At 38.2% G+C, this 216,650-nt stretch overlaps 1 protein-coding gene across 1 annotated transcript; it reads left to right on the top strand.

The window, feature by feature from the left end:
* Nucleotides 1–10,944: 10,944 nt before the first annotated feature.
* On the top strand, nucleotides 10,945–125,118 carry LOC150090920 (uncharacterized). Its single transcript, XM_090380672.1, has 2 exons — nucleotides 10,945–11,321; nucleotides 124,221–125,118. Exon 2 carries the CDS (start codon nucleotides 124,291–124,293, stop codon nucleotides 125,041–125,043), a length of 753 nt encoding a protein of 250 aa, XP_090236798.1. The 5' UTR covers nucleotides 10,945–11,321; nucleotides 124,221–124,290; the 3' UTR covers nucleotides 125,044–125,118.
* The last annotated feature ends 91,532 nt before the right edge of the window (nucleotides 125,119–216,650 follow it).

The raw sequence follows: 216,650 nt of genomic DNA, 5'->3' as shown, positions 1-216,650 counted from the left end.
TATAACAGCACTACTATGAATTTTTTCATCGCCTACTATTTATAAGAAAAAAAAAAAAAGAAAAACGAATGAATTCCAAATCTACGCTTCGAATACTTCAGAGTAATTACGAGCGTGTGGCAATTACGGAAACCTTCCCTTTCGAACGAGGTGGGGATGATCTGACGAACCGTGCCTCAACATGTTAACTTCGCTCTGCTGACGTTGCGTATTCGCGGAAACCACGTGCATGTTTCCACCTGGCGCTTTGCCACAACCGATTTAGAGGTGGCAGCACCACCCGGTGACGAATCTTTCACGGAATGCCGCACACGTAAACCGGAAGCAAGAAACAGAAAAACGACAAATGCGAGATCGTTGGAGAAACTCGATCATCAGTAGTCGCTGGATGCCAAACGGAAGGATGCACTGCAGGAAGTTCGACTTACCGATAACCAACGTCCTGACCGAGTCCATCACTTTGAAATCGACTGGTGTGAGAGTTGCAGAAACTCTTTTCATTCACCGATATCATTATTATAAATATATATAGAGTCCAAGAAGGAGTCAAAAACTTGGTAATTGCTACAGATTGCTATGGAGATCGGATGGATGAAAATATCTTCAATTCGCCCTCCCTCGACTATAGAAAAAGAGTTAAAAAAAAATCAGTTTCGATAAACAGTCAACTTTCATCAATAATAAAGATTCATCTCCACCATGAATTCTTCTAAAGTTGTATTGTGAAGGTGGAGTACTAACTACCCCAAGATTTTTTTTTGTTTGTTTGTTTTATTTGTATCGTTTAGTATTATGGTCAATACGGTTAAGTAAAATATTACTTATATTTATAAAGTCTAAATTGTACCAACAGCAATAATCAGATCTTAAGTGAATGAATTACATTGTTGTCAGCTATCAGAGAGAAATATTGGAGACTTTTCACGATTTTCTAACATTTTAATTTAGTTTCCAATATCTGAGTAAGAAATGAACACAGGGGTTTGTCATTTTCACTTCCAAAATGGCTCTTTTAGATAGGGCGTTCCCAAAAATATGCAAGAGCATTCAATCATCCACTACAATACAATTTCGAGAGCCTTTTCCCGAAGAAGAAGAATATTGATGTTTGTGGATGCGCCTATTTAGCTCTGAAAACACTAATATATTTTAAGAGCATCCACCGACTTTGAGTAAGAAATACTTTCTAGTAGACTAACCTTGCGTCTTCGCTATAGCAAGGAGAAAAACAACTCAAGGTCACTTAATATGTTCTCTCTCCACGTGTGAGTACGAAGTTGGTAAAGTCAAAGAATGACCTTGGGCCGCCTATTGAAAACCTCAATACTATAGTATTAGCTGAACATTAAAATGGAATACGATTACGTAAAAATATTTAAGATAACTTGCAAAGAGCTACTGCACGTTATCTGTCTATGTAATTTAGATGCAAATATTAAAACGGTTGTTGCTGTAGGAATTTAGGTGTCAGCGACTTAGTTCATATTGCACTGTGTGTATTATGTCTGTACAAGTGTGTGTTGGTGCGCCGATGAACTCAAAATAACTCACTCCGCCAGTTCTGACTGAAGTAACCTTTAGAAACTCTTTGGTCTACGACGGGATTCGAATTCAGACCTTTCCAAACGGGTGGATAAGTGGCGAAACCACTACTGTCATGGAAGACATTAAAAATGGTTAAGGACAGAATAACTAACTAAAAATCTTGTGCAAAGAATAAATTACGACAACGTACGTGAGAGAAATGCGCTGTTTATGTAAGTATCATATTATTAATAAAACAAAACAATTGAAAAAGGATGAAAGTTAACCTGTTAATTTACACCGAGTGGCCACTTTATTAGGTATACCTATCTAACAGAGTAGGTCCCCTTTAACCCCCAGAACAGCCTGAATTCAGCTACGCACTTAACGAGATGTCGAAAGCGTGCTGGTGGAACTGACTCATATTTCCCATTGTCTTTGCAAATTGGATGGTTAAGGATCTCTACTCCAAAAGCTCGTTTCACCTCATCTCGCAGATGCTCATCATATCCACTGAAAACAATTTCCAAATAACCTGTGGTATTCAGCTGCTCCACTGGTATCAAAGGACCCAATGTTCAACACGGAAACACTTCCACACTGCCACAAGCCTACACTGCTGGCATTTGGCAGGATAGTTCATGGACGCATATCATTTTCGGCATATTCAGGTCCTCCTGTCAGCGCGAAACAGCAGGAAACGGGATTCGTCAGAGCAGGCAACATTTTTTAAATCCTCCACTGTCCAAGTATGTATTGGAATTTCTAATCCAACTGTAACAGTACCTTCTTGTTTTTTGCTGACAGGAGAGGAACCCAGTTCAGTCGTCAGCTGCGATACCCCATCCGTGACAAGGTACAACTTGGGCGTTTTGAATGTTCTTCGGTTATTGGAACAATCTCGATACATTCAAGACGAATGTCATACGTGAAAAACCCAGCAGGGTTGCAGTTTCCAAAATACTCATACCGATGCGAATGGCGCAACCACCATGCTACGTTTATTTAAATCTTTCGCTTACCCATCCTCGCACATACACATCCCCACATATCTTTTCACCTGTTTTTATATCGCATGGTATGAAAATGCGATGCTATTGCTATAGAAGAACTCCATTTCATGAAAAGGTTAGGTGTACCTAATAAAGTGGCCACTTAGTATTATTGTCAATACGGTTAAGTAAAATATTAAAAGAAGGAATAAATCACTATTAATTTACGTGAGATCTAAATGTCTTTTAATTTTTGGTTGGATATAAACAGATATTTAGATATCGCGTACGTTAAAAGTGTTTTACTCCTTCTTTTAATATATTTACATTACTTACACATCAGGTTGTTCAAACAACATCTGCAAATTGTTTATTATATTTTTTTCTTTGCCTTACTGATTATTAAAAGCAAAATACTGAAATTCTTCAATCGTCAAAAACACGCTTCCAGTAGGAATTGAGAGAAAGAGCGAGAAAGTTTATATTCACTTAACGCGTGTCATTCATTCCACGTTCGCGGATCCCCGCCTACTCAGGTCATCAGTTTGTTTTTAGTATGCCAGCCATCCTTGCATACCCGCAGCACATGCTTCGACACGAATGAAGTAATCACGTCTGAACAAGGAAATGGTTGAATAAACAGCACGTGATCAATGGGTTAAAAGCAATATAGCTTCGAAACAAGATCAGGGAAGCTATCAAAAAAAACTCGAAGCGCAAATGTGTTATGCCTTGTGAGATACACATGGATGTGTTGATCATATCGCATAGCATCGAGAATGTTAGATGAGGAGGTAGCATCACCCAAGGGAGATTCTATATATATATATATATGAGAGAGAGAGACGAACTGAGTACTTTTAAGATTCCGATTTAGTTGTAGTATTTTAAATAATAATCAAAAAGCAGCCAAAATAATTGATTATAGTTAAGAATCGTTCATTCAACTTATTATCTTTTAAGTATTAACTAATGGGAAATGTTCGTCTGAATTAGCAGTTACAGTTCCTCAAAATCGTTAAATTACTGCAGCAAATAATAACAGTTTAATTCTGAACTAACTACTCTATTTTGATTCATTGCCCCTCCCCCATACATATATTCCTTGAAACAACTAACTTTAATATACTGCACATTCCCGAAAATCACTATGATTAAACTATTAATTCAATTAACAGCTTTAATCTGACTCTTCCATTAACAGGTTCAATGATCTTCAGTGTTTGAGAGCACAAAATATAAATTGACCCCACAGCGCGGAAATATTCAAAAATAATTTATTTCGTGAGAAAATTTATTTTTTTTTTGGTGCAGTCACAAATTCCATATAAGCACAGCCAATAACCAGATTTTGATTTAGGACGAGTCACACTAGTAGAGTTCGTCATGTTTTTAATGTTACAAAAACAATGTTTAAGGGCAGAAATACACTATTACTCGCAAATTTCGATATAAGCAAAGGAACTGGCTGAACAAACGCACATGGGGGCTACATTTCCGGTAACTGAGAGAAATGGCACAATCATTTGAACCAGCCCGCAACTATTAATCAATTCACAAAGAGAAAAAAATAATTTTTGTGGACGAAATCGTCAAAACTTCCATTAAAATTGTGGTGTTCATGGAATCATTTGTGCGCAGCCTTAATTTATTTCAATAAACTCGATTACTGTTGTGCCCAAAATTTATGCAGTACAGTGTTTCTTAGTTTTTTTCTGAGTTTCTTAAACTCAGAATATTATGTTTCTACAAAATATTATAGTAATGATTAAAATTCACAGTGTATTTGCAAATTAAGTGGTTTGTCGATTGTTACCCAGAGATGGAGATCCTTCCCAAAACGTTTCGGTTCGCCTTGGTATTTCGTTTAAGAAAAGTTGCTATACAAGTATCCAGTCGCCTTTACAGCAAACTGTAGACGCGACTGGACACTTCTGAGACAGGTTGTCAACTGAGACAACAAGCAAAAATTTAATTATTAATTTACAGGTAATGAATTTCAAAGAACACATTATGGTAATGAACTCAAAGTTTGTTCAATTATATCAATACATGGATTAAGTTACCTGCTTGTGAAAGTGCTAAGAACTTATGCTCCCTTTAATTTGCCACTAGCGGACACGTTGACATGTTTCGATTAGTGCAAAGATAACGCGATGCCTTGTGTTATACCTACTACTGTACAGGGTCGGTCTTTAATTGGAGAACACTTAGGGCCGATTAAAAAAAAAAAAAAAAGTTCTTGTTTACACTCTGACACGACCACCAGGTCAGTGGAGCTCACAAAAAAAGTCATTAATACAAATGTTAATCGTATTTAGCAGTCACGGGCTTGAACCCCGGTCCACTCAAAGAGCGCGTGCTACTGCACTCACGCTTCTTGACCACTCGGCTACGTCAGGCCTAAGTACCGGATTTAAAAACGATCGGCAAAAAACTGATTTTCTTCAGTCATCGACTGGATTCGAATCAGTCTTAAGTAAATATTAAATATCGACTTAACCATGGAGGTCCACAGCAACTGGCATTTTTTTTTTTTTTAAACAGATTACCATTCAAAAAGTGGAAAGTGCTAAGTTTTTCTCTATATATCGGATGCATACCGAACAGACGTTTCCCGTGTAGATATTAATAAATTTACTTGTAAAGCGCCTTTTTTCCCCTCGTGTAAAACAGTTGTAACTTTAAATTTCCTGCATAGGCAAGTATGTGAATAACGATCCGCGATCCACCAGCGCACGTTTATGTTTGTAAAATGTTTAGTTTGTGTTTAAAAAAGACTTGCATCTGGTTTCTTTGACCATATGTGAAAGTCAAACACAAGACAGCCGTCATGCAGTGGCTGCAAGAAATAGTTAATACGAGGGTGACTTAACGCATCGTTATGTGGCAGCGGCTAAGTGACAACATTACCTGTTTTCCTTTAACGCTTCTTCCAGAAGTCTTCCGATCCGGCATGTCAGGAACATGTGACGTTGCCGAGAGACGGGTCGTCAGCCTTGAAGGCATGTAGGAGCTACATGCAGAAGAAATCCCATTACTAAGATGTCACGTACGTGGCACCTATCCGAGAAAATTGGTGCAGGACAAAGGGAGGAGAATTGGGTTACAGCTTGTAGAGCTATGTGATGTAGCTGACGAGAGAGAGAGAGAGAGAGAGAGAGAGAGAGAGAGAGAAACGTTGTTGCCCGTTTACTGAGCACTACTGAAAAATGGGGTTTCCATCTCCCAAATTTTCTATCAGCAGCTTTGCTATTTCTCACTTTTGAAACAATGTTTTTTATCTCAGAGGAAAGAAACATAAAAGAAAGCTGTTTCTGGCACGCGTGCCGCAAACAATTTTTTTATTATTATGTAATACTGAATTCAGTTATTCGCTGGGTTACTGTGAAAACCACTTGAATTGTGCGCTGTGCAGAGCACGAGGGCACTCACGCAATACACCTTCACTAACCTGCAAAGAGCTTGCGATTTATGCGTGATCTCATTTTCCGCCATTCAACTCATTCTTCTTGTAGTTTCAAGAAATAGCGAACTTCGGCTCTTAACACAGGAGAAGCCCCTTCGTGCCTTTGCTGACACCTTATTGGACTTTGCACCCAGCGTTATGTAAAGGAGACAAAACAATTAACTTACTAGTTTTGCTCCGAAAGGAAACAGCTGTTTGCAGAAAAACACTCCAGCCACCACGCGGAGCAATTGTTCTACACTATTATATCAGGTACAAATCAATACGAAGCAGATGGGCCTTGTCAGAGAAAAGCAGATCATTGCCGCTGTGTAACCAGCAAATCAGTGAGCGATGAACCTCGAGTGAATGTGACGTGCCAGGTATCGTTGTTTTGCAAAAGCTACAGTTGTCCAATGCTCCTATTAGCGATGGTTGGAAAGCGATGTCTATAGGCTTTTTGACTCAGACAATGACGAAGGCTCCGTTCCGAAGCATATCCATAACAGCATCTAATTCACAGTTATCCCTTCATGCTAACACCCGAAGGCTCAAATGGTTCCATGTACTGCGTGTGTGAAGACGCTTGACTGGTGCATCGGAATATACTGGAGCCTATTACTTTCCCTCCGCTATTATATATAAAGGATATAAACCAGGAGTGAAAAGAGAGAAAAATTCACTAACATTTTAGTTCGCTATTCTTTCTGCGAGTGAATCTTTCAATATTGTTTTCAGTTTCTTCTTCGCAACACCCACTTTCTAGCATAGCGCTGAGGTTAATTCTTTAAGAGAATCAGATGACGTCATCGCAATTTACTTGGTCGAATCATCAAGATCTCGAGTCGAATTTCATTTTAGTGTGTCATTGCATAGGTAACGTGTAAAAATATAACAAACAGCTAAAAAAGTGTAATTTCGTTGGATATACGAGATCTTGTATTATAGTTTCCTAGCTTTAAAAACTTTGCTTCTCGTATGTCGATAAAATAAGATATTCGCATGTACTTTGCAGTCTGCAGTGTATGCAAACAAAATGACCAAAGATCGCGTTCCAAAGCAAGCTATTGTGACATACAAACATTTTATAACGCAGCCATAGCTGGGTTCCAAAGCAAGCTTTTGAACTCAGCTTTGGCTGCGTTATAAAATGTTTGTATGTCACAATAGGTAATTTATATATTTTAAAATAACTATTACCAAAACTGGTGTAGTGAGGCATCATTAGAAAATTCAGAATGAAAAAGGCCATGGAGAAAAAAAAAACTTCGGGACAAATAAGTCTGTTCTGCTAAAAGCAGAATACCGGTCACACATCGTGAAAAATAAAAATCATGCGCGTTTTTATTCACTTCGCCATATAATAAAAATATTAACTGTCCATATTGTGCCAGTGTATTATATCTGTACAAATGTGTTTACGGCCGAACTTTTCCGTCCACTGAGAAATAAGAGATTAAATCCTATGTTCCAGTATCCAGATCAATTATTCATAATAAAACGAAATTCGTCGTCCTGGACGTTGACATTTTAAATAGAAATTTGTAATTTTGTAACTGTGTTGATATTTACTATTTGAAATTACATGCACATCTATAAAATGCTTATTTTTTGCTGTCTAAAATTATAAACTAGGAGAAATAATCTTAGGAACCACTTAATATACCGAAAGGAACAGGCAATATTATTTCCATCCCACCAGTTGTTATCTGTGCTTCTCAATAACACCAAACCTAATTTTTTTTCTTGGCCTTTACCTCATCCCGGAGAGTATTTTTCCTGGAATGATTGGTCGATATAGAGTTTTTGCACTGATTTCCCACTGGAGTACTCGTACATTAATTCTCACCTTCCTTACCAATGCATTAATACATGGAATCACTTCAAGGAGTGTTCCATTCCCTTGCTTTCTTTGTCTACATAGTTTTATTTTCTACTGCAATCCTTGTATTATTTTCTTGAAACCACAAACTGAAAGATGAAAGTACTTTTGAGAGTCATCTCAACACAAACATTAATATTATTACATTCGCTGGCTCTCTTTCAACAGTCATCCCTTCTAAGTCGCTTTTTTATTTTTAATTAATCGCTTTTCGAGTAATAGACCTTATCCCAGAGAATAACAGTACAGTCCACCAGTTTATTTTCCGTTACAGTTAACTGAACTCTCAAAGTGACGTCTCGGTCACTTTCCACGATCAATGAAGTTCCACTCCACGGAGTCTTGCTGGTCTCTGAAGAACCATCTTGACATAAGTAACGGACGACTGTCATCCTCCCGCAACTCTTGTCTGCAGTATAGATGTCTAATCTACACCGATCGGAAGAGGAGCAGTATGATTTAGAGGATCATATGTGTACATTCCCTAACCACTGTGTTTCAGAAAAAAAAAAAATCGTGACAAAAAAGCAAAAGTAAAGCTTTAAATATCAATAAAACGCACTTTTTATATTGAGGATACAGATATACGAGACAGAGACAATGACATGGGAAGGGTGATTTCACGGGCATGATAATAACGAGAAGGTTAATACTATTTCTGTGGCTCAAAACTTGAAGTGCTTTACGTAAAATATAATTAAATTAGGATTCTGACGCGTAATATAAAATGACGTAAATGAAATGAAGTGTAATGTAAATGACGCACTTTGTATATGGGTAATTACTGGTAAAGTGCTAAAGATAGAATAACGCGGGCAACAAACATTTCAAGCAGGAGCCAGAACACCAATTTAAAAAGCGAAGCGATAGTTTCTGAATTATGCTGACAGACAGAGAAGTCCAAGAACAAACAAAGTATATATGGCAAAAAAAAACTTAGTTTATTACTTAACAAAAAGAATGTTTGAACAAGATAATTTTGGCAACCATCGCATGTCGTAGTACACTAAGTGGTAAACAATCTCTATTTAGAAAGAAGCAAGGTTGGATTATTTGAGGTAAGCTCTGAGGTAGCTTAGGTCATGAGACGTCAATATAATGTATTTGAATTGCGTGTCTTGGCCTTGTACGTATGTGGGAGGAAAAACTTAATGCCTTCACTTCAGACCCTAGTGAAAAAGCCTTTCTCAAGAATTCGTCCGGTCTGAGAAATAACGCGAACCAGACCTTTTCCAAACAGCCGACGAGTGACTGTCACGGAATGCCCTGAAGAGCATGCCAAGCCTTTTAACAAATACTCTAACCACTATAATTGGGTTAATAAGAAATCCTATTGACAAAATATGTATTAACTTGCATGTCCTTTGCCCTTGTATAAATTAGCAGAAAATAAATACTGGATTTATTATCCCAGTTATGCAAATGACAAAGTGTACTTCTAAAATGCTCCCCCCACTGATTTCATGCAAGTTAAAATCTGGAAGTTGGTCAACGCTTCTATTCCATTAAAGCTTTAAGGTAACTTTCTAACAATGCACTTCAATTTCGCAGATTCCATCCAACTCTGACTTTCAAGCAGCATTCAGAGTTTTGCTAGAAGGAAGTAATCTTTCTAGCCAAGGATACTATATATATCCTCTTCTGGGTACTCAGCTCGTCCTAAGTGAAATTAAAATTCGAAGTTTGTGGTTGCAGCGTGAGTGGGTACAAACCTACGATGGCAAATGTATTGAATATGAAAACAAGTAAATGTCATTACCTGCAAGACTATCGACTGTTTTTGCGGATATGCAGACCAAAACGAAGGATATAAGTCTAAAGCATTAATTTCTATCCTCAATGTAATTACATTTCTCAATGTAATTTCATTCGCTTATGCTCACGACTAGCGCATAGCACTCACTCTTCTCGAATAAAGTGGGTTAATTATGGTGCAAATGTTTTCCATTACGTTCTCAAAAACGCGAGTAATAAAACTATATTTTTCAACGTATTTAATATAGTTTAACACGAAGACATTTTTATTCTTATGATAAAGACCAAAAAGTCAGCAGAAAGCCCGAAGGAATTGTGATAAAAAAGTTCGAATTCTGATCCTGAAGGTCTCGCTTCTAAAATATGAATAACTCTCCAAAGAGTAATATATTGAAAAGTAAGGTGACGAAATCATAGTCATCTGACTAAAGTTGTCTTTTTATATGCATTTGTGTGAAGTACGTCAAAGTAGAAAAATGAGTACGTACGCGTTGACATAAAATATCTGTGAAAGATGAATCCTCTCCCCCCCCCTCCCTCCCAGGAGATCGTGTCATCGTGTAATAGACATTAAGGTATCTATTATATATAATTAAAAAACTGCTTCAGTCAGTACACCACAAGAGCTGCAATGTTTTGAGTGACCGTGGTACGAGCTCGTGTGATTACTAAATACAGTGCTGTTTTTTGTATTCTCTTTAACTTGTGAATTTCTCTGACCACCATGTTGTCGTCCCAGAGCATAAATAGAAGTTTTATTTATTTATGTTCTAAAGAGTACCTTCCATGAGCCTTCTGTTGCCTCATCAAAAACACGAAATTCAACATATATTGAATATTGAATATTCATCTTTTTTACCAAATTTCTCTCTCCCCCCAGTGTGTTCCCCAGACTGAAGAAATGCCTTTCGAATAGAAGCTTCAAAGCAACCAAGGAAGCGATGTTTACTGTAAATGCCTGGTTGGAGGATGAAAAGATCTCCCGCCCTGCTTTCAACTGTAATGCGAACCATAAAGCACCGCCAGACTAAGTAATTTCAGTATAAGAAAGAAAAAAAAAAAAAAATCTGCTACGAATAGTCTTTCACTTAAACATACAAACTTTTTAATCAACCCCATCGAGACAAACGTGCGTTCGGCTGGCTCTATTCCCAAGTGCAGTTTGAAAAAATAAAGAGGAGGAATATCGGAGATCCGCAACTTCTCGAGTTTTGTAATTCTCAGCGAACGGTTGTTTGTAAAAGCGATTCATTCTGAGCACAATGCGCGGGCGCACCATCTTCGCTCTATCGACATACTCGGAACGCGCGGATCTTTGCGTTCTTTCCTGCCAGTGTGTGGTTGGCCGTAGCCAGGTGAGGATACCATGCCATAGCTAACAGTAAGTCTGGATCACTCCTCCCGGCGGATCTCTCTGGCTACTGCTTGAAGGTCAAAGTTCGAGACGAGCTCCGGAATGAAGTGAAACTGCTGCAGTGTGCTGCCGCGAAGTATTTTTAGAGGACGTGAGTCTGTGGGCTGCAAGAAATCGGGGGAACTACAGGCGAAGAGAAACAAAACAAAAATCAAAACTGTTCGTTCGGCATCTGTTGCCATGGTGAGCAGTGACGAACTGCCTGTTGTCGCTCGGAGATTGAGCCTAGACGGCACCTGACAACAGGTGTGGTAGCTGATGGTGGCGAGATCGAAAGCGGCTGGGGTTACTCTGATTGGCGAACAGGTAAGGAAACGTCTTTCGGTGTGCGATCTAAACTCAATTAAGATTTCTGCTGGTTCATCCGGGGAAGAAGCGGCCATGTAATGCTGCAACAAGGTGGCAATCGTTAGAAAACGGGTCAGTCACCTTTACTCTTGTTCCAGTAGGTTAAAATTTAGAACCAGAATTCGAGTGATTAGTAATTACTGTAATCACTCCGTAATCTACACATCCACTCTTAAACGAAAAAAAACATCTCACTGTTTTTGTTATTCCTTAAGTATAGCACTTTTTTGAACATTTTACTGCTATGCATACATTAAATATTGATATAAATCGTTTATTCCTTGGGTATTCGGAAAATTATATATAACTTTCTACTAAGAAGAGGGTCCAGCTTCACTTAAATACTAAACAACAAGAAGCTGCTTTCTAGAGTAGATGTTAACATTATAAATGAAATAAGCTACCAAAGTTATGAAATTATAAAGTGTGTTAAGACGTTTATCTGCTTAAGTTATCATTGCGTTGTTGTGTCATTCTTGTACTTCCACCGCGCTTTTAAAGAGAAAAATACCATCTCGGATGATTTTTCTCTTTAAAAAGACCATATTTAGTACAACGATATAAAACTAAGAAAAGAAAACGCTGGAATTTCTTAGGAAGTTTATAGTCACCTGCAATGCATTGCGAACATGAAATATCGCAAGTATCGTGGAGTTTAAACTTTCCAGGAACAGAGGAATTCAGGTGTGAACGGAGACACTGACAGCTGTCAGACTCCACCGGTTTGAAACAAGTCTTCATACATAAAAAAGTCGATAACTTCGAAAATATCCACTGATACCTCAATTCCTCCGGTCAAGGAAGCCGTAAAACTCTCCCACCTCACAAACAAACAAAAAAAAAAAAGCCTCATTCAAGAAGGTGAGACTAAGTAACTAGGACTAAAACGGTAGTATTAATTAATTATCGATGTAAAATAGAAATGTCACTTTTTTACTTTAAGGCACAACACTTCACCCCACTTGTAGTTAACTTATTTTTGGAAATGGCGAACTTTTGCATAACTAATGCATTTTGGACCCAGAATTAGTGCACGAATTTAGAATATTGCGTGAATCCGCGCGCAATACAGGTAACCCTAGTATAACACACTAGTTAGGTTCCTGTAAAATGACGTGTTGTGCGAAACCGTGTTATACGGGACTAAGAAAAAGTACAAAAAAGGCGGGGAGGGTTTACGTTCCAAAAGCTAACAATGTTAAAAAAACTTACAAAAATACACCATTCTAGATTTTGTGTATCTTTTGCTCTCTTTAAAAAATCAGTAATCTGGTTTTGTTTTTACTTTTGCTTGATAAATCTTTGTGAATTTCATCGTATGGAAATGCTTAGTTCCATACGATGTTTTGAAGCTCCCTTTTGAACTTTGGGCTCCTTTCATTCAAGAATCTGCATTTAAAAAATAAGATTCTAATTTTCTCGGTAACTTTATGCCTTCCCGTATGCTTTTTAGTAACATTTGGAAGTTTAGAATTTTCATCTGCGCTATCATCCTTTGAATTGATTTGGTTTATCTATGATGCCATTTCCACCAAATCTGCTTCGCCAGCCAGCCTCTTTTTCTACCATTAATTTTTGAACGTCTTCAGTAATCATATCTTTTTTTTTATTTTTTTAGGAGCATAGGCGACTAAGGCCATGTTACTCTGTGTATATTGTCTATAAATTGCGTGTGTCCTGAGGTCGATTTTCTGTTTTGTTGGACGCGAGTTTCCGGGAGAAAAAAACATGCTACCCTCGCCTGAGCCCGACTAACTCATCCACGTTGTGAAAAAGACCAATAAAAATTCCTCCCGTCACTGACGGGATTCGAACTCAGGTCTTTCCACTCGGTGTGGGGAGAAGGACAATTATATCAACTGTGCTACCCACGAGGGGTTCAGCAGTCATATCATCAAAACCTTCCCCTCCTACCGACGTAGCAAGTTCTACTATTGCATAGATTCCGTTTTCTGCCGGCTCGACCATATTTCCTGAATGAACTGACTCTGGCCATACATTTTACCAGACGCATTTAACGTTGAAGGTTTTACTTCTTTCAGCGATAAAACTATGATTCTGATATAGTCCACAATTGAGAAATGTTTCCATGCCTCCATTACTTCAATAGATTTGGAATCAATTTTTTCCAAACTCCATGTAATGAGTTTTAAAGGTGGATATAATGCCTTGATCTAATGGCTGAACGAAATAAGTTGTATTAACCTAGTACAACTGTGGTAGTAGGAACATAACTTCAACGTTTGGATGGCCTGGTGTGCTATCCAATAGTAATAAAACTTTGAAATCTAGATTTTCCCACAAGTTCAATAGCACAGAACGTAACACGGAGATTTCCCAACAAAATAAAATACACAGGGATTTTTCCATATTTTTTTTTTTTTTTTTTTTTTTTTTTGTGACTAGAGAGTCAACAGTGGAGATTCAAAACGAGTGGAAAATGTTGAAAAATTACATCCAACATAATAGCAGGGTATTCCCTGTACAAAAGCTCAAAAATACCCTGTTATGCAAGGTTTACCGAAATTCTCTAACCGTGTTATATAAGTACCGTGTTGTGCTAGGATTGTCGCAATTAATCAATCCTGTTACATTAGAAGTACCGTGTTATACGGGGGTTGCCTGTATTCTAAAGCGAATTTTGTTGCTTCAAAACCTAGATAAGTTTCATCAGAACAACACACTAACTTTTACACGAGATTACTTTCTTGCTTAATTATGCAACATCTTTAATTAGACAAGTTCCCCTAATTAAAGTGAACAATATTGCCAGTAATAACTAATAACGAGAAACAGGTTGTATTCAAGAACAGATTTCGGAAATGAAGTATTGTACTTATAATCTGCGAGCTAGAACGGATATGTTCGACATCAACGTACTAACGTTGATGTCAACATTTACGCCATTATCGATTTATTAATGAAGCGACTCTTCATGCTAGATTTAAAACGTCTCAGAGCATCTCAATTTCGGGGAAGGGAGGGGGGGGATTTCAAACTCCCTGAACTCTTTTGTTTGATAGACGCTTGGAGCCCAAAGGCCTAATTAATACAACAAAAGCTATATTTAAGAAAGCTTTCCAAATTAATAAAGTGAAATATTGCTAGTAATGATGGGAAATTTGTTCCGTGTGAGAGATGCAACAGCAGCTGAGGGAAAGAGAAACGAAATTTGATGTTTATGTTGAAAAAATTAAAATAACACACAGACAAAGAAAAGCATATTAGTTAAATTGGTTGCAATGTCTTAGTTTATTAAGAAAACTTTACTGAAGGTTTTTATAAGAATGAAAAGGCACTCCAAACTTTTCTTAAAGAATGCCATATTCATTAATAGTTCATAGTGCTAGCAATCTGTGTCAAATCGATTCAAACGGGGAACACGTACCGAGTAAGTTTACTAAAACCTAAGAACGAAAATGCCATTTGGCCATGAAAAGAACACGCAGAGTTTGAAGAAATAACAAAGATGGGATTGGATGAATGCACACGATCACCTCGTATTCATTACTGATATGGCGTTTTCTTTTCAACGATAGTGAGGCTAATCAACAGATAATAAAAGCCTTTTAATAATCAGTACATAACCGCATGTATAACGATTAATTTCTGATGTCTGTTAGACGATTACGCCAATGGCGGATATTTCCTATTGCAGCCGTAGCTGAGGGCTGCGAGAAAACATGACAAGAGCGGACATATGTTTATGAGCGCGAGATTTATGTAGTGGAAGTCGCCGTCCCCAGCCAAACCCAAAGGAAAAGAAAAGAAAAGGCGCATTAGCAGAGATCGAACGTCAAGGTGACCTTGATCGTATTTCCCCGACAAGCAAGCGTTCAAGAATACAGCGTTTCTTCTTTTCCTCCTTCCCTTTTATGACAATTTTCTAATGCGAAGGAAAAATCAAGCGAAGTCTCGAGCATCACAAGATTTTCTTATACAACAAAAATGCCAACACATCGTAATGCTAACATGTAGAAATGTCGTTAAACAAAAACATTCAATCCTTACCAGAGAATGCTATCTTTTATCCCAACACGTTATTCGCCACTTGATGTTCTTAAACTTTATCCTGAGTGATTTTTCGCAAGTCGTTTCAGAGGCCAAAAATTCCGCTGGAAGTAACAAAGTATGAACTACTTGACAGGTGTTTCCCGAAGATGAATGACGGCAGAGTTTCGTGTTTCGAGCAGCCGACTGTCTATAAGTAATGTCACGTCAGTAGGGAATAACACCGTAGCAGCTGTTTAGTTTACAATGAATCTCAGTAATGAACAGGGTAATTCCGAGGTATTGGATTTTTTTCTCACCAAAGCAGTCATACACTTCGCCCAAACCAATTTTTCTTCCATGCTTATTTGTTATGTTAACCTCTCCACCTCCTCCTAATGGATATCTCTATTTTCATCTACTGTGATTAATATGCTTGACTTCTTGAAATTAGGAATCTTTACAAATCCTCGAGATGGTTCGTCCAAGATTCTTTCGCAGGCTCTTTATTAAAAGTATTTGCACAACTCACAAGTAGTATTTGTGATCATTAAATATTATAATCCTTCCTGTAGTACAGGAAGGATTGTAATATTTAATAATTATTCAACAATGATAAATAATATTGATATATATGATAAAATAATATTGCTTGCCTTCAAGTAAATTCATCTGAAAGAGGTTGCGAAAATTTATGGACCACGACATTAGGTCCATGGCTCGAAGTGACATACAGTACAAAGATCTGCAGGTCATGTATTCGAGTGTGCGAACTATTTCAGTCGCTGAAACACATTTCAGACCGAGTCATAAACCACGAGGGTTCAGCTCCACTTCTTTAATGCGGAAGCTAACCAAGAGGACAGTCGGACAAAGGCCTACCACTAACTGATACAGTCCCTTGAAGAGCATAAATTGGTATTTAGTGAAAGGTCCATTCTACTAATCACAGCAAGGACAAGAGCCATTCAGGGGATTCAAAATTTAATCAAAATTAATAATTCAGTTTTGCAACAATTATTTTCTTAAGGAGCATCTAGACTGCCTGAACACACTTTTTTAGTGTGGACAGAATCGCACACGAATCCATTCTCCAGTACGTTAAAGTAAAATCGTGATAAATTTGATGACAGTGGTTCTTTAATTGCAGTGATCATTAGTGAAAGGTAGCAAAACAACAACCGAAATACAGTCCGGGAGTAGCAACGAACGAACATGAACAAAAGTGTTTATGTTCGTTTCGGCAGGCTGAAATTTTACCTCTAGAATTTTAAATATCACTGGAATTTGGGTATAAATAATACTGTAAACATGGAGTTGTTATTTTCCATATTAGGTACTCATAGCTTTAGCGATTTCAGATTTCTTCTGTTCACAAAGCAATCTGTTGAATCCAGTTACATTTCCTTCCCAGCAGGAGGAGATTACGATTGTCAGTCCAAGACTAAAAGGATAAGTAACATGTTAATAAGTCAGTTTTATCTTTGGATAAAGATAGAGCAGAAGCACTACAATGTAAACCAGGTGGAAGTATGGATGAAACAGTCGCGGACAATGGCTTTGGCAAGAAACTAGCAGGCTCGATTATCATATGGACAAGAGGAAAGTTTCTTACATTTCAAAATAGAGTTTGGATTTATGAAAAACTTCTCGGAAACTGTAGCGAGCTTTGCTATAAACAGAAAATAAAGTTGGATAATTTTACAGATGTCAATAGTAATATGTTTTGTGGTTACTACAAAGGGCATTGGCACATTTTTTTGGACACTACAGTTTAGATAAGACGGCAGCTTAGAGCTTTTCTGAGAAAATACCAGGACAAGGAAATAGATCCCCACTGGATCTGTTTATATGTTTCACATGGAACTAAGGCTGTGAGGCATCAGTATATTCAATTTGTAATTTGCAGGTATTCATTTTCTGGTCGGTTTGCCTATTTTGCTGGATTAAAAAAACAAAACGTTAGCCTCTGGGAAAAGGGGTACACAGCCTCCTCTACCAAACACAACTCTGCCAATGTGTAAAAAATAATAAAATACAATCTCTCTAGCATAATAAAGATCATTCATTAAAGCTTCAATCTAAGGATATCATTCTAGAGTCTAATAACAACGTGGAGTTTCTCTGATATTATCCGAGGCGATAATTTTTTTTTTTTATACGCCGTACACATATAAAGTATACACAAATTCTTAGCATAGTGTGGCCTAGGCAGTGCTCCCTGCATACATACTATTAGGTATGGTAGTGAGAGAGAGAGAGAGAGAGAGAGAGAGAGAGAGAGAGAGAGAGAGATTAGAATTTCGTTCTGGAAGCCAAGTGTGGCTTTAGCCATGTTCAATCAGCTTCTAAAGCAAAATGGTGGTAAGCCACTGTGTAATGAGCAATGGTTTCCCTTAAAAACTAACAACGCGTGGCTAGTTTTATTTTTCTCCAAGAACAGGTGCTATTTTTTCCGTTCATAAGTAAGAAATATCGCAATAGTCCCAATAGCAATCATACTCGGGACCTTGAGTATGGTTAGCTATTTCTAAACCAACTTCAGTCTCTCTCCCCTACCGTCCTCTCGAACCTTTTTTGGCATAACCTACACTGCAGATTATATTCACCTTCAAAATATTATTGTATTAGTACTCTTTGTGCTCAGTATGTTTTAATTTCTTATATAACCGATTATCACTTTGTTCGCGGAATTTGGCGCAGGGCATTAAAATTAGAGAAAATATTGGCGAGGCATTTACCACCAGACCGTTGCCATGTAGAAGCGAAAGGGCCTATAGCCCGGCCCCTTATTATCAAAATAATGTTTTTTTTTTTTTTTTTCCACTACTGTATGATGATTAAAACTTAATGATTTCCCGGAATACTGCGTTAGCCTCTCCCTTTAGAAAACCCTAGGTGGGATTACCCTGTTTATCACCTAGCGTCATTATATATAATGTATAGGCGTAAATGAGAATAAAAGATGTTCGGCCACTGTTTTGTGGGGTGGGGATACCAACATCAAGTCGTATTTTTAGCCCTTGGAAATAAGGAATGCTCAGGGTTACTAACAGTTCCAACAGCATAAAGATGCAGGTAGAGGATTTGGCTATCACTGAATGATCGAATTTTACAGAAATTCGACACATTCTACACTCAAGTAAAACCTGCTCCACCAACATTTCACACTTCCAAGTAACGGCCTTAGCTGTGATTACCAGAATAACACTATTTGTCCACGACACACCTCAGGGATCAGGTACTACTGATATACATAGCATATACAATAATTACCTGCATATTAAAATCTACACAACAATTTTCTTACTATTACTGGCATTTCATGCGAATTATACTTAATTCGTCAAGTTTAATTTCCAAATGAAGTTCATTTAAGTTTAATGGGATTTTGAAATAAGACAGACTCGGTTCGTTTCTAACTAAATTGGTCAATGGAAGGCATATCAGTTACTTTGTGACTTTGACAGTCTTGATGATTCTTGGTCAACCGGGGTATGTATTAACTAGCATGTCTATGGTCCACGGAAGTCAGTTTAAGTCAAAAAACAAAAAGAAATACGTGGAATCCTTTCTAGGTGTTGTTTGTTTACATTTTGTAATGTAAATTTCTTGCTTTACGGTTAGTTTTAATATTCTTTTCCGGTTTTTTTTTTTTTTAATTTTCATTGTGTAAATCCATCATGATGAAACCGAAATGGATTGTTCTTTCTGTTGAACTACAACTTCGGTTCATTAGGAAAAATGTAGAAAAAAAAAAATGGAGCTAAGGTATAAACTTAAACGCCTCTCGACTACATGGAACAACAACAAGAAGACGCCGCTCTCGCCGACAACATGATGCTTTTAAAATTACGTAATACCACTGGCGGGAAGACAAATGAAGAGAAAATACAAACTTCATGTTTTATAATTCTTGCGCATGCAGCTTCTTAAAAGTAAAAATATGAGAAGACATTAATGCTATCAAGGAGAACAGACTGAATTGTGGAGTAGAAATAATTTAGAAGGCCTACTCACCAGTGTTCCATCTGGGAGACGAATGTAGACTGAACAAGTAGGGTAAACCTCCACTTCTTACTGTGATCACTAAGCAATATGTACCAATTTAATCAGTTTTCTGTAACATATGTTAGTAGCAAGTTGATGGGACATTAAGCGCACAAATTAAATAATCCTAAACGTCTCGTTTTGTATGTAGCAATTAGCAGGCTACTTTTAAATATACGTGTGTAGCAATTTAATACATATATTTTGTATATAAACGAAGTAAAGGAATATAAAGAAGAAAAAGATTATGGAAAGATGTTCTATCCTAAATCCAACAAGCAATGTGTTTAATGGGAAAAGAAGATTTTGTATGTAGCAATTTACTGGGGGTTGCTATTTAAAATGCATCGATCTCATATTGTGGAGCCAGTTTACCACGAGTTGCCTCATAATGCACTACTCCAAATAATAAAAATATTGCTCCGAGAGAAATACGTGGCTATTTATTTGAAGTGTATATACTTCAAATAAACAGCAGAGCCTCCACAATATGAGATCGATGCATTAAGTAGCAAACCTAGTAAGGCTATACCCTAATAGGCATAGCCTTAATGGAGTCTGGGTTTAATACGGGAAAGGCTACTTGGCTAAATTGCGCTAGACAATGCCCTACATGTACAATAATATTTTATTATTATCGTAGCATTCTGACAGTTTCTTAGACGATACGTTAGCGGTTGTGGACTTCTATCGAAAATCTGTTACAATATGGAAGCCAAAGCGATCTTTGAAACGTATATGCTCAACTCAACTAAATTTCCAGAACTAGATTTTAGAGGGTTTTACTAGCTATGTAAGAATAACAGCGAGCAGCAGAGTTAAAAATGTCAAATAAATTCGAGAAATGTGTGGAAGATTTTTCGAATTTATTTGACAGCGTAGTGCTTTTGACATTTGAAAATTTCAGGACTTTTCATATTAATCTAAATTTTTTCTTCTAATATAACATGAAACGTTTTGATTTTAACAGAATAATTATTTACTTTGTTTTTGATTTCTTTTCGAGCACGTTGTAGTGTCATCACACGTTTGGCGACTGATCTACATATAATAACGCATGCACTACCCTTTTATTTGTAATCAGTCTGAATTAGCGTGCGTTGAATAAAAGGTGTTTTGTGTGTTTCCTGGCATTTTCAAATGATTGATTTTACCGTGAATCGAATTTGCATCAAATTTTGTTTCGGGTTATTAGAGAAAGGTGCACAGACACCCATGAAATATTAAAAACAACATTTGGAAAAGATGCCGTGTCATTCGAAAACGTTTCAGTAGTTCGCAAAATTTAAAGAGGGCCTGCTCGCCAGTCGAAGGTAATTATTTTCGTTCTGACCATCCTTCGGCTTCGAAAACCAATGATTCAATCAGGATTGATCAAAGTTCAATTATCCATGAAGTTCTTAGTGAAATTCATATTTCTTATGGAACATATCTATGAATTATAACATAAGATTTAGTTATGATTTGTGTCTCCCTCGCATTCTCAGTGGTGAGTCAAAAAGCTGCGAGTTGTGGAATATCACAATTTTTGTCAACATGCTGACCCACACTGTGTTTCTTCCATCATTACTGGTGACGAACATGGGTTTATGGCTATGATCTAGAACAAGAGCCTCATCCTCTCAGTGGAAGAGAGGGTCTTTTTCGAGGACTAAAAACATACGATTGAGATTATCTTGCTTTTTTTAAAAAAAAAATCATAATTATCATATTTTTTTTATTCACATGGCATTGTTCATTATGAATTTGTCCTTCATTGCGAAACATAGTGGCATAGTGTAACAATGAACCAGCAAGACGAAACAACAATTCTACGATAATTATGCGATGCCATTCGGAAGGCGGAAAAGTGAGCTTCAGGGAATTGACGCATAATCAACAACGCAATTGAACACTCGGTCCTTTCAATTGGAGAAAGTCTTGTGAAGCATTGTGAAGATGAACTGTCATCACTGTGGTTTCCCATCCATCATATTCAGCTCCCTGTAATTTTTTTTCTTCTTCCCAAGCTTAAGTCCCCCTTGAAAGGTCACTGATTTGTAACGACTGAGGAAATTATTATTCGGAGCGCGACATAGAAACTATTAGCCATTTCAAAAGAAAACTATCAGAAATGCTCTAATAATGGAGAACTGGAATCGGTGTAAACAGAATCTAAGAGACTACTTCGGAGGATATCCATCGAATAGCGTGGGTTTCATTATTTCCCAAATTCGTTCAGTCCGAGAATTTTTGGATCACACTTCGTATATGTTGTTTCTAAAGACTGAAGTATTATGCTGTTTAATAACCGTTTCATGAAGTGAAGTCATCCACAGTATATCACTGTATGTGGCATATTGTAGATGATTTCGCTTTATATGTGCACATTATAAAAAAAAAAAATGGCGGGCGTCTCTCAGACGGCATGTTAGCATTTACGTTCCTGAAACTGAACTGTATTAGTCAAGAATTAAATATATTGCCTCAGAACTTTCAAGTTAGCGATCTTTACGAATAAGATCGTTTTTCGCAATTGGGAAATGGCTTCAGCATATAAAAAGCTAAGAGGGCGTATAATATAATGAGTGGCAACTTTATAAAGGTACACCTACCACCCTTTTCATGAAATAGAGAATTTTTTCAGTTACAGCATCACATACCATTCGATAAAAATAAGATGGGAAGATAGGTAGGGATACTGTATGTATGCAATTCATTGCGAGAATGAGCAAGATGAAAGATTTCCGTGAATTCGAAGTGGCATGGCAGTCTGAGACAGAAGCGTCGGTATCCAGTATCTCGGAAACTGCAAACTTGCTGGGGTTTTTACGTACGATGAAACTGGGTCCAGTAACTAAATAACATTCAGCCAACAGCGATCCTGTGGCTGTCCATGCGAGAGAGCAACGCAGGCTGATAATACTGGTGCAGGGTAACAGAAAGGCTACAGTTAATCAAATCATAACCCAGTGCAACTGTAGTAACCAAAGAGTTATTTCAGAATGCACAACTCGTCTACCCCGTGACGGATGGGGGTATCGCAGCCGACGACCGAAACGGGTTGTAGTCCTGTCTGAAAAAAAAAACAAAGTACAGTTGCAGTCGACTCAGAAATGCTAACGCTGGAGTGTGGAAGACTGAAAAAAAAAATTGCCTGGTCTGACGAACCTCAATTCTTGCTGTTTCATGCTGATGGAAGGACTGGAATATGGCGAAAACGCACAAGTCCATGGTTCCATTCTGCCAGGTATCAACAATGCGGGGTAGCCGTGGTAGTGTAATGGTGTGGGAAGTACTTTCGTGGTGCACAGTGGCCCTTCATACCAATGAAACAACGTTTGGATGCCACAAGTTACTGGAAATTGTTTGTTTCCGACCAGACACATCTCTTCATGGCTGCAATATTGTTTTCTGCCAATGCATTCTTCCAACAGAATGATGCACCATGCCGCAAGGCCAAAATTGTATATAACTAGTTCCAGGAACATGAGAGAATTCAGCCCATTGCTGTGGCCTACCCAGTCACCAGGTCTTAAAATTGAATTGTGAATCTGTGAGATGAGGTGGCACGAACTCTTCGGAGTAGAGATCGACAATCATCCAATTTGCAAGAGTTGTGGGAAGCAATTGAGTCAACGTGGACCAGTATTTCCCTGTGACACGCTTTTCATACCTCGTTCAGTCCACGCCACGAAAAATCTAGGCAATTCTGAGGGCTAAAGGGGGAGGGGAGTTACTCGAATGGCCAACTTGGGTTGCGTTGAGTCAACTTTAGTTTTAAATAAAAAAAGTAAACTTCAGTGGTTGTTTGTCTTTCTCCCCCCTCCCCCCCAATTTCCACTCTGCAACAGCAGAATGATCCAAAACAAATGTAAATTGCAATTTGTTATTGTGAAACACAAAAAATATAAAAGTATTGTTAAGAAATACTGATTCCTTTGTTTAATTAAATATACGAACCGAGTCCTCTAAACAGTAAAAAATCAAAAGGAAACTGAGCTCGAATCTATTTCACTTACATGCAGCGACTTGACTAGAGCATATTCACCATGCTTAATAAGCAATAACTGCAAGCAGCTGCAAGAGAAGGAACTTCAAAAGAAACACTTATTAAATTAACAGGATTTCGTCATGTAATGCCCAAGTTGCCTAACTGCCTCAAATTTAATTTGGTTATATTTTTAAAGGAATTCTCGTTAAAGTGCTCCTTTCTTATCAATTATGCAATTCTTTTACACAAACAGTGGAAATGCAGAACACCACCTTTATTTTTCACTTCATTTTCTTATTATTGCATTGTCTCAGTTTCCACTGCTTTATCTGCTAAGCATATACTTTTCTAAATCTTTAACTCTTATTCGCTCTCATGCGCCTTAACACTGAAGGTAATTGCCGTGTAGCTAAAATATCGTGTATTTGTCATATGATTTAGTCTTCATCTTTCGAATATAATCTGTCTTAACGAAAACTATAAATAACCCGATGGATGCTGTGGTAATAGCAAACGTGAAATATAACAGTCATATAAATGAGATATAAAAGGGCGTAGTTTGTGCAAAAGTGGCACTACTACGGAGTCAGTGGTATGCTATAAATACGAAGGCAATTGCTGTCTATTTTAGGGTAGCCATTTGAAGATGGCAAGCAAAGCCGATTATTTATTAGCGAATAAAATTCACTAATAAAAGTGAATGGAATGGTATTCCTTTTAAAGAAAAATCAATGTAGTGAAGTATTTCTCGTTCATTACTGCAAAGTACTTTTTGGAATATTAATACAAATTTCACAGCAGAAAAACCCTGAAAATAAAAACTTAACGTTATCTCAAGTTATATTTAATAGAAAGAAAATAAAAATGGACTGACACGAAGATATTTTACAGATATCAGTTTTTAATAGCGCATTTCTGCATCATCAAGAGATGACTGCTTTTTATGGCGAAACTTTATTTAAAATTTGTAATAAGCTTAAGTATAATACATTTTCGCATGTCAAATTGGAAGAGGAATACCTATTCAAGGGCCCTATCTCTCTGGCTGGTCATTCGTGATAGTATAGAGTGTTCACTACTCGTTGCTCGTTTTAAAGGATCTAGGCTGAAATCCTCTTGGAGACCAGAAAAAATTCAGAAAGGCTTCTTCAATCAAGGTTAGACTATTTCAAGTGAAAAAAAGCGCAGGCGTTTTCCCCCCGAGTTCTACTGGATATTTAAGTGAGCACAGTATGAGACTCAGCCTGCAAACACTTGTATAAACATGATACATAATAAAAATCATATCTAGTAACACGTGAATTGTCGCACTATGACCAACGTAGTGAATATGGTTATAAGTAAGGTGATGATGATTATTTGGTTTTTAATGGCGCATTGGTATCAATAAGGGATAGCAATAGACAACTTAAATGCATGAAATCATGGTGCCTTTTGATGCGATTAGCCTTTTTACACGTATATAGCAGAAACTTCAGTTGAAGGTACCCAAAACACTTCAGAGGAGAAGGACACTACTCTTTCAGGAAGAACGACCACTCTTTCTCCAGTGGATATCCAGTCGGCCGTGGAACTGTTGAATAGCACTTCGTTTAAGTATAAAAAACGATGTATGCAGACAAATATCTGAGAAGGCAATGGGGATCACTTGCCAGTGTCTCTGATAAATAACTTAGAAAGGAAGAACCCCAGTCCTTCCTCGGAACTCAATTACGATTTGTAGAGCTACTTGAAAGCTACTGAGAGTTCGAGATCAAAGCGTCGTCAAAAAAATACGAACCTTTGTATTAAGAAAGTCACAGACAAAAGAAATGAAAACAGAAGCAAAGAAAACTGTGACGCGGGGTGATGGCGTATTGTCTCGTTGAGTATAAGGAGTGCACAGTCTGTAGTAATCTTTTTTTTTTTTTTTTTTTTTAATGAAAACCCTAAACACGAAAGGTATTAAAACCTATAGTACTTAGTACATTGCATGGGTTGAAGGAGATGGGGAGGGAGAGAGTGGATGCCGGAAACTTTGCTCTGATGACTAAAATATGGGTGTCTCCAATAAGCAAAGTGGTGGTACTGCACCGGTTGATGAGAGTCATCTACCACCTAGTGTTAGTATTGGTACATATTAGTATTATATTATACTATTGTATTATTAGTGCTATTTTATAATAGTAATGGTACTAGCAGTACTGTGCATAAGTTGAAACTAAAACTAAACATAGGTTTCACCACTTCAAGCCTCCAATAAGCAGTGGTGGTATTACACCGGTTGATGAGAGTCATCTGAAACCTAGTGTTAGAATTACTACTATATTATATTATTGTATTATTAGTGTTATTTTATATTAGTAATAGTCACTGCCTATATATGTAGTTCTCGGAGTTGATGATGAAGCATCAACTGCTCCTTGCAGGAAAACTGGTAAAACTTACTAAAGTTTTCTCTTGGAATTATAAATATTTCATTTAATATTATTTATATCTTTCACTGTTTAAGTTTTAAGTTTCACGGTTAATTTTCATACAGGAATGTTATCTTGCTAGGCTGTTCTGAAATGTAGTCGAGAGCTTTCCTTTAATAATAATACTTGAATATCATCCAAATGGGCAACCAAACTTTATGGTTGGCCGGCGGCGATGGTATCATGGCTTGGGGGGGCTGTTTTAATGTACATCACTAGACCCCCATCATCTCCACTGAACACACCCTCATCTCCAGATCCTACCTCCGCATTGTTTCTGACCAAGTTTTTCCCTACGTGGTGACCGCGTATCAAGATGACACTGGACGCTTTAAACAGGACAACGTATCGCAAGGCCTACATTGTACAGAACGGTTCTAGGATTATGTCCAAGCATCTTGGCCACTAAATTCCCCCAACATCAATCCCCATCGAACATTTGCGGGATGCAGTGGAACGCAGCACTCGCCAGTGCCTTGCTCCGTTGCCGAACTTCGGACCGTCCTTCTGTCCAGCTGCTCCAGGATAGTCGAAACCTCTTCTTCTGCATTCTCGTGGAGTATGCCACGCCAGGTGCAAGCGGTTACCACGACGAAAGGTAGCCTAACGCTTTTAGGCAGGTAGTCATAATATTTTGGCTCATGAGTGTAAGCTTGCTTCCCTGCATCATTTGACACTACTAATACCACCCAGAATATAGGGGAACCCCTGGAGACCGCAATAAAAATAACCTAATACTACCCTGAAAAGGGAAGTAATAACACAAATATTTTTGTATTTTGGAAAATGTTTTGTATTAACGATTCATCTACTTTTTAAACAAGGACACATTGGCAATACATCCCCTACCCCAGAAAAGGTGTGATGATATTTTTTTCAGCGTGAAAAGTAACAATATTTTATTTTCAGTCTTCCCGCCCCCCCTCCCACAATTACTTATCATAATCAGTTTTAGGATTATTATCTTTCCACTAAATATGTAAGAAAATATTTCAGCTCTATCTGTATACGGTATTTGAAGTCCGGTGTGCAATCTTGCAGAAATCCGTGATAGTGCAACAATTTAACATAAAAGAAAGTACTAAGGACATTCATGAACAATCTGTTTCTCATTTTGATAATCATAGGCAATTCGTACAAAACCTTGGCAACACTGTATATCTCCGCATGCAGAGCAGTTGTTGCAAGGTTACACTTAGAAAACCTAATCCAAAATCGCATAAATAAAAATTCGAACATCAATGCAGAATTTCGAGCAAATATCAAGATTCACTAGAACCAAACAAATCAACAATTTCATGATTATTAACAAATTTTCGTGAAACAGATTAGAGTTCATAACACACACTAAAAAAAAAAAAAATACATATATCATCGAATATGATGAAAAGATTCCGTGTATGTATTCAAGAAGTTTGACATTTTCATTGTTTATTATAAATTTTTATAATTACATAATCTAAAAGTGGTGATTGATTTGGTAGTTGTTGGAGCATCGGCTTCTGTGGCCATATTGCACCTCCCAAGGTTTTTGCAGTACTTTGATCCAAGCCCGAGGCGGGAATCGAACCCGCGACCTTTGGGTTGCCGGGCAGGTACTTTACCCACTCGGCTAGCCCGGTCGGCTAATCTAAAAGTATAAGAAGTAACATTTTAATTAATGATATTTGAGTTTCGAAATTTTAAACTGCTTGTAGCATCGCAAAATGAATGATTCGCTTACCTACAACGATCCCATTAATACGGGGAAACTGTAAAGCATATAACTTCACTTGCGGTCGGTGTTCGTGCGGTCTACGGTAGCACGATTGTAGAGTGCTTGTTCGCCGCGTGGAAGGGACTGAGTTCGAATCCAGCAGAAGGTAGTCAGGAAGTTTTCCTGCTTTCTTCCACTCGGTGCTGAGTTAGTCGATCTCGGGCCGTGGAGTGAGGTTTTCTCCAGGTACTCCGGTTTCCCCTCACAGACCTAAAATCGACCGTAGAACACACACGAGGGTACAGACCACTACACTTCGCGTTTCTTGAAATTTCAATGCCCCGTTTTCGGGGTATTGAACTTTCAAGGTTCTCCTACGGGAACTACCCCCGTCCGGGAGAGGGTAGTCCCTTGCTACACCCAGAAAATGTTCAACTAGTTTATTCTTGATTCGAACATTTGTAAAACAAATGTTTGTTTGAATTTTTTTTTTTTTTTTTATTTGTTTTACAAATGTTCAAATCATCGAATATGATGAAAAGATGGATGTTTAAACATTTATTATTACAATCACTAGCATAGGTTGTTTTAATTATATAATCTGATGGTAACGCATTTTAATTACTGATATTTGGGTTGTGCGGATTTTTGAATCATCCAGTATAAGCGTTCAACCTTGATCAAATTTAAATTCATTAGTCTTGTTTTTTGCAGATTTAAATTCGTGACCTATTTTTTCTATATCTGATTGAGAGTCACCATAATTGTATTTGAATTATGTTACAACTAGAATTCTCGTGGAGAATATTTAGTCAAAACTGTTTCTGAGAAGTGAAGATTATCACTCGGCCTTTGCTAGCCTAACCATCTCTGCAGTACTTTTACTGATCAACTTATACTTGTTATAATCTTTAATACTTAACATTTCTCTGTAACTTTCCCCCATACCATCTTTTTCTGCTCTAATTAATTTGACCAGCTCTGCTTTCATCCAGCTTGGAATCCTCCTCGTGCTATACTTTTCTTAATGGTTTACATGCATTTATGGCTTCTGTGACTACTGCTTTAAAATTATTCCATAATTATAATAATCTGAAGCCAGAATGGAGAAAAGGCGTGATCAATCAGACTTTGAAAAAGGTCATATCGTGGGTGCATGTTTAGCAGGAGCCACAATTCAAGAAAGGAAAGACATAACTGGTTTCTCAGAAGATCTATCTCAAAGGTTTTTAATAACTGGAAAGTAAGGGGTTCTTCCACATATCAAAGGCAATGTGACAGAAAAACAATACTTCAAGAGCAAAGTCATCGTACTCTAAGAAGGATGGAAAAATAGAACATCCAGTGTAAAGAAAATAATATCTAAATTCAACCAAGCCAGAACTCCCCTATTTCAACCCATCTTAGCAGTCACCTGCCTATTCGGAAGCCACATGTTCCGGAGAGAAATAGAAAAATTCGCTTGCAGTGGTGCTGAGAACTTCCTGATTGGAAGTGGAACAATGAAAGAAAGTCATGTAGTCAGACGAACCACGATACACCGTGTTTGCACTGATTGATTCGATACTGTATCAAACCATAACCAAAATTTTTAACAATAACATTATTATTAGCCATATGGTGCAAAGAAGCCTGAGGCTTATGCTGCACCAGCCAAAAAAAAAAAAAAAAAATTCCGAGTTACTCAGAGAGAGAGAGAGAGAGAAGTAGAAAGGAATCGCCAAAAAAGAGAAGAATGATGATATCCAGCTCAGGATCCTGAGTTTTCGAAGCCCATACTCACCAAATGTGAGACCCCGGGGTTAAATGTGCATGATGCTCTACCAAAAGGCTAAAATCCTGAGAAATAAGCTTCAGACATTGGAAATCTTTCTCCTGTCATGTTTGTATGACTTGATATGCATTATTGAACTTGCCTGTCCCACAATGAAGAGGACTATCAATCTCTCAACCTGCTTGCTTGCTTCTTTGACAGTTTTGCATCCCGAGAGCGGAGAACAAGTGGTGGTAGTACAGGCATACTCTACAACACATAAATTTACACTGAGTAGCTCAGCCACTCTGAAAAAGTCCTGTTTTAAGCTGCAAGTATCTCACTCAGCGTACAAAGTAACACTGGAAGTATGCACAGTCTACATCCCTTCACCCTCAGTTAAATACAAGAGGTCTCCAACAGAATCATTAATTAATGCCACCCCAAGGCATCATTACTTGTGTGTGGAGATTCAGCATTAGCTCTGGCCAACGCAGTCTTCGCAGGTTTTTAGCCTCCAATCTGGCTACAGTAGGTCTGACTCTTCAGAATTATGCCCCTACCAGAGGCACTCTCCTGTTAGATGTAATCTAAACAACAGACACTCTCGCCTTTGACAGCAAGCCAGAAATAGCCTTCATGTCAGACCATTTATGAATAGCCCTCTTACTCCCAGTCACATCCAAGACATCATGGCAACATCAGGAACCAGTTAAGAAAACCGTGATAAGTTTTCATTTTTAATCCACAGAAATGCTGCTCTGCAGCATCCATTTTTCCTTGGGAATCCCTAAATCAATGTCACCCACAGCTCTAGAATGCATTTACTTACCTGCTGGCTGAATTCTATCGTTCGAACTGCAGCGTGAAAAACTGTTACAATCTTTGACTGGATAAAAGCTTGGTGGAACAAACAGCTCACCCTAAAATTTCAGAATAAGGCTACACGAAAACTGGAAAGCCACATCAGACCCATTAGACACGAAAACATACTCGATAACCCGTGCTCAGTTCAACTGAAGCAAATCTAAAGCCATAAAGGCATACATCAATAAAACAATCAAGATTGGAACGACACCGTTAAGGCAAGGCAGGATGATTTCCCACAACAACGTAACCTGATCGGCTTGACTACATCACAAGATTTAAGCCAAAGTTTGTATCAGATTTTAAGAACCTACACAACAGTTGTCAGTGAGATACTCTCGCATCCATCATCATATCAAAAAGAGAGCTAATCCATGCCATCAATGATATCGCACCAACATTATGTACAGTATCCGATGGGATCCCTGTTTACATCATAGATGTGCTCCTAGGAATCCTAAATGGTATCTTCACCACTCAAAGCTTCCCAACAGCCTGGGACCAATATACAGTATGATCAATTCCCAAAACACAAGTAGCCACCTCAGTTACACAGTTCAAATAATGAAAGCTTCATGCATCCTCAAAATTATGGAGAAATGCCTCCTACCCATCTTAACCAATCAGGTTCTGCCGATTCTCCATATAAAAATAAAAAAAAAATTTTTTTACAGTTCAAATAATGAAAGCTTCATGCATCCTCAAAATTATGGAGAAATGCCTCCTACCCATCTTAACCAATCAGGTTCTGCCGATTCTCCATATGTACATTATCAATTGAAACGTAGATCCGCCATTACCAACCTGCTGGCCATCACCAACATTCTGGAAGCTTTACAAGATAGAACTGAGATAACAATTCGCTTCTTTAGGGTCCTTCATCTGACCGTGAATAAAAAAATCTTTCACAAGGAAAATTAATGTTGGCGTTCCTCAAAGCGGAATTCTATTTGCACTCCTCTTTACGGCTGAAATCCACCCATTCCTGTGCCGGCAAACGGAATCTATTAGCTATGCAGATGATTTGAAGCTCCTCTATCGGATCCACAAGACCGACAGACCTAATAGTGCTTCCGAAACTATCATCAACAGCCTAAAAGAATTTAATTACATACCTAGCACAGTACTCTCTAAAGGTAAATCCAAATAAATCTGAACAATTGGTGTTCTAAATAAAATCACATCTAACTCAGCTAAACCTGGAAATCCACGGAACGCTCATCCCTCCAGTAACCAAGCATCTCGGGATCATCTTTGACTCTAAACGCAACTTTACACACCATGTTGCAGATATCCAACAACAAGGTCTGCAGATCTAGATGGCTTGCCAAAAAACACCTTCCTGTCACCGAATGCGAGAACACGCTTCAATACATATACCGGTTTCTTCAGCCAGTCATCACCTTTGGATCTGAAATCTGGGCGTCGGAAACGAAAACCACGCTAAAAGGCATCTCCTCTAATGAGTACTAGCTACTTCGTTGGAGGCGCATCCGTAGCCAGGTGGGAAGGAGCAGCAGTGCGTAGCACACGCTTCTTGATTAGACCGGAGTTCGAGCTCGTCACCACCAAATACGGAGTATGCGGAAAGGTCAGGGAATGACTTCTGCATATCCCGGAGCAATATGGCCTTAGTTGCTAATGCTCCTAAAAACCAAATAACAAACAAACTTCGTTGGATCCTCTTCAAACAAACTTCCACCTCTCTCACACATGGATGGATGCAGACTTTAAAAAGTTCATTGAGGAAAAATCCTACAGCAGACGCGTTATCATGGAGCAGTTCTCGTCTTCAACTGAGTGATTGCCAGTCATCAGACACATATACTATCTACTACCCCTCACACACACACACACACACACACACACACACACACACACACACACACACACACACACACACACACACACTCTTCAGAAATAAAACTACTCAACTTCAGAAAAGTTTCAGAACGGATCTTCGCTCTCCGCTTACTCGCAACAATAAAAATGATAGCGGACGAAATAAATATGACAAGTTTTTGGCAGATGTGTAATTGGAGAATTCACTGCTCGAAACCCTACGAGCTCTCCCTTCTCTTCAGTCTGTGGTTTGGAGGCTCAGGAAAGTAAACAGGTTCCTGCCCATGGAGATGCTCCAAAATGTTCAGGAGATGGATGCAGACTTCAAGAAGTTGATTGAGGACAAATTCTACAGAAGACGTGTCATCAGGGAACAGTTCTCGTTTTCAGCTATGATTGCCAATGCGATACTATGAGCTGTGTTTTCGCATAGGCCAGGATACCCTGCCGAAGCCTAGCCAGCATGGTAAATGTCATGCTCATCGGGGTTGCAAAAAAAAAAAAAAAAAAAACCTATAAATGCATATTCTCTGTAAATAACTTATGATTACTTATCATCTTAATGTTTTTATTATGTAAAACCCTTAGCATTGTTGCTGTTGTGGGTGTTGCATCAGTCCTCCATGTAAAAGCTTATTTCTATTTGCTAATTGCAATAAAGGTATTATATTTAAATAAAAATATCTTTTATCTTATATAAATAAATGTCGTATTATTTGGCCAGTGTGTGAATAAGGCCTTAAAGAGGAGGAGTAAAATTAAGAAAAGCTTCAGACATATACTATCTACTACCCCTCACACACATCAGAAATAAAACTACTAAACTTCAAAAAAGTTTCAGAACGGATTACATACTTTAGTACCCTTCTATTTAATTGGCTTTGCAATTCAGCGTTTAATTTTGTTCAATTCACTGTATCACATAGGATATTCATATTCTTTCTCTCGCCTATAATATCTCCAATTTCTGCTATCCTTCTCCTATTAGTTATGGCATTTTGTGTAATTTACGCGTGCATCCATCACACTTTTTAACATACTTATCAATTATACCTCATAAATATAATCTTTTATTTCTTCGTTGCTGCTTTGCGCACACAAGTGCATTTGCCATATTATTTTTATCTCTCCGTTACAATTGCTCTTTTCAACCCGTTATTTTACCTATTTTATATATATATATATATTTTTTTTTTTTTTTTTTTTTTTTATTATTTAAATCAATCTGAAGTATACGTTCTCTTAAGCTGCAGTATATGCCACTGCTGGGAGGTATGTCAGATGATAAGGAGAGAAGAACGAGAGCATGCATATACACCAATTGGCCTGGAATAAATTATTTCCCATAGTCATTGAGAGTTTGAGAAATTCAAGGGAAATTTAATGGGTATTTACTCCATCTTGTGCCTATATAGTGGGGTTTCGCCACTTGAAATTCGTTTGAAGAGGTTTGAATTCGAGTCCTGCACAATTTGAGAAATTCCTAAAGCTGCAGTATATATACTACTGCTGGGAGATATGTCAGATGATAAGGAGATTCGGCATAATCTACTCCCTTCTCATGTGAAGGGAGTAGATTATGCCGAAAATTTCAGTCGGTACATCGTGCAAATCCCCTTGTGTACACACCCAACCTACATACGTTGCACAACGCTGCGCGCGTGTCGTTAGAGTTCAAACATCGTTTCTGGTATCCTGATCAATACATCCCATTAACAATAAATAAATAAATGAGGACTGGTGTTGCGTAGAGCTTGACAAGAAAGGTTTGTATTTTTTATTTAATTTAATTTTTTTTTCGAGACGCAGTAAAATCCTAGCTTGATTGCATCATTCGGTCATTCTGATATTAATACAAATTTGTAGGAAAGGGTTTTATAACCTTTTGTATGCAATAAAGAGTTCTTCTTCTTATAACATCACCTTCTGATGAAGTGTGCCTGACAGGCAATATTTTTTAAATTTTTATACGACTTATCGTTTGTTTAAGTCACTTAAATGAGATTATTTCTTTGACTTGCGTTAAACAAAAAATATTACAACGAATTCCAGTTAATTGAGGGCTGTTTTCTGGATTGAAGTCTATCAGTAAAATTAAACTTGGTTTGTACTTCCACTAGGTAATAACTCATCCCTACAAGTTAATCAGATCTGAGCAGTAAGAGGGGGAGAACAACGAACTAATGTTAACTCAAAAAGTTTGAGTTGACATTGGTTCGATTCACGTGACTGCTAAATATTGTTAATGATTGTATTCTTTCAAAGCGATTGGCTGTAAACTCTTATGATCTGTGTGTGATCGCGCCGAAGTATAATTTTTTTTTATAATCTTCAAATGAATGTTTTGATAAATATTTAATTTATCAAATAATCTTCAAATTTTATTAAAACCTTCAAAGCATGCAGACAACGAATTCGCAAAACCATGCCATATTTATTGAAGGTTGGTTGATTGTTAGATGTTTTTTGGCGCAATGTATATCATAGGGTACCAGAAAGTTTGGTGTACTGTGTTCTCTGAATAGGAAGCAATACCTAGGTTAAATATTTGTACTATAATTAGTTGTATTATTATGTCATTGTTATTATTTACAGTACGTGGTAAAGGTTGATTGCCTTCATAAATCTGAAGATATAGGACACATGTTCATTGTCACTCTAGATATCTCTGAGTGTGTTTTGCTTTCCCTGTAAAATGGTGTAAAAATCCATCGTACGCGTATGTTTGATATCTTGGGGATTTTTCAACTGTGTAGAAAAGTGTGACGTGCGTTATATTCTATTCGTAGAATGGTCAAAACAACCTGTTCTTGTTGTGAAATCTGCTCGTCACCCAAGGGTATGAGCTCAATTCTAGCGCTTGCCCCTATATATTAGACTTACTTGTTTATAACCTATTCAAAATTTTGTAATTAAAAAGTTGATTTAATTTTATTCAGCTACGTATAAGTCAACTCATAATATAACAAAAGAATTTAATTCTTATTTACATGAATGTACAATAATTTTTTAATTTATTAAAATACTAAATGGGCAAAATGACTATCACAGTTTGAGACTACAAGTCCCCCTCCTATCCTTCCATATCAAGGTAAGGAGTTCTAGGAACTAGGATTAGTATGAGAACTTACTCTAGGGTTACAGGAGTTGGTAAGTAACATCGAAAAATTTGACAAGCGTGATGTGTGTCGACGACTCAAGAAAATCAACTCATAGTGACTCAAGAAAATGAAAGCAGACTTGCAGTGAAAAAATAATAAGAAACGTAATAAAAAAAACCCTGTGCAGGAGATCGTGAATGAACACGTTTCAATTAGCATCCAGTTTTTAGGTTAGTTGAAGAAGAGGTTGGACACGAACCGATCTGCGAGAAGTCATCCAGGGTGGAGATAAAAAGATAGTATGGCTCTTGAGTGATAGGACCAGGATTCTCCAACGTACAAACGTAACAGCAGTTTGGAAAATTTGGTTCAGAGACGGTTCGCGGTCGTAAAAAATCTTATGTAGTCGGATACGTTGGTTTAGGCGGGGGAGTGTTTATAGGTAACCCACCAATAACATCCAAGATTCCATTTGATACTGAAGATCCAACCCCCGAGAGGTTAGGCAGTGTGGAAGGATAGCAAAACAAATGCATCTAGAAGACACAGCTGATATAGCGTTGGCAATAATTTATGATAGATGATGATATGTAAAGACTTGGAAAGTTGGATTATGAGACAATGGCGAATAGACAACATAACTAACTTTTGGCTGACAGAATGGATGAATGACTACGACGTTACTGATCCTTAGTGACAAGCATTTGAAGTCATCTTCCCAGTACGGTAAGCCTACGGAATGAAGTGAATTGGGATGACATTTGCCGTAACGAGATGCAGTGGCAATAAGCTATTTCAAATTAATGATAAAAGTGCATTTCAATATAAGATTGTTCATGCTTTAAAGTTTTCATGAAGTTAAAAAGGTAAGCAGACCAGTTCAGCTATCCAGTTCTTCTAGTCTTGGGCAGCGTTCCAAGTTACATAATTAAACCATATGTATTAGGAATATGAATGCTTTTTTTGTAATGCGTTTCACTTGTAATAAAATTATAGGCAAGTTTACTTTTAAACAGCACGGGTTTAACGTGAATTGGCTATATTGACATCTAATGCTGAATTTCTGTTGACGTGGCAGTGTGGCAGGATAGTGACTCAATTGCACAAATGAGGGGGGGGAAACGATGGTTCCAATTAATAATCGCATTCGGGTTTCTCTGCATTCTCTCTTCATTTTTCTGAAACACTTATCTTAGTGATAGCGAGAAACTTAATCACAATCACACAAATACAGTGATACTTCATGGTTATGACAGGACGTCGGCATTTATCAGCTGAATTTTGCAGTGCTAGGACTTTTTATTTTCATGGAATTTCAGCACAGCTGAAAGTTCTTTGTGTTTTGGTTTTTATTGTGTTTTTGACACCTACTACAGAAAGATAGGACCCACCATGCTGCTTATCAAACGAACTCGTAATTCCTTTTGCATATGTTGATGAAATGGAATTGCCTGAACAGTTATTAATAGAGATCTCTTCATGACTATTTGCGTAAAACATAACAAGAAATAAAGGGAAAATTACACTGCATCGTTTTAAGTTTATTTGAAGGGGACAATTAGCTTGTATTGAATCAATGTATAGAAAAAAAGTGAAGAAATAAAAATACGAATGATCCCAATTTCATACTTTTTCAGATTTAATACCTCGCATAATCGCAAAACTAAATAGGAATCTGTTTTATTACATTTATGGGCAGATCCTTTAAATAAACAATAACAAATTTAGTTTATTTTCGGTAAATGTTCTTTTTATATGAATTCTTAGACTTTTTTTTTTTTGTTTTTTTAGGAGCATTAGCAACTAAGGCCATATTGCTCCGGGATATGCGGTGGTCATTCCCTGACCTTTCCGCATCCTCTGTATTTGGTGGTGACGGGCTCGAACTCCGGTCTAATCAAGAAGCGTGTGCTACGCACTGCTGCTCCTTCCCACCTGGCTACGGAGGCGCCTCTTACACTTTTAACATCGTGTGATGACAGACTTAACCTATAGAGCTTCTTGATGCAGGATGAATTATCTCTATACCGGCGTGTCTCCAGATGCACATACCGTCATCATTTCTCGAAGTCGTCTAATAATTGTGCTCCCAGCACAGGCGCAGACAGGAATGGCGTTATGACGTTGAAAATTGGCAGATTTTGAAGAATGTTTCCTGTTGTTAGTCGTCGGATTCGTCAATTCTCCCATTCTGACGTTCTTTTAATGCCACAGAGCCCTGGCAACGTTCACCTTCCTGCACTTGGCATCCATATCCAACCCATTCCGGCATCACGACCCCACACGAACGGCAATTTACCGTTTTGCCCATCCAGCTTCTGACAACCCAATAATCCGTCCTTTTTTAGAACCCTTAAACTGTAAATAACATCGCCCTACGTCCGTTACACGTATTGCACACTAGGTGGCCATTCCTTACCATTTTATTTGCCTACTAACATTTACAGGCGTTTTTATAGCACTTTCAGATCGCTACGTCTGGACGGTGACAGATGATTGTACGTTCTACAGCGCCAATCAGCTTGAAATGCTAATCGATTACGTCTAAATACTCAGTTATGCATGTAAATTTCCAGGGACAAGAAATGAATAATCACTTTGCTAGTCGCGAGGAAAGATTAAAAGCAAAAAAAATGTTGACATTTAACTTAGTGCTGAAAGAAATTATGCAGCATGTTTTATTTAAGTGGCTAGGTTAAATACCATTTTGATCCAAACGAAAAAGTACAGAATAAAAAATATTAGAATGCATATTAGTTTTGTTAATAACGAAAGCCTAGAGAATCTGCAATGTTTATCATCCCAAACGCAAGGTTTTTTCCATCTTCATTAGCAGAGGATTATAATTTAGAATTGCTGTTTTCATCGAGCCATTAGTTAAAAAAAAAAAAAAAAAAAAAAAAGGATTCGTAGTCTTTATACAACTTAGCAATGCGCAAGGGATATTTACTGAATGCTTACCTCTTTTCAACAGGAAAAGTATAGGAAAATCCCATTATTTTTATTATTATTTTTTACCTCCTTCTCACCACAAGGCGTTTTGGAAAAGTTGGTGAGAGAAAGTAGCCGAGCTCAACAGAACTTCGCCATACAGAAAATTAAGATAGTTTGTGAGATTGCAATATGGGTGTTGCAATTTCACAAGCTATATATCTCTTGCCTTAACCTGTTCTGAAACAACAGGTTGGGACAAGGGATATATAGCAGGTCCCTCATAGTTTTCTTATATAACTGTATAATATTTTATATTTGACAGTTTCATATTCACAAAACTGTAATAAAACGTTTTTCATTTATTTATTGTTTACCTTGCTGAATCCAAACCAAGTTTTTTTTCTTGGTTTACATTCAGCAAGAATTTTTTCTACAACGTCAGTAAATCATACAATAAAGAAGGCTACCGAGACTAATCTTGGTATAACAGTTACGCCAGCAAATCTGACTATATAGGCTGCAATTTTTGCGAAAAGTTTTCTTTATAAAAAGGAAGCTTCACTTTCCATACATGAGACTATAAAAATGTGTGTGCTTCATCATTTCCAGCACTGGAGGTGAGTGTAGCGTCACTGGCTACGTTAACAAGATGCAGATGCCTGGAATGTAATAGGCTTAACTATAATTTTTTGAAGTAGTAGTAGTGGCATGTGATGCAATAAAGCAAGCGTATGAGCTTATGCAGCATCAGCCAAAAAAAAAAAAAAAATACAAAAACAATCCCCTCTAAAATATTTATCCAGTTCCTCCTTAAATTTATTTAACCTATCAACTTCCACAACGACAGATGGAAGTCTGTTCCAGCAATTAACCACCCGCTGACTAAAGGCAAATTTCCGCACATCTATTCTACATCTGTCCTTCAATTTCAATTTATGCCCCCCCCCTTAGGTTCATAATCTGAACAAGTGGAAGAATCCCATCAGAATTCAGCGTGCTCAACCCATTCAAGGCCTTATACACCTCAATCAGATCGCCTCGCAGGTGCCTAGTCTCCAGCCATTGCAATTTGCAGAACTTAAGCCTCTCTTCGTAAGACGATCCCTTCATTCCCCTCACTAATCTTGTTGCCCTTTTCTGTACACGCTCAAGAAAATCTACATCCTTCCTAAAATGAGGCCTCCAGACCTGTACGCAGTACTCAAGGCGTGGCCTGACCATTGCCTTATACAGAGGGACAATCACCTCCTTTCCCCTGCTAACAAAATTCCTGTATATCATTGACAACACCCCATGACCTGCCCTGGCAGCACTGCTCAGAAAACTTCATATCTAACTGCACAATTACGCCGAGGTCGTTTTCACTTTCTACTTCCTTAAGTGTAGTACCACACAGTTGGTACGTTTCTTCTACCCATATGCAGTACTTTGCATTTTTCAATGTTAAACTTCAGTTGCCACTTCTCAGCCCATCTGCCCAAATTTCTAGATCCTGTTGCAGTAACACACTGCCATTACTGTCATTAACAACCCTGCCAACTTTGTATCATCTGCAAACTTCGATACCAAGCCTGATATACCTTCATCAATATCACTGATAAATATACAAAACAGTGGATCCAACACCGAACCCTGTGGGACGCCACTGATAACATTAGTCCACGAAGAACAGCACCCATTGATTACCACTCTGTCTTCTCCCACTCAACCATCCTTTTATCCATTGTAGCAACTTACCCTTAATACCATTCTGCTCCAATTTGTACAGTAGTCTTCCATGCGCAACAGTGTAAAAAGCTTTCCTGAAATCCAAGTATATGATATTAAAATTATTTTTTGCATCCAGTTCCTTTGTAACCACATCATAATAACCAATCAAATTTGTCAGACAAGACTTTCCCTTAACAAACCCATGCTGTGTCTGAATTATTGCTGCAGTCTTGTCTAGATGATCCTGCAATGCATCTTTAACCAGTGACTATTATTTTACTTGGAACAGAAGTTAAACTAACTGGTCTGTAATTACTCGTGTCACCCTTCGATCCCCCTTTGTGAATTGGGGAACATTTGCACATCTCCAGTCCGTGAGAACCTCCCCTGAGTCCAAGGATGCTCTCATAATTATGGCTAAGGGTTTGCTTAGTTGCTTTGCTGCCTCCTTTAATATAACTGGATAGATCCCATCCACCCCAGGTGCCTTTCTTATGTTTAACTTCAACAATTTCTCCCCCATTTTGTTCTCAGTTATTACAAAATCATTAAGCACCCTGTTACAATTTGATAACCTTGTGGTATTTTCAAACCTTAATAACTCATGTGTGAATGTAGATGCAAAATAATCATTCAGTTTGTTTGCTATCTGAGCAGGATCATCAACAGTCGAACCATCAATATGAAGTGGACCTATCAGATTCATCCCCTTCCTTTTAAAGTTTATATAAGTAAAGAAATCCTTGCTGTTTTTCTTAGCATTCTTTGCCAAAGATTTCTTGTAATCTGCCTTCGCCTGCTTAACCGCCTTTGTGACTTTATTACAGATTAGCTTATATATATCATAGGCTTCTGTGTCGCCTGATAATTTATATGCATCCCATGCATTTTTCTTCTCTGCCACGAGTCTCATTAGTTCATTTGATAACCATTTAGGCCTAAACCTTGAACAATATTTCTTAATAGGTATGAATCGTTTAGTAGCTCCCACTATTAATTGGCGCCTCCGTAGCCAGGTGGGAAGGAGCAGCAGTGCATAGCACACGCTTCTTGATTAGACCGGGGTTCGAGCCCGTCACCACCAAATACGGAGAATGCGGAAAGGTCAGGGAATGACCACCGCATATCCCGGAGCAATATGGCCTTAGTTGCTAATGCTCCTAAAAACCAAATAACAAACAAACAAAAACAAACCACTATTAATTCCTTGAATGCTTCCCACTTAGAATTTGCTGTTGGTAACATCATCAGCTGGTCCCACTGTACAGAATTTAAAAACTGTCTGAGACCACTATAGTCACCTTTAAGGAAGCAAAAACCCCTTCCTTTACCCCTGATGGTAATTATATCTTTAAGTAAATCCAACATCAGTACACTATAATCACTGCCACCTAATGATTCCTTTATCTGCAAATTTTTAATACACGAATGATCACTGCTGATAACCAGATCAAGAGTATTACCCTCTCTGGTTTCCTCTCGAACATGCTGCTGCAGAAAACAATCATCCAATAAATCCACAAAAGTCTTACTAGTGTGCGAGTGACCAACCCATAAGTTCCAGTCATCTGGGAAGTTAAAATCCCCCATAATAAGACATTCTGATTTACTAGCCCACTCTATTTCTGTGTACATTTGTTCATTGTACTCATTCGAGTTATTAGGCCTATAACACACTCCTACTCTTATTTTTGCTTTCACAGTGCTTATGTCACACCAAACTGACTCAACAGTGCACTGTTCATCTATATCAACTGGATGCACTTCTTTTGATTTTATGTTTTTCTTAATTAACAGCATAACACCTCCTCCCTTCCTATCCTTTCTGTACACATTGTACTCCCCAAATTCCAGTTCTGCATTCCTCATTTCTGTGTGACACCATGTCTCTGCTATCCCAACAATATCCGCCTTTGATGTCTTGACCAACACTTCAAATTCATCAAATTTATTTACTACTTCTAGCATTGGTATAAATGTACCTATTCTTATTATTAGTTACCCTAACACATCCCATATACCCACCTGTTTCACGATGACTGCCATCAGTCCCTGAAACCCCCAACACCCCTCGCTGCTGCTTATTCTAATAGAAGTAGTGCAAGGATCACCTTCACCTCTGCCTGCAGCTACTTTTAACCTTTTAGTCTGTGAATCCCCACAAGCTAGCAGTTTTCTGACCCACCTAACACTGCCTCGATAGCATCAGCAAATATTCTTGCACCCTTTCTATTTAAGTGTATCCCATCCCTGTAGAAACCGTCTCTCCTGTTAACAAGCACAGACTAGGGTGAAAAAATTTTTACCCCTTGAGCCTTGCACATTTCCTCTAGGGCCGAATTGATTGACAAGGCTCTCATCATGTACTCCCTCCTATCGTGTCTATGCAGAATTGTAGACACTTTCAAATTTAACCGAATATGTTTTTACCCAAATTCATTGACTGCTTTCTCTTGGAACAGTCTAGTTAAAAACTGGTGGAAACGGCATTTGTATTGCAGACCCTCCTCCATGTTACTGCCCACTAAAGGAGTATCTGCGGTGTTTTCATAGCTAAATATTTATACTTGCAGGACTGTATTCCTCTAGTTAAATTTATCGAATTTCTATAGCTGCAAGTTCCACAATTCCACGCTTACTGGAAATAGCACGTAGTTCTTGGAGTTAGCGTTGCATAGCAACTAATGACTCAAGGGGGAGGGGGGGGCTTGACCACTGCTCTGATAAGCGCCACACTGGCTGGGGCCCAGACCAGGGAGGTCGCGTAAGCGAGGTGTTGTTTGAAATAGAGCAGGATAGTGTCATCTAAAATCATATCTGACTCTTGCGCCTCCCCTAGAAGTTTAATTATGCTTTCGAACTAGACTGAACTCTTAATTTACGTATATGTTTAAAGCCTGCCGCATAAAAATTCTGGCAAAGTTATTGGTACCAACATGTGCACATTCTGAAATAGCTTGATTTAAGATAATTTTTGTTCCAACACCATTCGCTCTGTAGTGAAATTAGAATTGTAATCAACTAAAGAAAAACAACTTCCATCATTTTTCCATTACATTTGCAGTTACATAATCTGTGTTAGCTCGTTCAAGTTATTATGCAATACTTGTATTGCTCATGGATGAAAGCATTGAAAAATCTAAAGAAAAGCATATCCGTTACCAAACTTAGCTATGTGTATAAAATATTTTTTAATTATAATTAACATCTTACTTTGTCATTGTCACTAATAAAAGTTCGTTTATAATGAGAGGTAACGCTATCTCATTCGTAATTAACTTCTTTTATATCAGAAAAAAAAGCATGAATTCTTTAAGGTAGTCGTGCATAACGAAATACAAATTTACTTCCTCAATTTTAATAGTAATGAAAGCAAGTTTACTGCGGGGCTTATTACAGATAGTTTTGAGTACCATCTTTCATCTTAGGTTGTGCTTATAACTGTAAAATGCACATTACTTAACTTTATATTCAGTTTAATCGAAATGCTCGCTATATCTGTCTGCATGCACTCTTCTTTGCAGATAAAATTTTTCTGGTTTTCCTTTTCACCAGTCCATATCTAACAAAGTTCGTTATCTATAATCTGATAGTATAATGCAAGTTTACCTCTTTAATTTTAGGTCACCAAATGCGAATTTTTTCAGACACTTTTTTTTTTGGAAAAAAAAAAATCTCATTTGACTTATTATTAATTACACTGATCTATAAATACAATTATTTTGATGAGCTTTTTTACCTTAGATATGTAATATTACAAAAATATTGCTGTATTTATTTTCATTTCCTTAAATACAAGAGAGGAGAAGATTTACTTCCAACGGAGATTCATCTTATGGGTTACACTGATCGGTGAGATTCTAGTCAGGTCTTCAATGTTACTTTCAATTGTTTACAACTTTTGTTTGTTTACTGACGGATCGACATCTGAGATTATAGTGCTCCACCTCCAGCAACCTAAAATTCTGAAAGATCTGCATAATAGCACAAACTTATAGTGAGATTTAGCTAACACAGCATCTGTCAAATCCATATAATCCGCATCTACATGTTGTTTAGAGGTCGTCTAAAGATGATGGAGGCTCAACAGCTATATCATATGATACAAAATTTGCTTCCTCTTCTTCTTCTCCAAGAGAGCGAGATATATATATATATATATATATATATATATCTCGCTCTCTTGGAGAAGGGTAAATGGGGAATCTATCCCGGGTCAGACTTATGCATTAAGTAAACTAATTTTAAACTAAAATAAAAATGAATCTTATGAACAGAATAAAATACTTCACTCTTTAAACCCCCCCCCCCCCCCCATCGCCTTCAAGACATTTTTAGTAACGCCACTGTGTACATTTCATAACCATTTTAACTTACAAAACATCTGAAAAAGAGAGGGTGTATTGACTTCCATTTATCTCGTGTCTAGGATAAATTATTCTACTTAAGTCTCCAACTTGTCCAATAAGTTTATGGCTGAAGAAATATAGGGAATAGCTATACAGTGAAAGCGCATTGAGATTTGTTTCCCTTTCCCCTTTATGGAGCAGGAATGAGGAGGAGGTGTTCCGCGATTTCATTCGATGTTTACGCTCTAATTAGGAGATGCAGTCATAATTAGGACAATTAGGGTTCTAATCTGTTCTTCATGGCCAGCAGCTAAAAAAAAAAAAAAAAAAAAAAAAAAAAGTGATATCATTGCTGGTGTTGAGACGAAGATTAATATTCTTTACACTGAAGGTCAGTTTGCTATTAAGATTAATGACTGTTATTAATCAATTAGGACACCGGATGGTGACAGGCTATGTTTCAGGAATAAGGTAGGGTAACTGCTAGATTTTATACTATTAAGACACATGGTTTAAGGCATTCGGTAACTCGAAACTGTAATTAACCAATGCCAGAGCACAACTGGTTAATTTTCTAGTTTCTCTACACGAAGATTGCTATTTGACGAAAACAATTCATAAAACAAATTCTTTCCACAGAGAACAAATCTGACATATTAAACCACTTAGAAACACTTAAGGTGGTAAAAGAAAATCCTTAACAGTCAGGATAATTTTACTGCGCTCTCATTAAACCATAATAATTTCAGATTTGCATTAAGCCATTCAGAATATGATAATTTCAGATTTGCATTTTAGCTTTCATCGCATGTCGAAGAGATGGCCTCAAGTTCATCACCTCTACCGCCGATGTAAAATTCTTCTTTTAATTAAAATCTTGTAAAACTTAGTAGCGTCTTAGTTCAATTCATTGTTGTTATTTACCTTAGTACTCTTTGTATTTTTTTAATACTTGATCATATCTCTGGTATATGCCTCATAGATGAGTTTCTCCGTGGTCAGAAAAAATAATCACCGGGAGAAATACTTCTAGAAAACAAAAACACTCAGGAAACTCTTCCCAAAGAAATAACCAATGAAAATTTTAATTATAATAAATAAAAAGAGTTCTGAAATTCAATGTTTACGGTACTTTTCGATTTTTGCGTTACAATATTTTATACTTTTGTTCTCTACAATTATTAAAATTTGAAGAGGTTATAAAATTACGCACAAAAGTATTTAATTTGTGAAATAGTTATAGCCAAAGAACAGGGATACAGGAATATTTGGAAGTCGGCGGTGTCATAAAAAGTTATACATTTATTAGAGTATGTTGCATGCTTTTTTCATTCCTATCAAATTTTGTTTGTGTGATACAATTTTCATGACATGGAAAGTGAATATTTACAGTATTTTAATTGTTAATGTGCTCAGTAATAATGGTTACAGTTTATCCTTAACCATTAGTACACTATTACTGGATATATTAACACTTAACAAGCGTGTAATAATTACTTTCACCTCATGAAATCACACAAACATCATTTGATAGAAAAAGAAATTACTTTTTTAATTCTTATTAGAGTATGTTGCAATTGCGATGTTGCTATTACAATGGCAGTGTTTTTCTTTTCTAGTGGGGATATTTCTTCCGGAGGCAGTTTTTCAAGGATTCGTTTCTCAGTAAAGCACATTCCAAATAATAAATAACCACAGCTCATTCCGTTTTATCTCCATAGTAAATTAAGAATAAACAATATTTATCTATAAGACATATTTGTTCTTACAAATTATTTGTAAGAAATTAGTTAAGCTAGAAATAATACGAAATTAGTTGTAAATGGGCTCCAGTTAAACACTACGTATTAGGAGCACTGACTTTTGTCAAGTCGATCGCAAGATGCAAAAAACAGAGGATAATCTCAATGTATTGTGATTGACGCATCAAATTCATAAAATGGCGAAACATCTATAAAAAACAAAGATATAAAATAAAACACACTCGGCAAAACACAATAAACTACAAATATTCATTTTCAGAAAAAAATTAACGGATAATGGAAAATTAATAGTAGGATAATATCAATACTAATAAGCTTGCATACCAAATCAATGCCATGGTGAATAAACAATGTTTTCATAATGACATTGATCCCTCTATAATATCTTCACATTACTACAAGTAAATAATGCTAACCTGCCAATTCTGATTTTGTCTTCGAGTCTTTTCCAGTTGGTTATGCTTTCCACTGTGAAGTGTGCTGCAATATTCATTTGTTTTCTTTTGATATAATTTATAATTTCCATAAGAACAGGTATTCTCTGAAATGTAAGTAAAATACACTGAACTTTTAAAACTACACAGTTGTAACCATTTACAGATTTTTTAACCAATACAAGGAGAAATTGAAAAATAAAGAACAACTAGTTTACTCTCAGATTTTTGTGATATTTCATTTTAGCCATCATCCTTTATGGTTTTATATATTATACTATTTGACTTTTAGTGTTATAAAATTCGAACTATTTTTCATATGGTTTACAGGTTGTCCCGTTCTCATCCACCCCACTTCTACTGTTTAATTTATCATTTTCTAATTTATATTACATATATAAATATACTGTATATAAGAGAGAGAGATCTCTTTAATTTCTAGAATTAAAATTGTTTCTTAATATACAATGCGGTAAAGGGCAATGTATACAGTACTACTATTAAGTACATTACGTGAGAGCTTCCATCCTATTAGTTGCTTTTTTTCTTTCTATTGCGAGATTTTAAAAAAAATCTTTACTTTTTTCTGTGCAACAAATATAGCACGACAGTTAAACCAATAGAAGCCAAGAACATTAGGGTTTTCATAAATGGGGAAGTGTATTAATAAAAATAGGGCTCACAGATCTCTCCTATATGGGGCATTCATCATTATAACGAGTTAGCTCGATATTGTACAACAAGTAAACAAAGCAAGAATATAATAAGAGAAACAGTCCAAGTGAATTATGAAATATAGTATTTCATAGTGAATAAATGAAAGAATATTAGAATAAATGAAACACTCCGTGTTTCATTTATTCTAATATTCTTCGATTGTAATGTACTGTTGAAATATTTAAGATGTCGTCTAACTATAGCTTTATACAGGGTGTTTTAAAAATGAGGGTCAACAATTTAAAGGTGAAAAGTACAAATAAAATAAGCAAAAAAAAAGTCTCAGTGAACATCGGGCCGCAAGTAAATGAACCGTTTTCGAGATAATGCACATTTTCTGTTAAGATCCGCCATTGACTATGGGAGCACTAGTTTAGCAAAAAGCTGTGAATCCTTTGCTAAGGGTGGTTTTATTAAACACAAGATAATAAATTTTTAATTTTTGGTTTCAACATAACAGGATTTTACAGATGTTATATGATGTTCTTTCTAACACCCTTTCCTCAACATCAAGTGTTATGCTTCTGGGCCTACCTGCTCGTACACCACGTGCGAAGCGCCTATGTTCTCTAAGGCGTTGATGTACCCTGATGAATGTGCACCTGTTGGGCTGCCTTCGGCGGAGAAATGGTTCTTGGTACAAACTTGCAGTCTCGAATGCACTGCCGTTGGCTTTACCATACATGAGGTGCAGGTCCGCATACTCTTCGTTGCTGTAACCTCTTTCCATGTTGACTATCCTTTGACGAGTACTAGTATGTCTGCTACGTCTCAGAGCATTGAGAGAGGGGAAAGGGAGAGAATGAGCATAACCTACCCTAAACAAACAAGTGAGTGGGGATCCCAACTCTGTACAGTTCACCTTGACAGTGGAGGATCTCAACTAGAAATGTGAAATATCTCGAAAACGATTCACTTAAGGACCCATGTTTACTAGTCTTTTTTTGCATGTTGTAGCCTGTACAGTTCACCTTTAAATTATTGACCATCACTTTTGAAACACCCTGTATAATGGAATAATTACTTCACTGTCCCTCGTGAAGCAGCGCAATGTTTGTCTCTTTACTGCGTCACTTCAGATATACCAACTCTGTTACCCACGCGGAGCAGGTAAATCATGATTCGCTTAATTCAGAAGTTAAACTGAATTCGACAATCGTACATTATTATCTTAAGTAATTTTATCGGGGGAACTTTAATTAGGGATGCTGTATGTGTGCAATTCAGCGCAAGATGGAAGATTTAATTGACTTCGAATGTAGCACAGTAGTCGGCGCCAGACGTGCCGGTATGAGTAACTCTTCTGACCGTGTGGTCGTCCCGGAGTATAAACAGAAAATTTATTTATTACTTCGGAAAACGAAGACCTGCACGACTGTGTTTTGGGTGTATCGAGATTGGTGCACAACCAAAATACTATCAAACCAAAGGCGATCTTGTGGGCAGAAACAGCTCGATGTGAGAAGCCAAGAGAAGTTAACAAACCATATACAGGGTAACAGGAAGGTTACCCTGTATATGAACTGGGCCTTTGATACCAATGTAGCAAAGCTTGGGTGACAGGTTATTTCGAAATTGTTTCCGATCTAGAGAATCCGTTCATGGCTGTCGTGTGTCCATTGGAGAATGAATTCTTCTATTTGCATTAACACATAAGTTGACAGGGGATAAGAAAGTCATATAACGTAACTCGGATGACTTTCATCAACCGGTGAAATACCACCACTTTGCTTATTGGAGGCTTGAAGTGGTGAAACCCATGTTTAGTCTCTAGAGCAAAGTTTCCGGCATCCCCCTCCCCCCATACTTCTCCTTCAACCCATGCACGGTACTAGGTGCTTTAGGTTTTGATGCCTTTCGTGTTTGGGGTTTTCATAAAAAAAAAAAAAAAAAAAAAAACAGGATAATGCGCCGTGTCACATGACCAGGACTGCGCAGAACTGGTTTCAGGAACAAGAGAATGAAGTCAACCTACAGTGGTGGCCTCCCCACTTACTAGATCTCAACCCAATTGGTTACCTGTGGGACAAGGTAGAACGTGCTCATCGGAATAGACATCTGCAACCATGCAATTTGCAAGTACTGTGTGAAACAGATGAGTCAACATGGACCTGCCTTCCTGTGGTACACCTGACATTTCGATGAGTCCTTGCTATGATGAACCCAGACAACAAAAGTTCTTTGAATTTGTCATGTTCTAATAGCGAATAGCCCCCGCCCCCTTCAACGGACCCTACCACTATTAAATAGGAATATTACCTAATAAAGTGGGATTGTGGGTGCGAGAGTACATGCGAAAGGGCGGAGTTTTTACGGGCTCCAGCAAATAGAGAAGTTTTGCTTTTTTATAGACTTAAATTGGCATATTAATTTAGTTTTTAGAGTTGCTTTATATTCGTAGTAACAATACTTTAGTTTAATTTGAATTTAGATAGAGATTTTGTAGGTTATTACTTAGTATCGGTAAGGGTATCAAATCCAAGTGTTGAACAGGTTTTGCAGCTCCCGCGAACGGAAAAGTTTTTAATTATACTTAGCAACTTTGACTTAATTGTTAGATTTAATTATTTTCTATAAGTAGCTTATAGACCTCGTCAAGCTCCGTGGTTTATTTTGAATTTAGATAGCGCGATTTGGAAAGTAAATAATACCTCGTGTCCTAGATTAACTGTTCGTAACTTGCCGCCATTGTTATACGATACGTGTGCACCGAACTAGATAGCGTAAGGTCTAACGGAAAACTAGATAGCGAGCATAGTAGTATCAGTTAATCAGTAAAATTTATTAATCTTATTAAATTTCGTTGTCAATTGAATTGTACTTTAACTAAATAAATATAGCGACCTAGTTTTTACAAACGTAACATCATAAATTAACACATAAGTTGACAGGGGATAAGAAAGTCATATAACCTAACTCGGAGATAACATTCGATACCGAAATATATATATATATATATATATATATATATAGTGTTATAACTGCATTGGGATATAAGTTTAGGGTTATATTTTGTATTGAAATTTTATTGCACTTGAATAGAAATCAAGACTCAGACCAGAGCAGCAAAGCAAAAGGCTAAAACTAACGGAAATGCTGTGGCTCAGAGGAGAACTGAGGGGGGGGGGGCAGTTGTCCTCTGAATCACAGTCTATTGAAATGCACTGCATATTTGCTGTTTGTGGATCAATCAGGAACGGGACATGATATTGCCAAGGGGAATGTCTTTGTGTGTGCGCGATGTAAGGAGTGCGAGGAAATCGGGTGCTAACTCAGCACTGTTATGGGCTTATATGAGAGCTTGAAGGACAGGGTGGATGCCTCGAAGGGTTTAAATTGAGGGGGCCATAAACCTCTCAGCTGCCCACATCAATGCCAGAGCTTGCACTTTAATATCAAGCAACACAGCGGCAAACCCCAAGGCAGAAAGCGCTGGTCCCAAAGGAACTAGTTGTTGTAGGTGACTATTGTCAGGGAAACGGGGAACATATACTGTGCAAAAAGGATAGATGGAACAGGACCAGGGTATGTCTGCCAGGGACAAAGGTTGATGACGTTGTAGAGCAGATAAGGGTGATATTGTTGTACACGTTGGCACTAATGATATTAAGAGCAGGAGGCCGGCGGAATTACTTAACAAGTACAAGTCAATGCTGAAAAAAAGCCGTGAGTTAGGGTTGAATTTGAAAGTGTCTGAAATTCTGCCGAGACACGATAGGAGGGAGTATATGATGAGAGTCTTGTCGATCAATTCGGCCCTCGAGAGATTATGCAAGGCTCAAGGGGTAGAATTTTTCTCAGCCAGGTCTGTATTTGTTAACAGGAGAGACTGCTTATACAGGGATGGGATACACTTAAATAGAAAGGGTGCAAGAATATTTGCTGATGCTACGAGGCAGAGTTAGGTGGGTCGGAAAACTGCTAGCTTGGGGGATACACGGACTAATAGAATAACAGTAGCCACTGGCAGAGGTAAAAGTGATTCGTGCACTACTATTGAAATGCAATTGAGCAGCAGCCTGGAAAGCAAGGCAATGGGAATTTCCAAGACTGCTGGGAGTCATTGTGGAACAAGTAAATACATGGCTGTGTTAGGGTAACTAAGAGTAGAAACATGTATACTTGCATGTACACCAATGCTAGGAGTATAGTTAATAAAATCGATTAGCTTGAAGTGCTAGTCAAGACATCAAAGGTAGATATTGTTGAGATATCAGAGACATGGTGTCACACAGACATAAACAGTGCTGCAGAACTGTTTATGTCTGTGTGACACCCAAGGGAGGTACCCATGGACCATTTAGGGAGTAAAATGTGTGCATAAAGGGAGGAGGAGTTATGCTGTTAGTTAAGAAACACAAAATCCAAGGAAGTGTATCCAATTGATGTTGGTGGACAATGCAATGTTTAGTCTGTTTGGTGTGACATAAGCACTGGGAAAGGAAAAATGAGAGTAGGTGTGTGTTATAGGCCAAATGAATCCTGTGAGTATAATTAGCAATTGTGCAGAGAAATAGAGTGGGCCAGTAAATCAGAGTGTCTTATAACGGGGGATTTTAATTTCCCAGATATTGACTGGAATTTGTGGATTGGACACTCGCACACTAGCAAGGCTTTTGTGGATTTATTTGTTGATTGTTTTCTACAGCAGCATGTTCGGGAGGCAATTAGAGGGAATAATACTCTTGATCTGATTATCAGTAGTGATTCTTCATGCATCAAGAATCTGCAGATAAAGGAACCACTAGGTGGCAGTGATCACAGAGTGCGGAAATCGGATTTACTCAAAGAGGTAACTATCATCAAGGGTAAAGGGAACGGTTATTGCTTTCGTAAAGGTGATTACGGTGGTCTGAGACAGTATTTAAATTCTATATGGTGGGAACAACTGATGATGTTACCAACAGCTAATTCAAAATGGGATGCATTCAAAGAATTAATCTTGGCAGCTACTAGGCTTTTCATACCAACAAAGAAATATTGTTCAAGATTTAGGCCTAAATGGATGTCAGATGAACTAATTAGAGATGTGACAGAGAAGAAAAATGCATGGGATACATATAAATTAACATGTGACACAGAAGCCAATAATAGATATAAGCTGGTCTGTAACCAAGTTACAAAGGAGGTTAGGCAGGCGAAAGCAGATTACGAGAAATCTTTGGCAAAGGATGCAAAGAAAAACAGCAAAGAGTTCTTTACTTATGCAAACTATAGAAGGAAGGGGATGAACCAGATTGGTCCACTTGATATCGATGGTTCAATTGCTGATGATCCCGCTCAGGTAGCTAACAAACAAATGAATATTTTGCATTGTACATTCACACATGACGAGTTATTCAGGGAGGGGAATGCCAGAGGTGTTTCAACTCTGGCAGTAAGCTGGATAATCTTGTAATAACTGAGAGTAAAGTGGAGGAGAAATTGTTGAATATAAACATAAGAAAGGCACCTGGGGTGGACGAACTCTATCCAGTTATATTAAAGGAGGCGGCAAAGGAAATAAGCAAATCCTTAGCCATAATTATGAGAGCTTCCCTGGACTCAAGGGAGGTATCCATGGACTGGAGATGTGCAAATGTGACCCCAATCCACAAAGGAGGATCAAAGGAAGACACAGGTAATTACAGACCTGTTAGTTTAACTTCTGTTCCAGGGAAATTAATGGAGGCACTAGTTAAAGAAGCACTGTAGGATCATCTAGACAAGACTTCAGATATATAGCTCGGACATAGCATGGGTTTGTTAAGGGAAAGTCTTGTCTGACTAATCTGATTAGATACTATGATGTAGTCACAAAGGAACTGAATGCAAAGAATAACTTTGATATATCATATATTTGGATCTTAGAAAGGCCTTTCATACTGTTGCACATGGAGGACTGCTGCACAAATTGGAGCAGTGTGGCATTGTAGGCAAATTGCTGCTATGGATAAATGGATGGTTGAGTGGGAGAAGACAGAGAGTGGCAATCAATGGACACTACTCTTCATGGACTAATGTTATTAGTGGAGTCCCTCAGGGTTCAGTGTTGAGTCCATTGTTGTTTTCGGTATTTATAAATGATATTGATGGCTTAATGTCCACGTTTGCAGACGATACGAAGGTTGGCAGGGTTGGTAATGACACTAATGACAGTGCACTGCTGCAACAGGATCTAGAAAAGTTGAGCAGATGGGCTGAGAGGTGGCAAATGAAGTTTAACATTGACAAATGTAAAGTACTACATATGGGAAGAGGTAATCCCAGAGTAACGTATCAACTCTGTGGTACCACACTGACAGTGGTATAGAATGAAAAGGACCTCGGGGTAATTGTGCAGGCAGATATGAAGTTTTCTGAGCAGTGCAGATGGTCTGCGAGAGTAGCTCATGGTGTCTTGTCAATGATATACAGGAATTTTTCTAGCAGGGATAAGGAGGTGATTATTCCCTTTTATAAGGCAATGATTAGGCAACACCTTGAGTACTGTATACAGGGGTGTAGGCCTCATTTTAAGAAGGATGTAGAGCTGTTGGAACGAGTACAGTGAAGGGCAGCAAGATTAGTGAACAGAACAAAGGGTTGCTTTTACGAAGAAAGGAAGAAGTTTTACGAAGAACTTTTGCAAATTACAGTGTCTGGAGACTAGGCACCTGCGAGGTGATCTGATTGAGGTGTATAAAGCCTTGAATGGTTTGAGCATGCTAAATGCTGATGGGATTCATCATCTTGCTCAGAATAATCACCTGAGAGGGCATAAATTCAAATTGAGGAAAGATGGTTGTAGGATAGATGTGTGGAAGTTTACCTTTAGCCAGCGGGTAGTTGATGGCTGGAACAAACTTCCATCTGTCGTTGTAGAAGTTGATAGCTTAAACAGATTCAAGGCAGAACTTGACAAACATTTGGAGCGAAGGAACGGGTGAAATAAGGGTTTTTTTTTTTTTTTGGCTGATGCTATATAAGCTTGTTTTCTTGCATGATTTGCCCTTGCTAATGCTAAGTGGCCAGTCAATGCATATTGCTCTACAAGTCTCGACTTTTAATAGGACGGTCAAGCTCGTAAAAAACAAGCAAGACCCTGTTGTTGAGATTTTGTTTCTTACAATACTTCTTCACGAGGAGACAGACGCAGAAAGTTTTAAATTTAGAAAGTTAAAAACGAATTTATACCTAAAGGATGTAATTGTGGAGTGGCGTTGAACACTGCGGACGCTGATTTCAACGCCACCCCAAAATTAGGGTTATGATTATCAACGAACACTTAAAAGACATTAGCTTTAGTAGAGGCATATGATGCAAGAAAGCAAGCTTATATAGCATCAGCAAAAAAAAAACCCCTTCCCATTTCACCCATCCATTCACACTTCAAATGCTTGTCTAGTTCTGCCTTGAACTTATTTAAGTTGTTGACCTCCACTACAACAGATGGAAGTTTGTTCCAACTATCAACTACCCGCTGGCTAAAGGCAAATTTCCGCACATCTATTCTACAACTGTCTTCCCTCAATTTGAATTTATGTCCCCTGAGGTGAGTAATCTGAGCAAGAGAAAGAATCCCATCTGCCTTGAGCTTGCTCAAACCATTCAATGCCTTATACACCTCAATTAGATCACCTCGCCAGTGCCTAGTCTCCAGACGCTGCAATTTGCAGAACGTAAGCCTTTCTTCGTAACATCAACCCTTTTTTTCGCTCATCAATCTCGTTGCCCTTCTCTATACTCGTTCCAGCAGCTCTACATCCTTCCTAAAATGAAGCCTCCAGACCTATACGCTGTACTCAAGGTGTGGTCTGACCATTGCCTTATACAACGGGACAATCACCTGCTTATCCCCGCTACACGTAAATGCATAAAAACCATACTAACTTTATAACTAATGGAAATGTAAAGTGGTACTATGACCTTCAGAGCTAATCGCGCCTAAAATTTCAAAGAACAAGAACGATCATCAGATAATCGTAATTATCAAAAATTCCATACAGTTATTTTTGCTTCTAATCGACAGCGGCGGTCCCAGGTAGGGACTAAAGGGCCTATAGCCACCTCCTCCCACTCTTATAACCAAAATAAGGTGGATTTTTTTTTACTGCTGCTGCATGATCAAAACTTAATGATTCACAGAAATGCTTTATCCCCACTTTAGAAAATCCTCCATTTTACTTCGGCACAGCAATAAAAGGCGAGATTAGGCTACAATCATATATTTATTCTAATTTCGCGAAACCAGGATTCGAAAGCATACGAAGTGGATCAAGTTAGCCGTTTTTAATTAACTGATAGTCATGGTTCCTGTTGTTAGATTAATTACTTTTACCTTCAAGACAACGAAAAAGAAGCATACCTAATTTCACATTTGGAGTAGCAATATTGTCAATGTGGAAATTTTGGAAAACGCTTTACTGTTTTTCAATAGTTGGTTGCTCTAACAACTAACTAGCTTTAAATTACAGCTAATAATTACGAGAATATGCTTGATGTGTTCATAATTCGCAAGTCTCCGGAGCTTATCTAATTACTTTGCTTTGAGTGCCAGTAGGTCCAGTCTTCTCGGATGCATTAATCATCACAATTGTGCACCTGCAAGCTGAGAAGAGGAATTCCCATTAGGCATTGTGCGCGTGGTGAATAGCAAAGGTGTGCTAGAAGAGCGGCGGGTTCATTCATCCATTGATAAGACTTCGAAATGGATGTTTGAAGATGCTGTAAGCCACTAGTCCACTAGTCAAGTATCAGTTGAATAGCCAAAAGGAATGGACAGGAGCGTGGCTACAATAGGAGTGCAGAGGATCACCGGCCAACTGGTTTGGAAACATCATTCCGATTAAGTCGGTCATTAGCAAGAAATTCAAATACAGTAGAACCTCCTCGCTGTTTGCAGGGGTGTTTCTGAAGATGTCCGCGGAAAGCAAATCCTCAAACCGAGAAGTTAAGGAACTATGGAAAAGGAAGTTGTTTTGACTTGCAAGTTAATTTTGAATAAAATACTCGTATATTTAGTATTTTATTAATATATTGTACAGGCGTATTCTTCCTTACTCTGGCTGGACACTAATTACATCGGACTGAAAACCGGAAGCAGTCCCACGATGAACTACTTGATACTAATGATAATCATAACCGAATGATTGGTTTTCATTCGGTTATGATTATCACTGCTGGCATTGCACAGAAGATTTTCCCGTAAAGGATGCTTTCAGCAATTACAAATTTATGCAAAAGTAGTTTTTTTTAGTAGAAGATCTTTACTTAATGCTCTTTCTACTGCTAATGCAACATCTGGAACCGCGTGATTGTCTTTCCTTGTGTTGTAATTTATTGCACATAAAATCTTACTGTCCAAGGTTTGGATAAATGACTTACCAGTTACATATTCCGTCTTATTGAAATGCCTCTCACCTGATAATACAATTGTTATTTGAATACCTTTAGGAAGAATTAATCAATCTTTGAATGATTTGTGTTTGCATTCTGAGATACGACCCTTTGTCTCCCAGAATGATGACTTTAACAAACTTAAGTTAATCTTACCGATTAACACCATGCCGTTTATATGCTTTTCCCCAATTTTTTGGCATGCTGTTAATATACAACGATGTTAATATGAGGTGTCTGCGTTCACCTGTTGAACTTCCTTCTATGGTCGTTTACTTGAATGGGCTGTGGCGAATTGTGCAAAGTTCCTGCGGCCTATTTCTCACCGGTGAATTGCGCGCTAGGAAGGATTATGGCTCTTTCTTACTGGTGAATTGCGCATCAGATAGGAGTTGGGGTCTCTTTTCTGCTATCTCGATGTATTAAATAATTTGTAAGCAACCAATATATATTATAGATAAGATGTATTTTAGGTAAGATATATTGTTAAAGAAATGCCATGCATTATAGATTTTATGATTGTCCTGCTAGCCAAAAGGCGGCTGTCCAGGGGCAAATGTAAATGAAAAGGGCAAATGTAAAAAAAAATAAAAAACTTTGAAATTTAATTCTTACTTACTGAAATAATGGCCTAAACATTTAAAGCGCAGCGCAGTTACACATTCTTGATGATATTCTTGAATTTTCAGAAATTCGTGTCGGCGACGCATCGCCGGATCACGTATTCTCATTTTTTCATTTAAGCTATTTAAATCAACATATGTATTTGTTTGAAGATTATTTAAAATTTTAAGAAATACAAAAATCGAAGGATGCGATTTTAAAAAAATATAACTAAAGTTTGAATAGAATAACTTGCATGCTTATTATGTCTATGCACTTATCTCCTTAGTGCATTACCTGTGATCACTTAATGCACAATTCCTGAGTACACACACGTTAAGGATTAATTCATACGTCGCAATTCATACGTCTCTTTTCAGGTGGGAACTCTTATTAATAATTAACTTCACAGTCAGTGCGCAATTCGTACACGTCCGCTTAAATACAGGAAGCAGTAGCATCGTTATAGCGAAATGCACTGAGATATTTTTTATGGTGAGGCTACGTAGGCTCTCTAATTTCTTTGTTATATTCTTTGATTTTAGTAATTAAGAGCTTTATTATTTTTGGTTGCGCACAGGTAATAGTAGGTAATAAGCATAAAACTTACTGTAATTACGGCAATCTCTAGACGTGGTAAAACAGCGTTTGATTTTTAATTTGAAATTGTCTAATATTATCGATTAGTCGCAAATTCACTCCACTCTTTTGCATATTAGCAACGATAAAACTGCCCCTTAGAGAAACATGGATTTGTAATTTTCTTTACCGCAAAGTTTACTAGAAGACGATGCGAAAGAAAGCTTTTCTCCATTCCTTCTGCTCGCGATTATCCCTTATCGCAAACTCACAGAAATAACTCTCCAGATTATAGGGGCAATCTCACTATTGCATCCCAATGCTAGAAAATGATTCGTTGAACGGTCCCTGCTTAAGCTTCTGAAGGAATAAAGAATTATTTGGAGCAAACGAATCTTCCTTTTCAAGTCAACGTAATTACGAAGACAGTTTTGTAAAAAAAAAAAAAATTTTCGTCTCAAATATCAACGTACTTAGTTTCAAAAACTACCTTAATCAAAAATAGTTTCAGAATTTTAACAACTCAAACATTTCTAAATGATGCCTTTCCTCATAAAGAAGTTGTCTACAACATAAAAGACTAATTAGTGACTTCAATAACTGTCTCATTCTGCTTACTTCGGTCTTTAAAAAAGTTTCTTTTCCGGAGGGAATCATTTTACTATCGTTAAAAAAGACTAAGAGGAAAAATTTCACAGAGTGGATGAGAGAGAGAGAGAGAGAGAGAGAGAGAGAGAGAGAGAGAGAGAGTGTGAGTGAGTGAGTCTACTTGTATTTAAATCATATATTACTGTAAGATATAAAATCCAGGGAAAAATATTTTATTTGAAATCCATAACACATTTCTAAAACGATATTAATAATAACGAAAAGTTGAAAAGAGGAGGCTTTAAAAATTTCACCAAAAAATAAACTTGGAAAGTTAGTATGACTGAAAAATTAGTGATAAGAATAAATGCGTTCGATTAATTCAGCATGAAATTTTTTCTTGCGTCATTTATTAAATGATAGGATTCATTAAGAAAGGAAGGTGTTTCAGTAACAAAATGCATTTCGTGTGGCAATGAGCAAACACAAAAAATCAGCTGCCTGTTTGATAAATCGTATCTTCCTTAAAGTGTAAAAGGAGTTCGATATTATGATGTATTAAGCGTCGTAACTTGTCTTTAAACATAATCAATCTTAAGTCAGTGTGATATAATCGATACGTTCAGTAAGCCAGAAGCTGATGACTGCTTACATCTAAATGACAGCTGATGCTGTTCAAACAGCTAAACGAGATCAAAGATCGGGGATTACGGCAATAATTTGGAACTATTGCCTAGAAGGTTACCCAGTGAATAAAACTTCACCTATCACAAATAGCTTATCCTTTGTAAACTGAATGGCGAAGTGACCAGTGACTCATAAGAAGCCACTAGGAAAACGGTTGCATATCTGACATGTAGACAGACTGGAACCATAGACGTGTGGAACTTCATATCTGTGCGTTATCGGGTCATTGAAAACTCCTAAAACTGGAACTAATTGCAACCCTTATTTAATTAATGATTTATTTCGTTACTTGATGCAAAAGATTTGTATTCATCGATTTATTGATATCTTTTAATGCTACACCATCCTCCTGGACGACTATCTTAACATTAAGAGAAAAAGACAATTTTCTTATATAAAAGTTTAATTTATACAAAGATTCTATATATAATTACCGCAAAAATTAAGCTCTAAAATATTAGCGCATTCTTAATCTTACGAACTTTGTTGTTTATATCGACGTGCCCGTAACTGCACAAGAAAACATGCAGAAAATTACGGTTAATCTCCGGAGGATAATTCAACCGATGTAATACATAGCAAGGACTGGGTCATTTTAGAAAAAGTGCAGAGGTAATTTAGGCGTCAATATTGGAGTCGGTATTAATTTAGGAGTTTTGTAAACTGTATATTTTTATATTGTATAAACTGTATATTTGTAAACTGTACATTTTATGGTCGCTTGACCTGTTCTGTGGAATGGAAAACCATGTTTCTGAGGACAACGATGGCAGCCACTGTGCTCATCACGATAATTGCATAGATTAGTATTGCCTTCACAACATAAATTAAAAATAAGTTGCATTCAGTTCTGCTTTGTTTGTCAGACTAGCCCTTACTATTTCTGTAGAAAGATATAGATGCGCGTTGGATCTGGTCCAGTTCGGTTGCACAAACCAGTTACTTAAGTCATCTATGACAATCACATAAATGAGTTTCCGACAAAAAAAAAAAAAAAAAATATTGGATAGGTGTGTATAAACTGAAGTGCGTGCACTACTGTATTCCTGCATTGGCTACTCAGCTACACCAATAAAATAAATCGTCTGACCTTATGTATTAGTCCTGATATATAAAACAGGGAAGAAGTACATTATGGTTATCTAAATTATCTGTATATTAGACAGCAGTGTTGCCCAACTGTGGCAGGGACTGGGTTTTGTCGCAGCCTAATACAATAAATAAAAAGGTCCTGCTGTATGTATAGAAAATTTATTTTAGTCATTAGAAGAAAACAGTTTCAGTTAGTAATGTGAACATAGAATAATTTAATTTCCTCAAACCGACACGAACTGTGTTGCGCTACTACATGTTAAAATTATACCAATTATTGAGTTGATTAATCAGTGTGACACAATACACACGAGCCTGTTTTTAAACACGAAAGGTATTAGAACCTATGGTACTTGGTACCGTGCTTGCTTGAGTTGGCGGTTGAGAAGACGAAAGAAGATATTTGTTGATATTACACTTGAACTTCTGTAGACTAATTTTCAGGAAATACGCACGAAGGAAGGTTATTACAGAAAACCGCAGCTGAATGATTAAACGAGGAAGATGAAAAGTTGGTTCTGTGAGTTTGAAGTTGGACAGTAAATGGATGTTGGCGGCACGTGTTCGGACTGTTTTGAAAGAGAACGCGGGAATTATAGAAGCCAATTCAGAAGAACAGTGCCCATGGAAGTATCTGTAGAAGAGGCATGCAGCAGAAACAGTACGTCTATGAGACAGCGAGTGGAGAGACTCTGTTAGAGATGAATCATTAATTAACCTAACTGCCCTCTTCTGAATGGAATCAAGAAGCCTGAGAGAGGTTTTGGGGGCACTACACCAGATGTGGGAACAATATTCCATAGCAGGGCGGATTTGCGATTTATACAGAATGAGCAGCTGTTTAGAAGAAACGTAATGCCGAGAGCGAAAGAGAAAACCAAGTTTTTTAGATGCAGAGGAAGCAATATTTGTAATGCGCTTGTGCCAAGAGAGAGAGACTAGAAGTCAGGGTAATCCCCAAAAGAGATATATCATTTTGCCTAGAAATCGGAGTGTCAAAAGATAAGCATAGGAGCAGTAGAATACGTTTTGCGAGATATAAGACAAGACTGAGTTTTAGAAGGGTTGAAATCAACTAAGTTGTCTTTGCCCCACTGGAAAATTACATGAAGATCGGAATTTAAGGAATTGGTAGCAGATTTTCGAGAAGTTGAAGCTGATTGAGCAGGGCAAGGTTTCTCAAAATGGAAAGTAGAATACAATGTGCTATCATCGGCAAAACTATGGATAGGATTTCCAGTCAATGAAAGAAGGTCATTAATATACAAGAGGAAAAGAGTGGGGGAAAGAACTGAATCTTGGGGACCACCGGCATTAGTGAAGAAGTTAGAAGATAGAGAGCCATCTACCATCACCTTCAGTGAGCGATCAGAGAGAAAACTGGATAACCAATTACTAAAACAGTTGGCAAACCATAAGATGGAAGCTTGTTTAGAAGACCTTTATGCCAAACACGATCAAAAGCCTTTGAGATGTCAAGAGCAACTACTTGTGTTTCACCGAACCTTTCCATTGAATTAGTCCATAAATAGGTAACATAAGCCAGAATATCACCAGTAAATCGACATTGACGGAATCTATACTTGTGATCGTTGATCAGACGGAAGGTTTCTAGGTAGATTAAGAGTTGGCGGTTAATTGATTTCTCCATTACTTTAGAAAGAGTAGAAGTAATTGCAATGGGACGATAATTGGACGGGAGGGATTTGTCACCCTTTTTAGGAACCGGCTGAATATGAGCAAATTTCCAAGCAGAAGGAAAAACACCTTTGGTATAAGAAAGTGAAAAAAGGCGGCAAAGAATAGGAGTAAGTTCAGGAGCACAGGTTTTGAGAACAAGTGGAGAAATACCATCGGGACCTGGAGCTTTCTTAGCATCAAGATTCGTCAAAATCCTTCTGACATCCTTTTGACGGAAAACCACAGGAGGCATTGAATGGAGCGTGTTGGGAATGGTGGGAGGTGTTTTACCAAGATCATTAATACACGAGTTGGAAGAAAAATGGGATGCCAGCAGTTCAGCTTTATCCTTGGCTGAAGTGACAACAGAATCATCTGGGTTTGGACAGAGGTGGGAGCAGAGATGGGCAATAGTTGCGGCCAATAGCTTTGGCAAGAGAGCAGAATGCTCGGCTACCATTAGCGCAAGAAACAAGTTTTCTACTCCTAGCCTGTTCAAACTCTAGTTTGGACTGATTAATAACTGCTATACAATTGTTGAGAGCTTTGGTGTAGGCACAAAATGAAACTGAAGAATTAGAAACAAGCGAATTACGATATGCAACATTCTTCTCTTGAACAGCCTTAGTACATTTATTGGAAAACCAAGGTTTAGATAAAGGACGAGATTTTAAAGTGGAGTGTGGGATAAACGATTCCATTCCTGCAAGAATAATTTCACTGACACAATCTGAGCAAACGCTGACATCAGAAGTTTTGAAACAGTAATCCGACCAAGGAAAATAAATATCGCAGATCATCCCATTTTGCATTCTTGTAATGCCAAACAACGAGGTTGGGAATAGCCATGGGATAAAGGCTCCATTGGAGAAGAGACAATCACCAAGTTGTGATCTGAAGTGCCTAAAGGACCTCTCACTTCAACCGTGTACTTAAAAGGGTTGTTTGTGAGAAAAAGATCAAGCGTATTGGCTGTATAATTAGGATTGTCCGGTATTCTTGTAGGTAAATGAACAATCTGTTCTAGGTCATTAGGAATTGCAAAAGCCTCAGCATCTCGACCTGCTGGGTCGGTGTAACTAGAAAACGGAGGTCAGCTGGAGTTATGAACATTAAAATCACCAAGGAAAATTACCTCACTGTTAGGAAAGTTGGACTGGAGAAAGTCAAGTTGCAAAGAGAGGAAGTCAAAGAGCTCCAAGTGATTAGTGGAGTTGGGAGAACGGTAGAGACAACAGATGAATTTGACACAATGAGGTAGAGAGATTTTAAGCCAGAGAAGATCGAAAAGAGGAGATTTCAAATTACCAATTCTCTGACAGGGAATATCGGAAAGAACATATGCACAAGTACCACCTTTGAGGCGAAAGGAATCATACATCGAATAATTTGGGCAACTGAGATGAGCAGTAGTTGAATCAACCGATAACTGAGATTCTGTAAGAAGAGGTACATGGGTTGTGGCAGACTGCAAGTGGAAATGGAGATCGTTGAGATTAGAATTGAGACCATGTATATTTGTAAAATGAACTGGGAAGTGTTTGGGAGGTTTAGATCTTTTTGCAGATAAGCTTACTCTATTAGTTTGACAATTCATGGTGTATTCAATAGTAAGGAAAAGTGGGGGGGGAGAGGATATGCTGTATGAAATAATGAAATTTTTGGATATGGCCTACACATGGTAAGAATATACCCAGATCCTTGACGTAACGTGGCCTCGACAATGGCCCCCGCCGCATATACGCTACTCGGACTCCAGTCACTATCTGGCAGAGTAGAGGTAGCAAGATTATACACTAGCTGATTGCCCATAATAAGTAACATCATTGAACTTCTTAAGAAGTTTAGCCTCCTTTGTTGAATACTGCTATATTGTTAAACCTCACCGTTACTGCTATATTATTAAAACTAAAAAAAGGTGGAACACTCTTAGTAATCACTGAATTCTAATCTATCTGCTATAGAGGAAACTTTAAATTTTATAATTCTGTAAACTCACAAATTAAATGTCTTGTTAGAGAAACCTTTATTCAGAGTAGGAGAAAATTTAACGATTACTTAAATCATGAAATTCTCTTGATATACAGGGTGTTTCAAATTTAATGGAACACGTAGGAGCATATTCTATAGAGAAAAAAAGTTCTTATAAACTATGTCTCAAAAAGTCTTTATTTTCGATATATTTAACATTAATCATGAAGTAGAAAAACCGCGTAAAATGGCAATACATTTTTATGTATCAATTTATGTCATAAAAATATGGATTGCGTAAATCTGACTTTAAACAATACAAAACATGTACATCAACACCGACACGAGGAGTGTTATTTTACTACCATCATGCATTTTAATATCATACCAATTACTCAGTTGCGAATAATCATTGTGGCATATTACGAATAATCAGTGTGGCATATTACACACTAGCAATATCAGCGTGTCTGTTATTCGAGTTTCAGGTTCCATTAAGCTAAGTTAAAATTTTGAAGTGGAAATAAAACTTTATATCGGAAGATTTTTTCCCGAGTTCCAAATTCATCGAAATTTTTTTCCTGTAAGAAGTTCCTCAATATTTTAAATTATTACAAGTATTATTATACTTAATTCAGAAATATTTACGTTGATACGTATATTACGGCCATAGTTTATAACGGTATAATCTTTATTAGATTAAATACATAACAGATTATTCATAAATACAGTATTCCCACAGGTACTTCACAAGCGAGAAATATATACAATCGTTTACACACTACAAATTAATCTATTACAATATTTTGCATTGCGAATATAATTTTTCCTGTATTTTACATTAATGAACCAAACTTGCGGATATATATCAAAACAGTTGATTGATATTAGTAAGAAATGGGAAAAGAATGTGTGTGTTTTAATGAATCTAAAATTAGAAAACAGCTTCAGTTTCGAAATCAGCAATCAGCTATTATTATAGGCAGGTTAAACTTTTATTGTAATATTAATCCTTAATAGCATGAACCAGCGCTGAATTGCTGGAGAGTATCATACGGAAGTGTTCTACGTATTATATTCAGGTAAACTTATTTTATTATTTTACAAATATTAATCCTTAATGTATTCTGATTATGATGTTTGTTAAACTATTCAAGCAAAATGCTGAGCTTAAAGCATACAAATTACCTCTTGCATTCTAAGAGAATGTTAGTTACCTTATTACGTAGACGCTCTTGTAAACAGTGATGTTATTTACATTAGAGAGCATCTCTGAGTGAACAGCATCTCATAGCAGTTCTCTACCCGATTCTATGAGATTTTTAAATTCACCTTGGATTAGTTTGTTTGGATTAACAAAAGGACAGCTCAAACCATTATGCACCGTGTACTGTTCCTGTCAATTGGGTGGTGGTAGTAGAGGTTCTATAGATCGGTTTTCTGGGGAGGAGGGGAAGAGAGAGAGAGAAAGTTTCTGTGGATAAACTGAATTCCCTCTATTGTGATCGACTAACATCACTAGATGGCATAACTAATGCTAATAGGTGAAATTTTAAAGGAAACCTTCGAGAATGTTAAATGATAAACAAATTTTAAACTATGATAATAAAAGATCATTAATGATCTAGTGGCAAACGCATTGCCATCTAGCATTGAATAATTAAAATGTTCGTTATAAACTGCAAACGCTGAATTTTATATACACACGGACAAGCGGCAACTTCCCTTCTTGACGCAGAAGATGAAAATGCGGTAGTTCAACGAGACCAGTTATTTTGGAAGTCCAGACCAGAAGCACACGCAACGTGAGAATAGCCCGCTGTTTATTTTGCCCTACCTGGCTATCTACAAATACTCCTCTGCTCCTCCTGTCATTCCGGGCCTGTTATCAATCTTTATCCTATTCTAGGGCTGTTGTAAACGCACGTTTTGGCTTGATGAGATGTGCTGACGGCTAGAACGCGAGGATCGTTTTGCACAAAGTCACGTTCTAATGGCAGGAATTCTACTGGTGCACTGGACGCGCACTATCATCCCGAATACATTTCTGACAGCTGCAAATATTTCCGTCTTCGTGGCTCCTTCAGTTCTTTTAGTGAGCATATGTCGTGCTTCCAGGTGTTTCGCTACTGATCCATTATTGATTGGACGTCTAAATTTTTTTTGGACAGTATCATGCTTTTCAGTCTCTAACGTGCCTTTAATATATCTTGGATCAAATATTAAATTCAGTTCATCTTTATCCTGATAGAGCCACTTTTGGTGCACAGATACAGAAGTGCAGGCGCCATTTCAAGGAAAAATAGCAGTTCTGAATACTGATTTATTTCCTGCGCTAACTGCATATTAGGGCGTCATTCCGAATAAAGCAATCTAATCCGTTACAATAACTACTCCAATGTCTTGAAGAAAATATGGGTCGAGGTACTGGAGGATTCAATTTAACGTCTAAAGATGTGTGTGACGCAATTAAATTTAATATTTAGCTTATTAGTCACATTTTTGCCCCAAAAGAGAAATCCAATAATGGATACTACTGAATAAAGGTGGATGGGAGCACAAATATCATAAATTCCTTTAAAAATTTTATTTAATATTTTCTCTCTCTCTCTCTCTCTCTCTCAGAAACTGCATAATGTAGGTGACGTCTAACTAACTTCTGTACTTATAGTTGCAGAAGTTTTTTTTTAAATTTAAACTTTGATGTGAGTGATACTTGGAATCGATACTTTTTCCACATGCTGAAGTCACTAATTGACCTTTTATTTTCAATTCTTCCATGTTGTAGTATTTACGGAAAAAAAAAAAACTATAATTGTTCTATAGCAAATTTCATATAGGAATATTAAAACGAGTGTCATATTTCGTGGAATGAAGTAAATTGTTTGTAATAACCAGTCGAAATGCACCGTTCTCTTTCAATTTTTAAAACTTAAGTTGATAATTCGTCGCTATATTTTTAGTCCCTTGGGCAAGTTAAAATTGGGCAAGTTTTAGTCCCTTGGGCAAGTTAATTTACACAAAGCTATTCCACACATGGACAGTTCCGCATGGAAAGCTAGTAAAATTGTTCCAACAGTCGTAGTGAACGAGCCTTTAATTCACGCTAAGTTATTAACGACAGAAAAATAACTCATTTTGTTAATTATACACTGTGTTTCCATAAATATTATGACATGACATTAATACGTGTTTTTTTTAAAGAGTTATTAAAAAAAACACCAACAAAAAGCAATGACTTATGAGCGAACTGAGAACATTTTGCTTTTGCGAATCCGCCACATTTCTAATTCATTCCTTCAATTACTGCAGGGCAACAAAATTAATATCCAGTGGTGCCTTAGCTAACAATATACGGTATGTGGATAACTATGTGATATGCATGAAAAAAAGAAATAATTTCAAGATTTCTTCTATTTGTTCGATTTTAATTAAATTTGGGATGGTGCGATACGTTTCTCCAACAAAGCTAAATATAAAATTTCATGAAAATCCATCCACTGGGAGTCCAGTTATTACACGCGGAAGGATAAAAAATAAATAAATTCCAAATTTCTATTGGTCCAATTTTAATGAAATTTGCCATCGCAAATTTCATTATTTTTATATAGCTAAATATAAAACGTTACAGAAATCCATTCAATGGGTGTAGAGTTATTACATGGGGATGGGCATGGTGAAGACAACAGGCGCTTTACGCATATATTCTAACGCGTCTAATATATAGAGTTGCATAAGGTAGGGGATATAATTTACAACCGATATACAAAGTGGAAAACGACTTAACGAAAACAGTTAGTGGAATCGGTAGGGAAGAATTTAGCTTACGATAGAATTTCGAACTGCTCAACATTCCAAAGACCTCTGTCTGGAACATAACATGCAGGGTTGCCCCTGTAAAAGGTGAACATCGGCCAAGGAAACCTCGTGTTTTGATAGCAAGAGATCTGGTTGGTTATCGCAGGGTTTTAGGCGCATCAGCAACTTATATAATAAGTCTATAAATTGCGTGTGTTCCATTTGCCCTTTGCTGGACGAAAAACCAGAATTTCCGTGAGGAAAAAAAAAAAAAAAAAAAAAAACATACTACCCCTCGCCTGAGACCGACTAACTCTGTCACGTTCTGAAAGAGACCCATAATTCCTCGCGCCATAGACAAGATTCGAACTCAGGACTTCTCCACGCAGTGCGGTAGGACAGTGTTCAAGGCGCAAGAGATCTGCAAACAGTTGGTCGTGCTATACAGAAAAGGTGCAACAATATTGTCAAAGAATCATTCCTGAAATACAGAGTTGACTGCGCTTATAAAGAGTTTCCTAGAACAAGCTACCTCTCACATGCTGAAGGATCTGGCTTCTTGAATCATAAACGTTATTTTCATCAGATGGAAAGATCTGCGTATCAGCCAAAATAGGGAAAAAAAATAATAAAGCCGTTCGGAAATGGACTCCAAATGTAACACATTGCGGTAAGCCATGTCTTACCGCAATGGTTTGGACCAACTTTTTCGTGGTATGGCGTTGGAGCAATGGTTTTTGTGAATGCCACCTTGTAGGAGAAATATCGTTACATCCTCGATAACGTCCTTCGGCGAACTGATGCTGTGTTATCGAACGGTATGTTAGGGATCACTGTCCTGTTGAAAAAGCTATCACAGAGTATGACTTGTAACAGCTTACTTTGGGGAGTAATATGCGCCCCACTGAGTTCCGTAACCCAAAAAGAACCGCTGTGAAATAAACTCGAAACACGTGCGTAAGTTCGTTCACAGAAGCAATCATAATTTGCTCAATTAAAACTTCAGCTGGAAGAATGTTTCCGTTGACATAGGCATAAATGTGGACAGCGCTCTACGAAGACCTTAGGTCGTGTTACAGCCCAAAAAATATCCTGCAGTACACTGAAATATGATATGTAAACAGCTGCTGGTTTTTAATTAATTACCCAATGATTTTAGTAATACAGTGTAGTAGCATAGCGATATTTATGTCTGCATTCGATTCCAAAAGGTGGAATTCTAGCACTTCTTTCATAAAAGTACAATTCCGCCTAGTACTACCTAATGATTATGAAATACTACCACTTCAATTAATCCTGCGCACAAGCAAACATAGTAACGATAATTATTATGGAAAGGTTCAACCTTACGCTTCCCAAACTGAATGCGGAAATAACGCAGCTAACTTAGTACCCCTTATTAAAAAAAAAAAGACACTTTACTTATCAGAGGTAATCGAGCCTTACAGCTGGTATTCATCAACCTGCCAGCTCAAGAAAAAAGAAACCAGAAATATCATGTCACAGAAGGATATAACTTCAAGTTACACTTCCTAAAAATAACCCATCTCCCTCATCAGAAAAAACCAAACTGATTCCGAAGGAATTTAAGATAGTATCTTCAAAAGTATAAGGGAAAAAAAAGTTATTTGCGGCTCCTAGTAGGTCAACTCAACAAAATTCCCATTCAGGACCCCACTTCACTCTTTCTAAAATGACTTAGTTCAACTTAAACATCATTTTGAATTCAAGTAAATGCGATAGGGAATATAAAAGAAAACGCACCTTTTATTTTGCGAAAAGAAAGAGCATACAAATAACAAGAAAAGCAAATGGTTATTTCCAGTTCAGAAAATCTTGTGTATAACATTTTGCAACAACCAGCAGCCTCGATCACTCGCAAGTGATCGAGATTCCGGTAAAGTTGCTGTAACATATTGCCGAATAATTATTTATCGTGGAAATAGCAGAGTGTAAGGGATTTGAATTAATCTTAATCGATAACTTACACGAACGAAACCATTCGTTAAAAGCCATAACTGAGAAGGAAGCTTGCTCAGAAGACCTTTATGCCAAATACGATCAAAAGGCTTGGAAATGTCGAGAGAAAGTGCTTGAGTCTCCTCGAAATTTTCCATATAATTTGCTTAGAGTTGAACAATATAAGCCAAGCCATCGCCACCGAATCGATACTGACGGAATCCATGGTTGGTTGGGTTTTATTGGCGCATTAGCAACTAAGGCTATAATGCGCCAAAACCTAGTCATAAAAAAGTAAAACTTTCAGTGGCCTAATGAATTAGGTCACTAAGTCAAGGTATAAAAACAAGTATAAACTCTAAAAGACAAATATCAATAAACAAGTAACAATAACAAGGAAGATTTTTTAAATATGAGTAAAAAGGTTTACTGATTTTAGAAAGCTAAAAATAGCAGACACATGGTCATTGTCGGATAAAATCTGACTGAGTGTATACGGCTCAGTCAGATGGTTAAAAGCGGTAAATCATATATTGCTAAAAACTGGACAGTCAATAAAAATGTGACTGATTGATAAAATTGTGTCACAGGACTCACACATAGGAGGGTCATCGGCCCTCAGCAAATACGAATGAGTCAAATGACTATGTCCTATGCGGGTCCGGGCAAGAACAACTTCCGACGGAATCCATATGGCGATCGTTAATCATATGGACTATTTCAAGACAGAATAAGAGTTAGCAGTTGATGGATTTCTCCCTAACTTCAGAAATAATTGAGGAAGTGCAGCGGAACAGTAATTTGAAAGGAGGGATTTGCGAATTTTCAGAAGAACCTCTGGAAGCACTAGCCAAAGTAAGTAGCAAAGACAAGCAAAACCACTATCATAAGGAGAACGTATGACGTGGGAATCATAAAACTGCCCTCCATTTTTCAAACTCAGAAACGAAATACTTCCCTTCATGAAATATGTAACTAAAAAAAACAAAGAACTCTTCTAATTATTATCTGATAATTATGTATGCTGCTTTACTGTATTTCCATTTCTTACAAATCTCATATTGCTTAACTTTGGCCTTAGCGTTTAGGTCGTGACGAGCTTCCAAAAAATTGGAGGAAAAAATAAATAAATAAGTAGTTATGTTTATTTAATGCTTGCAACAAATAAAGCCTAAGATGGATTTCCTGGACTCGGTCCGCAGTCTATCCAGATGAAATGTTTTGTCTGTCAACAACACATTTCTGACGCCAGAAGCTAGCATCACGTGCTGAAATAAATTTTAGCAAGTAGACTATTATCTGCGGAGATATTGAGGCTGCACAGGAATGCAATATCTACGAACTCGTTCCGTTTTATTACTTTGTAAGTTCAGCAAACCACATACTAGCTCTCAGCCTGTTGTATAACAATCGATCCCCTTTCTAAAACCGTCTATGGAGATTTTTCAGTCTTATTTATTTCAGTTACTTAATGCTGGCTCCATGTTGCAAAGTGCACAGTAAATAGCGAATGCGGCCTTTTATACAGGCATATTTTTTAAGAAATTCAGAGGCCGTGGTAGTCCTAGTAATATTACTTCCATCAATTTGAAAGTTACATCTAGGTCTTACGTCATCGAGCCTTTGAAACTGATATTTCCCCCCATGAAGAATTCATATTTTATGGCAATTTTTGCTCTTAATCAAGAGAGATTAATAGGCTGAAAAAAATTTCTTATATTGAAATCGATTATCTTTACAGCAAAACTGAAAATTTGAGCAGTGATGAACATTGGCAAGTGAAGCATATATCTTAATATCAGCTTTGATACTAGAAAGCTATTACGTGCTCGATAATTCCTATATTCTATTATATTATGAATCAACAGGGCTTACCTTTATTTTTTGATATAGGAAGCTTCTTTTCCAACTCTCCTTGTCCAACTCGCTAATAATTCATGGGGAAGGCGATATCAATTTTGCAAAACATTGTCATAAAGATTTTGGGGGTCTAAACAGGCTAATAATTAAGGATCGATTTTTCTTTTTGGTCCTGTGGCTGGAATTTTGAGTTGAATTTAGGGGTCTAATAATTGGGTAAGGGGCGGCGGTGGGGGGTAGGGGTTGGGGTTATTCTCTACATTCCTTAAGTTGGACTAGAACTTTTCGGGGCATCATGTTCACAGGAAGAGAGTTACTCACAATTAATCCGAAACTCTTTTTCTTTCCTTATGTTGTAGTATTTGTTCTTCACGCATGCGTATAAGTGACCAATCGTCGGACAATAGGAATGGCCTACGGATATTGATTGAAGTTTCATGTAGTTTCATCTCTAAAGTTTCTGCAATGAGTAGTTTGTAGTAGTTGTGTTGAATATTTATAATTTTTGTTTCAGTAAAGCCGAATGTATGTCGTTCATTTATTGCATGGAACGAAAGTTCCGATGCATTTGAACGACCCGCCCGCACCGAAGCTTCGTGTTGTTTTGCTCGAAGCTGTGCCACTCCCATGGTGGATCCTACGTAGACAGCGTCACAATTTTTGCATGGTATACTGTATACGAGGTCATGCTGTGACTGGAATGTGGTGTTTGAAGGCCGATTTCTGAAGAATGTGTATAGTTTGTTCATGGGTTTTGCTATGATTTTCATGTCGGTTCCCTTGCATATTTGGTTAAGTTTATTGTACCAGTGCTCGATATATGGGATGGTGATGAAATATATTTCTTGGTCTTGTCGGATTTTTTTGCTATGTTTGTTGCGAGGTTGTTGTTATTTATTTTATCACGGGCTATTGTTTTGACTTTGTTTATATAGGTTAGAGGGTAACCCCTATTTGAGAATCTTCTGGTTAGTTCATTTATTTCAGTGGTTAGAGAAATCTGGGTGGAAGAATATTTATAGGCATTTTGAAATTGGTTCAGCATGACCGATTTTTTATATGGTTGGGGGTGGTAACTGTGGAAGTGCAGAAGCATCCCTTTATTAGTGGGTTTTCTATATATGCTGAAATTTAGTTTTTGGTCTAATCTGTGTATGGTAAAATTAAGGAAATTTATGGAGTGGGATTCTGCTTCAGTTTCTAATTCAAATTTTAGTCTCTGATGGATGTTATTAAAAACCTGTAGAATATTGTTTATGGTCAAATGGTCTGTGATGATTAGGATGTCGTCCAGGTATCTTCCGTAATATGTGATCTGTGGTATAAATGGATCAAGATGGATCTTTTCTAATTTGTCTAAGTATAGTTCGGCAATGAGTCCGCTAATGTTTAAGCCCATTGGGAGGCCAAAAATCTGTCTGTATATTTTTTCTTGGAATAGGATCTTGGATTGCTTAATATCAGCAAAGAAAAACTAGAGAGTTTCTCCAGAACAGAGTCCGGGTAAATCATTCACAAATATATTAAATAATTGGAGCCCGACGATGAATCCTATAGCACACAAGGTTCGATTTTCAGTTTTATATAAGCAAAGACATGAAATCAGTGAACCTAACCTTTCACTAGAGTGTCTTGGAACGTTTTCAGTGGAGAGCTTCTGATTATGCATTCTTGGACTACCCTCGCTTTGTTGCTGTTTAAACAAAGACTTTACAAAACAGATTTCTTCCTACCGGGTTGCTGCGACAAGGGTACAGAGGAGTCATTCCAATGATTCCTCTATAGCCTTGTCGTGAAAGTATAGTATCGACACTTGTCACGAGTTTGGAGAGACCCCGGGGTTCGAATCCAGTCAGAATGTTTAAGGCCCTGTTCAATCTGAGATGTAGTTAGCTGATCTCAGGCGGAGGGAGTAGGATTATTCCCACGAGAGTTATTTCGGGTTTTTTCAGCTGGCAAGGCACGCAATCATCCTATGAACACACTTATACAGAATAACAGGCGACAAAACCGCATGACCCATGAGGAGCCGTTGTGTCAAAAGTTCATTCAAAATAAATAAAAAAATTTATTTAAAATTTATTTACTACTACATATGAGTACACCGAGCTACTGTTGTTGACGGACTACGTATTTGTATCTTTCAATGAGAACTAGTTGTTGAAGAACTAGTAGTTGTTGGTGACTCTATTGTCAGGGAAACGCTTTGTAAAAAGGATAGATGGAACAGAACCAGGGTATGTCTGCCAGGGGCAAAGGTTGATGTACGTTGTAGAGGAATATCATCTTTTAAGGGCACAAAAGGTGATATAGTTGTACACGTTGGCACTAATGATATTAAGAGTAGGAGACCGGCAGAATTACTTAACAAGTACAGGTCACTGTTGAACAAAAGCCGAGAATTAGGGTTGAGGCCTCCGCAGCCAAGTGGGCAGGATCGGGAGTGCAGTAGCACACGCTCTTTGAGTAGACCGGGGTTCAAGCCCCTGACTGCTGAATACGGTCGATCTGCCAACCCGCACTGGACCAGCGTGGCCGATTACGGTCCATTTCCCTCGGCATGAATTGTTGAGGAGGCTTCCATCCTGCAGTGGGTTGATAATGGCTGCACTTCACTTTTTTTTTTTTTTTTGAAAGTGTCTGCAATTCTGCCCAGACACGATAGAAGGGAGTATATGATGAGAGCCTTGTCCATCAATTCGGCCCTGGAAAGATTGTGCAGGGCTCAACTCAAGGGGTAGAATTTTTTCAGCCTGGTCTGTAATTGTTAACAGGAGAGACTGCTTCTACAGGGTTGGCATACACTTAAATAGAAAGGGTGCAAGAATATTTGCTGATGCTATCGGGGCAATGTTAGGTGGGTCGGAAAACTGCTAGCTTGGGGGGATACAAGGACTAATAGATTAACAGTAGCCACTGGCAAAAGTGAAAGTGATTCTTGCACTGCTTCTATTGGAACGAGCAGCAGCCTGGAAAATAAGATGCAGGATATTTCAGAGACTGGTGGGAGTCATTGCGGTACAAGTGAACACATGGGTTGTGTTATGGTTGCTAAGAATAGGAACAGGTGCATGTATACTTGCGTGTGCACCAATGCTAGGAGTTTGGTAAATAAATTTGATGAATTTGAAGTATTGCTCAAAACATCAAAGGCAGATATTGTTGGGATATGAGAGACGTGGTGTCACACAGATATAAGGAATGCAGAACTGGAATTTGGGGTGTACAATGTGTACAGAAAGGATAGACAGGATAGGAAGGGAGGAGGGGTTATGCTATTAGTTAAGAAACACATAAAATCCAAGGAAGTGAAGCCAGTCGACATCGCTGGACAGTGCAGTGTCGAGTCAGTTTGGTGTGACATAAGCATTGGGAGATCAAAATTGAGAGTAGGAGTGTGCTATTGACCTAATGACTCTGATCAGTATAATAAGAAACTGTACAGGAAAATAGAGTGGGCCAGTAAATCAGAGAATCTTATAATGGGGGATTTTAATTTCCCAGATATTGACTGGAATTTGTGGGTTGGTCATTCACACACTAGCAAGGCTTTTCTGGATTTATTGGATGATTGTTTTCTACATCAGCATGTTCGGGAGGCAACTAGAGGCAGTAATACTCTTGATCTGATTATCAGTAGTGATTCTTCATGCATTAAGAATCTGCAGATAAAGGAACCACTGGGTGGCAGTGATCACAGTGTGCTGAAGTGGGATTTACTCAAAGAGGTAACTACCATTAGGGGTAAAGGGAAGGGTTTTGCTTCCGTAAAGGCGACTACGATGGACTGAGACAGTATTTAAATTCTATACAGTGGGACCAACTGATGATGTCACCAACAGCAAATTCAAAATGGGAAGCATTCAAAGAACTTATCTTGGAAGCTACTAGGCTTTACATACCAACTAAGAAATATTGTTCAAGGTTTAGGCCAAAATGGATGTCAGATGAATTAATGAGGCATATGGCAGAGAAGAAAAATGCATGGGATACATATAAATTAACGAGTGACATTGAAGCCTACAATATATATAAGCTGGTCTGTAACCAAGTCAAGATTAGACAGGCAAAAGCAGATTATGAGAAATCCTTGGCAAAGGATGCAAAGAAAAACAGAAAAGAGTTCTTTACCTATGTAAACTCTAGAAGGAAAGGGATGAATCAGATTCGTCCACTGGATACTGATGGTTCAACAGTTGAGGATCCTGCTCAGGTGGCTAACAAACTAAACCAGTATTTTGCATCTACATTCACACGTGATGAGTTATTCAGGAAGGGGAATGAAGCAAGTGAAGTAAGCAAACCCTTAGCCATAATTATGAGAGCTTCGTTGGACTCAGGGGAGGTACCCATATACAGGAGATGTGCAAATGTGTCTCCAATTCACAAAGGAGGATCAAAGGGCGAGAAAAGTAATTATAGATATGGGAGTTTATCCTCTGATCCAGGAAAATTAATGGATGCACTGGTTAAAGAAGAACTGCAGGATCATCTAGACAAGACTTCAGTTATAGCTCGGACACAGCATGGTTTTGTTAAGGGAAAGTCTTGCCAGACCAATTTGACTGGATACTATGATGCAGTCACAAAAGAACTGGGATATTATACATATTTGGATCTTAGAAAGGCTTTTGATACTGTTGCACATGGAAGACTGCTGCACAAATTGGAGTAGTGTGGCATTGGAGGCAAATTGCTGCTATGGATAAAGGGACGGTTGAGGGGGTGAGGACAGAGAGTGGTAATCAATGGACACTGCTCATCGTGGACTAATGTTATTAGTGGAGTCCTTCAGGGTTCAGTGTTGGGTCCATTATTGTTTTCTGTATTTATAAATGATATTGATGATGGAATATCAAGCTTAATGTCCAAGTTTGCAGACGATACGAAGGTTGGCAGGGTTGTTAAGGACACTAATGACAGTACGCTGTTGCATCAGGATCTAGAAAAGTTGAGCAGATGGGCTGAGAGGTGGCAAATGAAGTTTAACACTGACAAATGTAAAGTACTGCATATGGGAAGCAGCAAACCCAGTGACGTATCAACTCTGTGGTACTACACTGACAGTGGTAGAGAACGAACAGGACCTGGGAGTAATTGTGTAGGCAGCTATGAAGTTTTCTGAGCGGTGCAGACTGTCTGCAAGAGTAGCTCATAGTGTCTTGTCAATGATATACAGGAATTTTTCTAGCAGGGATAAGGAGGTGATTATTCCCTTGTATAAGGCAATGGTCAGGCCACCCCCTTGAGTACTGTATACAGGTCTGGAAGCCTCATTTCAAGAAGGATGTAGAGGTGCTGGAACGAGTACAGAGAAGGGCAGAGCTTATTGAATGGAACAAATGGTTGCTCTTACGAAGAAAGGCTTAAATTTTGCAAATTACAGTGTCTGGATACTAGGCACCGGCGAGGTGATCTGATAGAGGTGTATAAAGCCTTGAATGGTTTGCGCAGGCTCAATGCCCATGGGATTCTTCCTCTTGCTCAGAATAATCACCTGAGAGGGCTTAAATTCAGGTTGAGGAAAGACAGAAGTAGGATAGACGTGCGGAAATCTGCCTTTAGCCAGCGGGTGGTCTGTTGGTGAAACAGACTTCCATCCCTTGTCGTGGAAGTTGATAGCCTAAATAAATTTAAGGCTCAGCTGGACAGGTATTTCGAACGAACAGAGGGGTGAAATGGAAGTGGTTTTTTTTTTTTTTTTTTGGCTAATGCTACATAAGCTTGCATCATATGCCTCTACTAATGCTAATCTGAATAACAAAATCTTGACTGGTTATAATTGAGCTAATTCACATTAGTTGTTAGTTATTCATCTGTCATTTTCAATGAAATCATCTCATATTAAACCTTAGCCTTATAATATTAACTGCATAATGTTATTTTTGCAACCTTCCCATTTCTTCATTCACTTTTAAATTCTAGTGGTCGTGAATATCTATTTATTTTTTAAATTATTTATTTAGCAAAGGCACATTAGAGGCAGAAAATCCAGCTACAACTTGCATTATTTTAACAGTTCTCAAATACATTACAAAAATTAAAATGTAATAAGTTTTTTTTTTAAATTAAACACTCTTGAAGTTCGAATTTTTTAGAATTTTTAACTAGGGGGCTTCGCCTCCTATTCGGCGACCCCCGCACAAGCTTTTCTACGTAAAATGTAGAGGTATGACAGAGTAAGTCAAATCTTTTCTACATAAAGGACACGCCTGTCGAAACGCACTGATCGATATATAAACAGGAAATGACCTATGTAATTATTTACCTGTGCATTTGTAGTGACGTAATTGCCGTGCCCACTTGTACCACGTTACCCGCATCTCTCTTCTTCCATTGGCTACCCCACCACGCAGCATTCTGAAAGTGGAATAAATATCACTATGTAATTATTTATCTGCGTTTATATAGGTCACTTAGGAAAAGGCCTTAAAATATTTACAAACTATACAAATATTTACGAAATACTAAACTATTTACAAATATACAAACTCTATCGGGTCCCTTCATCAGCTAACATACAATGGAACATCAAATGATGCCGGGTGTGGTCATGTATCAGACAGTGAAGCACGTGCACGAGGTTGGTGAACGTTATGGAGGCTGTTGCCTTTCAATGAAAGACAACAATGTAATTATTTACCTGCGAATTTGTAGTGACGTTATTTCCCCGCCCTCTTCTCTCACTGGCTCGAATAAATATCACTAGGAGGAAAACTTTTTTAATGTATAGAGAGATTTTTTTAGCGTTTTTGTAATATAATTTAATTTTTTGTACAATTAATTTGTACCAAAGCAGTACATTACTGACTCAAATAAATCTCCTTTAATTGCTTATCGTAGCTCACATAAGATATGCTTCTTTACAAACATAAAAATGTATTATCGCCAACTAAATATAAAGCTTTAAAATAAATTAAGATAGACGCACCTGCAGTGCCTTCTTTCTGTCCTCTATCACAATGCTACAATCATTCCAAAGAATAACAAGATTGTAATGATTGATCCATCCTCTTTTACATGGTTGAGAAGTCTCGATGATTTTATTTATTTATAGCTATTTGTCATTCGTCTGCCTTTGTCACAGTTAATTAAAAAAAGGTAGGAGTGCGTGCGGGTATCAGGATTTTCAAAGAATCTCTTAAGCCTTACTTTAATTTCTTCAGAATTTCATCGATCGATAACACAGTGACGAGTCAGAATAAATTTCCTTGTTTCCAGGCGTCAAAGCAACAGGTTTGCTATTCATTTGTCTCTGCTGTTTTAACTGTGCATACTATTATTTATTAGTGAAACTATGAACATTAATTGATTCACTTTGAATTATTTATATCGTAAATGGAGATATTACGTTTCGTTCTGATAGATAGGGTAAGAAAGAACAGTCTCTATACTGTGGCACTGATCTCTCAAGGTTGTTCTGCTTTCGAATAGGAATCGACTTGACTCCACAGATGTGCTCTGCAAAGTTTACTTTGCAGAGCACATCTGTGGAGTCAAGTCGACTAGCAGAATGGGTATGACCGCACCTGTTCTTCCACATTGCGGGGAAGAGGCTTTTCAAATACCGGTATCTTCTAGACGAGAGGCACTATTATGGGCCTTTTTTCCCCCAGGGTCTTTTTATTTTTTTAAATTCCCAGACAACTGAATTTTGATAGATTAAAATGCACACTTTTCAGACAATGCTGACACCGTAAAGCCTTAGCTTGATGATAAATTTAAACAACATGAGAGAAGTTATGAATAACTATCATTTATAATGCTACCACAATGGTATATTTAAACATATTCAAAAGTGGTTCAACGCATTGTTGCTAGCAAGTTTTGTGTGCGGAAATTAAGAAATTGTATTATTTTATGTTAACAACAAGCAATTGTTTTGCGTCCTTAACATTCTTTTGGATGAACTAAATTTAGTATCAAAGTACAATCCGTTGCTACCTTTCTGAACATACGTAAACTTCTACTCAGGTGTACAAGTTATTGACCACCATCATTCTAATGGCAAGTGACAGATTGTTTGACGATTCGTTGTCAATTGGAATACCGTTCAATAGACTTGTTATTCACCCATGTCACTTCAAAATGCAGAGTTATAAATAAATAACTCAACAGTCATGCTGCCATTTTCTGAAAAGAAACATTGTAATGGAGCAGTTGCGAAAAGCGTCTGTAGCATCAGCACTCTGACATGCTCGTGTGTCACTTTTTGTCATTTTAATATTTCCATTTCACACAGAAAGTCCATAATGGCGAGGATAGGGGAAATTCGAAGCCCCATTCAGAACTCAGCGTGAAGCGAAGATCGATATACAATTCTAAAGAACCTCATGTGGTAAAGGAGTTGTCGAACATGTGGTTATCTCACGAGTGTGAGAATAAACGTATACAGAAATAACAGCGAGAGTTCCTCAAACTTAACACAGACCGCTTTGAAAGTGCTCCCAAGAAAGCTTGCAATACGTGTTGCGTTTAACATGATGTCAAAAAGGAACATGGTCAAAGACGTTCTGTACAACGTAATTATAAATTAAATCCAAGGATATACGCCATCTCACAATGGAGTACTTGATGAATGAGTAAAATAATCCTATAGGAAATAAATTTAAGCAGTTCAATACAGTACAGAGTTAACTACTTGGCTTTTTTATGCACCACTGGCAACCGAGTTAAAAATAAATTTAGCTGAGACAGTAAAGAAAAATTTTGTATCTTGTGCGTAAGAGGACACCCGAAAGTAATATAAAAGTGCATTTGATTCGAATGATAGTTGTTGGATAGTCTGTCCCAATCAGAGATAGACAGCAGCCATGGAGATCATATCTACGAAGCGAACACGCTCATATCAAATAAACTTTTGTTACTAGAAATTAGTTTTATTTAATCAATGCCCGAGAGAAAAAAAAAGTACGAATGGATGCATCCTGTTCGCAACAATAATCATGTAATCCACAGATAGATTACCTGAACACTGTTTAGTAGTGTATTAAAACCGGCACTATTTTCACACAATTGTACCTTCGAGTCCCAACAAAAAACGAACTACATCAACACAGCTATTACCGTCCTATTGTTTCAACTGTAGTGTTGAACATTCATCCATTCAATGAATAAATACTGAACGTTGCCGAATTGAGGGCATCGGCCTTTCATTGCGCCGGAATGTTCTTATTTAAAATGATGGATTTTTGTACGTAATTTTTCAACGTTTCCACTCTTTTTGAATTCCCGCTGTTGACTCGCTAGTTTAACAAAATTATTCAGAAATCCGTGTATTTTATTTTGTTGGGAAATTTCCGTGTTACGTTCTCTGCTATTGAACTTGTACTTGTTGAACTCGTGGAAAAATCTAGATTTCAAAGTTTTATTATTATTGGATAGCACACCAGGCCAACCAAAATATTTAAGTCAATCAAAAGTTGACGTTATATGTTCTGTGTGTGGGGAGGGGGACTGTTTTAAATTTTTTTGTTTGATTTGAATTTCAATCCTACTGAAGTGCCAAGCTCACCCCACAAACGCAAATCTGACGGCAATTCACAGAAACTTCTAGGAGACACATTTTTCAATAAAATTTACACCCTTTAATAAACATTATATACAGCATTTACTTTGTACATACATGCATACCAATTTCCATATATTTGGACCATACTACAGTACAATACAATACTTCTCTCCCATCAACTATTCTCAATTTACAAATTATTAACATCAAGATTGTATCAGTTGTATCTTACTTAATATGAATCCTCGATGATTACTCAATCATTCTCTTACATTACCAATTTATATCACTTACATCAGTAAACTCATTTCAGCTCGCATTACTCTTTTTATATATTTGTTTCTAGCCTTTAACACATGAAATGTATTACAACTGGTATCCTCTTACCTCAGTAATGTTCACTATAAATCCCTCATTCTACCTTAATTACTCTCTAGTTATCATCTTAGTCATCCCTCTTTACTTATGAGGTTTCTCTATTCATAAAATTTTTCTCTTTACACCTCACCTGGTATGTTACTTGTGTTGGCACCTGGCCTAATTTAATGATATAGGTTAACATTATCCTTACAGTACTACCCCTATAAATATAATTTCTTTACTCATTCCTTTATACTATTACTTTTTTTTTATTACCCCTGTACCACCCTTATGTTATTTCATAATAGTTAACATTCATAACAAATTGCCTCAACCTTAGTAACTAACTTGCTTAAGACAACAGGAATATTCCTCTTTATAAAAGGAACATCAGTCAACTGCTTACAGAGTTCAGATTATGAGTCCATAAGTTCGGAGTTAAAAAAAAAAAAAAAAAAACAGGAACAGACTTACATTCCGGGATGGCCGTTACTTCCAATTTCCTTGCGTTCAGGCTTCCTTCGCGTCAGACAGACTTTCTTCCATTCCTTGAGCACCCTGCTTTCCTTAGTAGCTTTCTTTCTTTTCTTGGCTCACATATCTGCATAACTGGCTATTTCTCAACAGGCCGGACCCTAGACACAAGTGTAGGCTCTTACACGACAAAACTTCGGAGGTACATCTTGCGATTTCGTTGCTAGGGATACCGATCACCCTATCACTGCCCTCCGATGCCGGACCAGGCTTTCTTTCTTGTACGTTTACATAACCTTAATCACCGCCTTCACATGCCAGATCAGGCTTTCTTTCTCTCACATTTTTTTTTTCTTTTTCATCTTGCTATCACGAGATGTGAACTCTGACCAATAAAAAAAAAAACTACTTCTTCCACTTCAACCCGCAAACTCACGACTTTCTCCTCTTAGACCACAAAGAAGTCAGATACAGAGTGATACTTTCTCAATTACTCCCCCGAATTTTTCTTTTTCCCTCGAGTTTGCAATGCCTCCCCCAAGGACTCGTAACCAATCATCATACTGTTTAATTTTCCTTCCTTACTATTTGCTAAAACAACACACCACAGCCGTCTCCCTAGAGCAACAAACCAACCCTTCTCTAGAAATTTTTTTTTTTTCACACGGCAGTATGACCTTTTCATGCTTCCCAGTCACCTCCAAAACACTCAGTTTCGTGTTCACACCTTCTCTGCTAAATATGGCCAAATGGCCAAAACATCAGCCACCCTGACGCCGTTTTCTTTTGACGTGAACACTGGAGTTTACTAATTTCCTGTTTACTTCCTAACGGTGGCTTAGATCAAAAGAGATGTTTCATAATCCAATTTCACAGTCCTATTGTTCTTGCCCTCAGCAACCCTTTTCTCGCCTGTTCACAAATGGTATCCCCTCGTGGCTGTGCACCGCTGTTCCTGTTTGCTCTGTATTATTCGAAATTACTTGTCTCCATTTAGTCGCTATGAGTATTCAGTATTCAGATCTTTAACCTAATACTTGGGCATTAATGCTGATTCTCATTTTCCATTGCCCTTCCTGGATTTTTTCTAGCTAAATAGACATTTCTATTAAATTTGTAAGATCTACTTTTTGCAGTTCCTACCGCCACAGTTGTACTAGATTAATACAACTTCTTTCATTCAGCCATTAGATCAAGGCATTATAACCACCTGTAAAACTCATTACATGGAGTTTGGAAAACATTTATTCCGAGTCTATTGAAGTAATGGAGGCATGCAGCCATTTCTCAATTGTGGACTGTATCAGAATCATAGCTTTATCGCTGAAAGAAGCAAACTGTCAACAGGTGCGTGTTGGAAAAATGTATAGCCAGAGTCAGTTCATTCAGGAAATATGATCGAACGGGCAGAAAATGGAATTGGTGCGATAGTAGAACTTGATACATCGGTAGGAGTGGAAGGTTTTGGTAATATGGCAACTAAAGTCCTCGTGGGTAGCACAGTTCATAGAATCGCCCTCCTTACCACACCGACTGGAAAAGAACCGAGTTCGAATCCATTCGATGAAAGGAGGAATTTTTATGGGTCATTTTCACAACGTGCTGAGTTAGTCGGGCGAGGGCAGCATGGTTTTTTCTCCCGGAAACTCCGGTTTTTCGTCCAGCAAAACAGAAAATAGACCTCGGGACACACGCAATTTATAGACAATATACACAGATTACATTACCTTAGTCGCCAATGCTTCTAAAAAAAAGATATGATTACTGAAGACGTTCAAGAATTACTGGTAGAAAGAGAAGTCGGCGTAGCAGATTTAGTGCAAATGGCATCGGAGGTAAAATCAATTCAGATGATGATATCGCAGATGGAAATTCTAAACTTCCAAATGTTACACTAAAAAGCATACGGAAAGGCATAAAGTTAGCCGAGCAATTTGAATCTTATTTTTGAATGCAGATTCTTGAATGAAAGGAGCCCAAAGTTCCAAAGGGAGGTTCAAAAATTCTGAGTTCCATACGATGAAATTCACAAAGATTTATCAAGCAAAAGCAAACAAACCCAATTACTGATTTTTTAAATAGAGAAGAAGATATACGAAATCTAGAATGGTGTATTTTTGTTAACGAAATAGTGTATTTTAGTTAGCATTTGGAACGTAATCCCCTTTTTGTACTTTTTCTTAGTCCCGTATAACAACGTTTTACAGGAACCTAATAACCGTGTTATACGAGGATTACCTGTAATCCAAACTATTACATTAGGCTCACCCGCAATGTTAATTCATATACCCACGTGTATTGTGTCTGTAAATTGCATGCGTATTTACAGAATGACGCACATTCTGTATCGCTGCAACCTGTACCACGATGACAGAAATACATTACAAGCTGCTGTCAGCAACTTCTCTGAAGGAAATGAAGTGGCGCTGACTGAAAATTCTCAATCGTTCTCAGCTCTACAACAGTTCTGCTCTGCTGTTTTCACTAAAAGAAAGCAACTCTTCTCAAGTTTATCAACAACAAGGAACCAACCCAACACCTGCAATGTCTATAGCCTCTTGAAACTGATATCGCCTGCCATCTATTCTCTTTTTTTTTTTTTTTTTTTTTTTATTAGCTGGTACCCCAGTTTGGGCAGCTGTGGATACAGGATTAGCTAACACCCATTGGTATATAGCACTACCTTCAGTGGGTGCGGTTTTCGTTCTTCCTAGGATAGGAAAAGACTGCTGTCTTGTGGTTCCTGGGACACAAGTAATACTTCTGATTAATTACGTGATGTGATTTGCTCTGTGAACATGATACATGTTCATCACACCTATAACATTGTAATTAACACGATTATATATATCATATATAATCACACCTATAACATTGTAATTAACACGATTATATATATCATATATATACAATCATATATATACAATGATATATATATATATATATGATTGTATATATATCTATGCATGTACATAGCGGATTTGCCCATTTCTGGCTAGGGGCCGCTTGCTGTTCTTTGTTAATAAAGGGACACCTTTATCAACCTCATACGTTGCGCACATGTTTTCGTTTGTCAGCGCAATTTGTCTGCGCCGAAGAGTGCTCTTTAATAAATGGAGGGCATTTCCTGTAATGTGAAAGTAGCCCCGCAGAATGACTATGAGAGCTGGGATGGATATGTTATCATACGCGGCTGCCACATCAAAAAAGACTACGTCCAATTGCTGCTTGCTGGATCCTTAGCAGTGTCCCCATGAGGTTGGTGATGGTCGATCTCTGTGGAAGTACTGAGTGCAGGTATTGTGGCCTGTGCTTAAAGAAATGCTCGATAATGGTGTGCAGGATTGTTTTTTTCAAAGATTTTTTTGCAAAGAGCATCCGATAGCGATTGGTCTGAAGTCTACAAATTTTGGGTTTTTTATTTTGGGGATAGGTTTTACAAAATAGCTTTTCCACAGTTTCGGGAAGTTCCCCTCCATCAAAATTCTCTGGAATATGTGTAGTAGTACATCGATGATGTAACAGCTACAGATTTTGATCATAAATAGTGGGAAATTATCTGGCCCAATCGTTGCTTTATTTGGGAGGCTGTTGATTGCACTTTAAGTTCTCTCTGCTGATACTGATTTCTTTTAGATGTTCATTTTTAGTGACAATCCGATTACTATTGTTAGATTCCTTAAACCCCTTGATTACATCTTGTATCCTGTTACTGTTTGCTTCGCTGTCAATTTGGTTTTCCTTGAGGGGTGTTCCGAAAGTGGCTTCGATCCATTCCTTAAAGGATGTCTCAGTCATTTTATGCGCGAGGCTTCTTTTGCCCTTTTTTAGTTTTGCTTTAGCCATATCTATGTGTGCCCCTTTCTTCCCCTTCATGAAACGTGCTCTTTCATGTTTGTACCGGGTGTGGTCCTCTGGATGCCCAGTTCTTTTCCATTTCCTGAACAATTTTTGCTTATTTTTGAAGATTACTTTCAACTGTGAGTTGAACCAGGGCTTTGCCCTGTCTATTTTGTTTTATAATGTAATATGCATAAACAAATCATAGTTCCAAATAAAATTAACAGAGTCCACTTTCGGCTTCGATGAAAATGGCGAGGAATGCAATTTGTCAATCTTGTTTCAAGATGTTCGAACCGAATATACACCCCTTCCGCCGTCAGATCTCCTGAGAACTTTTTGCATTGACTTTAAATTAAACGAAACGTTATAGGGGTGAGTGTTGGGAGATGCATACAGACGTGATATAAGCCCGCTTTCTGATTCTAGTAGGCAAAAAATTACGATGTTAATATTATAATCGAACTACAAGAATACGGTCTCGAAATGCCATTTAAACTGTGATGGCAGTACAAAGCTCAATCTGCTTCAAAGCATTTCATACTGGAAAAGCATAAAACAACGTGTGCAGAAATTTCACTTTTCGCATCGATTTCCCTTATATCGAGTTGATCAAATGACAGTTTCTGTCATTTGATCAACTCGATATAAGGGAACTGCTCTCTGAGCAACCTCAGTTTACAAAAGTATAAAATTTATGCAATAAACGTAGTATTAAAATCTTAATTTCAACGTTAAACAACTAAAAATAAAAGCCACAGAAATCGAGAGATTATTAGTTAATGAAAATTTCTTTCATTAGCATCTCTGTACTACAACGATCATAACTGAAACGATTTGCCTCCACAGTGTTTTCCGCACTTAAACCTTTCGGGTGAAAAGCTGGATTACTCATATTAAAAATCTGCTTACAATTAATAAGGCAGTTATTCAAATTGTGCAACTCAGTTTCAAATTTCATAACTGGAGATGTTACGAAAATCGGATTATAATATTAGAAAGGGTAAGATGGATGATGATTGGTTATGGTTTGACAAGATTTACTAGATTTCATTACAGCATCTCAGAGAAACCGGTTAAATGATTTAGTTGAGGGTAAATGACTTTTTACGAGAAGGGGAAGAAGAAAATGACTAGCTTCTAAATGAACAATACGGAGGGTTTGGAGGGATGGAATTTAAAAGTTGTTAAATTATCACAGCGTGAGACATGATCAGTAACCAAGTATGAACAGAGGCCGGGGGGGGGGGGGAACTGAACTATTTCAAGTATTCCACTGATTTTAGTTGCCTGAAGGAGTACGGATGGGTTTTAATATTCCGCGAGAAAAAAAAACAGAACTTAAGAGAACTGATAATAAGAAATTATGCGGAATGAATGATCTCCGCAACGTACGATACTTGTGTACTCACAAAGATAAATAAGTCCCTGTGGATTAACTGAATGGCAAAGTGCTGAGTTAGTTTTTCTCGGACAATGGGTTCCCCACCAGGAAATTCCTATTTTTCATCTTTAAAACACACAAACCAACATTAACACATGGAATTTACAGACAACACAAAACAGATCATGGATTAGCTGCTTTTTTTTCGCCACGTTTAAACAACTCGATCTAACACACCCAATTAATTCTATCATAAAACATAGGACTATTTTATATTAGCGCAAAAATAACTGTACATATCCTTCAATAAAATTGCCGTTTATTTATCTATTTATTATTACAGAGAAAGTGTATATTTGTATACACTAAACAGTGAAGAGAAACAAATCATGGTCACCATTTTATGCTTATTGAGGAGCAGGTGTTATTCGTATTACTACAAGTTTCAAGACAAGAGTTAGGGGAAACGTTCGTCTATAGCAGACTCGTTTCTCAAACAAGCTCTGCCAGAACTCAGTTCTTAACGTTCCACAATTTTCGAAGGTTTTCTTTTCTTTCAGTGTTGTTGAAATTAAGTTCACGTCTGTAGGCGTGGAGATATGACAGGGAATAATGTCTTGGCGAAACAGGCCAGTTTAGTTACCGTAGAATTTCATACGCAGTAATGTCGAAATACGGAAAGCCCCTGCATAACCGCCAACTAAAACGTGCTCCTACTGATGACTATGGGCCAGTCCCAAACTACCAAAGAACACGCAAACTCCACGCAACGGCAGAACCACAGTTTACATTTATAGTCGGTACGGCATAATCGATATCGTGGCATGGCTCCGACAGTCGCACATCTCAAGATACCCATCTTTTCAGCGAAGGCCGCATTCGCGATTCTTTGCTTCAAAGCACCACATCCTAAAGCGTATCGATTCGCAGGAAATTGAATTGAATGAGAATTGAACATGCGCCAAAACAACTCAGGCCACGAGAAATCGGTGTTATGCATTTATAAATTTCTGTGTTCTAAAGTCAGTTTGCCTTTAGAGATTGGAAAAATACTAGGAGAATCCTCTGAAACATCATACACCGCACTTTAAACAGATTCTACTCGTATTTCATTTTAGAAGTCACAAAACACTGAATTTTAGTAAAAATACATAATACGGATTCTTGTGCTATCGGCACTGTGTATCGTTGATTCTCCATCATCACCCTGATTTGTTTAACAGATGTTATTTTTTTTTCCCTGTGATGAATTTCAATCGGTAGCGCATTTAATTGTGTGTATCATACATCGCACAGCCAAGTTTTTCTAAGCATAGAGTAGCCCAACCACATTTCGCCTTACCTAATAAAAGGCTAGGTTATGTTACGTGAAAAAAAAAAAAAAAAAAAAAAAAAACAAGTGTTTCCTTTAGAGGGTTGTTTTCTAAATGTACAGTAACCTAAACAAATATGCATAGTATAGATACTAAACGATAAATTTACTTGGAAAAACTGCATTAATGCAAAGCGAAATAAAGTAGACGGGCCTTTTATGTTAACCAATGAAGATTCAGATTAGGTGAAACAAAAGAGAACATAACTATTAGAAAACAGTATTGTTTCTCTAATAACGGGAATTATACTGATGCTTCGTCTTCTCGGAACAATAAAAAAAGTATAAACTGCTAATCACGCCTTTTAACCAATGAATTTCGTGACGGCTGACAAAAGAATGGCAGCTCTTAACTCATTCTGCGACCAAAATTTCTTTCAGGCAGAATAAGTGTGTTGACAAAAGACTGGAACATGGACTTGTTTGTAACATTTTTAAATTTAGAACTAAATTCCTTTTCAATTACAGTTAATTTGAAAAGCATTTAAATAAAATCAGAGCAGAATTGACAGTAAGTCAGTGACATTGAGTGGGTTTTTTTTTTGTGTGAGTTTTCGTTAGCAGTAACTGGTAATTAGAAGATTAACACAATGTTAAAATTTAACATCACATTAATGCTGTAAAAATGCATACGGCTTAGTCATTTAGCATAACGATATTGGCATGTAGGTCGCTTTGCTACTTCTTCAGTGGCAATATTATGCATATACAAAACCAGCTTTCGGTATGTCGAGAATTTTGTTGTTGTTTTTTTTTTTTTTTTTTTTTTTACTTCCCCATTTCTTAAAGACGAAGTAGTTTTATTTTTTTTCCCCAAATCCCATGTTACTTGAGATCGCTGGCGGAATGCCCATAGCATAAGGCTTTCAGAAGTTTTCTTTTTTTCGCTACCTGCCTTGAGGCTATTCTCTCTAAGTATCTTCCTCTAGCAAAAAGTCTTGGTAGGAAAACTGCACCATGAAAAAACACGGTTTTCATCGACTTCTCGTTTAGATCGTCCGTCTGGATTTTTCTCCTGGGTCTACTGATTTTATTCAGGAAACCACACATTCTCAGAGAACTTTTGACGAGAAAACCTCTCTCTCTCTCTCGTTGCATTCACGTCTTAGCACAGTTACACTTCCATTACATGTCTCACCTGACCGGGACATTATTTGGGATGGTCTACTGCCGTTGCTTTTTATACTAGCAAGCTAAACACCTTGCTCACGTCACACAAATTAACATTTCCGTTTTCTCTCAGCCTTTAATTTAATGGAACAACTTTTCCCCAAACTTCTAATTTTTTTTTATACTTTCGTGAGTCTCTTCACCTGCTTTCACTTCACATCATTGTACTTTCGTCCTCCTGATGCGCATCTGTTTCGTATTTGATGAGTCAGTGTGGAATATGTACAGAGATTCTTTAAGATTTCTGAAGACATTTTTAATATTTTATATATTAGCAGCGGTGGAAAGTCAGCAAAAATAACATATAACAAAAAATAATTTTATAGTTAAAAAATGTTGGAAGCAGTGAAAGTCAAAGGCGGAACTATACGAGACTAAAAGAATTTGAGTACCCACTTTGAGGCGTGGAGTTTTCCCTTGACAGTACAGTGGTTTCGCCACTTCTCATTCGTTTAAGAACCCCATCCCCCAGTAAGTTATTCAGGGTTTTTCAGTACGCATAATGTACAAATCGGCACGTTAACACAAAATATATGCAATACTGTCTGAGTCACTGATGCGCCTAAAACCAAAAAAGAGAACAGCACAGACACAGTGGTATGAACGTCTGCATGTCATCCTTTGTACTCTGATTCGATTAATTTGATCGCATTTTTTCCTAAATTAATTTTTACAAAATTTTTGATAAAATGCAATAAAGTATTTGAAGATATATGTAGGTCATCAATGATTTAGTTTATTACTGTTTGAGATATAGGAAGCACTTTCAGCTTTTCTTAAATCCTGAAATGCATTTCTCTCCCTTGTCATTTATCAAAACCAACCGATCATTAGAACAATTGATACTAGTATTCAAATACACTCAGCATACAATTTATAGGAGCCCCGAAAACAAATCAAACATCACTAAGTGCCGTTTCACGTGTCTACCGCTAACTTCAGACGTCTCCTTCAGTCATTTACTATTCGTTTGCAACGGCAAAATGGAAAACAGGCGCGAATGTACAATGTAGCAGGGTTCGAGAACTGGGCGTCGGTATCATTACTACAATCGCCATAGTGACGCATTCATGCACAATAGCATCAAGCATGTACCAAGAATATCTCATAATTCAGAAAGAGGGCAACCAAAAGAAAACCTTGTTCCCAGAAAAGAGTGATCAACGTCTAGGGCAGCGAAACTTGCAGACCGACTACGCTGATCTAAATAAATATGACAACTATTCCAAGCAACAGTGCGCTAGACATTGTACAATTTAGACTACAGGAGCAGAAATCTCACTACACATCAACTATTGTTTACATCTAACAGAAAGAAATGCTGCGATTCAGTAGGCCGGGGATCGTCGAAACTTGGAATCTAGAAGACAGAAACATGGTCATCTGGTCCGCTGAATCCTGGTTCTATTTGCATATAGTAAGGAGAAAGACAATGAGCATGACAGGTTCATGAAGTCATGGTCTACCACACTTAGATGCACTGCATGACGGTGATGGCATATCAGTCGACGCCGAATAGAAGAATCAACTTAAGCATCAACCCAGGTCAACTGCTTCCCATCATGATGATTTCCATGATATGGCTTATTCAAGCAGAATAATTGAATTTTGTGTATATGCACAGTTGTAATTAATGTTCAGTTTAATTACAACTGTGCATATACACAAAAGTGTATATGAGAGAGACTAATATACTGTACACTGTTTAAATCTTATTAACAGAAGAGACTGTTTTTACAGGGACGAGCTACACTAAAACAAAAGGGGTGCAAGTATATTTGCTGATGCATTCGAGGCAGTAAGAGGTGAATTGGAAAACTGCTAGCTTGGGGAACATGCAGCACCCTGAAAAGCAAGATGTCGGGGATTTCAAGCTATGCTGTGGGTCATCATGTGTGCATGCATATTTGCATTTACACTAATGCTAGGAGCATTGTAAATAAATTTGAAGTACTGATTCATTCATTAAATATTATTGCTTCAACCGAAAAAAACTGATAACATTTATTATAATAAACATTTACATTAACATTTATTATAATAAATGTTATCAAAAATGTTTAATTTCTAACATTTATATTAATATTTATTAATATTCTAACATTTATTCTAATTTTCTAACATTTATTATCATAATAGTTATCAGTTTTTTCGGTTGAAGCAATAATATTTAATGAATGGTTATGCAATCAAAACCCAAGGCCCAGTAGCGTAGCTACCCTTTTTCGGGCCCGGAGGCAAAGAACATGTTCGGGCCCCCACTTAATTATTGAAAATTGCAAAAACAGGAGACAGTCAAATACGCCGGGCCCCTAAAGGGCCTGGAGGCAATTTCTTTGCCTGCCTACATGGCAGCTACGCCACTGCCAAGGCCTTTTCTCTATTACTGATTCAGTCATCAAATACAGATATTGTAGGGAGAACGGAGACCTGTTGTTACTCAGACATGAGCAATGCTGAATTTGAATATGGGAAGTACAATGTATACAAGAAGGATAGGAGGAATGGAGGGGCACTTAGTTAAGAGGAATACTAAATCTAAAGCAGTGTATTTGGTCAACATAGGTGACTAATGCAAAGTTGAGTCAGTTTGGTGTGATATAAGCACAAAGAAAACAAAAATTTCGTTAGAGGCCTAATGACTGTGATGAGTATACCAAACAGCTATACAGAGAAAGAGTGGGCAAGTAAATCAAAAATGTTTGATAATGGTGGATTTTAACTTTCCAGATGTTGACTGGAATTTGTGGATTTGTCCATCACACACTAGCAAGACTTTTTGGATTTATTGGATGACTATTCTCAAGAGCAGCTTGTCAGAGAGGCAACAAAACTCTTGATCTTGCTATCTGCAGTGATTCTTCGTGCATTAAGAATCTGCAGGTACAGGACCCACTATGCGGCAGTGATCACAGTGCACTAATCTGGAATTCAATTAAAGACATAACTACTGTCAAAGGTTAAGGGAAAGGCGTTGGCTTTCGTAAGGATGACTAAAGTGACTTCAGACAGTTTTTAAATTCTATGCAGTGAGACAACTGATGATATTACTAGCAACAAATTCTAAATGGGAAACATTCAGGGACGTAATCAGGAAAGCTACGAGGCTTTTCTTACCAATGAAGAAATATGATTCAAGGCTTATACCTAAATGGATGTCAGATTAAGTACATGTACTGAGACAAATGGCAGAGAATAAAAATGCATGGGATGCACAAATTATCAGGAGATACAGAAGACTATGATAGCTAAAATGTCTAATCAAGTCACAAAGGAAGTTAAGAATGCTAAGGCAGATTATGAGAAGTCTCTCAAGCAGACTTCTGTGTTTACACACGAGGAGTTATTCAGGGAGAGGAATGCCAGAGGTAAACTCTGGCAGTGAGCTAAATGATTTTTTAATAACTGAGAGCAAAGTGGAGTAGAAATTGTTGAGGTTAAACATAAAAAAGGTATCTGGGGTAGATAGGATCTATCCTATCCAGTTATATTAAAGGAGGCAGCAAAGGAAGTAAGCAAACCCTTATCCATAATTATGAGAGCTTCCTTGGACTTAGGGGAGGTCCCCATGGACTGGAGGTGTACAAATGTGATCCCAATTCACAAAGGAGGATATCAAAGGGTGACAAGTAATTAAAGACCTGTTGTTGTTGTTGTTATTATTTGGTTTTTAGGAGCATTAGCAACTAAGGCCATATTGCTCCGGGGATATGCAGTGGTCATTCCCTGACCTTTCCGCATCCTCCGTATTTGGTGAAGTTTTGTTCTGGGGAAATTAATGGAGGCACTGTTTAAAGAAGCACTGCAAGACAGGATCATCTAGACAAGATTTCAGCTATAGTTCGGACACAGCATGGGTTTGCTAACGGAAAGTCTTTTCGAACCAATTTGATTGGATACTATCATCTGGTCACAAAGGAACTCGATGCAAAGAATTTTGATATCATATACTTGGATCTTAGGAAGGCTTTTGATACTGCACATGGAAGACTGCTGTACAAATTGGAGCAGTGTGGCATTAATGGCAAGTTATTGCTATGGATAAAGGGATGGTTGGGTGGGAGAAAACAGAGTGGTAATCAATGGACACTGCTCTTTCGTGGACTAATGTTATTAGTGGAGTCCTCCAGTATTCAGCGTTGGGTCCATTGTTGTTTTCTTTCTTTATGATATTCATGAAGCTATATTAGGCTTAATGTCTAAGTTTGCAGATGATACGAAGGTTGGCATTAATGACAGTACGCTGCTGCAACAGGATATAGAAAAGTTGAGCAAATGGACTGAGAGGTGGCAACTGAAGTTTAACTTTGACAAATGTAAAGTACTGCATACGGATAGCAGTAACTCGAGAGTAACGTACCAATTGTGTGGTACTACACTCAGGGCGGTAGAGAATGAAAAGGACTTGGGGTAATTGTGCAGTCAGATATGAAGTTTTCTGAGCAGTGCAGACTGTCTGCAAGAGTAGTTCATGGTGTCTTGTCAATGATATACAGGAATTTTTCTAGCAGGGATAAGGAGGTGATTAAACCCATATATAAGGAAATGGTCTGACCACACCTTGAATACTGTATACAGGTCAGGAGGCCTCTTTTAAGGAGGGATGTGGAGCTGCTGGAACGAGTACAGAGAAGGGCAACAAGATTAGTGAATGGAACAAAGAGTTGCTCTTACGAAGAAAGGCTTGTTTTGTAAATTAGTGTTTGGAGACTAGGCACCTGCGAAGTGATCTGATTGAGGTGTAAAATCTATCAATGTTGATGGGATTTTTCCTCTTGCAAAAATTAATCGCCTGAGGTGATATAAATTCAAATTGAGGAAAGATAGTTGTAGAACAGAAGTGCGGAAATTTACCTTTAGCCAGTGGGTGGTTGAATGCTGGACAAACTTCCATCTGTTGTATAAGTTGACAGCTTAAATAAATTCAAGGCAGAACTAGACAAACGTTTGGAGCGAATGGATGAGTGAAATGGGAAGGTTTTTTTTTTTTTTTTTTCTTTTGGTGATGCTGGATAAGTTTGCTTTTTTGCATCATATGCCTCTACTAACGCTAATGTTTATATTAACAGTAGAAGGAAGGTGTTGAATCACATTCGGCCACTTGTTGTTTGTTTGGTTTTTAGGAGCATTAGCAACTAAGGCCATATTGTAGTTGCTAAGGCCATTAGCAACTAAGGCCATATACGGAGGATGCGGAAAGGTCCCTGACCTTTCCGCATCCTCCGTATTTGATGGTGACGGGCTCGAACTCCGGTCTAATCAAGAAGCGTGTGCTACGCACTGCTGCTCCTTCCCACCTGGCTACGGAGGCGCCATTCGGCCACTTGATGTCAATTGGTTTATTGTTGATGATCCCTGCTCAGGTTCCTGAAAAACTGAACAGGCATTTTGCATCTAGATTCATACACGAGGAATACTTTAGCGGAGGGATGCCAGTCGTTTATCTAACTGTAATGGGGAGATAAATGATTTTATGATAACTGAAAGGAAAGTGGAAGAGAAATTGTTGAAGCCAAATGAGAGCATCCTTGGATTAAGGAGAGGTCCGTATGGATTGAAGATGCGCGGATGTATCCCCAATTCATAAATGGGGTCGAAATGTGATATGAGTAATTAGACCTGTTAGCTTAAGGGGTCTTCTATAGAAAATAATGGAGTCACTGGTTACAGAAGTAATACAGGGTCATTTAGACAGGAATGAACTTGAACTGCAATCACAGCATGGATTTTTTAAGGCGCGATCTTGTCTGACCAATCTGATTGGATATTATAACGCAGTAACAAAGGAACTGGATATAAAAAAATAATTTTGATATATACTTGGATTTCAGGAAAAATTTTAATACTGTTGCACATGGAAGACTGCTGCACAAATTAGAGCAGTGTGGCATTGGAGGCAAATTGCTGCTATGGATAAAGGGATGGTTGAGTTTGTTTGTTTGTTAGTTATTTGGTTTTTAGGAGCATTAGCAACTAAGGCCATATTGCTCCGGGAATATGCGGTGGTCATTCCCTGACCTTTCCGCATCCTCCGTATTTGGTGGTGACTGGCTCGAACCCCGGTCTAATCAAGAAGCGTGTGCTACGCACTGCTGCTTCTTCCCACCTGGCTACGGAGGTGCCCCGAATGGTTGAGTGAGAGAACACAGAGAGTGGTAATCAATGGACACTGCTCTTCGTGGACTATGGTTATTAGTTGAGTCCCCCAGGGTTCAGTGTTGTTTTCTGTATTCATTAATGATACTGATGATGGTGAGAGAACATCACATCCAGACCGATCCCCCACCAGGAGAGGAATCTTTCAGGGAGGTATCCTGAGCCCAGAGCATCTCCCTGAAAGATTATTCTGTGGTTCTGTCTAGCACTCAACCCGCTATCCATCATGCTCAACAGCAGCAGGTATTGATATACCCTTAAAGAAGGAAGGAAAAACCCGTGCACTCTCTTCACCTGATGAACATGGATGACATGAAGCTCTACGCGGCAAGTGAGAAGCAACTCCAGCAGCTACTCCTGATCACCGAAGAATTCAGCAGTTATATGAGGATGGAATTTGGATTAGACAAATTCAAGACCCACGGACTGCATCAGGGGAAATTAATCAGCCGAAACTACCAGCTGCAGACTGGTAAAAAGATCGAAGCCATGACAGATACAAATACCTGTAAATGATGCAGGCTCAGCAGCCAGAGCACAAAGAAATCAAGGCCTGTTTGACCGAAAAATACCATCAGAGACTCAGAAGCCTGTTCAAAGTAAAGCTGAATGGAGGAAATACAATAAAAGTCATAAACACCTATGCAGTGCCACTACTAACATACTCCTTCGGGATCATAGATTGCACTAACACAGAGCTAGAGGATATTATGAGAAAGACAAAGATGACCAAGAGCCTCCAACACAACCCGAAATTGGCCTTGGAGAGACTGACATTAGCGCGAAAGTAGGATGATTAAGGGGCTTGATAGACTTCATCGAACAACAAAAGAAAGCGAGAGCGAACCTGAAAAATTACTTCCAAAAAAATCACAGCGCTACTCTACGAGTCTATCTTCCTTATGGCCTCGGCACACACCACTAAACTAAGTGAGCAGACCCCTCCCGGCCAGACGGCACAAACGATGCTAGAAAGACGGGCAAATAAGACACTATGGTAGGCACTACAAAGTCCTCCATCAAGACCACGTATATAAAATGGCCTCCAATACGTCGCTCACGAGCGGGACGCTCTTCCCCGAGACAGAAGAATTCATATTCGCCATCCAAGACCAAGTAATCAAGGAACTATAGAAAATACATCGCCAAGGAGCCGGAGTGAGAGATGACATGTCAATGATGCCACCTGTCTTCAGAAACGATCCAACAAATCACCGCAAGATAATCACCCAGACGGAGTACACTCGTAGACACGACCAGGTAGCCAAGACCATACATCAGAATCTTCGAGAAAATACCAGTTGATCAAAGTGTACCATATTACAAGTACGAACCCTCAATCTGTACTGGGACAGCGCCATAATAACGGACAAGACAATCCCGCAAAACAGACCGGAAATAACCCTTGTCGACAAGAAGCAAAAGACTTCCTGTCTGATTGACATAGCAGTGCCCAACACTGGCAACCTACAGAAGACCCACGAGGAAAAGATCAGGAAGTACACGTACCTAAGGCAGGAGATTAAAAAGATGTGGCATATGCAACAAGTAATGACCATTCCAATCGTAGTGTCAATCACCGGTACAGTGTCAAAGAATACACAAGAGCCTATCAGCAATAGGAACTCCCAGAGAATACCTACAAGGAACTCCAGGAAGTCGCGATCCTGAACACCTGTAGGACAGTCAGAGAGTTCCTCGACCAACAGTAACACCGGACATAACAACCACCCTGTGCACTTGGTACTAGCACCCGTCGCGAGGTGGAACCCCCCATCATCAGGGAGAAATAATATAATAATTTCGCAACAATCTGGTTTTAAGGAGACTAATCAAAATACGAGGGTCGCTTTGTTTTGGCCAGAAATTTCTTTCTAAACAAAAAAAGAAAAAAACTGACTACAGGAGTATTCAGCTTTCAAAATGAAAGCTGAATACTCCTGTAGTCAGGAATACTCCTCGACTGTTTCCCTCCGGCCGGGAGGGAAACAGTCGAGAATACTCAAGCTTGAACGACATCGATAAAATCTCAGTTGGACGTTAGGTCAACCTTCTGATGCACTCACACAGAGTGCATCAGAAGGCTGAAAATCTGAAAAAGTGGCTCCGAGAGACCAGAGAGTGTGTGCGCATGTGCGCGCGCGTGTGTGTGTGTTATGGGGGTTTAATGTTGCATAAGCTGCTGGAGCAATAGCACGCCTACCAGAGAAAGAACCACTGTCCCTAGTATTTCTTACTGATAAGAAATACTAGTGACAACGTAGCATACAACTATAGAAAAAGACAGATAATGGAGAAAAATGGAACAAAAAATAGAGCCTATGTTAACAAAAGTATTAAATACTATAAGATAATCCACATGATATATAAAATAAAGACTAGCTAATGATAAGCCTGCGTTAGCACATGGGTGTAAACAACTGCAGGATACAACCTCCAGTTTCAAGTGAAATTGTTCCACGTGGAGTTGTTAAATAAAAAAAAAAAATAACTTTTCTGTTTACACTCGAAAGACAGACTACATAAGGTTAAAGAAGCTCACAACGTATAAAAAATACAAGAACATTACTGTATTTAGTAGTTATGCGAGCTCGAACCACGGGAACTTAGCGCGTGTATTTTTGTACTCTCGCGATTGATCACTTAGCCACCCTGGCACACTGTATAAAATAACGTACTACACTTATACATCTACGTAAATTCCTGCTGTTACATAGCGTGAAAGCTTGTAGATACATTACGTTTGTAAAGTTCATAGTAAAAAATGAACTTTACACAATATGAGCAAAAAGCAATAACCTACTGCTTTCATTATTAACATAAGATCATAAAAATTCATAATATAATCCATACTTAGTTTTAAAATTAGAAGAAAATTTTACACTTCGGTGAAGTCTGCGACGGACAGGAATGCTACTTAATTATTAGGGAATACAAGCAACTTTATCAGATTCTGTTTTGTTCCATGTGTCGGTTACAAAATTAAGCAGACTGTTCAGACTTCATTCAGATGTAAGATCTGGACTACGGAACAAGAAATTTATTTATAAGGATGGTTTTACTGAGGCGTAATCTCATTTACGCTACAAAACAGCACCTCCGTAGCCAGGTGGGCAGGAGCAGCAGTGCGTAGCACACGCTTCTTGATTAGACCGGGGTTCGAGCCCGTGACCACCAAATAGGGAGGATGCGGAAAGGTCAGGGAATGACCACCGCATATCCCCGGAGCAATATGGCCTTAGTTGCTAATGCTCCTAAAAACCAAATAACAACAACAGCTACAAAACAGAAAATACAATTATTGAATTCTGTGCATATATCACTTTTCTGCTTAAAACTTATTATTCTGGTTTTTAACCATGCAGTGCGAATTTCAATATAGATGCTAAAGACAGGTTTTGTCGGTCCACGATGCAATTTCTAAGGTTGATCCTCTTCAGTAGAAAACTCTGAGATAGTCCTTTAAGCTCTCAAAATAGCAACATTGTGTACAATTTCATGCAGTATTCCCACACATCCAAATATCGATTCAAGCAAGTTGGGGAGAGAGAGAGAGAGAGAGAGAGAGAGAGAGACGATTCCTGAAATAACAGACGAAACTAGGGGGGAACCAGTATTGATTTCCACAAAACCGATACGAGCACAGATACAAACATCTTCAATACAAAGAAACTTATGAACATGACAGCAGAAAGGAAAAAAAAATGAAAATAAAAATCGGAAATAAAAGCAATATTCGTAGCTTCTGGCGATCCATGCGACACGAAGTTTTTCGCGTACCAATGCCTGATTTCTTGAGTAAGACTTTCTCCTTCTGTAGCAAAGAAACCGATTTGAAGTTTCTTAAGGAAGAATTCGAAATCAACCAAAATATCAGAACGCAGATCCAGATCCTTTAATAATGAGGCACAGAACACATACACCAGAATTCACCCGTCAGCGAAGAGGGCAATATAAAGAGAAGAATACAAACTGCATGGACCACCCACCTTCCACCGAAGTAGTCAAAAGCATCATCTAAGGAACAGACTATTTTTTTGCGGGAAACACTTTTCTAGTGTTTCCACGTTAGGATATCAACTGTTTTACGCAACCGTCACTAAAGCAAAATGCTAGTAACAAACACCTGTGATATCTTGTTTCTATTAAGTTTGTTCCTTTGAACATTCTGACTTAATTATATTAAGTCAGAATGTTCAAAGATAAGATCCATCGAAATTCTTGAATATGCTCACATGATCTCTGTATATCAGAACTTTCCTAAGTGAATGCAGCCGGAAATCCGGCTACATCCACTTAAAGTTCTGATATACAAACCGGAAATACCATACATAATTTTGCTGATAATAGCACATTGCATTCCACCATCCAGTTTGAGAAACCTTGCCCTGCACAAACAGCTTCAACTTTTCGAATATCCACCACCAATTCACCTAAATGCTGATCTCCAGTAGGACAATGATAACTTTCAATTGATTTCAATTTCAAAGTTGATTTCAATTCTTCCAAAACTCAGTCCTGTCTTAGAAAAATTACCTGATTAAATAAATAATAAATAAATAGAAAGGATTCTTGGATTCTTCTGCTCCTATGTTTATCGTCGGTGATACTCAGATTTCTAGACAAGCTCACATATATCTCTATTAGGCATTATTCTGAGTTCTAATCTCTTGGAAAAGCATATCACAAATATTGCTTCCTCTGCATCTAAAAAACTAGGTTTTCTCTTTCACTCTGTAAAAATTACAGATCCGCCCTACCACGGAATATTGTTCTCACATCTGGGGCAGTGCCCACAAAACCTGTTTCCTAGATTCCATTCAAAAAGAGGACAATTAGGTTAATCAATAACCCATCTCTACAATGTCTCTCCACTCTGTCTCATTAATGTTCTGTTTCTGCTACATTGCACTGTTGTTCTGAATGGGCTTCTATAATTCCTGCTCTCTTCAAAACCAGTCCGAACACGTGCGCAACCAGTCAGCATCCTTTTACTGTCCAACTTCAAACTCACAGAAGCAACTTTTCTTTTTCCTCATTAATTCCTTCAGTTTCCATTTTCTGGAACAACTTCCGTTCATACGTATATCCCGAAAAATTCAAATCTTATATCAGCAAATATCTTCTTTCATCTTCCCAACCTTCAACCCATGCATGGTACTAAGAACTATAGATTCTAATATCTCTCGTGCTTGGGGTTTTCATAAAAAAAAAAAAAAAAAAAGAAGAAGAAGAAGAAAAAAAAGCGTCATGTCCTAAAAGGATATCGCCAAATTTGGCAATCATAAGTATTTTCACTCTGATTTTTTTTTTGCTGCATATATTTATGTAATTACTAAACGCATTAAAATTTTACGACATTTATTTCTTCATGTGCAGTCGGAGGGATATGGATTTTCTCTTTTAAAGCTAATAATGACTTTGCTTGCGTTTAGTACCACTCATCTACGCTCTCTCTCTCTCTCTCTCTCTCTCTATGTTTTCGGTCCTAAACAAAAGAAGTTGCGTACCAATGCATTTACCATCAACTTCAAAATAAGGAACAAGAAGGGTGGAGTGTCAAATAATTACAAAATTCTGGGTGAGGTGTCAAATTACTTTTGGCACGTGCATAGCGTCGTCATTGAAAAAATCTTAAAAAACACTGCTGTATATAATGCCTGAACCCGCAGCTTTAATTACGCTGTTATTTCAGGTTCCCGAGAAAAGTGGTCAACGAGAGTGCGTCTCCTAATGAATTACTTCTCGGACACTGAACGGAGGTAAACCAGACTTGTTAGTGCAGTCATTCAGTAACTAAGCACTAAAAGTTGAATCGAAAACGGAGTAAATGTCCCCAGTGGAAAAGGCCTGTTTGCGATTTGAAATAAAATATTCGTCAGTAAACTGAACTAATGCCCAGTGTTATTCTGGCTGCACCACATCTTGGCAAATATCCCAAAGCCAATGTATGCTATATGGATTTTATAATGAGTTCCTGGAGGTGCTATTATTATTTTATTGACATCCCGGCGATCAATAGCAAGGAAAAATGGCCAATAAGGGTGATTTATCACCCCGTCCTTCCACTGATAATAAAACACCGTCTCAGTGTGCTTTTTTTCTTCACACCCACGTCATTCTTCAGTGCATTTACCACTTTTCAGATTTAACTCCTGTTCCAGTCTCTTCTGTGACGTAAGATACTGACTACCGAAACGAATAATAGAATCTTAATATTACTTCAATTCTGCAGAATAAAATAACATTTTTTTTCGAAAAAAAATATCAACTCTGGGAATGGCCAATGCTACAGCTATCTCACTTCTTGAAAAGCAGAGCAAATATTTCTCAAGTCTATTTCTCGCCGACACGTTTAATTTTTATTTCACTTTGTGTTAAACAATACAACCCTCCCACTTCACAAATGTAATCTAGATTACATTTGTACACACTATGATTATATCTCTTGAGTTTTTCACTGGGAGTATTCTGTATATCATAGTCTTCACATTTTAAGCAATATATAGTCAAAGAAGAGTAAAATCTGCTGTAAATTCCTTAGCTTCAGAGAGCAAAGATTGTAGTAACACATCTACAATTAACAGAGCGACTCTGGCGAGAATTTTGTTGGGGTATCTGAGCATTGCATGCTTATGGCGTGAGCGAAAATTTGGGCTTTTAACCAGGGTTTTTCAAACTTCTCTAACGGAGCATTTGAAGAATCCCAAGGTACTGCGGAACACCACTGCTGTAGACAATACTAATCTTAGATATTTCTTAATCCACATTAAAAGACTGTAATTATCTTTACTAAAAGAAGAAAATCGGCCATCACAAGGACTGTAAAATCCTCCCTCTCTCTCTCTCATTAAAAATTTAACGGAACCCAGTTTGCAAACCTGAGATTTAGGGTTTAAACCAAACCGCAAAAATTTAATTTCGACCGCAATAGGTAATCTATCCTAATTATTTTTCTGTTATTTACTTTACCATCAAACAGAACAATCTGCTCCGAAGCATTCGTAAATACATAAACATAAAGTAACGTAAATAAGTGTATTATGGTTCTACTTCAGGGATGAAAAAAAAACTTCGGAATTATTTTGAGATATTCATCCATGTAGACAGAATTAATGTATACGTAAAAGCCCGAAATCCGGTAAATACTAGGATTCACCAATTTGTCTTTGTGAAAGCAAGAAATTCGGACTTTTATTGAAGCAAACTTAGTAAAAGTCCGAAATATCAATACACTTCACTTTATTTAGATATACTGTATTCTCTGCTCCCTATTCCCATGTTTTAAAATAGAAAAAGTGAATGAAGCAAGAAAATTATTTAGAATTTACTTGGAAGAGGGAGTCTACGTGATTGTTCATTATTACGTTAATGTATTGGTAGACACTGCACTATTATCTACTACGTAATATAATAGTGCAGTATCTATTAATTCATTAATATAAAATTATCATTGCTTCCCTTTTCATGCTGTCCGATTATCTCTTTTCTGATTTTATTTTGAGAAGGGCATAGGGGTATACATCTACTATCCCTGCAAGGTCGTCTGTCTTACATATTCAGAATATAGTGAATAGGCACCCTCCTAGCTAGCGGTCCAAGAATGAATACTATAGGAGTAAAAAACTGATAGAAATAATAATAATAATGTAAGACACGATCTTGCGGGACAGCAGATATATCCCCTACGGCCGTGTTTAAAAATCGGAAAATACGAATTAAAACGGAAATTATAACTGCTTCACTTTTCACACTGTTACCAAGAATCTTTTGAGAATGTAGTATCCAAAGAAATCAGCTTAAGAGGGACTGTGAGACATGTCTGCCTGGAGGGCAAGATTCCACTTTAAAAGATTTTTTTTTTTTTTTTTAAATCCCAACAGGCCTTAGTTTATTATTTGGAATAATAAACTAAGGTCTGCAGGAATCTGTAGATACATATCTACATGGTGGTCACGAAGAATTTAAGTTGTTTGAATAGAATTTATTTATTACGCTTAAGGCAGTACAAAATAATGGGAAACCTTTTACAATATTTTCTATTCCGATGACTACCTTCATTTCTCATTATTCATGATTAAACAAGAAACAAAAAGGTACTCACAGAATTGACGTTCTCGGAATCAATGCAGACAATGATTCAAGCAGAATGATGCCCGACCGCACCATTGCGTATCTTTCCTTTTAACTATAGCTAGTTTTCAGTAACCAGTTACATTTTTTCTTCAAAGAAACATGGACCAATCAAAAGTTGCAAAGACAGGCACTGCAACCAGTTCCTGTACCAAATCCACAGCTCATTAACTAAATCAGCCCATGCCCCTCCCAACGCCCAAAGAATGACAAGATTAACTTGACATGACCACTTGAAATGACAAAACATATCTGACAAGACTGCTAAACTTGACTCCCCCCCCTGTAAGCTCCCTAACCAATGGGGGACTTCAGAGGCAGGTAAACAACCTACGTGACTGAATGGGAATAAGGGCAGGCTGGTACTGCTCCCAACCCATAGCACAAGTCCTAAAACTGACTTGGATGAACATACCTAAATTGACCAAATAACCGAAAGGACCTTAGGCGGATTCAGGGTAGGGGCACTAGGGCACGTACCCCCTGTCGTTTTTCGGAGAAAATATACCAATCGTTTAAATTCCCTTTAACTAGAAAAAAAAAAATTTTTTTCATTATTAACATAGGATTTTATCTATTTTTGCATTGTGGCTCAGCTATTTTCAGCTGACTATAGTTGGCAATACTGATGCGATTCCCATTCTAGTTTGAGAGGCGTCACTCAGTTTGGTCGTGCGATAAGTTTACTTCAAATTCAGAGTTTAGCTGTGTGCCTGCGTCCGCTAGTCACATTACGTTTGAGTGTCGTATTTGTTTTGTTCTGTGCATTATTTTGTGCCTTGTTTGTGCTCAAACAAGGCACAAAACGGTGCCCCTGTCATTTTTTTTTTGGATCCGCCAGTGGATAGGACCACCAGAAGGCTAAATGGTGCCTGCAGAAAGGGGATACCTCTCAGCTGAAGAATAACAGTAAGCTGAGAGTCACTGTGGTATCCTTGTGTGAATGAGCAAGTATAAATGCTAGAAAGTGAGTAGACGCATGGTTGTGAGTAAATGATTTGAAAGACCGAATATTGTGGTGAATGTGAGTTACTGAATGCTGTGGTGAATGTCACGAACTGGACATGGTGGTGAATGTGAGTGACCAGTGGGGTGAATATGAGTGACTGAGTAGTTGTGGTGAATGTGAAAGACTAAATGTTGTGGGAAATGTGTATGACTGAATATGTGTGCGAATGAGAACGGCTGAGTGTTGTTGTCGTGAATGGGAAACTGAGTTGAGTGAGTCATCAAATGACTGTGTGCATTATTGAATAAACGTTGAAGTGCATGAGTGAATATAAGTGTATGAGAGACTGACTATAATCACATGAACTGAATGAAAGGGCGCCTCCGTAGCCAGGAGCAGCAGCGCGTAGCACACGCTTCTTGATTAGACCGGGGTTCGAGCCCGTCCCACCTAATACGGAGGATGCGGAAAGGTCAGGGAATGACCACCGCATATCCCCGGAGCAATATGGCCTTAGTTGCTAATGCTCCTAAAAACCAAATAACAAACAAATAACAACTGAATGAAAGTATACAAGTAATAATATATGGCATAAAAAGAACTTTTACCTCAAATGTAAGGACAAAACTCATAAAAAGTATATTGCGTGAATGTTGAGTGAATAAAGTTATTATTAATTGCGAGTTCTATCGTAGCCTCTTCACCGGACAGATAGATGGCCATGCAAGCCCTCAGGGGCCTCATAGTTATCCAAGCTGACACCATGCTGTAGCTTTTTCTAGCCGGAATAGTGCTGATACTAGCCAGTACGGGACAGAGCTTCAAAAAAGCACGCCATAGGAATCTCTTTCCCTATGCTCTTTTATTCCTACCACCTGAGGTGGTTGAGTTTCCTTCCAAAACCCTGGGTGGCCCCTACCCCCTTTCGCCTGGTGGCTCAGCCCACCACACACTTTCAACTCCCACCCTCTGTGCCAGGATGGACGTTCTGTAACAGGGGTCCCCTTACTGCCTCCTCCTTTCAAATCAGGGGATGTCCCCTTTGTTCTCTATCCCTTTTATCTCGCCCTATTCCTATCTCCCCAATATCTCCTTTCAAATCCACTTTTATCTATCTCCCCCTTATTTCCTTTCAAATATGTTTTTTTTTTTTTTTGGGCCCTCCTTGAACGCTTAGGCTACCCCAGGGTTCGCCCTGCCAGAGCTATTCTCTCCTAATGTGTCCTGGCCCGCCTCCCCAGGGCAGTGACAGAAACTGGAGATGTTGGTGACTCTTTACGGGTCTCCAGGCTTAGTGGCCAGAATAACAACACAACCCACACCATACCTCACAAAACAGACACCCTGGCAGTATTGTATTGTATTCTACACAGAATAAAAACGCGGAGTTGGGGGAAAACTCCCGGTGCCGCCAGACCAAAAAAAAAAAAATTATGTCACTATAAGTACAGCCCACCAATATAGGGTAACTTTTTCATCACGAAGAAGAGCTTCAACATAAGTGGGGAGGGGGTTGGTCTTCTATGGCCAAATTATACAAATGTTAGTATTGACTCAAAAGGTAGAAATGAGCTTTCTGTCCACAAATTAGTCAGTCTAGGTTTTCATCTAATTTTGGCAAATAAAATGTTAACGAAATCCATCTAACACTCATTATCATTCGGACTAAGCAATGAGTCCATGGTGGAAATGGGCCAGTACCCCCCCTCTCTCTCTGTCCTAGGAGATTTGAGTAATTCCAGGACAGAACCATATTTATAACATGCAAATTATAGTCACACTTTCTTGTTTAAATTTCATAGTGAAATACAGTTAACACAGTTTATCAGCCAGAGATTTGTTTATGAGCACCCTTGTCCAAAATTTGCATCTCATGGATTGTTGCATAAAGTTCAGCTGACATCAACCTAAAAATTTTAAATTCATCATGGTAAGTTATTTATGCTCACCCTGTACTTTGCATAACTTCAAAAAGGTACCGTAACTGATTTCAACTTTATACTGTAATCATCTTGCCACACTGCGCGCGACATCTGTGGTAGAATGGATTATCAGTTGCTATCGGTTTTCAACCCTGTTTACGACGCAAAGAAAATTTATTCCTTGTTTTTCAAGCATGACCAAATCAGTTTCTCTCAGTCGGAAAGAGGATCACCAGATTTTCCCAATGAGCAAAATCAACTGTCCCTGGAACACATGGAGATTTACAGACAACGCCTTGTAGTCTGTGGTAATATATTAGATTTTCCGTATTTGTCAGTAATGACACTTTGATTTATAGCAGTTGTCCGTCATTACCAGCAAAAACGAATAGGGGACGAACATCATTCAGTGCAATTGTCAATCCATCGTATGAAGTTTCCGATGTCTCCCTCTTCATCTCTGCCAATAAAGTAATATTCTTATACAAGAATATTACTTTTATTTTGCAGTACCACGTGGATTCGAACATGCGAAATTTAGCAAAATTTATTTTGCCAAAGAAGTTTCAATTATGGAGGCCTATCTGCATACTCGACCTACCACGATCCAATAACGCTTAATGAAATACATTTACCCACAAGACCATTTCCCCTCTATTTTCTATTCACATTGTCACAGCACCTTTATATTCCAAGCTCTTCCCCTTCACAAAATGAACGGATTATCGTTGCTAAGGTCATCGGTGCAAACTGCTTCAAAAGACTAATGAGCAACACTAAGGCGATTCGGATATCGCCAGCCTAGGCATCGATGTCGCACTCAAAACATCGCAAGGTCTGAATATGCCAAACCCGTACGCCGTATAAGACATCGATATCACTGAAACTCTGTTAATAACCAAACATTCCAACAGCAGAAATGTCTCATTAAAATCATCACGCACAAAAGCACTTCGCATCTGCCAATCTAGTGAGAGGTTGGTTTGTGAGTTTTCGCCAATAATTGCTCTGAAACATGTATTTCTAAGGCTATTTAAGGCGTACGTTGTTTCCAACATTATATAATGTATCAGAATACAGAATTCATACGTAACTAATGAAACCCTTAGTGAGGCCGGATATTTATAAATAAATAAAAAAAATGGCTTTTGTCTTTTTAGGCGCGTTCACTGAAGCTTATAGAGCCTAATGTCTTCTGTCCTTCAACATGTAATAACTCGATTCCCATTGTGCGGATGCGGTTTTGTAAGATATTTTATATTTGAATCTTTTAGAAAGATTTGTAAATTCATCCAAAATTTGATTAAAATCCGGCCAATAGAAATATGGCATTTTTAAATTTTTTTTTTTTATTATCCGTAAAATTTCGTTTCCCTCTATATGAATGGAAGTATGTTTCAAATGTTTAAGCATTACTTAAACATTTGAAAATTTTTCGAAGTTTTCACCAAACATTACTTAAATATTTGGTGAAACGCAGAATTTCACCAAATTTTTAGTGTTCTTATTCTTTCCTTCTCTTGGAAGGTTTTAAGATCAATTACAATTCGATATCCCTCCAGTTTTTACTCCACCCCAAAAATCTATATTTCGGATGCTGAGCATTACTCGAGAAAGAAATGTCAGATCAACACCAAAATTTCAGTGCATGTTTCGTTGGTCCCTGGATAGCATTAAAGCTATCCGCGATTAAATAAACCATTGATTCCCCCTAATCCACAGAAATGTATGTTTATATTTTTCTGGTATTACTCGAGAAGGAAAAGTCAGTAATTGACAATAAATTTTCAGTGCATGTTTTATTGTCCCTAGGGAAGAAGGTTTCAGACAAGTTTCCACAGTAGGGAAAAAAACTGCTATAAATATGAAGCAGCAGCTCCGATCATTTTCGAAATTAAGTTATTTATAATATTCTTAGGGACATTTCAGCTAAATTATGTCGATAGGTTAAGATGTTTTCCCCATTGTATCCGTTCTCCCCTTCCCCCACATTACAAAGAACTGTTACATAAACCCACTTCACGACTACCCATCACCTGGCGAGGTTCTGATAAACACTGATAAATGGCAGACGGTTATCAAATTGTAGCAGGGTGCTTAATGATTTTGTAATAACTGACAGCAAAGTGGAGGAGAAATTGTTGAAGTTAAACATAAGAAAGGCACCTGGGGTGGATGGGATCTATCCAGTTATATTAAAGGAGGCGGCAAAGCAACTAAGCAAACCCTTAGCCATAATTATGAGAGCATCCTTGGACTCAGGGAAGTCCCCACGAACTGGAGATGTGCAAATGTATACCCAATTCACAAAGGGGAATCGAAGGGTGGACACGAGTAATTACAGACCAGTTAGTTTAACTTCTGTTCCGAATAAAATAATGAAGTCACTGGTTAAAGATGCATTGCAGGATCATCTAGACAGGACTGCAGCAATAATTCAGACACAGCATAGGTTTCTTAAGGGAAAGTCTTGTCTGACAAATTTGATAGGATTTATGATGTGGTTACAAAGGAACTGGATGCAAAAAATAATTTTGATATCATATATTTGGATTTCAGGAAAGCTTTTGACACTGTTGTGCATGGAAGACTATTGTACAAATTGGTATTAAGGGTAAGTTGCTACAATGGATAAAAGGATGGTTGAGTGGGAAAAGACAGAGGGTGGTAATTAATGGGTGCTGCTCTTCGTGGACTAATGTTATTAGTGGAGTCCCACAGGGTTCGGTGTTGGGTCCTCTGTTGTTTTGTATATTTATCAATGATATTGATGAAGGTATATCAGGCTTAGTGTCGAAGTTTGCAGATGATACAAAGGTTGGTAGGGTTGTTAATGACAGTAATGGCAGTGTGCTACTGCAATAGGATCTAGATAATTTGGGCAGATGGGCTAAGAAGTGGCAACTGAAGTTTAACCTTGACAAATGCAAAGTACTGCATATGAATAGAAATAACCCCAGAGAAACGTACCAACTGTGTGGTACTACACTTAAGGTGGTAGAAAATGAAAAAGACCTGGGAGTAATTGTGCAGTCAGATATGAAGTTTTCTGAGCAATGCACACAGGCTGCCAGGGCAGGTCATGGGGTTTTGTCAATGATATATAGGAATATTGCTAGCAGGGAAAAGGAGGTGATTGTCCCTCTGTATAAGGCAATGGTCAGGCCACGCCTTGAGTACTGCGTAGAGGTCTGGAGGCCTCATTTTAGGAAGGATGTAGATTTTCTTTAGCGTGTACAGAGAAGGGCAACAAGATTGGTGAGGGGAGTGAAGGGATCCTCTTACCAAGAGAGGCTTAAGTTCTGCAAATTCCAGTGGCTGTAGAGTAGACACCTGCGCGGTGATCTGATTGAGGTGTATAAGGCCTTGAATGGATTGAGCACGCTGAATTCTGATGGGATCCTCCTACTTGTTCAGATTACGAACCTAAGGGGGCATAAATTCAAATTAAGAAAAGACAGATGTAGAATGGATGTGCGGAAATTTACCTTTAGCCAGCGGGTGGTTAATTTTTGGAACAAACTTCTGACGTTGTGGAAGTTGATAGGTTAAATAATTTTTAAGGAGGAACTGGACAAGCATTTGGCGGGAATGGTGTGATTTTTTTTTGGCTGATGCTGCATAAGCTCATACACTTGCTTTCTTGCATCACATGCCACTACTACTACTACTTATTGAGTACAGTATAGAAGTTTTAAACCACTAAAGTGCATTATCTGATAATCGAACGAGCTTATGTACGCATTTCGCTATACTGAAGTATAGGGCAATGCGTACAATGACCTATTAATATGATTTGTATATGAAGTACACAAGTCAGGCAAACGTTTTCAAATATACGACCGACCGTTGCCAATAGCAACAGACAGATCGCTTGCGACAGGCTTCCTAAAACATTTCTGTATTTCATGATATTTTAATTTTACTTTCGTTCTTTATAGCCATGCATTTTCTACATTGAGTTCTCAACATCCTGAAGACTTTTCGGACTGATCTTTATTTATGGTCACGTAACCCCAACTACAAGATTGCAACATCAGAGAAGGTGAATATGTGCATCGGAACGCAATGCCAAATCTGTCGGTCTTGTAATTCCAATGCCTGACTGTCCAGGAAATGGAAGATCGATTCCTCAGATCAAGCAACTAATGTCGTGTTCTCGCTCATCAATCGCCCTTCTTCACTCTTCAAAGTTCTAAAAGCGATTAACGTTCTCTCCAGGAAGAGAAAATTACAATAAATGTGATTCCAAAACTGAACCGAAAAGTGTCAAAAATCTTGCCTGGTGAATTTAATAAGCCATTCACATGTCTGATATCTCTTCCCTTTCACAATAAATAGCTTAACATACCCAAATGAATCAATTTTCTCTTTTAATTAAATTCAAATGTAATTTAATTTGCATTTGTTATATTATATTGTTGCAAGTTGATATAACTCGGCGTATCGCCGGAAAAGATTTAAAGTATTGCCTTTCACACTTGGATTAAAAAAAAAAAAAAAACACATAACTATGGCACTAATTCCTGACATTTTCCAGCACACATTTTCAAATATCTTTGAATAAAGTCAAATTTCGAAAGTATTTTATAAATAAATTAAATGATTAATTTAATCAATAGAAGAAAACTAAAAGTTATCTTAATAAGAATTAGCAATACCTTTATGTACAACGCTGCATTTTTTTTTTTTTTTTTTTTTTTTTGTTTAGTTACTTGCAACTCCGTTCCTTAGGATGAATTACTTTACAGAACGTGTTGATAAAAAAAAAATAATCCGGTGTCGGCTTTCTTTGATGCATATCTTGATGGAAGTCAGTATGATGATTTAATTTAATATTTTTGGAAAGTTGACTGTATTCAAAGATAAATAAATGTTCATTTGTATTCTGGACAGCCAAGACTAGAAGCATTTACAACTTTATTATTTTATTGCAGCCAACATAACAGCTCAGCAGCTAACAATGGGAGATCACAATCGAGATCGAGCAAAAAAGTAGCAGCGTTAACGCTACCACTTTTTGTGGCAGTGATAATGGCTCGATCTGTATTGCTTTTTATTTAAAGTTTATGACACTACTCAGACTCGGATTTCGATCCTTTATTGGGATCTCATCGGTAAACAGGTAGGCATTGTGAATACCTGAACAATCTAGTGACGACTTATAACCACAATCTGTGATATGTCATCTCACAATAACAGTTTTGCGTAGTTTTAATAGATTTCTATTGTAATATGGTGTTTAATTTAACAATTGATGGTTAATTTTTAAGATGAAAATTTAAAAAAAAATTGTATGATTCCTCTGCACAATGTGCTCACTGGCATCCCCCCCACAGAACCGAAGATTTCGATTGATTGTAATACTAGTGGCCGCCGTAGCCTAGTGGTCAGGCGCGCGGGTGCATAAGTACACGTGCTTTGAGTGACCGGGGTTCAAGCCCGTGATTACTGAATACGGTACAGTTTCTTGTAATCTGTCTATCTTGTGAACTCCTCTGACCGTTTGGTCGTCCTGGAGTATAAACAGAAAATTTATTACCCAGCTCTACTTCTTCTACAAACCAAGACCGCAATAAAAAGAAATCAACCCCTCCATCGGAGCCAAACATGAACTAGAAACCTACTTTTGCTCAGGTTGTTTCTCTGCCGACAAAATCGGCCCCTCAAAATTCCACTAAAAAGGACCCCCCCCTCACCTAAATGCCCATCAGCAACAACATGCCATACGGACAAATGGCGATCCTACTGATCATCCTCCAACATCCCAGCCATCTGATTATCACCCTTGTCTTGCAGAAAGATACAGCATCACCTCAGTTCAAACAAGAGGAAAGCTATTTGTCTCGCGGATTGAACCCAGTATCACACCGAGCGTCATTAAAGAAATGTGCGTAGAGGGGATGGGTATTGACGTGGAAGTACGACAAGTACGAACAAGACATCCAGCATATTCCTCCTTCACTATCTCATGCCCTATTAATTGTGAAGCACGATTACTAGACAAAACCATTTGGCCCACTGGCACCCTGGTTAAACGCTTCAGGGAACGTGCTTCGAGGCTCTCAACCAGGGTTGCTCAGTAGCAATTAAGGAATTCCTCATCAGACTCGAAAGAAAATATGCAAGTCTCTCTTTACCTTCAAAATGTGCGCAGCATAGCCAATAAACTTCACACTTTGCAGAACCTTCTATTAAGCTCCGAATATGAATTCATCTGCCTGACAGAAACCTGGCTTCATAATAATAGACAGCTAGATGCTCTGGCTGACAATTTTGGTTTTAAATGCGTTACAAGAGGAAGAGAAAACAAAAGAGGAGGAGGAGTAATGATACTCTATAAGAATAATTTCTCTGTAACTAAAAACCAAGAGTCACACTCGGAAAATTTTGAAGCCGTCTCAGCAACCTTCAGAGAAGGTACAAAGAATGTACAAATTTGTATTATATACCTTCCACCCAACCATGACAGCGAAGCCAGAAATGAACTCCTTACTTGGCTCGTTGCAAACTTGAACCCAAATGTAGAATCTATTGTGATGGGAGATTTGAACATGCCTCTTCCTAAGTACAAAGATGCAAAGAGCGAATTGGATGATACTATGGAAACCCTCTCGATGAAACAACTTGAAACGGCCCTCACAAGAGGCACACAGCGCCTTGACCTGGTATACTATAATGCTCTAGACATCACATTAACTGACAGTACGACTCGCTTCGCTTCGGATCACATCCCTCTCTCAATCCAAGTCAACCTGAGAAGTCAAGCTTGTAGACAAAAAGAGAACTGGAAGAGGGAAAACAACGCTGATGTTATCTTCTCAACCAAGTATATAAAATCAGACGTAATTTTGAAACGGCTCGCGAATTTCAACTGGCAAAATCTCTTCCAACTCCCCGTAGACGATGCCTTAGAAGCACTTTCGGATACCCTTCACTTTATTGCTCTTGAGGGCGCATCAAAACACATAAAAATTTCCCATCGAGCAAATTCCTGGTTTAGTCCACAAGTAAAATATGCTTTTAAAAAGAAGCAAAAACTGTTCAGAAAATGGAAAAAAACTGAACACCCACCTGATTATATTCGATATAAAGAAGCTAGAGCGCGGTTCATTCGATTGAAACGTCAAGCTCACTATGACATGGTGCGATCACATTTAAAGAAAGGAAGCAGGATATATAATAAGAAAAGGCGTAAGGATATAATGCCCGAGCACATCTTCTCAGAATGGACCCAAGCCACCTTTGGAACTCCTCTAGCAGAAAATCAAGTTGAAAGTGAAGTCAACACAGAGAAAATCCGTGAAGCAATTAGCAAACTGAAGACAGAGTTCTATCCTGAACTGTCTCAAATCAGTATCGCTAGAGATGACATTAAAGCCGCTGTGAATAGCCTCAAGAATAAAGCCACAATTGGGCCTGATAAATTCCCACTCTTCATGATTAAGATCAGCAGTGTATACATCATAGATCTGCTCCTTCACATTTTCCACAAAATTTTAAGTGAAAACCACTTTCCGAAGATATGGAATACGTATTTCGTTAAACCTGTTCCCAAAAATAGCAATCCTAAATCCGCCAAAGACTACAGGCCTATTGCAATTGGATGTTCGTTTCAAAAAATATTTGAGAAATCCATTTTAAATACTATCAACCATCACTGCTTCGGGCATAGACCGGAGTACCTTCATTCAGTGATCCCACAAAGATCTACTACCACCAATCTCATGGAGACTATTTCGAATACAACACGCCCTTAACCTCAGACAGCAATTAGACATTGTCTTCTTAGACGTTGCATCCGCTTTCGACAGAATATCCATCTCGGCTATTACTATCATCTTGGAGGAATATTTCCATATAACTGGGCACGTATTAGCTATAATAACGAGTTCTTTGAGGGAGAGACACATCACTGCCATAAATGGAACTTCCAAAGAGACCTTCCAAGTCAACAGGGGAGTCCCACAAGGTGGTGTCCTCTCTGCTACTCTCTTCGCAACAGCACTGCATCCCTTCCTGACCCAAAATCAAAAGCAATTTGTCGTATATGCAGACGACTTGAAATATTTCGTCACCTCGAATGACCAAAACACATCTTTACAATGCAACAACGAAGCAAACTCCAAAATCGCCGAGTTGCAAGAATACCTTAATTGCATGGGGCTCCGACTAAATGAACACAAGACAGCCCAAATGGTTTTCACCAACAAGGTATTAAAAAACCACATATCAATACGCGTAAATGGCAGTGTGGTCAAAAAAGTCAGGACACATATTGATCTTGGTCTGAAATGGGACGAAAACCTAAACTTCACACCCCATTTCGGACATGTAAAGAAGAAAACTTACGCAGCGCTATGGACCTCCAGACAAGAACTAGTAGGTATCAGGAACCCTGACCTTGTTAAACAATATATTTTAAGATGCGTCATCCCATCCCTCTCTACGCATCTCAGATTTGGTCTTCTGCCCCAGTTGCTACCATCAAGGCTTTCCTGGGTTTAGAGTACTGGATGCTGAGATGGTTAAACAGGATCACTACGAAGCCATTTACAATCTCAAGAACCATTTTATATGCCAACTTGGATGTCACGCCTTGGTCTCACATTATTGTCACCAAGAACATCCTCACGCTTGCAAAACTACTGACCGGAAGAGTCGACTCGTCGAAAACTGACAACCTGCTGACTCGGCCCCACATGACGCAAAGGTGGGCGAATAGAACAACATCCCTTCCAATCAGTAGCGCGCTCACACAGCTGGAAAGCCTTCGGCGATTTTTTCCTTTGAACACTATTAAAATGTTCAACGATCTTCAAGCAGACCCAGAAAGGCTTTGCGCAGAGAAGAGATACAGGACCGAAGTGTTTCAAAAGGCATTACTCCACCTATAAATGTTGAGTGATGCCGACAGAGGGAAACAAAAGAGAATGCAGGAAATGAAGAAAATGAACTGGTCGGGACTGTTTTTGCTCCTGTTATGTTTATATTGGACGTCTTGTCTTTCTGTGAACTCGCTGTAAATAGTGCTGTAGATGTGAACATTCTCTAATTCCTTGTAAAATTGTAAATTATGCTTGTGCTCTCTTTCTATCTGCCTGTCAGTAAAATAAGACAATGATGTGTATAATATAATTAATCAGACAATGTATGATTTAGAAAATGTATAATTTAGACATTGTATAATTTGTATAATTTATAAAGACTGATTTGTATAAATTATAAATAGATAATTATGTATATAAATTATATTTGTATATATGAATGTGCACCCCCTGGTTAATAGCTGTAAGCGGGTGTCTCTTAGGAGAAAATAAAGATAATAATAATAATAATAATAATAATAATAATAATAATAATAATAGTGGTAGTTTTCATGTACTACAATGAAATAAAGTTGTGGTCAAATGAATGTCGTATTTCGCAACATGTAGAAGTCAAACAGAATTTTAAAAGTACAGTTGTCATTTGGTTTTTAGGAGCATTAGCAACTAAGGCCATATTGCTCCGGGGATATGCGGTGGTCATTCCCTGACCGTTCCGCATCTTCCGTATTTGGAAGATGCGGAATCAAGAAGTGTGTGCTACGCACTGCTGTTCCTGCCTTAAAAGTACAGTATTGTTCCCTCAACTGCTTATTTCGGAGAAAGATTAACTTCCCTTCACTTTGTCGGAGAAGTAGCCACTGATTACGTGAAAGTAAATCAATTACAGTTGGTCACCAGGAACATTCGGTTATATGGACATTACACAATTTTTTCACAAATTACTTAACGCGTTGGTGTGTTGAGTGTAGTCGAAGTCTATGCACTTGTAGATATACTTCGCAGTAGCATTCACTGCTCCAAATTCATATTCGCGAGTAAACTGACACAGACTATCGGTGGAGTCAAGCAGGCGAGTGAGCGAGAAATTCGGGGAATGTGCCTGTTATTCGGAATCGGGATTATCCAAAGTGTTTTCATTTTTGAACTGGACTTCTTTTTTGAACTCTGGCTTCATTCACACAGTGTGGAAGGGCTGCTTTCCGTCCTGTAACTCTTCATCCACTTCAAACACACTCCGCGTGTAGCCTAGTGGTTACGATCGCGGCCGTTCTACACTGTGCGAAAGAATCCAGAGTTCGAATCCGTAGATGGAAATAATTTTTGTGGACAATCTTCACGTCGCTCCTGAGTCGGTTGGTCTCCCGCTAAGATTTCACGATTCTTTCTCCCCCGGAAACAGGGTTTTCAAACAGCAAAACAAAGCTTGCTTACGCCTCATGGATTTAGTTACCTTAGAACGAAAAAAAAAAAAAAAAAAAAAAAACTTATGAAACAAGCGAAACATGCTCCTCAGTGCGGCATCTGGCTTCTTTTCACCTCTATTATTGCCAATTTCTGCTCTCCTGGCTCATGTTTTAAGACTTGAAACGCTCAAAAGTGGCATGGGACCTAATGGATGGATGCTCTAGCGATGATCGTCAATGTCATTTATATATCAAATAAAATAATGATAGAGCGTTACAACTTTATAAAATAAAGCTGTTATAGTAGTGGAAGTTAAAAAAAAAATAAATTTATTAAATTTATTTTTAATAAATATAAATACGCACCTAAATAATATATTATTTAGGCGTTTAATTATAGATATAATAATAATATTTATAGATATAAAAATAATTATATTATTTAGGCGAGTTAGCAAACAGTAATAATTCAAAAGAAAAAAAAAAAAAAAAAAAAAAAAGAGTAAAAACCAACGACTTATGTACGAACGTTTCGTTTCTGCGCATTAACCAGATTGCCCATTGAGTCTAGTCTTAGTGGATAAGTTCTCTTGGCCTTAAATGTAGACAGGACACTTGTTATCACTGATCGAGTGATCAGTCTGTAGTTGTTGGGACTTGCAGTATGCACAAGTCGAGAGTTCCTCTCTTTCAGGACAGTCCTTGTGTTCGTGGCCCTTTTCGGCACAGTAGCCACATGTGGGGACTTTGAGCACAGGTGTGCTTTGTGTCCAAAGCGGCCACATCTGAAGCATTCGGGGACAGTCACATGCTTGTTGTTGCGGTGACTTTCCCAGTTTATGAAAACTATTTTGCTGGTTTATAGTTCCCCATGCAGCCGGCGCGAGCTCAACCACCCAGTTTGTAGCATTTCCAGATCTGGATTTTGCCTGATATCTTGGTGTTACTAGCGTCGCTGGGTCTGCTTCCGGGTGATCCTGTTGCAAGTTTCTTGCGTAAAGTTCAGCTCCTAGTATCAATTCCTTATAGATGATATTGTTATAGATGATTATGCTGGGTCCTCTCTTTTTCGAGGGCGCAGCTTCCAGTCCTAAAGTCGGTATCTTGGGATTTGAAATTTTCCTATGGGCATCTCCTTTTGTTTGGGTTTCTATTATAACGGCTGTATTTCTTATTTTTCGAACAGATTTGATCTTTGCTGTCTTGAAACTATCTGCAAGTTTTGTAATTACTGTGTTTTTCACAGCTTCTTTTGTTGCATGCTGATCCGTTGATGTTGGTCGGAGGATGACCAGATGTGGAGTAGGCAGGAGTATTTTACGTTTGGTGGCTGTTTGGGTTTGTATTACTAGTGGTTCCTTTGCATTTGTCCTCAGCGCTTCTAAGTATGTCGGGACGCGCTGTGGCATTTGTCTTGCCCCGCATTCCATATAGGTCTGTAGTCGTGTGGCAACTCTCTCCACTTTCTAAGTATGTATCGTGGAGAATTGTTTCCATTTTATGAAATATTGTCGCAACTTGGGATCTCAGTCGGTGGAGACCCTGTTGGGATTCTCTTGAATATATTTTCGAGGGCCATTTTTAGAATGAGTGTTTTCTCATAGACGGAACCCTCTGGAAGATTGTGGTTCAGGGGTGGTTCCTGCTGTTTGTTTCCCTTTGGGATGCTGTGGGGTCAGGCTGCTCTTTAGTCTCGGTCTGGGGGCGGGTTTCTCGTTCCGTTTTGGAAATTACTTGCTTGCGATTTTTTCGCTTGGCTTGAGGGGCCCTTGATAGAGTATCCTTCATCTCTTCTGTCTGGTCGATAATGATGAGGTCGTTGCTTTGTGACTGTGTTAAGGGTTCCATATTTTTTTCTGATTTCCCTTCCATTTCGCGAATTCCGGATCACTTCCGATTATCGGGCGTTTGTTGGGATGATCCGTTAGGTTACTGAAATGCTGATGAATGATGCCCAACACAAGTAGTCCGTGGTTGAATTTGGGGCCATATAGGTGGTTGAGGTTTTAGGCTGTCCCCCTCGTTCACTAAGGGGGGGGGGAACAGCCTAATGTGAAAATGCACCTAGAGCGGGATCACTTCCCAGAGGGGTTTCCGGAGACGATGGTGTCATCGGTAATTCACTAGGATGCATAGGTAAGAGGTTCACAGTCAGGCAAGCAGGCAATTGGAATTGTTTCTGGCTTGAAATACACATAATTAACTACAAGTTCAGCGGTTATCGGCACAGTTTGGTGGAGTAGACTTCCTGCTCGGTTTTAACACAGTTTGGGCACCTCCCCAGTCAATTGCAAGCTACCGACGTAGCCTCCGCTTTATATTAGTGCCTCTCTATGGCCCCCTGCTGCCAGCCACATGGTGACCATTGTAGGTCTGGTAACAAAGGACACAGATATAAACGCTGGTAGTTTACTAAATTCCCAGTAGAATATAAAAGTAGTCTCACCTAGAGGATCCTCCAGTTAGGTTCTTTCAGTTTAAACACTTTTTTTGAACACACATTTTAAACTACTAAATTCCACTAAAATCAGGAGCGCGATAGAACGTGTCTGGACAGTAAGGTAAGTGTGTCCGGACAGTAAGGCTATATTGGCGATCTATATAGTACTTAGTGATGTGCGTGTGTTGAAGGTTGAGAAAATGAAAGATACTTGTTGACATTAGACTTGTGGCGCACTATGGCCAGAGTTGTCGATGCGCCTAATAAATCCCCAACCACTCGAATTTCTATAGATTGTAATTTTCAGGAAATGTGTGAAGGGAGGTTTGTTCTAGAAAACGGAAGTTTAAGGGATAAATCAGAAAGAAAATATTGTTTCTCTGAGTTCAAATCTGGACAATAATTGGATGTTGAATGGTTGAGACACGTAGTCAGGCTGGTTTGGGAGGGAGGGAGGGAGGGGGAGAGAGAGAGAGAGAGAGAGAAATTATAGAAGCCAGTTTGGAAGAACAGTGCCCATGGAAGTATCTAGAGAAAAGGCATGCAGCAGAAACAAGATATATGAGACAGAGTGGAGAGATTTTGGGATGTGTCATTAAATAACGTAATTTTAATGGAGTCTAAAAGACTGAAAGAGATTATGGGGGCATCGCCCTCAGATGTGGAAACAATGTTCAATGTCGTGAGGATTTGAAATTTTTACAGAATAAGTAGCAATTTAGAAGAAAAGTAACGCTGAGAACGAAAGAGAAAACCGTTTTTTAGAGGAGACAATATTTGTGATGTGCTTATGCCAAGAGATTAGAAGTCAGGGTAATCCCTAACAGAGATATGTAATATTGTTTATAATCTGAGCCATACAAGATAAGCCTAGCAGCAGAAGACCTTTTTGAGAGATAAGCCGAAACTAAGTTTTGGAAGAATTGAAATTACTTAAATTATATTTGCCCTATTGGAAAATTATCTGGAGAACAGCATTAAGGGATATTCGAGAAGTTATGTTTAAAGTTTCAGACGAATAATGAGGTTTTTTTTTTTTTCCCCTTTAAGAGAGGTGCCACAAGCTGTTTCAACAAGGAAAGGTTTCTTAAACTGAAAGGTGGAATGCAATGTGCTGTCATCAGCAAAATTATGGTTAGGATTTCAAGTCAATCGAAGAAGGTTATTAATATACAAGAGTTAAAGAGCGGGAGAAAGAACTGCATCTTGGGGAACACTAGCATTAGTGGGGAAGTTAGGGAAGTTAGGGAAGAGAGAGAGAGAGAGAGAGAGAGAGAGAGACTACTATCATCCGCAGTGAGGGTCACAGAGACCACAGGATACACAATTACAAAAAACAGTTGGCAATCCGTAAGTTAGAAGACCTTTATACCAAACAAGATCAAAGGCCTTTGAAATGTCACGAACTGCTTGAGTTTCACCAAACTTTTCCAGTGAATTTGTCCATAGATGGGTAACTTATGCCAGTGGATTGACACTGACGAGGAATCAGCGTCGATCCACTTAACCTTCCATCCGATCAATAATCGCCAATACGATTGACGATCACTGATCAGATGAAAGGTTAAAATAGTTTAGGAGCTGGCAGTCTCTTTTGGGTGGGAGTTTGCTAAGTGGACACTTGTATGTGTATCTCTATACATTAAAAATTTTTTCCTCCTAGTTTCCATTAAAAGAGATAATGATTCGATTTTAAGTAAGCATTTAGAAAAAGCAATTTTTATGGATAGAGATTGACTTTCTTGAATAATCTTATGCTAACTAAATTGGATTAAAAAAATCTGAAGTTTGTTACTTAAATTGAATTTACTGCTAGAAAATAAATTTATTTTGAAATTTATTTTAAATAATACATTTTAACGTTCCATTCACGAGCTTGAATTCCAATTAAGTAACCATTGAAGTTGCTTTTGATCACTATAGACCATTCAAAAGTTAATTGATTCTGCTGTATGCGCGTGCGTGCAGTGGCCATTTAAGGGTCCCCTAACTTCGTCAAATCATTAGTGGCCAAAGTAAATCTCCTTTTGCGATACACAGTAAATTTGCGCTTGTTCGATGTCTCTCCTTGTCCTTGCTGCTCTGAGTTCCGATGTTTAAGGATCCGCAGTGTCACGCTAATAAGTTTAATAACAGAAAATAGCCTTTCATCAAAATATTCAACAAATTTACGTAATCATAACTGGATACAAGAGTAGAACTGCTGTAGAAAACATGTTACTTACAGTCGTTATCAGAAAAATAAGCTTCCTGTAGTCGCGTTCAATTCATTACACGTCAGTTTCTCTCGACTCTGGGCAAAAACGGGTATGTAACACAGCATACCCGTTTTTGCCATGGCAAGTTGTGACTCTTGGTTTTCAGTGGTGGAAAAATTCACCTCATCACTCTCCCTCAGACTGTTTGAGGAATAACATGGCTCATGCATGGTCACTGTAATTTGCTGGTGTTCTGTGCTTAATTAGCACTGACCGTCTGACTGTGTTTTTGTTGGATAATAAAAACTAATCAATATTTTAATCCACAGTGTAATGAGCAGGTTTCGTACATTTTTCATGTTCTTATAGGCTACGTTCGGATAGGCTATTAATATTAATCGGGGATTATAATTTTATATAAATAATATAATATTAAATTCTTTATTATATTCTTTAATAAACGCTATTTAAATAATAAAAAATGCTTTATATGAATTAGGTTGATAAGCTTGTATGATCCCCCATACATTCTCAAAGAGATTAAGATCGGAGGAATTTGGCGCCCGCTGTAAAACATTTAATCTATTTGAAGATACTCCCTTAAAGCTTTTTCAAATATGTGTAGGTGCCAAATCATGTTGGAAAATAAGATTTCTAGAAAATATTCTGACAGAACCAAAAACAACTCTGTGGTAAGAACAGCCTGACATAAACGTGAATTAGTGACTTCAAACACTCTGCAAGGGTCCGGCCCTCTTGAAGCCATACAGCCTCATTAAATTCTTATTTGAATTCAACACCACCTCGCTCCATTTTAATAAATGCCTTTGACCATTCTAATATTTTCTTTCCTTTATTACTATTTAGCACAGGCTTTTTCTTTGGAATACAAGATGAAAATCCAAACTCCTTTCCCCTTCCATGCACAGTAGTAGACAGACTTGATGAAGTTTGTTATTTTCCATTTATTTCGAAGAGTTCAGATTGTTTAAAAACAATTTTTATGTAATCGTATGAAGTGCCCTGTTGCTCTTTTGGTTGTAGAACAAGGACTTCTCCTTTGTATGACTGCGTGTGGGAGATAAACTTTGTTCAGCAACAACTTTTTTTTTTTTTTTTTTTTTTTTTTTGGTAGTTGTTGGCGCATAGGCTTCTGTGGCCATAATGCACCTCCCAAGGTTTTTTTGCAGTACTTTTATCCAAGCCCGAGGAGGGAATCGAACCCGCGACCTTTGGGTTGTCAGCAACAACTCATAATACTGAAGTAATAATACTCATAATTCTGAACAGGTTTCGAGCTATATCTTTCTGATTCTAACAATGCATTTCAATTGATAAGGTAAGGTAATATTCTTTAAGTTCAACTGACAAAATTTTTTCTTACTCACTTTGGGAATTCTTCGCTGTTTCCACTTCATTATAAAAGTAGACTATCTGACAGTCTGTTTGAAATGCACATTGAGATAATCCTAGAGCTTAAACTAAATTAAATATTTTCCAATTTCACGAAATAGTTTTTTTTAGTATTCTAAATTAATAACACATTTTGTTCACCTACTTTCTTAAAAATTAATTAAAAGTAACAAAATCTGATAACTTAAAGCTCATATGAAGCATATCTGCATAATATCTAAATATTTCCAGCAATTGATGCAAAAATGCACTTTTAGATCATGAATCTCAAGTTTCAGGAATATTTAAAATTTTTTGGGATGGAGCTATGTATGTGCTGTACATATATTTTTCCTCGCGTGCTATTAATATCTTGATGAATTCATGTTTCCCCCAACCCCTTGTCACAAGTTAGATACCATATTTCCAATCACAGATTGGAAATATGGTATCAAACCCTGTCTGAAAGCGACAAGCCTTTCATTTGTGTTTTGCCGGCGTATACACTACACAGAAGATGGAAGTATACTTTTATAGTTTGATATAAAAAACAGATGATTTTTACACAGCAACCTTATCTTTGTTATTATATTCCCTTTTTAATGTCCATTTTAAATAGCTTGTCAGTGGAAGAGAAGTTAATACATAATTTATATCTGATAAGTGAAATTATGTGCAATGACAACTTCCTCTCTCGAACAGCAATAATCCGATCAGCATTAAGCTGGTTGAAAACGAGACTTGGGCAAGTAACATCATTGTTCGCAAGTGAGATACGAGTTAAACCCACATATCTGTTTTTAAATTTATCATTTCTTTCTAACTCCATGAATGCTTTTAATTCAAAGTGTTTAACAAGAATTTATTAACATTTTATCAGCCCCTTCAGGCAAGGTAAAGAGGAGATCTCTATTTGGCCTCTCTCAGTTTTGATGAAATGTGCCGCATTTCTACATTTTAAAATATCCGCATTTTTGCAGACATTTTTCAGCTGGGAACATCAATATTTATGACGATCATTTGAAACTAAATGCAATTTAAGCTCAAAAATAAGGATGAGTGGAGTTTACTTTGCTTCGAGATTTAATTTCAATAATCCGATTAAATTCAGTGGATGCCTCGAGTACATCATTAAGCGAAAGCGACACACTTTCTAAAGAGGAGCAAACAAGTTGCAGACATTTAAGTCGAATAATTAGGTAATACACTTGAATCTCCTTTTTTTTTTTATTATTATCAAATTTCTGTTTATGGTTTGGGGGAATTTGGAAACATCCTTGTTCGGATAGTTATTTGTTTTGGAGGTTATACATAGTATATCTACATTTAACTCTGAACTATTTAATTTCCTATTTAAGAAGAGGTCCAGTATAATCCATGCACTGAACTTTAACTCCCCCTTCAAAAAAAAAAAAATAATAATAATAAATAAAATAAATAGCAATACTATCGATCGTAGTATGCGCAGTTTCAATGTCGTTTTACTTGCAGTAATCCCATGTTTCTTTTGCAGATCTTTCCATGTGGGATTTCTCCTGATCTTTGGATCGGAAGCAACCAATGGCGTGATCCGATGCTGTAACATGGTTGACAGGGAGACTACCTCTGCGTCTCATTTGGTAAACGACACCCATCCCCAAGAATGGATTACCGTTGGTACAGTTACCACTGCTACAGTACGAAGGCACCACATCAAGATGCGTGATCTGAGTCCGGCAACGAAGGCACGTCTGGCAATTGAATACTATCAAACTTACGATGTCATGACGGGAATCCGGATCGCTGCCACTCTAGGTGGTCTCATAACTCTCTTCTCCTTGTTCCTCTTTTATAAGAGTAGGTTTCGGTCGTATCACAAGGATTTTCCTCCCTATCCTCCTTACGGAGATGCCCTAACACACGAAAGGGACTGCTTTAAAGACCTAGGAAACGCTGTTTCAACAGTGGCGGAACAAGAAATGCTTCAGAAAGAGTGGTTGTCATCGCTCCGTGACACCGATATGTCGCAGTCGAGAGTGGTCAATTATCAAGCTTCTCTAGTATCGTCACGTTCCAGTATCAGTAGCCTGGACGATCAACAGCGATCTGCCTCGCTGTCCCCCACTTCCGGTAAGTTTTCATGTATATCAGGAGGCATCGACAGTGTTGAAGGTGATATTAACACATTATCGAGCAGTACTTCTACGGAGACAGACGGAAGATTTTTAGCCAAGAAAGATGACAGTATTAGCTCACGAAACTCCAGTAATCCAAGTTACAGTGATAAAGACATCCTATTGTTCCCTCTGTGCTCACGGGTACAGTGTAGCCACGAATACGAGACGAGCTACGTTTGATATCGTCTTGTTTTATTTTTTATTTTCAGTGTAAAGTTGTGCATTAACGAATCACGTGCTTATATAATAATATATGGAGTCACATATTTTGATTTCTATTTTTGAAAAGTTGATCCTCGTAATAAAGAACGTAAATTTTATTTATGTTGCATTCTTCTTTCCTCTTACGAATATCAGCAAGGAAATCTGTGTATGTACAGGGGTCGATAGTCTCAGTTATCCTTTCAGCAGTCACCTTATCTTCTTTCGGTGACGTACAGTAGACTCGGTTATAGCAAGATTCGAAAGACCGATGAAAAATGTTTAATTACATTAGAAAGGACTAAATCAGGGGAAACTTTGCGTAGCTTATCGAAGCGGTGCGTTTCCAGATATCAAATTCATGCTATGATATGACTATACAATTCACTGATCAAATTCTACGATGCAATTTTTTTATATAATTTATCGCTAAAAAATAATACTGTTTAATAATCTTGATAACGGTACAAAAATGCTTATTCAGAAAAAGTAGGTGTTATTTCGTGACATCCAGAACAAATCAGGCCAAATGCCTCTTGGTTGCTATAGTGGCAAAATAATTTGGCAATTTACCTGGTCACTATGCATCGACGTCCTTCGAGAAGTCTAGAAAGGCCTGACCGCTTCGATCTTTTTGAAGCTATTAGGATGTGAATATAAAAAAAAAAAAAAAAAAAAAAAAATACGAGGAAAACAATAGGCCAGGAACAAATTATACATAATTTTTGATTTTTTTTTTCTGTACAAATGTGCTAATCATTGAAAAATAACTAATTAAAAACTATTTTATACTCCATTAGAGATTAACGCCCAAACCACATGTCCGCCCCCGATATCGGTCCTGATAATATCATCATCTTCTTGTATTACCTGCTTCGACAATCAGCTGCTGCTATTCGCCTACGTTGCCAAAAGTCACTTTGGAAATTTTGTTGTGCACATGTATCTCGATTGCACCCTTATCGTTTCCGCCGCATTTCATTCTCGATTTCGATCAACAATCGAAAAGCCCGGAAAATAGGAACATAATTTAACTAATAGCAAAGCAATTTAAAAACTCCTTTAATTTTGTTCCTAAATGCAGGTGTCCCCTTGGGCAGAATCGGGCTTGCAGTACAATGGAAAAGGAGAGCCTAAATTCTATTCATGACCCAATGGAAACTTATTCCATATTTTGGAATAAGAAACGCTGCTATTTATACTACTGTATTCCGTTCATTCTTTTAATTTGATATAGAGGCACTCCGCCTGAAAGCTTCTCGTATTGTAGCGCTTTTATTCCTCGATCTTATTAGTTTTTTTTTTTTTTTACTGATGTGTATTTACTATTATTCTATTTAGTGTTTAATTCATGTTTATATAAAAAGTTGTTTTATTAAAATTTTGATTGATTAGAAAATTAAAGCCTGCAAAAAAATAAATTCAGACTTCATTTATCGAATAAGCGCACTACTCAAAAAAAAGTTACAGGTGAGAATAGGAAACCAAAGCGACTCGGTGTATACTTGAGCGCATGGTGGAAAAAGTTGATAAAGTGGGTAATGTCATCAAGAATCCCGATCTTACCAGTATTTGAGTGCTTTCCTCAGAAAAAGTAAAAGGATAAATCAAAACAAATAACATAAAACCTTTCATTTTTGCTAGTTATTTCCGTGAAACTCAGTTGTCATTAATTGTTACGAAGTTGTGGCTTTAAAATTTTTTTCTCATGATTTCCTCCCTCTTTGCTCACTTATTATGCATTCAACTGAATTACTATATTTGGTAAAATGGGTTTTAGAAACACTGAAACGTGATCCCCAACCTCGCGTTACCAGATGTACTCTTTAGAGAGTACTGCTTTTTATGATTGCTACTTTCGTACTCTACACTTTTTTTTAAGTGTATGTCAGGCATTGTGTCATTTTTCAATCTTTAAATTAAAATCTCTAGCGCTCCCAAAAACGGCAAAAATATAAACGTTTTTACAATCACTGGGGGATCTTGTGTCACTTTTATTGGGGAGGGAATAATAGAAAACTGATTATAATAGAGTAAGATTCAAAATTCCCTCAACACCCAAAATTGAGCTAATTTCTCTCATTTTGGTAACAATACTTAATTCAAAGTTCAAACGCATCATATTAGTAAGCAGCTAAACTCTGAATTAGCAAAAATATGCAAAGGCGGCATCGTTTTAAGTTATGCCTCATATTGTGAATATCTTCACAGCGAGTTGCTAAGATATTTCACTACTTCGAATAAGTAACGCTTCATCAAAGGAGAAGACTGTTGTTACTTATTCTCAGCGGATACCACCACCCAGACGGCACCGTTTTGAAATATGGTATGGGATAAAGTTCTCGGTTATCCTCATACTATCCCTATTAGACTTAGAAAAGAGATAAAGATGTAGGAAGGTGATAGTAGAAGAGGTAGAGGAAAGAAATGCCGTAGAAGGAAGAAAGGGACAGTTGCTCCTTCAACTCACACTCAAAGCTCATATATTCCTCGAATAGGCAATGCTTCCCCAGTAGAGAAGATCGTTGTTACCTATTCGAGGAAACTCAGCTCCTTCAACTCACTCAAGGCTCATATATTCCTCGAATAGGCAACTCTTCCCCAGTAGAGAAGACTGCTGTTACCTATTCCAGATAACTCAGTGGCCATCAGGTCCTCCAGACGGCACCGTTTCAGGACTATTTGGCCCTTCTTCGGGTGGGTAGATACCCTAGTGATGCAATAATGACAAAACAGTTATGACGTATAACTCCACAATATGAGAGTTGCCTGATGGTGCATATTTCGGTCTCAATACCTTAAAAAAAACCACATCAGTCAGAACACTGTATACATACGCATAAAGAACAACAGTGATTTACGTAAGAATAATGTTTACTTACACAAACTCATCAATACTGGTTCGGGACGAAGCCAGCAATGACAACCATCTGAACGTGTTAATAATCGAAATTGTATCTGATCAGAGCCAAATTTTGAAAAAAATTTATAACCTTGAAAAATTTTCCGATTAGAACCAGTTTTCGTGAAAGCATTCTTAAAAAAAAAAAAAAAAAAAAAAAAAAAAACTAGAAGCCCTTCACTGCTAAGCGAAGAAAGACGCGACCATATTAACGTCGCGCAAAAAATCGCAAACGGTATGCTTATTCAAGTACCAGTAAGGGCTGTTAAGAAGTTAGGCCTGTATCCCTATTGTATCAAGTAATGCAAGAACTTAAAATACCTGATAAACTACTTGAAGTTCACTACTAACGACGCAAAAAAGTTTGCACCTTTAGTAATTCTCAAATCGAATTGCCATTTTGAATGGTGTTTTCTTCAGAGATGAAGCTTGGTTTGGCTTGCATGATTACGTCAACAGTTAAAACAGCAGGGCATGGAGTAATGAAATGCCCTGTGTAATAATCATAGGGGGGGGGGATTATTACATTCACAGGTTAAGGCAGGGACATGTGTCTGGGGTTACATGGAGTCATATTTAACCCGAAAGGAACAGTATTTACAGAATTCTTTAATTACATACCTGAAAATTGCGGAATATCGTAGTATCCCAAACTAAGCAAGATAATATTTGATCAAAAGTGCTGAATAAAACGTGAAGTATATGTACAAGCGTATTTCCTTAGTTGAGGCAGTCCATATTTTCCTTCTGGTGATGTCCCTGAGAGTCATAACGGTATATTTATGTATGTGTCCATTAGTTTCTGGCATCTGTAAGTGTGATGCTGGCAGAATTTATCGAGGTCGATGGTTAGACTGTTTATCAAATCAACCGTGTCTCCTGGGAACATGCGTCTCAGGCCTTTGAGGTTGCTGAAATTGATATTCAGCGGGAGCCTTGTGTCCACTTGACTTCTTCCGGTAATTCGGGGAGTTTTTATTAGGCCACTGATATCAAGGGCGTCAAGTGGTCCTGTAATTAGTCTGGCCAGCGCAAGAAGGTTAGCTGCCACAATTCGTTGTTCCATGGAGTGACTTCGAGATTGATGTAAAGTTGGGCCCTAGAAATAGTGTACTGGTTGGCAGTCCGCCAATTGAGCCACATTTCAGGATGCAGTATTCGAAGCAGAGGAACTTGTTGAAGTGTGTGTTGTAGGGGCCAATGACCAAATAGTTGCTGCATAAAGAGGAATGGGGTAGAGACATCGAAGGAGGTATTTCTTGACCAATTCAGCACTGTATATTCCCATTAGTTCCTGGCAGATTGCCCACATAGCAGAATACATTTTTGTTTTCATGTTCAGGAGGTGTGCCTGGAATGTCAGACCCTCGTCCTATACTAACCCCAGATCCTTGTGCGCTCAAGAAACGTTTTACATCCTCAAAAACCTGGGGCGTGGTATGCCCTTTTACAATGCCGAGTGATCGAATCTCTTTTCTTCGAATCCGACGTAGCCAATAGCGAGAGTGCGCTAGGACAAGTTTTTTGAGTGGACAGTAGTTTTTAACATCGTGTGACTGTTGAATACAGTTACCAATCGCATCCAGATTGTTCATGTGATTAATTGGAAACTCTTGTGACTAAGTTGTCGTGCCAGATTATAAACAGAACTGGTTTACGGAAACGTATGCTAGGAGTTTATTGCACTACTCAACGATGATGAACGTTATTTTCCGTTTGAGCAAGATGAGGCGACTTGACACACAACTAATGAAATAGCAGTAATGCTGAGAGACCTTTTTCGTTGATCGTCTTATTTCTAAAAAAACTGCGGTTCGAAAGATTCCCAGATTTAATTTCGCCGGATTGTTATATTTATTGTACTTGCTGAAAGAAAGGGTGTAAAAATAATTCCCACCCAGTGCAGGAACTGAAAGCCAATATACAGAATGAAACTACGAACAGACTTTCAAATGTTACAAAATATATCATCGAATATGATGAAAATAGTCCATGCACATATTCAGGAAGGATGCCAATATTTCAGTCATAATTTTTCATAATACTCATCAACAATTATAGTTATTATAATTATTTGATTGCATCTGATAATAAAAGAAACAAATTATTGATATTTTGACTGCGCGAATTTTGAGTTACCCTATATGGAGTTGTTTACCTTCCATTTTAAAAAATGAATTTTCTGTTTATTACGAAAATAAAATTATTGCCGTGCAGTGCTTGGGGAGGATATAAAATGCAGAGAGAATCCTTCTTCCCTCAATTCTAAATACACCACTGTTCCTAATATTCCTAAGTTTTCTCGAAGGATTTTCCTAGTTCCCAGTACGGACACGAGAGTATCTTATCTTGCTTTGCTTTTATAAATGACAGATGTTACTCTTAACAAAAAAAAAAAAAAAAAAAAAAGGGGGAAAAAAAAGCCAAATCGTTTTCGATGTACTCTTTTCGCTGTCGACAGATCTTACACCCCTACCTCTAAAATTACATTAAAAAAAAACAAATTGTTATACAATCATGATTACCATTAAATTTTTGTTCGCACATAAATCAATTATTGAGAGAGAGCGAGCGCGCGTTCGATTACATCTTTTGTGAACCCGAAACAATAGATTGATATATTAAAAAAAAAAAAAAAATCTAAGCAGACCGATTGACTAAATTCTTCTCTTACTGAGCACTAGGTTAGGATGAATTTAAGGACGCGATTTTTACATTGCCATTTGAGATTTTTCTCTCCAAATCTTGGAAATGTGACTGATGAATACGGAGAGCTGTTAGATTCAGGCCATCTTATGCAAAGGTGAAAAGATACCTGGGCAAGTGAAATCCGAATATGTCAGCTGATTAATTACTGTTAGCACTAATGAGAAAGTGCCCTGGGTGCTAACATGGAACGAATGGCGGCCTAAATATTTTAAGTCAAAAATGTCTGTATGTAATTAATAAACTATGTAATATCGGTGTAAATACACCATAGTTAACCCAAAGATTTGAGCTACGATTGTAGTGTAGAAGGCATCGTTTTAATTGTATCTCATAATGTGGTTGCCTTCACAACAAGATAGCTACTATTGAATTACTTCAAATAAATAACGCTTCTCTAGTAGAGAAGACTACTGTTATTTATTTTCAGCGTACCACCACCCAGACGATCGTTTCGAAGCTTTTTGGCTTCGTCATCAGTGGGCGGGTAGGTAATACAACAAGCCATCTCAGTTGCGAAGTTATATCCACATTATGAGAGATGCCAGAAGGGTGTGGTGGTAATGTATTTGGAAAATTAAATGCACTAGGCATAATCCTTATGGGTTTTGATAATTAACTATATAATATCGGTGTAAATACACCATAGTTAACCCATAGATTTGAGCTACGATTCTAGCGTAGAAGGCATCGTTTTAATTGTATCTCATTGTATCGTTTTAATTGTATCACTGATGACGAGGCCAAAAAGCTTCGAAACGATCGTATGGGTGGTGGTACGCTGAAAATAAATAACAGTAGTTTTCTCTACTAGAGAAGCGTTATTTATTTGAAGTAATTCAATAGTAGCTATCTTGTTGTGAAGGCAACCACATTATGAGATACAATTAAAACGATGCCTTCTACGCAACAATCGTAGCTCATTATCTATGGGTTAACTATGGTGTATTTACACCGATATTACATAGTTAATTATCAAAACCCATAAGGATTATGCCTAGTGCATTTAATTTTCCAAAGTAATTAATAAAACAAAAATCTTGGTTTTCTTGAAAACTTGAACCGTGAGTAACATTCTGGGATCATTATCGTGTTTAGCCTTCAAAACACATGGCGAAACGGATTGGGAAAAAAAAAAAAAAAAAAAAGTGTCCAGTGTAATTACATCGCCAAAATCAATTTTTCATACAAGCTGACTTTTAATAGATAGTCGCGATAAACATTCGCTTCCACTTCTGACCTACTGCTGTTCTTTGCGAACACCGTTTCGCTGAAACTTCATCATCCTGCCTCGGCAAGAGCAGTCGGTAATGTGCAAACCAGCTGGGGGACAATACAAATTTTCAAGAATACAATTGATACAGATTTTTCAAAGATACTACAGATTTTTAAATAAAGCTTCGGCGGTGGAGCTGACTATAAGAAGTTAAACGACCTTGACTCTATAAATTTGATGAAAACAATCTGTCAACCTAAAAAAATCTCAGAACACTTTCCTCTATCCCAATCCCCTCCTTTCTCTTCCCACACAAATGAACCAAATTTACTACCATACTTTTTTTTTTTTTTTTGCAGTGCACAATATAAGTTTACTCTAAATAGACATTTATACAATAACTCCATTCCAGCAAACAACGATGGCGGTCCAAGTGGTAACAAAGTGTACGTAGTATATTCTATATATAATATGTACGTAGTATAATCAGCGAGAACATTATTCCTTTCTGCAAAAGAAAGTACAAAACAAAATATTCTAGATGCTATTGTTTTCTTTTTATAACTAAGATTTTATCACGGATAACCGAAAACTTTCTAATATGTGTACACTTTATTTTTGCACATACTGGTAGGCCTTAATTCACGCCTGATAAGAGCAGCTTTAATACACAAGTGGCCGCATTCCGAAGCCAGCTCTCGCCCTCTCAATTTCAGTTCCAGCAAAATCAACACTGAACTTTTCTCATGTTTGGGAGAGGAGCAGAATTTTCTTGTTTTCATCTAGGTAATTGAAAGTCTTGATATGACACTGTTACACGGCAAGGACGGTAGTTAAGTATAAGAGAAACGAACCAATTAACCTTTACACATCGTCTACAGAACTCCAGAGAAGTGGCAACGTACCTGTGTAAAATTTCTAAGAAAAAAAAAAAAAAAAAAAGTTATTTTGGTTCAGTAGACGAAATTATTGAGAAAACGCTAAAATTTGATATTTCCGTATACTTTCCAAAACTACACATTCTGATAACATTATTTAAATATAAGTAAACCTCAATCATAACACTGCATACTCTTGTGAGCCTGTGGATAATGGAAAGGAGAACAAATTAAACTTCTCTGGACACCGAATGTAACCCTGCCACTTTTCTAAATTATCATAACACACTTTAAAAAAAAAACTCTTTAAAATATTACACACACACATACCAAGAGAAACCAAAAGTACTCATGACATAAGCTTGATTTTTAAGCCAGATATTATTCAATCCAGTTTATGCATTATGATCACTCTGCTGTTTTTATCTTCATTCTAGCAGTCTCTCTCTCAACTGCACAACAAGAAATGCTAACAAGAACTAGCTTAAAGCGTGTTCTTGTTTATACTCCAGCACGACCACCAAGCCATTGGAGTTTACAATAAACAATCAATACAAATGTTAATCGTATTTAGCAATCACCGGCTTGAATCCCAGTCCACTCAAACATCGCGTGCCACTGCACTCACGCCCCCTGACCGCTCGGCTACGCCAGGCAGGTAGAAGAAATGCTGACATACGCAACTAGAAGAAACATGCATGAAGAGGTAATTTGTTTAATCCTCTTCAAGAACCAACAAAGTATTTTTTTATATTCAAGTTTTTTTGGTTTTCTGCTTTGTGTGATCTTTGAGTATCCAACACGGTCATGCTTTAAGGCAAGACGGGATATTTGAATTCACTGTTACTTCGTTTTCCAAGCCGTCACATGCTGAACTCGTCCAGTGGCCCGATTACGTCTTTCATTTGCTCCATTTCTGTCACCTTTCTTTATTCCAAGTTATTTATACTTACTGCGGTGTTTTTATTCTCTTTACTTTTACCGTTTTCCGATCATTCATTGCCGTTTTCATCCTTATTCCTGGCCACCCACCCTCCCCTACACCCGCATCATCCAACTGTACAACAAACTTTGCTCTTACCTGATCAAATAACTCCAATTATCTCCGAGTTTTTATCTCCGACTGAAAGTTTGCCAGATATCCGTTGAGACTTCTTTCTTGTATTTCGTTCTTGATGACAGCATTGAAAAGAAGAAAGCGTTCTCTCCCACAGGAAACGCCGAAGCGTAAATGTTTCTCTAGAGAATATAATTTAGCTTCAGTTCTTCTGACTACACTATCGTGCAACACTTTAATTGTCTTTGCGTGTGCGATCCGTACCAGAACCGATTAAATCACAACTTTATAGTCAGAGAATCAGAAAATTACTTTTATTTCTGCTGTGCCTGCAGAAATTTAATGTGTATTTCAGATGGCAAATCTTAGCTATCATTAAACTGTGACGTCGCACAAAAATCTTTATTTTAATTACTATACTTGATTCCGTTTCTTCTTCAGAAAATAGTTAACTCGCAATTTATTAGCTCTCATTTAGATTTGGTGCAGTATGGCGTAGTGGCTAAGAAACCTGAATTATAAGTACAGTATTTACAATAAGTTAGGTAGATTCGCGGTGATGACCGCGAATCCACCAAACTTATTGCAAAGGCTTATACAAGGTTCGTATATAGGCCAGAGCAGGCAAGTCGAGAGCCAGCATGGGTCTTCCGGCTCAGATAACTTTACTGGGCTCCCTTTCCCCCTTTCTCTTCTCTATATATGGTAAGGGTACGGGCGCGGAGCAGCTTCCCTCCTACTCTTGACACTTCTGGGCCAGAGGTCAGCTATATGTGGCACTAATTTAAACCCAGGGACTCCCATCTAGTCAGTATGGGCTTGGTACACCCAGGGTCCTAAGCTGGATATCATCATTCTTCTCTTTCTTGGTGATTCTCTCTCTCTCTCGCTCGGTAATTCAGAATTTTTATTTATTTATTTTTTTTTTTTTTTTGCTGGTGCAGCATAAGCCTCAGGCTTCTTTGCACCTTATGACTAATAATAAAAGCTTCCTTGAATGGATTCACGAGAAGATTTCATTCGACCATCCTCAGAAAGGATGGTCGAATAAAACGAAATTTACACAGGCGTTCCCAAAATTTCAAAGTGAAATTTCATTGGAGTGTTATGTGCAGTAGCGCACAGGGAGGATAACCGAGGACCATCGGTATTCAATGAAAGGAAGGCAGAGATACTATTTTGCAAGTAGCTTTCTATTAGGGCTTGCATAAAACCAGGAAATTTCGAAACCGAGTTTAACCGAAGTTTACCCTTAAAACCGGTTTTAAAACCGATTTTCTCAGACTTAGGGAAAATAATTAAAAGCTTATAACACAGGTATTTATTTTATCTTGGGTAGATTGTACAAATCGTAATCAAATCTTTTAAACAAAATCTATCACCTATTATTGTAAAAAAAATAAAAAAATTAAAATGCTCCAAAAAAGTAACCAGCTTGAGATTATACAAAATTACAAATTGTATTCAAATCCTTTGAATAAGAACTACCCTCTCGTATAGTAAACAAAAAAATAATAAGCCCTATAATAATAATAATAATAATAAATAAAAATAATGTGAAAAAAAAAACAACTTGGGGAAATTACTTTATTTATTGCTCAGCTTTTTTTTGAAAATGATCCTTTAAAAAACAGTATATTAAGCATTTTTCCAGATAGGCTTGACCTTATTTTTGTGTTAAAGTGACTCTCTCAGATTGGACACTTGTTGGTTTAATGGTCAGCAGTGCTCTATAAACTTTCTCCAGCTTTTCGCTTCTACTGCTATGTGCCTCCAAAATTTTGAATTCTTTGCTGATTTCCAATTCACTCGGATATTTTGAAGGCACTTCAGTTAATCTCTTTATTACACTATCATACTCTCGCATGAGTGTATCTCCAACATCGGAACTAGACGAGTCTGTTTTCTTCTAAAAGAACAGTTCGTTTTATTTCAGTTTCTTCATTCAACGCCGACTCCTTCGGAATGTTTTGCAAATAATCTGATAAATCTTATCAGCATGCTTTTTCAAAACTTGCTTACTTGGAAAATCAAAAGTTCTTGAACGTGAATCTTCTTTCCTAAACTTTTTGGGGTTGTGTAGATAGCTCAGCAAAACTACAGTTTGGCAATTTCGTCTTGCATTGTAACGCTGCAAAAGGCTTTGGTGAAACTTTAAAGCAAGTGGGTTTTCTGCTGTATCAAGCTTAGCAGGCAGAAATTCTATTGAAGACTGCTTTAAGTAAGTCTATCTTCTGAGGTTATAGCCTTCAGAATCATTTCAACTGGTCGCAAAGTTTCACATAGCACTTCAAGTGTTTTCCAGTCATCGTCAGACACAGCTTCCGTTGACAGTACTGCACATAGAACATTTGGAATGCAATTTTTCAATTTCAAAAATCTCTCAATCATATAGAATGTGCTATTCCATCTAGTCTTGCAATCTAATAGAAGTTTATATTCTTTCCCATTAAATTTTGCTTTAACAAAATTTTGTAATATGTCATTTTTGGTAGGCGATTTTCGAAAAAGCTTGCAATTTTTTCTGACTTTGTTAATAGTTTGTGCAATATTGGCCACTGGATTGAAGAAATAAATGAGCTCATCGGTAAAGTCGATTTGATAAAGCATGCCTTGCTGTCTTTCTTCAACTTCATCATCACTACTTTCATTATTTTCATTGTCTTTGGGAGACTCAGAGACTGTGGCACCATAATTGATTGCTTTTTCATAAAGTACATCTATAATTGACAGATGTATACAATGGGCTATACATTGTTGATGATTAGGCGTAATTTGCTTGCCAAACTTAATCATCGTTGCCTCCATCGGTGGTGCAGGCAACAATATCCTCATCCAAGTTCAAACTAAATTCCTTCAAGTGTCCATTCACAATTTGCTCAAGTTCTTCTGCTATCAAGTGAACCATTAATCTCAATAAGACCTAACCACCAATGATTGTCTTTTGAATGCACATTTATATTCATATACCTTTATTTTGTATAGACGTATATTCGTTTAGAGTCAATGAATACCGTGCACCCAAACCGAATGAATTTTTGAAATGCTGAATGAGTTCTTCTTTCTTAGTTTTATAATAATTCAGAACCATATTTTTAATTCCATTCACTGAGGCTGGTGGTAATTTATCGTATTTATTTCTCTGAAGGTGAAGGCTTGATTGTATAAACTCACTCTTGGCAATTGAATTTAAAGAAAATCCATCTAAAGTAGCTAATTTTGAAATCTTTTCTTCCATAGATTTTTTTAACGATAAAGTTTTCTAATGTTCTTACCATTTTTACGGGAGGATCACTGTTATCTTGTTTAATGTCAATCTGATGCATTTTCTTTAAATGCAACATCAAAGATGATGTAGATCTTCCAGACGACTTCATTATCTTCTGACATTTCGAATGCTTCACCTTTGCTTTTTCGAGCAAAAAATAATTCCATACATTTGATTGCATCTGAGAAATATTAAGAGTAATAAATATTAATTAGTAGGAATTTATATCACCGACAATTTTAAATAAAAATATTGAAGATAACAAAAGGCACAATACTATGCGTCACTCCCGCAAGCACTGCATGAAGAGTCTAAACGAGGCAAGTTTCAAAATTTTCACGAAAGAAATTTTTTATTTATTTACTTGCAATTTTTTTCCCCCAATTAAATCTATTGTATTTTCAAAATTACATAAAAGCTAAATTTGGTGAAGCTGCTTTTTTGGAGAACATTTTATCGCATTTTTAATAGGAATAAAGAAGCAAGAAACTTTCTACGATTGAAATTTGATGCAATATTCAGAGAATCTGTTTCTAGTGGGTAACCATCAATAAGGCGCGTTCCATAACTTGCCTGGCGAACAAGATAGATGGAACGGAGAAATGTTGAGCATTTTCTTTTACGCTATCGCTCCGACTCACTCAGTCGTAAATGAGTACACCTGCATCGTGCCATGATACAGGTGGGAAGATAAAAAAGGTACCCCTCCTAGATTTGGGCCACTTGCCCGTGAGATTCGTACATAAACATAAAATAAAATAAAAAACATGTTTAAAACATAAAGCAGTTGAATGATCCAGACAAACGAACAAACAAAAGAAAATGTGCGTAACAAAAAACTATATTCGAGGGCTAACTAAAAAAATATTCGAATCCGGTTTTAACAACTCAATATGAAAACCGGATTTAACCGGTTTTATAAAACCGGTTTGCAAGCGCTATTTTCTACCCATGCTATTAACTGATCTCCTACTTCGTAAACACAATTTTTCGAAAGAGAGATCGCGATGCGCTATTGATGCCGGTTATATTTGTACACGCAGCTTTTTCAACATCCACAGCAACCTATTAGATAAATTAAGCAATAATTTATTAACAAAACGTTCATAAATTATACGCCACAGTAGTGGCGTTTCTAAAACCATACCGTTGAGACAACAATGTATCAAAAAAAAAAAAAAGTTCTGTGGTAACAGAGAAAGAGCCTAAATAATCTAAACCTCAAAACATCACACTGCTTTTTGAAGATGGAGTCAGTTATTCTGGAAGAAAACTCCTCTTCCATCTCCTGAACTGGAAAGGCAAACCATATTCAGATATAAGCAGTCAGGTCACAGAATACGAAAAGTTGAAACGTTCGCGATTGTACTCTGTGGTCAAGAGCCTATTCGCGAAGCAATTATCTGTTAAACAACCAGCGCGCTCTGCCATGGCGTCGAAGGACACAAACGTCGAATGTTACAACTTACGTCAACTGAACCAAGAAGAATTATATAGAAAAAGAAGCAAGAAATGCACAGCACATCTGTTTCTGAAGTATTAATCCCACAATTGAAATCAAATGTGAAACTGTTTCACTTTCAGTGGACATTAACAATGGATCTCGAAGGTAAGGTACAAGGTATTCGTGTAATGATTGCGGCCTCCAGGGTTTCCCCTATATACCGCTGTATCTTCTGTAGTTTATTTATAGCCGGCAAGTGTGTATAAATGTATGTGTGTATGTTTTAGTGTAGGTTCTGATGGGTGTTATTTGCCGGCCCTGGAGACTGCAGCCTGGAGGCAGGGGGGAGCCACCTGCGTCCAGACTCCCATACCTTGCCACGAGGAGGCGCTCCAGGGGTTAGTAACCGCAAAGAGGGTTTCCAACCAGTGGTAAACCCGTGAAAGTTATGGGAAGGAGAAGTAGGACAAAGAAAGAAGAGAGATATTCTCTTAAAAAAGGAGCAGAAAACGGTAGGATGAATTACCAACTAAGAACAGAGAGGAAAGTTAGGTTTTCTCCGACTGGAAGAGGAGCCCAACCTCAGCCAGCCAGAGAAAGGAAAACTCAAGAAACAAATTTAATTGTGTCTGAGACACCAAGAAAATAACTTAACTTAGCATCTAATTACAAAATTTTCCAAAAATTTACAGTGAGAAGACAAGACTTCTGAGAAGCCCAGAAGAACTTGTCTGAACAATAGTTGGTAAGAGTTTTAAACAGTTACACTAAATAACAAGCAACCTAATAACCTTCAGTGATTTTGTTAGAACTGCATTTCTAGTATCTTAACACACAATGAGGAAAACTTGAGATTTAATAAGGCTATTAACTCCGAGAGTCATAATAAAATTAAGATCACAATTACATAAAAAGAGGAAGTTGTAATTCTAAACAATAAATTTTTTTAATTTTTAATCCAAAATTTTGATTTAAACAGGATGAGCTGTGTTTAGCATCTTTCGTCTTCTAAACACGGAGTTAGCATAGTTACAAAAAGCTGAGGATTCTGATGTTTCCAAAAATTTTGGGAAATCATCTAGGGTGTAAACATTAGTGTCTAACATGAGCTGGTAACGTAAATCTAAATATATGTTGCAATTTAGGACTAAATGTTCCACCGTCTCCTCAGCTCCACAATGACAAAGAGGAGAGGGGACTAGTCCAAACCTAAAAAGGCGGGAGTTAAGGCCGTGACCCGTAAGAAGAAAAGAGGAAAAAAGTCCAGGTTGAAGCCAGGAAAGATTCTTAGATTTTACAAAGACTTTAGGAAGGAAGGAGAAAGTAATTCTGCCAAAGGAAGAGTCATCCCAAGAGAGCTGCCACTCATCAAGGGCTAAACTGAGCAGTCGAGAAACTTCAAGGTCGGTAAAGTTATTATAATTATTTTCAAAAACACCAATGGAAGCAGGGGTAAGACGCCTCCTGTGAAATTTAAGAAATGCAAGGATAATTTCTAAATGAATGGGAAGGCGCCCATTCAGAACTAGCAGGGCATCAGTAGAAACAGTTCTACATGCCCTGCTCGTGGCCAAAAGGAAGGATCTTTGCGTCTGTAGAAGAATTTTAAGGATGAGAGAGTTTTGGACACGGGAACCCCACGCACCCGCGCCATATGTAACAATTGGGAGGAATATAGATTTGTAGTATAAACCCAATGTTCTAGATTTGAGGTTCCAAAGAGATCTGGCAATGTGAAATAACCAGCCAGTAGTTGATTTAATTTTTTCCTTTAGGAATTTGCAGTGTGGAATGAAAGAAAGGCGATCATCAATCACCACCCCAAGGTATTTAAATTCACGTACAAGCTTGATTGTCTGGTTGAGAAGCCTCACCACAGGAGGACGATTACGATTTAACAGACCTTTTAAGAGAAGCTGCTTCGTCTTAGATACAGAAATCGAAAGTTTATGAAGTGAGCACCATATGTGTAGATCATCCAAGATGTGGTTAGCCTTTGTTTCAAAGCTCAAGGCGAGAATTCCCAGGGATCAGCAGGGCAAGATCATCATAAATGCCCCTCATGGCGATATTAACAATATCGCCATGAGGGGCATTTAGCCATCCATCAAGGACCACGTTCCAGCAGACAGGGCCAAGAACGGATCCCTGAGGATAACCCCTAGAAACCGGTCTCGAAACCGAGCAGAAGCCCGATGAGACCACAAGGTTCCTATCTTGAAAGTAGCTGGAAATAAGGCTATAGATAGGACAGGAAACCTCGGCCCTTCGGAACCTCTCCAGGACGCTCTGCCACCACAAGCTGTCAAAGGCCCCTTTGAAGTCCACGAAGAGACCGAGAACGTATTTTGAAGGAGATGTTCTAACAGTATTTAAAAGAAGATTTATAGCATCTGTAGTTGATCTGCCCTTCGTGAAACCAAACTGGGAAGAAGAGGAGAGATTCCTAGAAACATAGTAGTCTTTAAATCTTGCAACAAGAAGTTTTTTCAGAATATTCCCAAGAAAAGGAAGAAGAGAGATTGGCCTATAGGACGAAGGTGAGTCAACGGGTTTAGCCAGACTCTTAATTAGCAGTTTAAGATTGGCAGTCTTCCAACGATCTGGGAAGACGCCATAAAGCAAACAAGTATTCATTAAGGTAGCAATGAGACAGGGTTTAGTTTTCCAAGTGCGTTTTACGATAGAGACCTCAAGATTGTCAAGCCCAGGACTTTTGCCACTATATCGATTTCCTCAACGGTAAAAGGAGGTTCATTTGAGGGGCCTTCAAAGGAAAGATGTTGAAGACGAAACAGAGTCTGGTCATTACTTTCAGGAACCGAAGTATCCTGTGGAAGAAGTTTATCTAAAATCGCTTCAATAGATGCAGGGACAAGTGAGAGTTTCAGAGGAATTGGGGAGTGAGATTGAATTCTGTGGGGTATGCAGATGTAATTTTGACGCAAGAACTTTGTGAGGTAGGCCCCAGGGATCGTTTTTAATAGTTTTTTCAACTAATCTATCCCATGCAAGAGATTTCTCCTTCCGGATAGTGTTAAAGTAGTTGCTTCTAGCAGCTCTGTAAATTTCAAAGAGCCTATTCAGTTCTGCAGGAGGCCTATCAGACCTTTTGGCCCTATTTAGATCACGTCGAGCAGCCCTGAGAAGACGCCGAAGAGCAGTAAGACTGGCAGTCCACCACGGAACAGAGTTTATGATTCTTTTCCTCTTTACAAAGCTAAGATCAGAGGCCTTGGAAATAAGTTCAGTAATTTTCATTTCCAGAGAATTAGGATCTAAGGTAGTAGTATTTGAAATTAATTCCTCTGTAGCCAGACTGAGGAGATTAGCATCAAAAAGAGACCAATCCGCGTCCTTTGTCCTATAACGAGGGGTATCATGATTAAAACGGGAGGTTGAAGGTCTGAGTGTGGTGACCAGATCAAACGTAATGGGGTGGTGATCGCTACCAGACAAGGAAGGACGAACCAACCAGTTATTAATACCTAAATTAAATGGACGATTAGATATGGTTATGTCAATAAACGATTGTCCCAAGGCATTTGAGAAGGTGGGGGGTTGACCTCTGGTGTTATGGACTATAAGGTTTTTAGAGATGATAAAATCTTCGAGTAACTCACCTTTGGGACAGGATGTGTTACCACCCCACATTGGAGAGTGAGCGTTTGAGTCAGAGGAGATTAAAAGTGGTAAACCCGAAAGCCTAAATAAAAGGTCCTCAAGATAATTAAGGAAAGGTTCAATAGGTTGGGAACACCTCATATAAAGAGAAACAAAAAAGAATAAGCCGAAAGATCCTTCAAGACAAGCACAAGCTGCGAATTTAGAGCATAGGTTTGAAGTCTTTGTAACCGTCATCGACGGATCAGCAATGACCAGGGCCGCCCAAACCCTGGTCACCGCAGCACGACCAGCACCAGAAGATTCTGGAATAGACTGCACGATCCGAGACTGAAGTGGGAGACCTTTAACTACGCCCTTAAAGGAGTATGGTTCTTGTAAGGCCAAAACAGAAAACTTATGCAATGAAATCATTCTATATACATCATTAACAACTGCCAGACTACGCTGGCAGTTTAATTGCAATATCTTAACACTAAAATTTACATTATTATTTTGTGTTCTATTCATAGTCAGTTCTTAATTTGGTCTGTTCTTGCGCCCTGAAAAATTCGGGGCAAGTAGGTATCTTTGTAGGAATGATTTGCAGGTTTCTTTCTGAGTTTGCAATTTGGACATACGGTCGGGGAGGATTTATCAGGGCACTCAGCAATTTGATGTCCCTGTCTTGCGCAGTGGCTACAAGTGTTCTCTTTAGATCTACAGTTCTTGGACGAATGTCCATATCCGAGGCACTTGAAGCATCTGGAGGAGACGACGAAGTCTTTCACGCCATGCACCGCCCATCCGATATAGACTTTGGAGTTTAAAACGTAGGAGATGACGTCTAATAATACCTGAGACATCCACGACCCAATGCTGGGAGCCCAACAGGCGTGCATTCATCTTGAATCTCAGTTTGATGCTGTTCTTGAAGACTTCCCAAGGAATGTCTCAGTCGCTAAAGTTTTTCTTGAAAAGATCTTGAAGAAACTCCTCCTCGCTAACGTCTTTGTTGATATCGTAAATTATTACCGTTGGGTTGAGTTTCCTAGGAGTGTCCACTGAGAACTTTAGCTCCTCAAGCTTCTTACAAGACTTGAGAAAGTCTAGATCTGCTTTAGATGCGGTCTCGATGATAATGCCGTGAGAAATGAAGATCAGATCGAAAGCGAGTTGATTAAATTTGTTGTTCTCTACCAATGCTGTTGAACTACAAATCATTGGTCTCTCGCTAACATTAGCAACAGAATTCTGAACTACAGTTATCAGTCGTCGAATGTATGTTATCTATATTGTTATTTCATAAGTACAGACACGGTTTTAATTCCGGTAAAAAAGTCAGACAGATAGTAGAAAACATACAGAGGGTAGACGGACTCATAACAGCCTTAGATGTTTTGCAGCAAAAGCAAAGCATTCCATTAAAATAAATTATTCCATAGTTAACTAGAACCTCACTAAGGTGCGGGAAAGCACAGCTACCTTTTGAAGATTCGTTACATTATTCCAACTTCATATTTGTGTATAAAACAACGATCGTTGTTTACATGAAGTGATTTCTTTTTTTTTCCCCCCATAAACCCGATTGGGTAGAATCCGTCTATTTTCCACAAAAAAAAAAAAAAAAATCGCACTGTACAAAACTGAAGGGTGTACAACTGTGGTCGACAGCGTTTCCAACCATAAACTATTCATCTCACTCATTTGCATTTTCAGCAAAACACTTGTTAGCGATCTCACCCGTACGATAAAAAAAAATCATAAATATGACTCACAGTCCTTTGATCATCTATACCAGCCGTTTCGTTTGCTGGCTGTGGAGTGTAGCAGATATTTGCGGTTCTATTAGCATACAATGCAAATTCCCTCACACACACACACACATGGACAAATCCGCATTTCTGGCTTCTACAAATGCCCTGTGTGCTGAAATCTATATAAATGTCAAAGTACGCATAATCATCAGAAGTTACAGGTTGTGACGAACGTATTTAATAGCCTTGGTTGCACAGATTTGTTTACGATATACTGTACTCAGAGCAACAGAGTATCGATCGGTTCGTCTTGATTCAGGTGGCTAATACGCTGTCGTTGCCAGAAGCCTGGAGTCAAAATCTAACTGCGAGACAAGTACAGTTTACACAATCGCAACAACATTAAATGAAACCATAACTAAACAGTTAGGCGAAGCTGAGTTGTATTATTGCAAGATACTTCGTATGAGAAACAGGTTAACTACGCGTTAGCAATGGTCCAGAGCCACCAAAAATATTGCAATAGCGTTATTTTAAGAGACATGTAGCATGGCTGACCATCTACACAAAGATCAGTGCATCTTTTCCTTCACAACGCCATTTAATGAAGAAGAGAAAAGTAAGTGGCCAGTTACAAATGTAGCCATTTCTCAGAATTTATTATTTATGTCATCCAGCATCAGCTAAAGGTAAAACAGCAAACTGCATTACGTCAGCAACTTTGAGTAATATTAGAGTGCAACGACGAAATAAGTTATTCTAATTTAACAGTGGTATAACATCCTAACGATCATCTAATTACATATTAATGAGGAGAAAGCAACATCCACGCAGAACAAATCTCGCTGTTTCACTAAGAGGAGGTAAGAGCAGGTAAATGGAAGAGTAATCAGCCGAATTTGTTCAGGCGCGCCATCCGAACTTTCCTCATTCGCTTATGCCCGAAATCGTGCACAATGCCAAAGCTGAACGCAGCTCCTTCATTCCATTAATCGGCAACTTCACTCATTCCTTAGATGAGTCACTTCATTGCTTTCAGTTGTTGCTTAGCAACCGCGGAATGGGACATTGCTGGCTGTTTCAACTGCAAGGAGTAAGGTACTTAATGAACACTTAGTTTTAAAACTATGGCCATTAGCTAAGTCGCATTAACATTTCAGTTTTCCCGTATTGCGCATGACAACTAGAAGTCATCGCTACCAGTATTCAAAGGAAAATGAGTTAGTCACAAACCTGAAATCGTACAGTCGGTTATTTACCCGTTAGTTCGGTGAATTAGAGTCAAATATGAATCTGGCAGATGGATGAGTTATCCAAGAATAGTATGGAAAAATAAGTAGTGTAAGATTCAATTCAGAAACGGAACTGCAATTTTCTGAGTAGGAAAATCATGGTTCCGTTTCTACTCCTCTACTGACGGATTTTAGAATCAAAACCTACATAAACAGATTTTGACAGTGAGCCCTTAAACTCAGAGTACTCATCTCACGTACAAGCAAAGAAGTAAAAGCTTCGTGTTGGTTTGGTTATATTTAAGTACTCTGACTTCAAAGATTGATCTCTTATTTGTCTTTAAATTATAAAGAAAATACCAATGGTGTTACGAAGATCAGACGCACGAGAACCCCCAATTATACTTCATTCGTTTCAAAAATGCTTGGTGTTTTGCAACATCCACGCAACAAGAAACTTGGATATCTGTCAATACATCGTTTGTCTTTTCTTCCTATTTAGTGCAATTCCGATATCGATCGATGCAGGCTTATTTAGCATGCGGAGGACATGAGCAAATATTAGAGGGGCATGCCGCATGCATTACTGTAATTGTTTTAATCAGTGTGTACTTTAAGGGTCTCCTCAAATAACGGAAGTAAGTCTTTGTTCTACCTTCCGATGTCGCGGATATCAGCTAGGAAACAAAATACGGCAGCGAGAATACATTAATATATTCATCTAATTGAAATAAAATAGCAACTGCCACTTACAGAAGCCGAAGAAGTTTCGTACAGTACCAACATTTATTAAATTTAGGTCCTCCAAGAAGTAGCTCTTGCAATGTTTAAACTTTCAATTTATAACTTTTCACTTCTCTATTTTTGATAATTTAATAGTCAGCCGTCTGTTGTTATGGCAGAAGTCCATAAAGTTGTCTCTTATCCTGCTCTGAGTGCTGTTAATACCTAGTTTTATTTATTTATTTTTTTATTATTATTATTTTTTTTTTGAGTGGCGGAAGGGCGTTAGACACCATATTTTCCTTCTGGAGGTAAGGAAATAACAAACAGGGCCCCATAAATTTTGGGGCCGGCTCTGGTTACACAAATCTAATAAAAACGTGCATCAGGACGGTGATTTTCGGTGTCGAGTTGTGGGGTTCAACAATAAGTACAACAGTCAAACCATTACACCTTCTGAATGCTGACTCCTGGAATGGGAGACCCGAAACTGTCATCTCCCATCCCAGCGGCACACAATACCGATGGCTAAAGCACTGAATTTAACTGACATATTTTCATCATCAAAGAATTACGAAGACTGATTTTCACGTCAGAATGAACGCCAGGAGAATTTTTGGACTTTCCAAACAAATCCGAATAATAGGCAAGAATTATTCACAATTATCCTTGTTTATTTAATGTTTTATTGTTATTTTTCATTTAATTTTTATGTTATTATAGTTCTTATATGCTATCCTATATAATATTTCTGGCAAAGATGCCACCTCTGCCACTTGTTAACTACTAACTTGGCACCGCGAAGGGTTTTGTAAAGTAATTGTATGTTACAGTATAAATCATTTATAATATTAACTCGGGACAAACGTGGTACTATGTCGTATCTACTATTGTTAAGTTCCAGTTGGAGAGATTTGCTCATCGAATCAGTGACTAGAGTATATGAGCATGATTCTGTATATCTTAAAGTACCGCATAAAAGAAGAAACTTTGCTAACAACATGCACATCCATCTCTCGTTGTGAATAATTCTTATTAGACAGCTTTCTAAAACTTGCTTGACGAACTCAAGCATTGCTAATAGCATGCTTGAGTTCCAGTTTTGTGTAAGTAAACATTCATTGGTAATAAGGGGACTTTTTCATCGGACTTTGCTGAATATGGAAAAGTCCGATTGATAATCAAATACCACAGTATTAAAGTAATAAGTAAATATCAATTTAATAAAACTAATACATTCATGATTTATATAGATCTGACCTACGTACCCAAAGGGGCAGCAGCCATAAAAACCTCAAGGGAACAAGCACTACTGATATCAGGAACAGTGTGAACTACAATGTGGAGCCCAACTAAAAAGATTTCGCTCACCAATGCCGTATCCGTCATCTATAAATGTTCGTGTTTATACTCCGGCACGACCACCAGGCCAGTAGAGTTCACAATAAATCAATCAATACAAATTGTAATCGTATTTAGCAGTCACGGGCTCGAACCCCGGTCCACTCAAAGAGCGTGTGCTACCGCACTCGCACTCCTGACCACTCGGCTACGTCAGGCAAATAGCTGAAATGATATACAATTCGTCTTAAATCCCCAACGTTGTTTGGACTCAAACGAGAAATACTGACTGCAATCCAATATCCAGGTCAAAGTTAGTTAAACGCGGTTTGGTGACGTACTCACCAGAGTTCATCATCCTGATAATGAAATTCGGATAAGGGGCGATTTGTTGTGGTCAGAGGGTTGATGCTTATGGTACCCAGTATCTGAAGATAATGTCCTACGCTGATATTTTATATTATTCTGTGTGTTTACACTCCAGAAATTGTAAAGAAATTATTAACTCCTGCATATTCTAGCATGACAAAGCCTCCTATCCACAAATATAAGATCATGGGCACCCGGCTTGACGAGCATGACCAGTTGCAGAACTGGTTTGTTTCGTCGATCCAGGGTCATTAATGACGTCTGTGAAATATCCTTGGTGTGCAAGAACTCCTGATGAGCGCATGGCCAACACGTTCTCTCATGATTCGAAGACTGAGTGGACCAAAATAACAGCTGTTTACTACCGTAAATTGATTGAGTGTACTCCCAGATTAAGTCGTCGGTTGATTCTATTGTACGAGAGGTGACCAGAGGATGGCCACAAGGATCGGTTTTTGGACCACTAATGTGGAACCTAGTTTTGGAGGACTAGTTGCGTAGGGACTTCGAGCATACAGAGATGGTGGCTTATGCCGATGATCTTGGGTTGCTTATTGACGGAATTTCACCGATGCAACTAGAAACCAGGTCACAGCATGTTTTATTTGAACTTAATAACTGGTGTAGGTTACATAAACTGACTATCAGGAACCAAAACAAGGACAATGGTCTTCAATGGTCAATTTTCTAGTAGAAGACCCCCAGTTGTGATAATGAATGGGTCGAGCCTAAAATCGGCAAGGCAATTAAAATATCTAGGAATTATGTTTGACGGATCTTTGACTTTCAACTCACATATTACTTATCTATCAGAAAAGGTGAAGAAATTTATTGGGATGATTACTCGAATCACTAGAGTTGGCTGGGGAATAAAATGTAAGGCGCTGAACTTGCTATATGAATGTGCATTTATCGTCATGGTAATGTATGGTGTACCAATTTGGTTTGAGCGTGTAAGTGGAAAAGTATTTACTAGAAAGCTCAGTTCCATTCAAAGGGTAATGCTCCTTAGGATATGCATGGCATGCAGAACTGTGTCGACCCCAGCTTTGCAGGTTGTGACTGGAAAATTGCCTATTGATCTACATTTGGTGTATTGTGCATTGGCTTACTTCATCCGTCGTGGCATTCCCTGTTCTTTTCTGAATATACAGGCGGACATCTTGGCAGATACCAGAAAGGAAAGGCCAAGAATCTCGGATGATTTGGTAAAAGTCTGGCAAGAGCGTTGGAGTGTTTGTGATAAAGGGCAGATTCACAAAACTTTTTCCCAGATTTAAGAAATGCAGCCTCGATAAAATTCAAATGGTTTGCCCCAAACTTACAAGCTAAGTTCTCATTAACTGGTCATGGTTCGATTACTGCAAAGTTGCATGATTTAGGAATTACTGAAAGATATAGTTGCCATTGTGGCGAAAGAGAATCATGGAAACATTATGTACAACTGTGATGAGTACAGCGATCTACGAATTGAATTCGTATCTCGGGTTAATAATCTCAATCTTATGGCAGAAGGCTGCGAGACAATTCTAGTTGATAAACAGGAGAAGTTCTTGGCTTTCCAAGCCTTTGCAACTGCAATATTTCTCAGGCGGAAGCCTCTTCTGCATCTGCAAGCCTTGGATTTGTAATGCGGTATGGTGTATGCTGAATTACCTAGAGTTCTGTGAAATCGTGGAGGCTTGAGTCTGCTATATCCACTGCAACTCCAGCTCCTTGTGTTGGCATTTCTGTTCTCGGCAGCTCGTGGCTTTCCAACAACAGACTGTAAATAGATATATTCACATGCATATTCAGCTCTTTCCAATGAAGTCTGGACTTTGTCTGAAATTTAATTATCTATTTTTTATGTAATTTGATTATTTTCAATTTGTTCATGGCAGGTTTTTTCCCTCCCTGTACTTGGGCAAACAGAAGAGGGAATATATAAGAGTACTATTAAATTATGTGTAACTGACAGCGGGGTTGCCATTGGTTGGCTGGGACCGCTTAAAGTAATAAATATCAATTCCAAATTAATCAAGTTGTTCATATACAGACTCATTACTACTGATGGCAATAGATCATTTATTTATTTCGGCTTACTTTCGTTGGAACATAATTGCGTACTTCGTAGTTCATTCACTGTGCAGTATTTCGGCACAAGGTTCAAAAAGTAATAGCTTTATTGAATTCAGTGTATCTTTCAGCACTCACTCACTCCACAATGTTATTAAAAACTCAGAAACACCGTAGAGGTCTGAACTATATGCAACAATCTACACAAAAATATGTAAACTGGAGAGGTCATATGGTGTATGACGTGTGCAGGAAAGCGGCATAAAATCATACCATCCCGAGTAGTACCCAAATCAGTTCACCGACGTTGGGGAACGAGAGAATCTCGCGATCCAAACTTTAGTATAATTTTATAAGTATAATTTTTTATAAAATTTTATAATTTAAGATACAAACGCTAGTATCTGAACAAGCTGCACTTGTTCAGATACTAGCGTCATTCGAATCGTTACCGAAACGAAATATGCCAGAACAGATGCAACTGCGATCGAAAATGTCAGATGACGGAACGAGATGTTCGTTGTCTGAAGCGATTATTAAGTATAATCAAAGAACAGAACAATTAACTTCTGCATTTAATGTGGGAACATAAGCCTCATGCGAAGAATCTTACAAAGAATACAATACGAGAGTAAAAAATAACGGGAAAATAAGGTTGGTGACAGCAAAGCAAAAGATGAGCGCAGGACTGAAGGCAAGCAATGTGGTCCACTGAGTTCCGATTTACATTTTCAGCACCGGTGGAAGGGAATTCTCTGGCCATGTCACTCGACGAATCCAGCCACAGTTTTGTTTGATGGATAGTCCGATATTCCTCGTGTCACTTTTGAATTCCTTGCTGACTTCGTATCACGTCATGTCGGAGCAGGGATTCGGGCCAATGACAGTTCAGCGCACTGTTAGATCATGGTCCTAATAGTATCCAAAAAGTGTACATAAAATACGCAGAGAAATAAAACTTAACTCAGCAAAAAATACTATTGTACTCCCTTTTGCGAGTTTTCCCCCCTTCGGGGAGGGGGGAGGGGGATATTTGCTCTTCTCCTCTCCTGTCCATGCTCCACTGAAAATGGGATTTCACCTTCCTATCCGACCCCTCTTCTTCCTATTTCATCTCCCCGTCTACATCCTCCCTCCCATTACTTTCTCTTGTACAGCGACTGCCCCCACATGTCCAAATTTAAATCACATCAAATTTTCCCGACCTTTTAGGCTCTCTAGAAATAGTTCTTTCAGCGTAAAACTCCACGCAGCGCTTTCTAAATGCAATTTTACTAAAATCAACAGCGATAACTCCAACCTTTATTTTAGGTCCTAATCACCGAAATCCCAGTAAAGTAAGTGGCGGGACCTTCCAGAGTATAATTAGTCTCTTGGTACACCCGGCCGGCGTCCCCGTCGCTAGGTATGGTAACGCTGGGTCCCACTGGGGGGCCCCGCGGCCAACAGACCGGATGAACAATGGGCACAACAAACTACATACCACATGACCCATACATTATTTTTAAACCTCTGGCATAGACAGGGTACTGTCACTCGATACACAGAACATACGCGGAGATGGGAGAAATCCCCGGAGCGGTCAGACCCTCAACATGCCTATAGAAACTCAGATTTTCATCCAGAAAGCTGTGATTTATAATGGAACTATGCCAAGCACATTCAAGAGCTAGTTTAGACAACTGTCTTTACTCTTTTATGGTGCGCTTTGTGCTTTGTTATAAACGTAACCTAGTAAGCCACATGCATTTATTTTTATCTGCTTGTGTTACTTTTTATTTATATTCGGAAAATAAGCAGCATTAAGAGTTTTCGTGATGTTTTTAACTTCCATTGATACAATAAGAAAATGGCTGTCAATTCCAGCTTTGTCAGTTTTCTTTGGCGGTAACTGTCTATCCCAAAGAGTCATCAATAACGTACAAAATCATTTGACTTCTTGTTAGGGTAGCATCCAACTCCGAAACAGGCCTGCCCTTTAGGGAGCAGTAACGGATACGGCACATATTCCATCCGCCACAGCCTGAAAAACGTGACTACAACGCAAAAACCTAACACAAAGGATGCCGTTGGTTTTCTTGCCTATAATAAAAGTAATCGGTTACCACCTGAACGTCGGTGATTTTGTTTTGAAACGTTGCTAAGTTTGACTGAGCCAATTTAAACAGTAGTGATGTCCGAAGAGAGGCCGGTAAAACAATAGCGAGTTTTATATCAACACAGTATCATAAACAGTATGTCAGAGTGCAGGAAAGAAGATAAAAATCAGCAAATGCAATAATAGCACGCGCACAATACTAAGAGAGCAACTCACGGGGTAAGAAGTTGGTTCGAAAGATTTGGTATAGTATGCATTAAAAATTACAAAAGATGTTTAAAGTGTGATTAAGATAAAGAGCCCGGGAGAGAGAAACATTTAAAGTTTCGACTCTGACCAAATGACAAAAACCAAAAATTTTACCAGTAATAACTATCTGGCCGGTCTTATTTTTTCGAGTTTCAAGGAAATTTCAGGACCAGAATTTGTTTTGCTCCAGCTAAGATTTATTTGTTACGTGTATGCCTACACTTTACACAACCACCAGTATGCATACGTCATTTTCATTGCTGTATAATATTGGACTTAAACTTAGAAAGAGGAGGTTTCTAAAAGATTGAGGGAAGTTCCAAGTTTTTTTTTAAATAATTCTCTTTATAATAAAAAAAAAAAAAAGTTTAATATTTTCATCCAAATTCTAAGTCCGGTGATAGACGAAGGTTGAAGGACTGGATTCAAAGTCGGACAAATGAACGCTGAAATCGAAGTCCTGAGTGTAATAGATGAAAACTTCAATTTCGAAAAGAGCCAAATCTGCTTTATCTATCACCGGACTTCTTCAGGATTTGCTGAGGGGCGAATTTAGGTTGTCAGGAACCCAACGTGCAGAAGTAAGTGGTATCCTCCTGCAGGCATCTTTCGAAGAGAACTTCGGAATTTCCAGGGGTGGCCCCTCCCCTCCCTTACCGGAGACCACAGCTAACGCTTCGTGTGCCTGTGCATAAACCTGCCCTTGGACTTGCTACAAAAACATGTGTGCTCGTGTTACAAATGAATTTAAAATATCTTTATTCACTCTGTATACATCCATTTTTGCGAAATAGGAACAGGATTTTTTTTATTAGAACAAAGATACTCTGATTTTGGAAATTCGCTGTTAATACCACTCCTAGTGAACGCGGAATTCACTAGGAGTGGTATTAACGTGGTATTATTTTTTTAATCCTCATAAAAAAAAAAAACTGCATTGCTTCAAATAAACTGTCGTTTGTACTGTATTAGAAGCTTTTGTATAAGAAACATTCCATTTTCACAGCAAATTTCATTAAATTAATATTACTTCAACTTTAAAGTGTTTTTCATTAGTGTATACATGATTTCTTACATTAATGACTTATATTAGCAGGAGTAACTACGTGATTATAATTACAAGTTTTAAATTTAATACCACACTAGAATAAATTTGTTTCTCAAAAATTCAACTTTCGCTGTAATTTTAGGATGGGTCGAAATAGTAGTAGTGGCATGTGATACAAGAAAGCAAGTGTATGAGCTTATGCAGCATCAGCCAAAAAAAAAAAAAAAAAAGAAAAACACACACCATTCCCTCCAAATGCCTGTCCAGTTCCTCCTTAAATTTATTCAACCTATCAACTTCCACAACGACAGATCGAAGTTTGTTCCAGCAATTAACCACCCGCTGGCTAAAGGCAATCTCTTCTACATCTGTCCTTTCTTAATTTGAATTTATGCCCCCTTAGGTTCGTAATCTGTACAAGTGGAAGGATCCCATCAGAATTCAGCGTGCTCAACCCATTCAAGGCCTTATACACCTCAATCAGATCACTGCGCAGGTGCCTAGTCTCCAGCCACTGCAATTTGCAGAACTTAAGTCTCTTGGTAAGGGGATCCCTTCATTCCCCTCACCAATCTTGTTGCCCTTCTCTGTACACGCTCAAGTAAATCTACATCCTTCCTAAAATGAGGCCTCCAGACCTGTACGCAGTACTCAAGGCGTGGCCTGACCATTGCCTTATACAGAGGGAGACAATCACTTCCTTTTCCCTGGTAGCAAAATTCCTATATATCATTGACAAACCCCATGACCTGCCCTGGCAGCCCTTGAAATATTCATTCGTTACGTACGCAGTAAGATAACGAGAAGAACACGTTCAAAGAAGCATCCATTCTGTTGAATTTTTTGTCACCAATTTTTTCTGAAGCATCGTTTATTATGTGAAAAACTAATTGAAATCAGCCACTTCAAAATTAAATCTCTTCTACACTACTCATTCCAGAAACGGTAACTACAATAACCATAAAAACTCTTTTTTCTCTACATAAATAAAAGTAGATTATGTAATTATATATATCTAATTGAAAGTGCAAAGGCAACTAAAATACAATACAAAATACTTATTCAGATTTGGAACTAAAAACTTTTTTTTTTTTTTGTTATTTCGATATATAGTTAATTAATTTTACTCAATTTACTAAACAGATATTTCCACAATCTGTTAATTACGAAGTGATGAAAAAACAGATAGAGTGCAGTGCAGTGCAAATAAAATTTCTTTTGTGAAGCAGGGCTTTCAATTTTTTTTTCCCCTTTTTGGCACAGAGAACGTATATTCTCTATAATTCGCTAAATTACTATGAATTATAATTCAATAAAACTGAGTTTCTGGAACAAAATATCAATTTGTTCGCAACTTTTGCATGAATATTAATAGGCTATATAAAGTACGAAAACGGACTGGAATATTCCTTTCCCGAATAACAACTAACTACAAACTTTAATGGTTCCCATTTTTTTTTTTTTTTTTTTTTTTGGTAGTTGTTGGCGCATCGGCTTCTGTGGCCATAGTGCACCTCCCAAGGTTTTTGCAGTACAGTACTTTGATCCAAGTCCGAGGCGGGATTCGATCCCGCGACCTTGGGTTGCCAGGCAGGCACTTTACCCACCTGGCTAGCCCGGTCGGCTGGTTCCCATTGCATCTGCTCCTATGCCAATGCTGATGGATTCAGGTTACGAATTTTTCCAAGGAAAGGAGTCCAATATCGTAAATCGCGAGTATTCATTGTCTGAACATCTCTAGAAACAAGAATTTAAATGTAAAATTCACATTGCTTTAGATCAAATATCTACACACTAAATGTACACAAGACTTTTCTCGGATATACAGATTCATATTTAGATCGATTATATATAATATTAATTAATTCTAACTAAATTTTTGCACAACTGCAGGTTTAAACCAACCAATTAAAAATGCTTACATTTTCAAAGTACAAATGTATTACTAAAATTCATGGAATGATTCATAACACTGTTCCTGACCTATTCTTTGATATATTTATTACTTTCGAGGATTCCACAACATCAAAAAATGCTGTTCGACTTCGAGCAGAATTTTTATTCTTTTAAATTTACCTTTCGTTGTAGGCCTTGTAAATTCTGTTATTAAATAAGAGCTTTATTCTTTACGCTTCTTTCCTTTTTATTGTATTAAACTAGAAGAGTAAGTAGAAATTGGATCGGAAAAAAAATTACAAAACAGACATTGCAGCATCTAAATCTAGGGTATTATCGCATCAAGGCATGACAAAGACGAACACTAATGACCTGCTGCGTGGGAAATCAATTTTGAAGAGAGAAAGAGAGTCGCTCTCTACCTCTCAACGAGACAGATTAGGTGAAGAAATTGACGGTTTCCAGATAAGAGTTCCTTTAAAACGCACACTCAGAGTAATTTTGAAAGGATCTGAGTGCCATCGGAACTGAAGTGCTATTCTCTAAAGAGAACAGGACCTTAGGGAATCTATAAATTAGCAAAAAGGGGATTTAAATTTTATAATTTAATTTTAAAAGAAACAAAAACGGATTTATAATAATGGTAAACAAATAGAAAGGATTATTTTCACTGTTTAAAATAAATGACGCAATCTAACCGCGCAATAGAAACTTAGCCAAAGATCATCATATGTTAATGTATATATGGTGGCAAGCGCCCATTTCCACCCAATATCATGCGTCAAAAAAGAAACACCACTAATAGGCCAATAGTGCAATGTGTGTAAAATAGTGTTAAAAAAAAAAAAAGGCCTCACGCCACCAGGAGGCATACACACAAGCGTGACTGCCCCTGGTGCACATCCCTTGGCACCTGTAGCCAAACCTGGACCAGCTCTATCGGTATAAGTACCTCCACGCCCATTGGATGTAGTGCAATTCCAATGGATTTCACTTTCCCCACATCCTAGTGGCCCAACCCAGGAGGTCCTAAAAAATAAAAATCTCAACAGCAATATTAACAGTAGAACAACAATCAAATATCACCACTCCATGTAAGCAACATACAAACAAACCTGGAAGAAAAAAAAAAAAAAAAAAAAAACCGTCACATCACATGAAGTGGTAACGATCAACAACATCAACCAGTATACAGAATTCCTAAAAAACATCCACCAACACTTGTAACCTTCTTCTCTTCCTAAATACTAACCCACAAAAGTTACTAAACTTATTAAAAATTAGACTTAGACTCTATATAACGCGGCTCCAATCCTCTTCCAAAATGTAATAATTGATTCCTGAACAATTGGCGATATTCCTCATACAATGAACAGTCGTACAATACATAGTCCCAACTTTCCTTATTATAACTACAATTAGGCTGGGTTTCCAGACCAAGATCATATAATTTACTCCTTATGGACCCATGTCCAGTTAATATATAAGATGTCAACATATTAGAAAAAAATCTAACTATTCTGCTTTTTCTGGTATGTAAAATGAACTCTTGGAATAAATAATCTGGTAACCCCCTGTTACACTTACATCCCATCTATCCTGCCATATTTCCAGGAGTTTACTAATAATCTCCTTTCCCCCCCTCTAACTCCCACTGTCACATTAGTTATTCCAAGACATGATATCTGTATTCTTTTCCTTAAATAGCAACAACTGACAGTCTGACGGTAATACCTCTGCAATGACTTGAAGAGGATTTGTTGACATTGTCCTGCAAGCTCTTGCAGGACAATGTCAACAAAAACCTGGAAGGCAACAAAGGAGATGGACTGATGAAATTCAAGAGTTCGTGGGCAGTAAATGGATGGCCATTGCACAAAACAGGAGAGGCCTTCATCCGCCACACTAGCAAGACTTTTGTGGATTTATTGGATGATTGTTTTCTACAGCAACCCGTTAGAGAGGCAACCACAGAGAGCAATACTCTTGATCTGGTTATCAGCAGTGATTGATTATTCGTGCATTAAGAATTTGCAGATAGAAGAATCGGCTAGGTGGCAGTGATCACAGAGTACTTAAGGATACAACTACCATCAGGGATAAAGGGAATGGTTTTTGCTTCCGTAAAGGTGACGACAGTGGTGTCAGACAGCTTTTAAATTCGATACAGTGGGACGATTGATTATGTTACCAACAGCAAATCCTAAATGGGAAGCATTTAAGGAATTAATCGTGGAAGCTACTAGGCTTTTCATATCGATTAAGAAATAATGTTCAAGGTTGAGGCCTAAATTGATTTCAGATGAACTAATGAAACTCGTGGCAGAATAGAAAAATGCATGGGATGCATATAAATTATTAGGCGACACAGAAGCCTACGGAAGACATAATAATCGTCTGTAATTGTCACAAAGGAGGTTACGCAAGCGAAAGCAGATTACCAGAAATCTTTGGCAAAGGATTCTAAGAAGAACAGCAAGGACTTCTTCGCTTATATAAACTCTAGAAGGAAGGGGTGAATCAAGTTAGTCCACCCGATATCGATGGTTCGACTGTTGAAGATCCTGTTCAGATAACTAAAGGACTGATGAGCATTTTGCATCTACACTGGTGTTCAAAGAAAGTGCATCACCCCTTAAAATTGTAATTGTCGTCCGAATAACGTAAGTATATGGCAATATTTTTTACAGATTGAATTAGATAAGATTGACACGCGTAGATGATGACGTAATATTGCAGCAGCTGTTACTTTCAGATATATAAGCACGCTCTGCAAGGGTTGCAGTCATTCCTTGCTTGTGTCAGGATGGCGAGTTACGTGCAGTTGACGCCACGAAGAAAGTGCTATTGTTGCTTAACGTGAGGAAGGATGTTCTTCCCGTCATATTGCTTATAATGTCTTGTAATCAGTGGACAGTGAGTAGATTTCTTTCCAAACTTAAGAATACCGGTTATGCTGATAGGAATCGGACGCCGCAAAGCGCTTATGCCTTAAAAACCGTAAAGCTTCTTCTTCTTCTGAGCTGAAAAGAGAATGGGAAGAACACAGGAGTGGTAGCAAGTGAAGTAACAGTCAGAAGACGCCTCTTCAAAAAAATGATTTGTAGCCGGTCGTCCTAAGAAGAAGTCCCTCCTCACACAAAATATGAAAAGGCCCGATTAATTTGGTGAAAAGAGCATGTCAAATGGATCCCCGAGGAGTGGAATCAGTTATTTTCTCGGATAAGAAATTCAACCTGCATGGCTCTTGATGGGAGACAAACAATTCGCCGTAGACGTGGTGAAGAATACCATCCAGGCCGTATGGTATCTACAGTGAAATTCCCTACCAGTCAAATGATATGGAGGTGCATTTCGTATCGCGGAGAATGGGAATAGGTCACCTGCAATTTATAAAAGGCTCCGTAAATGCCAATGGATACCTGGTTATGTCGGAAGACAAATTGCTGCCAACCGTCAAAGACCATTTAAACCTGCCAAGTAACTGTATCTTTCAGGACGACTTTGCTCCTTGTCATCGGGTTGATATAATTAGGTCAAAGATCTCTTATGGATAGGACACCGTCAGCAGGTACAGCTTCAAGTTCAAATTACTCCAAACTTAAATTCTACAACTGAATTGCCAACGTTCAATTTCAGTTAAGAATGACCTAACCACTATTGCTCATTCCATTCAGGTTCTTGCTCTTCAAGAACCTTATTCAAATAAAGGTTTTGTTAAGGGTCTACCTATTCGTTATCGGACTGTACAGTCCAACCCTATCACAGTAGGAACTGGCAGAAATACTCGACGATAGATCTGGGCTTCAATTGTGATTACAGATCCAACCCTAATGGTAACAAAGATTCCTAGTCTGTGTTCCATGCATGCTGTTTGTGTTTGCTTGGAGGGTTGGTTTAGCCAGATTTATCTGGTGTCGCTTTATTGCCAGTGCTCACAGTACCAGGATTCCATTCAATCTTTCGTCGATCATCTGGATACAACATTACGATCTCCACGGATAAACAGGTCATCGTTTTGATGGATGAGAATGCAGAGTCCACCTTATGGACCAGCCCACAGACAAATCAAAAAGGAGAGTTGCTGGAGGACCTTATTCTTTCACAACGTTTAAGAATTCTTAATACTTCTGAACATCCTCCGTGTGTAACCCCTCAAGGACATTCCTACATCGATGTATCTCTTGTTACGTCGTCCATTGCCTCTAAGATTAGTGATTGGAAATGACACACAAGCTGGTCCACTAGCGACCATAATGTAATCACCTTCTGTTTGGGTGCTGACAGCTTTAGAACCAGATCGGATACAACTGATAACCCTAGGTATCATACACAATTGGCCAAATGGCAAATTTTTGATAGTTCCCTCATGGAGTCTCTTTCATCGGACCAGCTGAACGTCATGGAAACTTTCTGTTGACAACCAGGTAAATTTCATTCAGGACAATATACTACTGCGTGTGACAAATCGATGAGTTTTAGGAAGAGAAAATCTTATGTGCCCTGGTGGTCACCAGTTTTACCGAACCTAAAATCGCTAACTAGGCGAACACGACATGAATTTCAGAGAGCAGAAAGGAATAGAACTCGTTCATCCCTGGAAATACTGGTGTTACAAAATAGATATAAGCAAGCTCGAAGGCAATATCACCAAGAGATATATAGACAGAAAAAGGCTTCATGGGAAAGTATGATGAGTTCCCAAGGGAAATACTGATTCCTGGGACTGGTGTACAAAGTTATTAACAAGATCACACCTGGAGAGGCGTTTGCTTCAGTTAAAACTACAGAGAATCAGGACACACTTTCATGGATGTCTACTATTAATGGAATTCTTGATGTAATCCTACACCAGGACGAAGGAACGTGTGAGCTCCCGGAGCAGGTGGAAATTAAATCTAAAAATTCGACTTATATTGGACAGTCTGAAGAGCCTACTTTCACATTTGAAGAGGTAAATAAGGCAATAAATTCAATGCGCTCTGCGAAATGTTTCGGTTTTGATGGTCTTGAAGTGGACGTCCTCAAAAGAGCCTGAAAAGTTGTTTCTCCTTTTATTCTCAAGCTGTTTAATTCTTGTCTACAACATGGAATTTTTCCTAAAACCTGGAAAATTGCAAATCTTAAGATACTCCTTAAACATCCTAAGAAACCTGAGGACGACCCAGCTTCATACAGGTCGATTGCCTTGCTACCAGTTATGGGCAAGGCACTGGAAAAAAGTGATCGCTAATCGGCTATTAGTTATTCACACCAATAAGGCATTATCATCTGCTGATCAATTTGGTTTTACTCGTGACAAGGGGACTGAGGATGCAATTGCCAGACTCCTTACTTTGCAAAAGGAAACTGATACAAAATACCTTCTTGGCCTCTTTGTGGACTTCAAAGGGGCCTTTGACATCCTTTGGTGGCAGAGTGCTCTGGAGAGGTTCCGGGAGGCTGGGGTTTCTAGACCAATCTTCAAATTACTTACTAGCTATTTTTACCAGAGCTCTATCATAGTTAAGAGTGGTACTAAACAGGTCTCTAGACATGTTAAAAGGGCTTGGTCACATGGATCAATTCTTGGCCCCTTGTGTTGGAATGTTGTTTGATTCATGGCTCACCAAGAAATTTGAAGGAACAAAGATGATTGCCTATGCAGACGATCTTACCATTCTTGTCCGCAAAAATTCAAGGAAGAACCTGGAAGATATAGCTAACTCCGTCTTACAAGAACTGATTGGCAAGTCTAGCCCCGCCCACCGATTCTGTTTCAGATCACCACGGTTTTCTGGTAAGACTGAATACAGTCTTACTAACGACTACAGTAGGCAGAAATAGAGTGTACAGGTGGGCCAACTGTTTTTTTTTTTTATTTTTAATATTATTATTAGCCATATTATACAAGGAAGCCTGAGGCTTATGATGCGCCAGCCAAAAAAAAAAAAAAAGAAATCCCGAGTTACCCTGAGAGAGAGAGAGAGAATTAGAAAGGAATCACCAAGAAAGAGAAGAATGATCACCAAGAAAGAGAAGAATGATGATTCCAGCTAAGGACCCTGGGTTTGCCAAGCCCATACTCACCAGATGCGAGCTCCCGGTGTTAAAGACTAATATTTGGCTAGTGAGAAAAGGCGAGCTTAGTTACGCCACTAATTCGGGATGGATTCAAGCGTAAAACAGTCCATGACCTTTAATGTGCTGTATCGTATACGGCCATAGTTTTTCGATTGAATCCGTCCCGAATTAGTAGCGAAACTTACCTGACCTTTGAAAGTATATATTACAGACACCCTTTTTCGCTTGATTCCATCCCAAATTAGTGGCGTAAACTAACCTAACTTTTCTCACTCGTCGAATATCAGTCTATTAAAAAACAACCAGTTTAACGGCCTGTACATCGTATTTCAACCGCGGTAGTTAGCAGCCGAGAGAAATCGGTAGGCGGAGCCAATCAGTTCTCGTCGCAAAGATTCATAGGATTGCACCCCGAATTCTAAAGACCAAAAAAGTTTTATATTTCTGAAGCGGCCAAAAGTAGATTGCGCTGGCCGGGTGGGCAAAGTGCCTGCCTAGCAACCCAAAGGTCGCGGGTTCGAATCCCGCCGCGGGCTTAGATCAAAGTACTGCAAAAGCCTTGGGAGGTGCATTATGGCCACAGAAGCCGATGCGCCAACAACTACAAAAAAAAAAAAAAAAAAAAAAAAAAGATTGCATTTCAATTAGTTTTAATTAAAAAAAAAAAAACCAACGTATACCGTTTATTTTATTATTATTTTTTTTTGCGAAATAATAAAAATCCGGCATTAGTTAACGTAATCGAAGCGAACCGAAACAATATCAGAACAAAGTATAACGTGAGAAGCTGTTGGACCTGATGGAATTGCTTTGGATGCCATATCAGCACACCAATTTCAGAATGATGAAATCTGATTGCACAGAGCCTTCTTATAATATATCCATTGCTAGGCATCCACTCCTACAGACACCGACCTTATACGAGTGACACCTGATCTGTGCTATTTTCGAGTGCCCTTTGGTGCAAATGAAAACAATGAGCGTCACTTTACTTTTACAAAAAGGTTATTCTTCGAACAGTCCCAAAAAAAAAAAAAAAAAAAAAAAATCAATTTAATTTAGTTATGCGCGAGTCATAAAAAACTTCGTTCGTTTCTTTTGCTAAGTTTACAGCGATTGGATGGCCTCCGCCCTTTTTAAGGTGATGCTGGCCTTCATTCTTTAAGAATAAAGGGCAAGGGCAGAAAACGCTCTTTAATCGCACAAGACACAATTGGCACCTGGGTCCCTAACTGTATCCCTAGAGAATGTGCTGTTTTTTGTACTGTAAAACAGAAGCAATTCATGGTGATCTCATAAAAGAGATCAGTGTAATGAAAAAAAAGTTGACATTCTTGCCACATTGCAAACTTTGTTTTGCGAGGTAGCTTAGTAACACCAACACGATTCAAGCCCCGTTTTTAAACTTAACCTTTTTGACACAAACAACAGATGAGATTTTGTTTTCTCTGAAAATTAACTTTTAGGCCAAGCAGAGAAGTCTTTCACAGTTCATACACTAAGAAAATGAGACATGCATTACTTAGTTCACTAAGCCATAGGCGAAAAAACAGTGCCCTCTTGTACGCTCCTAAATGTGTCTTGGAAATGATTGCATCGTTTCAACCGTGTGAGGTGGAAAGGGTTGAATCATACGCAAATGCAGAGCTTTTCGTCATCTTTGACGCATTCTAAGACAATGGTATTATCTTCTCTTACCTTTACAGTAGATTAGTAATTGACTCGAGGCACGCCACCCACACACATGCAAAAGATGGGTCTGGCTACATTTCTTTGTTTCAGTAGACGGCCTGCGTTTGTCTGAAGTTTACAGTTTCTAATTTTAATCATCTGTTGCCATGGGAACTAGTATCTTTCCGTGCCGGCTGGAATGGAAGGGCTGGCGCTTAAGAATCAGGCAGTATGGAAGTGAAATAATTTAATAAAAGCATTCCTCTCTTCCCTCGGCAAATCCACATTGAAACAACAGTGCTTTTTAATCTTTTAAATTATGCACTTTGCGAACTAAGTAACCTTAAGCAACCTTTAAGTATTTTAAGTTTACAGCATTCATATGACTTCTAAAAAAAGTCTCTTGATTCATACGTTGTCAAAACAGACTGCTTGTTTGCAAATTCATTAGAGTGAGAGATTAGAAAGGTGTGACACGTGCAACGGAATAAAAACGTTAAGTATACAGCGATAAAAGCAGTTGGAAATGACGAAGAGAGCCATCACGGCTCAGTCTCGCGAACAAATGAGACCCTAAATTAAAGAAGGATATTAAGAAAGCTCATTTGGCGCCCTTGAAGCACGCAGTTCCAAAAATTCTGGTACCTCAAGATCAAATCACAAATTCAAAAGAGATCGGATAAGGCTTAGTTTCTATGAAATATGGCAACATCTGAACTCGATCTGTGCTCAACTTGTCCGAAAAAGATTTGTAAACATACCTAAACAAAACGCAGAGCTATGTAAAAAGCTAGAAATCTTCGTTGTTAATTCATGCAGTGTTCGTGACATTAAATGATCACTATTTGGATTTAATCTAATAGTTTGACTGTTTTTTCCTACAAAGTTCGTTCTCATTTCCAAAGTTCTTACGGAAGCCCTTTTATACCGTGTACTGTTATCGTATTAAACTTATATAAGGGGGAAAAAAAAAAAAAAAAAAAAAAGTTTGATTTGTCCGGTTTTTGTCTTCCGATATACACATTTTTAATGTGACCTGGCAAAAATTTCCATGCCTGTACGAAGATACTAAGTGTGTTTTAACAGGAGAACTTTCAATTATCGTATTTTCTTCGTTCCAGGACAGACAGACAGGGCAGGATTTATATATCACTGCTCAAGATCGCACGTAATTTCTATTATGCAAACTTTGTTTCTTGTTGGAAAGTCTGGCCAAAGCGTTGCCCTTTAACAGACTTCTGTTACAACCCGGCACAACCTGTTTGTTAGTTTACATGCGACTGGCGCGCATATACATAGATGCCACATTTAAAATACCTACAGTTCTGTAACTGTTGAGAATCGGGCCCATATCGATATAACATTTGTTACTCAGCATGATCCCTGGAATCATCACTGAAGTAATATCAAAGTCGAGAAATCCCGTGTACAAAAAGATGTTAAATTATCACAGCAGCCGTTTTACGAACCAGGACAGCGTTTCAGAGGAAGGTTTTAGGTACGGAAGAGCAGTTCCCGTACCTAAGGCTCCCCCCCCCCCGGCACACAGAGAACTTTCTGTCGTCTCGTTAATTCTGCCAACGACTACAGTACGACAAAATAATTTTGTTGCTGTACCTCCGCACACCAACGCCAGATGTTTTGTAGTTTCCGAGATATGAGTGGATTTCATTGAAGCTGTAATTGTTACGCATGAGGAGGAAAAAGAGATATGCTGGTTTCATCACTTTACAGTCAGAGATTCATCAAAGAAAAAAAATCTATACAATGTACCTTGAGTTGCGAGATTATCCTCCCAATTTCTCTTCATACTTCAGAATGATCATTACCAGCTTTGATGAATTATTATATATTCTTAAACACCATTTTCGGAATTTTTTCAGAAACATTACGCTTCTTGTAATGTTTTTGAAAATAATGCCAGTCTCTTCTCCACTTCATCGATCCACTTTTAAGTACTTTATCATTCATGTAGACTGAACACTTTGAAAACGTTGAATTAATTTTTAATTTGAACAGCAGGCATTTCGGAGGGAACAGAAAACAGAGAGAGGGATTGGTGTTCACGGACATTTGAGAGGAAATGAAGAAAAAGCAGAGTGAGGGTTGAATTCAACAATATTTCTGTTGTCTATGGGCGCACCTGCGTTAGAAGCTTTGGCTAGCAGTTGTACGACTGTTTTGGCTCTGGTTGCAACAGTTTTGGTTTTGTCCTGTCGAACATGTAAACGCACCCCCATATAATGTAATGGATATAGTCTCTACGGCTAAACACTCTTACAACAAAAAAGTCCTCCGTGTGCGAGTAACCTAAAGCTTTCAACCAATTGTCAACTGAATATAAAATACAGATTACAACTGGGGGAATTTTCACCAAGGAAATGTTAAAAGATAGAAATGTGAAAGGGCACATTTCCATCATATTAATCAGCTTGTGTTCCATTTATCTGCTGATTTGAAGTTAGGACAATCAGAATGATTATTCCAAGGGGAAACAACTCTGTTTGCCATTTATGTAAATGAGCACGCAATTAACAGGATAGGCAAAAGTAATGCAAAGTATTCTTTGTATAAAACTTAACTCTTCAATCGACCTGTAAATGTTACTGGTACTGGCATTCAAAATACACAACAAATCGTTTAATTACCGTATATTAAAACTGGAATTGATGGATTATGGTTTGAGTAGCTGATGCACCAAAAATTCCCAAAGAGAAACTATCCCATATATCACCGCTTACTTTTGTCCGAAATTATGCAAAAAAAAAAAAAATTATCTTACCTGAATACTAAGTGCTGCCTCTTAAAATATGGCTAAAATCCATTGTGGTTTCGGAAACATCTGAAGAAACATTCATCAATTTAAAAAAAGAAAAAAAATCACTGTTAGAATGTTAGTGCGCATGAAAATATAACATTTGGGTTCTAGGAACCACTCCTACAAATAACTTCCTACTGTGCGACGAGTTCAAGTATGACAGCACGTTTCTACTAACTTTCCACATCTCTTCTGGCCCTTAAGGTATACAGCGCCATCAAGCATGGTAACATTCTAATATTTTGATTAAAACAATGAATTGCAGCGGGCGCGAGGTATTTAGAACAGGGGTGGCCGAACATACCTACCTGTAAATCTTTTGAAAGTAAAGTGGACATTATATTTCTAATATGCTTTACAACCATTTTTCGGCTGCAGAAGCCTCTTCTAATCTAATTATTACTTCTTTGCGATATTAAAAAAACCCTTAAGATATTAAAAAATATATAGTAATATATATTTGTACAGATAAAATAAAACAACAAAAAAACATCGGGAGAACCCCCTTAGATCCCTTTGTAGAACCCCAGGAAAACAAAACATATGAGCCTCTGGAGCCCACATCTTTTATCCCTCTCGTTTACAGGTCTACGTATGAATGAAAGCAGTAGCGTATGAATGCAAATTTCTTGATGACGTCAACTGTATATTAAAATCAGACATTCAACTGCTACGCGTGGTATTCTCTTTCCACTCCCCGCCACAGTCTGGCCACTCCAGTTTAGAATATACTCAAAACTTAACTATAAACATTACATTTAAAAACGTTAATAATCAATTTAAAATCCCTGACACTATCTGCCATAAAGGGTGTTTGTTCTCTACCAAAATGTAATATATATACAAATTTGTGTATATATATATATATATATATATATATATATATATATATACAAATTTGTGTATATATATATATATATATATATATATATATATATATACAAATTTGTGTATATATATATATATATATATATATATATATATTGTATTATTTATGATTAGATTTATGTAAGTGTTACTGGTTTATGATCGAAGAAAATACTGACCATTAAAATATTAGTTAAAATCTAATAAAAACCAAAACACTACTTACCAGTTACACTAAACGGCTGCAGACTAAGGCATCACAGCAGGCAGATTCCAGGTTGAAAAGTCTTCGCTCTGCAACGCGGTTGGCTGATTGCCACTGCACGTTTCTTCGTCATTCAATGCATTTCTTCATGGTATCCTAATGTTATCGACAGTAAAGATTGTAGCCGGCAGTTACCTGTAGTAAATTCAATAGACTTAAATTGTCTGTTAGGGAAAATAATCAATAAGCTAGTTGATTATTAAAATAGATATTAGTGGAGTTTATTTTATACCACATCTAATATCGATGCAAAGAAGTTTTCTCACTTTATATGGTGTTACAGCTAGCGTACGCCGCCAAGATTTTACAGTTTCATTTTTGCGCCAAGGTAACTAAGGCCATGAAGCAAACGTGTATTTTGTCAGTAAACTCCATGTATTCTATAGTCAGTCTGCCCATTTACAGGATGAAAAACTCCAATTTCCACAAGAAATCATCGCGCAATCATCGGTACACAGTTGACGGACTTGCAACCAGAGCTAAATGTGCTCGCAGGAGTAACCCTTGTCAAGAAGAACTATAACTCAAGGTTTTAACAATATAGTACTATCTTCCTCTCCGTAACAATATACAGTAAATGATTTGAAAATAATTGCTGAGAAATGCTATTTTCCCACTTAATGATATTCATTTCTCTGACACAGAAACACAAAGTAGCTCACTGCCGATGCATTCACCGCGTGCCCACCACCATTCGCTGTTGCAATGTTTTTACAGCGCTGCAATAGCTACATGTGAATTTCTGAATTGCAGGCTTCTCCTTATGCAACGTTCGGTAACCTAATTTTTAAATAAGGATAACTATGGACTATTGTGTATAGTTATCCTTATATTAAACACACTGTACACTTATAGTGTACAGTGTGTTTAATATAATATAATATATAGCGGAAACACACTGTACACAGTGTGTTTCCGCAACTTAATTGTACATTGCTGTGTATGGTTATGTTACGGAACTTAGCTAAAGTACGAAACGAAAATAAACCGAAGTTGACTAAATACGATTATTTCGTCAACTTCGGCTTATTTTCGCAGATGCATTCACCGTGTAGCCGCGCAGCGAAGTTTGTGGTGGCTATACGGTAAATGCATCCAAAGTGAGCTACAGACTTTGGCGTAAGAAGTTTTTTCCCCTCTTCTTGTACCTAGCCCACAAAATGTTTAATTCCCACAAGTAAGCCGTCGTCTGCCCTTCAGTATTAAAAATAAAAAACCATTAACCCTTGCAGGTTTGACAGAGAAGAGAACTGGTTTCTTTAAGAGGAGAGGGGGGGGGGAATACGTATGGTTGAACACTAGCTTCGTTTATATGGAAATGCAAGCAATAACGAGCCATCAATGAACCAAGTAATGGAATCTTTTCAATCGAGTTTTCAAAATTATCTACCAGTACAGAAGTTAAGCACAATTCTGTACCCAACTTCTGTTAAGTACAAAATTGTGCATATTACAAACAGTAACCGGCAATCCAAGTGATATAGGGAAACTGCTGATGCTTTCTTCAAGATTTGTGAAGAATTTGTCACGCTACGCTAGGAATCTTCGGCTCTCTGCAAGTTGCTAGCATGACAAATTCAATGATTCCAACAAGACAGAGCAAAATCTCATAAAGCTCTTGTGAGAATAACGCTTCTGCAAAGTTATTTCTGAAAGTAGATAATCTCAAGGCACTAATTTCATACACCATCTCCAGATTACACACCCTCTGATTTTTTTTTTTTTTTTTATTATTGTAGGGAATGCTAAAAGAAACAAAAATCCAGAAACGTTTTGCGTCAGTTACCATACGCGTTATTGACTAGATTCTAAACTCTGCCTACAAGGAAATTAAAATTCATTGGTTCTGTCGAAGTGAAGGACGTGATTGCTTCTTCCTTACGTGATACGTAAAGAGATACTGGGAAAGGCTACGTGAAGGACGTGAACTGAGAATAATAGTTGCAATTAGAAGGAAAAAAAACTTATAGAAAGGGTCATGTTTTTAATCAACTTTACTTTTTGTTTAGTGAAAAGAGATTAGGTTTTTACGCGACTGTCGGGCGGATTCAAGCAAAAGAAACAACACGTCATTCATTTCGACCGTTCATTGGCAACGCCCAGAGGTACCGTGTTCTAAAGTATTACCATAAACTTTACTACTCACAATTCTGTACGTTTACAATTCTGCAAAACAGAAGGTACCGTAAAAATTATTAAATATTCGTATAAATATGTAAAAGTTCCAACAAACTAAGATTTCTTGCACTCAACAAATACATAAAAAAGAAGGATGTGTTGCTTCATTTTGGATTGCCTAAAAATCTGCATAGCAGCAGATTCGCAAACAATCTCCTTCCAAATATTTCCTCCGATGGCATCCCTCAAAAATAAGATGCGGAATAGTTTTGATGAACATGAAACCTAATGCGAGTAAGCATATTTTTATTAGCATTAATTGAAGCAAAACGTCTTTTAAGCAGACAGTTCCATTAGCTGATTTAGCGGTTAAATTGGTCGGCTTAACACTTTCAACGGATAACAAACAAAGATGGATGCATCAGACACTTAGTAAAAAGAGAATATTTGACAATAAATAATTATACAATTTAAAAGTATCGCACTAATAACATTGAATACTACCACTAGTTTCCAGGAAAGGCACATTACATTATCATTATCGCTTGACACAACAATACAAGTGAGAGAGAAAATAAAAGAAACTGTGGATATGTAAATTCACTAATTAAATAATTTTAAACTCATAATCAAGGAAAGGGCGCGAACTTGTATGCAGTGACACTCGACGTTCGATGCTCATATTTCGTAATGATTTCAGATTTTTCTTGGAACAGATAAGAATAATTGTCAGAAGATATAATTGCTCACATAACAAAAGAAAAGAAGTGTTAACACTTATTGAAATATTCCCTCCAACTCCAATAACAGTTGTGGCTGTGCTATGAATGTTTTACATTGGCCATAACGTTTGCTCCTTCACCGCATTACAACTTCCATTCACCTTTTACCGCACATTTCAGACGGCTAATAAAAGAGAACATTCACTTACATCGCGGAGCAACATATTTAGCTTATTTACATAGCCAGAATAACATTTCCTTTGCTACTGCTGACAACCCATTCTTCTACCTCACCACAACATAAATGCTGCGGTTTAATTCAGACACATTTTCATACGCAGAGCGAGAGGAATGTTTTAGCACTTCTGCGCGTGGGAAGATGACGACCGCATAAACAACGCTTCCGTTGAATTCATCGTTGCATTTGGGAGCCCTTACACCGACAAAAGGACCGACTAGCAAGACCGCTTCACTTGTTAATTCTCTGTACATTCGAGGAGGGGGATAAGAAGGAAAACGACAAAAATGAGAGGGCGCAACAGAAAGGATATTGAATGAAAGGCAAAATGAGAAGCGGGTTGAATACAATTAAGAAGAGGGACAGAAAGTACGGGGCACAGAAGGAAATGAAGAGCGATGGTAGCGTGAGTGAGAGAGAAAAACATCGCACGGATAAACGGAAAGTAATATATGTAATAATAATAAAAAAAACATGTAATTCACAGTGATACTGTATTCAATGTGCGCGTGTGGATTCATTAATGAAATAATCCAAAATTTTGTAATCAAAAGATAAGCCCACGTAGGGAATTGCAATTTCCTTAACAAAACTTTGTAGCCCACATAATGTGGGCTACAAAGGTGACCTGATTGAGATTTATAAGACTCTGAGAGGGGTTAATAAAATGAGTGAAGACAAAAGTTTCCCTGTTATAAAGAATTCCACAACTAGGGGGCATAAATTCATATTACAGGGGAAGAGGTTTAGACTAGATTGTAGAAAGTTTTGTTTTAGCCAGCGATTAACTGATTGCTGGAACGGTCTGCCTTTGCAGGTAGTTGAGGCTGATAGATTGAATAAGTTCAACAAAGGTAACTATCCAGTTGACCTGAACAGTTATAAAATAAGCACTATTAATAAGCATACAAGAGAGGTTGGAAAGGAGGATAGAAAAACATAACAATGAGAAATAAGCGAAGGATACTGGGAAAGTCATTTTATCTTCAGTGTGCATCAGTGCCATCAATTAATTTTCAGAAAAATTTAAATTTATATGTATAACTTTGAAAGTTGAATAAAAGAGAACGATGCTAATAAAATAATGATATTCTAATGTAGTAATGGTAAAATAATGCAGTTATTAATCAGTACAAACTAAATTTTGAACAAGCTGAAAGTAGAAAATTTGCTTAGTATCTAAAAATGTAGTTGAACGTTCTGGCCTCTTGATATGGCTGAAACTTTTGGCCATCTCTGTTCCCAACTCTGTTAAAACCCGATGATTCTTGCCACCTTAGCTAAAGATAAAGCCGACCTACTAGCATTCTACTTTTCTTCTAACTCTTGCATTGATGGCTCTGGTAAACCACCTGCTACCGTTCCCTGTACACTCCATTCAATGTCTTCTGTGGTCTTCCGTCAAAAGAACTTTGAACAATTTTGATGCCAAGAAAGCACCAGGTGAGAATGGTATTTCTGCACTTGTTTTCAAAACCTGTGCTCCTGAGCTAACTCCTGTTCTGCGCCTTTTTACATTTTCTTATTCCGTCGGTGTTTATCTTTCTGTTTGGAAATTTGCCCATATCTAGCTAGTTCCTAAAAAAAATAAATAAATAATTGGATGGGAGGTGACAAATCTCTCAGATCCAATTATCGTCCCATTGCACTTACTTCTACTCTTTTTAGAGCAACAGAGAAATTCATTAACTGCCAACTCCTGAACTACCCAGAAACCTTCCATCATATCAATGATCGCCAATATGGATTCCATCAGTGTCGATCCACTGGTGATATATGGCTTACGTTACTCATCTATGACAAATTCAATGGAAAAGGTTGGTGAAACTCAAGCAGTTGTTTTGATATTTGAAAGGTTTTTAATCGTGTTTGGCATAAAGGTATTCTAAATAAGCTTCCATATTATGGATTGCCAAATGTTTTTTGCAAAGTCGATGCTGGTGTTTCCTAAAGTTCAATTCTTTCTCCTGCTATTTTCCTCTTGTATATTAATGACCTTCTTCCATTGAATAGAAATCCTATCCATAGTTTTGCTGATGACAGCACACTGCATTCCACCTTCCGGTTTGAGAAACCTTCTCCGCACAAACAGCTTCAACTTCTCCAATATCCACTACCAAATTTTTAAATGATGGCATCCAAATTTTTAAATGATGGCAATCCAGAAATATGTGATCTTGTCCAGAAATCCGAGTCTCATCTTCGATGACACTCGGATTTCTGGACAAGATCACATATTTCTATTAGGGATTACCCTGACTTCTAATCTATGTTGGCACATCACAAATATTGTTTCTGCATCTTAAAAAAAAAAACTGGGTCCTTCCTCTCAATCTCGGAGTTACTTTTCTTCTAAAAAGCTACTCACTCTATACAAATCTCAACTCCTCCCTAATATGGAATATTTTTTCCACATCTCTGATGTTGTTCCCAAAACCTCTTTCAAGTTCCTATAATCCTTATTTGATATTAAATATCAAAACTGAAATCATACAGATAGGGGTAGTTTTTCACTACCATTCAGTTAAACGCAAGTCAAAAACAGCATTAGATTTGTAATCAGAAGAAAATCATCTTCCCCTCTACTAGCTCGTTTAACAACATAGTCTTTCAAAAATGAAACTGATGTTACTCGGACTAACAACTTCCGCATCCATCTGAAGACTTTGATTTCAAATAGAGTAGAAAGAGTCTTATTTCACCACTCTGTTATTGAAAAAAAAAACACACAACACACACAAACTTTGACATTAGAACTAGAGAAATAAAATCAAGCCAACTTAAAACACAGAATCAAGCATCCGATATTGGAGTTTCAAACAAATATCCAGTGGAAAAAAATTCAGAGAAACAAAGAGTATCAATATATTTAAAAAAAAGGAATAAATACCCTTACTCACAATATATACCTTTAAAGTTTTATTATTAATTTAACTTGGCAAAGAAACCTGAGTGAAAAATCATAGACACCGCCGATGCAGATGGGAGAAAATAAAAATTTGGTTGAGTTAGATCACCCACAATCTACGACAATTTAGTCGTACTGTCCAACTTACCTAATTTGGTGGGGGGTGTGGTGGAGGGAAGGTACTTCAACAAGTGAAAATATCCTCAATTGCTCAGCCAAGAGACGACGACAGTGATGTTCTCAGAAGTATGGACACCTATTCAGAAATCACGACTATTAAAAACCTCATCAACAACGGAAAGTATCAGAGAAACCCTATGAACTTTAGTCAAATAATAATACATTCGTGGGGTGAGGATAATACACCGCAATCATCAACAGAGTAGATGCACCAATTACAAGCCGACCACCAATCGCTTAGAGAATTAGAGTAATAATAATTAGAAAGAGTAAATCGTTTTCTTAAAAGATTTTAAAACTTCAACACCCTTGTTGTCGAAAAGGTACATCGCAATATCTCACAATCAAAAATTCCTCTCGCAAAAACTGAGACATCATTATTTGCAGACAGTCATGTTTCAATTAAAACAATAATATCAAAGTTATGTAAGTCAAAAAATATCTAACAAACTGTCTAACTTATTCACCAAATTTCAATATGCAGATAGAGCAAAACATTAAAAAAAATGAGATAGTTATTGCACGTAAACCATATTACCTCGCTTCTCAAAACTAATCTTCCGATTAAAACCTACAACAGAGATGAAACATTGACATCCGTTACAATAATGTAACAGATGTATGTTTCGATGACAAAAAAACATATCCCAGAAGGTAACTGATTTGAAACTGTATGCAGAATTAACAAAGAAAGTCTGGAATATACTAACAAAACCGCAGAACAGATTCAAAGACCATGTCATTGCATACGGCTATCACGGGCATCCTCCTAAAGCACCACCTGGAAGTATTATGCGAAAAAAGAATGGCATCGCGACGGGGGGGGGGTACTTTTATCGCTCCCCCGAAGGGAGGATATACTGTTCCATTTCCTAAAAACTCGGGTTTCTTTAAGAGTCCACAAAACAGAAAAACCACCTAAGAATGCACACACGGTATGCTGACACCTGTTTTATATGTTGCCTACCCTTCTTTCATTAAAATAAGAAATAATATGACAAAGACGGTAAAATAATCTCTCATGAATCCAATTTCAGAGAATCTGTAAAACTAAAGACGGCATCCAATGATTAATCTTTCACAGTTCTCCCCCCCCCCCCCCAAGCTGCTCATTTCTCTCACGGCAGAATTTCAATGCAGCTGAGTACTTGTCTTCAGTAATTGCAACACTGTAACCTAAGAGATGAGAGAGAAAAGCAAAGTAGCTCTTTCCACTTACCCCTTCCTACTTTTGTTTCAGGAAGAGATAATGTATGGAAGATAACAAGACAAAGTGCGCACCTGTAACAGGTAGAGAGTGGGAAAGAATACGTAAGCCTCAGAGTTCACTGCTGCGGTTGCAGCTTCGTGCTTTGAAGTACATCATGGATTTTTTTTTTTTTTTTTCGTTTATTTTTCGCCCATTATCTTATATTGGGGCTGCGTATCTTTATTGCCTTATCTTATAGAAGGGAATTGAGAAAATTAGACAGTTATCAATCGGGTTTGTTATCTCTGATTTTCAATCCCGAAAAGAATAGAATTTGAAAAGTCTAATCTGGATAATTTCCATGAACCATCGTTACTTTGTTGTAGTGAAACATTGATGTGTCTTCAAAATGCTTTTGCCCACTTATTATATATCTCTTAAAGTTTTACTTACCATTTTCTATGATTTTTTTTTTTTTTTTTTCAAATAAAAACAGTTAAATATCTTACGAAACCCATAAAATCGTTACCTTTCGTTATTTTTAGGAACAAGAAAAAAATCACACATTGTCTAAACAAAATGCAGTAAACAACTATAAAGTCTGGACAATATTATAGTGAAGAATTGTATTCAAAAGTAGCAAGAGAAGGCGTGATTTGAAACTGTCCGTATGACTACCGTATCAGTTGCAGGAGCGCACAAAGCCTCAACTGTTGAGGAAACGCTACACCAGTTAATCATTGAAACAAGTCCCCAGTCTCCCTCTAGTTCAGAGGGAGACTGGGGCCTTCTTTCTTGCTTCTTACTTCACTATTACTGGGGACTTGTAACTGCTTCGCTACTTGTGTTCCGTTTCTTAGAATTAGTATATCTTCTGTAAACTGATATTCTCTTTTATCCACGGCAGGCCCTTTGCAACAGTATAATGGATTCGCTATTTTTCACTCGTGTTGAATTCGAATCTTGTATGTTCGAAGACCATAAAATTCTGAAAGGTCTCTTTAATCGGGCTGCAATTAGCCGATCTCAGGAGGAGGCCCGATTCATGAGTTATTCCTGGTTTTTCAACTTGCACACATGTAAAGAATAATACAATCAAAGCATTTGATAAGCTAAGAAAATCCCCGGAAATTGTCAGAAATAAAAGGAGACCAATACTTCGCGTAAAAAAAAAAGTAAAGTGCAGCCATTATCAACCCACTGCAGGGTGGAAGCCTCCTCAACAATTCATGCTGAGGGAAATGGACCATAATCTGCCACGCTGGTCCAGTGCGGGTTGGCAGATCGACCGTCTTCAGCAGTCAGGGGCTTGAACCCCAGTCTACTCAAAGAGCGTGTGCTACTGCACTCCCGCTCCTGCCCACTCGGCTACGGAGGCCTCTCGTCCAATTAAAATATCAGTACTAAGAAACTACGAAAAGATTCACATTTACTAACAAAACAATAGATTATTTGTTTATAAATAGCTTATATTTTAGCTATTAAATCATGCCAAAGGTTCCTAAACTCTTATACCTTGAGCCCATTAAAATTTTTCATAAATGTCACGCCATCCAAGTTCTAGAACAAGTGCAAAATAAACAGATTTGACCTAAAATTTAGCTATGAATATACTTGTACTTTTAGAAATTAATATACACTTCAATACATTTAATCTCAGAGAAATAAAATACGAATAATAGAAATAAATAAAAACGCTTCGTACCTGGATTAGTGATACGGTTTGTCCATATTTCGTTAAATAATGATTCATAAAAACAAGTGCAACCACAGAGGCGCTCCTCACACTTTGGAAACCTCTGTATTAGGCATTAATAGCAAAACTCGTAGAGTTGTTAAAAAAAAAAAAAGAAAGAAAAAAAAGAAGAGTAAGCCTAACCCAATTGAAAAGTCTGAGTTGGTATACTGAAGTAATATATTTTCATGTTCACTTTGCAATGCTTACACGTATATCATATTTAAAAAGAAGAGGGGTTGGAATCCCCCCATGGTCCTTTGTACCAAGGAGGTTTTCGATCGATGATTATGCGAATTGGATTTTGATAGGAAAAAACACTTTCAAATTCCAATGCGCACATCCTGTTCTGTCTACTGTGCATTCTATTGTTGGTCTGGATTTGTGAGGGAGGAACCAGAATACGCGGAAGAAACCACAGACTGTAACTGACTAACTCAAGGACTGAATGAAAATCGATAAATTTTCGGAAGATCACTAGGCACATTCGAACCCACCTCTTTCACTTAGCCAACCAGAGCTCTTAACTCACTAAGCGGCCGGCCCCACAAGAGAGAGAGAGAGAGAAAACTGAAGGTTATCTTCTGAGCCTCACAAGATGGCGACGAATATTCTTTGGTTTTCGCTATGGGCGCCACTTGCCTGGATGTTTTCGGCAGTTATAGAACGGCGTTTAGTTTTAGCCATTTCAGACCAAACGTAAGTCTTAGGCGATTAAAGCAATCTACGATGGATGCTCTAAACAACGTTCAAATTAAATCAAGTATGTTGAGCATTATAGAATGTCCGCCGCCATTTTGGCGTCATAAGTGAAGTAGCAGATGCTTTTCCCTCCGACTTATCTATCTTTATACATATACAAAAGGAATCGCGACTGTAGTTAACTGATAACCCTGAAGGAAATGAACACTTATTCATCACAGCAGAAAACTACTACTATGAGTTTACCAAGTTTGCACAAGCCCTATTCACAAGATGAAGCATCCTATTGGCAACACAGAATAGGAACACTTCAAACATCAGTTCCTAACCTAACTGGCCAAATAAATAAATAAATAAATAATAAATAAATTTTCTGTTTATACTCCGGGACGATCAAATGATCAGAGCACCGTATTCAGCAGTCACGGGCTTGAACCCCGGTCACTCAAGGCACGTGTACTTATGCACCCGCGCGCCTAACCTGGATAGGATTAATTGGCCCACGGGCCACCTGATCGCCAGTGGCAACTGACACCCAACTCTCTTGCTGTGTCTTATTTATCCTCCTACCCGGATTCCCCTTTCACCTGATGGTGCTCATTGCTCCATTGATAACCTGGAGGATGCCTTCGCCTACATCCTCCATATTTCTAGCTATACCCTAGCTATTTTTTGTAAGTTCTGGCGAGTTCGCTTATTCTCTGGCGGAGACAAGCCAGAGAATAATGGGCGACCTGGCTACCTACTAGTGGTGTGTGCGGGCAAGGTGGAGTCCCACCAAGGACCCTGCGGCCAAATGCCAGGACACACAACAGAACCTAACGCAATACAACACACAACACTTCTGGCATTTACAGTAGTACTGTATTTCTTCACAGTGAACATATGGCGCAGATGTGGAAAACCACAGGTGGCGCCTGACCCTAATACTATGCAAACTATGTAGTTACTGACTCGGGTGGAGAGAGTAGGGAATTCCCGCATGAGTCATTCCGATCTGCACAACATGCAAATCGGCCTGTGAACACGCACTTGTAAAGATATGATACACAACGGTGTAAATCCATAATACATATATATAAACCAACAACATTTAATATACACTTAAGTTAGTTATAAACCAGTTATACAAATATATTAACAAAAAATCAGTAGCTTTCGGGACGCGTGTCCCTTTTTCAACTGACAAATTAAATACAAATTTAAATACAATACAACGGGCTGAGTGAGGCACGTTAATCATGCGTCATTGTTGTTGCGCGGACGTGTGCTGCTTTCTACGCCACTGATCATCCAGCAATAAAACGGTTGTCTCCAGGATGGGATGTAGACGTATGCCTTTCTGGCGATTTAATGCCTTTGGATTGCTTACTATGTTGAGTGACTCTAGCCATAGGCGGTGGCGAGAGTGCCGTGAGTGGTCTACTATTTCAAAGTCGCGTTTGGGGTCAAGATCGTGGTTGGTGGCCCAGAAATGTTCCGCGACCGCGGACTGGTCAGTTTCGGCAAGCCGGATTGCTCTGTCGTGTTCCGTGAAGCGATCCTGGAGACGCCTTGATGTTTCTCCTATGTAGCAACTGTTACAGTCTCTACAGGTGATGCGATATACCACATTGCTGCGTAAGACAGGTGTGACAGGGGTCTTCACGCTGGAGACAAGTGAACGTAGGTTCCTGCAGGGTAATTGCACACATTTGATGTTGTAACTTCTAAGGACCTTCGAGATCCGTCCTGACACGCCTGGATAATAGGGAATGTAGGCGGACGATATACCGACTTGGTTCGGTGGTCTTGGGTTGGATGTGAGTTCTTCTTCCTGTAATACGCATCTGCTTAGTACATGGGATGGATAACCACATTTGGTTAGGTCCGCCTTCACACGGGAGATCTCGTTACGCCTAATTGTGTCGGTGCTGGAATGGCTCCAAGCCCTGGAGAATAGGGTGCGGACAGTGCTATTGAGATGGCTTGGTGCATGGCCGGACCTGTAGTTAGTGAATTGACCGCACCACATGGGTTTGCGGTACACTGAGGTCTCTAGATGTTGGCCTACGCGATGCACTTCGACGTCCAGGAACGGGAGCGTACCGTTCACCTCTGATTCTATGGTAAACTTGATGAAATTAGATAGGGAGTTGAGGTATTCCAGCAGTGCAGTTTCAGAACCACGTGGTATTACGGTAAAAATATCGTCAACGTATCTACACCATGTTGTAATAGGTGTAGGTGGGTTCTGGTGTATCTGCTCCTCCAGATCTTCCATGGCGATGTTAGCTACTACGGAACTGACAGGGGCACCCATAGCAGTGCCATGTACCTGCTGGTAGAGTGAATCCTCAAAAGTGAAGATGCTGCTTGATAAGCATAGGTTGAGGGCGGTACAGATGTCATCAGTGGATAGTGATGTCCTGGATTGGAGGCTTAAGTCGTTCTCGAGGAGCCTTCTGGCGCAGTGCACGGCCTGTTGGACGGGAATTGAAGTGAATAAAGAAACCACATCGAATGATGCCATGACTGTGTTGTCAGGGATTGAAAGGTCCTTAATGAGGTGGATGAATTCACTGCTATTTTTAACGGTGTGCGATGTATTACCTATAAGAGGTGAGAGGAGGCGCGCGATATGTTTGGACAGTTCATACGTTGGGGCACTGCAGCACGACACTATAGGTCTGAGGGGAATACCCGGTTTGTGGATCTTTGGTAATCCATAGAATTGCGGTAGTTGGCAGCCAGTAGCACGTAGAAGACGCGGAGTTGTGGTCGAGATCTTCTTATCTTTAAACCATGTGTGGACGAGTTTATTGATGTGTCTCTAGACGTTTCAAGACCTTAATGGGTGGGTCAGATAGAGTTTCATATACGTTTGGGTCTAGTAGTAGGGTCAGGGCTTTCTCTCGGTAGGTTGATCGGTCCAACACAACGGTCTGGCGCCCTTTATCCGCAGGAAGTACGACGATGGAGTTGTCTTTTCTTATAGATGATAGGGCGGCACGCTGGCGATGGTTAAGGTTTGAGTAAGTTTTTTCGAGTGCTGCGGAGGATTGCGGCAGTCCTGAAACGGATCTCGTTGGCAGTTTCTTCGGGAAGGTTGGTAATACTGGCTTCTATACCCATAGCGAGCTCTGTGAATGGAGGTTTGGATGGTATAACGGCGAATTTCATGCCGTTGGATAAAACATTCAGTTGCTCGTTGGATAGTTGTTTGCTGCTTAGATTCAAGACGAAGGAAGTTGTGTCATTTGAATGTGCTCGCCTTTAAGGAGTTAGCTTCTATGCTTAAGTTTATGAATTTGCGCTGTTGGCGTAAACGGTAGGTATCAGAGATCTGATTAGCCCGATGGCAGATGGTATGTATAAGGTTCGTAAATACGATAGGCGAGACCTTACCTTGTAGATGTTGTAACAGTCTGGACTTGTTGTAGTCAGCGCTCTTGATTTCACGGTGGAGATGGGTTATCCACAATTTTAATGTGCGTAGACTGAAGTTGAAACAGGCACGATCCATGTGAGAGTTGTGGAACGGGGCTTTGTAGCGGAACCCTTTAGGTATGATTCGATTGCTTTTGCATCTGTGTACAAAGCGTAGATGTTGCCTGTTGCGGGCTATTGAAAGGAAGGACTTTTGTAACTGCACACAATCGTTGTAAGTATTATGGCCATAAAGGGATCGAATAGTAACGAATGGGCCTGGAGTACTGGGGTCCATAGTTTAATATACACTTAAGTTCGTTATAAACCAGCTATACAAATATATTAACAAAAAATCAGTAGCTTTCGGGACGCGTGTCCCTTTGTCAACTGACATATTAAATACAAATTTAAATACAATACAATGGGCTGAGTGAGGCACGTTAATCATGCGTCATTGTTGTTGCGCGGACGTGTGCTGCTTTCTACGCCACTGATCATCCAGCAATAAAACGGTTGTCTCCAGGATGGGATGTAGACGTATGCCTTTCTGGCGATTTAATGCCTTTGGATTGCTTACTATGTTGAGTGACTCTAGCCATAGGCGGTGGCAATATATATTTTGTTAATATATTTGTATAACTGGTTTATAACTAACTTAAGTGTATATTAAACTATGGACCCCAGTACTCCAGGCCCATTCGTTACCAACAACATTTAATCAAAAAAATAAATTTAACAAATAAATAAAGTTATATTTATTAAATTCCTTTTACTGTAACAAGAATTATTTTCAACTTTCTTGTTTCGAGGAACCTAGCGTACGATCTTTGTGTATAAAGAGGTGTTGTGAGTAGGCTTTAATGTTTGGAGAAACAATGTTGCGTCACTGGGAAATGACGCAACATTGTTTATTGAAATACAGAATTAAATAAACGGGTTGAGTTAAAATTCGTTTAATAAACTAGGAACAACAAGCAAAAGTAATAAACACAAAAAACAGCCCGGGTTAGAATCTCGTCAATGATGCGAGGAACTTTCATGGGCTTTTTTCACGCCGTGGCTTGAGTTAGTCGGTCTCAGGCATAGACAACAAGTTTTTGTACCCCAGAAACTGGGGTTTTTCGTTCAGTAAAGCAAGCAAATCGATCAGAGAACACACGCAATTTATGGGCATATTACACATGGGCAGATGAATTAGTTCTCGTGTGGGCCCTAATATGGCAGCTGTGCGATACGGCTTAACTCCATATAATGGAAAGAGCCAATAAATCAAATACAACAATCTCCAACAGTAAAATGTTGTGAAATGAGCGAACTTGAAAAATGGGCTGATCAAGTAATGCTAACATTGTAGGAATAATTGAAATGTAGCGCAATCCCAAGATGGGGTTACGAAATTCACTATCAGCCCATATGGTGTGAGATGACTAATAGTAAAAGAAAGATGACAGTGAGGGTGTGTTACAGGCCAAGAAATTCCGATGGTATGATATAATGATATCTCTTTAGGCAGCTTGAATGGGTAAGCAAGAATGAGTGCGTCATTATGGGCGACTTTAATTTCCTTCTTATAAATTGAAAATCGTGAACATGCAACAAAACATACAGAGGAAGTAACTGAATCGAAGGAAGATTTTTTACAGATTTTCAACCATTTTTCAATTAGTCTCACGGAACGAGATGATCTAAGACTGGAGGTAGCGCATGCCTCATATCCCAGAAGGACGGCGAGAATATAATTCCTGTCATCATTTTCACAGTAGTGATGAGACCACTTCGCTTAATCAGGTTGGCTAATCTGTTAATTTTCAGTTGGCTGGAAAGTATCATAGAACTACAGTATTTATGATTGGCAGACGGTGCTTATTGCTTGCCGTACTGTTTGGATAGACAGTGCAGACTATATATTTTATTAAGAAGTACAGTATTTCTATGTGTTGGACAAAGCTTAACCTGACATCAAAGAGCACACCTAAGTCTTTATGATTCGTAACTGGAGAAATTATTTTGGCTCCTAGCGATGGTTTCAGTATGGTTGGTGTTAACTTAGATGGTGTTAACTTAAATGAGAAGGCAATCATCGCAGTTTTATCCAAGGTCAAGAAGAGATTAAACGTTTTTAAATATTCAGCCAAATCATCACGCTTCTGGGTGATTTGTGGCCACTGCATTTCTAAGGTTTAATGATTAAGGTAAAGCTGTGAGGAGTTTAATATCACACACATACACATCATCTCTGTGACATAGAAATGAGATTAAGGGAACAGTAGAATAGACAGGAACCCGCCTGGTGCAACTCCCGCAGTTATTTTTCTATTCAATGATCCGTTTGTGGTGTGGAAAATTACTGATCTGTACCATAAGAGAAATTGTACAAATTGAAATATATATCCACTGATACTGAAGACATTTTAAAGTATATTAATTAAAGAACTGACATCTAGACTGTCGAAGGACAACTGGATGTCAGCGCAGACAACTGCGAGTTCACACTTAGCCCAAATTCATTTAGAATTCGTGACTGAAGGGCTAGCAAATTATAAACAGTAGATTATTTCAAACAGTATAGTGCAATGCTGTTCTAACTGTGCAATGCAAGGGTCAAGTGCGTGGTATAATATATGTTCAGATAACATTCGCAGTTGAACTTTTTCTAGTATTTTTAGCAGAGTTGAGGGCGTTGTGGTTGACTTGAGAGAATTAGGAATTTTCGTCTGAAAAATTACAGCATAATTATTCAAGGCAGAAGGAAAAACTTGGTTAGCCGACGTATTATATATATGTAGCAAAATATGAGTAAATTATGTATTAACTTGGGCATTTCACCAAGGATTTTGCAGCGTAAAATTAATACTGAAACCTTTCATTTAAGATAGCAAGGATATTTTCAAGTTCGCATCCAAGTGCTAAAAAACCTTGACATGGCCCTGTATACGGGCAGAGAAGCGAAAAAGAGTTCTTAATCATAGCAATAAAATTAAGAGAAGAAACAAACAACTGATAATCACAAGGTTCTTGAAAGAAGATAAGTAATTACTCTTGACAAGACAAGCAGAATTCTGAAATATGTGTTCATAATTAAGAAATCTGATGTAGTAAATAGCCCGTAAGAATTCCCGATAACAATTAGGCAACGCAGTGTAGTAAATTCCTCTTAAAGTATCCACACTTCAGCAAGAAAGCGATTCAGTGAAATTGCGTGTTAAATATTGACGAGAAACATATGCGTACACTATTAATGAGACCAATTGGAAAGTACAAATTAGCGTTAATTGTTACTCGTGAACAATTAACGATAACTACAAGGCAACAAAAATATTAATTTCTCACAAAGATCACATGCTGAGGTACCTTATCAGTTAACGATAAGAATTAGGAAACACGATACGGACAACCATATATTAATGATTAACAATAAAGTCAAAATATGAAATCTCGTGGTAAACTATATTTAAAAAAATATACTATTAAAATTTTAAAGTGTAATATATTTAAGCAGATATTAACGGTGGACAACAACAGTGGAGTAAAAAAGTTAACAGTAATAACAACTAGCAATTCCCGAAGTTAATTGATTGAGTGGCGAGTAAGCCGAAATAATTTTTAAAATATATTCCTAGCAGAATATTGTATTCCAGGTGACTGTATATTTTTAAATTATCAAAACAGCTGGTTAAATCAATAAAGAAAAGAAATAGAACTGTAAAATAGCTCAGGAGGATGGAATATTTTGGCAAATTAATAATTCTTCGTTGAGGTAATTCAGGAAATATTCATTGATGGTAACACTCACCCAGGAAAATAATTACAAAGAATAGAATGCAATGAAATGTCAGTTAGTTTAATACTAATGTGGATGAATTTTAAGAAGAAACTACTGGGTACTTAAAGGTTCAAAAATCCCTTTATATTAGTATGATATGCAAAATAAAAATTTAATTGTGTCAGAGACAGACTTTGCATGAGTTGCCATAGAAAACCAGCGTGCGCAGTTTATCTCGCTTCGCCGATGATGAGGTCAAGGATTTTTTTTTTTTTTTTTTGTCTAAAGAAATTAGCATGCAGGTGGGTTGTTCTTTATTTGTTAGTCATGTATACCCAGCTTTTCGGTAAATTACGATTAAACTCTTTAGCCAGAAGTAGCTTTTTCATTACTCTCTAAATTCTACGCGCCGACTACGTGTTTGAAAGACAAGTCCGTACAGTATTTAGTTAACGCAGCAACTCTTGAGGAGTTGGCAGCAAACGGCTCTGCAGGATCTAAAATACAAAATTAATTAAACTTCCGCATTGGCTGTTCTTCTTCTGAAAGAAGTGTCGCTTTGTGCCTTCTTTAATATTTCCAGCGCGCTGACAGAAGACGAAAAAGAACACAAGCGCACAACAGTTTTTTTTGCAAATTTTACTAGTGGAACTGATAAATTTACAACAGATATTGCAGTTTCAAACTTTTTTTTTTTTTTTTTTTTATCAAAATCACTCTGTTTGCATGCGACTCATTTAATCTTCCGAACTCACAGGAATGAAAATTATAAGAAAAAGAAAGGGAAGAAAGGTTTTTCGATTAATTTCTGTTGCATAAGTTTCAAACAAAGAAATGCTGACAGAAGATGGATAAACATCAGTAATATAGTAAAATAAATGGAATTTAATAAATATATTGAATACTTTAGAAAGGTTTAAGGTTTATTTTTCATGCAGTTCCTGGGAGAGTCTAAAAGACCACTATTTTGGAAATGAATTCACGCCTCTCACAAGGTTTTAAATGAGTGTAAAATGTTTGGAGGATGGATGGTTCTTTTTCCATTCGTGAGTAATGATGGTAATTATATCCTTTTCTCTGGGTCGCCTTTCTGTCTGGGGATTACTTTAAAATCCTTCGTTCACTTATTTCATCTTAATAGCTTTATATATTTTTTTATTTTATTGTTTTTAATTCATATACGCTACGAGACATTCTGTGCAGGTTTCCTTGGAGAAACAGCCTTTTCATAGAAATCGTTCGACTAAAAAAAATCTGAACGTGCAAGTAATCGCCAATGGTTTCACTAACACAATTGCCAGACTATTTCTATAGGGGCGGTCATTAATCAATAAATTATTTATTCATTAATTTTTCATAAAAATATTGAGACGTATAGATGAATACGGTAAACTAGCTTAAACTTTCTTACATTTAAAACTGGAAATTAAACTGCTCGCTGATAGAAGGGAATGAATTGGCATGGATTACTTTGTTAATATTGGGAAAGCATGAATAGGAGTTAGATTGTGGACAGAAGTGTTTTCTTGCGGTACCTTAAGCCCACATCGGCAAAAGGAGACTACTTTTACGCTACCAAGAGCAAACATCTTACGCTTGTTTGTTAAAAACAGCGACAACAACAGGTCGAAATAGACGTTCCACTGTTGAAAGCGAACCTGTTTATTATGAATTATTCTGCTAAGGTATGACAGTGTAAGAATACTTTGGCTTCCTTTTAACAGAGTTATATTTGGCGAAGAAAATTCCATTCTACTTCTAATTCAAACTTATAAATATATCTTGGGAAAGATATCAGGAAAATAACTACCAACCCCCTCCAAAATACGATTAGGTTATATTAGGCTATACGATTAGAATAGATTATTGCGCTATTCTTAAAATGTTACTTTAAGCTACTTTAAATGCTATTCTTGAAATGTTATTTTAAGCTATTTTTAAAATGTAATTTTCAATAATAATCAGTAAGAAAATTAAGCTAAACTTAAATTAGTTATTTCGGATTTGTATGGCTAAATATTTATTTATTTTTATTAGCTTATTTCGTATTCCTTTCGTATGACAATGGTTCTGGTATCATCGATGTAGGACAAATCCTGCTTAATTGGATCAAATAGATTTAACATTTTGGACGGAAATGCCAATTTGTTCTTGAAAAGCTTTTCTTTTTTTTGCATATAACAAAACTCGTCTTGAGTTTTATATGGAGAGAGGTTACAATAGTACATGCAGAACAGCTTGCAAGTATTAGTAGTGGCAAACTATGCAAGAAAGCAAGCTTATAAAGCATCATGCACAAAAAAAAAACCTACACACTTCACCCATTTACACCCTAAAAGAATACAGTACTCAAGATGCAGCCTAAGCATGGCCTTGTGTAAAGGGATAATCACTTCCTTATCCCTATTAGCAAAGTTTCTGTATGTCATTGACAAAACCACGTGAGCTATCATGCGAGCCTGTCTGCGCTACTCGGAGAATTACATATCTGACTACACAGTTACCACTACGTCTTTTTCATTCTCCATTTCCCTGCTATATAGTACCAAACAGTTGGTATGTTAATCTGAGATTACTGCTACCCAAATGCAGTACCTTGCAGTAGCGGATTAAGGTCGGTTGAGGCCCCGGGCGCAGTAGAAAATATTGGGACCCTTAAAAAAAAGAGAGACAGGGAAAATAAAAATACATGTTAACCATTTTTTTAAATAAATAAAAAATATTATGTACTATTAATGTTTTATTTCCAATAAAATTTGAATATAATATATGTATAATATAATTAATAATAGAATAATAATAATCACAAAGTTTTGAACTAATAGTTGAACATATTAGTTCAACTAATTTGTTGGGGTTTTGCGTGGGCCCTTCAGAAGTCGGGGCCCAGGGCGCGCGCCCGGTGTGCCCGCCGTTAAATCCGCCTCTGGTACTACCTTGCATTTATCACTGTTAAACTTCAACTGCCATTTCTCAGCTCATCGACCTAAATTTTTTTTGGATCTTGTTGCAGTACTTTACTTTGATTGCTATAATCACCCTGGCAACCTTTGTATGATCCACAAACTTAGACATTAAGCCTGCTATACCTTAATCAATGTTATTAATAAATATAGAAGGCAACAGCAGGCATTGCACTGAACCCTAGAGGACGCCACTAATAACATTAGTCCATGAACTGAAGGTGTCCGTTAATAACCACTCGTTGCCTTCTTCCGTTCAACAACTCTTTATCCACAGCGGTAACTCGCCCTTAGTGCCACATTCCCACAATCTGTACAAAGGTCTTTTATGCGTAACAGTAAGAAAAGTCTCCTAAAATCCAAGTATATGATATAAAAATTATTTTTTGGTTCCTGTTGCTTTGTTATTATATCACAGTATCCAATCAGACTGGTCATATAAGATCTGACCTTAAGAAATCCATGCTATGACTGCAGTATTAAGTGCATTTCTGTCTAGATGGTCCTGCATTACTTCTTTAACCAGTGACTCTATTTTCCATTGATAGATGTTGAGCTAACAGGTCTGTCTGTAATTACTCATGTCCCCTTTTGATCCCCATTTATGAATTGGGGATATATTCGCACATCTCCAGTCCATTGGGACTTCCCCTGAAGGCGCCTCCGTAGCCAGGTGGACAGGAGCAGCAGTGCGCAGCACACGCTTCTTGATTAGACTGGGGTTCGAGCCCGTGACCACCAAATACGGAGGATGCGGAACGGTCAGGGAATGACCACCGCATATCGCCGGAGCAATATGGCCTTAGTTGCTAATGCTCCGAAAAAATAACAAATAACAACTTCCCCTGAATCCAAGGATGCTCTCATAATTATGGCTACGGTTTTGCTTACATCCTTTGCTGCTTCCCTTAATATGATTGGATAGATTCCATCCACCCTAGATGCCTTTTTTATGTCCATCCTCAACAATTTCTCCTCCACTTTCCTTTCACTTATCACAAAGTCATTTAGCTTCTCGTTAGAGCTTGATAAACTTCTGGCATCCCCCATCCCTAAAGAATACCTCATGTGTGAATGTAGATGCAAAATATATGTACCTATTCAATTTGACCGCAACCTGAGCAGGATGCGGTCAAATCAACAGTTAACCGTTTGATATCAAGTGGCCTAATATGATTCAACCCTTCCTTCTACTGTTCATATAAGCATAGGAGTCTTTGCTGCTATTCTTTGCCAGAGACTTTTCATAACCTGCTCTACGACTTGATTACCTACTAAGTTTATATATACCACAGGCTTCTGTATCACGTGACAATTTGCATGCATCCCACGCTTTTTACTTCTCTGCCATAAATCTAATCAGTTCATCTAAGCCTTGAACAGTATTTCTTAGTTGGAATGAAAAGCCTCGTAGCTTATATGATTAAATTAAATTTTCTGTTTATACTCCGGGACAACCAAACGGTCAGAGGAGTTCACAAGATAGACAGAATACAAGAAACAGCACCGTATTCAGCAGGCACGGGCTTGAACCCCGGTCACTCAAGGCACGTGTACTTATGCACCCGCGCGCCTGACCACTAGGCTACTCCTCATTTAGAATTTGCTGTTGGTAGCATTATCAGTTGGTCCCACTGCATAGAATTTAAACACTGTCTGATATCACTGTTACCCTTATGAAAGCAAAAGCCTTTCCCTTTACCCTTGACAGTAGTTATGTCTTTAACGAAATTCCACATTAGTACACTGTGACCGTTACCGCCCAGTGATGTTTTTGCCTGCAGATTCTTTATGCTTTAAGAATCGCTGCTGAAGTAGAATTCGAAGCAGAACAGCAACCTTGAACCCCAGTTTAGATCTGTTAGGAATCTAACCGCATTTCAAAATTTTGTAAATATTTGATTAAGATCGGTTAACATTTTATTAATTTTTAAATTATTTACAACAACGTCGTTTTGCTTTTCGGTTTTCAATTTTCATGACATGTCCTTGTAGTAAGATTTAAAGGAAAAACAGAACTTGGTGGTTCAATCCTGATAAATTTGTAATTGATTTTTTAAATATCAAGTTTGACAAAATTAAGACCTTCTAACCCCCAAGAATGGATTTTGAATTCCCTCCTCCGCATATCCCTTCAAGATGGGGATATGAGCGGTCATGGTAAGAGTCAACAAAATTTGATATTACATCAACAAAATTTGATATTATCACATTAAATAGATATACATTACTTGTAAAACTTCTGAATATTTGATATTATAAAGAAAGTTCACAATAGCTTACATGCAGTTTAGGAAAGAAAATACATTGCCCCCCCCCCCCATCCTTTCTCTCTCTCTCTATTATAAATCTACTATGTAAGAAATTTAATTATTAATTAAATCTATTAATATTAATTAATATTAATACAAATATCACATATGCCATCCAAATATATGCTCAGTTTGTATTAATCAGAGAGATAACCATTAAAAATATTCTGGAAGCAGAAAAAATTCTGGCCTGAGGAGGTTGGCAGCTCAATCTCGCTGAAATATGATTTTTTAAAAATCGTATTTTAACGAGATTGACTTGAACAACGATCTAATTGATGACAATCTAATTTCCAGATTCGATTCCCACTAACCTACAACGGAAGAGTCATGCAATGAATGCGAACTTCTTCACAGAGCGTTTGATTAGCTTAGTCAAATTTGGGTAATTAAGTTAAAAATAACCAGTGTAATAAATTCACTTTCAAGCAGAGGGTAGTTAATTGTTGGAGCAAGCTTTCATCTGATGTTATGGAATTGGGTGGTTTGAATATGTTTAAGGAACAATTATACAAATTATTAGAGGAGACGAAGAGGTGATACGGGAACAGATGTACCGTTTGTCATTACTAATAACCATAAAATGCAGTTTTTTTTTTTGTTTTTTTTTTTTTTTGTTTACTAAGCACGATATAGCCTAACTTCATCAAACTAATTTATGACCTCTCTCTCTCTCCATGGAAAGTGTTTTATCCCATTAATTTGAGCTGTTTAGCGCAAGCACTGCAAGAGCAAATACAGTACCTTCCAAAAAATATAAACATCTCGGTTTTCACAGTGCCTGGACCTTCCCAGATAAACAAGTATATAAGGAAACATATGTAGGTACCACTCATATTAATTGTTCTCGTGATGGCACGTAGAGCTGAGCTCACTGATTTTGAGAAGGGTGTTATGGTCAAATGTCACACGGCTGATTTGTCGATTCGTACAATTGCTGACGGCCTACGCCACCCAAAATCAACCGTCGGCGAAATTATCATGAAATCAAAGCGTAGCGGTACCACCACCGTCTAGCAACGCATAGAAAAACCACGGACGCTCACTCCACATGACCAGAAGTTAATCGGAAGGATAGTACGACAATCAGGTCACACATCTCTACAAAACATCAACCAGGAGTTTAAGGCGTTAACAGGAGCTGAGGTCTGTACTAACACAATACACAGGGAGCTCCGCAGTCTCGGTTTTCAATATAACGAAGGCCACAATTGGTCTATAGAACAGTGTAAATCGGTTATAGACAGTGACCAATCTCGCTACACACTCTGTTCCGATCGGTGGCCAGGTGTGGATGATGCCTAGAGAATGCCCGGAGAACGTCTGCTCTCGGAGTGATATCTAATAATGAATTTCGCAGGAGGTAGTTTCTCAAGGTATGATCGAAGACCTTTGATAGTTATGCGGGAAATCATGAACGCAAACAACTTTCCCAGCATTTTGGACAGTTCTGTATTCCCTATGATGTGCCAACAGGATAATGCTACATGCCATACCGCCGGTCTTGTTCCAGAATGGTTCGTGAACATGGATATACAAAAATTGGATGGCTGGCGCAGCCAATTTGATCATCTATGGAATAAAGTGGAATGTTGGGTGAGGGCGACACATCCCACATAGATAAGTCATCTAGTCACGATTCTTCAGGAGGAACGGGGGACTATGCCCGTCTGCAGTCTATCGTTCGCTCGTGGGATGTCTACCCAGAAGGGTAGAGTATGTCATAGAGGACAACTAGATGAATAACACGCTACTGAGATGAGGCAGTTACATCAATGTGAAACCGACGGGTAGGTAGTACATGTTTATGAGCACAAGATTTATGTTCCATAGAAATAAATTTTGGAAGCACGAGAAGTTGGCTGTTTTTCATCCAAACCCCGACGAAAGGAACATGGGCAAAAAACTGCATTAAAGTTGTAAGAGTAAAATACAAAACCGGTTTTCATTATTTTGATTCTTTTTTCATAGTTCAGTTGAAAATCTGAAGTTCAATTTTAACAAAGGAGAGATTGAAACAATCGAAATTCGCATAAACTCCAATTTTAATTTCAAAGCACGCCCTCGTATTAAGATTACAGCCTACACTATATTAGCATTAATCTCTTCGCTTTCTGCCTATTTTATATAGGCAGAAATCTTTTATCTATTTTATATAAATTTTTTTATATCTATTTGCTTTTTCATTTCGTCTTCCTTCACCCAATCTTCCCTTTCCAAATATCCATTTCATATTCCTTCCTGTTTGTTTCATGTCCTAGAAAATTCAGCATACCTCTAAGGAAATTCGTAAATTCGCCTTTTCTTACATTTGTCAGGCCCTAGATAGAACATTTTATTTGAGTTACTGAATATTACCTTGAAATTGCGTTACTTGGAACAGACTTTTCATTTTTATTTGAAACTTGGGAATAAAGAAATTCAATCCGTGAAGGAAGGTCGCAGAAATGGGAAACTGAAAAAAACCCCTCTAAACAGACTTTTATTATTTAGAGCCTAACATTCTTCCCGCTTCTTGGAACTGTTTTCGTATTTGTAGCAAACGAATGGCAGAAGTAATTGAAAATTTGTGTTTGCTTCTTAATCTAGTTGAATGGCCATTCTAGTTCAGTTTATTTCCTCAAGAAGGTATATAAAAACAATATTTATAAAAGAAATTGCAACAATACTAGCAGAAACTATGGATTGCTGTGCGATATATGTTTAAACTAACAAGAACAGCAACTACATGAGAGTGGGTGAACTCTTCGAAATATTGTAATAGCCAGTCGCCTGGCCATTGCCAAACTCGCTAAAGTCCGCTGCCTTTCCCATCTGAAGAACAAGAGTAACACTGATTAACGGAGCTCAGTATCAGGTGTTTTTTATACCGTGTCCCGACCCGCGCACGCGCCGTAGTTCATCTGAAGTTGCTTCGATTTGCATAACGACTCGCTGGTCATAATGTTTTGGCTCATCGGTGTAAATACCCAAGTAAATACCAATCGAATTTCACTAAATTGGATTTCATTCATCCACGCACAAACAATATTGATCCTGTTTATTAGAAAAGGTAGCAATAAAATTTTATTACATAAAATCTCAAGAGACGGCTAGAGCGTCTCCACAACGTATAACTTTCCACATGAGTATAAATTCTTTGCTCAAGGGAAAGCAACATTTCAATACAAACAGTTTCAACGACGAAAATAGCAGGGTATATCACAAAATATTTTTTTATTTACAAATTCAACGTTCTTTCGCACCAGAAGCAGGCGTGGGCAGTTGCAGTACAAGTATTGAAGTCTCTAAAAAAAAAGTTTCTTTTATAAAATGGATGACTAGAGTGGCGATAATATTTTGATTTCAAAGGGAAAAAGGACTCTGTAAATCTTTATTTAGACTGCGAAACGAAAAAAAAAAAAAAAAAAACCGAAGATAAAGAAACGGTCGTATAGGTTCGCTATAAACTGAAACAATTATTATCTGTGATTATACAGGGTGTCTCAAAAATACACGGCATAACTTCAGGAATGAGTTCCTCATATGGAGACAATAAAAATATTTTATATCAACATAGTTACGGAAATGCTTGGTTTCCGAGTTTTGAAGGTCTATCTATGACACTTAACTGTTCACATCACCTTATAGTAATTGTTCAAACACCTGCCCATCGGAGACACCGTTTACAGTGGTACATCGAACACAAGGACTGGACAGCAGCGCAATGGGGTAAGGTACTCTTTACTAATGAGAGTAGATTCAGCCTCAGCAGCGATTCTCGACGTCAGTTAATCTGGCGAGAGGTTGGCGCACGGTATCACCCCGCAAACATCACTGAAAGGGATCCATATGGCGGTCGAGGTGTTCTCGTCTAGGGAGGCGTTATCTTGGATGGACGTACACAACTCCAGATACTGGAAGGCAGTACTGTAACCGGTGCACGCTACTGTACTGAGTTATCTTTCCCCATGTGCGTCTGTTCCGATGTGCTACTGGCCCGGAGTTCGTGTTTATGGATGATAACGCCACACCCCATCGCACTGCAGCTGTTGAATGCTTTTGGAAAGTGAGAACATTCTTCGTATGAATTGGCCTGCCCGTTCCACCGATCTAAATCCCATCGAACAAATATAGGACGCTCTGGGAGGGATGCCTAGCGGCACGTCCACACCCACCAGAAAATGTTCACCAGCTGAAGATGGCGCTGAGAGAGGAATGGACGATGTTACCCTAAGAACTTATCAACAACATTGTTCTAAGTATGAACAGGCAGTGCAAAGCCTGCATCGACATTAGGGGTAGCCATATCTCCTACTGAGGACCACCTCTTCCCTTTGTTCCATCTTTGGCAGTGATGCATCTGTATTATGCCAGACAGTGCTATGTTGCCATTTTTTAATAAAGTCCTTCTGTACCGTTTTGTTTCCGTGTTGTTTCCTTCATCATTTCTGTACCAAAGGAACCTCACGAGGTTCCTTTGGTATGCTTTTCCCATATCCAGACCACTCCTATGAGAAGCTACAGGTGAAAACCTGACTGTTCCTTAAGTTTTGCACAACAGTGCAGTATATACAATGTTGTAGTTATAGTAGGGTTTTAGGAGCATTAGCCTCTAAGACCATATTGCTCCGTGTATACTATCTATAAATTACGTGTGTTCTGTGGTCGATTTTCTGTTTGCTGGACGAAAAACCCAAGTTTCCGGGAGAAAAATCATGCTACCCTCGCCTGAGACTAATTAGCTCAGCCACTTTGTGAAAAGGCTCGTAAAAATTCTTCACGTAAAAATTCTAGGGACTCCAACTCAGGTCTTTTCCACCTGGTGTAGGGTAGAACGGCAATTCTACCAATTGTGTTCTCACGTGGGCTATATACAAAGTATACAAGGCTTGAGCTCTGTATATTTTGTAGTTGCACATCTAGTTGACGTTCGGGCAGCGCACGTTGCACAGAGGAAATGTATTGCTATGAAGAAGTGTTCGGGGCAATTTAGGTTATTGAGCTTAGAGTGCCACTTGGTGTTACGGGTGCAGTGTTTCCTTCTTTCTGCTCGAGGGTCTGTCAAAACTCTAGGGATATCGCAGTTTCAATTTCCCTCGTTATGAGTTGTTACAGGGTAGTGATGTTTCTAGCAGCAACAAGTTGTTTCCCTGGGATGATCTGCAAGTTAGCAAGTGATGGCTGGGTTCCGAGTAACTCTATTTAGCCATCAGATGGTCCAGTATTCAACGTTGAGGAATTTCGCCAGGTAACTAGATAACCAGGTAACAGATGCATACATGAACATTGGGATAATGCACCGTTGAGTACATTATGCGATCATTTTAGTGTTGCTATTACCGGTAAGTTCCTGTTTGATGTTCTATAGAGCTTCAAGGATTTTGGCTTTTATTTCTTTAAACTGTTGGAGAAATGTAACGTTCTTTTCAGTTTCCACTTTCTCTACGAACACTGCACAGCTAAAAGTGTGATTCATACCAGTTGTGATGCGTTCAGGAAAATGCATAAATACGAGACAATATTAATATAATGAATATCATGGCAAGTTTTTCTCTCCGATCTGTTGAAGGGAAAGTTTCTAATGCAGCTCGAATCTGGTTTAAAAAAATATGAGGGATAATCGAAACGTTCGGGGCTGACTGACTCTCTTGAAACTGCGGGAACGCATCGAGCTGCGACTTTTCGCAACACGTTCGGCGACTCATCTAGATACAGTAACGTGAATGACTACCGTTTATATGCAGTCATTCTAAATTAGCGCTCATTGAATGTGCAAAAAATATTTTATAATTTTATTAATTTTATTTAAAATATGAAACAGATTTTTTTATTAAAACAGTGTATTTCGAAAATGTAATTTATAATTTTATTGTCTTATATTATCATAAACATAAATAGCTGTCCTGAAGAAGTAGAATAAAGGTTATCTTAAAATTTTTGAGGATTACCGAAATCCACAAAAAACTAATGAAAAAAACAAACGGTATCCTTTGGTGGGCACTCTTGAAATTACAAAGGTAAACAAGCGATTCAAAATTCAATTCAAATCACTGATATTTCAACTCAGCAGAGTTTAAAGTAGATGATTAATGTTTCGGAAACCAAAGCAATAATAGCCTCTTTCAACGATTTCCCTTACTTGATAAAAATTATAAATATCTCTTTTAATGATTACATTCCACCAATGATCGTTTGGATGCCTTGCCAAAACAGGAGAAATCCTTCTTCACCTTGTCCAGAAATGATTTAGCATCTTAAATGCGGCAGCAATAAATAACCTGTGACAGTAATAGTCTTACGGCTGACAAACGTTTGTAGGCTCCCATTGCGGTTCAAGAAGAAGCGGTATCTAATACAATATATCTAATATATTTTGTTACATTTCAGAAAACTAAAATCTGTCTTTTAAATCCTTCCTACAACAAGCAAGTGAATACGATGTTCATGGGAATATACTCCTTTCCCATAAACGTTTAGGGGAATATGCTCATTTTAATGTCGCCAACTGATACACAATAAGAAAGTAAGTGGTGCAAACGAAATTAACTGTAATGAAACATAACATCACTGGTATTCGAACTTAAGTATAATATCCCTACTGGAAAACGTTAGATCTGGTATCTTGCTGATGTACAGTACAGTATTGGTGAAAGATAGTGCTTAATTTTGAATTTCAAGATTGTCTGACTTTGCACATATGCTTGCATTCAATCTCTCATTTTTATTTCCTGTGTGAAAAAAACCAGATAAGCGGAGTAAATGCAGAGTGAACTAAATGACAGGAAAATCCAGCCAACGTTGGCTATTCGCTGACATTTGAAAATCATTGACGCTATAATGACCTCCTGTTTCTTTAATTGACCACGTAAGACCAAACAACACATTTGGTATCCTTCTTTCTCTGTATGCACATCGCATAAATATAAAGTATATTTTATTGGCTTTATAAGCTTTTTTTTGACAATTTGTTCATATTGTAAATTCCGATTAATGACAGTGTTGTCATTCTTAAGAATATTTAAGGATCTCTCTCTCTCTCTCTCACACACACACTGTATGTATACTATCCTGACAAAAGTATTTGGATGCCACCCCCAATGTAATGAACAGTGAAAACGAAATAAGAACTCCAGGATTATTTAGGACGTCTGGGATTAAAAACTGAATCCTCAGAAAGCAGCTCAGATGACCTTCACAAAAAGGAGGACTATTAATGAAATTATTCTCACAATAAATGGGACCGCCATTAAAAAGGTTCAAAACAACACAGATTTAGTGTTGAAGTGGGATGATGGGCTTACTTTCAAAGACCACCTCAAGATGGCCAGGATAAAAACGCTTGCGGCGCTCAGGGCAATCCGGCAAGAGTTGGTCGGTCTTAGGCCTCGAGGGTTCCTTTTGGAATAAATCCGAAGGAATTGACACCCGTACCACTCTACGCTTCGGTACTCAGGTCAGGAGCCTCCTCTACTCAACTAAAGGGATTTCTTGGGATTGAATATTGGCTCCTGAGATGGATATACAGGGAGATGGGCTATCCTTTCACCATCTCTAGGAGCGTGCTCTATGCAAATCTTGGCATGAAACCCTGGGAAACTATCGTCAAAGAGAGGAATCTACACATCTTGGCACAACTTCTATGCGGCCAAATGGATTCGCCTGACATCGGGGATGTTTCTACAAATCCTCGGACCTCAGAATGAACCCGGTGCAGTTCAACACCTTGTCCACAATCTTCTCTGCAAAACGTGCAATACCTTAGGTCAGTGTTTCCGGCGAATACGTTCGGAATATACAGGGTGATTCACTTCCAGTACGACAAACTTGCAGGAACTGTAGGGGGCACAAAGACGAATCGGAATCACATAGCATTGCAGGGTCCGAAATGCCTTCGTCATGCGGTAGAGGACGTTGAACGGGAGGTCGCGTGAACAGCGATCCCGCTGGAAGTCAGCATTTGCGAACCGTTTCTGTTGAAGAAACCAAGTAGCAAAAGTCCTCCGGAGTGGATAATCCGCAGGCTCCAATGAGTGGACGCGTTGCAGATGGTATGAACTCACTTGGTTTGTTGACAGTATCCTCCATACAGCGGATTGGGAAATACCCAATCGTTGGCCTATCGCTCGAGTGCTCGTACTCGGATTGCCTTCTGCAAGACGCAGGACATTCTCCTCATTGTCTGGCGTCCTCGTCGTTAGCTCTCGATTCATGGTACCTCTCGTGAAACAACCAGTCTCACGTAACCTTCTGTGCACACGTGCGAAAATCATATGATGAGGAGCACGCCTGTGCGGGAAACGTTCCTGGTACAAGCGCATTGCGGCGCACCCGTTACAGTCCGCAGCTCCATACGCGGGGTGCATGTCGGCCAGTTCAACGTTTGAATACTCGTCCATCCTACTTGCCTCGGGAACCGGTTCACAAATGCTGACTTCCAGCGGAATCGCTGTTCACGCGACCTCCCGTTCAACGTCCTCTGTCGCATGACGAAGGCATTTCGGACTCTGCAATGCTATGTGATTCCGATTGGTCTTTGTGCCCCCTACACCTCCTGCAAGTTTGTCGCACTGGTAGTGAATCACCCTGTATAACTCCCTAGGAATTGATGCCTCATCTTTCTGCAGCTCGATGCGCTATAGACAGGACATAGTGAAAGAGCTCTATAAATGAATAATAAGCATTATGTGAAAAGAATTCCCTTCCAAGGCTTCCCTGGATTCACCGTTGTGTTTTTCATTGTTTATTATTTAGTTATTTTACTTGTTATTTATTTTATTTATTTATTTTTATTTTGTTGTGCATTTTCAATCTGTTTTGATTTCTTGCAATTCCAATTAATGTAATCAACTGGAATTTGCATAATGTACACCCTTCTAGCCGAACCAGGCTGTTGCAGGGGTGCCCACTGATGTGGAATTAAAATGATGTTAATAATAATAATAATAATAATAATAATAATAATAATAATAATAATAATATATGAAAAGCAGAAACAAGTTTAAAACTGTGCAGACAATAACAGGAATTTTACAAAAAAGCAGAATGAGTGGCGGCAAGGCACTTACAGAATTTAAAAAAGGCTTAATCGGCGGATGCCATATCAGCAATTTGTTACTGCATATGCCATAAGTGTAGCCCTCGCAAAATCACCATAGGCGATGTATTGAAAGCTAGAGGACTTAGTGTTTATTGTCTGGCGGCACCGGGGATCTCCCCTAATTCCGCATAAATACTCTGTAACGCACACAGTTCCCTGAAACGGCCAGAATATGTATGTGTAAGCGTAGGGTTGTGTTGTTCTTCTGGCCGTTTAGCCGTGGGGCCCCAATGTGGGACCCCACGTTGGCCGTCACTAGCCCCGTGGAGGTAGGCTAGGCAGCGCAATAGAGAGAAAGAACTCTGGCTAGGCAACCCCCAGAGTCGCCTGAGCTTTCTAGTGGTATCTAAAACCGTGTGGTCGCCCCGGAGTATAAACAGAAATTATTTATTTATTTATTAAAAAAAAAAAAAATTAGAGTGAGTGAGGAGATAGTTTGAGAGTGGGGAGTAAAGGTAGGTGAAAAGAAGGAAGGACGAAGAAATAAGGTATCCTCCAGATGAGTGAGATAGGGAGGAGCAAAGAGTTTGGATGTCCTCGGATTGGGGAACTCACCTAGGTCTATTGAAAGCTGGAGGAATGAGAGAGATGTTAAGTGTGGGAAAATGGGCAGGTGAGTAAAGCCAAAAAGAAAGTTAAAAAAAATTAAAAAAAATAGGAACTGCCAATTTCTGAAAAGAATGGTGAAAGCGAACTGAGCGACGTCCTTGGAAAACGTGATATTGGAAGACAGTCAAGGTCAAGGTGTGTTTGTTTTAATTGCGGTCTCCAGGGTTCTCCCTATATACCGCTGTAGCATCTGAAAGGCAAACAGCAAAGGCCGGCAAGTGTGTGTAAGTGTGTGGTGTTATGTTGAGTGCTGGCACCTGGCGACTTCGCAGCCAGGGAGCAGAGGACACCTGGTCCCACCCAACCTTGACTACGAGGAGGTGCGCCAGGGACAACTTTATTACCAGAGACACTTACTGGGGATATCAGGCAAGCCTGGGAGCCCATTGGAAGATAGTGTCGTCCACTGTCCGTAGGGATCTGCATGGCATGGGTTTTCATAGTAGAGTTACTACTCACAAACTCAGCGCCACCCCAACAAACGCCAGATGTCATTTTGCAGCTGCTAGGCACCACTACAAAAAGACAGCCGGGTGTAGAGAGAATGACTGGGCAAAAAACCGTCAATGTCGAGTTGTATACTTGCATCTTGGACGATTCCATAGTGTTCACAATCTTTTAGTTCTAGGAAAATGAGATCATCAATAATGCTCCATGCCATACAACGAGTGATGCAAAAACTGATTTGAAGAAGACGAAGTCCAACAACTTGCTTGACCTGCCCGAAATCAAGGCATAAACGGGATTGCATACCTTTCTGATGAACCTGAACGGTGGATCAAAGAGAGGCGTATTGGCTATGAGGTCAATACACCCTTCTTCTAGAGCTGAACTTGCACCTGCACTAAAGCAGGAATGATCACAGATTCCTATCGCTTACTACAAGGAACTGGTCTAAAGTGTTCCGCAACGGATTAATGATGTCACTGGCGCCAAAGGTGAGCCTACATAACTCGTTCATTAAACTATTGTTTTTCCAACTGTTTGGTATCGGTCCAAGGTTTTATATCACAATAAAGGTGTGAAGTTTTCGCGGAAATTTTTATCCTGCAGACAAACCGAACTTGGAACATACGCAGTTAAAACAAATCGGGGGAAAATACATCTGGCCAGGGAATTAACAACAACAACAGCACAATTAGTAATCACCATTAATATTTGAAATAGATGAAATTAGCATATGGCCAAAACTTTCTTGTGCTTATGGAACGAATTTCCTCTTTCTCCATACTATTAGCAGTAAACATTGCTTAAAAGGAAAGATCCTTTAGCTGTTAGATACTAATTAAGGAAATATTATCCATTAATTTAGTACAATAGAAAACGCTTTTAGTGATCCAAGCAATGAAATCCTTGCTATAAAAGTATGAAACAAGTAACAAAGCCAGTCTGATTTATAGCTATTTGTTTCTTAAACAACGGTTTTACTCAGTGTAACAAATTATTTAATCTCCATAAACTGAAGAGAATAAAAATGGCATTCAAAAAGTTACGTGAACATAGGTGGAAATCGATTAACACAGCCTTAGTAACAGTTGCAGCTCGTAGTGAGGCTGACAAGCTAAATTTGTCACTGGAAGGATGGCAGAGGAAGATAAATCTGTTACTATTCCAAAGGTAAATGCATCGATATGAATGAGAGTCCAATAAAAATGGCATATTTTTGATGTAGTGTCATTCTGAGGATATACTGTTGACGTAACAAATACCTTCAATACAAAACGACACATTCCTAAACATAAGAGATTTTCAGTATTATTCTTATTGCAGGAGCTTATGCTATATGCCGAGAGTTATGGTGCTTTGTGCTTGTCATATTTTTGCTTTAAACAGTTTAAACAGAAGTTTAATAGTTTAATGTTTCTCATATGAAAGTACCTCCACAGAATACTTCATATTCATCAACAGCGCTTCACAAGATAAGTAAATAATTTTTTTGTGTTATATTCCGAAAATAGCACATAACGTCAGCGAGTTCACAAGAAAGAGGATACACGAGCATCACCGGATTTAGTAGTCATGTGGGCCTGTATTGAATATATTTCTGATATTTTGCTTTCAACCTTACTTTGCTTCTGATAGTGCACCATTTCTTCTAGCGACGGCCGAAGTTCAAACGGGTTAAGCTATCACTAACTTCCATCTCTGGGGAACTACACTGGTAGAAAAGTAGAAAAGCAATATGAAGCACTGCCAGTAACCATCAAGTACTATATAATCTAATCGATATTATTGTGATAATAAGTTGTCTGTAATAAAACCGTGTGGTTTTATTTTTTATTACCAGACAACTTATTATCACACTTTATTACCACTGTCTCTCACCCACAAACAGTTTTATACTTTGTCATCTCGATCATCAATTAACTTCATCCCTCTGCACATCACACAGTCTCTGAAAATTTCAACTTGCCTTTTCACTAAATGCATCACAAATTGCCCCTTCTTTCAAAGCTTTCCTGCACCGATCTCCAATTTATCAACAACCTTACTAATACAGTACAAGTAAGAACCTGTTGGACCTCAATTGTTACTATGGCATGTACAGTTCAATACTCCCCCCTCCACCCAAAAATAGTGTTCCACGTCAGACCATGAACCTGTCCTGCTACAGCTTCAAACATATGGCACCAGAAATGTTTCCGAAACCAAAATGGAGGTTAGTCCAAAATTAATAGACATTCCAAAACGTATTCAAGCTGTGTCGGCAATCTCATGCTCTGCCATGGAAAGCTGTGATCCTGAACTCTCCATAAGTCTAATCACCAGGCGAATAACCATTATTGCATATTATGCAGCTTCAAAAAGTCTCCATTTATAATTGTTCCATAGCTTGGTGGAGTGCCATAAGGCCTAAATCACAGCTCTAGGTAAAAACAGCAACTGCTTTGCATCTGGAAAGAATCACAGAATGTGGAAGTGCGAAATGCTTTCTTTATGGTTCGGGCCAAGTTTAACTGTCTGAAGTCTACAGAGCTATCAATACACTACATATGGATAAGTCTCTATACACTGTGGCTTGCCATGAATTTCAGAAACAATTGGACTCTAATGAAGAAATTGAAATTATGTAATCACGAATATGCAAATATTTTGGTCTATAAAGGTGACCAAAGGTTATCCCAGAAGTATCAAATGTGTACGCCAAATAATGATTACATGAAAAGAAAAGAATTTCAGAGGGGGAGGATATAGTTCATATTGACAAAATATCTGTCTGCTCTTGTTCAGGAATTAAACCTTTCCACATAGACAGTTCACAATTAACTGAAGAAACTGAGGTCTACAAGTGATACTGAGCGAAAGAAACCACCAGGTAGGCGCAAAATGGTGACTGACGGGAAACTACTTGAGACTGCTGGTTACCTCATCAGACCCCAGAGAATCTGAGTTTACAGTTGCGTATGGTCCCAGGCAAACCTCTAAATGTTTCCCCAAGTAGCGCTGTATGCCATGAATTTTCACTAAAGAGCTGCAGCCCATATTTCATAACAAAAACAAATGAACGCCATTGACCGATGAAATGTTTTTACCAACGGTGAAATTGGGAGGGAAAGGTGTCATGGTCCGGGGGTGATTCCGGCAGTTCTAACTAGGTACACTGATCACAGTGTATGAGATCATGACTGCTGGCTGCATTTTATTCTGTGTGCCCTACATTTTGGCAGTTTTACTGAATCCTTACATTTTCCAACGAGACAGCGGTCCGAGTCACAAAGCAAGGATTATGAACTCATAATATCGGAGCACAGCAGTTGCAGGCACAAAGCTAAGACCTCAACTAAACTAAACATCTTTAGGATGAGTCAGAACGCAAAATTAGGATAAGGCCAAGACTACCTCTTCGTTAGTAAAGCTCAGTAATGCTTTATAGGAATGTAACACAATACCACCAGCTTTCTACTAAAAATTAAAGTATAAAACCTTTCACGATGCATTTAAGCAGTCATTAACGGCCAAAGAGCATTCATTTCTTTGAATAGACATGGTAAATCCAGAAATATAAGTGTCCTATGACTTTTGGTAGGCCAGTGCAAATGACTTTTTATAAATACATTCCGCAGCCACTGCACGATCCATCAGCGAAAGTTGAAATCCAATAAAATAAATGCACACTGACCGACACAGTACCGATTAGGAACATAGGTAGTGTTACCATACAATTCACGCCTAGCTAACAGGAGTAAAACTAAGCGCAGAGAAAAACGGCACAAACACAGATCTGGGACCGATTCCCCCACATTGAAAGAAATATTCTTTAGCTCAAGTATTCTTCCCCCACATTGAAAGAAATATTCTTTAGCTCAAGTATTCTTGAGCTAAAGAATATTTCTTCTCAAATATTCTTGAGCTAAAGAATATTTCTTTAAGTTTTCAAGAAAGAGGTTTCGAGAAGGAGAATATTTCTTTAAGTTTTCAAGAAAGAGGTTTCGAGAAGGAGAATATTTCTTTAAGTTTTCAAGTGGGAGGTAAACCATACAAAGTTACACAACCTGTCAGGATTGCGTAACTTTGTTATTCAATCCTGATAGGTTGTGTAACTTGCGAATATATCTGGATAGAAAAAAATGGATCTAAGACGAACCCATAAACATTAGGTAAGGGATCCCTGCAGAGGTAGTCTGTTGGCCTGAGCATACGCAATGAACAAAGTATATAAGGAGATCAGTGGCGAAACTACCGTACTGCCAAGTTCGCCGAGATGGGCACAAAAAAGTTAGGGAGCCTGATAGTTTGGCATGCTTGGTAAATAGCATAGTAGGCCAGTTAGACAATCTTCGTAGTTTCTTTATTAACAGAGAAACTATAATTGCAATGAGGTAATGGAATCGAATTCGTGAATCCTACGTCAAATAGCAGGTCCCAGTTTCTTTTAATAGTTCCATCCTCATACAGAACAATCATGAAAAACTGTCTTCAGAAGTGAGGATATTTCTCAAATGGAATGGACCCTACGGTCTCCAGGACAGAATATCATTGAGCATATATGGGACACCGTAGTTCATGAGAGAACAGCGAATCTGGTGAAATTAAGGTTAAACTGAAGTTAAGATTCCAATCTTGTGCAAGTTTTCAAGAAGGAGGTAAACCATACAAAGTTACAGAACCTGTCAGGATAACCCTGTATGGTTAGTGTTTGCTTAAGGTTGAGTTAAATTCTAAACTTTTAAAAGGAGGACAGTGATTGCTTGTGTTAGAAGATATATTTCCCACCAAATTGAAAATGAATATAAATACAGTAAACGAAACGTTTCTCAACTTGTTTTTGTTTGTGATATTTCAAGCGTGTTCAACTAAAATGAGATGCCTTTTGAATTACCGAGTGTTTGAATATGACTTTTATTATGCTTTAAAAAGCAATGAAACAATTTTAGTTAAAAATAAAGAGCTAATAAAGCACTGTAGAAACTGTCTTAAGCAACTGCAACTTGAAGGATTATATGAAGCGTAGTTTTATGTATTGTACGTGCTATTTCATGTAAATAGAATTAATTAGGTAAAGTTAACGCTTACGACTTCATAAATATAGTCGTATATTACTTTAAACGGACGTAGCAATTAACAAAACAAAAAAACTATATGAATAGTATGCTCGCATTATTTTATCTTGTGAAACATTTATTATGTTTCTTAATAGCAACAAAAGTAGAACACAATAAATATTCGCATTCCTTCCGTGTCAACTGAAGGAATGTACAGTAATAAACTACAACAGCACTAAGAGATTATACAGAGAACACCCCCGGTAATTATATGGATCAATAACATTCAAAATGTCTCTTCCATAAAAAATCGGGTGAAGTTTGACACCAGAGAAAGATACACATTTAAATAGACGCTAATGGGATGCGGATGCACATAATGTAGAAGGGTGACAATGCTATACAGAAAGTTATAAAATCTTAATTCAAAAGAAACGTCAGAAAATGTCTGCATAAATGCAGACATTTTTTTGCAGGAGACCAAAGCGACTCTGGCAATGAATTGTTATATACAAAGCTGCGAAGGGTGTCTTCCAAGCAAATAAGCAAATTTCAATATTTATTAATGATACAGCGGTAAAATATCTTGTATATTATTGTGTCGCTTGCAGTAATAATCACTGTCCTCCAACTGGGTGTAAAAGTCTCGAGTTGGAATCCCATCAAGGAATCGAGGATTGGTTGCATAGTTTTTCTTCCGAAGTCGGGATTTCCCTCCATAAAACAGCAAAACAACCAAAAAATGCACGCAATTAAAGATACAACATACTGATGCCTCAAAGCCTTAGTTGTTTTCGCACTTAACAAGCATTAAACCAAACTTCTTATGTTATCATGAGATGTAACATATGAAGTTTTACCTGGTATGGTACTAATATAACTAGGTATATTCTGCTGGCACCATCCTTGGTGCGGAACTGCTGGCACTCCATAGCGTGCGGGATTCGCAAAGGTCAGGCTAACCCGTCATGGGTAGGATCTCGCTGCTGGCACCATCCACGGTGCGGGTTTGCTGGCACTCGCAGTGGGTATTTGCAAACTCAGGACCAATGGCGCTCACACAGGAGAATTTACTCCTATGACTTAACAACATTCACCCTAATCCAGGGTCGGCTTCAGAGTGAATCGAGCGGTGCGACCGCAAAGGGCGCCAAAATTTAGGGGAAGGGGCAAAATACCCCGCAAATTCACTGATTTGCTGTAAATCTCAAGTCGCGATATGAAGTCAATCTTACGTTCCGATTCAAGCAAATCGGAAAAGTTCGGATTTCAGTTATCGTGTATTCGAATTTGATTTGATCTATCCTTCTATCCGAATATTTGATTCTATCCTTCAGGGGCTCTCATAGATTGTTTCTTTTTAAAATAAAAAAGTAAGTATTTTTCAGTTAATAGTAAAAGTATAATGCATAAACTTAATAGAAAGTTGGAGAGGGCGCACCAAAAAATCTCGCACAGGGTGCTGATAGACCTGGGGTCGGTTCTGCTCTAATCCCTCATCTCGCCTAAACTTGGGTGGATCAACTCTTATTAAACCGTCTTTCCCCTTTAATCTTCTTCTATACTTCATTCTTCATGCTCTGCTAATTTTTATTTATTTTTATGGCCTATGTCAGGAAGCTCAAACGACGCTGGTAGAGACCAGCCAGAGAACTAGGGACTGCCTGGCTTACCTCCTAGTGGTGGTGGCCGCCAACGTAGAGTCCCATCAGGAGCCCTGCGTCCAAAAGCTAGAAGAACAACAGAACCCAACATTACTCTAACACAAAACAACACATTACACCCACTTCTGGTATTTACAGAGTTCTGTATACACCACAAGTGAACGATGGCGCAGTTGTGGGAACCACCGGTGGCGCCCCAACCCAAACACTATATCTAGGTATATTAATATATATGTATAACTCATTCATTGCATTGAGAATATCTGAATAAAAAATAAAATATCACTTCCTGGGAGGCAGATTACCTGGAACGGCCATATTGCTTAGCATCCTACGTCTCCAAACATTACAGCGCTGGTTTATTTTATGTAAGTCTCTGAACGATAGGGTGTTCGCTATCACAGAAACTTTGATGATCTACAGTGCAGCATTACTGAGATAAATCAGCATCTCTTTCTTCTTCTGAGCAACAAGCCCAAGAGAAGAACGAGACGAGAAAAGTACCTATACCCGTTCCAAAGAGGTGTTGTAGCAGAGTGACACCCATACGTAGTAGTAGTAGTAGTAGTAGTAGTAGTAGTAGTAGCGGCACATGATGCAAGAAAGCAAGTGTAGGAGCTTATGCAGCATCAGCCAAAAAAAAAAAAAAAAATCACACCATTCCCTCCAAATGCCTGTCCAGTTCCTCCTTAAATTTATTTAACCTATCAACTTCCACAACGACAGATGGAAGTTTGTTCCAGCAATTAACCACCCGCTGGCTAAAGGCAAATTTCCGCACATCTATTCTACATCTGTCCTTTCTTAATTTGAACTTATGTCCCCGTAGGTTCGTAATCTGAACAAGTGGGAGGATCCCATCAGAATTCAGCGTGCTCAACCCATTCAAGGCCTTATAGACCTCAATCAGATCACCGCGCAGGTGCCTAGTCTCCAGCCACTGCAATTTGCAGAACTTAAGCCTCTCTTGGTAAGAGAATCCCTTCATTCCCCTCACCAATCGTGTTGCTCTTCTCTGTACACGCTCAAGCAAATCTACATCCTTCCTAAAATGAGGCCTCCAGACCTATACGCAGTACTCAAGGCGTGGCCTGACCATTGCCTTATACAGAGGGACAATCACCTCCTTTTCCCTGCTAGCAAAATTCCTATATATCATTGACAAAACCCCATGACCTGCCCTAGCAGCCTGTCTGCATTGCTCAGAAAACTTCATATCTGACTGCACAATTACTCCCAGGTCTTTTTCATTTTCTACCACCTTAAGTGTAGTACCACACAGTTGGTACGTTTCTCTGGGGTTACTTCTACCCATATGCAGTACTTTGCATTTGTCAAGGTTGAACTTCAGTTGCCACTTCTTAGCCCATCTGCCCAAATTATCTAGATCCTGTTGCAGTAGCACACTGCCATTACTGTCATTAACAACCCTGCCAACCTTTGTGTCATCTGCAAACTTCCACATTAAGCCTGATATACCTTCATCAATATCATTGATAAATACACAAAACAACAGTGGACCCAACACCGAACCCTGTGGGACTCCACTAATAACATTAGTCCACGAAGAGCAGCACCCATTGATTACCACCCTCTGTCTTCTCCCACTTAACCATCCTTTTATCCATTGTAGCAACTTACCCTTAATACCATTCTGCTCCAATTTGTACAGCAGTCTTCCATGCGCAACAGTGTCAAAAGCTTTCCTGAAATCCAAGTATATGATATCAAAATTATTTTTTGCATCCAGTTCCTTTGTGACCACATCATAATAACCAATCAAATTTGTCAGACAAGACTTTCCCTTAACAAACCCATGCTGTGTTTGAATTATTGCTGCAGTCTTGTCTAGATGATCCTGCAATGCGTCTTTAACCAGTGACTCCATTATTTTACCCGGAACAGAAATTAAACTAACTGGTCTGTAATTACTCGTGTCACCCTTCGATCCACCTTTGTGAATTGGGGACACATTTGCACATCTCCAGTCCGTGGGAACCTCCTCTGAGTCCAAGGATGCTCTCATAATTATGGCTAAGGGTTTGCTTAGTTGCTTTGCCGCCTCCTTTAAAATAACTGGATAGATCCCATCCACCCCAGGTGCCTTTCTTATGTTTAACTTCAACAATTTCTCCTCCACTTTGCTCTCAGTTATTACAAAATCATTAAGCACACTGCTACAATTTGATAACCTTCTTCCATTTTCAAACTGTAATAATTCCTCACGTGTGAATGTAGATGCAAAATACTCATTCAGTTTGTTTGCTATCTGAGCAGGATCATCAACAGTCGAACCATCGATGTCAAGTGGACCAATCATATTCAGCCCCTTCCTTTTAGAGTTTATATAAGTAAAGAAATCCTTGCTGTTTTTCTTAGCATCTTTTGCCAAAGATTTCTCGTAATCCGCCTTCGCCTGCCGAACCTCCTTTGTGACCTGATTACAGACTAGCTTATATCTGCCACAGGCTTCTGCGTCACCTGATAATTTATATGCATCCCATGCATTTTTCTTCTCCACTGGGAAAAGCGTGGTTAATACTACCACGGTCACTCCAAACATTTTAGGCGACTATTAATAATATTCGAAATCTTTTCCTCCCCATGCATAGCATAGTGCTTACATTCCTCCGCCCTGTAACGTATACACCGTCTGGAAAAGTGTGAAAATCGACCATAGAACACACGTAATTAACAGACATAAGACACAGGACGGCAGATGAATTTAATTATTCGGGTGGCCTAAATATAATAGTTTGGAAAAGTGTGGAATAATTTTTATGAGTTTTTTTACATACTGTGACCGAGTTAGTCAACCTTTAGCGAAGGTCCTATGGTCCACTCGCAAAAAACGAGTATTTCTTCCAGAAAAAAAAAAAAAAAAAAAAAAAAACAATAAAAAAGACCATAGAATGCACACAATTTATAGACAAAATATATTGAAACCCCATGAACTTAGTCGGGGGCTGCAAAACTAAAACAACAGAAGCGGTGAAGAGTTCAAATGTGTGGTAACTAATAGGTGAACTAAAAAGGTTCGTGCAGATTTTGGCAATAAAATTAAACCATACGTTAAAAAAATTAAGCAAACACACTGTATATTCCGCCAGACACAGTAATATCTTCTGTTGTTGAAGGGGGGGGGGGAAGCTTCGATATGTGGAACAGGGTGTGTGTATTAAGCGCCAAAGGTACTAAAGCTGTAGCATTAGCAAAGGCACATGATACAAGAAAGCAAGCTTATATAGCATCAGCCAAAAAAAAAAACCACACACCCTTCTCATTTCACCCATCCACTCACTGTGTAGCTTCAGTATATTTTGTCTGTATTTGAGTTGTATTCTTCGATCAGTTTGTTTGAAGCAAAATTCGAGTTTCCCTCGGAAGAACCATGCAATCATAGTTTTAGGCTATTAGACTAACTAATAAGCTAACTCATCCACGTTATGAAAAAAAAAAAAAAACAAAAAAAAAAACAATAAAGATTCTTCGTGTTACTTCCGGATTCAAACTCAGGCCTTTTTTTACCCGCTATGGTAAACTGGTGATTATAACCACTGTGCTGCCTAGGAGTGTGTAAGTGTAAGTGTGTGTTGTTGTCATACGGCACCAGGGGGTTCCCCTATCTCCGCATTGCTTTCATTGTGGTGAATCAGTTCACTGGGAAATGCCAAAGATTTAAAAGTGTGTGGGAATTGTTCATGTGTAGTGTTCTGTACCATTGTTCATCTGGTCATTTAGCCGTTGGACTCCTATCGAGGCCCAACGTTGTCCCACTTACGCCCCGTGGAGGCAGACCAGGAAACCAGTAGCCTTAGATTCACTCTGGCAGATCCTGCCGCTTAATTTCCTGGGATTTCGGCGGCTAGGACCTAAAAAAATAAATAAATAAAATAAAAAATTTAAAAAAAATAATAATAAAAATAAAATTAAATAAAATAAATAAAGAAAAAAAAATTGCGCTATCGTAGGGTCAATCTCTATGTACATTGCTGTAGACAGCTATTAATGTTTTTCTCCTGGTGAATAGGTCTTGCGCATACTGTTTGTTGTTTGTTTGTTATTTGGTTTTTAGGAGCAGTAGCAACTAAGAATATATTGCTCTGGGGATATGCAGTGGTCATTCCCTGACCTTTCCGCATCCTCCGTATTTGGTGGCACGGGCTCGAACCGCGGTCTGATCAAGAAGCGTGTACTACGCACTGCTGCTCCTGCCCACCTGGCTATGAAGGCGAGACGCATACTGGGAGAGCGCCCTATATTCATCCTCAGTGTCCAGGAAGTGGTGCTCCAATCCTTTTGGGAGGTATCTCAATCTTGTTATTAGTAGCCCTCTGAGGTCTTCATAGTGTTGACAATCATAGACTATGTGGCTCCAGCTTTCACTCTCTCCACATATGCAGTTTGGGTCCTCAACGAGTCCGAAGACAAACAATTTCTCCTTGTAGGGTCCGTGTCCGGTTAATAGTGTTGTCATATGGTACCCTGGGAAGTACCAGGCCGGCTGCTTTCGGTATATTTTCCGGAGGTCTGGTAGAAATCTTTTTGTTACTTCGCCTTTTGTAGTCTCTGTCCACTTTCTCTGCCAAAGGTCTAGGAGGTGGATCTGTATCCTAATTTTTTCGTTTTTTAGGTTGCCGGCCGGGTCAGTCGTGTATCCTTGGTGCTAGCGGCCACTCCCCTGGCCAAAAAAAACAGTAGCCGCCCGAACAGCTTCCAGGTCCAGAGGGAGCGCTCCAGCAAGTACCTGCAATGTTGGGGTACTTACCGTGCTGCAAGCGCGCGTTGTTGATAGCAATATGGTCCTTTGGGTCATTTCTAGTGTTCTTTTGTTGACTACCAGTGTCGTTTTTGGATACCACACCGCTGCTGCGTAGGTGATTGCTGGTAGGAAGGTTGTTTTATAGTAAAGCATCAGTGTTTTTTTCTTGAGTCCCCAATCTTTCCTTGTGATTCTGGTTACCAGTCCGGAGTATCCTCTGATTTTTCTTCTTATTATTTCAGATACGGCTGGAACGTCAGGTTTTTATCTAGGATAACGCCCAGATACTTCAGTTGGCTCACAAATTTGATGGTTATATTGTTGATTTTAATTTGCGGGGGTCGTCGTAGTTGTAGAGTCCCTTTAGGAGGATCGACGAGGTCTTGTCTGACGATATTTTCAGTTGGTTCTTTGATGCCCATTGCTAAAGCCGCTGCAATGCCTGATTTGCCAGCGTCTCCAATTGGGCCCTGGAGTCCGCCTCTACCGTCAATGTCAAGTCGTCCGCGAAAGCGTGCGCTCCCACAGAACCCAGGTCCGTCGTCAGAAATTCATCGAGGACCATTGTCCACAGGAGCGGCCCCAGCACCGACCCCTGCGGACATTCTCTGTACACCTCTCTTGTTATTTTTTGATAGTGTACGTTGATTTCCACTCTTCTTTGCGTTAAATAGCTTTGTTCAATTACTTTGTAATTGTAGTCTTATATTACATGTTAAAAGGCACCTCAGCCTCCCTCAACCTTGACAGGACGCTTGGCCACCAAAGCGAATCAACCGCCTCAGCAAAGTCAACAGAGATGAGCAGCAGATACTTTCGTCTACAATCCTGGAATATCCTTAGAAAGTTTCCCAGTGCGTCCACAGTTGAGGATCCTGGTCTGAAGCCATACTGGTTTCCAGCATGTAGGCCTGCTGCTTCATAGGGTTTTATAACTCTCGCATGGAGTAATCTTTCAAACAATTTGCTTGCTACTGGGAGCAGTGCGATGGGCTGATATGAATCCGGATATTCCGGATTTTTTTGGTAGGATTTTTCAGTATAGTTTTAAATTTGCTGTTTTCCATGCAGTTGAGAAAAGTCTTGTTTCCAAGCATCTATTGTATAGTGTGAGGAGTAGGTGCGGCTGGTATTCCACGATTTTCTTGAGTATTTCAGGCTCAATAAGATCGAGGCCCGGGAATTTTCTATTTCTGACCCTACTAGTGGCCACGCTGAGTTCATCCAGGGTGAAGGGGGGCTCAATCGCCCGGTTTCTGTAGTTATCGTTTCTGTCACATATCTGTTGTTGAGCTGGTATGGTTAGAACATCTGGTTTTTGATATATTGTGTCGAGTATGTTATTCGTCGATTGCTCCCAGGTCGTGGTGAGGTCTCCCTGCCGAGTCTTAGTGGTAGCAATTACCTCCCCCTAGGCAGTCTATTGGTGATTACCTTGTAGATAATGCTCCAGGGGTCAGTGTTCCCTGCTGTGGAGACCAAGGACTCCCAAGAGCGTATTATACTTGTCTTTATGGCGTCAGTGTACCGGTTTCCGCTTTGTCTATATCTTTGCCTCAGGGCTTCAACCTCATTTGCTGGCCATGTTCTTCGGATTCTCTGGAAGTCCTTCCTACTCTTGCTCGTTTGTCGCCGGAGCATGGCAATGCCCCGGTTCCACCAGGGGACTGCGCCCAGCCGGGGGTATTTTTTTCTGATAGTTTGGTTGCTGATGTCTATCATCAGTTTAGTAGTTGCCTTCTGCAGTTCGTTTAGATTATTCTGTGAATCCAGGGACGGAGGTTTGTTGTTAACCGGTGCAGTTAGTAGCTCTTTGTATTGAGGCCAATCTGCCTTGGCAACTGTGTATCTGTGGCATGTTTGTATATCTGCTGTTGCCTAGGTGTGTAGCACAGTAATGATAATATATACAAGAGGGCTACGTTGTACAGGGTCAAGGAATTAAAACAATTTTCGCCGCATATTAACAATAAGTCCAAAAATAGCTCATTATTGTGACGTGACAACAGGAGGGCTACGCGACAACAGCAACCAGCACAGTGATAGTCTCTGGGAGTGTGTTGTCGGCTGTTAGTAAATGTGAAACTCATTTGCTCAGTTTATACAACTTTCCCAATCGCTTGCAAATGCAAGCGAATAGTTTCGTCGCTCACATTAAATATTTCTGTAAGCACTCGGTATGTTTGGCTTGAATGCGACTCAATTATGGCCTTCATTTGGTCGTTCCTCATAGGTTGCGTCACCAAGTGACTCATCACCCGATTAATTTTTTGAACCATTATGAGCTGGGCATCATTTTCTCACTGTATATTAAAAAAAATAAATTTTCTGTTTATACTCCGGCACGACAACCAAGTCAGTAGAGTTTACAATAAATTGTCAGTACAAATATTTATCGTATTTAGTAGTCACGGGCTTGAACCCCGGTCTACTCAAGGAACGCGTGCTATGTACTCTCGCTCCTGACCACTCGGCTACGTCAAGCCTAAATTTCTTTCTTCATAGCCTCCTCGTCGTCCACCTCCTCCCCCTTTTATATTTATATTTTTAATTTTATTTTTACTTATTTTCTGTACCTATATATGAGTACTAACTCTTTTTTTTTTTTTTTCGCCACTTTTGTTTTCTCCTTATGTTCTCTTTTAAATCAAACTAAAATTGTATGAAAGGAATTTTAGGCTGTCAGAATGTTACACTCATGATTTCCAGCTACCCAGATATACATTCTTGTAATCATATTTTCAGTTTTTATGCCTGTTTTCATAGTCGTTGTTTTTCACGCCATCATTGATTTTTATTGATTTTATTTAAAAAGTTAAAGAGCATTACTTCCCTACATATATACACTGAAACTGCTGTCTGAATGGTATACCCACTGAGAATAAGTAACAATAATCTTATCTACTGGGGAAGCGTTACTTATTCGAGGTATAATGAGATAGGCAACTCGTGAAGGAATTCACAATATGAGATGTTATGTAATGATGCCGATATACAACTTCGGTTGGTTTACTATGTATAGAAATGATGCTATTGCACTAACTTATATGACTATCTGGATTGTTAAGTGGGGATAGTATCGCCGACAGGGATGGGTTTCATGCTCTCGATGACCGAAGGAATTTCTACAATCCTCTTCAGTTGAGAATGTAATTAAAGCCTAGGTTAGAACTGATATAGGCTTTATTTACATTGTGGCCGAGTTAGTCGGTTTCGGTAATTCCCCCCCCCCCCCTGCTCTGAATCCTAGATTTTTCCAGCCAGCAAGCAAACCGACCAGAGAACACACACACACACGCACATCCGATTAACAGACATAAAACATACAGATGTATGAGCTTGGGTTCGGATAACCCTAAAATTGAAAAATTTGTTTTTGTTTTCTACATTATTACGATTCGCTGTCATTATTTATAATGAAGATTCTCTCAAATAACTTCAGAATATTTTCAGTAAAAAGTTTACCCGACAAAACGGCACGAACTTAAGACTATTTAAATAGTAGTCAATAATCACTTGAATTATTAAGATTATCAATAGTAATTCTGTTTTGAAGGCCTAAGTAGACCAAACTGTTGAAGGCAATTTGGTTTACCAGACCAAATTGCACGAACGTAGACTACCTAAACAGTAGTCAATGATCACTTGAATTATTAAGCAAGAATTATCAATAATAATTCTATGTTGAAGGCCTACAAGTTCTTTATCTTGCCAAGCTCTCGCGATTAGCCCATCGCCTTAGTTGCTTTGGAGACCCGTACTTAATCTCATGCATGTTGAGTCCGACTGAATTCCATCTATGGGTACTTTCGGCATTCCTTTAAGTAAGTTTTGCTTAAAGATTAAAATTAAATACAAAATGAACACTCTTATATTACATGGTTATATATTAAGAATTATATTCAGAATATCACAATTTGTGTATAATAATTTAAAAGCTGCGTGTCGAGACAATACTCTCTCGTTATCAGCCTACACATATCGGTTATAGTTGTTAAAAATCAGCTATCGATTCTAGTTCAGTTAAGATATGATCTCCGACAATGTAAGCGTTCCACATTCATGAGTCCTGAAGAGGAGACGTAAATAAATAAATAAATAAATAATCATTATTCCCATGACGGCAACTTGCGGGTAGCCTTCAAGTTATTAAGAGCATGTATTGAGGTATTCTCAATAAAATTCGTAATGCTCGTATATAATAACATGGTTTAAGAATGTTCACCTCATTATTAATTTTAATCTATCAGATGTTTAACCGCGTAACGAGCTTGTTCCAATACATTAGGTGTTGTTTTGCATGCTTCACGCAATACTAAAATGCTGCAGGGAATTCTCATTCCCATTTTGAAGGCGTTACAGTATTAGTAGTATAGTGTATTTAATCGTACTCCATAATGGTCCTCTGCTCAGCATAAATACGGTTCCGGAACTGTGCGAAAATTATAATTGGTAAAAGACTAAGAAGTTATGCTAACGAGAAAAGGCGGTAGACGGAAACTTAATGGTTGCTTAATAAAGCTGAAATGAGCCCGAGGCTTTAAAGGCAGCCGTAGAAATCTGAATTTTCACTCCCCCTTCCCCCCTCTCTAGTAAAATACCTTTGTGCCAAATTTTCGATTATTGAGGGCTTCGATGACGCAATATTGAAGGGTTTTTTTTCATGGCACTCCGTGGTGGTTAGTGATTCCCAAAATGATAAGTAGAAATTAAAATTCTGTAAACTAGTTGAAGAGCAGTGTTCTTTTGCCAATTTTATGTGTTTAAGATCAGATGAGGTTCATAAAATGATGCAATTTTTTATTCTATTTAATTATTTTCATGTTCAAATCTCTGGCAAAAAACTATAGTAGACTTAGAATTAAAATCGCCTCAACTCTGTGTGACAAGAGATCGCAACCTAACTGCCTAGAACTTATTTGGTCTACTTTCTCGGGAGAACACGTAAAGAGATTACAGTTCTCAATAATATAGTTGAATAAATTTAATTTCATGAAATATGAGCGAAAGCATTTTTAAAAGTCTAAGCTAATGAGTTCAATGATCATTTATGGACCAATGAATGTTTTAAAGAAATTCAACAACTGTAACTGTAAAACTTCAGTTATTAATGATTGACGGCAGTGATTCGTGTCTGCCTTACATGTTTATAACGAGATTTATACGTTTGTGGGATGGAAGACCTCTGAATTTGTGTTTGGGACCGGCTACGTAGACTCTGCATGAAAAAGCCTCAATAAGTTCCTCACGTCATCGACGAGGTTCCAATTCGGACTTTACCAAAATCGAGTCTGTGCGGTAGCACAGTAGTTATAATCACCGACCTCCCCACACCGGGTAGAAAAGACGTAGATTCGAACCCAGTCAACAACAGGAGGAATTTTTATGGTGTATTTTATAACATGGCTGAGTAAATCGGTCTCGGGCGACGGTAGCATGGCTGTGTTATCTGCAAAATCGAGTTTTTCTTCCACCAAACAGCAAATCGGCCACAGAATACAGATGTTATATATGGCACAATACGGTCTAAGTTGCTGATGCGGCGAAAAATGGCTAAAAAAAACAACCAAAACGACTCCTTCACTTCAGAAACCAGTGTAAGCATAAAATTACTGGACTAAAATGAGAAACTCTTTTTTTTTTTTTTTTTTTTTTTTTTTTTTGTTAGTTGTTGGCGCATCGGCTTCTGTGGCCATAATACACCTCCCAAAGTTTTTGCATTTTCCTCTAATCCAAGTCCCAGGCGGGATTCGAACCCGCGACGTTTGGATTCGAATAATTACCCCCGCAAAAATGTTCGTAGGCACGATAAGGCCGCCGTAGCCTAGTGGTCAGGCGCGCGGATGCATAAGTATACGTGCCTTGAGTGTCCGGGGTTCAAGCCTCTGACTGCTGAAGACGGTGCTGTTTCTTGTATTCTGTCTATCTTGTGAACTCCCCTAACCGTTTGGTCGTCCCGGAGTATAAACAGATAATTTATTTATTTACATATTTTATAACTGTTTCAAATGCCTGTGATATCCGTCAGTGGCATAAACACACATATATATATATATATATATATATATATATATATACAGTATACAGGGTATCTCAAAAATACGCAGCATAACTTCAGAAATGAGTTCCTCATATGTAGACAATAAAAATATTTTACATCAACATAGTTCGGGAAATGCTTGGTTTCCGAGTTATTAACCGGAATGTCTTATCCCCCCG

This window comes from Mastigoproctus giganteus, chromosome 1 (genome assembly GCF_048544385.1).
Source record: "Mastigoproctus giganteus isolate SK-2022 chromosome 1, ASM4854438v1, whole genome shotgun sequence".
NCBI classification, from domain to species: Eukaryota; Metazoa; Arthropoda; class Arachnida; order Uropygi; family Thelyphonidae; genus Mastigoproctus; species Mastigoproctus giganteus.
Note: the sequence above shows the minus strand (reverse complement) of the source record. Positions and strands in the feature narration are given on the sequence as shown.

Excerpts from the sequence above, each read along its gene's own strand:
- LOC150090920 (XM_090380672.1), top strand. The coding sequence starts at position 124,291 with ATGGTTGACAGGGAGACTACCTCTGCGTCTCATTTGGTAAACGACACC.